The sequence below is a fragment of the Crinia signifera genome, chromosome 2, assembly GCF_055691185.1.
Source record: "Crinia signifera chromosome 2, ASM5569118v1, whole genome shotgun sequence".
Taxonomy (NCBI): domain Eukaryota; kingdom Metazoa; phylum Chordata; class Amphibia; order Anura; family Myobatrachidae; genus Crinia; species Crinia signifera.
This window is the reverse complement of record NC_139218.1, coordinates 15,414,819-15,696,960: the sequence shown is the minus strand read 5'-3', so window position 1 is coordinate 15,696,960 and position 282,142 is coordinate 15,414,819. Positions and strand designations below refer to the sequence as shown.

At 46.3% G+C, this 282,142-nt stretch overlaps 5 protein-coding genes across 7 annotated transcripts; all 5 read right to left on the bottom strand.

Moving 5' to 3' along the window:
- Positions 1 to 13,699: 13,699 nt before the first annotated feature.
- On the bottom strand, positions 13,700 to 66,022 carry LOC146059411 (interferon-induced GTP-binding protein Mx1-like). 3 transcript variants are annotated; one of them, XM_083171614.1, is made up of 15 exons: positions 47,283 to 47,423; positions 45,289 to 46,815; positions 45,017 to 45,161; positions 41,118 to 41,179; positions 40,309 to 40,459; positions 38,050 to 38,204; positions 33,853 to 33,991; positions 29,360 to 29,558; positions 27,696 to 27,774; positions 26,818 to 26,940; positions 24,149 to 24,293; positions 22,594 to 22,752; positions 18,199 to 18,275; positions 16,922 to 17,143; positions 13,700 to 15,745 (listed from the first exon to the last, which is right to left on the bottom strand). In XM_083171614.1, the coding sequence occupies exons 6-15, from the start codon at positions 38,191 to 38,193 to the stop codon at positions 15,515 to 15,517; spliced, it is 1,518 nt and encodes a 505-aa protein (XP_083027740.1). In that variant the 5' UTR covers positions 38,194 to 38,204; positions 40,309 to 40,459; positions 41,118 to 41,179; positions 45,017 to 45,161; positions 45,289 to 46,815; positions 47,283 to 47,423; the 3' UTR covers positions 13,700 to 15,514. The 3 variants fall into 3 exon arrangements, with proteins under 3 accessions (XP_083027740.1, XP_083027741.1, XP_083027739.1); XM_083171615.1 differs by having other exon boundaries at positions 45,017 to 45,158; XM_083171613.1 differs by lacking the exons at positions 40,309 to 40,459; positions 41,118 to 41,179; positions 45,017 to 45,161; positions 45,289 to 46,815; positions 47,283 to 47,423 and adding exons at positions 51,341 to 51,478; positions 62,106 to 62,296; positions 65,946 to 66,022.
- Positions 66,023 to 92,012: 25,990 nt separating this feature from the next.
- LOC146058368 (uncharacterized) lies at positions 92,013 to 108,296 on the bottom strand. Its single transcript, XM_083170652.1, has 5 exons — positions 108,159 to 108,296; positions 101,545 to 101,607; positions 100,027 to 100,084; positions 93,362 to 93,679; positions 92,013 to 92,140 (listed from the first exon to the last, which is right to left on the bottom strand). The coding sequence occupies exons 1-5, from the start codon at positions 108,294 to 108,296 to the stop codon at positions 92,031 to 92,033; spliced, it is 687 nt and encodes a 228-aa protein (XP_083026778.1). The 3' UTR covers positions 92,013 to 92,030.
- Positions 108,297 to 111,379: 3,083 nt separating this feature from the next.
- LOC146058673 (cell surface glycoprotein CD200 receptor 1-A-like) lies at positions 111,380 to 165,034 on the bottom strand. Its single transcript, XM_083170937.1, has 6 exons — positions 164,828 to 165,034; positions 121,858 to 122,121; positions 120,866 to 120,973; positions 115,906 to 115,977; positions 112,557 to 112,619; positions 111,380 to 111,526 (listed from the first exon to the last, which is right to left on the bottom strand). Coding segments are annotated over exons 1-6 (687 nt in total). The 5' UTR covers positions 165,006 to 165,034; the 3' UTR covers positions 111,380 to 111,524.
- Positions 165,035 to 180,456: 15,422 nt separating this feature from the next.
- LOC146058672 (cell surface glycoprotein CD200 receptor 1-B-like) lies at positions 180,457 to 214,832 on the bottom strand. Its single transcript, XM_083170936.1, has 6 exons — positions 214,633 to 214,832; positions 206,847 to 207,149; positions 199,793 to 200,056; positions 187,404 to 187,494; positions 185,487 to 185,544; positions 180,457 to 180,879 (listed from the first exon to the last, which is right to left on the bottom strand). The coding sequence occupies exons 1-6, from the start codon at positions 214,721 to 214,723 to the stop codon at positions 180,751 to 180,753; spliced, it is 936 nt and encodes a 311-aa protein (XP_083027062.1). The 5' UTR covers positions 214,724 to 214,832; the 3' UTR covers positions 180,457 to 180,750.
- Positions 214,833 to 226,725: 11,893 nt separating this feature from the next.
- Positions 226,726 to 264,709, bottom strand: LOC146059409 (cell surface glycoprotein CD200 receptor 1-B-like). The gene is made up of 6 exons (XM_083171612.1): positions 264,538 to 264,709; positions 257,144 to 257,449; positions 246,613 to 246,867; positions 242,539 to 242,632; positions 236,773 to 236,833; positions 226,726 to 227,305 (listed from the first exon to the last, which is right to left on the bottom strand). Exons 1-6 carry the CDS (start codon positions 264,587 to 264,589, stop codon positions 227,150 to 227,152), a joined length of 924 nt encoding a protein of 307 aa, XP_083027738.1. The 5' UTR covers positions 264,590 to 264,709; the 3' UTR covers positions 226,726 to 227,149.
- Positions 264,710 to 282,142: the final 17,433 nt, after the last annotated feature.

The following is a 282,142-nucleotide window of genomic DNA, read 5'->3' as shown; positions in this document are numbered from 1 at the left end:
TGCCGCCAGCATCTCCACCCACACCCCCCCATCTCCCACCAGCATCTCTGCACGCACCCCCCCCTCCCGGCAGCATCTCCGCACGCACCCCCTCTCGGCAGCATCTCCATCCACGACCCCCCACCATCTCCCGGCACCATTTGACACCTACTTCTGAACTGATGCTGATTTTAGTTCTACCAGCTATACCCCCATTTATACTGTATTTTTCAACACACCCTGTACGTTACCTCGTCATTTTTTTTTGTTTGCTATGTACGGCGCTGCGGACACTTTGCGGCGCCATATAAATAAACGTACTACTACTACTACTACCATCTCTACCTGCACTACCCTCTCCCGCCAGCATCTCCGCCCGCAACCCCTATATCTCCCGGCAGCATTCCCGCATGCACCCCCCCTCCCGTCAGCATCATCTCCACCCGCAACCCCCCACCATCTCCCGCCAGCATCTCTGCCTGCACACACACCCCCTCCAGACAGCATCTCCGCCCGCACCCCCTCCCGCCAGCATCTCCACCCGCAAACCCCCCCCCTCCCGGCAGCATCTCCGCCCGCAACCCCTCCCGGCAGCATCTCCACTCGCAACCCCCCCCACCATCTCCAAGCCAGCATCTCTACCCGCACCCCCCCCCTTCCCGGCAGAATCTCCACCCACAACCCCTCCCGCCAGCATCTCCGCCCGCACCCCCATATCTCCCGCCAGCATCCCCGCATGCACCCCCACTCCAGACAGAATCTCCGCCCCCACCCGCCAGCATCTCCACCCCCATCTCCCACCAGCATCTCTGCCCGCACACACCCCCCCCTCCAGACAGCATCTCCGCACGCACCCCCTCCCGCCAGCATCTCCACCCGCACCCCCCCCAACATCTCCCGGCAGCATATCCGGCAGCATATCCGGCCGCATATCCCGACATCATCTCCGCCCCCACCCTGTACCTCCCCCACAAGCTCATGGAGGTATCCATGTCCGCACCCCCTTTAATCTCAAGCTTTTTCTTTTTTTTTTTACCAGGTGCCACTGCCGGTCCACGGAGCATAGCTCTGACACCCGGTAGTCCCACCTCCCAGTTCTAATTGCCTCACAGGCCATTCCGTCAATTTTAATGGATATCCATCAATACATCAAATAGTTTCCCACTATCGATGGCTGGGTGCAGAATGCTGATCAATGGCAAGCATTGCTGGCATCTGCATCAATGCCCATCCCTACTCCTCAATCCACCACCAGTATCCCCAGCCACTCCCCCACCTAAAGCACCTACCCCCACCCATAGCACCCTACCCTCACTCACACAATAAATGCGTTCACAGATTAAGGGGGCGCAGCCCCATACGTCGGTGTGAAGAGCGCCCGTAGGGCACAATGAATCACCTAGTCTCTTCTATATTTGGCTACATCTGTCACTCAAAGTGTGTCTGGAGATATAACCCTGGGTGGAGCCTCTGACTCACATGACTGACTCACATGACAGAGAACCAGCCCAGTGAGCCCACAGACAGTGCCAGACACCCTCTGCCTCCCCATGTTACACAGCAAAGACACAGCTACTCACCAAACACACCAGGTGAGCGCCCCACACCTCCATACCTCCCAACATGACCCTCTCCAGGAGGGACAGAATGCTATGTTTGTGGACTTCCATCTTAATTTATGATTGTCATCACCTGTCATTTTAAACAGGGTAATTGATAAGAAAGGTGTTTAAGCACAGGTGATGGTAATCCATAAATTAAGAAGAAAGTCCAGAAACAGAGCAATGTGTCCCTCCTGGAGAGGGTCATATTGGGTATGCACCTCCCTCCCCCCATTCACGGTATCCCCACGATTAAATGGCACATGCAAAACACTGACATGGCTATAGTCAACAATGAAAAAGGTTGACAAGATTTATTTTTCACTTTTTCAATGTTTTCATATTCATTCTCATGTGTCGACATGGACACCAATGAAGTGCCACACTTATGTCAACATTTACATGTGTTGACCTTTCTGTGTTGATTTTTTTCTTGTGGCGATTCGCGGCACCCCCCGCGACCCCCCCATCCCACGATTCGCGGCACCCACACCCAACCCCCCGTGACCCATCCCCCCGCAATTCACGGCATCCACCCACGACCCCTCCTCCCGTGATTCGCGGACACCCCTCACCTCCTCCCTCCCCCACCCCCGCGCGTGATTCACGGCAACCCCAGGATTAAATGGCACGTGCAAAACACTGGCACGGCTATGGTCGACAATGAAAAAGGTTGACATGAGTTTTTGAACATTTATTTTTCTTTTTTTGAATGTTTTCATATTCATTCTCATGTGTCGACATGGACACCGATGAAGTGCCACACTTATGTCAACATTTACATGTGTTGAACTTTCTGTGTTGATTTTTTCTTGTAGCAATTTTTTTCCAGTGACAACTATGAACTATGTGCACGTCAACCTACACATCATCAACCAATTCTTTGTATAATATATAACACCTGTTTTGTTTTACTGTAGGTGTTTTAAGTCAGACCTTTTACTGCTACTATTACTGTTTATGTAAATGCATTCTGAATGACAGCAACATCCTACCATCCTTCTACAAGAATATATAACCAACTAGGTGATTCATCGCGCCCCGTGCCCCCCCCCCTTCCCGCAATTCACGGACCCCCCGCGCACCCCCCCTCCCGCGATTCACAACCCCCCCCTCGCGCAATTCACGCCCCCTCCCACGCTTTGCGGACCCCCGCCCTCTCCCGCGATTCGCCGACACCTGCGCCCCCTCCCTCCCTTGATTCACGGCACCCCCGCGCCCCTCCTGCAATTCACGGCACCCCTAAGCCCCTCTTTAGTCCCCCGTATACTCACACACCCCTATCACTACCCAGCTTCCTGCTCTCCTGAACCGTAACTTCCACCACTGGGGAGTCGCTGACGCTGTTTTGCCCACATGCCCCTATCATGCCTCATAGCCCAGCCTCCTGCTCTCATGCACCCGAACTCCCACCCAGTAGGAGGAGACACTGACTAAGGGCCACCATCCTGTACTCCTGTGCTGCCACGCTGGACCCTCACCCACTGGCAGAAGCAGCACAGTATCTCCCACCCTCCTCTTTAGTCCCCCTTATTCCCACACACCCCTATCACTACCCAGCCTCCTGTTTTCCTGTGTCGTGACCTCCGCCAGTGGGGAGCCGCTGACTCAGAAACACCCTACTATACTATTGCACACACACACACCTAAACAACATGCACACACAGCCCCCCCCCCCCACACCCACAAATGTCACTGTACCATCCACACTATCAATGTACATCTTACTCTGTAACCGCTTTTTAATTAAACAATACAATACACACCCCCTTCCACATCATATGCTCTCTATTTAACACATTTCACCTATAACTCAAGTTGCAATACAGGCATCTTTCATACAATTCTAACCATCTTTCTCATATACAAATGTTCACAAATTAAGGGGCGCAGCCCCTTACGACGGTGTGAAGAGCGCCCGTAGGGCGCGATGAATCACCTAGTGTTCAAATATTCTCTGTAAAGCGCTGCGGAATATGTGTGCACTATATAAGAAACTGTTAATAAATAAATAATCTGTATCAGTCTATTGACTCCAATGAATCAAAACATGAACGGTTATAATATAAAGTTTCCATCTTACACTAAGGCCCTTATTCAGATCTGATCGCAGTACAAATTTGGTCTCAAAATGGGCAAAACCATTAACTCTCTCTGCACATGTTACATCTGCCCCACCTGCAGTGCACATGGTTTTGCCCATTTTGAGAATAAATTTGTACTGCGATCAGATCTGAATAAGGGCCTTAATGTAGTCATCTGAAAAATATGTCTTCAGGACCTGAAACCCCAGAAAGTAGCATTTAGACATTAATGAGGAGTTGATTCTCTCAGAGCTGCCACTACATATTGTGTGGCCCAGGACAGCCCAGACAGATCAAAAAAAAAACCCACATTGGTGGGCAGTGGGCATCCCCCCCACCCACGGGCCTTTTAACTTACTGTTGGTGCCTTAAGGCCGGGTCTGGCAGATCCTCTCTCCTCTGTCACGTGCGGCTCCTCTGTCACACGACTGTCACTCAACTCTGCTGTCCGGGAGGTAGAGGGGACACCCGCTGCCTTCTCTCCCCTCGTGCTGCTATACGTGGCTGGGCACCGGAACATACTCCCACCGTCCGTTCCTGCACCCCCACTGTTATAGCTGCATCGGGGCTCGTCGTCACAGCCAGCTCTCTCCTGCGGTCCACTCCTCCCCTCCGCTTCCTGGGGACCTCTGACCCCGTCGCTCCTGGCCTCTCTTTGCGTCGTCCTGACCTCCAATTCCTGCCAGGCTTCCTCTCTCCTGCCCGAGTGAGTCCCACCTCCTCCCTTCCGGCGTCCGCAGTGATAGGGGAGTCGGGCGGCGTATGGGCGGGTGGGTGACTGCTGCTGGGGATAGTTGCCCGGGCCCCCAGAGCCGGCGGGGCCTGGGACTCAAGTACCCCCAGACCCCCCCTGTTGGCGGCCCTGGATTTACTGCAGTGCATAAGTGCACACAGCTTTGCAGATCTGCCTCCATCCTGCCCGTTTGAATGTGGGGGAAAATTTTCTGTCACATTCACATTTCCGTATACAGAATGGTGGACAAGCAACAAAAGATCAGGAAACGATTCCTACTACTAGTGCTATAGCGACTGGCACCGGTCATGACACTGACGTGCAAATCCATCAACATCGTCTGCTCAGGCCGATGCACAATGTCATAGAGGGAATGTAAAATCCAACAACCTAAATGTAATAATAATGAATAACCCAGAGAAATGCTACAGTAACTTGGCAACATGCTATTTACAACAGGAAGTGGCAAGGGAAGGCTTGACCTATATTCATGACTGGTGGTTCAGCTTTTTATGGAGATTGGAGCCCTCTTCCCTCTCTAAAAATGTATAAAATAAAGCTATTGTTTTAAATGCTGAGCTGAAGTCAATGAATAGGACCCTCGCGTAGGTGCCTGGATGATCCAAATGTTCCCGGATATAATGCAGCCCTAGGTTAACTGCATCCTCAACGCTGGGCGGCGAACTGCAGGGGGTTGAGATGGGTGCTGGTCACTTCCCTCAAATGGTTCAGTACCAGCCTTTTGAATGCCTTCATTACCACTGATGTTAGTGCGACTGATTATTATTATATGACTCGCTATTTTGATCATTGCTTTTTTTTTAGTATGGGTGGGCCCAGGGACAATTTCATCTTGCACCTCTTTTTTGCCATGTGCTTTTTGGGGCCTAGTTTTTCAAACTGCCACCCTGTCTGCTGCTGCAGTGCCACTCTTAGCTGAGCCACGTGTTTGTGCCGCACACTTATGTGGCTTAGCATAGTTATCCAGCTACCTCGGGGCAACCTTTTGGTCTAAAAACAATATTGTGTGGTGTTCAGAATAGACTGGAAATTAATGAAATATGGGGTTAACAATAGCACAGGAGAAAAAAAAATCTGTGATTTTAGTGATTTTTATAGTTTTTGGCAAAAAAATACAAATCCAAAACACTGCCCGAGATACAGACCCAAAACGTGTTTCACAAAACACGAAAAGTGTCCGGTGCACACCCCTAATTCAGATATCACAAATCCAGGGGCGTAACTATAGCACCAAAGCCCCCGCCACCGCGGGGGGGCGCTGTGCATGTGGGGGCGCCGGGGGCTGCAGTGCTATAGTTACCCCCCCCCAATCCCCCGCAGACTTACGTATCTTGCTGGTCCCGGCGGCTCCGTTCTTCTGATGAGGACCACAACAAAATGGCCGCCCCCATATAGCAAACAGTTCTCTGAAACTGTCTGCTGTGCGGGGGCGGCCATTTTGTGGTGGTCCTCAGCAGATGAACGGACGGAGCCGCCGGGACCAGCGCGATAGGTAAGACTGCGGGGGAGGGGGTTAGCATAGGCGGCGGGGCAACGGGGCGGCCGGGGGGGGGTGCTCGACGGGGCGGCGGCGGGGGGTGGGTATGGGCGCCCCCCCCTAACGGCGGGGGGGCGCCCAAAACGTAGCTACGCCACTGCACAAATCCCCAAGCAGAGTCCAAGTGTGTCCACGGTTTGTGATGTATAGGCCTGACCCTACCAATACTGTACGGTAACTACACTTGGCTGCTGAGAAAATAATTCTGTTTTGGAATAAAATTTAGTTTTACAAGGAACAAGGAAGATGAAGTAGGACATCAGTCACCCAGTTTACACAGGTGATTGACCTTCTGTGTGTCCGCTATGGATTCAACCTCACTACACAAGCAATTCCCAGACTGTACAAGGGACATTTTAAAAAGCATCATTAGTGTCCTCACTGAGGGCCTTATTTTGGTTCATTCTTTCTGACAAAATCCTTCTTAGATGGGCAAAACCATGTGCACTGCAGGTGGGGCAGGTGTTACTTGTGCAGAGAGAATTAGATTTGGGTGGGGTTTTACTTTAAAGTGAGATCTATATTGCAGTGTAAAAATAAAGCAGTCAGTATTTTACCTGCACAGAAACAAAATTACTCACCCAAATCTAATTCTCTCTGCACATGTTACATCTGCCCCCCCTGCAGTGCACATGGTTTTGTCCATCTAAGAAGGATTTTGTCAGAAAGAATGAACCAAAATAAGGCCCTCAGTAATGCCGTTGTCCACCCACATGTGGACAGGACAAAATTCCCATACCACATGTATTATTGTAGGCTAACACATTAATTGTAGGGATAATTTATGTTGTGAGATAAATAACTTAAAATTCAAAAAAGTTCCATGTTTTTCTGACACAATTTATTTGATAGTGGAGGCTAATTTTATTCCTTAAAATGACAGGGGCATGCTGTCGGCGGAGCGAAAAGGGTGGTCAATCTTTTGAACCTAGATCACTGTATTTTGGCCACTGTACTAATCCCAGGTATCCCAGGTATTGTTAACCTGTATCTTTGTTTTTGATGGACACAAATCTGCAGAGGCGCAAAGAGCTGTTGGTCAGAAAATGGTCAGCTGAAGCAGAACGTGACATGGCAACATCTCCTTCTTTAATTTCTCCGGCAACAGCTGTAAAAAATTACATGTTCAAAACACACCCGCTACAATGACGGACATGTCTACCGTCACATCACTTAGGCCCTTATTCTAATCGGATCGGTACGGCCCGCGTGCGGCCGTACCGCCGATGTTTTTACTCTGCACATGCGCAGAGGTGAATCTGCGCATGTGCAGCCCCCTTCGCCGCAGACGTATTTCGTCCGCCGCAAAGGGGGCGGATAGGGGCGTGAGAGGCATCATGCCCTCATTTCCCTATGTGTACGCCCCGCGTTTCATGGGCGTTCCCATGCAAACGCGGGGCGTATGCATGGTAATGAGGCCATGACGCAACTCATGGGGGCGGAAAGCTGACGTCGCCGGATGTCAGCTTTCAGCCCCCATACAAGCTACCACACGGACGATTGTCCGTGTGGTCTCAGCTTGCGGGAGCTGCCGCGGCGTGCGGACCTGCCTTCGATGGTCGACGACCATCGAATGCAGGGGGCAGCTCCCACCATGGTGGAGGCGTAGCCTCCACCATTTTTATGCGGATCGCCAGCCGTCCGTGTACGGACGGCCGTGGCGATCCGTAGGGTGGGCGGGGATTGGTTTGTGCGGCCGGAGCCCCGTGTGCGGCTCTGGCCGCACCAACCAGAATAAGGGCCTTAATATTATGCTGTCTCCATTGAAAGAATGGTGAAGGATTACATATATTTCGTCATTGACAGTATCCAAGCAGGCATGTCAGACAGTCCATTTATTATTAACAGTTTATTATATAGCACAGCATATTCCATTGCGCATTACAATTGAAACAACAGTGATGAAACAAACTGGGTAGTACTAGTTGTCCTTTCGCAACTCAATCACCATGTAATGATTTCCCAGTGTGTGCATAGCCCAGGACTTAACTCTGCATTTGGGATAGAAATCAACAGTGCTGTAAAGCTGGATACACACCTAAAGATTTATCTGTCCAATATATCTGGTGGTAACAAGAATCTGGTAATGTATGGGAGCCTATGACAATCAATTATTTGCTCACAAATGCTAGAAAATGTTCATTTACAAAAATTGGTTAAATCAATTGACATTTGTTCCCAGGAATGTCCAGATTTTCATTCCAACCCCTGGAGTGAGATTATCAGGGGCTTCTCCCACGAATAAACCCCCCCCCCCCCCCCCCCCCCCTTGTGATGTCTATGAAGCCACAACCCCTCTGTGATGTCCACATCTCCTTCTTGGATAAGCATTTGGCACCAAAGGGGGTTTCTTGGTTGTATCAAGTGTCTATCACTCTGGAAGCAGCTGCAATTGAGGCTTGGGTGTAGGAGGTAGTACGCATGTGATCACTGGGAGCTGATGCACCAGTAAGCGAGGCTTAAATACAGGCACCGGCTCCATAGGAAATTCATTGTATGAGGAATAGAGATGGGCATCAGTGGGTGAACCACAACAGTGTGAACCCAACTGCAAGGGAATCAATGATTTCCCCCATAAATGGTCACCTGTGCTTTATTATTCACTAGGCTGCAGACCAATCAAAATCTGGGGGTATTTTGCTGCGTTGCAAGCCAACTAGCGATGCCCACCGCACAAGCGAGTGTCTGCCCCCTGCAGGACGCCGAATGTCCCTGCAGGCCTGTGAATGGATGTTTTGCATAAACATCCATTCACAGGCTTGCGAGCAGGCCCAAAATCACTCTCTGGTGCCTTAGATTAGTGGTGCCCTGCTCTGAGAACAGGGCGGGCAGATGACATCAGGTGAATGTCCTCAGAAGGGGACGCCCAACGCTTTCCTGGGTGCGCTCAGCATTTCGTGTGTATTCCCAGCCCCCAACCCTCCATCAGGGGCGTAACTATAGCACCGCAGCCCCCGCGAACGTGGGGGGGGGGCGCTATGCATGTGCGGGCGCCGGGGGCTGCAGTGCTATAGTTACGTTACACCCCGCCGCACCAACCCCCCCATCCCCAGTCTTTACCTGTGTTCAGTATGCGCTGGTCCGGTCCCGGCTCCCTTCTTCTGCTGAGGACCACCACAAAATGGCCGCCCCCATATAGCACACAGTTCTCTGAAACTGTCTGCTGTATGGGGGGCGGACATTTTGTTGTGGTCCTCATAGCAGAAGAAGGGAGCCGGGACCAGCGCGTACTGACTGAACCTAGGTAAGACTGCGGGGGTTGGTGCGGCGGGCGGCGGGCGGAGGGGTGGGTGAGTGGCTGGGCGCCCTCCCTTTAACGGCGGGGGGGCGCCCAAAATGTAGTTACGCCACTGCCCTCCATAGGTATCCCGTCCAGAGCAGACTCCTGACACATTTCGCTGTTTAGAAAATACAACTTTATCAAAGGTATTGTTGGTGCAAGTCACAGTGGGGTTTATATACCCAATGGTAAGTGGTTGAGGTAAATCACCTGTGTCCAATGATTAGTGGACAGAGTTACAGATACTTAATAATAAGGATCGACAGAAGGCAAAAAAACAGCAATAAATGAACACAATAATATTGGTAATTTATTATAAAACGAGTATTTATTAAGAAATATTTAAAAACATGTGGGGATAAGTGCACATAGATTAGCCAATCAGCTTAGGAAGAGCTGGGCTATAGACAGTTTAGTTCCTGTAAACATTGGTGGTTCCCGTGGTAACGGCACTCCCATCCAACCATGCCGGCAAGCGGTCCAATCACGTGTACCACACAAGGCGGTATTATGTGGGAGGCTTGGGGGGGATTGTCCGGCATGCGTTCCAAGCCTCATTTTCACGTGTGTGTTGTCAGGGCGAGTTTCCGGCTTCTTCTCCCGAACTCGTCCTGACAAACACATCTCTTTGTTTGGACATACTGATGAGTTTATTAGTGAGGTCAACCAAGCCTGCTGATACTTTGTTAAGCAAATATGTCTGCTCACACTGGTCATAATTCAAGTTGGCTCGCTAAGCAGCGAACATCAATGCTTATCGAGTACCTGAGACACCCCCCCCCCCGCCAACAAATACCGACCATCCAATGACGTCTCCTGACTTTTCAAATAGACACAAAACACGAAAAGTGTCCGGTGCACACCCCTAATTCAGATATCACAAATCCAGGGGCGTAACTATAGCACCGCAGCCCCCGCCACCGCGGGGGGGGGGGGCGCTGTGCATGTGGGGGCGCCGGGGGCTGCAGTGCTATAGTTACCCCCCCCAATCCCCCGCAGACTTACGTATCTTGCTGGTCCCGGCGGCTCCGTTCTTCTGATGAGGACCACAACAAAATGGCCGCCCCCATATAGCAAACAGTTCTCTGAAACTGTCTGCTGTGCGGGGGCGGCCATTTTGTGGTGGTCCTCAGCAGATGAACGGACGGAGCCGCCGGGACCAGCTCGATAGGTAAGACTGCGGGGGAGGGGGTTAGCATAGGCGGCGGGGCGACGGGGGGGGGGGGTGCTCGACGGGGCGGCGGCGGGGGGTGGGTATGGGCGCCCCCCCCCCTAACGGCGGGGGGGGGGGGCGCCCAAAACGTAGCTACGCCACTGCACAAATCCCCAAGCAGAGTCCAAGTGTGTCCACGGTTTGTGATGTATAGGCCTGACCCTACCAATACTGTACCGTAACCACACTTGGCTGCTGAGAAAATAATTCTGTTTTGGAATAAAATTTAGTTTTACAAGGAACAAGGAAGATGAAGTAGGACATCAGTCACCCAGTTTACACAGGTGATTGACCTTCTGTGTGTCCGCTATGGATTCAACCTCACTACACAAGCAATTCCCAGACTGTACAAGGGACATTTTAAAAAGCATCATTAGTGTCCTCACTCAGTAATGCCGTTGTCCACCCACATGTGGACAGGACAAAATTCCCATACCACATGTATTATTGTAGGCTAACACATTAATTGTAGGGATAATTTATGTTGTGAGATAAATAACTTCAAATTCAAAAAAGTTCCATGTTTTTCTGACACAATTTATTTGATAGTGGAGGCTAATTTTATTCCTTAAAATGACAAGGGCATGCTGTCGGCGAAGCGAAAAGGGTGGTCAATCTTTTGAACCTAGATCACTGTATTTTGGCCACTGTACTAATCCCAGGTATCCCAGGTATTGTTAACCTGTATCTTTGTTTCTGATGGACACAAATCTGCAGAGGCGCAAAGAGCTGTTGGTCAGAAAATGGTCAGCTCAAACAGAACGTGACATGGCAACATCTCCTTCTTTCATTTCTCCGGCAACAGCTGTAAAAAATTACATGTTCAAAACACACCCGCTACAATGACGGACATGTCTACCGTCACGTCACTTAATATTATGCTGTCTCCATTGAAAGAATGGTGAAGGATTACATATATTTCGTCATTGACAGTATCCAAGCAGGCATGTCAGACAGTCCATTTATTATTAACAGTTTATTATATAGCACAGCATATTCCATTGCGCATTACAATTGAAACAACAGTGATGAAACAAACTGGGTAGTACTAGTTGTCCTTTCGCAACTCAATCACCATGTAATGATTTCCCAGTGTGTGCATAGCCCAGGACTTAACTCGGCATTTGGGATAGAAATCAACAGTGCTGTAAAGCTGGATACACACCTAAAGATTTATCTGTCCAATATATCTGGTGGTAACAAGAATCTGGTAATGTATGGGAGCCTATGACAATCAATTATTTGCTCACAAATGCTAGAAAATGTTCATTTACAAAAATTGGTTAAATCAATTGACATTTGTTCCCAGGAATGTCCAGATTTTCATTCCAACCCCTGGAGTGAGATTATCAGGGGCTTCTCCCACGAATACCCCCCCCCCCCCCCTTGTGATGTCTATGAAGCCACAACCCCTCTGTGATGTCCACATCTCCTTCTTGGATAAGCATTTGGCACCAAAGGGGGTTTCTTGGTTGTATCAAGTGTCTATCACTCTGGAAGCAGCTGCAATTGAGGCTTGGGTGTAGGAGGTAGTACGCATGTGATCACTGGGAGCTGATGCACCAGTAAGCGAGGCTTAAATACAGGCACCGGCTCCATAGGAAATTCATTGTATGAGGAATAGAGATGGGCATCAGTGGGTGAACCACAACAGTGTGAACCCAACTGCAAGGGAATCAATGATTTCCCCCATCAATGGTCACCTGTGCTTTATTATTCACTAGGCTGCAGACCAATCAAAATCCGGGGGTATTTTGCTGCGTTGCAAGCCAACTAGCGATGCCCACCGCACAAGCGAGTGTCTGCCCCCTGCAGGACGCCGAATGTCCCTGCAGGCCTGTGAATGGATGTTTTGCATAAACATCCATTCACAGGCTTGCGAGCAGGCCCAAAATCACTCTCTGGTGCCTTAGATTAGTGGTGCCCTGCTCTGAGAACAGGGCGGGCAGATGACATCAGGTAAATGTCCTCAGAAGGGGAAGCCCAACGCTTTCCTGGGTGCGCTCAGCATTTCGTGTGTATTCTCAGCCCCCAACCCTCCATAGGTATCCCGTCCAGAGCAGACTCCTGACACATTTTGCTGTTTAGAAAATACAACTTTATCAAAGGTATTGTTGGTGCAAGTCACAGTGGGGTTTATATACCCAATGGTAAGTGGTTGAGGTTAATCACCTGTGTCCAATGATTAGTGGACAGAGATACAGATACTATTAATAATAAGGATCTACAGAAGGCAAAAAAACAGCAATAAATAAACATAATAATATTGGTAATTTATTATAAAACGAGTATTTATTAACAAATATTTGAAAACATGTGGGGATAAGTGCACATAGATTAGCCAATCAGCTTAGGAAGAGCTGGGCTATAGACAGTTTAGTCCCTGTAAACATTGGTGGTTCCCGTGGTAACGGCACTCCCATCCAACCATGCCGGCAAGCGGTCCGATCACGTGTACCACACAAGGCGGTATTATATGGGAGGCTTGGGGGGATTGTGCGGCGTGCGTTCCAAGCCTCATTTTCACGTGTGTGTTGTCAGGGCGAGTTTCCGGCTTGTTCTCCCGGACTCGTCCTAAAAAACACATCTCTTTGTTTGGACATACTGATGAGTTTAATAGTGAGGTCAACCAAGCCTGCTGATACTTTGTTAAGCAAATATGTCTGCTCACACTGGTCATAATTCAAGTTGGCTCGCTAAGCAGCGAACATCGCTGCTTATCGAGTACCTGAGACCCCCCCCCCCCCGCCAACAAATACCGACCATCCAATGACGTCTCCTGACTTTTCAAATAGAAGCCCGTCTCAACTGAATTTTATTTAGAGCACTTCTTGGACGAAGACGCGGCGGGTGTTGATATCCTGTGATGGCAGCTGTCCGCCCCCAGCAGGCATCAGGCCGCCTGTGTCCTCAGGGGAACGCCCATAAAACACTGGGCGTTTCCCTGCCCCCCAGCCGCGAACGGCTCGTCGAGTGTGTAGCTCGTCGAAGCTGAACACTGTCGGGGTTTGGGCATGTGCGCAAAACCTTGACCATCGTGGCGAATTCAGATCGCTAGAATTCGGATCCTGAATCTGTTCCATTATGTTATTCCTATGTAATGCTTTTACTGTGTTATGGTCACGTAATTTTTTGTGGAATCATTTATTAAAAGTTTTTATTGTTTTGTTGCAATAAATCATGAGCCTATATTTATATATATATATATATATATATATATATATATATATATATATATATATATATATATGTATTTTTTATTAGTTCCAAAGCACAGAGAATGACAGTACATATACAGCTGGCTTAAGGCGTAAACCTAGGAAATGGCTGCACCACAGCAATGAAACCGTATAGCTGAAATAATAGAACAATACAAAACATAGTAGTAAAGAAAAGGAAAAAAGCTCCATTCCCAGGGGAATGCCCAGTGTTGTTATGGTGACGCCTAAAACGCTGAGTGTTCCCTTGCTTCCGCCCCCTGCCCGCCCCCCTTCTGGAGTAAAAACTCTATTGAGCTATTCGCTCGCGGGGTCCGCACCTGCGCATATTCGCGCATGCACATGTCCAGACCCCGACCGTCGGGAAAGGGGCCAAATTTCGGACCCTGGGTCTGAATCGGCCCCAGAGTGACACAACGCAGATGTGATAAACCTAAGCTCACCCTAAATCATGACACATATAAAAACAGATATACGACAAATCACCAAATACAAAAGTGCAGCAAAAAACCTTAATATAACAAAACGATGATAGACCTACAGTATGGTCTTCACAGTCACAACCAACGTGACAAAAATTACATGCAATATAGATGCAAGTACAGTAACAGAATATAGAGACCAATTCAGACCTGCTCCGAATTCGGCCTTACCCCCCGATGGTGCTCGTATAGTCGCTCATGCACAAACCCCCAGAGCGATGGCCTTCGGTGAGTTATACACTTGCAGGGATGTTCGCATAATGATGGACAGACAGGGGACAGTCGCAGGGGTCCGCCCATCATTTTATTGGCATGCCCACAAAAACGGTTGCAGATCCCTGAAACAAAAATAAGGTCCAGTGATCCAGGAATCCAACCCAGATAGCGACCAGTGTGGAACCCATCAAGAACCAGGGTGAGCTGCAACGTGAGCGGTTTACCCAGGTCATTCGTCCCGGGTCCCGTTGACAACGTATATGGAGAGACGGATTTGTCAGCACTTGGAGATGATGTCATCTTGATGCACCACGAGAAGAGAGATTGCACCTGCAGGTTGGATCTGCAGTCGGAACAGAGTCGGGTGGCATTAACCTGCTCATTAGGCTGCGACCAGGTCTGAATTGGGCGCACAGACCGAGTTAGGGAGTTTGTGAATAGCATCATTGACTAGCCTGTACACAAAGGGGCATGGAAACTAGGGAAGACGATGTCATTTTACCACTCTACCAGGCGTTGGTTAGACCTCAACTAGAATACGGAGTGCAATTCTGAGCCCCACATTTTAAAAAAAAGGAAATTTTGGAACTGGAAAAAGTCCAGAGAAGGACAACCAAGCTAATAAAAGGGATGGAGTGCTTAAGCTACGAGGACAGACTGGCCAAATTAGGAACGTTTATACCAGAAAACAGACACTTAAGGGGAGACATGTTTAACATGTACAAATATATCAGGGGGCAATATAAGGAACTATCAGGAAACCTCTTTATTCTGAGGTGGGAATCTAGGACAAGTTGGCATGCGTTCAGACTAGAGGAGAAACGATTCCTTACCCTTTGAAGGAAAGGTGTTTTTACGGTCAGGGCGATAAAGGTATGGAACCCTCTGCCAGAAAAGAGGGGGATGACAGACACAATGAACACTTTTAAAATAAGGTTGGACGAACATCTACTGGAACATAACATTTAGGGGTACAAATAATCACTATTCATCCATAGCTGGAACAGATGGTAATACTAACATGGGGATTCCACATCTCGTCTATACCACCTAACGGGCCTGTATGAGGTTGAACTTGATGGACGAATGTCTTTATTCAACCTCAACTACCATGTAACTATGACTGGATAGTACATAGTAGGTCTATTCTTCAGCCTGGGAAATGGAGAAGACGCTTACGTGCCTGCGACAAGCGGTTAATCCGCTGCTTCATTGAATTCCTAATGCCCACAAGATCCCTTTTCTCCTTCAGAAGATCATTGTGCTGGTCTTTGTCCTGCACAATCTGCAGCATCTCCCTCTGCAGCCGTTCTCCGTGCTCTTGCAAAATATAAAACTGGATGATCATGGGGATCTGATGGGAGAGGCGGTCGGCTGCTCCCTGCAATGCAAATACAACACTTGTGAGACGGAGGACAGGCATACCTTCAGAGGGAGGACAGACATACCTTCAGTCTCTGCAGAGAGAAAGAGAGAGAGAGAGGTACTAACATAATAGGGTCCGAGTTTGTAAAATGGTTGAGTTTAAAACTCAGAAAATACAATAAGATTTGGGGGATGTGCAAACTTGTCTCCTGCAATCGCGAAACTCGCAAAGACCAAACTCGTATTCAGATGTTTTTTTCATTGGAAAACATACAACTTGGGCAATGTAATAGGGTTATACTGGCCAACCCTCCTGGAATTGTTCTCCCGGCCTCCCCTGGAAAGGTGAGCAATTCCCCCACAATCCCCTACAACCCTCCCTCGGCATGGGGGTCTCTGGGGACCGGATGACATGATTCATGATGAATCGGGTCATTGTTACCCTGTTACCCACTGTACAATGCCTATAATATTGGCACTGTGCAGTGGGGGTGTGACCACGATGATGTAATTGCCAAGCCTCCCACAAAGACTCCTCCAGTAGATCCCATTGCCGCCCACCCTCTATGGCATTACTCTAGTCTAGAGCCCCTAGAGGAACCTGCAGTTACAGCAGGAATAAATATTAGCAAAGGCAGCGGAATGTCCTCAGACACATCAGAAAGCCTAAAGTTTAAATCTTCCTCTCCTCCTTTCTAGTCTACCTCCCATCTTACCACTAGGTGCAGAATTCTGTTCATCAGCCAGTTCCCAAAAACCAGGATGCATACTGTAGGTACAAACTAATCTATGTAGCCACACAAATGAAAAAGTGCTGTGTGCAATGCTAGTGGTCCCGAATATCTGATAACATTATTAATTCTTTGTTGTAGGCCTCTGAGATAAAGCAATTTGCCATTTTAGTTTTAGCTGACCACATACATTAGCTGGTCAACTGGAAAGGACAAACCAGTGGTGATGAGGACGAGCCTCATAGTTGGTGACCACACAAGCACCTGATGATCTGTCACTGGATACCTACATTTTCCGAGGAGGTCAAGATATCCAAATGGATTCCACATATACTGTACAGCAATATCATTGTTCAAACAATCAATATTGTTCCAAACAGGCCAAACAGATGGATTCACCGTAGTACTTTATAATCTGGCACTCTCCTAACTCTTCCCCCAGGAATTGTTTGGAAACTTACTTTAAAATAAGCGTTTAGATGATGCGTCATCTCTATAACAGAGGTCTGATCAGCCACTCTTACAACACCGATGGCTGTACCAAAGTTAGATGGTTTCGCTTTTTCTAAGTCCACCCTGTAAGATTTGTCTTGAGCGTAGACCATCTTTTCCATCAAGAACTGGGTTCTGATCTGTTTATCCGCAATAGATTCCTGTTTTAGTCGCATGTCTTCAATTTTTTTCTGAGAGGGAAAGAAAAAGAGAAGTTTGATTTAAGGCAGAGCGCAAATCATCCGTAAGGCCCATACACACTGAGCGATTTTCCCAGAGGTGGATGGCTTTCCATAGCAGGACCATATGGAACGGTGTCCACTCGGCTGGTTAAACCAGCAGATGAACGAAGGCTCGCGCATGGAAACAGTTGATCTTGATTGCAGTCCTCCCATCATCGGACGGCTGCGAATTTGGTAGAATTGGGGTCTACATCGGCCCTATAGACGCCTGTTTCGATGAATACCACCATATACTAGTAATCCACCCAAATGATCACCTGTAACAGGCACCTTAACTCTAAAGTCTCATATGCTTACAGAGACGTGGGCTACCAAGATGTATTACGGCAGGGCAGCAACTAGGGTTTTTGGGCAAGGCAGTCAGTTGGTTTCCCTTCACTGCCTGCGTTGTCATTCCCTGCTGAGGTGCATCTAGCACAGTGTGGTCTGTACTTCAGCACTGATATGCAGACTAAACCTGTGCTAGGGCCACATTCTGGAGCAGCTCCCCCCCACTTGGATCCAGGTAAGCGGCGCCCTGCACCAAATCCCCCCCCAGACGCAGCGGCGGCCGTATCAACCCCCTCCCCCCCGGACTCGGCTGCTACATCACTCGCTCACCACAGCAGAGAGCAACACCCCAGGCAGGGAAGATGCAGGGAGTAGAATGAACACTTAGGAGGGTATTCAATGTGCCGCCGCAGTTTCCGACGGGGGAAATAGCGGCGACTCCCTATTCAATGCTGTCTTTAGAAGCTCCCGACTTTAGAAGCTGTCTGTCCCGTTCTGCCGATAACGGTGGTGGATTGTCGCGATCCCGGCCGCAGATCGCCAATCCACGCCTGTTTTTGTGGTTTACAATCAATAGTCATCAATTCTGAGAAATATTAATAAAAATAGCAGCAGAAAATTGTAAAACTATATTTGAATCTTGTGTCAAATCCACACATAAAAGCATTAATCACCTCAGCTGTCTTTATGTGTGAGCACTCATAGCAGAGTGGGGGCAGAATAACATTACTCACCTTAGTAACCCGACAAAACTGTTGAAAGTTCTCAAAATGCGACCCAGCGACGCCGCTGAATGTGTCTCGCACAATATCTATAAAAAAGAAAAACACAAAGACAGTAAAACAATCAGGATACAGAATCCCAACCAGCCTGAAGAGAAGAGACGCTGTGCGTATGCACACAGCATCTATTCAGCGATGCAGAGTGACGAAAAATGGGGACCCAGCCTCAGGGCGCGTCATCCTGCAAGGCCACGACCCCTTTTCATGGCGCGTGCGATGCACAAATAACAAAAGTTGGGAGCGCAGAACAGCAACAGTGTGATTGACAGACTTAGATGCTAATGGGGTGGGTGCAGCTGGCATTTCGGGAGGCAGGGGCATGTCTCCCTCTTTTTCAGGGAGTGGCCAGGAAAAGGACTTCACCACGAGGGACAGTTTCATTGGCCTTGCAAGCCAGCCCGCAACAGCAAGCCGGAGTAAGATTAGATGCAGGATCGTTGCGATGTTCCTCTATACACAGATGTAGGCAGAGGGTGGTGTGCAGGCATGTGGTGGAATCACCAACTTTTGGGCTGCCAGTTCTTTGAGGCAGGGCTGCTATCGGGATAGGAAAGGGGCTTGACAGGGCGGAGCTACGGGGGCATGTGACATTTTGCGGATGTGGCCAGTGCCATCTTGACAGCGCCCCCACAGTGCAATGCCAGTGGGCAGGGCTACAATTACGCAGGTGGGGCGTGGGAAATTATCAGAATTCAAAGAGGGTAGGAAACCCTGGGTGGCATGCAGGCAGGTGGTTGCATTTCTTAAAGATTGGATATGATAAGCAGTTGCCTGTATACAAGAGAGCCCTATCCTGGCAGCGATGATAACGCACAGAGCCCTATCCTGGCAGCGATGATAACGCACAGAGCCCTATCCTGGCAGCGATGATAACGCACAGAGCCCTATCCTGGCAGCGATGATAACGCACAGAGCCCTATCCTGGCAGCGATGATAACGCACAGAGCCCTATCCTGGCGTGCAGAGCCCTATCCTGGCAGCAATGATAATGCGCAGAGCCCTATCCTGGCGTGCAGAGCCCTATCCTGGCAGCAATGATAACGTGCAGAGCCCTATCCTGGCAGCAATGATAATGTGCAGAGCCCTATCCTGGCAGCAATGATTACATAAGATTGTAATTGGCACTTAACACTGCAACGACCTCCTCTCCTTCCCATACTCTGTGTACACTAGCACAGACCCCACCACTCAGTCTGCTTAATTATCTGTTTTCTGACTGCACAGCAGAAAAAATCGCTCCATTTATCTGTGAAGCACACAGACTGGGCAATCCAGCAATAAATTTCCTCAAGGTGACACATTAGCCCCAGTCAGAACTACCAATCACTGACATCAATGGCGACTAAGATGCACCATCAATGAGGATACAAAACCAAAATTCCTTTTGGGCAACCAACCCTTGCTACCTTTGGTAATCTCACCACATTGCCGGTAACAACATCTCTGGTTGTGCTGCCCCACACATTTTTTTTTTGTGCAAATTAGCCTCTAGCTAATTTGCACAAAAGCCTCATTCACTTGCCTCATTCATTGCCACAATCCAAGTGACTGCATTAAACGGCATTCTCAGCTAATTCAGCTTTTATTATATGTTTTTTGTTGTCTGTCTTGTCTGTTTGTTGTTACTGTGCACATGAATTGTAATGGAGGGGGGGAATTATTAATTATTTTCTATGTTATTTTAATAAAAATGTGTATATTCTTTACCCAAAAAATTTGGTCATTTAGGGGGAAATTTACTAAAGGAAATTTGTAAAAAATAGGTGTATTTGTATCCAGAAATACACTTATTTTTTACATTTACTATCCCGAAAATATGGCAATTCGTATTCGTATTGATGTTCTATCAATACGAATACGAATTGCCGTATTTTGGACATAGTAAATGTCAAAAATAAGTGTATTTCTGGAAACAAATACACCTATTTTTTACAAATTTCCTTTAGTAAATTTCCCCCTTAATTACTGAGCAGGTTCGCGCTTCTTAAAGTGACAGACACTCCTTTGCGTGTCTGCCACTTATTCTCCACACCTTTCTGGGACAGGATCAGCGATCCTTGACTCTCTCATCCATCATTGGACATCTAAGGTGGATGGTGGACAGCAGAGGTTAGGGTCCGCATCATTGACACCAGCCCACCATTTTTGTTTACTACTTCTCACTTCAGTGCTCTCTCATCAGTCGCGTGGGATCCATCCCCCCTGCAATGCAGGTGAGCACCAGGGTGGATTACTGACGGCGCTTCTGACAGCAGAAGCACCTTATTTCATTTGCGCCACAACGCTGGTATCCCCCTTGCGTGCTAATATTACTACCATACCTCACTGGATCGCCTGAACCCATTCCGATTTCAGCAGCTAAGCAGTGATGGGCCCGGCTAGTACCTTTGGGAAGACTCTTTGGGAATACCGGGTGTTGTAATTAAGAAGCAAGCAGGAGATCACCTTCTGGACCCAGCTCAATCATACTATACTCTCTATAGCTTCCGCACCTTCCACACCCTGTAATCTCTACCACTGCCTCCCATTGGGCCTTATTTTGGTTCACTCTTTCTGACAAAATACTTCTTAGATGGACAAAACCATGTGCACTGCAGGGCCCAGGGGGGCAGATGTAACGTGCAGAGGGAATTAGATTTGGGTGAGTTATTTTGTTTCTGTGCAGGGAAAATACTGACTGCTTTATTTTTACACTTCAATATAGATCTCACTTTGAAGTAAAACCCCACCCAAATCTAACTCTCTCTGCACATTTTGCATATGCTCCCCTGCAGTGCACATGGTTTTGTTCATCTAAGAAGGATTTTGTCAGAAAGAGTGAACTAGAATAAGGCCCATTGTCAGGTAGTGACCTTCTATCACAATTATATGACAGAGACAGTATTGATACATATTTTTTAATTACTCTGTTTATTTGGTGTGTCAAGCATCCCCAATTCTATACCTGTACTCTGTATATTATACATTTATGCTAATTGAACAAATTCTGTCTAACTACAGGCACCTTTGTCACAGGTATACAGTATTTTTATCTTAACATTGCGCCCACTTTGCGAATTATATCAAGGACCCTCTTGTTTGACAGGTGAATAACCTTAGACTATACCTTTTCGTACTTCCACATACGACTTATTGAATTTGAATTGTCTTGTTTTGTGCATTTTTGCATTAGATAAAATACTTTTTTATTGTTATTCCTAAATAAAAGTTAAGTCTTATCTCACTCATGTACTATTTCTTCACATATTCTTTACCATCATTATAATATCTTCAAGTGTGCCCCAAAAACCTTTTGCATGTTCCCTTTTTGGTCACTCTTGTGACCACCCCTTTCTGTTTTGCCTTACAGTTTAAATACTGAACATCCCCTTGGGAGCACCACCAGCCAAACACTGCTAGGATATTTTACTAATAAGCAGTAATTATGCTGGTTCTTTCTGTCTAAATATCCATGTACAATTGCTAACTGATAATAATCTCAAACCAGTGCCAATCCCTCTCTCTAAATCCATTTAGCAATGATAATGTGCAGAGCCCTATCCTGACAGCGATGATAGCGATGATAACGTGCAGAGCCCTATCCTGGCAGCGATGATAACGTGCAGAGCCCTATCCTGGCAGCGATGATAACGTGCAGAGCCCTATCCTGGCAGCGATGATAACGTGCAGAGCCCTATCCTGGCAGCGATGATAACGTGCAGAGCCCTATCCTGGCAGCAATGATAACGTGCAGAGCCCTATTCTGACAGCGATGATAACGTGCAGAGCCCTATCCTGACAGCGATGATAGCGATGATAACATGCAGAGCCCTATCCTGATAGCGATGATAACGTGCAGAGCCCTATCCTGGCAGTGATGATAACGTGCAGAGCCCTATCCTGGCAGTGATGATAACGTGCAGAGCCCTATCCTGGCAGCGATGATAACGTGCAGAGCCCTATCCTGTCAACGATGATAACGTGCAGAGCCCTATCCTAACAGCGATGATAACGTGCAGAGCCCTATCCTGACAGCGATGATAACGTGCAGAGCCCTATCCTGACAGCGATGATAACGTGCAGAGCCCTATCCTGGCAGCGATGATAATGTGCAGAGCCCTATCCTGGCAGCAATGATAACGTGCAGAGCCCTATCCTGGCAGCGTTGATAACGTGCAGAGCCCTATCCTGACAGCAATGATAATGTGCAGAGCCCTATCCCGGCAGTGATGATAAGAGAGGTACAGAGAGGTTGGGGGGGGGGTGTTAGGGAGAGGTACAGAGAGGTTGGGGGGGGGGCGTGTTTGGGAGAGATACGGAGAGGTTGTGGAGGAGAGTCCTCATGTGCACAACGCAGGACATACTCACTCGTCACTTTTTGCAGCATTTCCATTGCAGGGTCTTCCATATCACCGATCCTCTCTCTAACGATTGCTTCAAAAGTCTTAAAATTAATAAACCCGGGGAGCTCCCTCCCGCGATGCAACCTCTCATATTCGTCAATTTCACTTTTTAGCACTTTGTTAACTAAATGAAATAACAAAATGAAAAGGTTTTTGGAAAGGAACTGATGTTACATGTAGCGTTTAGCAGTTTCTCAAGTAACATTTTTATCACTTCACTAAAAAGTAGAGATCTGCGGGTTCCGTGTACCGAAACCACCCAAATGTGGAATTTCTGGGTAGCTCCGATGACAGGCTCAGGTTTTTCCACCAGACTCGGATGCAAAATGAGGCAAAACATCATCCTCCCCGGAGTTGGATCTCGTGTGTTTTTGGTTCTATAAAAGTACCTCCCTCGTGGTTGCTGCCACTACAGCGGGAGGGGGTGCAGGCACTACTCGCCACCGCCTCCGTCGACATCCAGCGGCCGCAGCTGCTCACACAGTGCAGCATTGCCCAAAACAAATATGGCCGCTGCATATGTTATTATTATTATATTAATTTTATTTATAAGGCGCCACAAGTGTTTCGCAGCGCTGTACAAAGGAACAATACAGGGAGACAAAGCTTGGCATAACATTGAATAATTATCAAAAGCAGAGTACAAATAAAGAGTGCCACAGGTCAATACACGTTACAGCTTAAATGTAAGTAGTGAGAACTCAACCAACATACAACTAGAGGCTTGAGGCCAATGATGGAGATGGGTATGCAGACGAAGATGGTCACTGAGTGTTGGAGTATAGGAGCATACCTCCCAACTGTCACGATTACAGCGGGACAGTCCCGATTTTCGGGTCCTGTCCCGCTGTCCCACCCGCAGCAGGCATTGTCCCGCTGCGGGGGGTGGCAGTTGGGAGACCCCCCAATCTAATAGAATAGACGCTGTGCGCATGCGCACAGCGTCTATTCTCGTATGAAAATGAGGTTGCGGCTGATTAGCATAAGCCGTGCCCTCATTTGCATACGCCCCACCCCTTTTCGGGCGTGCGCGAGTGTCACTATTTCGTCAGCACAGAAGTTGGGAGGTATGTAGGAGAGCTGTGAGTGAAATGTGAAGAGAAGTGGGATTTGACAACAGGAGGGAAGAGGGCCCTACTCGGAGGAGCTTACATCTAGTAATCTATGTGCACAATCTATGTGCATTTAATATATGCATACTGTATATGCGGCAGCCATATTTGTTTTGGGCAATGCTGCTGTTTGTGACTAGGCTGGGCTGCGGAGGCCTTATAACGATGGTAAGCGGCCCAGCCAGAGTGAAATCTGGTCCGGCTCACAGGGAAACGGCCCGGTTTCCCGGTGGGCCAATCCGCCTCTGGTTACATAGTAGTTAAGGCTGAATAAAGACGTGCATTCATAAGGACGCACTCACCTGAGGTTTGGGTGCAAAGTGACCACATGATTTAAAACACAGTGCCCGGCACTAACCCATAATCTACTCATTCAATAACTACTGTACATGCATAATCGTATCTTACACTCCATAATGGAAAAGTCCAAATCCTTCTTCCATTGACTAAAGAGCTTTCTAAGTTTGGAATAAAGTTTAGGAGTCTTTCTTAGAGACACAAATTCCTCTCCTTTTGTGACCAGGGCAATGTCATGGTTAAATTGTTGAATTTTCTGTAATGGGACACAATAAAACATGCATGTTAGTGAAGCTGATAAACAATACGAATATGAAAGACTAAGGGACTGGAAATGCACTTCTCTATTTCGGACGTATGCACTAAGGCGTGAGTTACCGGATAATAATCTTGGATATTGTCAACAACTAAATGCACTGTAAGGTTCTGGCCAGCTGTACAATCACCACAGTGGTGTAACTTTAATGAATGTACGTTGTGCAATGCACAAAGGCCTCTCTCCAGGACGGCCAAAACCTCACACCATGGAGAGAAGCTGGGGTGCTTGAGAGATATATGGGAGTTGGCTGGAGCTGGAGACAAAATGGGGGACTGCAGAGACAGAAGGGCGCTAGGTGGAGCTGGAAAAACATTGAGGCTGGGGTGACAGGAGTGGGCTGGAGAGACAGAAGGGGGGTGGTTGGAAAGAGATGGGGACTGGAGAGATACTGGGGTGACTGCAGGGGCGTATTGGGATGGAACTCCATCCTGGGAAATATATGGAGAGACACTGGTGGGCTGGAGAGACAATGGTGGGCTGGAGAGACAATGGTGGGTTGGAGAGACAATGGTGGACTGGAGAGACAATGGTGGGTTGGAGAGACAATGGTGGGCTGGAGAGACACTGGTGGGCTGAAAAAACACTGGTGGGATGGAGAGACAATGGTGGGCTGGAGAGACAGTGGTGGGCTGGAGACACACTCGTGGGCTGGAGGGATATCTGAGCACTTGTTTCTTATTTTTCCTATCGTGTGTATGTTAATAACCTTATCTTTCATTTTCTTAAAATACTCTTAGAGCTTCTTCACAGATTTCCTTCCGACTCACAGGGGTACATTTACTAAGATGGGAGTTGCTGGGGTTGTTGGGATGTCACTATAGGCAACCAACCAGAAACTACTTCTAATTTATGTTGTACCTTCTAGGACAGTGGTAGCCAACTCCAGTCCTCGAGAGCTACCAGCAGCACACGTTTTCCAGCTCACCTTGCAGGTGCACTCGTTACTGACTAACACATTTGAAAAGAGCTACTTACTTCACTTGTGATTCTGTGAAGAGACCTGGAAAACGTTAACTGTTGGTAGCTCTCGAGGACTGGAGTTGGCTACCCCTGGTCTAGGAAATAATAGGTAGAATCTTATTATAGTAAATTTTCCCCTCAGTGTGACCCATATTATTTGAATTAAGGGGTCACTTACAGTGGTGTAGCTAGGTTTCACGGTGCCCGGAGCAAGGGCATGCCCCCCCCCCGGATTTGTAGTAGGTGGGACCCTTGCGCGGCGAAAAGGGGCGCGGCCTGACATTATACCACACACCGTAATGCCCGTTGCACTTTTTAGCAAACTTTGTAATACCCATTACACATAAAGCTACATGCCTTAATGCCAATTACACATAAGGCCACACATGATGACCATTACATACTATATAGCAAACCGTAATGCCCATTACACATTTGTCACATACAGTAAGTGCCACATCCCTAAATGCTCCTTGCTAGGAACTTCATGCTCTATGCCAGGGGCTTCATGCTCGTTGCCAAGGGGGACTGACCTTGCTCGTTGCTAAGAGGACTGACCTTGCTCGTTGCCAAGCCTTTCCAGCTCCCCGCTGTGCCCGCCTGAGCCAGAGCTCAAGTCTCCCGCTGGACTGCTAACCAATAGGCGCTCGCAGTCCAGCAGCCAATGCTGCTTTTGATTGGTTGCTGGACTGCAAACTCTCTTAGTCTCAGGCATGTACAGTAGCATGGTTATGAAAGCAAACTAAGAAAAGAAATACAGTATGCTGAATTAGAAATCCATTCTGATAGCATATATTGGTTAGTAAATTTGATTCAGTCAGCAGTGGGTTAATACATTTATACAGTTTCACAGCAACTTTGTGCTTTTCCAGCAATAGAAGCACTTTTGGTTAAAGTTTTAAAACAATTATGCAGGCGGAGAATGGGTTAATTATTAGGCAGCAGTGTGTTAGTAAATCAGCCTTGAAGATAGTCTCTGAAATTTGATCCTGAAATACGGAGGTCAGCAGACGCAAGCCGGAATTCTCACTGTCTCTCTCTCACCGACTGATGGCGGGGACAGTAGGCGAGCAGTGCGGGGGAGCCGGCGGCAGAGCTCCGGCGCCAGGAGACATGTCGGCGCCCGGAGCTGGTGCTACGCCGGCTCCACCGTAGCTACGCCTCTGGTCACTTATCCATAATAGCTGACATGTTTAGTGATCCTCAGGTACAGGCCTATTGCAAAACAATTGTCAAAACCTTTCATCTATTTAAACTTGTAGCTTCCACAGCACAGATAATAAACAGCATCTTTCAGGGTTTTTTCTGCAGACAAATAATAAAATCGGAAAGTTTGAGCGTCCGGTTTGCAATAAAAAAAATTGTCTGGAACAATCTATGTGTCATATGTGGTACAGGCAAATTCACTGAATACTTGCAAGCCACTATATACTGTATGTAGACATTTAAATTGAAAATAAAGTATTACAACATGTTTTTCAGTCTATATGTTTACATTTACCTCCACCAGAAAGGTGAGTTTTTCGCCTTCATTTTCGGGTACACCTTTTCCGCATTTCTCTAATTCCTCTCTTGTTAACTGAAGTTTAATGTTTATCTGATTTTCAAGATTCGGAAGTGATTTCTAAGAGGAAGAAAAAAGTTCTTTAGAGATTTGATTAGTTGGGAGTTAGAGGGGCGGCTCACTGATTCGGCAGCTGGGAGGTTATGTTGTGCGCTGGCTCTGATTGTGAATGTTCATATCTCTTGGAACTGTGTCCAAAAGGCTGAAACAGTTAGAGACCTATTCAGTGGCGGAACTCTGGGAGGCAATGGAGTCATCTGCCTCCGGGCTCCTGCTCCCAAGGGGGCGCGTCTCCTCCCCTGCAAGTTCCGCCTCTAATTAAAATTAGTTGATAACCATTCTGTGGCTGACTCCTCCTCCTAGCAGGACCGCATACATCACATTCTCTTTATTTTAAACATAATATACATAACATATATCTATACTAGGTGATTCATCTCACGGGGGGGGGGGGCAGACCCGCTGATGGGGGTATGTGCAGACCCACTGATGGGGGGGTTGCGGGCAGACTCACTGCTCACGTGGGTGGTGTGTAGGCAGACCTGCACATGCGGGTGTGGGATTTGGGGGACTGTGGGATGAACGCTGAAGTTCTTACTCGGTGAAATGGTCTTTGATACACAATTGACATGCTGAATACCTGCGGTTTCAGGGTTTGTTCACATGCAAAGCCATTTATTTCAATAGGCCATTCATTTCAGTGGTGTACAGTAGATGCTTCGTGGGGAAAGCCATTGAAAACGAATGGTGCAGTATAGTGAAATGAATGGAAGAAGCTCTGTGCACAAAATAAATAACAATCCGGACAAACTTACATGGATGTGCTCCACCAGTTCCGTTGTGAGTCGCTGCGCTAGAAACGGGACGGTGGCCTTCTCCTCGCTCAGGAACTCACTGCAGGAGTTAGACAAGAGAGTCACATGACAAGAGGTATTACTACAGGTGCAGGCTCTGATTCTGAGAGATGCATAGGGGACTGATTCAGGCCTGCTCCCTGGGCTGCGAGTGTCGAAGCCCAGTGAGTGGGTAACCGCCGCTCTCTGCCCCAAAAAATCCCACCTTACGAAGGGGTTTGCAGGGCTGCTAATTATTTATCCTCTTCTCCCTGCTGCTTGCAGCCGCCGCATAATTTAAGACTCACTTGGCCAGTGCCATCTTTCCCATTGAGCTTAATGGGCAGTTGCCCAGGGGCCCAAGGATTCTAGGCGCCTGCTGCCCCCACCTCAATAGGAAAGATAGCACTACCATGGGAGCTGCTGAGGCTGCGTTGACGGGCAGCAGGAATCGGGCAGCGGTGGCTGGACGCTTGTAGCGCCGTGCTATTTGCCGGTGGGCGGTAAGAAAGCGCTGCTGAATTTGGAAAGACTGGCAAAACAGCCATTTCCGGGCAGGCGCCAATGGAAATGGCCGGGAGGCTCCTAAAAATCGGATCCGCTTCCCGACCTCCCGCTGTGCAATGCCTGTAATACCAGGATCACATGACCGCAATGGACATGCCCCCACACAAGGCTCAGTTGTTGAGCCCTGCCTCCAGTCACGCCCCTTTCACAGTAGGCCCACCGTCCCCGCCCCCTGCTTGCTCTGCTCCCGGAGAGACCTTGGTACAAGCAGCCGCAGCTACTGTTATTTGCAGCACAAAAAGATTAAACAAGAAAAGTGCCTGGCTTGTCAGACCCTAACCAGGTATCCGATGGCCGACAGACAATGACTAGGACAGTCAGTAGGTCGACATCAAAAGGTTGCATGAGATCCACATTGACCAAAGGCCAACACAAGCAGCAGGTCGACATGACAAAAGTTGAAATAGGAAAAGGTCTACATGAGTTTTTCTAAATTTTTTAAAAACTTTTTGGGAATTTTTCATACTTTACCACCCACATGGCCTCGGATAAAGAAACAGTAAAGAACGGTAAAGTCTGCTGAGCACAGGAGTAGTTGAGCGATTCACCTGGTGTATCACCTGGTCCACGTATCCTTAATCCCCGCAGCCTAACCCTAAAATGAATCCCCCCCCACCTAGCACCTAAAACTAACCCCCCAGTGCTTAAACCTATCCCTTCTTCCCCACCCTAACCCGCTCCTGCATACTTACCTTCGGGATGCCAGCTGTCACGATTTTGGCGTTGACATAGTGATCCATGTTGGCCGGAGTTCTATCAGCAGTCGGGATTCTGAAGCGGGGATTCTGCCAGCCGGCACCCCGAATGCCGGGACTGTAACAGTGTCCCTTATATATATAGTACATACAGCTATAGCCACACTCAGCATGGCTGCAATGCGGTAAAATGTACACGAATGGCTCGCCTAGTGGAACCGGTGCCAATGTCGATGGCCGCGTGCGCAAGTGTCGTGGGCTACGTGTTGCGCTGGTGCCACGTTGGAGCCACATCTGTATGCTTTTACTTCATTGCATTACTAGCCCAGTGATGTTTTAAGAACATGACAATCCCCAGAGCAAAAACATCAAAAAGAAACTCACAAGAAAGCTTCGTGCTCTTCAAAGAAAGCCTTCTCCTTCTCGATGGCCTCCTTCAACGAGAGCCGGTCCTGGATCTCCTGCTGTCCCCGGCACTTCACAATCATGTATCCTTTCTTCAGCGGAATCGCTATATTATTTAGTACATTGACAATTGTGTCCTCTGTGCCCTTGTCAATTAAGTCGGGTTTAGTCAGAATCCCTGCAATGGGAAATAAGAGACACAACGTTAATACTCTGTTGACTGGTCATAAGCATGCTGTCATGATGATGGGCCTATTTTTTTTGCAGAGGCCTGGCTCTGTGTCTCCATCTACCAGATTCTTAATCTGGGCCTCGGTACATTTTACATACCCTGTTAAGAAATAAAGTACAGTTTAAAGCAGCTGTATGGGAGTGTGTACAAAGACAAGAAATTATACAGCGCTATGGTTTGACTGAAAAAAAGGCTAACACAATTAACCAATATATTGCATTTATTATACACCAATAAAAATGACAATTACAAATATTATCTATAGAGAATTCTCTAGTACGGGCATGTGTAAAACAAAAAAAAGGGGGGGGGGGGGTTTATTAAAAACAGTCTAAATAGTATTTCTCCAGTGAAATTAATTGCCACTGCCACTCTCACTAAGTAAATCCGGATTAATATGCTGGTAAATTCTCCGGGACTTTCCATACAAATCTTCTCCAAAATATAGGCATTTTTAATAACCCCTCTTTTTTTTCCACATCCCCATACTAGAGAATTCTCTATAGATAATATTTATTTATATTGGTTAATTGTGTTGGCCTTTTTATCAGTCAAACCATAGCACATTTTACATACAACCCCCCCCCCCCCCCCCCCCCCACACACACACACCCTTCTTCTTGCCCCTAGACTCTCCCAACCCATTTCCTCCCCAGTTCTCCTCTCTCAGTTGCAAGATGCGACAAATTTGGCATTACGGGTGTTTATATAGTAATTGGGTACTTACTTTATATGTTAGTTGGGCGCCCACTTTACCTACAGTATGTAAGCTTGCGGAAGAAAATCGAATCGCATCGCGTGTCCCGTTTTAGATCCGTGCGATGCAATACGATCCCAATACTTTATATGCATATATTTGTGATGTATGCATTTCAAGTAGCGTAACTATGTTTTGTGAATAAACTTAAGCTAAGTAAATAGTGTAGTCAGTCAGAATTTGCGTACTTGCTCCTGGTCCCTCACTCTGAGGTAAAACAGTATCAGTCATGGATGCTAACCAGAGTGCTCCCAGTGTTTCTGGTTTTTGTGGTGACAGCAGCATGGCACGAGGTCAGGAGATGTCACTATTTAGTCTCTCTACATCAGAGGAGGCGGCATTGAGATTTTTACAGCGTCATAATTTGCTGCCGGAGATGCAAACATGCGTAAATGCCCACCCCTTGAAGCTGGCAGTAAAAGAAGGAAATTGGAGGTGCCATATCAAGGCCTGTCGCCGAAAGGTGACAGTGCGAGCTGGAATGTGGTACCCTGGTTGCCGCCTGCCATTTGTCAAGCTGGTACGCTTCATTTACTCATGGGCACAGGAACTCAGCAGTGTGGCGTACTGTGAGAGGGAGTTGGGGATGTGCATAGCCAGGACAGTGCAGTATAATGCACTGATGAGGGAGGCTTGCTCGTATGATCTCCTTTCACAGCCTCAAACACAGATAGGAGGCCCGGGACTTGTGGTGGAGGTCGACGAGACCCTCTTCACGAAATGCAAGTATTCCGTGGGGAGGATCTTGCCACAGCAGTGGGTGTTCGGTGGCATGTGCAGGGAGATGGGGGCCTGCATCATGAAAGCCGTCGACCGGAGAGATGCCACAACATTAATGGCTGCCATTCCATCGCCCCAGGATCTGTAGTTTATAGTGACTGCTTGAGGGCCTATAAAACGGATGAATTGGTAGCGGCCGGCTACGAACACGCCAGGGTGAATCCCAAGTATAACTTTGTCTACCCTGAATCTGGGGTACATACCCAGAACATTGAATGGATGTGGGGGGCCGCCAAGTGGAGGAACAAAAAGCACCGTGGCACTGCAAGGCAGCATTTGACCTCCGACCTTCAGGAGTTTATGTGGAGGAAAAGTGTTGCTAAAGACAAGCCTTTCCAGCGCATTTTGTATGCATTGAGCCTCCTGCCAAAGGGCACTGCCCACTTAGCGCTTCTCTTTTTTTCTGCTTCTTTCTAATGATATTGTTCTTGTGATATTTATTATGATATTATTGTTCTTGTGATATTATTATGATATTATTGTTCTTGTGATATTATTATGATATTATTGTTCTTGTGATATTATTATGATATTATTGTTCTTGTGATATTATTGTGATATTGTGATAATTATATTGTTCTTGTGATATTATTGTGATATTGTGATAATTATATTGTTCTTGTGATATTATTGTGATATTGTGATAATTATATTGTTCTTGTGATATTTCTTCTGTATTAATTCTCTTAATCAGTTCTCACTAAATTTACAGTTGAACGTTAACATGTGTCCACATTACTGACTCAGATGTGTTGTATGGATGCTGTGAATGTGTTCCGTAACCACCCCAGCATCCACCCCATCCCGTAGCATGGCGAGCGCAGCAGAATGTGCCCTCCCGACCTTTTCATACCCCCACTATCCACGTCGGCATGGAGGTGATTTTATAGAGTGTGGCGAGCGCAGCGAGTCACCGAGCCCGAAGCGTGGCGAGCCCTGCGAGGGGATGCGGATTACTTTACATGTATTCCGCGTCCACTTGCGGGGCTCGCTGCATTCGCCACGCTTCGGGTTGGCGTGGATAGTGGGGCAACGCTGCGCTTTAAATGCAATGGGGGTGTGTGGATACAGGGGGGTTACTATGGGGTCATATGGATATTAGGGGGGTACCTACAATAGGAGGGAATACATTATTTAGTAATATCGCATCACATTACACGTTTTAGTGTCATAAAATGTGTGCTGAACAATGCGAGGCGATAATAGTGGGAAAAATAACACTTGCAAAGAAAGACATTAATTAGGAATATCGCATCGCATGCATAGTGTGACACTAAAAGTGTGAAGCGATGCAATTTCCTTACGCTGAATAGCACACTAAGCAAATAGCACACTAAGCAAGTACCTGTAATAGTATACTTTATTTTATACACATGCACAATAGAAAAATGGGTACTTGTTTAGTTTCATGGAGGCAGCTCTATGCTACGCCGACAACGTAGCATAAGCTACGTTGTCAACGTAGCCAGCGCCGCCGTGAAACTACACTGGGAGCAGGGAGGTTGGTTGCAGAGGGAGCAGGGTGGTGGGTGCTTCGTTTTATTCTTACCGATCCCTGCGGGCGACAGTCACGGGCGACGGGCGGGAGCTCTCAGTCCCCCTCCTCTGGCAGTCACTCCCCGGCGCCAGCAATGTACGTAATTCAGCGCATTGTTGCTGGGGGAGCATCACATGGTTTCCCTGCTCCCCCAGCAGCACTACGCTAATTGCGGACATTGTCTGCTGAAAGTGCTAAAAGAGGGGACTGAACGATGGCGCCAGGGAGTGACTGCCGGATGAGGGGGACCCATCGGTGGATCGCGGGGACGCAGTGGACGCGGTGGCCGGGGCAGAGGAGGGTAAGTATAACGCACAACACACACACATTTCCCCCACTATCGACGTTATATCCTCACTATCCACGTCATTCCCCCAGTATCCAAGGTGGCGTTGAGTTGACTTTATAAAGTGTGGTGAGCGCAGCGAGCCACCCAGCCCGAATCATGGCGAGCATAGCGAGCGCCACAAGGGGACGCAGATGCACGTCCCCAAGCGGGGCTCGTTGCGCTCACCATGCTTCGGGCGTGGTGGATCGCTGCACTCGCCATACTTTATAGAATCAAGTCCACACCAACATGGATACTGAGGGTATGACGTGGAAAGTGGGGATATTAACCATTGTTTAGTTTCAGGGCTACAGAAGCAGTTACGTAGTTTATGTAGGCAGCATAGTGCTGTATTGGTATTCTCAATACAGCACTACGTAAACTACGTAACTGCCGCCGTGACACTAAACAAGTACGGAAAAATGCTTATCTGAAGCGACAAAGTCCCTATGGGTTGCAGATTTATTAAACCTGGTGAAGTGATAAAGTGGCCGGTGACCAGACAACCAGCTGTTACAGGCTGGGTTTTAAAAATGGCAGTTAGGAGCTGATTGGCTGCTGCATTATCACCGGCCACTTTATCACTTCGACGGACTTAACCCTTTGAGTGCCAATGTCTCTGTGAGAGATGCACAAAAAATCCACCAAAAATGCCAGTGTCCCTCACACTTGTTATGTAAGTTCAAATAAAAAATGGGAAAAAAAAGATTATACTTCCTATAGAAGGTTACATTTAAAAATTTATGCTTGGCAACTTTCACACAAATTTTAACAAATACACTTGGCACTCAAAGGGTTAATAAATGTCCCCCTATGGGAGATGACCCTTTGAACTCACCCACAGTTCTCTCTCCGCTAGGATCCACCTCACGAGCCATCTCCAGAGCTTCAGTGGTTGCAATGTCAACATTACACGGGACCACAACCAGGCAGATGGTTTCCTGTCTCTCAATGTACTTTCTGATGAGCCCTTTAATCTGTTAACATAATGTATCGGAGGTTAAGCAATATATTTCTGTATTTTTTTAATTCTGTTATATTTATTACTGTTCTTTACCATCCTACAGATGTTCATACACTCTGTACACAATGAAAAAGGCTACTACTACTGTATGGCATTATTTCAAAGGGGCACTACTACTACTACTACTACTACTATTGTTTGGTATTATGTGTACGTGTCACTACTACTACTGTGTGGCATTATGTGTAAGGGGTGCTACTATTATTGTGTGGCATTATGTGTAAGGAGTACTACTTCTGTGTGATATGCGTAAGGGGCATTACTACTATTGTTTGGTATTATGGGGGTTATTCTGATTGGTGCGGTGGGACCGTACGCGGTCGGTTCGGGTTTTTTGCATCTGCACATGCGTAGCTTTCGCTATGCGCATGTGCGGCGACCTCACACTGCTCACGGACGGGTCTCTCCGTGCGAAAAAACCTGTCCGCAAGAGTACGGTCATTGTGGGCGGCATGTAGGCATTTTATGGGAGTGGCCAGAATAATGAGGAAAACTGGGCGTAAACATGGGCGTACCCCGTGTATGCCCATGTTTACGCCCAGTTTTCCTTATTTCCTCATTTGTGGCACACAAAATGTACGGTGCCACAACCGCCTAGATCGGCAAACGCACCGTGCGTTTTGGGCCAAAAACTGGCAGACGCCAAAGAGTGCTCCTGACTACTCTTAGAGCTACCGCATGAGAGCGGACGCCTGGGTCTGCTAATTAACGCAGAATACAAGTAAATTACATACTACACCTGAATGCAATAAGCAATGCTGCAATAACCATCTCACTCATTCAGAAAGTGTTTTTGTATACTTTAAAAAGCAGGACACTCAATTCACAGAAGTCGACATGTGTCAACTTTTTCACTGTAACACAAACATACAATTTTTTTATTAGGAAAAAAGACACATAAACCACATCTAAGAGCAACAAGGATGCTTTTGGACTCAATTTCTACTTGCACTGTGGCGTACGCTCCAGGGCTATTTTTCAGCAGGCTCCAGCAGGAACTGAGGCCCTTATTCTAGTTCACTCTTTCTGACAAAATATTTCTTAGATGGACAAAACCATGTGCACTGCAGGTGAGGCAGGTGTTACTTGTGCAGAGATAATTAGATTTGGGTGGGGTTTTACACCTGCCTCACCTGCAGTGCACATGGTACGCTCAGATATACGGAAGGTGTCGGTGTGAAAACGGACGAGATCCGTCCGTGCACTTTGGCGTACGCTCTGATGTACGCCAGGTATCGGTGGCTAAGAGGGAGATCCGTCCGTGTACGGTGGCGTACGCTCAAGTGTACGCCACTCCCCATTTTCAGTGTTTGTGACCGTCCGTGTGCGGCTGTTCTGTGGGCGGACATTCGCTCACCGCGAGCGTACGGGAAAAGTACGGTGAAACGGACCGTACGTACGTTTCACCGACCGAACCAGAATAAGGCCCATTATGTGTTAGGTGCTTTACTGCAACTATGAAGCATTATATGTAAGGGGGTGCTACTACCATGTATAAGGGGCACTTTTATTGCTACTGTATATGGCTTTATGTGTAAGAGGCTCTACCACTGCTGTGTGGCATTATGGGAAAGGGGCAATACTACTGCTGTGTGGCATTAAGTGTTGCTACTGCAGTGTGGAAATAAGTGTAAGGGGCACTACTATTACTGTGTGGCATTATGTGTAAGGGGCACTGCTACTAATGACTTAATATGCAAGGGAAATTAATACAATTGTGGGCATTACACGTAAGCAACAATGCATTACAACTGTGCCACAGCTGGGGGGGATGGGGGGGAAGGGGACACCTGGCCGAGCAACTGGAGCCGGACAGCGCTGAAGTTGAGTTTAGCCATCAGCTCAGCGGCGCTGCCCAGTACTAAGCAGCGGCAATCCCGACAATTTTCCGGGCTTGCTTGTCTGGGCACTGAAACATAGCCCGGAAAATTCTCGGGATTACCACTGAAGGGGTTAATGTGTGAGTGACTATACTACTCTGTGGATAAATTGTGCAAGAAGCACAACTACTGTGCGGCATACCATGCAATGGGTACTACTATTGTATGGCTTACCATGCAAGGGGCACTACTGCTGTGTGGTGTACTATGCAAGGAGCACTACAATTATTTATTTTATTATTTATTTACAGTTTTTTATATAGCGCAGCAGATTCAATTGTAAACAGAGATAAAACAACTGGGTAACAACAGACAGACTTTGAGGTAGGAGGGCCCTGCTGCAAGCTTACAATCTATAGTGACATAGGAAGGAAACACAAGGACAGGCACCAGTAATAGTATAGCAGGCCCACCAAATTACAGGTCCAGAAGGGAAGCTAAATAATACATAAGTGCCTCAGAGGGTTATGCGTGTAGAACTTAAATATGATAGGCTTGCCTGAAGAGGTGAGTTTTCAGGGAACGCTTGAAAGTTTGGAGGCTAGTGGAGAGTCTTATTGTGCGTGGAAGGGCATTCCATAGGATGGGAGCAGCCCGATGAAAGTTCTGTAATAGTGAACGGGAGCTAGTGATCCGTGCAGGAGAGAGACGCAGATCTTGTGCGGAGCGCAGTGGGAGATATTTTGAGATAAGTATAGAGTTATAAGCTGGTGCAGAATGGTTAATAGCTTTATATGCTAGCAGAAGGGTTTTATATTGAATACGGTAAAACACAGGTAACCAATGGAGGGACTGGCAGAGCGGATCAGCAGACGATGAGCATCTTGCAAGGAAGATCAGCCTAGAAGCAGCATTTTTAATGGATTGCAGTGGCGAGAGTCTGTTCTTGGGAAGACCAGTTAGGAGACTATGGCAATAATCAATGCGGAATATAATGAGTGCATGGATAAGAGATTTAGTAGTGTCTTGAGTGAGATAGGGTCGTATTTTAGATATGTTTTTAAATGCATGTAACATGATTTAATGACAGATTGAATGTGGGGAACAAAGGACAGTTCAGAGTCGAGGGTGACCCCTAGGCAACAAGCTTGAGGGATAGGGTGGATTGTCGAGTTGTCAACAGTGATGGAGATGTCAGGATGGTAACTGTTCCCAGTTGGTGGGAATATAAGTAATTCCATTTTGGAAATATTGAGTTTGAGGTGGCGAGAAGACATTCAGAGACTTGGTCCAAAACCACTGGTGACAACTCTGGGGTTGATAGATTTGAGTATCATCCACATATAAATTATACTGAAATCCGAAAGAGCTGATTAGTTTGCCAAGAGAGGATGTATAGATTGAGAAAAGCAGAGGACCTAAGACTGAGCCTTGCGGAACTCCGACTGACAGAGGTAGTGAAGAGGAAGTAGAGTCAGAAAAGTGAACAATGAAAGAGCGATCAGATAGGTAAGATGAGAACCACTAAAGGGCTGTATCATTAAGACCTAGGGAGTGTAGAGTTAGTAAGAGAAGAGAATGATCAACAGTGTCAAACACAGCAGAAAGATCTAGGAGAATAAGTAGTGAGTAATGGCCTTTAGACTTGGCAGTTACCAGATCATTCACCACTTTAGTCAGTACTGTCTCAGTGGAGTGTTGGAACCGGAAGCCTGACTGATGCGGGTCTAATAGGTTGTGAGAGGTAAGAAAGTGTGTGAGGCGAGAGTAGACAAGTCTCTCCAGTAGTTTGGAGAGGCATGGGAGCTGAGAGATAGGACGATAGTTAGAGAGAGAGAGTTAGGGTCAGAATTGTGTTTTTTCAGAATGGGAGTAATCACTGCATGTTTGAGCAAAGAAGGAAAAGTTCCAGCAGCAAGAGAGAGATTTCAGATTTTAGATAAGGTGTGACATACCATGCAGGGCATTACTACTATGTGTGTGGCTCACAAGGATGGTACACCTGGATAGGATATGCCCATTGCAGTGATAACACACCCCTTTTCAGGGAGCATGCGGGCCTTCAGTGTACACAACTGTTCTTATCAATACTAACCCCCCCCCATCATGGTGCGCCCTCATGGTACAGAGTACAGACTGCATCTGCTTCAACGTTTTCCAGAGAGACCTCTTCCAGAGTCGCACATCTCACCTTGACTCCAATGTCCTTTGGTTGGTCTCCAACAGCCACTCTTGCAATTCCGGGGAGATCAATGAGCGTCAGGTCAGGAACCTCTGGAGAGATCACCTCAAGGCTTATAAGATCATGACTGATCCCCAAACCTGGACCGGCCATTGCATCCTGAGCTGCAAATGAGATTGGGGAATGACATTAGTAAAAGGTCTGGTGGAAACACTCCCTTAGGAGGAGTAATGCCCATATAATGGCATGTGTGCTGGTCACCAGTGGCGTAACTACTGTAAGGCAGCCCCAGCAACCGCTTGGGGGAGCAAGCAGCAGTGGGGTCTGTGTGGGCGCCAGCACCCGCTGGACGCACTGACATGCTGCTGCCTGCCGCTGCCCACTGACTGAGTACTGGAGGCGAGTCAACCACAGTGCGGGTGCGGCCATGGCAGAGATGACAAATTCCCCCACTGATTCTATTAACTGTACACAGAGCCGGCTATTGGCTACTGTGTACAGGATGGGCGGGCGGATGGGCGTGCTAGGGCGGCCTGGGATACGTCGGAGTCAAGGGAAGCAGCAGTGTCTGCTGGTCTCTCTGCCTCTCTCCTGCTTCAGCTTCTCCGTTATGCGTGTGACGTCATCACGTCACACGCTGGAGAGGAGCCTGGGGGGTGCACAAACTTTTGGGCAGGGGGGAGCAAAATTTATAGTTACGCCACTGCTGGCCACACCCTGGGTAACAGAGGTACCACCGCCGGGTCATGACAAATGGTGTAACGGGATTGGAGGCCTTGAAGAGGATCCCGCTTTGGTTGACAAGATTGGTTAGCCATTGTGACACAGGTATCACTTTCCGGTCTTCTTTATATATGTCTTTTAGGGGTACATTTGTTGAACACACTTTCAGCACATCCCCATGCAATGTAAGTATACCCTAAGTGGATTCTGAGGGGGGAATTTAATAGAATGAGAGATTCAGAAAGTGAGAGATTTGGTAAGAAATCTCCAGGTTTTTTTTAAGTGGCAATCATTTACACTGCAAAACCAGTTTGATTTTGCAGTGTAAATGATTGTCGCTCTAAAAAAATAATGGAGATTTCTTACCAAATCTCTCACTTTCTGAATCTTTCATCCTATTAAATTTCACCCACTGGGTGACATTTATTAGAGATCGATGTTGGGTTTTTGGCGATTTTTATCGCAAAAACGGCCGTTTTTTCATTTTTTTCCCAAATCGACTACTTAATGGGTGGCGATTTGCGGCATACATCGCACTTTTTGCCGCGAAATCGCACTTTCTGAAAGTGCGATTTTTTTTAACTCCGGAATTCGCATCCAGATGTTTTCCCCATTGAAAAAGATACAATTCGCATTTTTAATGAGATGCGAATTTGGAAATCGCCCAAAAAAAATGGTCTAAAGTTTAAAAAAAAATAGACCTGATCCTGACTGGCGATTTTGTCAGAAACATGGTGATTTTGTCAGAACCATGCCCAGATCATTGTGATCTGTGTATGGTTCTTTGGTAAAATATGTGTAAAAGTAATAAAAAAAATTGGCGTGAGGTCCCCCCTCCTGTACATAACCAGCCCCGGGCTCATTGAGCCGGACCTGGTTCCAAAAATACGGGGGACAAAAAGCGTAGGGGTCCCCGTATTTCTGAAACCAGCCCCGGACTCTTGGACCGGTCCTGGTTCCAAAAATACGGGGGACAAAAAATCTGGGGGTCCCCCATATTTTGAAACCAGCACCGGGCTCCAACAGCCTGCAGTGTCATGCCACAGCCGGGGGACACTTTTTACACAAGGTCCCCCGGCTGTACCATGAGCACCGTGGCTGGTCAGCCTTGGACAGGGTACCTGGAGGAGTGGGGACCCCCCCAATAAAGGGGTCCCCCCCCCCAGGTGTGATAGCCTACCCTAGTTACCAGAATTCATGTATTATAATAGTTTGTGTATAAATAGGAGACTTGGCATGGTGTATAAATAAGAGACTTGGCATGGTGGTTACTGTGCTGGGTACAGGGACTGGGGCACTGTTGGAGGTGCCTCGGCATCATGCTGATAGGCTGCGCGAGCATGATTGTAATTCACCGTGCAGGACAAATAAAGCTGGCTGGAGCGCGCTGTTAGGGAAGGACAACCGCTGCGCACGGGACCAAAGGGTTAAAAAGCAGGACGGTAACGGCTGTGGCGCAGTCGTTCCTGGAGTGAGAAAAGGGAGAGGAGCTGCGGCCGGGATACCCTGAAGTTAGGAGAGAAACCGGCAGACATTATTATTTACCTGGGCGTCGATGTCGTGGTGTAGCCTTCGGTGACCGCAGCGGGATCCGTCATCACGTATATCGCCGCCGGGAGAGCCAGAAGGAGCGAGAGTCCGGGCGTGTGGATTTCGGCTGCGTCATCAAGGAGGTCGGGCCTAGCGGTGTCACGGCCTATGAAGAAGACGGGGGAGTGGTGAGTGAATACCTACACCCGCCCCGCTAACCTTTGCCGGCATACGCAGTGGTCACCTCCCTGTCACTCAAAGAGACGGCATTAGGGGAAGGGCGAAACCCGACCAATAGGGTCAGGGGAGGCCTGAGGAAAGGAAATATCCCTGTATAAGCCGCACCTAGGATATAGACTATAGCTACCCATCCACAGCAGTGAAAAGCATAGGGCTAAACCCGATGGGGAAACATCAGGGGACGCCCTCTACTGGTTAATAGCGAGTCTACAGAATTGCTGTAAATCTGCAAGTACCAGCCAGAGTGATAGTATTAAAGTAGTGAATCAGTCAGCAAAAGGGTTAAACCCGGCGCGGTGCCAGGGGAAGCCCAGAACTGCCTTTCCATCAGCAGCTAGGCTGGATATTGGTACAGTCAGCACCCAAGCAGCGGATATTAGACTCTGTATCAGAAAGGAACTGTTAGCAGCAGCTCAGGTCAGAAAGGTTTCATCTTAAGGAACTTCCTCACTCAGTAGACTTTTCTAGACTTTTGTGGGACATATAGAATAGTAAGACTGCCGGGAAAGGGTGTTATTCATAGGGATCCGGGCCCCTCCCACAGTTATATATCTAAGGTACTTTGTATCCATTGTTAGTATTACCTTGTAGCAGAATAGGGCTGCTGTGTTCAGTAAGCCAGTTCTTCATACCCTTTCGGTAGCACCTGTAATAGAATAAGTTAGTTGAGTAAAGTTAGTTACACATACTTACCTACATTATTGCGCAATAATATTACAGTAGGTCGCAGCATGCTGTAGCAGTAAGGTTATTGTAGTAATGTCATAAAATTGTTAATTGTATTAAGTAATCACTCAGGTAAGGTTAAGAGATAGCGGCCGCTAAGGAGCAAGTGGAGATCTAGAGGAGCAGTACACGTTCCGGCATAATAAAATCCTGAGTGTGTTTGTCATGTTAATCTGAGTATTGTGGGCCTGCGTGCCATTGGAGGACTACTTGAGACCACCTGTGGTCTGGTGAACCCTGTCAATAAATTTTAATATATTGATTGCGTCTGAACGTTCTTGTAACCCGAAGAAGACAAATCCAAGTAAGTTGAACAGAATACCGTATCTCGGATTCCGAAACCCACATTGTGACATTTGGCGTCATCCGAACAGGATTAAGACAAAGCGTCAACTATGTCTTCGGAAGAACAAAATGAAGTGTTGGAGAATCCAGGGGAAGGAGTGTCCTCGAGTGTGCAGACGGAGGGCACAGAAACGGGTTCGAACCCGATAACGCTACCTTATTATTTCGGAGCCCCATGGCTTCCCATGTACTCGGGGGAAGAAAAAGACGGCGATGGAAGTGTGTTTAAGGCGTTTAGAAAGAGAATTCGTTCAATGTTCAAGTTGTACAAACCAGGGAGTGAACAACAGATAGAAATATTGTTGGGGCAATTAAAAGGAGCAGCTGCAAGAGAGGTGGCTTCGTGGCCATCCAGACAAAAGCAGACGGCGGATCAAATCTTTCAAAAATTAGCTACAATATTCGACACCAGTACCCTGCCGGAGCGAAAAAGTAGATTTTATAGTAGGAAACAGAAGGCCGGAGAGACGCTCCGGGATTTCGCACTCGGTCTACAAGAAGCCTTACGGGACATTGAGGGAGAGAGTTACGTAGAGGGGAGACCGGAAGATGACGACACTTTAATTACTCAATTTATGGAGGGAGCGTATCACGAAGGCATCAAGATCCAATTAAAAATGCTCAAACTGCAGAATGGACCCAAGACCTTCGAGGAGTTTAAAGAAGTAGCTATTAAAGTTTTGGGCAAGGTCAAAACCAAGGAGGTAACCTTTGCAGAATGCAGCAGTTATACTGAGGGAAATAGTGGTGAAATGGAGGGAATGATGCCAGGAGAAGAGGGCCAATTAAGACCAGCTATTACGCAAGGGGTACAGACACCCGCTGCAGAGGTCAACTTTACTTTAAAGGGACAAGTAGAAGATTTAGCCCTCAGTGTGAATCAAATTAAAAGGGATTTACAGAGACTGGCGCAAAGAAATTCCTCGCCCCCTGGTGGTCATGGACGAAGAATGCCCGATAGGCAGGGACGAAACGAATGGCGGGATAGCTCGTCGGGAAGAGGACGCCGCTCCACGGACAGATTCGACCCACAGGGACGTCCGATCTGTCGGAGATGTGGGCAGTGTGGGCACGTCGAGAGGTTCTGCAGGAGTGAGCCGGCGTTAAACCAGAGACCCCCGAGGACGGAGACCGACCCTCGGGGGAACTAGGGAATCAAGGTCCGGCACCAGAAGAATGGTCTCCACAATATATTGGGAACTGCCCTGTTATCACCATTACGATTGAGGGGCAAGATGTACCTGCTCTCCTTGACACTGGGTCACCCGTTACCACCATTCAACAGGGACTGTTTAATTGTTACTGGGTTTCCAAAGGACCCCTGTTAGCCCCTCCGGCTTGGTTAAAATTGCTGGCCAGCAACGGGCAAGACATTACGTGTGTAGGCTATTGTGAACTGGACCTACAAGTAGGCCAAGCAAAGATGCCCAACCAAGGTTGCTTGATTACCAACGTTGAGGACCCCCTGGTGCCCGCCGTCATTGTGGGTATGAACATTCTAAAATACTGCCCTGAGGAGCTGATTACCGCCCTAAAAATTGAAGTGACTAATAACTCCCCTATGGTCCAAAGTGCTTTATGCAAAACCATCAAGGTTATCCAAGGCCAACAGCAACTGATGCATACGGAAGGGTCTGTGGGGAGAGTAAAGGTGGCAGATCGACAGTCCATTGAAGTGGCCCCGAATTCAGAGATTATTGTATGGGGAAGAACCAAATGTGGTATGCTGGGAAAGCCATATGACGCCGTGGTAGAACCATACGTACATCGAGTCCGAAAAGACCTTTTAATAGCTCGTGCGTTGGTTACTGTTCAAAATGGCCGAGTCCCCCTCCGGGTGATGAATCCCCATGAGTATCCCATCACGTTATATCGGAACCAGGTCCTAGCTACTTTAGTATGGGTCCCCATTCTGAATGACCGTTGCACCATTGAAGAGGCGGAGGGTGCGGCCCAAACTGAGCGGAGTGAGGAAAAACTGGCTGAGAAGGAAGAGTGGTGGACCGAAATAAAGATCGGTGAGGATAATACTCCCGAGGAGTTAAAAGCCGGAGTACTTCGAGTGGTGCAGGACAATGCCGAGACCTTTAGTCAAGGAACCCTGGATATTGGAAGAGTCTCTCGGATTCAACACCGAATTGTAACTGGGGACGCCCATCCTATCAAACAACGGTACCGGCCGCTGGCACCTAGCCTATACCAACCGGTACGCGATATGCTAGAGGAAATGGAGGCGGCTGGCGTAGTAAGGAAGAGCTATAGCCCGTGGGCCTCCCCCATCGTGCTGGTTAGAAAGAAAGACGGCACACTCAGATTCTGTGTGGATTACAGGCGATTAAACCAAGTGACCCACCGGGATGCTTATCCTCTCCCAAGGATAGAAGAGTCCCTCACTGCTTTACGCCAGGCTACCTACTTCTCCACTCTCGACCTCACCAGTGGATACTGGCAGATACAAGTCGATCCGGCAGACCAGGAGAAGACTGCTTTCACTACCCCGATGGGCTTGTACGAGTGGGAGAGAATGCCCTTCGGATTGACAAACGCCCCAGCTACGTTTCAGCGTGCCATGGAGCATTGCCTGGGCGATAAAAACTTCCATATTGTTCTCCTGTACCTGGATGACATAATTGTTTATTCGCAAACTTATCACGGGCATTTGGAACACTTAAATGAAGTTTTCCAAAGACTAGCAGCATACGGACTCAAAGTCAAACCCTCGAAATGCCACCTCCTGAAGACTCAGGTAAAATACCTCGGACACATTGTGGGGTCAGAAGGAGTATTTCCCGATCCAGAAAAAACATTGGCGGTAAGGGATTGGCCTACCCCGACGAATGTGACCGAGATCCGGAAATTCTTAGGTTTTGTCGGGTACTATAGACGTTTTATTAAGAATTTCGCCCAACTCGCAACCCCGTTGCATGAGACCCTTCGAGGGATTTCTAAATCAAATTTGAAGAAAAATATACCTATCAGCTGGACGGAGAGTCAGCAACACTCCTTTGAAATTCTGAAACAGTCTCTGATTCAGGCCCCTATACTGGCCTACCCAGATTACGATTGTCCTTTCGTATTGTATACAGATGCCAGTTATCAAGGTTTGGGGGCGGTACTTTCCCAGAACCAACAAGGAACTGAACGAGTTATCGCTTATGCCAGCCGAAGCTTGCGGAAATCGGAACGTAATGACTCAAATTACAGCTCATTTAAGTTAGAATTTCTGGCACTGGTGTGGGCTATCACGGAACGATTCAAACATTACCTACTAGGACACCCGTTCGTAGCCTATACGGACAATAATCCGTTAGCTCATTTGGAAACCGCACAATTAGGGGCCCTTGAACAAAGGTGGGCGTCTAGGTTGTCGAACTTTACCTTTCAAATCAAATACCGGAGCGGAAAAACCAACCTTAACGCCGATGCCTTGTCCCGGCGACCAGATATGGCGGAATGTGCGGAAGAAGCGGATGATTGGGAGGAGGTGGAGATGCCGGCCTTCCAGGCCATGTTCGCCAGGCGGTCTGATCAGGCCAAAGATCGACTGGGGTCTGCTACTAAGATCAGTCAAACCACCCAGCAGTTGGTAGACCAGGAACCAGAAAGCAAATGGAGACAGATTCAGTCAGAAGACTCCATTTTGACCAGTTTAAAAAACTTGTTAGTAGCTGATAAGATACTTACCAAGGAAGAACGGGCACAAGCTCCACCGGAATTAGTTAAGCTACTCCGACAGAAATCAAAGCTACGAATACAGAAAGGATTGTTAGTACGCTGCAGTACCAACCCACAGACTCACGGCCCAATCACACAAATTGTAGTACCTCGAAGCCAGCGACAGGAGCTTTTACAAGCGTATCATAACAAGTCGGGACACTTCGGGGTGCAGAGAACGCAGACCTTTTTGAAAAGACATTTTTACTGGATAGGAATGTTGGCTGATATTGAGGAATGGTGCTCTCGATGTAGTAACTGTGCCATGAAAACACCACCCACGTCCCAGCAACGGGCTCCCTTACATTCTATTGTGACCACGCGACCCTTGGAGTTGGTAACGATGGATCATGTTAAACTAGAAACCAGCAGTTCCGGTCATCAATATGCACTCACTATAGTTGACCACTTTTCGAAATTCATGGTCGCTTCGCCAGTTAAAGACGTATCCGCCCGTGTTGCTGCGGAAACCTTATGGAAAATGTTCATACGACCGTACGGGTTCCCTGACCGCATTCTCACGGATCAGGGTTCCGCTTTTGAATCCGGACTTTTTCAAGAACTTTGTAACTTATACCAGTGCAAGAAACTGAGGACCACTACTTACCATCCTCAATGTAACGGACTCTGTGAACGAGCTAATCAGACTCTCATTCGTATGCTCCGAGCACTTCCGTCAACTGACCGAAATGGATGGCCTGCTGTACTGCCAGAACTTATGTACTTGTACAATAACTCCGTTCACAGTTCCACCGGGTATACTCCCTTCTATCTCATGTTCGGAAGGGAAGGGAGATTACCAGCCGACCTGCAAGTAGAGCTCCCTGAGGGCGTGATGACTGAGGAAATGGGTCAAAGCCCTTGGGTACGAGAACATCAGGAGAGATTACAAGTGGCTTATCGGGCCGTACGGGACAATATGAAGCAGGCTCAACAGCGACAAACGGAGCAATATAATGCCGACGCTAAAGCGGAACCCTTACAAGTAGGGGATTTTGTCTGGAGAAAAAAGAATCGCAGACAGCACAAATTGGAACCCTTCTGGGAGAGGGAGCCGTACCGAGTGGTTAGCATTCCCTTTCCAGAAGTGGATACTTACGAAATATCCCGACCCGGACAACCCGGTATCTGGATGGTTCATCGCAGTCAACTAAAGAAGTATTATGGGTGTCTGAATCCGCTGGGAGCCATACCCTCAACTGCGACAAGTACCGAGGAACCGGCAACAACCAGGGCGGATGCCCTACAGCAACCATGGGCCATGTTCGATCATCTGATGATGTTATTTTGGCCTATGCGAAGTGGAGCTTACCCATCTAAGGATTCCAATGTGACCCCGTTAGTTAGCGGAGTGGAAGATGGTGTTTTGGCTCGAACAGCTGAGAAGGGTACAATGGACACGAGAGCATCAAGTCTAGAGGCTGGCCCAAAAGGGGGGCCTGAACTCCGCCGCTCCGAAAGAAGCACTCAGGGAGTTGTACCTGTCAGGTACCGAGACTAAAAGAAAACAAAAATTGTTACCGTCTCCTTAAAGTGTAAAGTGTATCATCTTACATGAGGACATGTTCAGTTTAAGAGGGGAAGAATGTGATAGCCTACCCTAGTTACCAGAATTCATGTATTATAATAGTTTGTGTATAAATAGGAGACTTGGCATGGTGTATAAATAAGAGACTTGGCATGGTGGTTACTGTGCTGGGTACAGGGACTGGGGCACTGTTGGAGGTGCCTCGGCATCATGCTGATAGGCTGCGCGAGCATGATTGTAATTCACCGTGCAGGACAAATAAAGCTGGCTGGAGCGCGCTGTTAGGGAAGGACAACCGCTGCGCACGGGACCAAAGGGTTAAAAAGCAGGACGGTAACGGCTGTGGCGCAGTCGTTCCTGGAGTGAGAAAAGGGAGAGGAGCTGCGGCCGGGATACCCTGAAGTTAGGAGAGAAACCGGCAGACATTATTACTTACCTGGGCGTCGATGTCGTGGTGTAGCCTTCGGTGACCGCAGCGGGATCCGTCATCACGTATATCGCCGCCGGGAGAGCCAGAAGGAGCGAGAGTCCGGGCGTGTGGATTTCGGCTGCGTCATCAAGGAGGTCGGGCCTAGCGGTGTCACGGCCTATGAAGAAGACGGGGGAGTGGTGAGTGAATACCTACACCCGCCCCGCTAACCTTTGCCGGCATACGCAGTGGTCACCTCCCTGTCACTCAAAGAGACGGCATTAGGGGAAGGGCGAAACCCGACCAATAGGGTCAGGGGAGGCCTGAGGAAAGGAAATATCCCTGTATAAGCCGCACCTAGGATATAGACTATAGCTACCCATCCACAGCAGTGAAAAGCATAGGGCTAAACCCGATGGGGAAACATCAGGGGACGCCCTCTACTGGTTAATAGCGAGTCTACAGAATTGCTGTAAATCTGCAAGTACCAGCCAGAGTGATAGTATTAAAGTAGTGAATCAGTCAGCAAAAGGGTTAAACCCGGCGCGGTGCCAGGGGAAGCCCAGAACTGCCTTTCCATCAGCAGCTAGGCTGGATATTGGTACAGTCAGCACCCAAGCAGCGGATATTAGACTCTGTATCAGAAAGGAACTGTTAGCAGCAGCTCAGGTCAGAAAGGTTTCATCTTAAGGAACTTCCTCACTCAGTAGACTTTTCTAGACTTTTGTGGGACATATAGAATAGTAAGACTGCCGGGAAAGGGTGTTATTCATAGGGATCCGGGCCCCTCCCACAGTTATATATCTAAGGTACTTTGTATCCATTGTTAGTATTACCTTGTAGCAGAATAGGGCTGCTGTGTTCAGTAAGCCAGTTCTTCATACCCTTTCGGTAGCACCTGTAATAGAATAAGTTAGTTGAGTAAAGTTAGTTACACATACTTACCTACATTATTGCGCAATAATATTACAGTAGGTCGCAGCATGCTGTAGCAGTAAGGTTATTGTAGTAATGTCATAAAATTGTTAATTGTATTAAGTAATCACTCAGGTAAGGTTAAGAGATAGCGGCCGCTAAGGAGCAAGTGGAGATCTAGAGGAGCAGTACACGTTCCGGCATAATAAAATCCTGAGTGTGTTTGTCATGTTAATCTGAGTATTGTGGGCCTGCGTGCCATTGGAGGACTACTTGAGACCACCTGTGGTCTGGTGAACCCTGTCAATAAATTTTAATATATTGATTGCGTCTGAACGTTCTTGTAACCCGAAGAAGACAAATCCAAGTAAGTTGAACAGAATACCGTATCTCGGATTCCGAAACCCACATTGTGACACAGGCTTCACCCGTCCAGGGCTGAAGCCCGGGGCTGTCACCGGCGTCCCTGGCCATTGGACGCCGGCCTGGTTAAATTCACATTCCTAACATTGCTTAATACAGGAGAACTACAAGTGCCAGCAGACCTCCCCCGCATGCTGGGACTTGGAGAACCACAAGTCCCAGCATGCGGGGCATTAATGGGCCCGCTGGGACTTGCAGTCCACCTGTAAAAAGAATGTTAAAATAAAGCACACACACTGAAAAGTAAAACTTTATTACATACACACACATCCACACACCTCACTTTTACACCGCTATACATACCGATCCAGTGCTGGTCTCTCTGCAGTAGAGCCGGACAGCCCGCACTGACAGCGGGCTGAACCGGCTTTCTCCGATGCAGCTAACAGCTTCTGTCGCGTTGTTCCAGCGCAACAGAGGCTGAGAGCGTCTCCGGCTTATGTGTCTCCATGGAGACGCATAGCTCAGCCAATCAGGGCTGAGCTATGCGTCTCCATGGAGACGCATCGCCCAATCACGCTCTCAGCCTGTGTCGCGCTGGGACAGCGCGACAGAAGCTGTTAGCTGCATCGGAGAAAGCCGGTTCAGCCCGCTGTCAGTGCGGGCTGTCCGGCTCTGCTGCAGAGAGACCAGCGCTGGATCCTGGATCGGTATGTATAGCGGTGTAAAAGTGAGGTGTGTGGATGTGTGTGTATGTAATAAAGTTTTACTTTTCAGTGTGTGTGCTTTATTTTAACATTCTTTTTACAGGTGGACTACAAGGGGGGACCTCACGCCAATTTATTTATTTTTTTTTATCACAAAATCGCAGATTTTAACAAATTCGCACCTTTTCATGACTAAAAAAATCGCACTATTCATCCCGAAAATCGCCCTTCATCGCACTTTCTCGCACTTTTCATGCCGGAATACACACCTCATTAAATATGCGAATTCTGGAAAAAAATGCGATTTTAAAAAACGGCGATACAGGGCGATTTGAGCAAAAATCGCATTTTCGGAAAAACGGTCAACACAATAAATCTCGCCCTATGTGTTCCGCTGCAGATATGGGAGATAGCTTATATCACACAGATAATATCCAGTAGATGCATATATCACCCATATAATATCTGGTAGGTGTTATATCACTCAGATAATATCCGAGAGGTGCATATATCACCCAGATAATATCCGGGAGGTGCTTATATCACCCAGATAATATCCGGGAGGTGCTTATATCACCCAGATAATATCCGGGAGGTGCTTATATCACCCAGATAATATCCGGGAGGTGCTTATATCACTCAGATAATATCCGGGAGGTGCTTATATCACCCAGATAATATCCGGGAGGTGCTTATATCACCCAGATAATATCTGGTAGGTGTTTATATCACCCAGATAATATCCGGGAGGTGCTTATATCACTCAGATAATATCCAGGAGGTGCTTATATCACCCAGATAATATCCAGGAGGTGCTTATATCACCCAGATAATATCCGGGAGGTGCTTATATCACCCAGATAATATCCGGGAGGTGCTTATATCACCCAGATAATATCCGGGAGGTGCTTATATCACCCAGATAATATCCGGGAAGTGCTTATATCACTCAGATAATATCCGGGAGGTGCTTATATCACTCAGATAATATCCGGGAGGTGCTTATATCACCCAGATAATATCCGGGAGGTGCTTATATTACTCAGATAATATCCGGGAGGTGCTTATATCACTCAGATAATATCCGGGAGGTGCTTATATCACCCAGATAATATCCGGGAGGTGCTTATATCACCCAGATAATATCCGGGAGGTGCTTATATCACTCAGATAATATCCGGGAGGTGCTTATATCACTCAGATAATATCCGGGAGGTGCTTATATCACCCAGATAATATCCGGGAGGTGCTTATATCACCCAGATAATATCCGGGAAGTGTTTATATCACCCAGATAATATCCGGGAGGTGCATATATCACCCAGATAATATCTGGTAGGTGTTTATATCACCCAGATAATATCTGGTAGGTGTTTATATCACCCAGATAATATCTGGTAGGTGTTTATATCACCCAGATAATATCCGGGAGGTGCATATATCACCCAGATAATATCTGGTAGGTGCATATATCACCCAGATAATATCTGGTAGGTGTTTATATCACCCAGATAATATCTGGTAGGTGTTTATATCACTCAGATAATATCTGGGAGGTGCTTATATCACCCAGATAATATCCGGGAGGTGCTTATATCACCCAGATAATATCTGGTAGGTGTTTATATCACTCAGATAATATCTGGTAGGTGTTTATATCACTCAGATAATATCTGGGAGGTGCTTATATCACCCAGATAATCTCCGGGAGGTGCTTATATCACCCAGATAATATCCAGGAGGTGCATATATCACCCAGATAATATCCGGGAGGTGCTTATATCACCCAGATAATATCTGGTAGGTGTTTATATCACTCAGATAATATCTGGGAGGTGCTTATATCATGCAGATAATATCCGGGAGGTGCTGATATCACCCAGATAATATCCAGTAGATGCATATATCACTCAGATAATATCTGGGAGGTGCTTATATCACTCAGATAATATCCGGGAGGTGCTTATATCACCCAGATAATATCCAGTAGATGCATATATCACTCAGATAATATCCAGGAGGTGCTTATATCACCCAGATAATATCCGGGAGGTGCTGATATCACCCAGATAATATCCGGGAGGTGCTTGTATTACTCACCCTTCTTGATTTCCTCCTCCACCTCCATGGGGTTCTCCAGCTCCTGGATAACTTCCAAGTAGCTGATTTTTCCCTTCCATCCTGAACCGTTTTTACTTTTCACCAGCTTAAGCTCCAGGGGACACCGGGTGACGATACCTGAGAGAGAAAGAGAGGGTCAAGAACCATAAAGCCTAATACGTGATAACGTGATTGAGAGGTGGGTGGAGGTGCTGCGTAACACCTCCTACATGTGTTGCTGATCCGAGCGGTGTCCTAGGACGCACTATCGTATCATCGATGATGTCATTGGCTGGCTGTTTTGCAGGAGCTACCGAGAGGCCAGGAAATCTCCATCCTCTGTCGTGTATATGTCGTCAGATGTCAGCTCGTATGTACAAAATATAGCGTCAGCAACGATACGGCCTTGTCCGCGCTGCGCGCCCATACAATACGTCTTCCCTAGCAGTCGAGGCTGTGCACGCAATTGCGTATGGGCTTACAATGGCGCTGGTGGGCGTCACATTTTATTTCTGGGTGGCATCCCCACTTGCTAAGATTAGCAGCTCCGTAACCGAGAAAATCTGTCATGAATTAGGCCCTTAGATCCATAATATCATTTCTCACTTTCAGGCCCTCTGCTGATGGTGGGGATCTGCGTTAATGCGCATGTGCAGACCCCCGCTGCGAGCATTTTTACTCACCGGGGTGCTCGCAAAGTGATTGACAGGCAGGAGGGGTTCTGGGGTGGACATCTGGCATTTCATGGGTGTGCCCACAAAGAGGTTGGCGTGCCCATAGAAACACTGGTCGCACCCATACAAGTATGCAGGTGTTCCCCTGCCTGCTCGGGGCTGATGTCACATGACGTCAGCCGCCCGTCACCAATGTGAAGAAAACCATGCAGCCGAAAAGTAAGCCCTGGGCTTCCCTTCTGGCTACCTGTAAGTCCTGGGCTTCCCTTCTGGCTACCTGTAAGTCCTGGCCTTCCCTTCTGGCTACCTGTAAGTCCTGGGCTTCCCTTCTGGCTACCTGTAAGTCCTGGCCTTCCCTTCTGGCTACCTGTAAGTCCTGGGCTTCCCTTCTGGCTACCTGTAAGTCCTGGCCTTCCCTTCTCGCTACCTGTAAGTCCTGGCCTTCCCTTCTGGCTACCTGTAAGTCCTGGGCTTCCCTTCTGGCTACCAGTAAGTCCTGGGCTTCCCTTCTGGCTACCTGTAAGTCCTGGCCTTCCCTTCTCGCTACCTGTAAGTCCTGGCCTTCCCTTCTGGCTACCTGTAAGTCCTGGGCTTCCCTTCTGGCTACCAGTAAGTCCTGGGCTTCCCTTCTGGCTACCTGTACGTCCTGGGCTTCCCTTCTGGCTACCTGTAAGTCCTGGCCTTCCCTTCTGCCTACCTGTAAGTCCTGGGCTTCCCTTCTGGCAACCTGTAAGTCCTGGGCTTCCATTCTGCCTATCTGTAAGTCCTGGGCTTCCCTTCTGGCTACCTGTAAGTCCTGGGCTTCCCTTCTGGCTACCTGTAAGTCCTGGGCTTCCCTTCTGGCTACATGTAAGTCCTGGGCTTCCCTTCTGCCTACCTGTAAGTCCTGGGCTTCCCTTCTGGCTACCTGTAAGTCCTGGGCTTCCCTTCTGGCTACCTGTAAGTCCTGGGCTTCCCTTCTGGCTACCTGTAAGTCCTGGGCTTCCCTTCTAGCTACCTGTAAGTCCTGGGCTTCCCTTCTGGCTACCTGTAAGTCCTGGGCTTCCCTTCTGGCTACCTGTAAGTCCTGGCCTTCCCTTCTGGCTACCTGTAAGTCCTGGGCTTCCCTTCTGGCTACCTGTAAGTCCTGGCCTTCCCTTCTGGCTACCTGTAAGTCCTGGGCTTCCCTTCTGGCTACCTGTAAGTCCTGGCCTTCCCTTCTGGCTACCTGTAAGTCCTGGGCTTCCCTTCTGGCTACCTGTAAGTCCTGGCCTTCCCTTCTCGCTACCTGTAAGTCCTGGCCTTCCCTTCTGGCTACCTGTAAGTCCTGGGCTTCCCTTCTGGCTACCAGTAAGTCCTGGGCTTCCCTTCTGGCTACCTGTACGTCCTGGGCTTCCCTTCTGGCTACCTGTAAGTCCTGGCCTTCCCTTCTGCCTACCTGTAAGTCCTGGGCTTCCCTTCTGGCAACCTGTAAGTCCTGGGCTTCCATTCTGCCTATCTGTAAGTCCTGGGCTTCCCTTCTGGCTACCTGTAAGTCCTGGGCTTCCCTTCTGGCTACCTGTAAGTCCTGGGCTTCCCTTCTGGCTACATGTAAGTCCTGGGCTTCCCTTCTGCCTACCTGTAAGTCCTGGGCTTCCCTTCTGGCTACCTGTAAGTCCTGGGCTTCCCTTCTGGCTACCTGTAAGTCCTGGGCTTCCCTTCTGGCTACCTGTAAGTCCTGGGCTTCCCTTCTAGCTACCTGTAAGTCCTGGGCTTCCCTTCTGGCTACCTGTAAGTCCTGGGCTTCCCTTCTGGCTACCTGTAAGTCATGGGCTTCCCTTCTGGCTACCTGTAAGTACTGGGCTTCCCTTCTGGCTACCTGTAAGTCCTGGGCTTCCCTTCTGGCTACCTGTAAGTCCTGGGCTTCCCTTCTGGCTACCTGTAAGTCCTGGGCTTCCCTTCTGGCTACCTGTAAGTCCTGGGCTTCCCTTCTGGCTACCTGTAAGTACTGGGCTTCCCTTCTGGCTACCTGTAAGTCCTGGGCTTCCCTTCTGGCTACCTGTAAGTCCTGGGCTTCCCTTCTGGCTACCTGTAAGTCCTGGGCTTCCCTTCTGGCTACCTGTAAGTCCTGGATACAGTGCCGTCTTTCCCATTGGGCACGATGGGCAGTTGCCCGGGGGCCCTAGGACCTAGGGGCCCCCGGCCCAGCCCAATGGGAAAGATGGTGGCCGGGGTCCGGGAATCCGCTCACCCTCGCTGGGGGATCCGGGCAGGGGGATCAGGGCGGTGGCGGTAGCTAGAAGCCTGATTCGGCGAAGCTCTATTTGCCGGCGGGGCGGGAAGCGCTGTTGCATTTGAATAGACTGACCGGACGCTGATTGGCTGAATTCAGAAAATCAGCATCCGGCCAGTCTTTGAAAAGGCAACAGCGCTTCCCACCCCGCCGGCAAATAGCGCTTCACCTCCTAGCTAGCAGTGAATTTAATTTCGGGGGTCCGTGTGCCGGGGTTCTGATCACCCTCACTGGGTGATCCGGCAGGGGGATCAGGGCATCGGTGGCGGTAGCTAGGAGCCCGAAGCGGCGAAGCGCTATTTGCCGGCAGGGGGGGCGAGAAGCGCTGCTGCATTTAAAATGACTGGCTGAATGCTGATTGGCTGAATTCAGCCAATCAGCATCCGGCCAGTCTTTTCAAATTCAACAGCGCTTCCCGCCCCTGCCGACAAATAGTGCTTCGCCGCTTCGGGCTCCTAGCTACCGCCACCGCCGCCCTGATCCCCTTCCCCAGCGAGGATGGTCGGATCCCCGCCACCCGGCAACCATCTTTCCCATTAGCGCTATTTGCCGGTGGGGCGGGAAGCGCTGCTGCATTTGAAAAGACTGGCCGAACGCTGATTGGCTGAATTCAGCCAATCAGCGTCTGGCCAGTCTTTTCAAATGCAACAGCGCTTCCCGCCCCGCCAGTTAATAGCGCTTTGCCACTTCAGGGCAGGCTCCTAGCTACCGCCGCTGCCCTGATCCCGCTGCCCGGATCCCCCAGCGAAGATGATCGGATCCCCGGCCGCCGGAAGCTGACTGGCTGCCGCACGGAGCCAGAGAGGTGAGGGTTGGGGAGGTGACTGTGGGCTCCTGGACAAACTAATTTTGGGGGGGGGGGTCCAGTGAACTAGGTTGCCCAGGGGCCCTTCCTAATGTTAAGACGGCCCTGCCTGGATATACCCTCTGTGTGGGTGCTTGCGAGGGGATGTGTAGGCAGCCCATAGGTAAAAAAAACGCCACTAGTCTATATATATATATATATATATATAGAGAGAGAGAGAGAAAATGGGGTATCAGAGTGCGCCAATTCATTTGCATATACAACAATATTGTTGAACAAACAGTATAATAGTCAGAATCATAAAAAATTTATTCAGGAATCTTCCAAGAGATGATACAGGCCCAACGCGTTTCGTCAACAGCTTGACTTCATCAGGGGCATTAGAAGCAGAGCAGTACAAAGCAATTTCACACTGTAAAATTATAACAGATTGATATCAATTGTACATAAAAGCAATAAAACATTAAAAAAAGGATAAATGAATATATGAAGAGCATGATGGGGATAGAGGACATAATGAGGAGAGGAGGATAGCGGGGGTACCACTTGAAACCCTTGGTATCAGAAAAATGTCTCAGTAACCAAATTCAATTTATTTGGCACCCAATATGTGAATCATATATATACGCCAACTTTTAGCGTGAATAGGAGGTAATAAAAGGAAAACCACAGTGAAAATTTCTTTATAAACACCAGAGAGGATTTATCAGAGTTCCAATAGGGTAGTTTAAGATATGACATACCTATAGGATTCTCATTGTTTAATTAAAAAACAGCGGAAGTTTTCATGTGAAGAACAAAACTGGAAATGTTTTACGCTGAAAAAGTGAAATAATACATATTTTTTGAAATATAATGTGGAAGTTTGTCTACAGTAGTATTCCACTGAAATAAATCAAATATAACATACCACTAAGGATCAGCAACAGTGATAAAGCATGATATATTCGTAATCCAATGGTATCCAAAGTTAAATCGCAATTTCAGGGGGAAGGTAAATAACCCCAATAAACAGTCTAAAGGGAGAAATAACACAACTACTGATCTATACATAATCACATAGTATGAGGCAGTGAGCAGACTTGTGCAGTGATAGGGTGTACTTACTATAGCAGAGCAGACCGGAAGTGAACTCCTAAGATCCAAATGCTGAATAAACTACTGCTGGAGATATGTGTCTTATATAGTGAAATGGTGTCTACATCACTTCCTGTTACAAGGATAAGCAGCTACCAAAATAATCATATAAGCGCTTTGATTACTGCGCTGAAAACCTAGTGAATGTGAGAAACGCTAATATTTAATATTATGGGGCTCAAAAAGGTCGGTGGAACTGATGATTAATGCTATTTAAACCTCTAATTAAGCTTTGGAACGCATGGCTGCGATGTCATGCGTTCCAAATGGCGGCCATTTTGTTTTCGTGTGTAAAGGGAACAGCGCCTCCTTCTCTGTTAGAAGGAGGTGGGCGGATCGCAACTTACAACGGAGCTTCATCTTAAAGGGGGTGAAGTGTGCTTGTATCATGCACTATGGCTCTGGAACGCATAGCTATGATGCTATGCGTTTCAAATAGCGGCCATCTTTAATCCCTAACATAGGTATAGCGCTTCCCTTATTAAGGGAACTTAGTAACAAGTGTGGTGATATCATGATTCTAATAAAAAGATAACCTTTTAGATAATCAAACCTGCTGATAACGTTTTTAAATTTAGAAGGTTTATATATTAGACTTAGAATCCATGATATTATAATGGTGCTACGTTAATGAAAGGCAAGTTGCTGGGTGACTAAATGTCTTAAAGCGACAGCAGTATGTAACTATAAGACTGCTATGTATAATAATAACGTGCATAACAACTTCGATAATATTAATAATTAATAATTCATAATACTAAGTGATAATGTGTCTATGGGTGACAGTATTAAGTAACTAAGAGACTGCTGAGTGACAAGTATCATTAAAGTGACAGCCGTACTTGGCTAAGGGACTATATTAGTACCTCTAATGGTGGTATCAATATACAATGTGGTGCCTACAGTTAAAGTAATAGAAATGAGGGGGTCTAACCTTGTGTGTGTGGAGTAATACAATGGTTCACATATTGGCAGCGCTGCAATTAATATTGGTATGATACAATGCGTAAAGCTATCATTGCAATTGAGATAGATAAGAAGTACAATTAACCTTGAGTAATAACTGACTTTAACCAAATGGGTCTGGTGATCAATTAACTTTTAACAAATTAGTGAATAAATCACTTTCCAAGTATGGTCACTGTCACATTTACAAATTATTCAAGACACTGCATCCTGTTGGGGACATGATAAGGTTGGTGCATATGCCTCATAGCTGATTTTGAACATATGTATGAGAGGATGCGAAGCCAATTGCTCACTACCAATGAGATGGTTCAAGCATACATTTGACATAAAGTGACAAACAGGTAGAGCATGATTACTAACAGTAGAAGAAAAAGTGAAAATAGCCTCTATACGAGGAAAGAGAGTAATGTATGAATTGAAGTGAGAGGAAAATCAGACTACCCTGTGAAGGGCGGGTGAATTAAGACAAGAAAAAAAGGAAATGAGGTGGGTAGTAGGGGATGACCTAGAGGAAAGCCACAATGTCTACCCCTTCGTTTAGGCCTTTTGGGGTCAGTGAGTTCATGGAATAGATCCAAAAGCTTTCCTTTTTAATAAGTTCTTTGTCTCTATTACCTCCTCTGGGGTTAGTTGGTACTCGTTCGAGGATAGTGAACTTAAAGTTGTCTTTGGTTACGATAGAGTTGTGTTTCTCGGTATAGTGTCTAGGTACACTATGTATCTTCACCTTATTCCTTATATTCCGGATGTGCTCCTGGATACGTATCTTTGTTTGCCTAATAGTCTTCCCGATGTAGTTTAAGTTGCAGCTGCATGTGATCATGTATACAACATGATCCGAATTACATGTAACGGCTTCTTTGATGTTATATATTCTACCGTTATCAAAGGTGTGACTGAATTGGTTTTTATCAAGATATTGGCAACAAATACATTTGTTACATGGGGTGACTCCAGGTTTTTTAATTAGAAAATTGGCATTTTTAACTGTAGGAGCGGTGATGGGTTTCAATTTACTGGGTGCTAGGATGGTTTTGAGATTTTTGGCTCGACGAAAGACAATCTGTGGTTTCGCCGGCAGGTGTTGTCCCAGTAAAGGATCTCGTAGTAAAGTATTCCAGTGTTTTTCAAGGATGTTTTTGATCACACGATTCTCACAATTATATTGTGTGATGAACGGCCTGCATTTGAATTCTTTTTTGGGTCCGGTAGACTTTGAGAGTAGGCCATTCCGTTCCTTAAGATGAGCTTTTCGCCTCGCTTCTTCGATCAATTCGATTTTGTATCCTCTTTCGATAAATCTATCGACCAGAAGTTGGGATTGAGACCAATATTCATTTTCGTCACTACAGTTTCTTTGTATCCTTAGAAATTGAGCGTACGGTACGCTGTTCTTCCATACTGGGAGGTGACAGCTAGTGGCAGGTATGAAGCTGTTAGCGTCAACTGTTTTGAAGTGCGTATGCTTCATACCTGCCACTAGCTGTCACCTCCCAGTATGGAAGAACAGCGTACCGTACGCTCAATTTCTAAGGATACAAAGAAACTGTAGTGACGAAAATGAATATTGGTCTCAATCCCAACTTCTGGTCGATAGATTTATCGAAAGAGGATACAAAATCGAATTGATCGAAGAAGCGAGGCGAAAAGCTCATCTTAAGGAACGGAATGGCCTACTCTCAAAGTCTACCGGACCCAAAAAAGAATTCAAATGCAGGCCGTTCATCACACAATATAATTGTGAGAATCGTGTGATCAAAAACATCCTTGAAAAACACTGGAATACTTTACTACGAGATCCTTTACTGGGACAACACCTGCCGGCGAAACCACAGATTGTCTTTCGTCGAGCCAAAAATCTCAAAACCATCCTAGCACCCAGTAAATTGAAACCCATCACCGCTCCTACAGTTAAAAATGCCAATTTTCTAATTAAAAAACCTGGAGTCACCCCATGTAACAAATGTATTTGTTGCCAATATCTTGATAAAAACCAATTCAGTCACACCTTTGATAACGGTAGAATATATAACATCAAAGAAGCCGTTACATGTAATTCGGATCATGTTGTATACATGATCACATGCAGCTGCAACTTAAACTACATCGGGAAGACTATTAGGCAAACAAAGATACGTATCCAGGAGCACATCCGGAATATAAGGAATAAGGTGAAGATACATAGTGTACCTAGACACTATACCGAGAAACACAACTCTATCGTAACCAAAGACAACTTTAAGTTCACTATCCTCGAACGAGTACCAACTAACCCCAGAGGAGGTAATAGAGACAAAGAACTTATTAAAAAGGAAAGCTTTTGGATCTATTCCATGAACTCACTGACCCCAAAAGGCCTAAACGAAGGGGTAGACATTGTGGCTTTCCTCTAGGTCATCCCCTACTACCCACCTCATTTCCTTTTTTTCTTGTCTTAATTCACCCGCCCTTCACAGGGTAGTCTGATTTTCCTCTCACTTCAATTCATACATTACTCTCTTTCCTCGTATAGAGGCTATTTTCACTTTTTCTTCTACTGTTAGTAATCATGCTCTACCTGTTTGTCACTTTATGTCAAATGTATGCTTGAACCATCTCATTGGTAGTGAGCAATTGGCTTCGCATCCTCTCATACATATGTTCAAAATCAGCTATGAGGCATATGCACCAACCTTATCATGTCCCCAACAGGATGCAGTGTCTTGAATAATTTGTAAATGTGACAGTGACCATACTTGGAAAGTGATTTATTCACTAATTTGTTAAAAGTTAATTGATCACCAGACCCATTTGGTTAAAGTCAGTTATTACTCAAGGTTAATTGTACTTCTTATCTATCTCAATTGCAATGATAGCTTTACGCATTGTATCATACCAATATTAATTGCAGCGCTGCCAATATGTGAACCATTGTATTACTCCACACACACAAGGTTAGACCCCCTCATTTCTATTACTTTAACTGTAGGCACCACATTGTATATTGATACCACCATTAGAGGTACTAATATAGTCCCTTAGCCAAGTACGGCTGTCACTTTAATGATACTTGTCACTCAGCAGTCTCTTAGTTACTTAATACTGTCACCCATAGACACATTATCACTTAGTATTATGAATTATTAATTATTAATATTATCGAAGTTGTTATGCACGTTATTATTATACATAGCAGTCTTATAGTTACATACTGCTGTCGCTTTAAGACATTTAGTCACCCAGCAACTTGCCTTTCATTAACGTAGCACCATTATAATATCATGGATTCTAAGTCTAATATATAAACCTTCTAAATTTAAAAACGTTATCAGCAGGTTTGATTATCTAAAAGGTTATCTTTTTATTAGAATCATGATATCACCACACTTGTTACTAAGTTCCCTTAATAAGGGAAGCGCTATACCTATGTTAGGGATTAAAGATGGCCGCTATTTGAAACGCATAGCATCATAGCTATGCGTTCCAGAGCCATAGTGCATGATACAAGCACACTTCACCCCCTTTAAGATGAAGCTCCGTTGTAAGTTGCGATCCGCCCACCTCCTTCTAACAGAGAAGGAGGCGCTGTTCCCTTTACACACGAAAACAAAATGGCCGCCATTTGGAACGCATGACATCGCAGCCATGCGTTCCAAAGCTTAATTAGAGGTTTTAATAGCATTAATCATCAGTTCCACCGACCTTTTTGAGCCCCATAATATTAAATATTAGCGTTTCTCACATTCACTAGGTTTTCAGCGCAGTAATCAAAGCGCTTATATGATTATTTTGGTAGCTGCTTATCCTTGTAACAGGAAGTGATGTAGACACCATTTCACTATATAAGACACATATCTCCAGCAGTAGTTTATTCAGCATTTGGATCTTAGGAGTTCACTTCCGGTCTGCTCTGCTATAGTAAGTACACCCTATCACTGCACAAGTCTGCTCACTGCCTCATACTATGTGATTATGTATAGATCAGTAGTTGTGTTATTTCTCCCTTTAGACTGTTTATTGGGGTTATTTACCTTCCCCCTGAAATTGCGATTTAACTTTGGATACCATTGGATTACGAATATATCATGCTTTATCACTGTTGCTGATCCTTAGTGGTATGTTATATTTGATTTATTTCAGTGGAATACTACTGTAGACAAACTTCCACATTATATTTCAAAAAATATGTATTATTTCACTTTTTCAGCGTAAAACATTTCCAGTTTTGTTCTTCACATGAAAACTTCCGCTGTTTTTTAATTAAACAATGAGAATCCTATAGGTATGTCATATCTTAAACTACCCTATTGGAACTCTGATAAATCCTCTCTGGTGTTTATAAAGAAATTTTCACTGTGGTTTTCCTTTTATTACCTCCTATTCACGCTAAAAGTTGGCGTATATATATGATTCACATATTGGGTGCCAAATAAATTGAATTTGGTTACTGAGACATTTTTCTGATACCAAGGGTTTCAAGTGGTACCCCCGCTATCCTCCTCTCCTCATTATGTCCTCTATCCCCATCATGCTCTTCATATATTCATTTATCCTTTTTTTAATGTTTTATTGCTTTTATGTACAATTGATATCAATCTGTTATAATTTTACAGTGTGAAATTGCTTTGTACTGCTCTGCTTCTAATGCCCCTGATGAAGTCAAGCTGTTGACGAAACGCGTTGGGCCTGTATCATCTCTTGGAAGATTCCTGAATAAATTTTTTATGATTCTGACTATTATACTGTTTGTTCAACAATATTGTTGTATATGCAAATGAATTGGCGCACTCTGATACCCCATTTTCTCTATCTCTAAAACCTTTGGGTCCTGTCTAACAGGGGGCCCCTCAGAGGTGCTGCCTTCTCTTTGTGAGGCGCGGTTGGTTTTTTTTGGTCTTATATATATATATATATATATATATGTATTTGTGATCAATAGAGGTTACTCACCGCTGCCTCGGGGGAGGGTGACTCCAGACAGAGCCTCCAGAACAGAACTTTTCCCGGAACTCTGGTCACCGATGACCGCGATGGCCGGTAGTGCCAGATCCTTCTCCACCCCCAGTGACCTCAGCGAGTCAATGAGGTCAATACATGGCCGGATCTTCTCCTCGTAGGAGTCATACAAGCAGTTTGTCATCCTGTAAGATACAAATATCTATTACTTGAGTCAGGGCCAGAGAAAGAGACCTATATATTATGTGGAGATAAGCCTGGGGGCAGGCAGTGACGGCAGTCTGCTCATTGTGGTCTGCGCTGAAGCTCCAGGGGAGCAATCGCCACTGGTGACCTATATACTCGCAGCCAAGGGAACAGGTCCCGCCAACCCCCCCCCCCTCTCCCCGTATCCCCTTGCTAACATGTGAGGGGCTTTGTACGAGAACACATTCCCTCACATGCTGCCGACCATCGAATGATTTCTTCCCCCATCGGTAATAAAGGTCAGTCTAAACTTCAATGTTCTCCTCACCGGCCTCGCTCGCTCCCAACTGGCTCCCCTTCAATCTGTCCACAACTCCGCAGCCAGGCTTATCTTCCTCTCCCGCCGCTCCATTTCTGCCACTCCCCTTCTGCACTGGCTCCTATTCCCCTACAGAATCCTCTTCATACTCCTCATACTCACATACATGGTTGGCCAATGACTGTTGCCTCTCCTCTACCCTGGTCACTGCATCCCACTGCATCGAGTTCAGGACTTTGCCCGTGCTGCACCCCTTCAATGGAATGCGCTCCCCCGCTCCATTAGACTCTCCCCCCGACCTTGCAAAGCTTCAAACGGGCACTGAAAACTCACCTATTCATCAAAGCGTACCCTTCCGCTGCATAAACTAGTCCTGAGGCTGGTTCTCCGACCCCCTGCCTCATACCTTGTCCATATCCATACCTCCCAACTTCAACGGACCAGGAGGCGGGACGCTGCTGATGTGGCCTAATTTCGGGGGCGTGGCCTATACACGCAGCTCTTCCGCGAGGCCACGCCCCCATTTTTGACGCTATGGGGGCATGACCCAGAGGCTCTGTGAGCCTCTAGCCATGCCCCCAGCCCCCTGGCTGCAGGAATAGACACTGTGCGCATGCGCACAGCGTTTATTCCCTGCTGCTTAGCAGCCGACAGGAGGGACTCCCAACAGCCCCCCCTGACCGCGGGACACTGCCGGCCGCGGAAGGGACAGCGGGACAGGCCCTAATAATCGGGACTGTCCCGCTAAAATCAGGACTGTTGAGAGGTATGCGTATCTGCCTTGCTTGCACCTCATGTTGTCTGTCTGTCGCCCCTTCCCACTAGATTGTTAGCTCCTCAGAGCAGGGCCCTCTTCCCTCTTGTTGTCATAGCCCTCCTCTCCTTACAATTCACATACTGCTCTTTCCTACTCAGTGGTCATCTTTGCCCGCATACTCTCCTGCTGGTAAATGCTGATCTCCTGCCTATGGCCGCCAGTCCATAGTAGTACACTGGCTACTACCTCGCTACATACTAACTGTATTGTGGTGCTTTTTGTTACCTGTACTTATTTTTGGTTATTTATGTACTGTAATGTTAAGTTCTGTCTCCCTGTACTGTACCATTTATGCCCTCGTGCTGCGAAACACTGAAATAAAATGTAATAATAATAATAATCCTAACCCATACTTGTCCACCCTCCCGAAGCTGCCCATCTTCCTGTCCGGCCATGTGCCTACCATGCTCCCGCCACTAGAGGGCAGCAAAGTAAGTATCTAACACCAGTTTTTACCAAATGGATCTGGCGGGATTCTGATATGCAGGATTTTGACCCAGTGAACTGGAACGTCAACTCTCCGCACTGCCAGCCAATCAGCCACAGAGAACAATTTCTGATGATGATTAATAGTGAACAGACAGGAGAAAGAGAGGAGAAATACGGCCAGATGTATCAAGCTTCAAAAAAGGGATAACATGGAGAGTGATAAACAGCCAGCCAATCAGCTCCTGCCATGTTACAGGGGGTTCAGCATGTTTTACAGACGGATGTTTGACTGACAGTCATTATATCGACACCCATTGACCAGCAGTCCAAATAACGACACAGTTAATATACCGACATTCATTATACTCATATGTTCAACTAACCAACAGACCCGCTGCTCTGGGAGGGTGGGGTGCCGGCAGACCCACGCTCTGGGAGGGTGGGGTGCTGACAGACCCGCTGCTCTGGGAGGGTGGGGTGCCGGCAGACCCGCGCTCTGGGAGGGTGGGGTGCCGGCAGACCCGCTGCTCCGGCGGGGGGTGCAGGCAGACACGCTGCACCGGTAGAGGGGGGTGCGGGCAGAGCCGCCGCTCATGGGGGGGGCAGACCTGCACGGGGTGTGTGTGTGCTGGTGGTGCGGGCAGACCCGCTGCACGGGGGGGGTTTGCGGGTAGACCCGCTGATCTTGCAGTAGGGGGGGGTTGGTCAGGCGGGCAGACCCTTCGTTAACCTACAACAGTTCCAGTCAGGGGCAGGCAGCCTGCTGGTGAGGATGGCTGGCAGTGTAGTGTATAATGGTGGGCATGTGCTGTAGCCCTGGCTGGGCGGTGTATTCCAAGGGGGTGGTGGTGTGTATAACGCTGATCTTGCAGTAGGGGGGGGGGGTTGGTCAGGCGGGCAGACCCTTCGTTAACCTACAACAGTTCCAGTCAGGGGCAGGCAGCGTGCTGGTGAGGATGGCTGGCAGTGTAGTGTATAATGGTGGGCATGTGCTGTAGCCCTGGCTGGGCGGTGTATTCCAAGGGGGTGGTGGTGTGTATAACGCTGATCTTGCAGTAGGGGGGGGTTGGTCAGGCGGGCAGACCCTTCGTTAACCTACAACAGTTCCAGTCAGGGGCAGGCAGCGTGCTGGTGAGGATGGCTGGCAGTGTAGTGTATAATGGTGGGCATGTGCTGTAGCCCTGGCTGGGCGGTGTATTCCAAGGGGGTGGTGGTGTGTATAACGCTGGTCTTTTCCCTAGGGGGGGGGCGGGTTTGTGTATAACGCTCGGCGGGGGGGGGGGGGGGGGGTCCTATGGCAGAATCTGGCTAGACCTTGTGTGTATAACACTGTCAATCACTCTTGTAACTCTGCCCAGCATTATACACACAGGGGATGAGTGACAGATCTGGCTAAATATATAACAGATTGACCGTGTCAGTATTTTGACTGTCAATGGGTGTCGGTATAATGACTGAAGGGTCAAAGGTCCCTCAGTAAATTGACTACATCTCGATACAGGCTTGGGTTGAAAATGACAGATAGGGGCTGATTGGCTGGTTGTTTATCACTCTCCACTTTATCTCTTCTTGAAGCTTGATACATCTGTTTTATAGATGACCTTACTTTTATACTAGGTAACATCGGGGATGCCTACCCTCCCGGAATGGCAGAGAGTCTCCCTGAAATTGGGCCCCCCCCCCCCCCCCTGGAAAGTTGTGCAAGCCTTCCTCATGCCCCAGATCCCCCTCCCTCACATCACCCCGACATCGGCATTTACCACAATTCTCTCTCTCTGCGACCCCTCTCTCTGCGATCCCTTTCTATCTCTCTCTGCGATCTCTATCTCAATTACACTAGATCTCACACTCACATATATTTCTACTTCTAATGGGGCGTAGCCCCTCACGACGGTGTGAAGAGCGCCCGGAGGGCGCGATGAATCACCTAGTATAAAATATAACTTAAGTAACTGCATGCTGACATGTACGGAGGGGAATAAAGTATATTCTTTCCTTCCATTGTGTTATGTGTGAGTTACAGGATTACTATTATACATTAGATTCTTCCTCATTTCTGCTGTTACGATAGGTACGACCTCACCTGTCAGGTGTGCAGAGTGCTCGGTACCCGGCCGTCTCAGAGTGTGGTACTGTGCTATCGCAGTGCCTCAGCGTCCAACTCCAGGAAGAATAGCTAGTGATACAGAACCCAGCCTCTTATATAGATGGAGGAGGAGGAGGAGGAGGAGGAGGAGGGAGGGCGTCTGGTTCTGGGAAAGCAAAACTGAAACTACAACGTCTCTGAGAAGCGAAACCTGGTTTCCTTTGTCTCTTCAGCCAGTCTGTCCTATTCAGAGGCAGCCAGGGAGGCAATTAGGCTGGCAGGGCATGCTGGGACTTGTAGTACCACAGCAACTTCAGAGCTACAGTACATACCAAAGTTTTTATAATCAACACACACACACACACACACACAGACACACACACACACAGACACACACACACACAGACACACACACACACACACACAGACACACACACACACACACACAGACACAGACACACAGACACACACACACACACACAGACACACACACACAGACATAAGGGGGTGATTCTGGTTGGCTCGCTCAGCAGTGAATAGTTGCTGCTTAGCGCACGCCGGGCATGCATGGTACATTACATTTACAATGTCTAGGTTTCCAGTCATATGGTCGACCGGGTCCAATGGTTGACATGGTCCCGACGTCAACAGGGTCCAAAGGTCAACAGTGAAAAGGACGACATGGTCAAAAGGTCGACATGAGTAACCCTAGAATGTCTGTGTGCGTGTACATGTGGTAGGGAATATAGATTGTAAGCTCCACTGGGGCAGGGACTGATGTGACTGTTCAACTATACTCTGTACAGCGCTGCGGAATATGTGTGCGCTATATAATAACTGGTAATAATATCCTCTGTACAGCGCTGCGGAATATGTGTGCGCTATATAAATAACTGGTAATAATATTCTCTGTACAGCGCTGTGGAATCTGTGTGCGCTATATAAATAACTGGTAATAATATTCTCTGTACAGCGCTGCGGAATATGTGTGCGCTATATAATAACTGGTAATAATAGTCTCTGTACAGCGCTGCAGAATATGTGTGCGCTATATAATAACTGGTAATAATAGTCTCTGTACAGCGCTGCGGAATATGTGTGCGCTATATAATAACTGGTAATAATATTCTCTGTGCAGCGCTGCGGAATATGTGTGCGCTATATAATAACTGGTAATAATAGTCTCTGTACAGCGCTGCGGAATATGTGTGCGCTATATAATAACTGGTAATAGTCTCTGTACAGCGCTGCAGAATATGTGTGCGCTATATAATAACTGGTAATAATAGTCTCTGTACAGCGCTGCGGAATATGTGTGCGCTATATAATAACTGGTAATAATATCCTCTGTACAGCGCTGCGGAATATGTGTGCGCTATATAATAACTGGTAATAGTCTCTGTACAGCGCTGCGGAATATGTGTGCGCTATATAAATAACTGGTAATAATAATCTCTGTACAGCGCTGCAGAATATGTGTGCACTATATAATAACTGGTAATAATATTCTCTGTACAGCACTGTGGAATATGTGTGCGCTATATAATAACTGGTAATAATATTCTCTGTACAGCGCTGCGGAATATGTGTGCGCTATATAAATAACTGGTAATAATATTCTCTGTGCAGCGCTGCGGAATATGTGTGCGCTATATAAATAACTGGTAATAATATTCTCTGTACAGCGCTGTGGAATATGTGTGCGCTATATAAATAACTGGTAATAATAGTCTCTGTACAGCGCTGCGGAATATCTGTGCGCTATATAATAACTGGTAATAATATTCTCTGTACAGCGCTGCGGAATATGTGTGCGCTATATAATAACTGGTAATAATATTCTCTGTGCAGCGCTGCGGAATATGTGTGCGCTATATAATAACTGGTAATAATATTCTCTGTACAGCGCTGCGGAATATGTGTGCGCTATATAAATAACTGGTAATAATAGTCTCTGTACAGCGCTGCGGAATATCTGTGCGCTATATAATAACTGGTAATAATATTCTCTGTACAGCGCTGTGGAATATGTGTGCGCTATATAATAACTGGTAATAATAGTCTCTGTACAGCGCTGCGGAATATGTGTGCGCTATATAAATAACTGGTAATAATATTCTCTGTACAGCGCTGTGGAATATGTGTGCGCTATATAAATAACTGGTAATAATAGTCTCTGTACAGCGCTGCGGAATATGTGTGCGCTATATAATACCTGGTAATAATATTCTCTGTACAGCGCTGCAGAATATGTGTGCGCTATATAATAACTGGTAATAATATTCTCTGTACAGCGCTGCGGAATATGTGTGCGCTATATAATACCTGGTAATAATATTCTCTGTACAGCGCTGCGGAATATGTGTGCGCTATATAAATAACTGGTAATAATATTCTCTGTACAGCACTGCGGAATATGTGTGCGCTATATAATAACTGGTAATAATACTCTCTGTACAGCGCTGCGGAATATGTGTGCGCTATATAATAACTGGTAATAATAGTCTCTGTACAGCGCTGCGGAATATGTGTGCGCTATATAAATAACTGGTAATAATATTCTCTGTACAGCGCTGTGGAATATGTGTGCGCTATATAATAACTGGTAATAATACTCTCTGTACAGCGCTGCGGAATATGTGTGCGCTATATAATAACTGGTAATAATAGTCTCTGTACAGCGCTGCGGAATATGTGTGCGCTATATAAATAACTGGTAATAATATTCTCTGTACAGCGCTGTGGAATATGTGTGCGCTATATAAATAACTGGTAATAATAGTCTCTGTACAGCGCTGCGGAATATGTGTGCGCTATATAATAACTGGTAATAATATTCTCTGTACAGTGCTGCAGAATATGTGTGCGCTATATAATAACTGGTAATAATATTCTCTGTACAGCGCTGCGGAATATGTGTGCGCTATATAATAACTGGTAATAATAGTCTCTGTACAGCGCTGCGGAATATGTGTGCGCTATATAAATAACTGGTAATAATATTCTCTGTACAGCGCTGCGGAATATGTGTGCGCTATATAATAACTGGTAATAATAGTCTCTGTACAGCGCTGCAGAATATGTGTGCGCTATATAATAACTGGTAATAATAGTCTCTGTACAGCGCTGCGGAATATGTGTGCGCTATATAATAACTGGTAATAATATCCTCTGTACAGCGCTGCGGAATATGTGTGCGCTATATAATAACTGGTAATAATATTCTCTGTACAGCGCTGCGGAATATGTGTGCACTATATAAATAACTGATAATAATAGTCTCTGTACAGCGCTGCGGAATATGTGTGCGCTATATAATAACTGGTAATAATATTCTCTGTACAGCGCTGCGGAATATGTGTGCGCTATATAAATAACTGGTAATAATATTCTCTGTACAGCGCTGTGGAATATGTGTGCGCTATATAATAACTGGTAATAATATTCTCTGTACAGCGCTGCGGAATATGTGTGCGCTATATAATAACTGGTAATAATATTCTCTGTGCAGCGCTGCGGAATATGTGTGCGCTATATAATAACTGGTAATAATATTCTCTGTACAGCGCTGCGGAATATGTGTGCGCTATATAAATAACTGGTAATAATATTCTCTGTACAGCGCTGTGGAATATGTGTGCGCTATATAAATAACTGGTAATAATAGTCTCTGTACAGCGCTGCGGAATATCTGTGCGCTATATAATAACTGGTAATAATATTCTCTGTACAGCGCTGCGGAATATGTGTGCGCTATATAATAACTGGTAATAATATTCTCTGTGCAGCGCTGCGGAATATGTGTGCGCTATATAATAACTGGTAATAATATTCTCTGTACAGCGCTGCGGAATATGTGTGCGCTATATAAATAACTGGTAATAATAGTCTCTGTACAGCGCTGCGGAATATCTGTGCGCTATATAATAACTGGTAATAATATTCTCTGTACAGCGCTGTGGAATATGTGTGCGCTATATAATAACTGGTAATAATAGTCTCTGTACAGCGCTGCGGAATATGTGTGCGCTATATAAATAACTGGTAATAATATTCTCTGTACAGCGCTGTGGAATATGTGTGCGCTATATAAATAACTGGTAATAATAGTCTCTGTACAGCGCTGCGGAATATGTGTGCGCTATATAATAACTGGTAATAATATTCTCTGTACAGCGCTGCAGAATATGTGTGCGCTATATAATAACTGGTAATAATATTCTCTGTACAGCGCTGCGGAATATGTGTGCGCTATATAATACCTGGTAATAATATTCTCTGTACAGCGCTGCGGAATATGTGTGCGCTATATAAATAACTGGTAATAATATTCTCTGTACAGCACTGCGGAATATGTGTGCGCTATATAATAACTGGTAATAATACTCTCTGTACAGCGCTGCGGAATATGTGTGCGCTATATAATAACTGGTAATAATAGTCTCTGTACAGCGCTGCGGAATATGTGTGCGCTATATAAATAACTGGTAATAATATTCTCTGTACAGCGCTGTGGAATATGTGTGCGCTATATAAATAACTGGTAATAATAGTCTCTGTACAGCGCTGCGGAATATGTGTGCGCTATATAATAACTGGTAATAATATTCTCTGTACAGTGCTGCAGAATATGTGTGCGCTATATAATAACTGGTAATAATATTCTCTGTACAGCGCTGTGGAATATGTGTGCGCTATATAATAACTGGTAATAATAGTCTCTGTACAGCGCTGTGGAATATGTGTGCGCTATATAATAACTGGTAATAATATTCTCTGTACAGCGCTGCGGAATATGTGTGTGCAATATAATAACTGGTAATAATATTCTCTGTACAGCGCTGCGGAATATGTGTGCGCTATATAATAACTGGTAATAATATTCTCTGTACAGCACTGTGGAATATGTGTGCGCTATATAAATAACTGGTAATAATATTCTCTGTACAGCGCTGCGGAATATGTGTGCGCTATATAATAACTGGTAATAATAGTCTCTGTACAGCGCTGCGGAATATGTGTGCGCTATATAATAACTGGTAATAATATTCTCTGTACAGCGCTGTGGAATATGTGTGCGCTATATAAATAACTGGTAATAATAATCTCTGTACAGCGCTGTGGAATATGTGTGCGCTATATAAATAACTGGTAATAATATTCTCTGTACAGTGCCGTGGAATATGTGTGCGCTATATAAATAACTGGTATTAATATTCTCTGTACAGCGCTGTGGAATATGTGTGCGCTATATAATAACTGGTAATAATATTCTCTGTACAGCGCTGTGGAATATGTGTGCGCTATATAATAACTGGTATTAATATTCTCTGTACAGCGCTGTGGAATATGTGTGCGCTATATAATAACTGGTAATAATAGTCTCTGTACAGCGCTGCGGAATATGTGTGCGCTATATAATAACTGGTAATAATAGTCTCTGTACAGCGCTGCGGAATATGTGTGCGCTATATGAATAACTGGTAATAATATTCTCTGTACAGCGCTGCGGAATATGTGTGCGCTATATAATAACTGGTAATAATAGTCTCTGTACAGCGCTGCGGAATATGTGTGCGCTATATAAATAACTGGTAATAATATTCTCTGTACAGCACTGTGGAATATGTGTGCGCTATATAAATAACTGGTAATAATATTCTCTGTACAGCGCTGCGGAATATGTGTGCGCTATATAATAACTGGTAATAATAGTCTCTGTACAGCGCTGCGGAATATGTGTGCGCTATATAATAACTGGTAATAATATTCTCTGTACAGCGCTGTGGAATATGTGTGCGCTATATAAATAACTGGTAATAATAATCTCTGTACAGCGCTGTGGAATATGTGTGCGCTATATAAATAACTGGTAATAATATTCTCTGTACAGTGCCGTGGAATATGTGTGCGCTATATAAATAACTGGTATTAATATTCTCTGTACAGCGCTGTGGAATATGTGTGCGCTATATAATAACTGGTAATAATATTCTCTGTACAGTGCCGTGGAATATGTGTGCGCTATATAAATAACTGGTATTAATATTCTCTGTACAGCGCTGTGGAATATGTGTGCGCTATATAAATAACTGGTAATAATAATCTCTGTACAGCGCTGTGGAATATGTGTGCGCTATATAATAACTGGTAATAATAGTCTCTGTACAGCGCTGCAGAATATGTGTGCGCTATATAATAACTGGTAATAATATTCTCTGTACAGCGCTGTGGAATATGTGTGCGCTATATAATAACTGGTAATAATAGTCTCTGTACAGTGCTGCGGAATATGTGTGTGCTATATAATAACTGGTAATAATATTCTCTGTACAGCGCTGCGGAATATGTGTGCGCTATATAATAACTGGTAATAATAGTCTCTGTACAGCGCTGTGGAATATGTGTGCGCTATATAAATAACTGGTAATAATAATCTCTGTACAGCGCTGTGGAATATGTGTGCGCTATATAATAACTGGTAATAATAGTCTCTGTACAGCGCTGCGGAATATGTGTGCGCTATATAAATAACTGGTAATAATATTCTCTGTACAGCACTGTGGAATATGTGTGCGCTATATAAATAACTGGTAATAATATTCTCTGTACAGCGCTGCGGAATATGTGTGCGCTATATAATAACTGGTAATAATAGTCTCTGTACAGCGCTGCGGAATATGTGTGCGCTATATAATAACTGGTAATAATATTCTCTGTACAGCGCTGTGGAATATGTGTGCGCTATATAAATAACTGGTAATAATAATCTCTGTACAGCGCTGTGGAATATGTGTGCGCTATATAAATAACTGGTAATAATATTCTCTGTACAGTGCCGTGGAATATGTGTGCGCTATATAAATAACTGGTATTAATATTCTCTGTACAGCGCTGTGGAATATGTGTGCGCTATATAATAACTGGTAATAATATTCTCTGTACAGCGCTGTGGAATATGTGTGCGCTATATAATAACTGGTATTAATATTCTCTGTACAGCGCTGTGGAATATGTGTGCGCTATATAATAACTGGTAATAATAGTCTCTGTACAGCGCTGCGGAATATGTGTGCGCTATATAATAACTGGTAATAATAGTCTCTGTACAGCGCTGCGGAATATGTGTGCGCTATATGAATAACTGGTAATAATATTCTCTGTACAGCGCTGCGGAATATGTGTGCGCTATATAATAACTGGTAATAATAGTCTCTGTACAGCGCTGCGGAATATGTGTGCGCTATATAAATAACTGGTAATAATATTCTCTGTACAGCACTGTGGAATATGTGTGCGCTATATAAATAACTGGTAATAATATTCTCTGTACAGCGCTGCGGAATATGTGTGCGCTATATAATAACTGGTAATAATAGTCTCTGTACAGCGCTGCGAAATATGTGTGCGCTATGTAATAACTGGTAATAATATTCTCTGTACAGCGCTGTGGAATATGTGTGCGCTATATAAATAACTGGTAATAATAATCTCTGTACAGCGCTGTGGAATATGTGTGCGCTATATAAATAACTGGTAATAATATTCTCTGTACAGCGCTGTGGAATATGTGTGCGCTATATAATAACTGGTAATAATATCCTCTGTACAGCGCTGCGGAATATGTGTGCACTATATAATAACTAGTAATAATATTCTCTGTACAGCGCTGTGGAATATGTGTGCGCTATATAAATAACTGGTAATAATATTCTCTGTACAGCACTGTGGAATATGTGTGCGCTATATAATAACTGGTAATAATATCCTCTGTACAGCACTGTGGAATATGTGTGCGCTATATAAATAACTGGTAATAATATTCTCTGTACATCGCTGCGGAATATGTGTGCGCTATATAATAACTGGTAATAATAGTCTCTGTACAGCGCTGTGGAATATGTGTGCGCTATATAATAACTGGTAATAATAGTCCCTGTACAGCGCTGTGGAATATGTGTGCGCTATATAATAACTGGTAATAATATTCTCTGTACAGCGCTGCGGAATATGTGTGCGCTACATAATAACTGATAATAATAATCTCTGTACAGCACTGCGGAATATGTGTGCGCTATATAATAACTGGTAATAATAATCTCTGTACAGCACTGCGGAATATGTGTGCGCTATATAATAACTGATAATAATAATCTCTGTACAGCACTGCGGAATATGTGTGCGCTATATAATAACTGGTAATAATATTCTCTGTACATCGCTGCGGAATATGTGTGCGCTATATAATAACTGGTAATAATAGTCTCTGTACAGCGCTGTGGAATATGTGTGCGCTATATAATAACTGGTAATAATAGTCTCTGTACAGCGCTGCGGAATATGTGTGCGCTATATAATAACTGGTAATAATAGTCTCTGTACAGCGCTGCGGAATATGTGTGCGTTATATAATAACTGGTAATAATAGTCTCTGTACAGCACTGTGGAATATGTGTGCGCTATATAATAACTGGTAATAATAGTCTCTGTACAGCGCTGTGGAATATGTGTGCGCTATATAATAACTGGTAATAATAGTCTCTGTACAGCGCTGTGGAATATGTGTGCGCTATATAATAACTGGTAATAATAGTCTCTGTACAGCGCTGTGGAATATGTGTGCTATATAATAACTGGTAATAATAGTCTCTGTACATCGCTGCGGAATATGTGTGCGCTATATAATAACTGGTAATAATAGTCTCTGTACAGCGCTGCGGAATATGTGTGCGTTATATAATAACTGGTAATAATAGTCTCTGTACAGCACTGTGGAATATGTGTGCGCTATATAATAACTGGTAATAATAGTCTCTGTACAGCGCTGTGGAATATGTGTGCGCTATATAATAACTGGTAATAATAGTCTCTGTACAGCGCTGTGGAATATGTGTGCGCTATATAATAACTGGTAATAATATTCTCTGTACAGCGCTGCGGAATATGTGTGCTATATAATAACTGGTAATAATAGTCTCTGTACAGCGCTGTGGAATATGTGTGCGCTATATAATTACTGGTGATAATAGTCTCTGTACAGCGCTGCGGAATATGTGTGTGCTATATAATAACTGGTAATAATAGTCTCTGTACATCGCTGCGGAATATGTGTGCGCTATATAATAACTGGTAATAATAGTCTCTGTACATCGCTGCGGAATATGTGTGCGCTATATAATAACTGGTAATAATATTCTCTGTACAGTGCTGTGGAATATGTGTGCGCTATATAAATAACTGGTAATAATATCCTCTGTACAGCGCTGTGGAATATGTGTGCGCTATATAATTACTGGTGATAATAGTCTCTGTACAGCGCTGCGGAATATGTGTGTGCTATATAATAACTGGTAATAATAGTCTCTGTACATCGCTGCGGAATATGTGTGCGCTATATAATAACTGGTAATAATAGTCTCTGTACATCGCTGCGGAATATGTGTGCGCTATATAATAACTGGTAATAATATTCTCTGTACAGTGCTGTGGAATATGTGTGCGCTATATAATAACTGGTAATAATATCCTCTGTACAGCGCTGCGGAATATGTGTGCTATATAATAACTGGTAATAATATTCTCTGTACAGCGCTGTGGAATATGTGTGCGCTATATAAATAACTGGTAATAATAGTCTCTGTACAGCACTGTGGAATATGTGTGCGCTATATAAATAACTGGTAATAATATTCTCTGTACAGCGCTGCGGAATATGTGTGCGCTATATAATAACTGGTAATAATATTCTCTGTACAGCGCTGCGGAATATGTGTGCGCTATATAATAACTGGTAATAATATTCTCTGTACAGCGCTGCGGAATATGTGTGCGCTATATAAATAACTGGTTATAATAGTCTCTGTACAGCGCTGCGGAATATGTGTGCGCTATATAATAACTGGTAATAATAGTCTCTGTACAGCGCTGCGGAATATGTGTGCGCTATATAATAACTGGTAATAATATTCTCTGTACAGTGCTGCGGAATATGTGTGCGCTATATAATAACTGGTAATAATATTCTGTGTACAGCGCTGCGGAATATGTGTGCGCTATATAAATAACTGGTAATAATAGTCTCTGTACAGCGCTGCGGAATATGTGTGTGCTATATAATAACTGGTAATAATATTCTCTGTACAGCGCTGTGGAATATGTGTGCGCTATATAATAACTGGTAATAATATTCTCTGTACAGCGCTGTGGAATATGTGTGCGCTATATAATAACTGGTAATAATATTCTCTGTACAGCGCTGTGGAATATGTGTGCGCTATATAATAACTGGTAATAATATTCTCTGTACAGCGCTGTGGAATATGTGTGCGCTATATAAATAACTGGTAATAATAATCTCTGTACAGCGCTGTGGAATATGTGTGCGCTATATAATAACCGGTAATAATATTCTCTGTACAGCGCTGCAGAATATGTGTGCGCTATATAATAACTGGTAATAATATTCTCTGTACAGCGCTGCGGAATATGTGTGCGCTATATAAATAACTGGTTATAATAGTCTCTGTACAGCGCTGCGGAATATGTGTGCGCTATATAATAACTGGTAATAATATTCTCTGTACAGCGCTGTGGAATATGTGTGCGCTATATAAATAACTGGTAATAATATTCTCTGTACAGCGCTGCAGAATATGTGTGCGCTATATAATAACTGGTAATAATATTCTCTGTACAGCGCTGCAGAATATGTGTGCGCTATATAATAACTGGTAATAATATTCTCTGTACAGCGCTGCGGAATATGTGTGCGCTATATAATAACTGGTAATAATATTCTCGGTACAGCGCTGCGGAATATGTGTGCGCTATATAATAACTGGTAATAATAGTCTCTGTACAGCGCTGTGGAATATGTGTGCGCTATATAATAACTGGTAATAATAGTCTCTGTACAGCGCTGTGGAATATGTGTGCGCTATATAATAACTGGTAATAATAGTCTCTGTACAGCGCTGTGGAATATGTGTGCGCTATATAATAACTGGTAATAATATTCTCTGTACAGCGCTGCGGAATATGTGTGCTATATAATAACTGGTAATAATAGTCTCTGTACAGCGCTGTGGAATATGTGTGCGCTATATAATTACTGGTGATAATAGTCTCTGTACAGCGCTGCGGAATATGTGTGTGCTATATAATAACTGGTAATAATAGTCTCTGTACATCGCTGCGGAATATGTGTGCGCTATATAATAACTGGTAATAATAGTCTCTGTACATCGCTGCGGAATATGTGTGCGCTATATAATAACTGGTAATAATATTCTCTGTACAGTGCTGTGGAATATGTGTGCGCTATATAAATAACTGGTAATAATATCCTCTGTACAGCGCTGTGGAATATGTGTGCGCTATATAATTACTGGTGATAATAGTCTCTGTACAGCGCTGCGGAATATGTGTGTGCTATATAATAACTGGTAATAATAGTCTCTGTACATCGCTGCGGAATATGTGTGCGCTATATAATAACTGGTAATAATAGTCTCTGTACATCGCTGCGGAATATGTGTGCGCTATATAATAACTGGTAATAATATTCTCTGTACAGTGCTGTGGAATATGTGTGCGCTATATAATAACTGGTAATAATATCCTCTGTACAGCGCTGCGGAATATGTGTGCTATATAATAACTGGTAATAATATTCTCTGTACAGCGCTGTGGAATATGTGTGCGCTATATAAATAACTGGTAATAATAGTCTCTGTACAGCACTGTGGAATATGTGTGCGCTATATAAATAACTGGTAATAATATTCTCTGTACAGCGCTGCGGAATATGTGTGCGCTATATAATAACTGGTAATAATATTCTCTGTACAGCGCTGCGGAATATGTGTGCGCTATATAATAACTGGTAATAATATTCTCTGTACAGCGCTGCGGAATATGTGTGCGCTATATAAATAACTGGTTATAATAGTCTCTGTACAGCGCTGCGGAATATGTGTGCGCTATATAATAACTGGTAATAATAGTCTCTGTACAGCGCTGCGGAATATGTGTGCGCTATATAATAACTGGTAATAATATTCTCTGTACAGTGCTGCGGAATATGTGTGCGCTATATAATAACTGGTAATAATATTCTGTGTACAGCGCTGCGGAATATGTGTGCGCTATATAAATAACTGGTAATAATAGTCTCTGTACAGCGCTGCGGAATATGTGTGTGCTATATAATAACTGGTAATAATATTCTCTGTACAGCGCTGTGGAATATGTGTGCGCTATATAATAACTGGTAATAATATTCTCTGTACAGCGCTGTGGAATATGTGTGCGCTATATAATAACTGGTAATAATATTCTCTGTACAGCGCTGTGGAATATGTGTGCGCTATATAATAACTGGTAATAATATTCTCTGTACAGCGCTGTGGAATATGTGTGCGCTATATAAATAACTGGTAATAATAATCTCTGTACAGCGCTGTGGAATATGTGTGCGCTATATAATAACCGGTAATAATATTCTCTGTACAGCGCTGCAGAATATGTGTGCGCTATATAATAACTGGTAATAATATTCTCTGTACAGCGCTGCGGAATATGTGTGCGCTATATAAATAACTGGTTATAATAGTCTCTGTACAGCGCTGCGGAATATGTGTGCGCTATATAATAACTGGTAATAATATTCTCTGTACAGCGCTGTGGAATATGTGTGCGCTATATAAATAACTGGTAATAATATTCTCTGTACAGCGCTGCAGAATATGTGTGCGCTATATAATAACTGGTAATAATATTCTCTGTACAGCGCTGCAGAATATGTGTGCGCTATATAATAACTGGTAATAATATTCTCTGTACAGCGCTGCGGAATATGTGTGCGCTATATAATAACTGGTAATAATATTCTCGGTACAGCGCTGCGGAATATGTGTGCGCTATATAATAACTGGTAATAATAGTCTCTACAGCACTGCGGAATATGTGTGCGCTATATAATAACTGGTAATAATATTCTCTGTGCAGCGCTGCGGAATATGTGTGCGCTATATAATAACTGGTAATAATATTCTCTGTACAGCGCTGCGGAATATGTGTGCGCTATATATTAACTGGTAATAATATTCTCTGTACAGCGCTGCGGAATATCTGTGCGCTATATAATAACTGGTAATAATAGTCTCTGTACAGCGCTGTGGAATATGTGTGCACTATATAATAACTGGTAATAATATTCTCTGTACAGCGCTGCGGAATATCTGTGCGCTATATAATATAACTGGTAATAATATTCTCTGTACAGCGCTGCGGAATATGTGTGCGCTATATAAATAACTGGTAATAATATTCTCTGTACAGCGCTGTGGAATATGTGTGCGCTATATAAATAACTGGTAATAATATTCTCTGTACAGCGCTGCGGAATATGTGTGCGCTATATAATAACTGGTAATAATATTCTCTGTACAGCGCTGCGGAATATGTGTGCGCTATATATTAACTGGTAATAATATTCTCTGTACAGCGCTGCGGAATATCTGTGCGCTATATAATAACTGGTAATAATAGTCTCTGTACAGCGCTGTGGAATATGTGTGCGCTATATAAATAACTGGTAATAATATTCTCTGTACAGCGCTGCGGAATATCTGTGCGCTATATAATATAACTGGTAATAATATTCTCTGTACAGCGCTGCGGAATATGTGTGCGCTATATAAATAACTGGTAATAATATTCTCTGTACAGCGCTGTGGAATATGTGTGCGCTATATAAATAACTGGTAATAATATTCTCTGTACAGCGCTGCGGAATATGTGTGCGCTATATAATAACTGGTAATAATATTCTCTGTACAGCGCTGTGGAATATGTGTGCGCTATATAATAACTGGTAATAATATTCTCTGTACAGTGCTGTGGAATATGTGTGCGCTATATAATAACTGGTAATAATAGTCTCTGTGCAGCGCTGCGGAATATGTGTGCGCTATATAATAACTGGTAATAATATTCTCTGTACAGCGCTGCGGAATATGTGTGCGCTATATAATAACTGGTAATAATATTCTCTGTACAGCGCTGCGGAATATGTGTGCGCTATATAATAACTGGTAATAATATTCTCTGTACAGCGCTGCGGAATATGTGTGCGCTATATAATAACTGGTAATAATAGTCTCTGTACAGCGCTGCGGAATATGTGTGCGCTATATAATAACTGGTAATAATAGTCTCTGTACAGCGCTGCGGAATATGTGTGCGCTATATAAATAACTGGTAATAATATTCTCTGTACAGCGCTGTGGAATATGTGTGCGCTATATAAATAACTGGTAATAATATTCTCTGTACAGCGCTGCGGAATATGTGTGCGCTATATAATAACTGGTAATAATATTCTCTGTACAGCGCTGCGGAATATGTGTGCGCTATATAATAACTGGTAATAATAGTCTCTGTACAGCGCTGCGGAATATGTGCGCTATATAATAACTGGTAATAATATTCTGTGTACAGCGCTGTGGAATATGTGTGCGCTATATAAGAAACTGCTAATAAATAAATAATAAATGTCAGCTCAAAATGTTGTAAAAAAAATACCTTTTTATGTCAACCTTTTCCCATGTCGACCTTTTGACCAGGTCGACCTTTTGGCCATGTTGACCTTTTGGCTGTCGACCTATTGACCCTGTCAACCTCATGACTGTCGACTGTCAATCTATCATGAGTCGGGATATCGCGAATGCCCCCCCCCCCCCCGCCGAGTTTGTGAATGCGCCCGAACACCCAAATCCCTGAACTTGCCCAAGCCCGCAAACTTGCATGTACACTCGAGCAAACCAGAACTCATCAGAGCGCGCGAACGTGGCCAAACTGGTCCGAGCGCCCGAACTCCCAAATACCCGACTGCGCAAATGCGCCCAAACTTTACAGAGTATGCGAACACACCTAAACCTGAAGACGTCATTGTGCCGAATACCTGAATCCGTGAGCGCACGATGCTCCTGTGAGTTTGGGCCTGCCCATAAGGAGGTAGATGGATGCTGACATGAGCTGCATCAAGCCCGCACAACGTTCCGCCTGCCACCGCTAGACCAAGAGCCGCAGCAGGCGGACACTGGTGTGCAGAGGAACGTGGGGCCTTATTCGAGTTCACTCTTTCAGACAAAATCCTTCTTAGATGGACAAAACCATGTGCACTGCAGGGGGGCAGATGTAACATGTGCAGATCTACAGTAATTAGATTTGGGTGGGGTTTTACTTCAAAGTGAGATCTATATTGCAGTGTTAAAATAAAGCAGCCAGTATTTACCCTGCAAAAAATCACCAAATCTATTTCTATCTGCACATGTTACATCTGCCCACCTGCAGTGCACATGGTTTTGTCCATCTAAGAAGGATTTTGTCAGAAAGAGTGAACTCGAATAAGGCCCCATGGTCACAACACATACCCCTGTATCCAGGACTTTAGGCAAGCCACACACCCAACTAGCCCAGACTCCAGAACACTGGTAGAACTACCACAAACCCACTCTGACCCCTACTGGTTTATTGTGTACCTGAAGTTTAACACTTAGGACAATTATTTAGTTATTTAATTATTTATTTAGTTTCTTATATAGCGCAGCAGATTCCGTTACAGTGTCTTATATAGCGCAGCAGATTCCGTTACAGCGTCTTATAAAGGAATATGGGTTTGTGTGATTTCGCACTGGAAATTTGCCTAGTAGTACAATGTACTCATAAAAATAACTAAGCAATAGATGCTCCTATACCCTCTATAGTTTGCTGTTAGTAGCTATATTATGTTTTGGGTAGGAGGTGCTCCCCTAAGTCAGAAACAATATGAGAAAACACAGAGAAAAAAGAAGACTTGTGTTGGGGGCACTAGTTTTAAGAGATGGATGCGTTTATTTTATTACATTAAAAATTAACTTTTAATTTGGTCACTTAGAAAAAGGTCCCATAGTACCCCTTCAATAATAAGTATGAACGGGGTATAGGAGCTACAGAGGAAAAATGATTTTCCACAGTTAACAAACAACACATAAACAAACTAACATATATTCAATGCACACAGGAAATATTTATTATATATATGTACCTTTTTAAATGATACTTTCACCCTTTAGGTTTAATTTTAAGGCAATCTCTTATATATTTAGCCAGATCTGTCACTCAACCCCTGTGGAGAACGTTCCTGTGTAGAACAGTTTCACTTTCATGTGTCTGACGTTCCACCCCCTTGACATCACCTCCCCCCGCCCAGCCAGGGCTACAGTAACAGTACACGCCCACCATCCACCATTACTCCACAGCCACCATCCACCATTACTCCTGCACATCCCTACCCTCTGCCAGGACCCCCGCGACCCCCCTCCCGCGATTCGCGGGACCCCCCGCGACCCCCCCCCTCCCGCGATTTGCGGGACCCCCCCTGACCCCCCTCCCGCGAATCGCGGGACCCCCGCGACCCCCCCCCCTCCCGCGATTCGCGGGACCCCCGCGACCCCCCTCCCGCGATTCGCGGGACCCCCGCGACCCCCCCTCCGGCGATTTGTTGAACCCCCGTGACCCCCCCTCCCGCCATTCACAGGACCCGCACCCCCCCTCCCGCGATTCGCGGGACCCCCGCTTTCCACCCTCCCGCAAGTCGCGGGACCCCCGCGACCCCCCCTCCCGTGATTCGCGGGACCCCCGCGATTCGCGGGACCCCCGCGACCACCCCGGTATCCGGACTATTGTTAGACAGCACTTACATCGACAGCCATTACATCGACACCATTAGTTCGACACCTCAATAGGTCGACATGGTTTTAGGTCGACATACCATTAGGTCGACATGTCATTATGTCGACAGATCATTAGGTCGACAGCTCATTAGGTCGACAGCTCATTAGGTCGACATGTTTTTAGGTCGACACTGCCATTAGGTCGACAGTGTCTATGTCGACAGTCAAAAGGTCGACATGGGTTTTTTCACTGTTTATTGAGCCGACATGTGCCGACAGGCGGTATTTCATGCCCTACTATCCACTAGGGCGTGGTGGGAGAATAAAATAGTGTGCCGAGCGCAGCGAGGCACCGTGCCCGAAGCATAGCGAGCGGCTGCGGTACACTTCAAACTGTGTCCATGTCGACTGTGTCGACATTTAGGCCAAAAAACAGTGAAAAAACCCATGTCGACCTTTTGACTGTCGACATAGACTCTGTCGACCTAATGGCAGTGTCGACCTAATAAGCTGTCGACCTAATGAGCTGTCGACCTAATGAGCTGTCGACCTAATGAGCTGTCGACATAATGACATGTCGACCTAATGGTATGACGACCTAAAACCATGTTGACCTATTGAGCTGTCGAACTAATGGTGTCGATGTAATGGCTGTCGATGTAAGTGCTGTCTAATATCCGTCCCAGACCCGACCACCCCCTCCCGCGATTCGCTGGACCTCCACGACCACCCCCTCCCGCGAAACGCGGGACCCCCGCGACCCTCCCGCAAATCGCGGGACCCCAGCGACCCCTCCCTCCCGCGAGCCCCCTCCTGCGATTCGCAGGACCCCTGCATCCTCCCCTCCCGCCATTCGCGGGACCCCTGCGACCCCCCCTCCCGGCATTAAAAGGGCCCCCCGCGACCCCCCCTCTCGCGATTCACGGCACCCCCCTACTGTGATTTGCGACCCCCCTCCCGCAATTCGCGCCGCCCCCTCCCGCGATTCACGGAACCCCTCGTATCGCCCCCCCTCCCGCGATTTGCGGGCCCCCTCGGCACTTCTCGCGATTTGCGACCACCCCCTAATTCACACATTCGGGGACCCCACCTCCCGCGATTCATGCCCCCCTCACGCAATTCACGGCACCCCCCACACCCCCCTTCCTGCGATTCACAACCCCTCACGACCCCCCCTCCCGCGATTCACGAAACCCTCCGTAGCGCCCCCCTCCCGCGATTTGCGGGCCCCCTCGGCACCTCTCGCGATTTGCGACCGCCCCGTAATTCACACATTCGGGGACCCCCCCTCCCGCGATTCATGCCCCCCTCACGCAATTCACGGCACCCCCCATACCCCCCTTCCTGCGATTCGGAACCCCCCACGACCCCCCCTCCCGCGATTCATGCCCCCTCCCGCGATTCACGGACCCCCGCACCACCCCCCTGCGCCCACCCTCCCTTGATTCACGCCCCCCTCATGCAATTCACGGCAACCCCCCACACCCCCCCTCCTGCGATTCGCAGCCCCCCCACGACCCCCGCCTCCTGCGATTCATGACCCGTCCCGTGATTCACGGACCCCCGCACCACCCCCCCTTGACTCACGGCACCCTACGCGCCCCTCCCGCAATTCACGGACCTCCGCAACCCCCCCTCCCGCAATTCACTAACCCCGACAACCCCCCTCCCGCAATTTGCGGACCCCCCTTCCCACAATTCAAGCCCTCCCACGCCCCCGCCCACGATTTGCGGACCCCCGCCCCCTCCCGCTAACTGCGGATCCCCACACACCACCCCCCCTCCCGCAATTTGCAGACCCCCCAGACCCCCTTCCGGCAATTCCACCCCCCAGCGGACCACCGCGGCCCCCGCTCCCGCATTTCACGTACCCCCGTGACAATGGGGGATCCTGTACCACCACAAGCAGGTACCGCCCCTAGGTGGGAAATCCGGCCCTGGCTGCCGCACTGCAGGTTTCCCCACTGCCCTCTGCACCAGCGCCACAACTTTTATCAATGTCTTGCCCACATACCACTATTATACAGCCTCCTGCTCTCATGCACGCTCACTCCCTCCCAGTGGGAGGAGACGCTCACCCACTGCTGGGAGCTGCATACTGTCCCCCACCCTCCTCCAGTTCTAGGGATGCCCATCGACCATCAATGATTTTCAAATAATCGATGGTTTATGGCCGATGTTGAATACTTTTGCCATCAATGTGGGAGGACACTGCCCTGCCTCCTGTTCTCCTGCCCCGTAACTTCCGCCAGTGGAGACCCGCTCACCCTGTGTTGCCCACATTCCCCTATCATGCTTTACCGCCCAGCCTCCTGCTCTCATGCACCCTAACTCCCACCCAGTCGGAGGAGACACTGACTCCTGTATTTCTGTGCTGCCACGCTGGACCCTCACCCACTGGCAGAAGCTGCACAGTGTCCACCACCCTCTTTAGTCCCCCGTATGCCCACACACCCCTATCACTACCCAGCTTCCTGCTCTCCTGAACCGTAACTTCCACCACTGGGTAATCGCTGACGCTGTGTTGCCCACATACCCCTATCATGCCTCATATCCCAGCCTCCTGCTCTCATGCACCCTAACTCCCACCCAGTAGGAGGAGACACTGACTCAGGGCCACCGTCCGGTACTCCTGTGCTGCCACGCTGGACCCTCACCCACTGCCAGAAGCTGCAATACAGGGCATCTTTCATACAATTCTAACCATATTTCTCACAATACAAATGTTCACAAATTAAGGGGCGTAGCCCCTTACGCCGGTGTAAAGAGCGCCCGTAGGGCGCGATGAATCACCTAGTCAATAATAATTTCCTTCTAGTAAGTTGCCTGACTTGGCTCCTGAGGTTAATGCTATGAGATACGGTTGCTAGGGAATACCCTGTATAGTCACTTTTATTGCTATAATAATTACATATACCAAGTTTGGTAGAAAATGAATTTAAACCGTGAGCTCCCGGCAGAGTCCTCTGCTTATTTTCCTGTTCTCACCATCTTGTTACAGAGGATGGTGAGATGTGGAGATTTTAAAGGCAGAGAAGCTGGTTGCTCAGAAATGATAGGTTTATAATTTCCTTCTGCTGCTTGCTTACATTGGTTCAGCAGCACTGATGTTGAATAACATTTGCAGTGCCACTGTCCCGCTGCCAGCTAAGTGAGAGAGGAATGAAAAGTGAAAAATAGTTTCTCTGTGCAAACTATAAAGGGAGTGACTGCAACATGTTAACAGTTTTTTGAAACAATTGATCTTTAATGGCTGTATGGCAGTAATGTTACACAGTATCAATTTGGATTGCACAGAGGAGAAAACAGTTTAATAGAGATTGACAGGGTAAGGTTCCCATGTAGATTCTGCTGTCATCTCATCTTTTATAAGCGGATGAGGGATGAGAGATCTTTTGGGACCCCATCAATCTGAAAGAGGGTAGATAGGATGTAGACTCTCTACTACTTCGCGTTTAACATGTAGAGAAAAGTCCTGGTGCCGATGCGTATTGCAGGACATATACTACCGGTCCCGCGAGTGAGAGGAGTCCACAGAAAAATAGTAGTGGGTAGCCTTCTAGTACCAGTGCAAATTACAGCGTTACAGATTGACAATTAAGGGTCTAGTCATGAAGTACAAGTGTAGATTATTTCTTATATACATATATAATAACCATCGATATAACGCAGGGCTGATATTGCTGTCTAACCAGAGCTATATTGCTCTGAATGATGCGTTTTAAAGTGCCACCAGCGATAAGCGTTTGGGGTGCGACTTCACCCTCTTTCTAGTGCAGATACATTTGCAAATGCCTAGGTGCGTGGTACTAGTTATTAGTATATATTAGGTTTTACTCATCTGGTGCTGGTTTTCAAATCATTGCTGCCAGCGGCAGGACAGACCCGGCCGTTTGCGTAGCTCCACTGCTGTCTGCTGATTCAGCCGATACATATGCGTTTGGCTCCTTCTAAGTCCCCTTTATTGGTAGCAGCAGTGTCTCCTTGTCCCTCCGTCCAGGAGCGGGTTATCCACGGTTAGAGCTATCTGGTACTGATTTCCAGATTGTTGCTGCCAGCGGCAGGGCAGATCTAGCCGTTAGCGTAGTGACACCGCAAACTGCTGGTACGGGCGGTGCATACGCGTCTGGCTCGTTCGGTGTCCTCTTAAGTAGCAGTGGCAGCGTCTAACTTTCTCTCCTTCCCGGAGCAAGTTGCCTAAGGGTATTGCTGAGTGCAAATATGCGGGAACTCTGTCCTTCCATCCAGGAGCGGGTTGTATACAATTAGAGCTGTCTGGTGCTGATTTTCAGATCGTTGCTGCCAGCGGCAGGGCAAACCCGGCCGTTAGCGTAGTGACACCGCAGTCTGCTGGTACGGACGGTGCATAAGCGTCTGGCTCGTTCAGTGTCCTCTTAAATGGCAGTGGCAGCGTCCAACTGTCTCTCCTTCCAGGAGCAAGTTGCCTAAGGGTGATGCTGTGTGCAAGTGTGCGGGAAGACGCGTTTCGCCCGTGCAGGGCTTGATCACTTCCTGTCGCAGCAGATTCCGTTACAGTTTCTTATATAGCGCAGCAGATTCCGTTACAGTGTCTTATATAGTGCAGCAGATTCCGTTACAGCGTCTTATATAGCGCAGCAGATTCCGTTACAGTTTCTTATATAGCGCAGCAGATTCCGTTACAGTGTCTTACATAGCGCAGCAGATTCCGTTACAGTGTCTTATATAGCGCAGCAGATTCCGTTACAGTGTCTTATATAGTGCAGCAGATTCCGTTACAGCGTCTTATATAGCGCAGCAGATTCCGTTACAGTTTCTTATATAGCGCAGCAGATTCCGTTACAGCATCTTATATAGCGCAGCAGATTCTGTTACAGTGTCTTATATAGCGCAGCAGATTCCGCTACAGTGTCTTATATAGTGCAGCAGATTCCGTTACAGCGTCTTATATAGCGCAGCAGATTCCGTTACAGTTTCTTATATAGCGCAGCAGATTCCGTTACAGTGTCTTATATAGTGCAGCAGATTCCGTTACAGCGTCTTATATAGCGCAGCAGATTCCGTTACAGTTTCTTATATAGCGCAGCAGATTCCGTTACAGCATCTTATATAGCGCAGCAGATTCTGTTACAGTGTCTTATATAGCGCAGCAGATTCCGCTACAGTGTCTTATATAGCGCAGCAGATTCCGTTACAGCGTCTTATATAGCGCAGCAGATTCCGCTACAGTGTCTTATATAGCGCAGCAGATTCCGTTACAGCGTCTTATATAGCGCAGCAGATTCCGTTACAGTGTCTTATATAGTGCAGCAGATTCCGTTACAGCGTCTTATATAGCGCAGCAGATTCCGTTACAGTTTCTTATATAGCGCAGCAGATTCCGTTACAGCATCTTATATAGCGCAGCAGATTCCGTTACAGTGTCTTATATAGTGCAGCAGATTCCGTTACAGCGTCTTATATAGCGCAGCAGATTCCGTTACAGTTTCTTATACAGCGCAGCAGATTCCGTTACAGTGTCTTATATAGCGCAGCAGATTCCATTACAGCGTCTTATATAGCGCTTATGAGGTTGGGGTGTGCTATCACTGGACAATAATAGGACAAAAATACAAGAAGGAAAAGAATTCCATTAAAAAGTACCCTTTGTTGGTAATTCTTATAAAATCTGCTAAATATATCTAAAAGGACAGACAAGAAAAGTGAATTGTAGGAAAATTGTGGTACAGTATTCCGGTTGTAATTTGTCTTAATTATTATAGAAGGGTATTTAAACCAATTAGCGTCTATAGATGCTTTCAGATTGCAAAATGCAGGGTTGCAGCGGGACTTTGAAATGGTTCAGTCCCAGTGCTAACTTGAAGTTTGCTCACTCCGTCCCGTTTAGCGACCCGCCAATATTGGTGGTTCCCTTAAGTCAGGCTGGGGTGGAGCGTCATTGGGGGAGGAGGCAGTGCCTGGAGCTGGTACTGCTCCAAGCACTGCTTTCTCCATCATTGTGCATGGGAACCGGGTCGCTCAACATATTCTACAGTATATATCATATGATCCCCCGGGGGTTTCGCATAAGAAATATCCCCACCATTGGTCGTTTCAACCCTGACTTTTGCGCCAAGTGGGTGGGGGTATTGAATAAATGTAGCTTGGACCTCATGTTCCTAGTTATAGAGAAGTCCAAGAGGGAGCTCACACTTGTTAAAGAGAAAATTGCCAAGTTGGAGATATTAATCCAAATACCCAACATACAGACCGCTAATCCGGAATGGCTTCATAATTTGACCAGCAAAGTGGACAATTATCGCAAAGATCTGTTGAAGTTCAAAGCGGGCAAGTTCAGCACGGTGTCTCGTGATTATGAGGACAACAAAGTCTACAGGTGGCTCACGGGGGGTGAACCAGGGCCACAGAATTATAAACAGGGCCCATATGGATACCGCCGTAGACGGGAAAACTGCACAAGGGATACAGCCACCTCTAATTCAGACAGGGATTTCCGTGTACGGGACTCAGATGACGCCTCCCGCAGGACAGATGTCCCTTTAGAACCAGCAGTCTCTACAAGTCAAAAAAGTCACCCACCCGCCGGAGCGGCCAAAACCAGAGGACAGCGAGAGCTCAAAGCCCTACTGAGGAGCTAATATACAATTTGTCTAGCCACGTCTTAAAACCAGCTGAGATCTCGGTCCTCAGAAAGGGCCTATCATTTATCCCCACCAACCCCCACAACGAGCTGCAATGGCAGATAGATCATCATAGGTTTGACCGCAATCTACACCTAAAAGAACATTTCCAGTATATTGAAATGACAGAGGTCAAGGGCCCGATTCAACAGTTCATTCAAGCAGCTCCAAATTTGACCCCGCTTCCTCCAATACCTCCCTCCCCACTTTTTCTCGATTAGTAGATGCTTCTGTAACCAAATACAACTCAGCTGTCACTAATCCTCACTACAACTTGACCCGTGAAGAGAGGGCAGCTTTGAATGATTTATCCAAGTACAGACATATTGTTATCTGGTCGGCAGACAAAGGGGGAGCGATAGTCATTCAGGATCTTAAGGACTATAAGGAGGAAATTGAACACCAACTCAGTGATATTTCGGTGTATGACAGACTGCCTTCAGATCCCACCAGCAGTTACAAACAAGAATTGGATTCATTGTTGCATGTAGCAACGGAGGACAATCTAATTTCCAAGAATCTGGCTACAGCTCTCACCCAACAATTTCCAGTTACACCAGTTATTTACACCGTACCCAAATTGCACAAAAATCCAGTTAAGCCGCCGGGCCGGCCTATCATTTCTGCCAATAATTTATTGTATCAGCTCATTTCTAAATTTCTTGACATCTTGCTCCAACCACATGTACAACAACAGCCGACATATATCAAGGATACCACAGACTTCCTGCTCCGTCTACAACAGGTCACCAACATTCCGCCAGGCACAGTCCCGGTAACATTCAACGTATGCAGTTTGTATACTGCCATCCCCCAAACAGTGGCAGCAGTAGCAGAGTTTTTTTGAGAAAAACCAATATCAATAAAGTGGACCATGATTTATTTGTCAAGTTGCTTAAATTAACTCTTGAAAGAAATTATTTCCTGTTTAATGGAGCATTGTATAAACAGAGATCTGGGTGTGCAATGGGGAGCCCGGTCGACCCGAGCCTCGCAAACATTTTTATGTTCGCGGAGGAAAGCGAAAAGTTCTTACAGATTGAACACATCTCCAAGCATATATTGCTATACTGCCGGTTTATCGACGATCTGTTTTGTCTTTGGACAGGCCCTTCCACAGTACTCGAGGATAATATCCAAGCCATCAACACCAGTAGCAGCCCAATCAAATATACGTATAATATCCAAATGGAAAAACTTGAATATTTGGATGTATTGATCACCTTAAATAATGTCCACTTGCAGACTACAGTATATTCAAAGCCGACCGACCGCAACACCCTGCTGTTGGGGTCTAGCCACCATCCTAAGCCCCTAAAAAGAGGCTTACCGAAATCCCAATTAATAAGGGTCGCCAGAATATCTAGCACTGCGGAAGCTGCCCTGGAGAGCCCTAACAAAGTGGTTGAGAAATTTGTCGTTAGGGGATATGGTCTCCAACTACTACAAAAGCTCCAGAAGGAAGTACTAGCAATCCCTTGTGAAGAACTATTAAAACCTAAAGCATGCAATCAGCAGAGTGTTGTTCCCTGGAAGCAACAATTCTCCAGCTCCAGCCCGGTAGTACAAAGGGCCACCACAGCTCTATGGCCCATAATTAAAACGGACAGCTCCCTACCTGGATTACAAAACAAAAGACCAATGGCTTGTTATACCAGGGGCCGCAATATTAAAGATCGAGTGGTGCATGCGGACATTACCGCCTTTGATGTACCACCACGGCCATCCAACTTTTTGACCAAATTGCCTGGCTGCTACAAATGCCTCAGTTGTACTACGTGCAAAAACCTGGTAGTATGCAAGACATTCAAACATCCAATCAATCAGTAAAAAAGAGAAAAAAGACTTACCTAAGTTAGTGTAGAGCGCTTATCCAGAGTTTATTTTGTCAATAAGCTGCTGCTTGAGGGAGTAGTCAGCTCCCAAATAGGTAAAGGAAAAAAAGACAAAAAGAAGCAGCGCTGATTTTTATCCAATCCACATGTAGTTAATTTAATAACAATTAAACATATTAAAATACACATTAGTAAAACACAAATATATGAAACTGTATAAAATCAATTGAATGGACCCAATTATAAATAGTCACCGTGGCCCTTATTCTGATCGGTGCGTACTTTCCCGAATTCTTTCAGTGCGGTCCGCACTCCTCGCTGTGCGGTGGCGTACGGCCAACGTCCGTAGAAACGCCCACGTGTCCTCCGCATTCGGACGGACTCCATCTTTAAGAACAGGGCGTGTTTACGGACGACATACAAACCATGCGTGTGCGGGGGAAACAGTCAGATTCTGCACGGTGTGACCGCGTATGCACGGCCTTCCCGTGTCAGAACGCACGCGAGCCGGCCACTACGCACAGATGCGGTGTACTTACGCAAAAAACCAGACTACTCTTATCTGAGTTCCCAAATAGATCACATGACACACTTAGGCAATTATCAAACCACTTTGAGAACAGATTGTTGCTCCTGGTCATCTGTTATTTATCTAATTGATCCTTAAACACTTACAAGCACTATACATTAACCCTAACATTCCCTATGGGGATAAAAATGTGATCTACCCTTTTGCTGCGTACATAACTAAACATCAACATGTTTTTGTTTTAAATGCTATTTATACTTTTAATGTGAAATACTAAAATAACACACAGACAACTTCTTAAATAAAGGGTAACTTTTATTAACAACCAAACAATCAAAAAATTACTCCAGGAGCAGGTCACATAGGTCCTCGACATGTGCTGTCATCCTCCTGAGGTCCTCCCGCAACCTCATGAGGGCCCCTCTAACACCCTGGGCTGGCTCCTGGTAATCTGTGTGCATGAGAAAGGGGGTACAACATTAATTATGCTACTCACGTACACCTTGTACAGTCAATCCTAAGTACCTACACCATGAGAAATCATACATACAAACAAATACTTAGGCAATCTTGTATGTAATGGCATCAAATATATGATCATGATGCTGCCACCACACACACACACACACACACACACACACACACACACACACACACACACTTGTGTGACATATACATTTCACAATCTATATATCAAAAACACAACCACACTTGAGGATCACTCACAGTTGTCCTGGCCAAAGACTCCTCACTCAACTCAAAACATACACCCACTACAACATGCCACATTTACCCATACATATATACCTGCATGTTACTGCTTAATAGCTAAACTGCATGATAGATAGATAGATAGATAGATAGATAGAGAGAGAGAGAGAGATAGAATAGATACCACATTAAAATGCTAGCCTAGTCCCTCTACCCATTACTTCATGATTCCTTGTCACATTTGCGAGATAGGAGAAAATGCAGCACTAATCGGCTTCCTTACACCAAACAATTTCTAAGGTCAATCCATCCTACATAATACCTTTTAAAAATACATGACAACAACACGGGCACACTGGCTAGAGGGGGGCCCATGCAAACTGGCCACTTGGGACTCCAGTATAAATCAGGCCTGCCCATATTCCATTGATGTTTTATTGTTGCTTCTATACAAAGAGCCTCCATAAATAAACACTCATCACCTACATGAGCATCCAGATTGCACGTTTGCAGCATGGCCATATAAGGCCAAAGGGTGTCTGTTGTTTTCCCATTTTTTTGGACTACTCTTTACTATGGGCCTTATTTTGGTTCATTCTTTCTGACAAAATCCTTCTTAGATGGACAAAACCATGTGCACTGCAGGGGGGGCAGATGTAACATGTGCAGAGAGAATTAGATTTGGGTGAGTAATTTTGTTTCTGTGCAGGTAAAATACTGACTGCTTTATTTTTACACTGCAATATAGATCTCACTTTGAAGTAAAACCCCACCCAAATCTAATTCTCTCTGCACAAGTAACACCTGCCCCACCTGCAGTGCACATGGTTTTGCCCATCTAAGAAAGATTTTGTCAGAAAGAATGAACCAAAATAAGGCCCTATATTATAGCAAAATTTAATCAGCTGTGCGACATAACAAACTGTACCTAAGTCAGTAATGATGCATTATGTCTACTTACCCCTGCCAGGCAGCTCCACCATCTCTTCATCCTCCACATTGGGAGGTGGTGGCAAATCGGGGAGGGGTAGGGTCACCTCCTCCTCCTCCACTTCGACCTCCTGGCCGACCTCCTGGGACACCTCCTGGGCCTCCTCTGTGTCCTCCTCCGTGACCACCTCCTGGGCCTCCTCTGTGTCCTCCTCACTGGCCACCTCCTGGGCCTCCTGTGTGGCCTCCTCACTGGCCACCTCCTGGGCCTCCTCTATGTCCTCCTCACTGGCCACCTCCTGGGCCTCCTGTTTGGCCTCCTCACGGGCCTGTCTGGCTCTCTCCCGCGCTGTGGGTTAAACAAACAAAATGGGTGAGTGTCATTTGACATTGAAATCACTCTAACAAGTACATATCATAACCACATTATATATGTGTTATAGATCACACATATAGTATATGGCATTTCTATGTCATCAACACCCAATTGACCTCATGTATTATTAATATTAAATAATGTGAAAATGCAAACACTCACTGGCCTAGATGCACTAGCCTTCAAAAGTTATACAATGTAGAGTGATAAACACACAGCCAATCAGCTCCTTCCTGTCATGTCACAGACTGTAGTTGAAAAATGCCAGATAGGAGCTGATTGGCTGCCTGTTTATTACTCTCCATTTTATCACTTTTGAAGCAGACCGAATCCTGGCCACTGTCAATTATATGTATTTTGCGAAAATACTTACGGCGTTGAAGACGCCGCCTCAGAGCCTGCAGCCGCTCCGGCTCCCGCCTCCGCAGGTCGGACCATCGCCTCTCCAGTTGGGCGATGGTCCTCCGCACATGAGTGCGGGCGAATATGCGGCGCCGGGCCGCAACATATGCCCGGCGCTTGTCCCTATTTGTGATGAAGGGGCCTGCCTGCCCCAGTCTCCTCTCCATCACTGCCACCAGCGACATCAGCTCCGCAGTGGAGAAGGGCTGTGCTCGCTGGTAGGCAGCCATTTTAGCAATGGCACAAATCAAACAATCATGTGCTGTCATTGGTTGGTCAGAGTGATATTTGGTATTAACTTTATTGTTCATTTTTACACTAACAGCGTGTATGCGCCCGAACAGACGGCTAACCCATTGCATCGCACACCCATCCTAAACAGACAGTGTAAACTAAGATGGAAACACATTATATATAATCTATAACATTCACCAAACATGGGTATAAGCAACAGGTGAAATAGTCTGCATCACTAGACACTTACACCTAACTCAACAAGGTACTAAACAGCTATTTTATAATGAAAGCTATGCAGCAGAAACAAAGCAAATAGTGGCAGACCTTTTCCCCAAATTAGGCCATGCTGCCATGTGTACACTTACCTTCTACTGGCCCATACTACAGAGGTGGAATGAAAAGTAGCTAGCATCCAGCCTGAATTTGGAGTGCTTTCACATGTGATTTGGATGCTAGCACTGATTACTTGTGGCTAAGTGGTGGACTGGATTTACATATGGAATGGGTAGTGTCAGTTGTACTACATACCAAACAAGTGCACAGTACAGATGTACATTCAAATATACATTTCATGTGTGACCTCAGTTTTATTTTGTCTTTGGTGTTGAAATCTGCATTTAGCTACTAAATCAGACTTACTCAGTTTGCCAGGTTTTTGTGAAATATTTATCCACACCAAGGGGCGTGCCGTATGCGCCGCACGGTTGACGCTGCCGTACGTAACGCAGCCGTACGGAACGCAGGTTGCAGCTGATTAACGCCAATTACAGAAATAGTATTTAAAGTTGTCCTAGAAAGGCAAACAGTTGTTGGAAACATGGCTGGCTCAGAGTCAGAGGAAGAACAGGTGGTGCAGAATCTCTTGTCCCGCATGGAGGCCAACACCACCTATGTCCCCCTCAACCCAGAGCAGCCAGATGGGCCATCAACATCAGGCCAATCAGCAGCTGGCCCATCCTCAGCATCAGCAGAATCATTGGGAACACAGCAGGTGGCTTCCCAACAGAGTAGCCAGGCCAGCACTTCAAGTACAGCAACCGGTGGCTGTGGCCGTGGCAGTGCCAGTGGCAGTGGCCGTGCCCGTGGCCGCAGTCGGGCAACAGGGGAACCAACCACAAGAAACATGGCATATGAACCGCAGGAGCTTGACATCCTGGTGACCCGGGCACGTGATTTGATAGAGTGCCCAGCGGTAAAGTTGACACACACAAGGAGATGGAAGATCTGGGAGGAGATAACAGCGGAGATTAATGCAGTGGCTCCACAAGTTCGTGAGGCGGAGCACGTTAAGAAGAGGCAAGTACATGTGTGTTACATTTGAGTAGGACAAGTCCAGTAATGTTTACATTCAATATTAGATGGAGTTGGTCAATGGGTGGGCACGTTGCTTGGAGGCACAGACATGTTTGCCATGACATTGAATTGATAGTTATTGTAGGGTGACTGTGGTTGTATCTTCTAAGGGTTGTTTTTAAAAATGAATATAATGTAAGTTTGGTGTCAGTAGGCACATGTTGTATTATGTTTCAGATTGCAATGGGTGCTACAGCAAACATGAGGAGTGACATGTATTAATATGTACACTTTGATTGCAGGTGGCACGACTTCAAAGGGAACCTCAAGAAGAAATTGACCCAGCGGTGGGAACACAGCCACACCTCTGGGGCTGGCCCCATGCCTGCAAAGCTGCAGCTCACCCCCCTGGAAGAGATGGCACAGTGCTGCATTGCAGTGGAGGAGGTCCGGGGGGTGAGCACCATAGACAGCGAGTCCCCAGCGGAAGTGATGGCTTCTACGCTTGAAGGTAATTATTTGCCAGGCCATAAGTAGATGTTTTGAATTTTGCATGGAATGTGTGGTAATTGGTATTTTCTCCTTCAACAGCATCCCCACCGCTTGGTCAAGAATCTCTTGAGGAGGTTGTGGAGTCTGTGCCACCTGGTCCCAGTAGCAGGCCCGTGCAGCAGCAGCCGGCAATATCCGCGGCTGAATTGGCCACGTGGGGGCATGTTCTGGAAAGTATTGTGCAGCAGGGAGACTCGGCATCAGAGCGGGTGCGTAGGGCCGAGGAGGTGCTGCAGGGTTTGACCACCAGCCAGCAGAGTATTGCTGCGAGCATGCAGGCTATTGCTGCTAGCCTGCAGGTGCTGGCTGATCAAGCCCTGCGGCAAAATGACCTCCTCCTCCGCCATAATGAACTTATGGTGGAGCTAGTTACCACCAATAGGGTCCTAATGTCACCCGCTTCTGGTGCATTACCACCATCATCACTCCCTGCTGCCAGAGGGGGAAGAAGATCCACCCCCTCCCCAGCATGTGCTCCACGTGACCCACCATCTGACTCTGGCCGTGGGCGAGGCCGAAGAGCTGCTGCACGTGGCAAGGAGCCTGCCAGGGCCAAACGTGCCTGCAAATGAACTTGTGTCCCCATTAATCTCCACCGTTATGTCTTCACAAATCTTCCATTGAGCTGTGTGTGTCAGCATCCTGTGTCAAAATCCGTGCCGAGGGTCACCACATTTGCCCGCGGTTCAAATGTCATGTTTGGTTCCCCTGTTGCCCAGTTTCGGCTACCATTACTGTGTGCTGTACTTGAAGTGTTGGTGCTCTACTTTTGTTGTGAAGCCACCTGATGTGTTCCTAATGATTCTGCTGTGGCTATTTATTATATATTATTTACTTTTAGTCCTGTTATGGTACCATTTATTTTGTGATGGTTTCGAAATTATTTTCTACGTTTCTTTAATAAATGTTATTTTGGCCCCCCAAATGTCTGTATTAATTGATACATGCAGAAGTGACATGTGTATTAGTATTATTAATATTAAGTTGTGTTCATTATTTGCAGTGTAAAAGTGTGTGACAAGTGCAGCATGTAATGTTCCCTTTAAGCTGCAATGGTTCTAATTGAAGCAGTGAGAAGCGTGTAATTAACAAGTAATGAGTAAAGTAGGTGATTGTATTGTGTTCAGCTGACATTGGTTGAGGTGCGTCCGTCCTGATTAGGCGTTCCGATTGCCTAGCGCATGACCGAGTGGTGTCCGCTAAGCAATACTAGCCTTTTGGACACCGCACATTTCTTCCCTTTTTGTTCGCGTGCATTCGGCGTGCTGTCCGAATGCACGCCTACCAAAATATGTGTACTCCCCCGTGTCCGCCCATGTTTCCGCCCAGTTTAGCCCACTTTGAAACTACGCCCCTGTGTCATTCCGCATGACGCCCATAACACACCCATATTGCCCGAGTGATTGCGGTGCACATTTCTGTACGGTATTAGTGAGAACAAGTACGGAGACCATGCGTGGCACATGCGCATGGCGTTCCCCACGCATGCGCAGACGGCTAAAAAACGCGATCCGAAAGAATTCGGGAAAGTACGCACCGATCAGAATAAGGGCCCAAGTTTGGAGAATGGTATGTCCTGACACCTTGACAAAGCAGTGAGTGCACTGCGAAACGCGTTGGTGCTTGCCCTGTGGACCCAATTTTTCCTTAAGGAGACACCTTTCTATGCCGAAGGATTGTCCCACCTGCTGATACATCTGATCGGAATACTTTACCCCTGGAAGTCTCATGCCATTCACAATATGGACACCTGTCACTCGCAGCAGTGAGGACTCCCGATCCGGCTAATTCCAACTGTGCCATCGGTTGAGTCCATTACAAACATATACAGGATACCATCAATTGGCTAATACGGACTCCATCATATTTCTCCATTGAGATCAGAGCAGGACATACCATTCTCCAAACTTGGTGACTATTTATAATTGGGTCCATTCAATTGATTTTATACAGTTTCATATATTTGTGTTTGGTACTTCTTTACTTTCACGGCGCCACTAGATAGGACAGATAGGATACTAGATAGGATACGATTTGGTATGCGATTTGACATAAGATATCGCATAAGATATAGGATAAGATTTACTATCCATTTCATTACCCCACTATCCACTAGGGCGTGGAGTTGAGAATAGAATAGTGTGGCGAGCGCAGCGAGCCACCAAGCCCGAAGCGTGGCGAGCGCACACGGATGTTGTTTCAAAGCAAGTCCCCAATATTGCATGCCATTTGCATGCAATTCCATAAAATACATTCCGTGTCCCCTCGCGGGGCTCGCTGCGCTCGCCACGCTTCGGGCTCGGTGGCTCGCTGCGCTCGCCACACTATTCTATTCTCAACTCCACGCCCTAGTGGATAGTGGGGTAATGAAATGGATAGTAAATCTTATCCTATATCTTATGCGATATCTTATGTCAAATCGCATACCAAATCGTATCCTATCTAGTATCCTATCAGTCCTATCTAGTGGTGCCGTGAAAGTAAAGAAGTACCTTGTGTTTTACTACTGTGTATTTTAATATGTTTAATTGTTATTAAATTAACTACATGTGGCGCTGCTTCTTTTTGTCTTTTTATCCAATCAATCAGTCTATCATTCCCATCAAACACGTCCTCACGTGCTTAACTACCCACGTCATATATTTATTATTCTGCCCGTGTCATTTATACTACGTGGGAAAAACCATCCGCACGATCCGTGATAGAATGGCCATACACCGATCGGCCATTAACAACGCCATCAGGACCAGATCGCCTGACCAACCGGTTGCCCGACATTACTTGGAAGCAGGACATTCGATCACGGACTTAAAGTTCATCTTGATCGACCATGTCCCCCCCTTTCGCCGAGGGGGCGACAGAGATGGGGCTTTGCTTAAGTTGGAGTCCAGTTGGAGTCCAGATGGATTTATAAGCTACAAACCAGCAAACCCCACGGCCACTGGACGGACCAGCCTGGTAAGTGTATTTAAATCTCTGCTGTTCTTTGCATTTTTTGTTCTCCTGCATGTCAAGTCTTAATAAAAATGTTATTGTGACATTGAAACGTCGACAGCTTATTTGACATGTTCAAGCGTTTATTATCTACATAAAAAAGTTTTTTCTTCTGTTATATATATATATATATATATATATATATATATATATATATATACCAAGCTATCAATTAGCAGATATGCATTAGAGTGAGTTTAATCATGTGCATGAAACTGTGTGTGGGGAGCAGCATATGGGGAAACTCTGTTTCTCAGTTTAATAAATTATCAGTTAGAATCCACAGCGACATCCATTGTGAATCAGACGGGTATATTGGGTGGACAGATGTCCTATCCCACATGTTCCGCTGATCACAGTGGTGCCAGTGTCACAGTGACGTAAGTTGCATGTATAGTCACTCCTGGCTATTCATTCATGAACCTGGGTGAATTAATAAGTTCTCTGCGGTTGAGACTTCCGGTTACACCCCTGGAAGATGCGGTAGTGGGAGAGTGGAGCTCCGCTAACCAGGCACCCCACGCCACTGAAATCACGGCTTAACAGCCTCCAAGCTGCCCGCCCGCCACCCCTCTCCTACTCAGAGACCTCCACTGCATGAAGCGCTTCCTCAGTGCAATGCCCAGCTCCACCAGCCACCAAAAAAGAGACAGGGAGCGGCCGACGCCGGGATCCAAGATGGCGCCGGACGCTGTTCCCCAGAGAGCCACCCCTGCCTCACCATCTACCACTTCCACCACCAGAGAGTCGCTGCCTCCCAACAATCCAGCCTCCCCCACAGACGCAGGATCAAACCCCCACAGTGAGTACCTGGCCCCTGAGGCCCACCTGCCACCCCTCACTGCCCCTGTGACCTATGGAGATATGGTAGAAGCCATTAGAACTGCCATAGGACCCCTCCTAAAGGCACAAACGGACGATATTAACAAGCAGATAGCACAGCTGCAGCAGAGGGTACAATCCACTGAGCAAACCGTGGGGGCCAACTTTGCCGACATTAGTGAGTTGAAAGACTCCCTTCAGGCTTCCCAGAAGGAAATCTCATACCTGCACAATAAAGTGCAAGATTTGGAAAACCGCTCACGCAGATGTAACCTGAGAATCATTGGGCTGCCTGAGACCGTCAGAGGTCAAGAATTATTTGACTTCATACGCATAACTCTGCCTGAGATACTGCAGGTCTCTGATAGGTGTGAGGACTTAATCATAGAAAGAGCCCACAGGCTGGGCTCAATTCGCCCACAAGATGGGGCTAGACCCCAGGCGGTGATATTCAAAACCCTAAACCTCCTTCACAAGGAACTATTGTGGTCAGCATCGAGAAAAAGCAGAGATATTACATGGCAGGGAAACAAGATCTTACTATTTCAGGACTTTTCAGCTGAATTATCCAAAGCCAGAAGGGACTTTGCCCCAAAATGTCATCTTCCCTCCATCTTGTGACTCCCCCCCCCCCTGATTCTCATATGCCTCAACACAATGCTGCTTCAAGGAGAGAGATTGATGTTCCTTTGCCAACTCACCCCTTCTCCTCCCCCCCCACCTACTGTGAACTATCGTTGGTCCTGATCCACGAAGATTGAAAAGGGGTTTGAATCTATTGCAAATACTTGCTGAATGACAATACGACCATACGGTACCCCCCTCCCCTCCCCCCGCCCACTCATGTTATAGCACCTCTTACTATCTTGTGACTCTTACCATGAGGGCGGACAGAGGTGACCCTATTCCCCATCTGCTCCACCCCCCTCTAAACCTGGTTCTACCCCCCCCCTCCTCCAGAAGCAAACACAGCCAACGCACCCCAGCGCCGGAACAAAGCAAACAGACTAACTGCCGAGTCAAAGACTTATGGCCCATGGCTATAAGAACTCTTCCGTTTCACCCATACTCTCCCCCCCCCCCCCTAGTTAAAAATTGCCTGTGGCGGGCGATATGCTCAAGTTAACTGTTGTTTTCTCTTGTTAATATAATTATGTGCGTGTGTGGGGGTGACGCCTGGGTGGAGGTGTTGCTCCTAATTCCTTCAACCCCTGCCTGAGCGCCTTGGCTGATGGTCGAGACCCTCAGAATGCTTTTCTGGAAGTCAATGTTTACATGTTTTCCGTCCCCTTCTCCCCCCCCTAATGTTTGTCCCAAATGCAGCATTATTGTCGAATCAAAATGCCGTCCGACAGGACGTAAAGCCTTAGAGTATGTAACCTTCCATCTACCCATCCCCGGACTGGACCCATGTCCGATCTGACGGTTGGTAGCTGGAACGTGGGTGGGATAAACTCACCCCAAAAGAGAAAACGCATATTGTTGTATCTTAGCAAATTACATCTTGATGTTGTGTGCCTGCAGGAGACCCATCTTACCCAGCTTGAATCGGCCAAACTCTGGATGCTCGGCTGGCAGGTCCTCTCTTCAGCATCCTTCAACTCAAAAGCACGGGGAGTGGCAATCATAGCACGAAGACAGCTACCTATCACTGCAGAAATACTTCACTCCGATCCAGAGAGTGAATATATCATATGCCGCATCACACTTGCACAGTCCCAGTATATTATACTTAACATCTATGCCCCCAACACATATTCCAGACAATTCTTCCTAAATTTAATCAAAATACTCACCCCCCTTCTCCACTTACCAATCATCCTCTGCAGAGGGCGGCGGTAAGCGTCCTCCGACCTTTTCATACCCCCACTATCCACATCGGCGTGGAGTTGATTTTATATAGTGTGGCGAGCGCAGAGAGCCACCGAGCACGAAACGCGGCGAGCCCCGCGAGGGGATGCGCATGACATCACATGTATTCCGCGTCCACTCGCCACGCTTCGGGCTCGGTGGCTCGCCACACTATATAAAATCAACTCCACGCCATCGTGGCGTGGCGTTAACAATGGGGGGCCATTTCACATACAAATTATCCATCAGGGTGGGTATACAATCAAAAATTGGGTATGGTGGGCCATTTAACATTGGTTCCTATGTAAAAATCGGGTCCATCGCAACGGTCGCATCGCATGCCATTATAATGGCATGCGATGCGACCGATTTTTTAATTGTAAGGAAAGGTCTTTAAAAGCCCTAAATCGGGTCGGTCAGGTCCCATCGCATACCTTAAGTTAGGGTATGCAATAGGACCCGACAGGCGCCGTGCTAGGAAACAAGTACCAAAAAAACAATAGGATACCACAGGCTGCTCCCCTGTATAATGGGACACAACAGGCTGCTCCCCCTGTCTTATAATAATAACAGGACCCCACAGGCTTCTCCCCCTGTATAATAACAGGACCTCACAGGCTGCTCCCCCTGTATAATAAAAATACATCACAGGCTGTTCCCCCTTTATAATAACAGGACACAACAGGCTGCTCCCCCTGTATTATAATAATAATAATGGAACCCCCACCCCAACTGCTCCCCCTGTATATAACAGGCGCCGTGCTAGGAAACAAGTACCAAAAAAACAATAGGATACCACAGGCTGGTCCCCTGTATAATGGGACACAAAAGGCTGCTCCCCCTGTCTTATAATAATAACAGGACCACACAAGCTTCTCCCCCTGTATAATAACAGGACCCCCACAGGCTTCTCCCCCTGTATAATAACAGGACCCCAACAGGCTGCTCCCCCTGTATATAACGGGACCCCCACAGGCTGCTCCCCCTGTATAATAAATAACAGGACTCCCACAGGCTGCTCCCCCTGTATAATAATAACAGGACCCCCACAGGCTGCTCCCCCTGTATAATAATGACAGGACCCCCACAGGCTGCTCCCCCTGTATAATTAAAATACATCACAGGCTGCTCCCCTTTTATAATAACAGGACACAACAGGCTGCTCCCACTGTATAACATGACCCCACAGGCTGCTCCCCCTGTATAATATTAATAATAACGGGACCCCCACAGGCTGCTCCCCTTGTATAATAATAATGGGACCCCCACAGGCTGCTCCCCCTGTATAATAATAACGGGACCCCCACATGCTGCTACCCCTGTATAATAATAATGGGACCCCCACAGGCTGCTCCCTCTTATAATATTAACTGGACCCCCCACAGGCTGCTCCCCCTTAGAATAATAACTGGATCCCCCAAAGGCTGCTCCTCCCTGTATAATAACTGGACCCCCACAGGGTGCTCCCCCTGTATAATAACTGAAGCTTACAGGCTGCTCAGCCTGTACACAGTCCCACTCCCTCTTACCTTGATGCCAGATAGTGAGTGAGGCAGGCTGCAGCATGGAACGCACAGGCAGGAAGTAGGTGGAACACACAGAGTCTCTGTAGTGGCCTCGTGCACTAGACATGTCCTCAGTGCAGGAGGCCGGCGGCCATGTTTATGGAGACCAGCCAGAAACTGGTCAGCCTGGCTGCAGCAGCAGCCTCAGAACAATGGCGGCCCGCACACAAAAGGAGTCAGCGGCCCGGGGGCCACATGGCACCCTGCCCCCCGGCCCAGCCCGCCCCTGCCCGACGGCCTGACTTCAGACTACTACAAACTTCTTGCCCCGAAAATAGCCCCTACCCTAGCGGCAGTTTACAACCAGATTCAACAATCCGAAACTGCCCCCCCCCCCCCCCCCCACACACACACTTTTTAATTTAGCCACCATCAAGGTCCTCCCAAAGACAGGACGGGATCTCACGGACCCAGGGTCCTATAGGCCTATATCCCTGTTAGATATAGATTACAAAATTCTTACCAAAATACTCGCAGAGAGGCTGTGACCGGACGCCTGCCCTTAGCTCTGGCTACGCCCTTCGGGTCCACAGATTGCGGTACCAGGTCTCACGGGACCGTGCCAATTGGGGATTCCCTGTTACCGTCAGCAACCGCCTGTTACTGACTCCGCCCACTACGCAGTGGGCGGGGTATCGCTGCCACCACCAGACTCCTTATACGTGGCGCCTGGAACCACGGTTACCTCCTCAGGACCAACCACTGGCACCTGAGTACTACCTGCGGGAGTGTATGCGTCGACGCGCTGCTGACACACTCCTGGCTGGCGTCAGTGGCTTCCCCTCTGGTTCACGGACCAGACCTCTGCTTCGGTAGCTGGCAGAGCGGAGCTTGGAGGACGCTGGATACCTTTACCCAGAACAGCCGGAGAACGGAATTATTGCGGTAATTCTGTTAGTCGCAAGATGGCAGAGACGTCTTGAGGCAAGAAGATGTTTATTTGCTCAAAGTTCTTAAAAGAACTCTCTCCTAGAATAGGAGAGTGCAGCATACAGCAGAATGTTTACAGCAGGACAGGTAGAACAGAGTACAACTTTGGGCTCACAGAGCCCTGCTTATATAGGCAGAAAACTCTTTGACATTGTCAGATCCTCCCCCATACATTTACAATTTGCATCTCAATCTGATACGTTACTTCCCGTGCATAACGAACCAAGATTACATACTACAAAGGATAAATCCAATTTCCTTAGAATATATAACTTTCAGGAACAGGGGAGATATTTATCTCCTGGTAGCATGTTTACATAACGAAACACAAATGTCTGTGCCTCATCAACACCTCACACACAGGATGTCCTGGGCTCAGGGACCCATCACATATGGTACACAAATTTCCTTTTTAGCACCTCTTACACAGGGCCTACTCCCTGCTGTGTTTTGGACACTTTCAGACATTCTGACCAGAGAGGCAGATTAGCATTTTATTTCCTCATCACCAAGATTTGCTAAATCCCTTCTCCCAGAAAAGTACAAAGTGCATTGTAAATCCAGAATGCATTCCTCAATATTCAATATTCAATACACAATATATGATGCAGTCCTAGCTCAGTGCCAAACATATATTACATAAATACATATGATATGTGTGCGGGGTGCCCAGCTCAGTGCTATAACTTACATCAGCACTGCAGCAGGGGTCCTGTCCCAGCTCAGTGCTACTCATACAGTTTAAAACAGGGCAAGTGCCCTTGTTCTGAATAACGGCCAAGCACGGATAGTTAACCCCTTCAGTGCTGTAGCCGCCATTAACCCCGTGTGCAGGGCTCTCCAGCCACACTTCTCCCCCCCCCTTCAAGCGGGAAACCAGAGGGCCATGTCCCAACGACTTGGCTCCTGGTCCCGCAGCCCATTTGGGGGTTACTGGGAGTGCCTGGGGGTGTTGGCCCCCAGCCTAGACAGTTCCTCCAGACTGCAGTGGGCCATATCCGGTTGGTGCTGAAAGTCCACACAGTCACCACAGTGTCCAAGTCCAAGGCCCCACAACAACAGTCTGTTTCCCCCAATGCAGGGGGCAAACCTTCATCAGGTGGGTGTTCCTTCACCCCAGTGGGGTGCCAGTGGCACCATCTGTGCCAAAGCTGGTCTGCTGCATACACAATTGCCACGCAGTGTGTCCAAATTGTGGCATACCCCACCTCCCACCATAGCAGTATTCTGCTCACACAAACCACAGGGTGCTCCTGCCCACATGGCTCCTCCTGGCTCAGTACTGCTCCCAGTCCATGCAGTGACGCAATAGTCCGTACCACAATGTCCTGGTAATAAATGTGCGTCATCAGCACTGGAGCTGGTACCAGAGCCTCCTTCAGCGACTGGAATGCCAACTCACAAGCAGGTGTACAGTCCACTGTCTTGGGAAGACCCTTTCTAGTCACTACTGTAAGGGACGTCACTACCAAACGAGAGTCAGGGACAACTGGTCTGTAGGGCCTTACAGTTTCTAAGGTCAGTACCTGTCTGGGGGTTGTGGGCCGGGGATAGCCTCTGGTCGCCTCTACCTTCCCTGGTCTGGGCCTACCCCTGTCTCCTCCCACACTATCCTCCAGGCACTGCACCCCTGTCACTTCTCCCGGGCACCCGTCTGCAACAACCGTCAGACCTGCCCCCCTGTCCTCCTCAAAGGACCTACGTCTTGGGGAACCCACCCTCTCTGGTGTATCCCCTTCTACCTTCCTGACTACCCTGGGCCTGAACCCTTCCTGCCCGGGCACACTCCCTACCCCCACCCCATCAAGACCGCTGCGAGCTTGGCACCGTATGCCTGTCAGGGATGGGTCAGAGAGCGGAACCTCCTGAACCCCCTGCCAGTGCCCCTCACTTTCTCCTAAAGGGGGACACTCTACAGGGGTATCCAGGTTGGGATGTCTAGGGTCATTCTGGTTTGGGTCAGTCATGTAAAGGTCAGTGTGGTCACTCATACTCACCGCTGGAGTTGGCAGACCACTAGGAACAGGAGCATCGCTGGGTACCCCCACAGGATACAACAAGCTGGCACACACATCCTCGGCGTTGCTAGGGGACGTAGGCACATCAGAGGCAAAAGGCATGCTGGGGAGATGCGCTGATCTAGCCGCTGTAGTCTTTTCCTCTGGGCTGGTTGATGCTGTGGTTGGCTGCGCTGGCAGTTGTCTGGCCGCTGTGGTCTTTTCCTCTGGGCTGGGCTGTGCTGGTGTCGATGGTAAGGACTGTAGTCTGGCAGCTTGACTCCAGGCGATGGCGTTAGCAAATGTAGTAACGATTCCACCCCCAAGATCATTCCCCAGGACTACATCTGTTGGGAGGCCATCCATGACGGCAACATCTCGCAACTCTGGTCCAGCCCCCCAATCCAGGTAGACTCTGGCCATGGGTACCTCTCGCTCCGCTCCATCTGCCATTGTAACTTTGGCAGTGCGACCCTGCAATACTGCAGCAGGATCAATCAGTCTGGGGCTCACCACAGTGATTGAGGCCCCAGAGTCTCTCAGGCCTTCCCCCTGCAGGGGCCCCACTTGGACCGCCTGCAGGTGCCGCCACATATTCTGTAGAGGCCGTGTGGCCATGCAGGTGACCCTCTCCTCTGAGTTCACCTGTTTCCCGCCACACTCCATCGGACTGACTGGAGGGGGTACAGTCTCTGTGGACTCATCTCCACGGGTTAAGCAAGCAAGCTGGGTGCCAGCACTCGGAATTGTAGCGCGAATCTGGGGTGCCAGCAGTGTGGGACAGTTCATCCTAAGATGTCCGATTTTCCCACAGCTGTAGCACTTCTTGACCAGTCGGGGCTCCGATGATCCCTGATTACTCGCAGGGACGCTGCGGGGCGATTGCTGGCCAAGAGCACCCGGGTTGGAAGATGCTTGCTTTGGGGGGCGATGAGCTGAAGAGGGGTGTCCCCCTGGTGGTACAGTCCTTTGTAGTGGGCTGCTACTTGGGCGTTTCAGCCCCTGTGACCGAATTGCCACATACTTGTCCGCTAGCTGGGCAGCCATCCTTACGCTCGGTGGCTCCCGATCTAGCACCCACTCCTTCACTTCCTGGGCACACCTGCGGTAGAACTGCTCCCTGCAGATCACATCAATCAGGGTGTCCCAGGTTGTGGCCTTTGATTCCTGCACCCACTTCACCAAGTACTGCCGCAGCTGGGTGGCAAACTGCTCGTGGGTGCTGCCCGGATTCTTTGGCAAGTCCCGAAACTTTTTCCTGTAGGACTCAGGAGTTACAAAAAAACGTTGGAGGAGGGCCTTGGCGACAACATCATAGTCCCCACAGTCCTCATTGGCCACTCCTCGATAGGCCTCCAAGGCCTCTCCATGCAGGGTGGGCACAAGGTGTCTTACCCACTCCTGTTTGGGCAAATCATGTAGTTTACAAGTCCTCTCAAAAACTTGCAAATGTCCATCAATGTCCCCATCGCTGTCAGCAAACTTAGCAAACTGAATCCGTCCCACTCGGGGGGTAGCAGCTGACAACGGCGCCCGGGGTACCACAGCCTGTGGTGCCCGCTCCGCATGCCACATCCGAATGATGAGCATGCGTTCTTGTTCCGTTGCCCTCTCCCCTAATTCCGCTAGCCGATCCGCTAGGCTATCCGTGCCGCCCACCCTGGGACACACGGATCCTGGCCCTGCTAGGGAGTGTTGGGAAACATGGCTACTGCTAGAGGGGGCGGGGCTTGTGAGTCTCACCGGGTCCAGATGAAGGTCCTCTGTGTGGCTGTCCTCCTGGACACGGTCACCATCAGCATGCTGCACCTCCTCCCGACTCGACTCCTCCAAGCGATTGAGCGCCGCCCTCATTTCGTTTACAGTTGCTTTGGAAGGGATCTCCACACCCTTCCCCCGACACACGATCTCGAGGTCATCCTTCGACATTCCATTGAAGTCCGCCATCTTGCGCGTTCTCCTGGCTGCAGTTACTCCTCCCTGAGTAACTCGGCTTCTCCAATCGGGTAACCGGAAAGCCGCCTGGGATATCCCACCGCTGTGCCACCAATTTCTGTGACCGGACGCCTGACCTTAGCTCTGGCTACGCCCTTCGGGTCCACAGATTGCGGTACCAGGTCTCACGGGACCGTGCCAATTGGGGATTCCCTGTTACCGTCAGCAACCGCCTGTTACTGACTCCGCCCACTACGCAGTGGGCGGGGTATCGCTGCCACCACCAGACTCCTTATACGTGGCGCCTGGAACCACGGTTACCTCCTCAGGACCAACCGCTGGCACCTGAGTACTACCTGCGGGAGTGTATGCGTCGACGCGCTGCTGACACACTCCTGGCTGGCGTCAGTGGCTTCCCCTCTGGTTCACGGACCAGACCTCTGCTTCGGTAGCTGGCAGAGCGGAGCTTGGAGGACGCTGGATACCTTTACCCAGAACAGCCGGAGAACGGAATTATTGCGGTAATTCTGTTAGTCGCAAGATGGCAGAGACGTCTTGAGGCAAGAAGATGTTTATTTGCTCAAAGTTCTTAAAATAACTCTTTCCTAGAATAGGAGAGTGCAGCATACAGCAGAATGTTTACAGCAGGACAGGTAGAACAGAGTACAACTTTGGGCTCACAGAGCCCTGCTTATATAGGCAGAAAACTCTTTGACATTGTCAGATCCTCCCCCATACATTTACAATTTGCATCTCAATCTGATACGTTACTTCCCGTGCATAACGAACCAAGATTACATACTACAAAGGATAAATCCAATTTCCTTAGAATATATAACTTTCAGGAACAGGGGAGATATTTATCTCCTGGTAGCATGTTTACATAACGAAACACAAATGTCTGTGCCTCATCAACACCTCACACACAGGATGTCCTGGGCTCAGGGACCCATCACATATGGTACACAAATTTCCTTTTTAGCACCTCTTACACAGGGCCTACTCCCTGCTGTGTTTTGGACACTTTCAGACATTCTGACCAGAGAGGCAGATTAGCATTTCATTTCCTCATCACCAAGATTTGCTAAATCCCTTCTCCCAGAAAAGTACAAAGTGCATTGTAAATCCAGAATGCATTCCTCAATATTCAATATTCAATACACAATATATGATGCAGTCCTAGCTCAGTGCCAAACATATATTACATAAATACATATGATATGTGTGCCGGGTGCCCAGCTCAGTGCTATAACTTACATCAGCACTGCAGCAGGGGTCCTGTCCCAGCTCAGTGCTACTCATACAGTTTAAAACAGGGCAAGTGCCCTTGTTCTGAATAACGGCCAAGCACAGATAGTTAACCCCTTCTGTGCTGTAGCCGCCATTAACCCCGTGTGCTGGGCTCTCCGGCCACAGAGGCTTATACCCCTACTCCCATCCCTGATCCATACAGACCAGACAGGGTTTATTGCAGGCAGAAACCCTGTGACCAAAATTAGGAAAGTCTTAAAGGCCCTGCATGTATCCCAGGGGACGGTGTCGGACGCCCAGCTGGCAATCCTGTCCCTTGACGTGGAAAAGGCGTTCGACATGGTCCACTGGGATCACCAATATGACACCATGAGACGATTCTCCCTTCCTGAAGCGTTCATTAACGTCTTCCAAACCCTCTACAAAGACTCTGCCTCCAGACTAATGTGCAATGGCTTACTATCAGACCCCTTCCCAATAGCCCGAGGCACAAGACAGGGCTGCCCCCTATCACCACTGCTCTTTGCATTGGCCCTCGAGCCCCTAGCAATCACGTTGCGACAATCCCCCTCATTTACAGGCATTAGGGTGGAGAGCGTGGACCTACGGGTCTCGCTCTTCGCCGACGACATGCTATTATTCTTGACAGCTCCAGAACACTCCTTGCCCAAAGCCCTTAAAATCATACAAACGTTTAGCTAATTTTCAGGCTACAAGATCAACATGTCCAAGTCAGAACTCATGATGCTAAGGGGCCCCCCTCCGCTCTTCCGAGCGGGGACGGAGCTACAGTCTATAAGTATGCAGACCTCCCGTATAAAATACTTGGGAGTGCAGATCCCTTCCAAATTGGAAGGCCTATACTCATGTAATTTTGAACCCTTAGTCGCCTCCATGAACAAAACCATGGCTTCCTGGACAGACTTGCCGCTGTCCCTGCTGGGGAGAGCGGAGGTAGTTAAATCAATCATAATGCCCAGATTATTTTATGTCATGCAAATGATCCCCATAAAAATCAATAACTCAGACGTGAAGAAATTCAATTCTAGAGTAAAAAAATTCCTCTGGATTGGGAAAAAGGCCAAAATCGCTCTACATAAACTGCATCTCCCCAAAACCATGGGTGGCCTCAACATCCCTGACCTTAAACAATACTCCAAATCCCTCCTGTGTCGCTTCGCTCTGGGTTGGCTAACTGAATCTAACAACTACTCAGATCACACCCTAGACTGCGCCCTCTTTTCACCCCACTCGCCCGGAGCCCTGCTACATACACCAAAACACAAACTACCAAGATACTTGTTACAGAACAGACTCTTTATAGACATCTACACGGCATGGTGGTCTGTCTCCCAAACGATGGAACTTAACCCCCTGATTACCCTGTGGATACCCCTATGGGGCAATCCAATGTTTCCCCCTGGTCCAATGTTTCCCCCAGGCACCCAAAGAATCTTCCACAAAGGGCTGAAAAAGATTTCCCAGGTATTCGACCCAGGAGGCAACCCGTATTCCATCTCGACCCTACAGAATCTCTTTGGGTTACCCCCCGCATCCCTTTTCCCCCTACTTCAGATTTCTCACTATGTGCGCTCTCTCCCCCTGCCTACACTCAAGGAACCTGCCATGCTGAAGCTATCCGGAGTGATCTCTAAATTCACCCAGGGTAAGTTCAAATCCAAAATGTTTTATGAAATTCTAGCATCCACACCAGCACAGAAATGCAGGACTCTGACAACTTGTTCCTGGACGAAGGATATTCCTTTATTGAACGACCCAAATTTAATCTTTAGACATCACAGTAAGATCATAAAAATATTCAAATCTTCTGTATTACAGGAGGTACACATAAAATTAGTGCACAGAGCGTATATCTCCCAACACCAGAGAAGCTTTTTTGTGCTGGAAGAAGATGGATCCTGTCCAAAATGCAGATCACAGGGAGCTTCCTTTTTTCATAACTTTTGGTCCTGCAGGCACATAACGAGGTTCTGGAATAAAGTGATATGCTACATTAGATATGCTTATGAATTTCCCGCACACCTCACCCCCCTTCCACTCCTATTCGCCAATTTCGACCCGTGGAATATTCCCCCACCCTCCAACAACCTCATACCCATTCTCACGCTCACAGTTACTGTAGTGAAAAAGGTTATCCTTAATTCTTGAGTAGGGAAAATAAGATAAGAAAAGACAGATATATTTATGTATGCGTATGTAATTTTTTTTTCTTTTTTTCTTTTTCTCTTGTTGTCTCTCCTCGTTGTTAATAAGTACGGTAGGGGTAGGGTTTACCACTATAGTGGAACAAGTAGGGTTATAATTGATCCATGTAAATATTGAATATCAAAGGTGGAAAAGAGATGTGCTTAAGTAATATACCGGTAGTAAGTGAATCGAGGTGGAAAATAGAATTAAAAGATATAAAGTAACGAAAAGGTAGTAATGAAGTTACCAAGAGAATAGAAATGAAGGATAAGAATGAGATGGTTTGACTTGTTTTTGGCCAAAATGTATGTTATGTGTGTGTGTGGGGGGGGCGGGGTGGGTATGGGTATTATCTGTATGTAATGTAATGAAAAGTAAGTCGATTTGTATTGATGTAAAAATGTCTATTTGGAATAAATAAAGACTCAATTAAAAAAAAATTAATCAAGGACATTAATTTAATTTTTCATGGTATATTATTGTCAAACTCCATTTTTGTTTGCATGGTTTGAAAAGCCACCACAAAAAGATTTAGTCATACGTTCAAGTGGAGCAGCTATCCGGTAACATACCCTGGACTCAGTGCCCAATTGCACGTGTGTTCTTTGCCTGGGAGAGACCTTGCTGATGCAGTATAAATACCTTATGAATATAGGAGTTCTATTGGAGATGGGATGTTGCCCATTGCATCCAGACTCTATTATCTTGTATACATAAAAAATAAACACACCACAAGTAATCTATACTATTATAGTCCAATTCACACAGGTGCTATGTATTATACAGTGCAGATTAGACATCAATTATACCTACAGCGTCTTGATGATCTAACACACCCCAATATTATCCAATGCAAGGTGTATATAGATGACCCATCTAGAAATAAAATAAAATATATTAGCCATTATTCCAGATACGGACAATGGAAAATTGATCATTTGGATGCATATAGTACATAGTACCATAGGCAAACCTTGTAGCCATTTTGTAGCTGACGGATGGGGCTTTCCAACGAGCCCAGCCTTGTGTCTCTAGCCCCCTGGGAACCGGAGATACTGCCAGGCAAAGCTGGAACGTTTTCCCTATAGGATAACATGGGACCCGCTAATTCCGACCCCCACCCAGTTCAACGGCTACCAGTTCCCCCTTCGGCATCACTGAAGCTCGAGATTGATCTCAGTCGAACCCAAACTGCTGGGCCTTCAATCTGATACCAGGCTGGATCCATAAGGGTTAATTGGTTCCAGGGATATTGAGGTTAAATCGTTTTTTTTTTTTTTTTTTTTCATTTCTTAAATATAATTTCATGACTGTTTATGTTCTTTGAGGGCAGATTTCTCTGGAACCAAACAGCCCAGTTTCATGGGACATGTAAATGGGTCAGTTGGTTCCGAAGATATACTGTAGCTGGTTGGTTAAAGGGGGGTAGGGAGCGGGGAGTGGTTTTCTCTCCCCCTCACACCAGAAAATGCAGGGACTAGGCTGGTGTATAAGGGGTCAGCCTGGGAATGTCCCAGCATGATCCTGGGACCATATTCCCGGGTAAATCCCTGCATTTACTGTTGTGAAAGGGGTATTATTTCAAACAGCCGTGACCTGCAGTGCTCTGAATACAGCCGGGCAGCCCACTGCTCTCTGCCCAGCTGTCAATGACTGTCACCCCTGCAGCTTCCGCACCAATTCTTCTCCCCGCTTTCACCTCAGCCCGCCCCCCCTTTAATCATGTGGTGCCGGCGCCCGGCGTGCTCCTCCGACATCACGCACAACAACAGCGCGCACAATATTTAAAATGTTCACTTGGCTAGAGGGGGCACCAGGAGGGGAGTGGGAGTGTGCTCTGTGCTGCGCTCTGCTCCTCTCCCCATAGAAGCAGCTGCACCACTCTCCATCTCTCCCTGCAGCAGCAGCGAAGGCTCATATAAAAATTTACAGTAAGTGGCACTTTTGGGGGCATTGCTTAAGGGACACTACAAGTGGCGGTATGTGGGGGCATTACGCATAATGTGTGGCTTAATGTGTAAGGGGCATTACGGTGTGCAGCATCATGTGTAAGGGGCATTATGTGTGCAGCATCATGTGTAAGGGGCATTATGTGTGCAGCATCATGTGTAAGGGGCATTATGTGTGCAGCATCATGTGTAAGGGGCATTATGTGTGCAGCATCATGTGTAATGGGTACTATGGTGCACGACATCATGTGTAATGGGTACTATGGTGTGCGGCATCATGGGTAATGGGTACTATGGTGCGCGACATCATGTGTAATGGGTACTATGGTGCACGGCATCATGTGTAATGGGTACTATGGTGCGCGGCATCATGTGTAATGGGTACTATGGTGCGCAGCATCATGTGTAATGGGTCCTATGGTGCGCGGCATCATGTGTAATGGGTACTATGGTGTGTGGCATCATGTGTAATGGGTACTTAGGTGTGCGGCATCATGTGTATTGGGTACTATGGTGTGCGGCATCATGTGCAATGGGTATTATGGTGCCATCAAGCAAGAACCCCCTAGCAATGAGCACGTAGGTAAGCATCACTTATGTGGCATATATGTAATGGGCATTACGGTTTGTTATATAGTATGTAATGGGCATCATGATGTGTGGCACAATGTGTAATGGGCATTATGGTGTGTGGCCTTATGTGTAATTGGCATTACGGCGTGTGGCTTTATGTGTAATGGGTATTACGGAGTTTGCAAAAATGTGTAATGGGCATTACTGTGTGTGGTCTAAAGTGTAATACCACACCCCTTTTTGTGATGCCACGCCTCCTTCCCATGAGGACATGCCCCCTTTTTGCCGCACGTCTACGCCGCGCAAAGGTCCCCCTGCTATTATGTCTAGATCTGGGACCACCCATTACCATAATTCAAGATTCGCGTATGCATAGTACTTACCATACAACAGGGTTGGACTACTCATGATCCCTCAGGAAACGTGACATTAAACACTATATTAACATTTTAAAACACAGACACAACATCAGAACTGGGCCAAAATAGTATTCACTTGTTTTTCTTTTCTATACACATCTACAAATTTCAAACCTATATTTTGCTGCAAGTACTGCCATATATACTCGAGTATAAGCCTACTTTTTCAGAACATTTTTTATGCTGAAAAAGCCCCCCCTCGGCTTATACTCGAGTGAGGGTCCCACTTGCGTCAATAAGTTTTCCAAGTTTTTTGTTGTAAAATTAGGTGCCTCTGCTTATATTCGGGTCGACTTATATTCGAGTATATACGGTATATATTTTCCAATTTATAATAAATGGTCAATTTCAATATATGCTATTCCAATCAAATTCTATTATCATCTCTTGCCTATTATGAACGCAATAGACTGTGCTGATAACGCAATAGACTGGGCTGTTTCACCAATAGGCTGGTGGGCAATATATTTTTTGGAATAAACTTCGACTGAAACTTTTTTTTATATAGTTTAATAGTACCGCCAAGTGGTCATGCAGAGGTGGGGGAACTCAATTCTCTATGCCACCTAATTACCCCCCCCCATTAGGCAGAGACAGGGCCAGTGGTAGGGTTTTTAGCACCCCAAAACCCAAGCCCCATCCTTGCAAACTAGAATGCTTTTCTATAAGAATTACTGTTCAGGGCCAATGTAAAGGTTAAAATGTTCCACCTCACCATTAGACCCCCGTTCCCCCTCACTTTAAACCCTGAGTACCGCCCGCCTCTAACCATAGGAGGTATAGTCACTGGGGTCACTAAGGGGGGTGCGGACCAGCTCCTCCATAATGACAGGGAGTTTTACTGTGACATTATTCTGCAGCATCTGGCTCCCGTCACTGGGGAGGAGCTGGCAGTGCAGCCAGTAGTCTCCAAAGGGAAGCCCAGCATCTCCGGGAATATGTGTCACACCCCCACAGTGATGAAAACCAGACGTCCCGTTAGACCACGCCTCTCCCCATGAGGCGACACCCCTTGCTAGATGACACAGACCCTTTCAGACACAAACGTGACAAAGTGACCTCGGTGACAAATGACAGTGTGTTGAAATGTTGGATTAGCAACCCGCTCTGTGCAGTGTTATTTATAATCCAAGTAATGCTAGTTACAAATATAACTTTATTTACGTATTTTTTTATTTTATCTTTCTTTCACATTTGCGTAATAAGATTTGTTTTCTCTACTTTCAGTGTTGTCATGCGGCATCCGCATTTCCTGTGGATCAGTATCTTGAACTGAATGAGGATCTCTGGTACCTAAAAAAAAGTATTATTATTACTATGAATATTATTATATTCGTCATTTCTTTAGATACAGTAGTTCCAATGTACTATGAAGCGCTGCACCACCAGTTAGTAGAGCCAGTAAAATGTAGATATATATTGTATTTTATACCTAGGAAAGGTTTAGTGGTGATCAGAACATACAGTACGGGAACGATGTATGTAACTGTAGAAGAACTTAGAACTGCTCACTACGCTGCATGACTTCGGAGCCTAGCAAACAGATTAACACCGCCCCGGCAAACACGCCCCTCCTCCCCCCCAAATCCATAGCTACGCTACGAGGTAGCCCAGGAACTACTGCACTTGTTTCCTGCAATTCAGCCATCCACCCGAGCACGCAGGGGAACACCTGCGTTCCTTGGGGCCCGCCCAGAGTTTCTATGGGCACACCCACCTTTTCTTGTGGGCACGGCCATTAAACGCCAGCTGTCCACCTTGGAGAGCCCCCTGTCTGTCAGGCAGCGAGTGCCCCAGCAACAGATGATGTAGGTAGTACAGTAACAGACATAGCACATAACACAGAGGATGTAGGTTGTACAGTAACAGAGAATGCACATAATACAGAGGATGTAGGTAGTACAGTAACAGACAATGCACATAATACATAGGATGTAGGTGGTACAGTAACAGACAATGCACATAATACAGAGGATGTAGGTAGTACAGTAACAGACAATGCACATAATACAGAGGATGTAGGTGGTACAGTAACAGACAATGCACATAATACAGAGGATGCTAGTAGTACAGTAACAGACAATGCACATAATACAGAGGATGTTGGTAGTACAGTAACAGACAATGTACATAATACAGAGGATGTAGGTAGTACAGTAACAGACAATACACATAATACAGAGAATGTTGGTAGTACAGTAACAGACAATGCACATAATACAGAGAATGTTGGTAGTACAGTAACAGACAATGTACATAATACAGAGGATGTAGGTAGTACAGTAACAGACAATACACATAATACAGAGAATGTTGGTAGTACAGTAACAGACAATGTACATAATAAAGAGGATGTAGGTAGTACAGTAACAGACAATACACATAATACAGAGAATGTTGGTAGTACAATAACAGACAATGTACATAATACAGAGGATGTAGGTAGTACAGTAACAGACAATGCACATAATACAGAGGATGTAGGTGGTACAGTAACAGACAATGCACATAATACAGAGGATGCTGGTAGTACAGTAACAGACAATGCACATAATACAGAGGATGCTGGTAGTACAGTAACAGACAATGCACATAATACAGAGGATGTAGGTAGTACAGTAACAGACAATGCACATAATACAGAGGATGTAGGTAGTACAGTAACAGACAATGCACATAATACAGAGGATGTTGGTGGTACAGTAACAGAGAATGCACATAATACAGAGGATGTAGGTAGTACAGTAACAGACAATACACATAATACAGAGAATGTTGGTAGTACAGTAACAGACAATGCACATAATACAGAGAATGTTGGTAGTACAGTAACAGACAATGTACATAATACAGAGGATGTAGGTAGTACAGTAACAGACAATACACATAATACAGAGAATGTTGGTAGTACAGTAACAGACAATGTACATAATAAAGAGGATGTAGGTAGTACAGTAACAGACAATACACATAATACAGAGAATGTTGGTAGTACAATAACAATGTACATAATACAGAGAATGTTGGTAGTACAGTAACAGACAATGCACATAATACAGAGGATGTAGGTGGTACAGTAACAGACAATGCACATAATACAGAGGATGCTGGTAGTACAGTAACAGACAATGCACATAATACAGAGGATGCTGGTAGTACAGTAACAGACAATACACATAATACAGAGAATATTGGTAGTACAATAACAGACAATGTACATAATACAGAGGATGTAGGTAGTACAGTAACAGACAATGCACATAATACAGAGGATGTAGGTGGTACAGTAACAGACAATGCACATAATACAGAGGATGCTGGTAGTACAGTAACAGACAATGCACATAATACAGAGGATGCTGGTAGTACAGTAACAGACAATGCACATAATACAGAGGATGTAGGTAGTACAGTAACAGACAATGCACATAATACAGAGGATGTAGGTAGTACAGTAACAGACAATGCACATAATACAGAGGATGTTGGTGGTACAGTAACAGAGAATGCACATAATACAGAGGATGTAGGTAGTACAGTAACAGACAATGCACATAATACAGAGAATGTTGGTAGTACAGTAACAGACAATGCACATAATACAGAGAATGTTGGTAGTACAGTAACAGACAATGTACATAATACAGAGGATGTAGGTAGTACAGTAACAGACAATACACATAATACAGAGAATGTTGGTAGTACAGTAACAGACAATGTACATAATACAGAGGATGTTGGTAGTACAGTAACAGACAATGTACATAATACAGAGGATGTAGGTAGTACAGTAACAGACAATGCACATAATACAGAGGATGTAGGCGGTACAGTTACAGACAATGCACATAATACAGAGGGTGCTGGTAGTACAGTAACAGACAATGCACATAATACAGAGGATGCTGGTAGTACAGTAACAGACAATGCACATAATACAGAGGATGTTGGAAGTACAGTAACAGACAATGCACATAATACAGAGGATGTAGGTAGTACAGTAACAGACAATGCACATAATACAGAGGATGCTGGTAGTACAGTAACAGACAATGCACATAATACAGAGGATGTAGGTGGTACAGTAACAGACATAGCACATAATACAGAGGATGTAGGTAGTACAGTAAAAGCTAATGCACATAATACAGAGGATGCTGGTAGTACAGTAACAGACAATGCACATAATACAGAGGATGCTGGTAGTACAGTAACAGACAATGCACATAATACAGAGGATGTAGGTGGTACAGTAACAGACAATGCACATAACACAGAGGATGTAGGAGGTACAGTAACAGACAATGCACATAATACAGAGGATGCTGGTAGTACAGTAACAGACAATGCACATAATACAGAGGATGTAGGTGGTACAGTAACAGACAATGCACATAATACAGAGGATGTAGGTGGTACAGTAACAGACAATGCACATAATACAGAGGATGTAGGTAGTACAGTAACGGACAATGCACATAATACAGAGGATGCTGGTAGTACAGTAACAGACAATGTACATAATACAGAGGATGTAGGTAGTACAGTAACGGACAATGTACATAATACAGAGGATGTTGGTGGTACAGTAACAGACAATGAACATAATACAGAGGATGTTGGTAGTGCAATAACAGACAATGCACATAATACAGAGGATGTAGGTAGTACTGTAACAGACAATGCACATAATACAGAGGATGTTGGTAGTACAGTAACAGACAATGCACAGACAATAGAAACCCTTGAGCACACAGTAAGCATAATGCAGGAGTGGTGCAGAATTTTGGATAATAACTTTCATGGGTTGTGTGCTCCACCCTGACAATGTACCAGGTGCGGCAGCCATTTTAGGCGCTCTGCGTAGGATTACCCTGGGTGGAATAGATTACCCCTAAGGGAGCTGATTGGGAGGAGCCCTGGAGATGGGCATGAGAGGAGGTAACCAGGGAGGGGTACAGGTCTCAGATAAATGAGGATGAAGATAGATGAGGAGATTTCTAAGTAAGGGTCAGGAGTGGGAAGAGGATTTGGAGGGGAATTGGAAGTTAATTTAGTGAGGTATAGAGTGGGGAGTATGGGTCATTAGTTCAACCCAATCAAGGTCAACATAAATTATGTAGACAGGGCTTAGGACGACACCTGAAATAGGTGTACATGGCTGTCGACACAAGCATTAGGTCGACAGTCTAAAGGGCGACATGTTTTTTTTTGTCCCGAATGTCGACATAGTCAACATGGACACAGTCTACATGTACTGCGTCCCCTCGCTTGGCTCACTGCGCTTGCCGTGCCGAGCACAATATTCTCCCACCATGCCATAGTGGATGGTAGGGTATAGAGTACCGCCTATCAGCACATGTTGGCTAGAAATAAATGTAAAAAAACTCACGGGGAGCGTGCTTGAGTTCTGATGGACACCTTGGATTGGTCAGGATACAAATCCAGGAGGTGCAGGAAAAGACCATAGGGTGAAGTTTGTTACTCCTCCTTTTTATCTTATTAGACCATAGTGGAATCTCCTGTATTAGATGCCTTTGGTCAGGGCTGTAACTAGGGGGGGGGCTGGGGGGTCACACGCACCGGGCGCTGCATGGGGGGGCACTGTCGGGGCCGGGTAGCGGGGGTCCGGGGACAGGCAGCGGGGGTCCGGGGACGGGCAGCGGGGGTCCGGGGACAGGCAGCGGGGGTCCGAGGACGGGCGTAGCGGCATCTAGAAGCAAGCTACGCTATTTGCCTGGTGGGAAGCAGATTTTGAAAAGACTTGCCAGACGCTGATTGGCTGAATTCTCTCAGCCAATCAGCATCCGGCAAGTCTTTTCAAAATCAGCAGCGCTTTCCGCTGCCAGGCAAATAGCGTAGCTTGCTACAAGTGAAAGCCGCCGCGGCGCTGCCCGTCCCCGGACTCTGCTGCCCGTCCCCGGACCCCGCTGCCCATCCCTGGACCCCGCTGCACAACAGGTATGTGGGCGCAGGGTTTGCTCAGCCACCGGCGCCAGGGGCAAGGAAGTCATTTGCCCCCCCCTCCCAAGTCAGGGGGGAGGGGGCGCGACCAAATGACTGCCTTGCCCCGGGCGCCGGAAACCCTAGTTTCAGCCCTGCTCTGGTCATCTCTCAAGAACACCAGGATTAAAATTTGTCAGCTGGAGTAGTATATCCTGGTTACTAAACCTCTACTTACTTTGTTTATAGCAACGGCATTTCCAGCAGAGAAAGATTCCCATAGTAAGCAGCAACTTTGCGATGACCACAGTTTTCAGCCAACAAATCCAATATACGTAGTTATGACCTAAAAATAGGATAATTGAACAGTAAAGACTAGAAAGGACCTGTTGTGTAGGTAGGAAACATCTAACACTATGCAGCATGAGCTTATGTCATGTGATCACTCAGGACCAATGTGCTGCAGGCTGGCAACTTGATGCTGTTACAGAAAGTCTTGCCAATACTGTTCACACTCCATTAATGCTCATAAACTAATAATTTACCAAAATGAGGTGCTGAGGTATTATCCAACAGCAAAGGTCTTCTGTGGGTGTGGAAAAAGGCATCACCAGGCCCCAAAAGGAAATTTTGGAGCAGGGTATAGCAATACTGGTCTACTCTACAGAGGTCCTGGATCAGGAATGAGGTGTCAACACATGCGCAGTATTTTGGCGGGGTGCATGATAGCTCTTTTTGTGATCAAACATACAAAAAATGTGATTTGTTGTGGGGTTTGGCCACTTTTTGGGTATGCATCAAGCTTGGCCCCAATGGCTTCTGTTTGCATTGCCCTCTGAAAGGGATCCAATCAGATCTGACCCAGATCCCCCAGCAGCATGTGTCATACAACGCATGTGCACACAGACTGCCAGGTCACAAACCTGGATGCCTTCCCCCAACAATGGACAGCTCTTAACAGGAGGGCTGAAATCTTCAAGCATACAGCACTAATAAAAGCTTATATGCATGCAGTGAGTGGTGGTGTGAATGACATTCTGAATGCAATGCGTCATGTATCCCGTCCTATAAATCATATAAGATTGCAAACTGGAACCAGCACAAGTGGTAATAGTGTGGTATAAATGACAATATGTCCTCATATACACCATCCAATCCTCTTTGCACGTCCCTATGACCTGCACTGATGTAAGTGTTGTAGACCACACTACTGGTTATGGGAACACTTACCGTAGCTGCAACACACTGAGACGGATCTCTCCTGGGGGCCCATAAACGTAGGATGAGATATAACACAGGTCACAGAGGTCACATTGCCGCGTACAGCGCCGTATACACTGGTCACTGTCCACGTCCCATCCGGGTTGTCTGCATACGTTGTGTTTATATCCTGTGACTGTGGGACCCAGGAGATCTCTGCCGCTGGGTACCCCTCAATGGCTCTGCACTCAGGGGACCCCTCTCTGCTCACTCCCAGGGTCACAGAGGGCTCAGCTGGAAAATATAAACAACGTTATAGTCAAAGGCAGAATGATGATAAATGTGAGACAAGCAGAACCAATAAGGAGACATTTGTATTACTGCAGCTGTTTCCAGCAGAGGGAGCCGGCATTGGCATGTGCATACACACACACTTGGTATGCTCTGGTGGCGGCCATGTTCCTTGCTGGCGATGTCTTCTGTCGGCTCTGCATGCAGGACCGACGGAGGATGACGCTGAAGTGAAGATGCGTGGGAGCGTCATCCATTGTGACTTCCAGAAGTGCCTGTAACATCTCAGTGGCGTTGGGATCATATGGTCAACATTCACTAGTGACAGGCCTTAGGTCAACACCCTCAAAAGGTCGACATGGCTATAGGTCGACAAGGTGATTAGCAAGCATAAGGTTGACATGGGGAAGGTCGACAAAAAGGTGACATCAGTTTTTCATGTTTTTCTGTCCCAAATGTCAACACAGTCGACATGGACACAATATCGGTGCATCGCATCCGCTCACCATGCTTCAGGCTGCGCTCGGCACACTATTTTATTCTCCCTCCACACCCTAGTAGGGCACGAAATACCACCTGTCAGCACATGTTGACTCAATAAAAGAAACCATGTCGACCAAATGCTTGTGTCAACCTAATGACCCTGTTGACCTTAAGCCATGGTGACTTTTTGAGGGTGTCAACCTTCAGTGGTCAACCTGGTGATCATAAACCAGCACCCACACACCTCCACCCATCTCATATATGATGCACACAGGGGCGAGCTGGGCCGGGGGGAAGGGTGCCATGTGCCCCCCGGGCCGCTCTATCAAGTACTCCTGCGGGCCGCCCGGTGGACCGCAGGAGTTCACCTCCTCCTGTAGGTGGCACCGGCCGCGGCTTTCAGTTTATGGCCGGGACTACAAAAACATGGCCGCCGTCCTCCTGCATGAGGACATGTCCAGAGACCGGGCAAATATGGGAGGGCCTCCTGGCAGTGACTGATGCCGCATGAAGTGGCGTGGGGGAAGAGCCGGCGAGTGGAGGAGGGAGCATGCCGCCGTTATGTGTCCTCCGGCCCCTCAGGCAGTTCTGCTGCTGCACGCAAGCCGCTATCAGCAGCACAAGCTCAGAGCAGGGGAGAGGGGAACGCACCGCCGGGTGTGCTGTGCGCTGGAGCCTCCACCCACCTGACTGCGTGCTGCTAAAAGAGTAGCCGCGAGACCAGCACCACAGGCACCGACCTGTCACCAATCCAGCAGCTGTAAGTAGTTGATCAGAGTAGTGGGTGGGTGGAGGCTCTGGCACACAGCAAGCCCTGCGTTGCTCTCCCCTCTCTACACTAAACTTGTGCTGGCAGCAGCTTGCGTGCAGCAGCAGCACTGCCTGAGGGGCCGGAAGTCACAAAACAGCGGCACTGAGAACCTGAAGGAACCTCTTTCCCTGGAGTTACCCCCAAGCACAGCCAGCCAGTAAGTGTATAACATGTTGGGGGGGTGGGCAGAAATTATAATGGGGGGGGGGGTTGATGTAATAAAAGTGTATAAGTGGTCAAGTGTGATGCATGGAAGTTTTGCATGGTCTCAAAAAAAAGGCTTCCTATTCGTCTATTCGTTTCTATGGGCTTTTTATTTGGTACTTGTGTATTATAGCGGCGCCCCCGATGTACATCGCGCGATGTTTTTATCGAATCGAATCGCATGCCATGCACCGATGGCATGCGATGCAACACGATTTTTGCCCCCTATGCGATGAAACATTGTATAAGCATCCTAAAGGGTGCTTTTAAGCACCCAAATGGGTGCTTACAATGTTGAATGCACCCCCACGCCACCCCCCCACTATAAACGTGAACCTGAAGAGTGGCGAGCGCAGCGAGCCCGCAAGGGGCGGCGGTACGTGTCCTCCAACCTTTTCATATCCCCACTACCCACGGCGTGGAGTTGAGAATAGAAAGTGTGGTGAGCGCAGCGAGCCACCGAGCCCGAAGCATGGCGAGCAGTGCTCTGGACTTGCCCCCCAGGTTAAAAGTTGCCAGCCAGCCCCTGGATGCACATGATGTGGAATATCCTCAAAAGACTGCCTGCGTAGACAGCCCCTCCACAGTTCCATCCCTGGGCCTGTGAAGATCAGGAAGCCTGGATGGAGGTCTCTGGTGAAGAGGTCCAGTGGGTCATGCTGAGGGCAATACACCACAGCAGAGACGAGTGTTGGGGAAGGAGAGAAGTCCAAAGTGACTCCATATTGGAACTGCTAACAGATGGGACAATTCATGAAGGATGATAAAGATGATTGGTTCAGTTTGCATGATCTGATGATGTCACCCGTGACCTCATCCAATAACAACATCACAGTATTAATGTACCACAGTATAGAAGAGAGGGCGAAATGTAGAGGAGGAAAGGTGAGGATGTCACAGAACATAACTATGGTAAAGATGAAGAGGAAATAGATAATACTAAGGACAATGTTACTGTATAATAAAATCCAGGGCTGATAAAAGAAATGAACACATGAATGGAAGACAGAGAAGAATACAAGATTATGGTGGATCTCTCCCATCGCTGAAAAGAGAGAGATAGGAAACCACACAGGCAGCATCGAGGCAGTGGCGTAGGTAGAAATTTTTCTCCCCCCCTGCCCAAAAAAATTTCGGGGCCCCCCCAAGAAGGACTATGGTCACCGCTGGCTGAGCTGACAGGCGACCCAGGCAGCAGTGAGCGCTGAACTGATCCAGCTCCGTGCATATCTAATGAGCGGAGACCCATCGCAGTGCATATTTAATGAGCGTGTCCCTGACCTTCTGTATGCACTGCACTGGGTCCCCACTCAGTAGATATGTACAGGGCGTGACCAGCTCAGCGCTCACTGCTGCCTGGGTCACCTGTGAGTTTAGCCAGTGGCGCCCACCACAGACCCTGCTGGTGCTGCTCCCCCAAGCCGCCGCAGGGTCTGCCACATATGTAGCTGTGGCCTAGTGCTACAAGTTGGGGAAGACAGAGGAGACGGAGCGGTGACTGACAGTATTGCTCTGCCAAAGCCCGGAGGGAGTGTCAGGTCGCCGACCCTCTGCTGAGCCACTAAAGCAGGAGGTACTCACATCATCACAGCAGCGGCGCCAGCAAAGGAGGAGCCACTGAACCACAAATATAAAATTTCATCATATCCCACTCAAGTGCAGCAGAGAAAGAGTTAAGGAGCAAGCAGACAGAAGGGTGAGATACTAGTTCACACTTCACTTAAGAGATTTGACTGCAGGAAACTACAGAGCTAGGAGAGTATAATTAGCACAGAGCTAAAAAGTGTCACTCAAAGTCTGACAGACAGCCAGATTTAAGTAACTGGAAACATTGTATATAAAGAACTCTCAGAGACAGAGAAAAGGTTTGATTAGATTGGATACATCCATAAGTATCCAATACTAATACTTTTCAACTACTACATTCAGATAAATACACTTTTATTAGTTCAAAGGAAGACTGAACTGTATGCTTACATTTGGGCCCCAACATGCGCAAATATTATTCCTTTAATGCTGGCCAGCTAAGGTGTTTTTGTAATGCATGCAAGTATTTCTGTATAGGATTTGGGAGGATTAGAGGGTACTGTATTGTATTGTATAAAGAGCATGAAAATGTACTGTATGTTATTATTGATATGTTCCTGTATGCTTATGTATTGATAAATAGAAATTGTATTAAACTTACTTATTCTATTGACGGGTTAGCCAAGTTCATTAGGGAGTAACATTATAGGATAGGCATATACTCAATTAGATGAGTTAGATGAGTGTTTCCCAGACAACACTAATTAAATAAAGCTTGGGTGGAGGCACTTAGTTACTTAGTTGTAACCTTTACATGGTAAAAGAGTAAAGGGGTTACAAAGTGGAGGCACTGCTGAGATGATGTGAGTACCTCCTACTTTAGTGGCTCAGCAGAGAGTCGGTGACCTGACACTCCCTCCGGGCTTTGGCACAGCAATACTGTCAGTCACCGCTCCGCCTCCTCTGTCTTCCCCAACTCGTAGAACTAGGCCGCAGTCCTCCTGCCTGCACCGGATGAGAGATGATGCAGTTTGCGTTTTAGTTAGATAGGCAGCGGGGTGCTCTGCTAAGTAGTAACTCCTTCCTGGCTCACTTCCCCAGCCACATAGTATAGCGCCTAAATATCTACAGCTCTCAATGTTCACAACTATGTGGAGAAGGTAAGCGCTGTATAAGGGAGACTGTCAGTCTAAAGCCAGCAGCGTTTATGGCAGCCCCTCACAGAGTCAGCTGACTGGTCAACTGCCTGGTCAACTGACTGACTCAAGGACAGTCCTTGTTCTCACTGATTGACAGCTTAAGGAGTCTCATGGGGCTCTGGAAATTTCCAGTGCCCTGCTCGTTGCTCTACAAGTCTTTAAGCCAGCATGCCAGTATACAATACATATAATATATGTACACCATTAAATATATTCTATATACGTACATACATATACATCACTTCAATAAATATATTAACACTACAATTTCATATTTTTACATATATATATCAAAATACATGTATAACCTAAAGTAGGGTTACATTCTCTTCCCCTGGCGATCTAACTAATTCATCAGCTTAGATCGCCATCATCTCATATCTACATATATATAGCTGAGCATTGAAAATATGGCCAAGTACACATGGTGGGATAGACTATTTGGGGTACTATACTAGGCTCTCCCATTCTATCATAAGTGAGAATAGAAGGGAGCCTACAGTACATATTCTTTTTGGCCTTTCAACATCTTGTACATCACCCTCCTCATTACACATTTCACTACCGTCTTGAGAGCTATTAGTGCTATTTGTGTTGGAATCGTCAGACATCTCAATTCCTGCCCTATTTAGAGGTTCATAACTCCCTTGATCTTCCCTCTGTTTATCCTGGTTACTTCTACCACACTCAAGTTTAGGAGTATTCATATCGGCATCTTTATAATAACACCCTGGACTTTCAATGTCTCCTTCTAATTCATTTAAATCGGGCAGCTTATTAACTTCAGTGACCCTGTCTTTATTTCCTTCCACACTTACACTAGTGCTAGGACTTTCAGTAAGGTTTTCCAACCGTATTTCTTGACCTATCGGTAACAAATGTTGTCTATGATATGTTAAGACAACTCCCTCCCCTGACTCTGGCTTGATCTTAGTAGTAGTAGTAGTACGTTTATTTATAAGGCGCCGCAAAGTGTCCGCAGCGCCGTACATAGCAAACAAAAAAACAAATTACAAGGTAACGTACAGGGTGTGTTGAAAGATACAGTATAAATAGGGGTGTAGCTGGTAGAACTAAAATCAGCATCAGTTCAGAAGTAGGTGTCAAAATTGTCAAGGAGACTGAAGATGAAGTAGAGGAAGGGAAGAACAGGACAGGAGCACAGGTGAGGTAATGAGGTAGGGTGAGTACGTGAGGAAGGAGGGCCCTGCTCATAACAGTTAACATAAGTTAACATACTAAAAATAGGTGGGTGGACGAACGAAATACAATAGGATAAGTAGGAACGGAGGGGAACGGAGGCAGGATAGGAGGATCAAAAGAGGTTAGGAGGAGGAGGGATAGGCTAGTCGAAAAAAGTGGGTTTTGAGGGAGCGCTTGAAGGAGGTAAGGGAATCAGATAGCCTGATGGGTGGCGGGAGATTGTTCCAGTGCAGGGGGGCAGCGCGAGAGAAGTCTTGGACACGGGAGTGGGAGGAGGTGATTAGGTGAGAGGTCAGTCGGCGGTCAGCGATGGAGCGAAGAGGACGGGAGGGAGTGTGGATAGAGATCAGTGAAGAGAGGTAGGGAGCTGTGGAGGAGGAGAGAGCCTTGTAGGTGGTGGTGAGGAGTTTAAAGAGAACTCGGAAAGGAATGGGGAGCCAGTGAAGAGATAGACAGAGGGGGGAGGCGGAGGTAGAGCGGCGGGAGAGGAAGATGAGCCTAGCAGCAGGTCATGAAACTTTTCAATTATTACAAAAGGATCTTCCCTCCATTTATTAGAGATTTTGAACCTTTTTGGTATCCCAAATTTCCTTAACAGTACTCGATCACCCGGGGCAAGATCTTGTTCCCGGACTTTCCTATCATATATTCTCTTGTTTTTCAGCCCTATCTTTTCTGCAGCCTTAGTAGCAATTGCGTATGCCTCCTGCAGATCTTCTCTTAGTTTTTCAACATATTTGCTATGTGATACTGGAGAGATATGTCTAGTTGGGGCTCCCATACTAATATCTATTGGGAGTCTTGCCTCTCTTCCAAACATTAAAAAGTAAGGAGAAAATCCTGTGGACTCATTTAAAGTACAATTATAAGCGTGAATTAAGCGATCAATATGTCTTTTCCAGTTCTGCTTATCCAGAGGACTTAAAGTTCCCAACATATTAAGTAAGGTCCGATTGAATCGTTCGGGCTGAGGGTCCCCTTGAGGGTGGTAGGGAGTGGTTTTAGATTTTACAATCCCACATAAGGAACAGAGCTCTTTAATTAACCTACTCTCAAATTCCCTTCCCTGATCAGCCCATAATGAATGAAAAATTTACTCCAAAGGGTATTTGCTACTGTTAACGCTTTCTGATTCGGGGTCACGTATGCCTGCGCATACCTTGTAAAATGATCAGTAACTACCAGTATATGACATTTTTTACCATCTTTTACTTCATGCGTTAAGAAGTCCATACAAATCACATCCATAGGACCGTTACTTTTAAAGGACACCAACGGTGCGCACTGTTTGGTTACTGTTTTTCTCACCACACAACTCCCACAATTCTGACAGTAACTTTCTATCTCTCGCCTCATCCCAGGCCAGTAAAACCTATGGGCTATCAAACCTAATGTTTTCTCAAACCCTAGATGTCCATGATCATCATGTAGTGCCTGCAATGCTGTAATCCTGTGTTTTTCAGGCAAAACAATTTGATGTACGTAGGACTCTACCATCTATATGTTGTGTTACTCTGTATAGTATTCCATTCCGAACTTGTAACAGTTTCCTTTGTTTTTTCAAGATTCTTGCCTTTTCAGTAACCAATGACATCTTTTGATCATCCCACTTTCCTCGTCCTACCAAATAATAAATGTCTTTAATGTCCTTATCAGATAATTGATCCTTCTTTATCTGCATAGGTTTCAGTTTAGACAGTCCTTCTAATTCTAATCTGCCCAACCAGCAATAAGATAGGGGTAAAGCATTCGATGTTGCCCCCAAAGCACTTATACATTCTCCACATAAAGATTCTCTTATCTGCACTTGGTGGCACATTCCTTTTACATCCCCCATAGGAATTTCAATCCATTCTTCTTCTCTTTCAGAAGTCTTTTGACCAGGTATCCTAGATAATGAGTCTGCATCAATATTGCTTACCCCTGGGCGGTATTTTAGAGAAAAATCATATAAGGCTAATGCCGCTAACCAACGATGTCCTGTTGCATCTAGTTTAGCTGTAGTGAGAATATAAGTTAAGGGGTTGTTATCCGTGTGAACCTTGAAATTCACCCCATATACAGTACAGTAGGTATTCATGGAATTTCTCTACTACACACCACTTTAACGCCAGAAATTCCAATTTGTGAGTGGGATAGTTTTTTTCACTGTCAAGCCTCTACTTGAGAAAGACACTGGCTTCAATTCTTTAGTAGCTTGGTGACGCTGATATAGCACACCCCCTATCCCCTCTTGAGAAGCGTCTATATGAAGTATATATGGAATAGTGGGGTCAGCATATGCTAACACTGGAGCATCAGTCAATTTCTCTTTTAGCATTTGGAAAGCTTTCTCACATTTATGATCCCACCTTTCACCAAATAACTCCCCTGTTTTGTACAAACTTTTATGAGTGGCATCACTGGTTGTAACTCTCTTCTTGTTTGCGGGAGGATACCCCTTTGTCAAATAAGTTATTGGTTTTGCAATCTGAGAATAGTTGGAGACGAATCTTCTGTAATACCCACAAAATCTCCAAAAAGATCTTAGCTCTTTGAGTTTTGTGGGCCTAGGCCAAGTCTTAACGGCCTCTACCTTGGCAGGATCTGTAGCTATCCCCTCTCTGCTTACTATATGTCCAAGATATTTAACTGAAGATCTGCAAAGGATACATTTGTCTAGAGACAGCTTCAACCCTCCGTCAATGAGCCGGTCCAAGACTTTCAGTAGGCACCTGTTATGCTCCTCCAGTGTTGTGCCAAAGACAATTATGTCATCAAGGTACACTAATGTCGCCCTATAATTCATATCCCCAATGGTTTTCTCCATGGTCCATTGGAATGTGGCTGGGGCTCCTTTGATTCCCTGTGGCATCTTCAAGAACTCAAAGAACCCCAGGGGACAAATGAAAGCAGTCTTTTCTTGATCTGCACGCCTCATGGGGATTTGATAGAATCCATTATGCAGATCAAGGACTGAGAACCAATTGCTCCCCAGTAAACAATCCAACGCTTCATCTGGTCGGGGCACTGTGTATTGGTCAGATATTGTTCGGGCATTTAAGGTTCTATAGTCCACACACATTCTAATTTTCCCGGTCTTTTTCCTAGCAATAACTATAGGTGACACATATTGACTTCGGGATTCTATGATTATCTGATTTTCCAGTAACCCCTTTAAATGTAGTCTCACATCTTCGAAATCTGCAGGAGCAATTCTGCGAGAACGTTCTCGGAAAGGTCTATTATCCGTAAGATTTATTTGGTGTTCCACCCCCTTTGCAACTCCTAAGTCCCATTCCCCAATGGAAAATGCTGGCCCCTTAGACTCTAAAGCCTCTATTAATTTCCTCTTCTCTTTGTTGGAAATATCGCTTCCTTGAAAACACAATTCAAACTTGTTCTCTGACTCAACAACCACCCCTTTTCCTGCATCTACATTAAAGGAGTAACTAAGGTTTGGAATCTTCCCTTTTTCTTTCAGGCACCAATTTGATAAACTCTGATACAATTGGGTGTTAGTCCCTACAATTATGGGTAATTCCTCCTTTTCCCCTTTTATCTCAGGGCAGACCAAAGCAACAAAGGGAACTTTTAATGAGTTCATATCACCCTTATCGAACTCTAAAACTACCTCCACATAGCCCAGATAGGGATATTTATCCACACTTAATCCCCATATAACCAATCCACTAATAGGCTGTATAGGTACATCAGGTATGTTTTCATGGTACCATGGTTCAAATATAATAGACACCTGTGAGCCGCTGTCTAACAACACATTACATTCTCGCCCATTTATAGTGGCTGATACCAGGGGAACGGGTCCCATAAGTCCATCGGGAATCATCCTACCATTCCACCAAAATCTCCCCATTGCTGAATTTTCCACTTTTAGGGGGACTGAGAGGGGCCCACAGTCCTCCCTTACTCGTTTCCCTGCCCCCTGTTCAGGGTTATTGTCTCTATTGGGGTTGGCATTCGCATTGTTAGCCCTGTTCATAGGCAGACTGTTGCTGCACTTAAAGGCCCGGTGTCCTAATCTGCCACATTTAAAACACCTTCTATTGGTATTACCAACCCCTCTTCCCATGCCTCTAACTGCTACACTGGAATTAAACCTTGCATTGGTAATCGGTGGTCGCCCAGTACTATTTTGAGTAGCTACAACTTGGACTATTTTTTTATTTTGCTCCTCTATCATTTTTTATATTTTTTCTTCAAAAACATTGGTCTCAACTGTTGGTTGGATCACCTTTACCACCCTTTTCACTATCTTTTCCCTCATTTCTATCAGTACCTCCTCTTGCTTGATTTCCTTTAACAACTCATTAAAAGTAGGGGAAGGTTCTCTTAACCCGGTACACCTTAACTTCTGTGCTACATAATCCGTAGTCAAAGCTCCCCGTAACAACTGCTTTACCCTGCTCTTATCCACTTCCTCTTTTGGGATACCTCCCTTTTCAACTATTTTGTACAGTAGATTGTCTAGCCTTATTATGTAAGTGCTCAACTTTTCACCCGTCTCTTGAAAAGTATTATGGAGGCAGGATAACAGCTCCCCTAAGTCTTCTAATGTGCCGTAAGCATAATCTAAAGCTTCCAAATAGGTCTCTAATGTAGCTTGGGGATTACTCCTCCTAGCAGCCTGAATAACTCCCAACGCGGGCCCCCGTAAACTTTCTACTACCCTCTGTCTTTTTATTTTATCTGGGCACTGCCATTCCTCTGCTTGCCGCACTGCCGCCTCCTTCCAAGCCTCATATGTTTCTTCTCCTACTGGCACAGGAGTTATCCCTGAAAAAATTCTCAACCTTCTGTAGCTACCCTCATAGTGCCATCTTTCTAATTGCGACACCACTCTTTCTATTATGGTTTCAAATTGTCCTCCACCTACATTTGTTCCCTTTCCAGAGTCTCCTCTCTCACCATCACCTGTATCAGGAACTGGTGGCATAGGAGCGCTGGTGGCTTCCTCAACAGGAGCTATTGGCCACACGATGTGCCATTACCTCAAAGTCTCCATATTGGCAATTATCATTGCAGGAATTAAACTGGTATCTAAATCCACATCAGTATCTAGTAAATATGCTATAATATTAGACAAATCACCTCTCCATCTATCTATTATCTTTGGTCTAAATACTCCACACAACTTGCTTATCTGCTCTACAATATCTCTGTCTATGAATTCAGCGAAATTTCCTCCTACAGCTAGACATCGCTTAGTATCCCTTCCTTTCCTTAAACACCACTCAAAGATATCTTTCCCAGATAAGGCCTCTTCTATGTGTCCAATAGGTTACACTCTGATCAGGGAAGGGAATTTGAGAGCAGATTAATTAAAGAGCTCTGTTCCTTATGTGGGATTGTAAAATCTAAAACCACTCCCTACCACCCTCAAGGGGACCCTCAGCCCGAACGATTCAATCGGACCTTACTTAATATGTTGGGAACTTTAAGTCCTCTGGATAAGCAGGACTGGAAAAGACATATTGATCGCTTAATTCACGCTTATAATTGTACTCTAAATGAGTCCACAGGATTTTCTCCTTACTTTTTAATGTTTGGGAGAGAGGCAAGACTCCCGATAGATGTTAGTATGGGAGCCCCAACTAGTCATATCTCTCCAGTATCACATAGCAAATACGTTGAAAAACTAAGAGAAGATCTGCAGGAGGCATACGCAATTGCTACTAAGGCTGCAGAAAAGTTAGGGCTGAAAAACAAGAGAATATACGATAGGAAAGTCCGGGAACAAGATCTTGCCCCAGGTGATCGAGTACTGTTAAGGAGATTTGGAATATCAAAAAGATTCAAAATCTCTAATAAATGGAGGGAAGATCCTTTTGTAATCATTGAAAAGTTTCATGACCTGCCTGTGTATAAGATCAAGCCAGAGTCAGGGGAGGGAGTTGTCTTAACATATCATAGACAGCATTTGTTACCGATAGGTCAAGAAATACGGTTGGAAAACCTTACTGAAAGTCCTAGCACTAGTGTAAGTGTGGAAGGAAATAAAGACAGGGTCACTGAAGTTAATAAGCTGCCCGATTTAAATGAATTAGAAGGAGACATTGAGAGTCCAGGGTGTTATTATAAAGATGCCGATATGAATACTCCTAAACTTGAGTGTGGTAGAAGTAACCAGGATAAACAGAGGGAAGGTGAAGGGAGTTATGAACCTCTAAATAGAGCAGGAATTGAGATGTCTGACGATTCCAACACAAATAGCACTAATAGCTCTCAAGACGGTAGTGAAATGTGTAATGAGGAGGGTGATGTACAGTATGCTGGAAGGCCAAAAAGAATATGTAGGCCCCCTTCTATTCTCACTTATGATAGAATGGGAGAGCCTAGTATAGTACCCCACCATGTGTACTTGGCCATACTTTCAATGCTCAGCTATATATATGTAGATATGAGATGATGGCGATCTAAGCTGATGAATTAGTTAGATCGCCAGGGGAAGAGAATGTAACCCTACTTTAGGTTATACATGTATAGTGATGTATATGTATGTATGTATATAGAATATATTTAATGGTGTACATATATTATATGTATGGTATACTGGCATGCTGGCTTAAAGACTTGTAGAGCAACGAGCAGGGCACTGGAAATTTCCAGAGCCCCATGAGACTCCTTAAGCTGTCAATCAGTGAGAACAAGGACTGTCCTTGAGCCAGTCAGTTGACCAGTGAGCTGACTCTGTGAGGGGCTGCCAGAAACGCTGGTGGCTTTAGACTGACAGTCTCCCTTATACAGCGCTTACCTTCTCCGCATAGTTGTGAACATTGAGAGCTGTAGATATTTAGGCGCTATACTATGTGGCTGGGGAAGTGAGCCAGGAAGGAGTTACTACTTAGCAGAGCACCCCGCTCCCTATCCAACTAAAACACAAGCTGCATCATCTCTCATCCGGTGCAGGCAGGAGGACCGCGGCCTAGTGCTACGAGTTGGGGAAGACAGAGGAGGCGGAGCGGTGACTGACAGTATTGCTCTGCCAAAGCCCGGAGGGAGTGTCAGGTCGCCGACCCTCTGCTGAGCCACTAAAGCAGGAGGTACTCACATCATCACAGCAGCAGCACCGCCCAGCCAGCAAAGGAGGAGCCGCTGAGCCACTAAAGCAGGGGGTACTCACATCATCACAGCAGCGGCGCCAGCAAAGGAGGAGCCGCTGAGCTGCAGATATAAAACATCATCATATCCAGAGCCGAATTTCCCATTAGGCACGTGAGGCACCGGCCTAGGGGCGGCACATGTTTGGGGGCGGCACTTGGATGCCTGTGATAGTACTGTCAGCCCAAAATGTACCAATAACTGCAAAATATCCACTGTACTGTACTATATTCCATCTTAAATAGAGTGTAAATGGATAGGACATGCAGATACTGCCCCTATAAACTGTCCTACTTAGTAAACATTATTGTTGTGCCTAGGGGCGCCCTCATCCCTAAATCCGCCCCTGATCATATCCCACTTAAGTGCAGCAGAGAAAGAGTTAAGGAGCCAGCAGACAGAAGGGTGAGATACTAGTTCACACTTCACTTAAGAGATTTGACTGCAGGAAACTACAGAGCTAGGAGAGTATAATTAGCACAGAGCTAAAAAGTGTCACTCAAAGTCTGGACAGACAGCCAGATTTAAGTAACTGGAAACATTGTATATGAAAGAACTCTCATAGACAGAGAAAAGGTTTGATTAGATTGGATACATCCATTAGTATCCAATACTAATACTTTTCAACTACTACATTCAGATAGATACACTTTTATTAGTTCAAAGGAAGACTGAACTGTATGCTTACATTGGGCCCCAACATGCGCATATATTATTCCTTTAATGCTGGCCAGCAAAGGTTTTTTTGTAATGCATGCAAGTATTTCTGTATAGGATTTGGGAGGATTAGAGGGTACTGTATTGTATTGTATAAAGAGCATGAAAATGTATTGTATGTTATTATTGATATGATCCTGTATGGGGATGCAGTTACAATCCCAGCGGTCGGGATCCCGGCGTTCAGAATCCCGACGCCGGAATCCCGACCGCCGAAATGCCGACACATTCTCCCTCCGTGGGTGTCCACGACACCCCTGGAGGGAGAATAAATTAGTGTGCTGAGCGTAGCGAGACACCGGGACCGCTGCGTGGCGAGCGCAGCGAGCCCGCAGGGGGGGGCGATCCACGTCCCCCCCTTGTCGGCATTTCGGCTGTCGGGATTCCGGCGTCGGGATTCTGAACGCCGGGATCCCGACCGCCGAGATTCAATACTGAATCCCCTGTATGCTTATGTATTGATAAATAGAAATTGTATTAAACTTACTTATTCTATTGACGGGTTAGCCAAGTTCATTAGGGAGTAACATTATAGGATAGGCATATACTCAATTAGATGAGTTAGATGAGTGTTTCCCAGACGACACTAATTAAATAAAGTTTGGGTGGAGGCACTTAGTTACTTAGTTGTAACCTTTACAGGGGTTACATCTAGTAGGCTACAAAGCTGATGCAGTGTTAGTGTCTGTTTCATCTGCTCTGTGGTGTGCTGGTAAGTAACGCAGATCATAAACCCTCGGGGTTATTCAGTGCAGAGCACTTAGCTCTAGCAGAGAAAGGCGCAGAGCCAAATGTAGAGTGACTGAAATGTGAGTACTGTAGAACAATGTATATTTGGCCTACACACGGGACGACACTGCTGAGCGATCTGAGCAATGTAGATCACTCAGGATCGCTCAGCAACATCGCCCAGCGCACAGCGCTGCACAGCGCTGTGTGCTGAGCGATATGTTTGGGCCAGTGTTCTGCGGTGAGAACACTGCTGGTCCTGATCGATTAATACTCAGCATACTGGATCTTAATTGCTGAGCCATAGCGACGCGCGGGGCCGTGTGTAGTAGTTTTTGGACTTGACACAGACAAATACTGACCTACTGAATAACCTGTCACAGCAATTCACAATAACAGCGGAAATGAAGAAGCCAGTTGGCAGGCGTAATGTGTTTTTACCAGCGGCAGTCTTCAGCGGACATCCATATCCATATGTATTGTAAGCTTGCAGCAGGGCCCTCCTACCTTCAAGTCTGTCTGTTGTTACCCAGTTTGTCTTATCACTGTCTACTATTGTAAAGCGCAACGGAATCTGCTGCGCTATATAAGAAACTGTAAATAAATAAATAAATAAATATGTCCCAACAGAGGATACAGGACTCACCGCACACATAAGCGGTACACCTCTCAAAAAAACTTTGCCCTCACAGTATCCCCGGCACCTGCACCAACTTGTGCGCACACAGGCAAACCCCAACCAACTGATGCTGGAACTGTATATATTAAACACATCTCTGCACAAGTAAGACCTTGTATCCTCTCTTACTATAACATTGCGGAAGAGTCACCCTGCACTAGGGGGCCCATGCCACTCTAAATATAGCAGAATCTATGGTACTTGTTTCCTAGAAGGGCACCCATGATTTTGATCTTAGGCATTGCAAGGAAAAAAATTGCGTCGGTCGCATCGCATGCGCCCAAAAAAAATCGCATGCGATGCGACCGACGCGATTACCGCGATTTTCCATAGGGAACAATGTTAAATAGCCCAATTGACCCGATTTTACATAGGGAACAATGTTAAATGGCCCAATTGACCCGATTTCACCTAGGGAACAATATTAAATGGCCCACAGACCCCAAATACCCACCCTGAAGTGTGAAATGGCCCCCTCAATTGTTAACGCCACCCCACGATCAACGTCAACCTGAAGCTTGGCGAGCGCAGCGAGCCCGCGAGGGGCGGCAGTACGCGTCCTCCGACCTTTTCATACCCCCACTATCCACGTTGTGAAATCGGGTCAATTGGGCCATTTAGCATTGTTCCCTATGGAAAATCGGTAATTGCGTCGGTCGCATCGCATGCTATTTTGTGGCCGCATGCAATGCGACCGACGCGATTTACATTTTATCATGCATTTCTATGTAAAATCGAGGGCATCGGTAGCATCGCATGCCATTATAATGGCATGTGATGTACATGCGATGCCCGCGATGGGCGCCCTTCTAGGAAACAAGTACAGAATCTATCTATGCATGGGTGCTGCTAGGCATAGGGGTGCATGGGTGCTGGACATAGGGGTGAATGGGTGCTGGCTGTCACTGTGGGGTCATCATTACTGTTCATTGAAGCGTGTACTGCTTCCATGATGACACACGTTAGGATGTGTGCCACCCAGATCACTTACCCTAGATCACTTAACACCAGGGGCGTAAGTTCCTCTCAGTTGCCAGGAGGTAAGTTGGAGTTTGGTTCCAAATATGGTGTGAGTTAACATTCACCTGTGCGTATCATCTCAGAGTCCGTCAGCATAGCTTGCTGCAGTGCAGGCTGAGTGGTACAAGGCAGGAGCCATACTGTCCCCTATTGCAGATGTTGGTAGGGCTTCTGGTATAGAGCCGATTAACCGCACAGGTGCTGCTTTACATACAGGTGCCCCCTTCAGGGCTGGGAGCCCACAGACTGGACCCTCCATTGCCTTGTGTGTGTATGCCCCTTTAGAGTGCGATGGGAGTGTTGAGTGCCTTTGTTTTTCTACTCTTCATATACTGCATATTGGATCACTTAAAAGAGATGCTTTTTGTATGTCTCATATCAGTTGAAAACAGGTATAATGTTTAATTTTTTAATTGACTAAATAATACTCTGTTAAAAATTGCTTCAGCAGCGGGTTACGGAAGAGACATGTTCACATTAAGGGGGTGAGTCAAGCGGGCTCACAGAAGCAAACTCATTCTTTAATGGACAAACCCATGTGCACTGCAGGTGGGGCAGATGTAACATGCGCAGAGAGAGAGTAACATTTTTGGGCGGGGCGTGTACTTTAAACTGATATCTATATTGCAGTGTAAAAATAAAGCAGTCAGTATTTACCCTGCACAGAAACATAAATAACTCACCCAAATCTAACTCTATCTGCGCATGTTCCATCTGCCCCACCTGCAGTGCAGCATGGGTTTGTCCATTAAATAGGGTGCGATTTATCCTATTACATTTTGCTCATTTATTTCATAATATTTGATCAATTCATTTCTTTAATTGCCTAGCAGACAGATGTACAGTTATGGCCAGGTACATCGTGGTTTACAACGCGCTTTTGAGGGCTCTGACTCGCGAGTTGCAGATCGCGTTATGTCCTGCGTTATGTACCACGCCATGCAATACATAGTTTAACCACTGGGTGACTAATGCTCCACGTTAAGACTTTACGCTACGGATTTTTGCTAACCAGCCACTTTTCACTAGGGATTTTGTCCTTACTTTACGGACAGAGTATTTTGTATTTATTCGCAGACGCAGCTACGTACGGTCATTTATGTAATTGGTACAGAAGCCATGCTAACCTTTGCTATTGCTGGATGACTACTTAAAACATTATTTGAGGACCTACAGTATCATACTTTACACTACGGATTTTGTCCTTACTTTACGGACAGAGTTATTTTCTTTTATTCGCAGCCGCAGTGACGTACTGTATGGTCATGAACTGTATGTGATTGGTGCAGAAGCCATGCTAACCATCTGCCAGCAGTAAAATCACAGGCAATAGTGGCCTAGCGGGTAGAGGCACAGCTTCACTATCTCAGTATCAGTAGTTCGATCCTCAGTTGGTTACATTATATTTTTATTTTTGAAACGTTCTTTTTTTTTTTTAAAAACCAATACAGGTACTGTACTGTAGTTACAGTAGTTGGTGCTTATCAAATTCTTTCGGACTTTTCCACAAACAAAAATTCACAATGGCAGGCCTCCATGTACACGATAGTTAATACCCATACTGTACATACTGCGCTACAGAGAATGGTTTTTTTCGCAAAATAGATTTAGCTTTTCAGGTAAAACTCCTTGCCTTGAGGACCGAGTTTCGGGATAAAATTCGCTAACCTTTACTAACCAGCCACTTTTCACTACGGATCTTGTCCTTACTTTACGGACAGAGTACAGTATTTGTACATTACAGTATTTATTCGCAGAAGCAGCTACGTACGGTCATTTATGTAATTGGTACAGAAGCCATGCTAACCTTTGCTATTGCTGGATGACTACTTAAAACATTTTTTGAGGACCTACAGTATCATACTTTACACTACGGATTTTGTCCTTACTTTACGGACAGAGTTACAGTATTTTCTTTTATTCGCAGCCGCAGTGACGTACTGTATGGTCATGAACTGTATGTGATTGGTGCAGAAGCCATACTAACCATCTGCTATCACTATATTCAGAGGCAACAGTGGCCTAACGGGTAGAGGCACGGCTTCACTATCTCAGTATCAGTAGTTCGATCCTCAGTTGGTTACATTATATTTTTATTTTTTAAACGTTCTTTTTTTTTTTTTTTAAACCAATACAGGTACTGTACTGTAGTTACAGTAGTTGGTGCTTACAGGTATCAAATTATTTCGGACTTTTCCACAAACAAAAATTCACAATGGCAGGCATCCATGTACACGATAGTTAATACCCATACTGTACTGCGCTACAGAGAACGTTTTTTTTTCGCAACAATAGATTTCTCCAAACTCAGACACAGACCGACACCTCAGACAATAAGATGTTGATTGCAGTCATATGTTTATTGCAGTCTGCCTTTTTGTTTCGCTGGTAATTGTACATAATTCAAATGCACCTATCAGCTTCATGAAGGATTTCCTTTGTCTCTGCCAGCATAAATTCAGCTACAGATATTAAAATTGTCAAACAATCCAGTTTGTTTTTCTGCATCTAAACCGTGTAGAATTGCTACGGATCGTCTCTTCATCTCTTGCCTGTATACAAGCACGAGATTGTACCTGTACACCTGGACTATTCATTCTGCTGAATCCAAAGTCAAGTTGTTGCTGCGTTCCTGTTCTACCAAGCGTTACCATCATACTGCCTTCCTTCCGCAAGAAGAGTACAGTACTGTATCTTCTCGCTGGAGCAGTAAGTACACTATACAGTAGTACAGTCATTTGTACATTTCACTGATACTGCATTACAGTATACAGTAAGCAGCACTACAAAACGGTCCCTGCGCGGAAGCGCTCGGTTCCCACCCTTCCCTGAATGAAGCTGTTTCCCTTCTTTTCCTACTGTTCAAATGCACCCGGTGCAGAATACTGTATACAATCGCCTGCTGTGTACAGTATACTGTATTCAGATACTGCAGGCTGCCGCTATGAGTATTGGGGCAGATGTATTAAGCCTTAACAAGAGATTCAATCCAAGGGTGATAAGGAGAGATAAACGTCCAGCCAATCATCTCCTTTCTGACTTTTTTCAAACACAGCCTGTAACATGGCAGTTAGGAGGTGATTGGCTGGATGTTTATCTCTCCTTATCACCCTTGGATTTACCTCTTGTTAAAGCTTAATACTGTACATCTGCCCCACTGTCCGTAAATACTAGAGTCTGTTTCGCAGACTTACTGTATACAGTATCGAGTAGTGATATCGTGATTTTTGATGCCTTACACGTTCAGTGCAGTGCAGTAGAGATAGCGCCATGTGGAATATTGTACAATGTGTTAAAATTGCCTGGTGTGTATGGGCCGCAGATCCCCGACTAGCGATGACAGTACTCTATTAGGGTGGGCTACTTTAGGCTGCTAAATACTAGTTCTCTCCGTAATACCATTGGTGTAATACCGTAAATAACGTATTTTTCCCTCAAACGAGGGGACCGGTGTTTTTCTCATGTTTACGGACTGTTTCGCAGGCTCAGTCAGTAATAGGAGCACATGTGATACTGTATCGTGATTTTCAGCCATGTTGGGAATCGACATTGCTGCACAGTGCAGTAGAGATACTGTAGCGCCATGTGGAATATTGTACAATGTGTTAAAATTGCCTGGTGTGTATGGGCCGCAGATCCCCGACTAGCGATGACAGTACTCTATTAGGGTGGGCTACTTTAGGCTGCTAAATAATAGTTCTCTCCGTAATACCATTGGTGTAATACCGTAAATAACGTATTTTTTCCTCAAACGAGGGGACCGGTGTTTTTCTCATGTTTACGGACTGTTTCGCAGGCTCAGTCAGTAATAGGAGCACATGTGATATCGTGATTTTCAGCCATGTTGGGAATCGACATGGCTGCACAGTGCAGTAGAGATACTGTACTGTAGCGCCATTGAGAATATGCTATTTAGAATAGAATAGAATAGAATTGTATGCTATTGTATTGCAGACGATGCGATTTGATGCGATTTTAATACTGTACAGTATGTACAGATGTACCCAGATGCCTGTTTCATACTGTATGTGAAATGGCCCCCAAGACCCCATTTTTAATTGTATTCCCACCCTGATGGCTAAATGCCCCCATTGTTAACGCCACCCCACTATCAACGCCAACCCGAAGCGTGGCGAGCGGCGGCGTTACGCGTCCTCCGACCTTTTCATACCCCCACAATCCACGTCGGCGTGGAGTTGATTTTACAGTATATACTGTAGTGTGGCGAGCACAACGAGCTATACGCGTCCCCTCGCGGGCTTCACAGGTATCCGGGTCCCCTCGCGGGGCTCGCCACGCTTCGGCCTCGGTGGCTCGCTGCGCTCGATATAGGGATAGGAGCACATGTGATATCGTGATTTTCAGCCATGTTGGGAATCGACATGCACAGTGCAGTAGAGATACAGGTACTGTAGCGCCATTGAGAATATTGTACAATGTGTTAAAATTGCCTGGTGTGTATGGGCCGCAGATCCCCGACTAGCGATGACAATACTCTATTAGGGTGGGCTACTGTAGGCTGCTAAATACTAGTTCTCTCCGTAATACAATTGGTGTAATACTGTAAATAACGTATTTTTATACGTACTGTATGTGGCATCCATGTTGATCCCTAAAATGGCGGAAAATCACGATACCACGTGATCCTATTGCTGTGACTACTTCAATTACAAGTACAGTATGCGGGAAAAAATGCGAAATGATCCGTTATTTAAGGTATTACAACAATATTACTGACAATACCCCAATCCAGGATTTATTACACATTATACGGACAATACCCATAGCGGCAGCCTGCAGTAGCCTAATAAAGTATTCTCATCGCTAGTCGGGGAACTCTGGACCATACACACCAGGCAATTTTTAGATGAAAAAATCACGATACTGTATCACATGTGCTCCTACTACTGACTGAGCCTGCGAAACAGTCTGTAAACATGAGAAAAACACCGGTCCCCTCGTTTGAGGAAAAAATACGTGTTTTACGGTATTACACCAATGGTATTACGGAGAGAACTAGTATTTAGCAGCCTACAGTAGCCCACCCTAATAGAGTACTGTCATCGCTAGTCGGGGATTTGCGGCCCATACACACCAGGCAATTTTAACACATTGTACAATATTCTCAATGGCGCTATCTCTACTGCACTGCACTGAACATCAAAAATCACGATATCACTACTCGCTACTGTATACAGTAAGTCTGCGAAACAGACTCTAGTATTTACGGACAATACCCATAGCGGCAGCCTGCAGTATCTGAATACAGTATACACAGCAGGCGATTGTATACAGTATTCTGCACCGGGTGCATTTGAACAGTAGGGAAAAAAGGGAAACATCTTCATTCAGGGAAGGGTGGGAACCGAGCGCTTCCGCGCAGGGACCGTTTTGTAGTGCTGCTTACTGTATACTGTAATGCAGCAATCAGTGAAATGTACAAATGACTGTACTACTGTATAGTGTACTTACTGCTCCAGCGAGATGATACTGTACAGTACTGTTCTTGCGAAAGGAAGGCAGTATGATGGTAAAACTTGGTAGAAACACGAACGCAGCAACAACTTGACTTTGGATTCAGCAGAATGAATAGTCCAGGTGTACAGGTACAATCTCGTGCTTGTATACAGGCAAGAGATGAAGAGACGATCCGTAGCAATTCTACACGGTTTAGATGCAGAAAAACAAACTGGATTGTTTGACAATTTTAATATCTGTAGCTGAATTTATGCTGGCAGAGACAAAGGAAATCCTTCATGAAGCTGATAGGTGCATTTGAATTATGTACAATTACCAGCGAAACAAAAAGGCAGACTGTAATTAACATATGACTGCAATCAACATCTTATTGTCTGAGGTGTCGGTCTGTGTCTGAGTTTGGAGAAATCTATTGTTGCGGAAAAAAAACGTTCTCTGTAGCGCAGTACAGTATGGGTATTAACTATCGTGTACATGGATGCCTGCCATTGTGAATTTTTGTTTGTGGAAAAGTCCGAAAGAATTTGATAAGCACCAACTACTGTAACTACAGTACCTGTATTGGTTTAAAAAAAAGAACGTTTCAAAAATAAAAATATAATGTAACCAACTGAGGATCGAACTACTGATACTGAGATAGTGAAGCCGTGCCTCTACCCGCTAGGCCACTATTGCCTGTGATTTTACTGCTGGCAGATGGTTAGCATGGCTTCTGCACCAATCACATACAGTTCATGACCATCCAGTACGTCACTGCGGCTGCGAATAAAAGAAAATAACTCTGTCCGTAAAGTAAGGACAAAATCCGTAATGTAAAGTATGATACTGTAGGTCCTCAAATAATGTTTTAAGTAGTCATCCAGCAATAGCAAAGGTTAGCATGGCTTCTGTACCAATTACATAAATGACCGTACGTAGCTGCTTCTGCGAATAAATACTGTACAAACTGTCCGTAAACTAAGGACAAGATCCGTAGTGAAAAGTGACTGGTTAGCAAAGGTTAGCGAATTTTATTCAGAAACACGGTCCTCAAGGCAAGGAGTTTTACCTGAAAAGCTAAATTTATTTTGCGAAAAAAAACGTTCTCTGTAGCGCAGTATGTACAGTATGGGTATTAACTATCGTGTACATGGAGGCCTGCCATTGTGAATTTTTGTTTGTGGAAAAGTCCGAAAGAATTTGATAAGCACCAACTACTGTAACTACAGTACCTGTATTAGTTTAAAAAAAAAAAGAACGTTTAAAAAATAAAAATATAATGTAACAAACTGAGGATCGATCTACTAATACTGAGATAGTGAAGCCATGCCTCTACCCGCTAGGCCACTATTGCCTATGATTTTACTGCAGGCAGATGGTTAGCATGGCTTCTGCACCAATCAAATACAGTTTATGACCATCCAGTACTGTACGTCACTGCGCCTGCGAATAAAAGAAAATAACTCTGTCCGTAAAGTAAGGACAAAATCCGTAGTGTAAAGTATGATACTGTAGGTCCTCAAATAATGTTTTAAGTAGTCATCCAGCAATAGCAAAGGTTAGCATGGCTTCTGTACCAATTACATAAATGACCGTACGTAGCTGCTTCTGCGAATAAATACTGTACAAACTGTCCGTAAACTAAGGACAAGATCCGTAGTGAAAAGTGACTGGTTAGCAAAGGTTAGCGAATTTTATTCAGAAACACGGTCCTCAAGGCAAGGAGTTTTACCTGAAAAGCTAAATTTATTTTGCGAAAAAAACCGTTCTCTGTAGCGCAGTATGTACAGTATGGGTATTAACTATCGTGTACATGGAGGCCTGCCATTGTGAATTTTTGTTTGTGGAAAAGTCCGAAAGAATTTGATAAGCACCAACTACTGTAACTACAGTACCTGTATTAGTTTAAAAAAAAAAAAGAACGTTTAAAAAATAAAAATATAATGTAACAAACTGAGGATCGATCTACTAATACTGAGATAGTGAAGCCATGCCTCTACCCGCTAGGCCACTATTGCCTATGATTTTACTGCAGGCAGATGGTTAGCATGGCTTCTGCACCAATCAAATACAGTTTATGACCATCCAGTACTGTACGTCACTGCGCCTGCGAATAAAAGAAAATAACTCTGTCCGTAAAGTAAGGACAAAATCCGTAGTGTAAAGTATGATACTGTAGGTCCTCAAATAATGTTTTAAGTAGTCATCCAGCAATAGCAAAGGTTAGCATGGCTTCTGTACCAATTACATAAATGACCGTACGTAGCTGCTTCTGCGAATAAATACTGTACAAACTGTCCGTAAACTAAGGACAAGATCCGTAGTGAAAAGTGACTGGTTAGCAAAGGTTAGCGAATTTTATCCCGAAACACGGTCCTCAAGGCAAGGAGTTTTACCTGAAAAGCTAAATCTATTTTGCGAAAAAAACCGTTCTCTGTAGCGCCGTATGTACAGTATGGGTATTAACTATCGTGTACATGGATGCCTGCCATTGTGAATTTTTGTTTGTGGAAAAGTCCGAAAGAATTTGATAAGCACCAACTACTGTAACTACAGTACCTGTATTGGTTTAAAAAAAAAGAACGTTTAAAAAATAAAAATATAATGTAACCAACTGAGGATCGAACTACTGATACTGAGATAGTGAAGCCGTGCCTCTACCAGCTAGGCCACTATTGCCTGTGATTTTACTTTTGGCAGATGGTTAGCATGGCTTCTGCACCAATCACATACAGTTCATGACCATACAGTAGTCACTGCGGCTGCGAATAAAAGAAAATAACTCTGTCCGTAAAGTAAGGACAAAATCCGTAGTGTAAAGTATGATACTGTAGGTCCTCAAATAATGTTTTAAGTAGTCATCCAGCAATAGCAAAGGTTAGCATGGCTTCTGTACCAATTACATAAATGACCGTACATAGCTGCTTCTGCGAATAAATACTGTACAAACTGTCCGTAAAGTAAGGACAAAATCCGTAGTGAAAAGTCGTGGCGGCCACTGTTTTGTAGAAGAGATTTTTACGCATGCGCTGTACTGTTTGGGAAAAGTGACATCTGGTGGTCAATGAGTGTAAGTGCAGGTTACATTTACAAGATTACGTTACGTTATAACGCGATCTATAACGGGACTATAGCGCAAGGAGCAGGCGCGATCCAGGCGCGATTTGCATGGCGCACTTTATGCGCAACGCAGCCACGATGTACTTGGGCATAACTGTATGTTGTATGTGGATGTATTCCCTAACCTAGTGATAGCCTATTATTTCCGGGGGACCACATGCTCCTTTGTGAACCACTGATATTCAGAGGCCACACTTCACTGTCTGGGTACAGACTAGTGGTGTAACTATAGCTCCACAGCCCCCGCGATGGCGGGGAGGTGCAGAGAAAGCGTGGGCGTCGGGGGGGGGGGGGCTGTGGGGCTATAGTTACCCGCTGCTGTCTGCCGGTACCTGGCCTGCCGTCACGGTCCCATCTCTCTTGGCACCGGCTCCTGCTGCTATAATGAAAACTGACACTTAGAAAATGGCTGCCCCCATACTGCAGACAGTATGGCCTCCTCTATCATTCTTAAAAACTGTCTGCGGTATGGGGGCAGCCATTTTCTAAGAGTCACTTTTCTTTATAGCAGCAGGAGCTGGCGCCGATAGAGACTGGACCGTGACCTCAGAGTGCCCCAAACAAGAGTCTTTTCTACTTTCTTTTTTTTTTAGGAAAGATCTGAGCTGTTACTTACCTAATACGTGTAATGTAATTACTCTGATGAATGTCCCACCGCCAGTGAGTATTTCACAGGTGTAGTCTCCTCCATCAGCTATCTGAGCACTATCGATAGTCAGTGATATATTGTCACCTTTTATTTTCGCACTACAGGTGTTTATTGGTTCTAATTCATTTGCAGCCATTCTTGCCAATAGACACGTATAATTATTCTGGAGGTGGATCTTCCATATTATAAATAAGACGTCATTATATGTATTATTGTCACATTGCAGAACAGCAGAATGACCGATTCTGACAGTTACCGACATCTCGAAAACATCTGAAAGACAGAAAGTAATGATACATATTGGTGGTATCACTGCATGTTGGGCTCAGGCATTGTGTGAACCAGGATTTGCAAATGCAGAAATGCTGGGAGGGGGGTGAGGCCTGGGTCTGCTCGAGGGTCCCGAATCCCGCTCTTCCCTCCCCCATTGAAGGGTGCGAGAACTAACTGCCTCTCTCTGAGACCCAGCATGCATTGCTCTGTGCTGTGTGCTGAGCGGAGGAGAGAGGAAGCAGCTGCAGCGACAACCTGTCCTCAACTTCTCCCTGCATGCTACACCCGCACCCCAATGCCCACTATAAACTGGCGTCCCCGGCGCGGCACGTGCAGCCAAGCTGCCAAACAACAAACTATGGGCCAGATTCTCTAAGCTTTTAAAGTGACAAAATTGAGAGTGATAAACAGTCAGCCAATCAGCTCCTGCCTGCCATGTCACAGACTGTGTTTGAAAAATGTCAGACAGGAGCTGATAGGCTGTCTGTTTATCACTTTCCATTATATCACTTTTGAAGCTTAGAGAATCTGGCCATATATTTTTGTTGTTATTGTAAGGAGGAGGTCTGGTCATGCCTCCTGCTGAACTATTGGTGCCCGTGATGAAATGGCTGTATTTAGTGCAGCCCCCACACCAATATTTACATACCTACCTCAGTATATTTACTAGCCTACTCTCCTGGACCCAGATGCCACCTGCTGCCAGCCTCGAGTTTACCAATGGAAGTGGGCAATGCAGGTGAAGACGGTGCATTTCGTGGCTTGGATGTAGAATTTAATAACAAGTGGTAATTAATGTATATCTAGTGGCGGAAAAATGTGAGTGGTGTACACATTTACAAAACATTAAACATGAAACAATAATACATGAATAAGTGGAAATAATTGTTTACGTCTTTCCAAATAAACAGTTCTTTTGTGAGTGAATTTTTCAATCCTAGTGATCACAGAGGGTCCTGTCATGTTCCAGAATATATAGTGAATGGTCCTTGTGGTGATACCAGTTTGTGACAGGTGATCAATGCTCAACAAATATGTGGGAAAATACAAAAAAAACAATCGTGTAAATAATACAGTGTCTTTGTTCTTGATTGGAGCTATATTTTCTGAAATGTTGAAAAACATTCCTGTACGTATCTCATCCTCCTCTATAGGAGGGGCTGGAACATGTGCGGTTATATAATACAGATAAAGGACTGAAAACACATACCCCACTCACATTGAATGAGGGTTCAACCATACATATAAAGGTTTCTTTATATCAATGAGATGATTGGCCCCTGCTGGCGTACCTTGCTCACCTCAATGTGAGGAATTTTAAACATATAAAGGTGTCTTTGTGTCACGGCCGGCGGGGATTGAGGAGCCACCTCAGGTGACTGTCCAGGTGTGGGAAACTTAGCGGGTTGAATGTAAGACCTTCGTATAAATCTCTGGCTGTGAGTATTAGCTGGAACTCCATAGCGAGGGCGTGAAGTCTAACTGCCCAGCGGTCTTCGCCAGGGACCCCCGCAAGGAGGTTTGGGTTTTGCTGCATCTGGACAGCAAGTCGCGGCCCCTCGCTGGGAGAACTCACGTGCACTCAGAGACTGACAGTCTGCAATCAGACCGGCTAAGCGTGAGAGCTGTAGGACCTTTTAACTGTAACTAAAATGGCCGACGTGGTTTAGGAAACTCCCAGTGATGATAACTGTAACTTAAATGGCCGACTTGGCTTGGGGAACTTCTGGTGATGGATAACTGTAAGGTAAATGGCTGACTTTGCTTAGGAACTCGTGGTGATATATAATTGGAACGTTAAATGGCCGACTTGGCTTGGGTAACGGAGACGGGAACAAGCAGGTTCAGGGATCAGACAGAATCAGGATTCAAAGGCAGAGCTGGGAATGGGACTGTGGTACCACACAAGGACACTGGAGGCTTCTGTCAGCTGAAGCATTGTACCAGCACTGAGGCTACAGCCTGCTGGGATTTATAGCCCTGCCCAGCCAGATCAGACCAGCCCCTCTCCACAAAAAGGATAAATCATCCCTGCCTGCCGGTCACATGACATGGCCAAGATGGCGTGCCCGACTCGCCGCCGGACCCACTGCAGAAGACCTGGGAACCCCACATGAGGCTCCCCCCCCCCGGACCCTTTCGGCCAAGCACTGATGCGGCGCAGGGACTGGTGCACCCGGCGGGGTGAGTAGCCGCGGCCGTGCCCAGCGGGGAATGACACTTTGTTTTAAATGCAAAAGGATGGCGTTGGGCAGTGTAGCCCACTTCCGGGAAACAGTATACAATCAACACCTATAACGGTTTATTTTTCCTTTTCAATCCCCTTATCAGGTAAAACCATGTGAAAATAAGGCTAGAATGGCGTACCCCACTTACTGAGGCTAATGAGAGGTTAACACATGTAGCAGTTTGTTTTTAACTTCACTCCCCTTATTCACAGATGTTTTTGTACAATATCCAATGAGCGTACCGTTTCCTCACTCAGAATCAAGTTGTATGCAAGCATATGAAGGTTTCTTTGTGACTGCAACAACAATTCTCCTTCAAGGAATTCCTGAGGCACCATTAATCAAAAATAGGTATTTTAATAATAAAAAAGAGGGGTTCCCTTCTTCCATACAAGGAATGGGGGGCCCAAAGTGTACAAGAACGGGCTTTATACAGAATCCATAAGGTAAAATATAAGATCCAATTACATACAGGAACAAACAAAAAATTAAAAAAAAAAATCCCCAAAAAGTTAAAAAATAGAATTTAGTCCAATAAAAGCATGTAAAAAGATAAAATACATATGACCAGTGTCCAGGGCCGGCGCCGCCACTAGGCAGCTCTAGGTATTTGCCTAGGGCGCTGGCACCTGGAGGGCGGCAGTTCGCCCCTCACCCCCAGCGAACTGTGTAAAAAACTTGCGGCCCCGGCGTCCCTGCAGTGCTGGGGCGGTCAGGGGTGTCCGTGCCGTAGGGGTACCTGCGGCGCCGTCATGTGTATAAAGCTGGCTGCGGCCGGCGGGGTCCCTGTAGTGAATAGAAAATAACTAGCGCTATGCGCGCGGCGGCGCGGGAAGCGCTAGTTATTTGCTATTCACTGCAGGGACCCCGCCGGTCGCAGCCAGCTTTATACACATGACGGCGCTGCAGGTACCCCTACGGCACGGACACCCCTGACCGCCCCAGCACTGCAGGGACGCCGGGGCAGCAAGTTTTTTCCACAAGTACCACCCCCCCGGCACCGGGGCGCCCCCACCCCGACTCGCCTGGGGCGCTCCGGTGCCCTGCACCGGCCCTGCCAGTGTCTGGATAAAAATATGGCTGCACACACGCTGTCAGGAACCCCGGTTCTCATGCCGCTCGCGTGCGCCCCTTACCGGCACGCTGGTGTAATCTGCGCCGCAGATCTGCTGCCGGTACAGTCTGTAATCCCTGGTTTGATGTCTCCTGCTCACAAGTCATCCCCTGTGTAAACTAGGGCTCCAGGTGTATTCCCTGTCCTACGAACAAAAAAAATACCAATACTGTCCTCTAGGCGCTGCTCAACAAGGGTTATTCCACAATTCCTCAGGATAAATACCCAAAAATAAATAAAGAAAAAACAGCAATAGTGTAATACTGTTATGGTGAATTAAATGCAATTTTAAACAAGCTGAGATAACATCCAATCCTTAATGGACATGGGAGGACTCGTACCCTTTCAGTTGGTCTACTTTTTTAAGGTAGACTAAAACAGCATGTAGGGGGCGGTCAAATCACCGAATGATTCCCACGTGGTCCACTTTTCACTTGTAGAATATGAAATAAGAAAAGCTGGTATAGTGTAATACCGCTTTATTCACAAACAATTAAAAATACAAATAACAGGCATATGGTACATAGGACTCTCACCAAACGATATTGTCCACACAAACAAATGCAGACAACAAAGGCAGATAGATGTAACACAGGCGTCCCTGCAGCCTCCTCTGGTGTCAAGTCTCAAGTCCTTAGCCCTCTGCTCCACGGCCAACGCGTTTCCTGACCACAATGGTCTCTTTGTCAAGGCATATGGAGCTATAGCATCTGGTGCTATATTTATACCCCTATTCGGGGAAACCTATTTCCAGACATAGACTCATCCTATCCACTATTCCCCACCTTTCCCCAGTATTCCGTTTTAGCATTCTGTCCAGTTCTTGTATTTCTCTCAGCGTTTTCAGCTGCTGGCGCTTTGTAATTATCCATCTGATGTTATCCAGCGTGTTCCTTCCGGGTTCCGCCGGAAGTGACATTTTGCGTTCCAGCTTGCGTCATACCCGGAAGTGCTCCGCTCTATTATGCGTTCCACAGCGCGCTCTTACATCCTGCTTTCATTCATGCTTTCAATCAGCAAGTGGGCGCTTAGATCTTTATTCAAAGTCATTGCTGCTTTATTAGATCTGTATCATAGGGAATCCCAGAGGTGTATTCATATGAAAATGCATAAAGAAACATGAATTAGATAACAATGTAAAGTGACATGTGCATCTCTTTCATTTAAAGTGACAGGTGCCTTATTTTATAAAGTGACACAGTGACTGGATAGATAAAGTGACTGGTTGGAAAAAGTGGCTAAGTGCAATAGGAACGGTCTAGATAACAATAAAAAACATTTAAAAACATTAAAAAGAGAGTTTAAAAAGATAAATAATTTCAAGTAATTAAAAATCACATGAACCACTTTAATTCAAAATCCTTATTTAAACCCCCTGGAATGAGGGTTTGGTGGTTGAAAATAAGGGTCATTTCACTTTTTGCCAGGGCTGTGGCAATGTCGCCTCCCCTGATATTTCCCTCTATTTTCTTTAAAACATAAAAATTCTTTAAAAAATCCGGATTACACTGGTGATGAGTTTTAAAATGCATTGGCAGTGCGTGTGTTTCCAGCCCTTTTCGGATGTTGCGTATGTGTTCGCTTATCCTTACTTTAAAAGGCCTGCTGGTCCTGCCAATATAAAACTTGCCACAAGTGCACTCAATAGCATAAACCACATTATATGAGTGACACGTTACGAACTCTTTGATGGTGAATTTTTTCCCATTGAGGGGTAGTTCAATTATTTTTGCGCCAAAATTATTTTTCACCGTCTTGCACCCAGTGCATGCACCACATCTGTAGAATCCCACCGATGTTATTGTGGTCTTCTTTGGAGATGTGGGGCATAGACTTTTTACAAGCTTTGATTTTAGATTGGGAGCTCTTCTGAATATACAGACAGGTTTTGATGGAATCTCTTTACCTATAATGGGGTCCTTTTTAAGTAGGTCCCAATGTTTCTGTATAATCTTTCTTATCTCATGGTGCTGTGAGGTATACCTCGTGGTGAATGACCACTTAAACCGATCAGACTGATTAGGTTGCTTCTCTTTTGGAATTAATAAAGTATTTCTCTCTAACACTTGTACTTCTGTGAGGGAGTTCTCAACCTTTTCAGCTTCATACCCGCTCTCCAAGAAACGTCTTTTCATTTCTTGTGCCTGGTTTTGAAGGACCCCATTATAGGTAAAGAGATTCCATCAAAACCTGTCTGTATATTCAGAAGAGCTCCCAATCTAAAATCAAAGCTTGTAAAAAGTCTATGCCCCACATCTCCAAAGAAGACCACAATAACATCGGTGGGATTCTACAGATGTGGTGCATGCACTGGGTGCAAGACGGTGAAAAATAATTTTGGCGCAAAAATAATTGAACTACCCCTCAATGGGAAAAAATTCACCATCAAAGAGTTCGTAACGTGTCACTCATATAATGTGGTTTATGCTATTGAGTGCACTTGTGGCAAGTTTTATATTGGCAGGACCAGCAGGCCTTTTAAAGTAAGGATAAGCGAACACATACGCAACATCCGAAAAGGGCTGGAAACACACGCACTGCCAATGCATTTTAAAACTCATCACCAGTGTAATCCGGATTTTTTAAAGAATTTTTATGTTTTAAAGAAAATAGAGGGAAATATCAGGGGAGGCGACATTGCCACAGCCCTGGCAAAAAGTGAAATGACCCTTATTTTCAACCACCAAACCCTCATTCCAGGGGGTTTAAATAAGGATTTTGAATTAAAGTGGTTCATGTGATTTTTAATTACTTGAAATTATTTATCTTTTTAAACTCTCTTTTTAATGTTTTTAAATGTTTTTTATTGTTATCTAGACCGTTCCTATTGCACTTAGCCACTTTTTCCAACCAGTCACTTTATCTATCCAGTCACTGTGTCACTTTATAAAATAAGGCACCTGTCACTTTAAATGAAAGAGATGCACATGTCACTTTACATTGTTATCTAATTCATGTTTCTTTATGCATTTTCATATGAATACACCTCTGGGATTCCCTATGAGGGTATTGATACAGATCTAATAAAGCAGCAATGACTTTGAATAAAGATCTAAGCGCCCACTTGCTGATTGAAAGCATGAATGAAAGCAGGATGTAAGAGCGCGCTGTGGAACGCATAATAGAGCGGAGCACTTCCGGGTATGACGCAAGCTGGAACGCAAAATGTCACTTCCGGCGGAACCCGGAAGGAACACGCTGGATAACATCAGATCGATAATTACAAAGCGCCAGCAGCTGAAAACGCTGAGAGAAATACAAGAACTGGACAGAATGCTAAAACGGAATACTGGGGAAAGGTGGGGAATAGTGGATAGGATGAGTCTATGTCTGGAAATAGGTTTCCCCGAATAGGGGTATAAATATAGCACCAGATGCTATAGCTCCATATGCCTTGACAAAGAGACCATTGTGGTCAGGAAACGCGCTGGCCGTGGAGCAGAGGGCTAAGGACTTGGGACTTGACACCAGAGGAGGCTGCAGGGACGCCTGTGTTACATCTATCTGCCTTTGTTGTCTGCATTTGTTTGTGTGGACAATATCGTTTGGTGAGAGTCCTATGTACCATATGCCTGTTATTTGTATTTTTAATTGTTTGTGAATAAAGCGGTATTACACTATACCAGCTTTTCTTATTTCATATTCTACAAGTGAAAAGTGGACCACGTGGGAATCATTCGGTGATTTGACCGCCCCCTACATGCTGTTTTAGTCTACCTTAAAAAAGTAGACCAACTGAAAGGGTACGAGTCCTCCCATGTCCATTAAGGATTGGATGTTATCTCAGCTTGTTTAAAATTGCATTTAATTCACCATAACAGTATTACACTATTGCTGTTTTTTCTTTATTTATTTTTGGGTATTTATCCTGAGGAATTGTGGAATAACCCTTGTTGAGCAGCGCCTAGAGGACAGTATTGGTATTTTTTTTGTTCGAATGTGTGTTTGGTATGTAAGGTGATTCATACCCTTCAATACTACCTAAGGCAGCGACCCAGCGCACTGGTAATCCAGAAAAATCTTTGTATGTATTCCCTGTCCTGATTGCGGGTCACATGATCCAGGTAAACTCCAGCTTACTTCCTGGTCTGTGCACTGCTGCTGCGGCTAATTCCCCAAGCCTGCGGCTGATTCCCTAATCACCTGGAGGGATAAAGCCTGCTTCCCAGTCTCCTCCCCGTCTTCAACAACTTGTCAGTTCCCCTGCAAGTTCTCCAGCCTCAAGCTCCTTTCAAGACTCCCCACTTGCTCCAGAGGTCCGGTTACCTGAGTCCGCTGTTACCCGCTTTCATCCTCAGCGTTCCTGGTTATTCCACTCCTGCCAGAAGCTTCCACGAGTTCCATCTGCCGTGTGATCCAGCTCTCTGTGTTCAGCCCAGGTTACCTGCTCAGCGTCCGGATACCAGTGGGTTCCCATGCCCGTCACCTCTCGGCTCCCAGGCCGCCCCAGCAATCCCCAGTGATCACCATCGATCCCCTCCAAGTCTCTTCCGGCACCCAGGCCGCATCACCGAGTATTCATCTCCGGCTCCCAGACGGCATCACAAGTACTCTCCTCCGGCTCCCTGGCCGCACCATCTAATACCATCAACCGGCTCCCAGGCCGCATCCCACGGTACTCAGTCCCCTATACTGTGTACACCTTGCTACCTACATTCCTCTGTGCCCTCTGTGTTGCTACCAAGCATTCAGTGCCATCGATCACCATCATACCGATTATTCAGTACCCCACAACATTATTGCTCTAGTGTCTCCAGAGTATCAAACCCTGCCAAAGTCACAGAGGAACCTAGGTAGAGGGCCGTGACCTGGTCGGCAGTTGCAGCTAAGTCCATATACCCTTGCAGGGGCTTAGACCCCGCACCTCTGCCTTAGGTCCAGCCAATCCTCTGTGTCCCCGGCAGGTCATCATTCTCCATCCCTCCGTGCATGAGCTCCAGATATCTCAAGCCTCCCAGCTTACGGTTCCCTGCGCCTTCCACTGGCTCACCCAGGTCAGTGCCGGGAACACAGCAAGTCCATGCCGTGACACACGCTGGATATGACAATGCGTTTCGGTCCATTGGATCTTTATCAAGATCAATAAAGGTCCAGTGGACCGAAACGCCATGTGGATGTACCATAATCAGGTAAATTCTATGTAAGAAAGTATAACGGAGGATGCACATCAATGCTAATAATCTTTATATTCTATAAACAATTTATATTCAATGTTTTCATCTGCTGGTTTTTAATAATATTATTTAATTAGCGCCTGATTGCTGGCTGCTGGTGACAGCATATCTGCTGTTTCAGAATCATTGTTATGAACTTAATGAAGTGGGGGTTCCGTAAGGTTATTGAAAGTGGATGTTCTGTGAGAGGGAAACATTTTGGGGGAACTATTGAATATAGGCTGTTGCCAATAGCAACCAATCAGATTCAATCTATTATCTTCTAGAAGTAGAATCTGATTGTTTGCTATAAGTAACATCCCATATTCAATAGAACTCCTATGTACCCCTCTGGAACTTGTTGGATGTTTCCCTATTGTTGCTGTATGCAAATGAGCCCCCATAAAAGTTGAAGCATCAGTTGAAACATGTATGTCCATCCCTGGCTATAAATACATTATGTTGGGTTCTCTCAGGCAGAAATATAGTTATTATTATTATTAGAAGGAGTTTAGTGTGAATTGCAAAAACTATCCAAATAAAGGCCCTTATTCTGATTCACTCGCAGAGGCAGATTCCTTCTCAAATGGACAAAACCATGTGCACTGCAGGGGGGCAGATGTAACCTGTGCAGAGAGAATTAGATTTGGGTGGGGTTGCACTTCAAAGTGAGATCTATATTGCAGTGTAGAAATAAACCAGCCAGTATTTACCCTGCACAGAAACAAAATAACTCACCCAAATCTAATTCTCTCTGCACATTACATCTGCCCCACCTGCAGTGCACATGGTTTTGTCCACTTGAGAAGGAATTTGCCTCTGAGAGTGAATTAGAATAACCCCCAAAGTCTAGATAAAAATGGCAATAAAACAGGATTGCTAGGAGAGAACGTACCTGATAATGATGGAAGTATACCACTGGCAGCCAGCATGATAAACACAACGGGCGCACAGCCCACCACACAGCGAGACATCCTCACTACTAACATATCTGTGGCTGTACAGTGTCATCCTACTGACCGGGTCTGCAACATCACATTTCCTCCGTGCGTGGGAGTGGAACTCACATGGCCAAACCACATATACAAACCAGTAACTAATTACAGTTGTGTACAAAACTGCACAAATGATGCACCCCATAGTGCACCAGAGCTACTGTATAATGTAATGAGTCTATTGTAGTGTGAATGTGCGCTTTGCTTCTTAGTGGGGCAAGTGATTGTGTCAGGGATCAGGATTGTGTAGGTCCGGGGAAGCTGTTATGGTTTGAGTAGACTTTGTACATGTAGGTTGCAGAGTAGCTGGCTTGATGTAAATTCTGTGCATGAACAGTAGAAACTAGCAATAGAGGTTAACGCAGGGTTGCCGACCCTCCCGGAATTTCCGGGAGCATCCCGAAAATCGGGTCCCCCTCCCGGCCCCCCGGAAGGGTGGGCAACCCTCTCGGATTCAGGGGGGACCCCCGCTGTCCCCTGGATTGCGGCATTAAAATGCTGCAATCCTCGGGTCTCAGAGGAGGGGGCGGAGCTAAAACGGCACAATCGCGTCATTTTAGCCCCACCCCCTCCACGGAGATCCGTGAATTCGCTGTTTTACCATCATGGGGCGGGGCTTGGTTATGTCACTCTTAAGCCCCGCCCCCTGAGCGGCTGCTGACACTCTCCTCTCCGGGCTTCTCCCGGAGAGGATAATAATGAAGTCGCAACCCTGGGTTAACGTGATCAAGAACAGGGGTGCAGAGTCTACCACTCCATGGGTGTTCACCAGGTACCGCTGCAAGGAGATATGAACTTTAAGTGTCAAGGGTAGCTGCCGCGGATTCGCTACTCATCTGTCCGTGCAGGGCGGCAGCTCTCCATGGGGTTGGGGGGGGGCGGGGGTTTGCAGGTGGTAGGGCAGCAGTGCGGGTCTTGGCAGCAGGCTCTTTTCTGACATCACAGTCTGCGCAAAAGGGTGGACAGCAGAGTGGCGCACAAAATTTGCAGATGATATGTTTGAAAAAATCAGGACCAATAATAACATGCACAATGACATGTATTAAAAAACGGTTCTAACATTTATCTCACCATTTATAGGAGGTGCGGTGGGCTGGATGCTTGTAGATGGAAAGTCCTGGGTAGTAGTAAAAGTGCACCACCGCACAGGCTTAAATAAACGTAGAACCAGATGGAATAATAGTCCCCCCGTCAGTGTGATGGCATCCTCATTAGAAAACACCCGTTTTTTAATACAGGTCATGTTGCATGTTATTCTTGAATTGTTTACTGTCTGCATGTGCGCTTTATATCGTGCACTCCTTTGCACCTCTTGAATTGTTTTTGCTGCTCTGCATTGGCACTTTACAGTATGTGCAGTGTTTTTTAAAAATTGTTTTTAAAGTGAATAAAAGTCTTTTTATCTGGTAAACTATTTTCCCTCATATGGGTCCAGATTTTTTTCAAACATATGCTGACCACCCTTTTGCCTTCAGAAATCCAAAGGAGTGGGTGTTGCTCTTCCTTCTGGCCAGCAGAGGGCTGCTTGTGAGCTCACAGTTTATAGTGCACACCTATACCACCTAACCCTATTATAAGGATCACAGTCTGAGCAGCCAATGGCAGCCAACTCTGGTTCTTATGAAGGATCTGCCTAGGCAACTCAAGGTTAGTACAAAAAGTAAATTGGGCTGTCTACATCCGCTAATCCCTGGCTTCCTGCTGGCTTCTGTTTCTATTCTATTCTGTCTGCCTAAACTTTTGCTGGACGTCCGGACCTTGCTCAGTAAACTGCACTCCAGTCGTCCAAGTCATTTCCCAATCGCCAATGGTTTCTGCTTATTTAGATACAAATTCTTCTAGCTTCTGCTAACCGTGTCCAGCTCCGTCACCTGAGAACCAGTTATCCTTTTCCTTTGGCACCTATCCTGGACTATTAACTTCAACGTCTTCCTGTTCCTCTTCCCGGAATCCATGGTCAATCATCAGCCTCTTCAAGTTCCCAGGTCTCTTCCTGTTCTTCACAAGGGACTCCATTGTTCCACCAAGACCAATCTCTTTCAGTTACAACACCAGACCCCTGCACATCTCTGCTAGTTTAATTATTGTGAGACGCACGCAAGAAGCATTCCCCTTCGGAACTTTTATTTAATTTTCAAAGACGTTATTTGGGACATCTTCTTTGTTTTATCCTTTATGCAGCTGTCATTCATTAAACCAGCTCATTTTAAACCAACTCCATCTGCTTCTGTGGTATTACCTGATCCACTCACGAGATCATCCAATCCTAATACCTTGACACTAAGGCACGTCAAGGCCATCTGCTTTGGTCCTCTATGCTTGTCCTGATTCTAGGAGACTTAAAACAAGGAATGTTGGAAGAACCCGGTGTAGGGTGTGGACAGGAGAACACTCAAACATGGCGGGTTACCAGACGAAGTGGATTGGATATCAGAAGAACGGAAGAATTGAAGAATGTTTGGAACCGGAGAATTACCAGGCGGACTGAACTGGATGAATGAAGAACTGCCATGTACAAGACAGACTGGACCTGATGCAGGAAGAATGGAAGAATGTTCAAAACCAGAGAATAGTCAGATGGATTGGACCCGACGACTGAAGAATTGAAGAACATTTTGAACCGGAGGATTACCGACTGGGCTGGATGACCGAAGATCTGCTGAGCACCATTCGGACATCAAAAACATAAGTCCTCTCTCCCTCCAATGGGTATGGATCACAGGTCAACAGTGTCTAGGCTGACAGTCAATAGGACCAAAAATATCGATATGCACAAGGTCAACATTGCCAAAACCGCGACACAAGCACAGGGTTCACATGGAAAAGGTCAACACAAGCAAAAGGTCGACATTAGTTTTTCATGCCTTTATGGTGTCAATGTCAACATCTAAACACATGGAACCCAAACTAGTGTAGTGTGTACCCTCATATAAAGAAAAAGAGGTCAAATGTGATGTGCAATTATCAGAAGCTGGCAAGGGGTAGTCACTGCCCTAAAAGGTACAAAAAGAGAAAAAATGGTTTGCATTTTGAAATTATATGTATAAGTACTAACCAACACGGGCTTGTGAAAAATCGTTCATGCCAAACTAATTTACTAGGATTCTATGAGGAGGTTAGCAAAAACCTTGATAACGGAAACGATGTAGACGTGATTTTCCTTGATTTTCCTAAAGCTTTTGATACAGTACCACACAAGAGGTTGATAAAGAAAATGGAGGACCTGGGATTAGGGGAAAATATCTGTAGATGGGCAGGGAACTGGCTGTGCAATAGAGAACAAAGAATGGTCGTGAACAGTGCAGTATCAACTATGACACCAGTGCTAAGTGGAGTGCCCCAGGGCTCGGTACTAGGGACGATTTTATTTAATATTTTTATAAACGATATAGGGATGGGGTTACTCAGCAATGTATCCATCTTTGCAGACGACACAAAACTGAGTTATTAAATCGTCAGAAGATGTCACCACACTTCAAAATGATCTTGACAATCTAGATGAGGGGGCAAAATATATTTTCTCAGATAGAATAGAGTCCAACAGGGTTACAACAGAATATATTTACTAAGGTAGAAAAAGGTCCACCCAACCCCCAGCCCCAAGCACTACACTACATGATTTGGGCACGATTTCACCCAATTCGGATGAATCGAGTCAGGAAATCGGCCCAAATCGCCCATGTAGACATCCCCTTTGACCCAATGCACAGTCCCATTCACATAGGACGAGAGTCGGGAGGTCGGACGGGCTGCCCATAAGATTTTCTAAATCTTATGTGCGGCCCGGAGCCAGGCAGGGGGCGGCAGTGGGTGGGGGATGCCGGCGACAAGAGAGCCAGGCAGGGGGATCAGTGGCTGCCCATTCATTTGTATGTTATTTGTTTGTTTTTTTAAGTGCGCCCACTGGTGCAAAATAAATTGACCCCAACAGAAAAATATTGTTCCTCTTCAGGTAAAATAAAAAAACACATTAGCCCCACAATCCTTTGCTACAAGTGGTGGCTCAAGGGGTGGGGCTGCAACACAGTTCAAAATTCAAATAGGGGAACCACACCAACTGTCGTTCCAAACTGACTCACTGGCAGTTGCGTGTCTCCCCTAATTTTTAATTCCCCTAATTTTGAACTGTGCCACAGCCCCACCTCTAGGGGCTGCAGCCATTGCAGATTAGAAGCTGTCTGGCTTGTTTTTTTATGTGCATAAACCGTAATCCTGAACATACGTACAATTACATATCTCCTGGCCACAATTACAGATCTCCTGGCCACAATTACAGATCTCCTGGCCACAATTACAGATCTCCTGGCCACAATTACAGATCTGCTGGCCACAATTATAGATCAACACTTTTATTGGCAAGCTGCTCAATCAGAGGTAATATCATTCAGGTGCCAACAGGGAGGGGTAAATCTGGTTAGGAAAAAAAACAGTTTGTATCCCAATTGCACACTGAATGAGAAATATACATATAATAATCAGATAATACAGAGATCTTGGTTGCATATATCTGAAGATATAGGGCTAAGCCCCCAGGCCGTACATCAAGGCATCTCTGTCACTGGGGGTCTTTTTTTTTTTTTTCTGTCCCCCCTGCTCCCTCCTGGTAGGTCCCCCCGCCAGCTGCAGTCCCCCGCATGGCTCCGGGCAGCACATAAGATTTAGCAGATCTTATGTGCAGACCGTCCATCCTCCCGACTCCGATCCGATGTGCACGGGACCGCGCATCGGGTTGGAGGGGATGTCAACATGTGCGATTTGGGGCGATTTCATGGCCCGATTCATACAAATCGGGTGAAATGGTGCCCAAACAGACCGTGAAACTTGCTTGAGTGAGTGACAGCTGAGCTCAATCAAGTATCTAAGGTATAATTAACTCCAGGCCTAATCTTTTTTTAATAATACATATTTATTAAACAAAAAAACCTTAATTTAACGATGCGCTGTTACTTATGGGCCAGTGCTCTGGACTTGCCCCCCAGGCTAAAAGTTGCCAGCCAGCCCCTGGATGCACATGATGTGGAATATCCTCAAAAGACTGCCTGCATAGACAGCCCCTCCACAGTTCCATCCCTGGGCTTGTGAAGATCAGGGAGCCTGGATGGAGGTCTCTGGTGAAGAGGTCCAGTGGGTCATGCTGAGGGCAATACACCACAGCAGACACGAGTGTTGGGGAAGGAGAGAAGTCCAAAGTGACTCCATATTGGAACTGCTAACAGATGGGACAATTCATGAAGGATGATAAAGATGATTGGTTCAGTTTGCATGATCTGATGATGTCACCCGTGACCTCATCCAATAACAACATCACAGTATTAATGTACCACAGTATAGAAGAGAGGGCGAAATGTAGAGGAGGAAAGGTGAAGATGTCACAGAACATAACTATGGTAAAGATGAAGAGGAAATAGATAATACTAAGGACAATGTTACTGTATAATAAAATCCAGGGCTTATAAAAGAAATGAACACATGAATGGAAGACAGGGAAGAATACAAGATTATGGTGGATCTCTCCCATCGCTGAAAAGAGAGAGATAGGAAACCACACAGGCAGCATCGAGGCAGTGGCGTAGCTAGAAATTTTTCTCCCCCCTGCCAAAAAAAATTTCGGGGCCCCCCCAAGAAGGACTATGGTCACCGCTGGCTGAGCTGACAGGCGACCCAGGCAGCAGTGAGCGCTGAACTGATCCAGCTCCGTGCATATCTAATGAGCGGAGACCCATCGCAGTGCATATTTAATGAGCGGGTCCCTGACCTTCTCATTACATATGCACGGGGTGGGGACCTGCTCATTCAGTATGCACTGCACTGGGTCCCCATTCAGTAGATATGTACAGGGCGTGACCAGCTCAGCGCTCACTGCTGCCTGGGTCACCTGTCAGTTTAGCCAGCGGCGCCCACCACAGACCCTGCTGGTGCTGCTCCCCCAAGCCGCCGCAGGGTCTGCCACATATGTAGCTACGCCGCTGCACCGAGGACCATATCTAGTAGGCTACAAAGCTGATGCCGTGTTAGTGTCTGTTTCATCTGCTCTGTGGTGTGCTGGTAAGTAACGCAGATCATAAACCCTCGGGGTTATTCAGTGCAGAGCACTTAGCTCTTCTAGAGAAAGGCGCAGAGCCAAATGTAGAGTGACTGAAATGTGGGTACTGTAGAACAATGTATATTTGGCCTACACACGGGACGACACTGCTGAGCGATCTGAGCAATGTAGATCACTCAGGATCGCTCAGCAAGATCGCCCAGCGCACAGCGCTGCACAGCGCTGTTTGCTGAGCGATATGTCTGGCCCAGTGTTCTGCGGTGAGAACACTGCTGGTCCTGATCGATTAATACCCAGCATTCTGGATCTTAATTGCTGAGCCATAGCGACGTGCGGGGCCGTGGTAGTAGTTTTTGGACGTGACACAGACAAATACTGAACTACCGAATAACCTGTCACAGCAATTCACAATAACAGCGGAAATGAACAAGCCAGTTGGCAGGTGGAACGTGCTTTTACCAGCGGCAGTCTTCAGCGGACATCCATATCCATATGTCCCAACAGAGGATGCGGGACTCACCGCACACATAAGCGGTACACCTCTGAATAAACGGCACCCTCACAGTATCCCCGATACCTGCACCAACTTGTGCGCACACAGGCAAACCCCAACCAACTGATGCTGGAACTCTAGCGTATATTAAACACATCTCTGCACAAGTAAGACCTGAGTCACCCTGCAATGTCCTTTGACAACAGGGTGCCCATGCCGCTCTGAATATAACAGAATCGGGGTGCATGGGTGGTGCTAGGCATAGGGGTGCATGGGTGCTGGACACAGGGGTGAATGGGTGCTGGCTGTCACTGTGGGGTCATCATTACTGTCAGGGAGTCTCATGCTTCATTGAAGTGTGTACTGCTTCTCTGATTACTGTAGGACCATGTGTTGCAGCCCGAAGTCATATCACTGTGATGTTTAGGACACATGTTAGGATGTGTGCCACCCAGATCACTTACCCTAGATCACTTAACACCAGGGGCGTAAGTTCCTCTCCGTTGCCTGGAGGCAAGTTTGGTGTCTCCTCCCCAAATATGGTGCGTGTCATCTCAGAGTCCGGCAGCATAGCTTGCTGCAGTGCAGGCTGAGTGGTACCAGGCAGGAGCCATACTGTCCCCTATTGCACATGTTGGCAGGGCTTCTAGTATAGAGCCGATTAACTACAGGTGCACCGCACAGGTGCTGCTTTACATGCAGGTGCCCCCTTCAGGGCTGGGAGCCCAGAGGCTGGAGCCTCCATTGTCTCTGGGCGTTACGCCCCTGCTTAACACAAAAGGCAGCGCACATCTCAATGTGTGTGTATGCCCCTTTAGAGTGCGATGGGAGTGTTGTGTGTCTTTTTTTTTTCTACTCTCCATATACTGTATATTGGAACACTTAAAAGAGATGCCTTTTGTATGTCTCATATCAGTTGAAAACAGGTATAATGTTTCATTGACTAAAGAATACTTGCTTCAGCAGCAGGTTACAGAAAATTAATTTCAGGCTGGCTTGCAAAAGCAAACTCATTCTTTAATGGACAAACCCATGTGCACTGCAGGTGGGGCAGATGTAACATGTGCAGAGAGAGTTACATTTGGGTGGGGTGTGTACTTTAAACTGATTTCTATATTGCAGTGTAAAAATAAAGCAGCCAGCATTTACCTTGCACAGAAACAAACCTAGTGATTAACCTATTATTTCCGGGGGACCGCATGCTCCTTTGTGAACCACTGTTATTCAGAGGCCACACTTCACTGTCTGTGTACAGACCAGTGGTGTAACTATAGCACCGCAGCCCCCGCGGTGGCGGGGAGGTGCAGAGAAAGCGTGGACGCCGGGGGGGCTGCGGTGGCCTCCTCTAGCATTCTTAAAAACTGTCTGCAGTATGGGGGCAGCCATTTTTTAGAGTCACTTTTCATTATAGCAGCCGGCGCCGGTAGAGAAGGGACCGTGACCTCAGAGTGCCCCAAACAAGAGTCTTTTCTAATTTTTTTTTTAAAGTACAGATCCAAGCTGTTACTTACCTAATACATGTAATGTAATTACTCTGATGAATGTCCGATCGCCAGTGACTATTTCACAGGTGTAGTTTCCTCCATCAGATATCTGAGCACTATCGATAGTCAGTGATAAATTGTCACCTTTCATTCTCGCACTACAGTTGGTGTCTGGTTCTAATTCATTTGCAGCCAATCTTGCCATTAGACATGTATAATTATTCTGGAGATGGATCTTCCACATTACAGACATGACGTCATTATATGTATTATTGTCACATTGCAGAACAGCGGAATGACCGATTCTGACAGTTACCGACATCTGCAAAACATCTGAAAGACAGAAAGTAATGATACATATTGGTGGTATCACTGAGTGTTGGGCTCAGGCATTGTGTGATTCAGGATTTGCAAATGCAGAAATGCCGGGAGGGGGGGTGAGGCCTGGGTCTGCTCGAGGGTCCCGAATCCCGCTCTTCCCTCCCCCATTGAAGGGTGCGAGAACTAACTGCCTCTCTCTCAGACCCAGCATGCATTGCTCAGTGCTCAGGAGAGAGGAGGCAGCTGCAGCGACAACCTGTCCTCAATTTCTCCCTGCATGCTAGACCCGCACCCCAATGCCCACTATACACTGGCGTCCCCGGCGCGGCGTGTGCAGCCAAGCTGCCAATCATCAAACTATGGGCCATATTCTCTAAGCTTCAAAAGTGATAAAATGGAGAGTGATAAACAGCCAGCCAATCAGCTCCTGCCTGCCATGTCCCAGACTGTGTTTGAAAAATGTCAGACAGGAGCTGATTGGCTGGCTGCTTATCAATATCAATTATATCACTTTTGAAGCTTAGAGAATCTGGCTGTATATTTTTTGTTGTTGTTGTAAGGAGGAGGTCTGGTCACGCCTCCTGCCATTGGCCACACCCCCTAATTCTACCGGAGCCCGGCTGAATTATTGGTGATGAAATGGCTGTATTTAGTGCAGTCCCTACACCAATATTTACATACCTACCTCAGTATATTTACTAGCCTACTCTCCTGGACCCAGATGCCACCTGTTGCCAGCCTCCAATTTACCAATGGAAGTGGGCAATGCAGGTGAAGACGGTGCATTTCGTGGCTTGGATGTAGAATTTAATAACAAGTGGTAATTAATGTATATCTATTGGCGGAAAAATTTGAGTGGTGTACACATTTACAAAACATTAAACATGAATAAGTGAAAATAATTTTTTACGTCTTTCCAAATAAACAGTTCTTTTGTGAGTGAATTTTTCAATCGTAGTGATCACAGAAGGTCCTGTCATGTTCCAGAATATATAGTGAATGGTCCTTGTGGTGATACCAGTTTGTGACAGGTGATCAATGCTCAACAAATATGTGGAAAAATACAAAAAAAAACAATCGTGCAAATAATACAGTGTCTTTGTTCTTGATTGGAGCTATATTTTCTGAAATGTTGAAAAACATTCCTGTACGTATCTCATCCTCCTCTATAGGAGGGGCTGGAACATGTGCGGTGATATACTACAGATAAAGGACTGAAAACACATACCCCACTCACATTGAATGAGGGTTCAACCATACATATAAAGGTTTCTTTATATCAATGAGATGATTGGCCCCTGCTGGCGTACCTTGCTCACCTCAATGTGAGGAATTTTAAACATATAAAGGTGTCTTTGTGTCACGGCCGGCGGGGATTGAGGAGCCACCTTAGGTGACTGTCCAGGTGTGGGAAACTTAGCGGGTTGAATGTAAGACCTTCGCATAAATCTCTGGCTGTGAGTATTAGCTGGAACTCCATAACGAGGGCGTGAAGTCTAACTGCCCAGCGGTCTTCGCCAGGGACCCCCGCAAGGAGGTTTGGGTTTTGCTGCGTCTGGACAGCAAGTCGCCGCCCCTCGCTGGGAGAACTCACGTGCACTCAGAGACTGACAGTCTGCAATCAGACCGGCTAAGCGTGAGAGCTGTAGGACCTTTTAACTGTAACTAAAATGGCCGACTTGGTTTAGGAAACTCCCGGTGATGATAACTGTAACTTAAATGGCCGACTTGGCTTGGGGAACTTCTGGTGATGGATAACTGTAAGGTAAATGGCCGACTTTGCTTAGGAACTCGTGGTGATATATAACTGGAACGTTAAATGGCCGACTTGGCTTGGGTTACGGAGACGGGAACAAGCAGGTTTAGGGATCAGACAGAATCAGGATTCAGAGGCAGAGCTGGGAATGGGACCGTGGTACCACACAATGACACTGGAGGCTGCTGCAGAGATATGCTTCTGTCAGCTGAAGCATTGTACCAGCACTGAGGCTACAGCCTGCTGGGATTTATAGCCCTGCCCAGCCGGATCAGACCAGCCCCTCTCCACAAAAAAGATAAATCATCCCTGCCTGCCGGTCACATGACATGGCCAAGATGGCGTGCCCGACTCGCCGCCGGACCCACTGCAGAAGACCTGGGAACCCCCACATGAGGCTCCCCCCCCCCCCCCCCCCCGGACCCTTTCGGCCAAGCACTGATGCGGCGCAGGGACTGGTGCGCCCGGCGGGGTGAGTAGCCGCGGCCGTGCCCAGCGGGGAATGACACTTTGTTTTAAATGCCAAAGGATGGCGTTGGGTAGTGTAGCCCACTTCCGGGAAACAGTATACAATCAACACCTATAACGGTTTATTTTTCCTTTTCAATTCCCTTATCAGGTAAAACCATGTGAAAATAAGGCTAGAATGGCGTACCCCACTTACTGAGGCTAATGAGAGGTTAACACATGTAGCAGTTTCTTTCTAACTTCTCTCCCCTTATTCACAGATGTTTTTCAAAAGGGTGTACAATATCCAATGAGCATACCGTTTCCTCACTCAGAATCAAGTTGTATGCAAGCATATGGAGGTTTCTTTGTGACTGCAACAACAATTCTCCTTCAAGGAATTCCTGAGGCACCATTAATCAAAAATAGGTATTTTAATAATAAAAAAGAGGGGTTCCCTTCTTCCATACAAGGAATGGGGGGCCCAAAGTGTACAAGAACGGGCTTTATACAGAATCCATAAGGTAAAATATAAGATCCAATTACATACAGGAACAAACAAAAATTAAAAAAGACAAAAAAAAATTTTTTCAATCCCCAAAAAGTTAAAAAATAGAATTTAGTCCAATAAAAGCATGTAAAAAGATAAAATACATATGACCAGTGTCCAGGGCCGGCGCCACCACTAGGCAGCTCTAGGCATTTGCCTAGGGCGCCGGCACCTGGAGGGCGGCAGTTCGCCCCTCACCCCCAGCGAACTGTATAAAAAACTTGCGGCCCCGGCGTCCCTGCAGTGCTGGGGCGGTCAGGGGTGTCCGTGCCGTAGGGGTACCTGCGGCGTCGTCATGTGTATAAAGCTGGCTGCGGCCGGCGGGGTCCCTGTAGTGAATAGAAAATAACTAGCGCTATGCACGCGGCGGCGCGGGAAGCGCTAGTTATTTGCTATTCACTGCAGGGACCCCGCCGGCCGCAGCCAGCTTTATACACATGACGGCGCCGCAGGTACCACTACGGCGCGGACACCCCTAAACGCCCCAGTACTGCAGGGACGCCGGGGCAGCAAGTTTTTTCCACAGGTACCACCCCCCTCCCCCCGGCACCGGGACGCCCCCACCCCGACTCGCCTGGGGCGCTCCGGTGCCTTGCACTGGCCCTGCCAGTGTCTGGATAAAAACATGGCTGCTCACACGCTGTCAGGAACCCCGGTTCTCATGCCGCTCGCGTGCGCCCCTTACCGGCACGCTGGTGTAATCTGCGCCGCAGATCTGCTGCCGGTACAGTCTGTAATCCCTGGTGTGATGTCTCCTGCTCACAAGTCATCCCCTGTGTCACCTAGGGCTCCAGGTGTATTCCCTGTCCTGATTGCGGGTCACATGATCCAGGTAAACTCCAGCTTACTTCCTGGTCTGTGCACTGCTGCTGCGGCTAATTCCCCAAGCCTGCGGCTGATTCCCTAATCACCTGGAGGGATAAAAGCCTGCTTCACAGTCTCCTCCTCGTCTTCAACAACTTGTCAGTTCCCCTGCAAGTTCTCCAGCCTCAAGCTCCTTTCAAGACTCCCCACTTGCTCCAGAGGTCCGGTTACCTGAGTCCGCTGTTACCCGCTTTCATCCTCAGCGTTCCTGGTTATTCCACTCCTGCCAGAAGCTTCCACGAGTTCCATCTGCCGTGTGATCCAGCTCTCTGTGTGCAGCCCAGGTTACCTGCTCAGCGTTTGGATACCAGTGGGTTCCCATGCCCATCACCTCTCGGCTCCCAGGCCACCCCAGCGATCCCCAGTGATCACCATCGATCCCCTCCGAGTCTCCTCCGGCACCCAGGCCGCATCACCGAGTATTCATCTCCGGCTCCCAGGCCGCATCACAAGTACTTTCCTCCGGCTCCCTGGCTGCACCATCGAATACCATCAACCGGCTCCCAGGCCGCATCCCACGGTACTCAGTCCCCTATACTGTGTACACCTTGCTACCTACATTCCTCTGTGCCCTCTGTGTTGCTACCAAGCATTCAGTGCCATCGATCACCAACAACATCATTGCTCTAGTGTCTCCAGAGTATCAAACCCTGCCAAAGTCACAGAGGAACCTAGGTAGAGGGCCGCGACCTGGTCGGCAGTTGCAGCTAAGTCCATACACCCTTGCGGGGGCTTAGACCCCGCACCTCTGCCTTAGGTCCAGCCAATCCTCTGTGTCCCCGGCAGGTCATCATTCTCCATCCCTCCGTGCATGAGCTCCAGATATCTCAAGCCTCCCAGCTTCCGGTTCTCTGCGCCTTCCACTGGCTCACCCAGGTCAGTGCCGGGAACACAGCAAGTCCATGCCGTGACACACGCTGGATATGACAACGCGTTTCGGTCCACTGGATCTTTATCAAGATCAATAAAGGTCCAGTGGACCGAAACGTCATGTGGATGTACCATAATCAGGTAAATTCTATGTAAGAAAGTATAACGGAGGATGCACATCAATGCTAATAATCTTTATATTCTATAAACAATTTCTATTCAATGTTTTTATCTGCTAGTTTTTAATAATATTATTTAATTAGCGCCTGATTGCTGGCTGCTGGTGACAGCATATCTGCTGTTTCAGAATCATTGTTATGAACTTAATGAAGTGGGGGTTCCGTAAGGTTATTGAAAGTGGATGTTCTGTGAGAGGGAACTATTTTCGGGGAACTATTGAATATAGGATGTTGCCAATAGCAACCAATCAGATTCAATCTATTATCTTCTAGAAGTAGAATCTGATTGTTTGCTATAAGTAACATCCCATATTCAATAGAACTCCTATCTCAGTAAATTTACCCCTCTGGAACTTGTTGGATGTTTCCCTATTGTTGCTGTATGCAAATGAGCCCCCATAAAAGTTGAAGCATCAGTTGAAACATGTATGTCCATCCCTGGCTATAAATACATTAAGTTGGGTTCTCTCAGGCAGAAATATAGTTATTATTATTAGAAGGAGTTTAGTGTGAATTGCAAAAACTATCCAAATAAAGGCCCTTATTCTGGTTCACTCGCAGAGGCAAATTCCTTCTCAAATGGACAAAACCATGTGCACTGCAGGTGGGGCAGATGTAACATGTGCAGATAGAATTAGATTTGGGTGGGGTTTCACTTCAAAGTGAGATCTATACTGCAGTGTAGAAATAAAGCAGCCAGTATTTACCCTGCACAGAAACATAAATAACTCACCCAAATCTAATTCTCTCTGCACGTTACATCTGCCCCCCTGCAGTGCACATGGTTTTGTCCACTTGAGAAGGAATTTGCCTCTGAGAGTGAATTAGAATAACCCCCAAAGTCTAGATAAAAATGGCAATAAACCAGGATTGCTAGGAGAGAACGTACCTGATAATGAGGGACGTAGACCACTGGCAGCCAGCATGATAAACACAACGGGCGCACAGCCCACCACACAGCGAGACATCCTCACTACTAACATATCTGTGGCTGTACAGTGTCATCCTACTGACCGGGTCTGCAACATCACATTTCCTCCATGCGTGGGAGTGGAACTCACATGGCCAAACCACATATACAAACCAGTAACTAATTACAGTTGTGTACAAAACTGCACAAGTGATGCACCCCATAGTGCACCAGAGCTACTGTATCATGTAATGAGTCTATTGTAGTGTGAATGTGCTCTTTGCTTCTTAGTGGGGCAAGTGATTGTGTCAGGGATCAGGATTGTGTAGGTCCGGCGCAGCTGTTATGGTTTGAGTAGACTTTGTACATGTAGGTTGCAGAGTAGCTGGCTTGATGTAAATTCTGTGCATGAACAGCAGAAACTAGCAATAGAGGTTAACGCAGGGTTGCCGACCCTCCCGGAATTTCCGGGAGTATCCCGAAAAACGGGTCCCCCTCCCGGCCCCCCGGAAGGGTGGGCAAACCTCCCGGATTCAGGGGGGACCCCCGCTGTCCCCTGGATCGCGGCATTAAAATGCCGCAATCCTCGGGTCTCAGAGGAGGGGGCGGGGCTAAAACGGCACAATCGCGTCATTTTAGCCCCACCCCCTCCACGGAGATCTGTGAATTCGCTGTTTTACCATCATGGGGGCGGGGCTTGGTGATGTCACTCTTAAGCCCCGCCCCCTGAGCGGCTGCTGACACTCTCCTCTCCGGGCTTCTCCCGGAGAGGAGAATAATGAAGTCGGCAACCCTGGGTTAACGTGATCAAGAACAGTGGTGCAGAGTCTACCACTCCATGGGTGTTCACCAGGTACCGCTGCAAGGAGGTATGAACTTTAAGTGTCAAGGGTAGCTGCCGCGAATTCGCTACTCATCTGTCTGTGCAGGGCGGCAGCTCTCCATGGGGTTGGGGGGGGGGGATTGCAGGTGGTAGGGCAGCAGTGCGGGTCTTGGCAGCGGGCTCTTTTCTGACATCACAGTCTGCGCAAAAGGGTGGTCAGCAGAGTGGCGCACAAAATTTGCAGATGATATGTTTGAAAAAATCTGGACCCATAATAACATGCACAATGACATGTATTAAAAAACGGTTCTAACATTTATCTCACCATTTATTGGAGGTGCGGTGGGCTGGATGCTTGTAGATGGAAAGTCCCGGGTAGTAGTAAAAGTGCACCACCGCACAGGCTTAAATAAACGTAGAACCAGATGGTGTAATAGTCCCCCCTTCAGTGTGATGGCATCCTCATTAGAACACCCCCGTTTTTTAATACAGGTCATGTTGCATGTTATTCTTGAATTGTTTACTGTCTGCATGTGCACTTTATATCGTGCACTCCTTTGCACCTCTTGAATTGTTTTTGCTGCTCTGCATTGGCACTTTATGTGCAGTGTTTTTTAAAAATTGTTTTTAAAGTGAATAAAAGTATTTTTATCTGGTAAACTATATTCCCGCATATGGGTCCAGATTTTTTTCAAACATATCTTCTGTGAGTTCTGTGCGCCACTCTGCTGACCACCCTTTTGCCTTCAGAAATCCAAAGGAGTGGGTGTTGCTCTTCCTTCTGGCCAGCAGAGGGCTGCTTGTGAGCTCACAGTTTATAGTGCACACCTATACCACCTAACCCTATTATAAGGATCACAGTCTGAGCAGCCAATGGCAGCCAACTCCGGTTCTTAAGAAGGATCTGCCTAGGCAACTCGAGGTTAGTACAAACAGTAAATTGGGCTGTCTACATCCGCTAATCCCTGGCTTCCTGCTGGCTTCTGTTTCTATTCTACTGTATTCTGTCTGCCTAAACTTTTGCTGGATGTCCGGACCTTGCTCAGTAAACTGCACTCCAGTCGTCCAAGTCATTTCCCAATCGCCAATGGTTTCTGCTTATTTAGATCCAAATTCTTCTAGCTTCTGCTAACCGTGTCCATCTCCATCACCTGAGAACCAGTTATCCTTTTCCTTTGGCACCTATCCTGGACTATTAACTTCAACGTCTTCCTGTTCCTCCTACCGGAATCCATGGTCAATCATCAGCCTCTTCAACTTCCCAGGTCTCTTCCTGTTCTTCACATTGTTCCACCAAGACCAATCTCAGTTACATCACCAGACCCCTGCACATCTCTGCTAGTTTAATTATTGTGAGACGCACGCAAGAAGCATTTATTTAATTTTCAAAGACGTTATTTGGGACATCTTCCTTGTTTTATCCTTTATGCAGCAGTCATTCATTAAACCAGCTCATTTTAAACCAACTCCATCTGCTTCTATGGTATTACCTGATCCACTCACGAGATCATCCAATCCTAATACCTTGACACTAAGGCACGTCATGGCCACCTGCTTTGGTCCTCTACGCTTGTCCTGATTCTAGGAGACTTAAAACAAGGAACGTTGGAAGAACCCAGTGTAGGGTGTAGACAGGAGAACACTCAAACATGGCGGGTTACCAAACGAAGTGGATTGGATATCAGAAGAACAGAAGAATTGAAGAATGTTTGGAACCGGAGAATTACCAGGCGGACTGAACTGGATGAATGAAGAACTGCCATGTACAAGACAGACTGGACCTGATGCAGGAAGAATGGAAGAATGTTCAAAACCAGAGAATAGTCAGATGGATTGGACCCGACGACTGAAGAATTGAAGAACATTTTGAACCGGAGGATTACCGACTGGGCTGGATGACCGAAGATCTGCTGAGCACCATCCGGACATCAAAAACATAAGTCCTCTCTCCCTCCGAATGGGTATGGATCACAGGTCAACAGTGTCTAGGCTGACAGTCAATAGGACCAAAAATATCGATATGCACAAGGTCAACATTGACAAAACCCCGACACAAGCACAGGGTTCACATGGAAAAGGTCAACACAAGCAAAAGGTCGACATTAGTTTTTCATGCCTTTATGGTGTCAATGTCAACATCTAAACACATGGAACCCAAACTAGTGTAGTGTGTACCCTCATATAAAGAAAAAGAGGTCAAATGTGATGTGCAATTATCAGAAGCTGGCAAGGGGTAGTCACTGCCCTAAAAGGTACAAAAAAAGAAAAAATGGTTTTCATTTTGAAATTATATGTATAAGTACTAACCAACACGGGCTTGTGAAAATTTGTTCATGCCAAACTAATTTACTAGGATTCTATGAGGAGGTTAGCAAAAACCTTGATAACGGAAACGATGTAGACGTGATTTTCCTTGATTTTCCTAAAGCTTTTGATACAGTACCACACAAGAAGTTGATAAAGAAAATGGAGGACCTGGGATTAGGGGAAAATATCTGTAGATGGGTAGGGAATTGGCTGTGTAATAGAGAACAAAGAATGGTCGTGAACAGTGCAGTATCAACTATGATACCAGTACTAAGTGGGGTGCCTCAAGGTTCGGTACTAGGGACGATTTTATTTAATATTTTTATTAACGATATTGGGATGGGGTTACTCAGCAATGTATCCATCTTTGCAGACGACACAAAACTGAGCAGAGCTATTAAATCATCAGAAGATGCCACCATGCTTCAAAATGATCTTGACAATCTAGATGTGTGGGCAAAAAAATGGAAGATGAGGTTCAATGTTGTTAAATGTAAGGTTATGCACCTTGGGAGACATAACCAGTGTGCTAGTTATAACCTAAATGGGGAGGCATTGGGTAATTCAGCACTTGAAAAGGATCTAGGAGTCGATAACAAACTGGGGTGTAGTGCTCAATGTAATATAGCAACAAAAAAGGCCAACAAAATTCTAGCATGTATTAAAAAGGGGCATGGAAACCAGGGACTCAAAAGTAATTATGCCACTGTACAAAGCACTGGTTAGACCTCATCTCGAATATGGAGTACAATTCTGGGCCCCACACTATAAGAAGGACATCATAGAATTCTAAAAAATCCAAAAAAGAGCAACAAAGTTTTTTAGGGGAATGGAGAATTTAAGCTACAAGGAGAGATTAAGCAATCTGGGACTATTTACATTAGAGAAGAGACGTTTAAGGGGCGACATGCTCAATATGTACAAATATATCAGGGGCAAATATAAGGAACTGTCAAACACCCTTTTTTCTACTAGTAAGGAATCTAGGACGCGAGGGCATGAGTTTAGATTAGAAGAAAAAAGATTTTGTTCAGTTATAAGGAAACATTTCTTTACCGTCAGAGCAGTCAAACTTTGGAACTCTCTTCATAGTGAAGTGGTGTCGGCAGACACTATAAATACATTTAAAATAAGGCTGGACAAACATTTATTGGTTAAAAACATCCATGGGTACAGTTAAGAAACATAATCCTTCTCTAATATACCTGAGCATACTATACTAGAAGGCACAAGCTATTATAAAACCAGGCTGAACTAGATGGACGCAAGTCTTCATTCAGCCCTACCTACTATGTAACTTAGGCCCTTATTCAGATCTGTGCGGCCGGAGCCGCATACGGTGCTCCGGCCGCACAAACCAATCCCCGCCCACAATACGGATCGCCACGGCCGTCCGTACACGGACGGCTGGCGATCCGCATGAAAATGGTGGGGCGTACGCCTCCACCATGGTGGGAGCTGCCCCCTGCCTTCGATGGTCTGCGACCATCGAAGGCAGGGCCGCACGCCCCACCAGCTCCCGCAAGCTGAGACCACACGGACAATCGTCCGTGTGAAAGCTTGTATGGGGGCGGAGAACTGACATCCGGCGATGTCAGCTTTCCGCCCCCATCACTGGCGTCATAGCCTCATTACCATGCATACGCCCCGCGTTTGCATGGGAACGCCCATGAAACGCGGGGCGTATGCATAGGGAAATGAGGGTATGAAGCCCCTCACGCCCCTATACGCCCCCTTTGCGGCGTAGAAACTTTATGTGCGGCGATTTCGCCTGCACATGCGCAGATTGACCTCTGCGCATGTGCAGAGTGAAAACATCGGCGGTACGGCCGCACGCGGGCCGTACCGCTCAGTTCAGAATAAGGGCCTATGTAAGATGGTTCACAATGATATTAATTTATTTAACTAAATACATATATAATTAAATTAAAATCGAATACAGGTCGAGTCTTCCATATCCGTAGATCTGTTATCCGAAATATTCCAAAAACTGTGGTTTTTTTTAGAATATTTCGGATCCCCCCCGCCCCTTTTTTCATACTTACCATGTCCCCCGATGTCCACAACGGCCTTCAGGAACTTCTTTAGCGGTCCCAGGATTGCATTGCGCGCTCTTCCATGTGTACTCGCACAATGCACTCCTGGGACCGCTGAAGAGGATCCTGAAGGCCTCCCTGGATGCCGGGGGACACTTTGGATATTGTTGACCATCAGGGGACCAGGTAAGTATTAAAAAACAAAATTATTCTAAAAGCCGTAAATATCCCTTATCCAAAATTCTCGTGGTCCCGAGTATTTTGGATAAGGAATACTCGACCTGTATAACAATTATCACATCATAATAATAATAATATTTGGTATATGAGCTGCTAAGTTCATGAACTTTTCTTACATTGAACAGGAAAATGTTCCCCTGAGTTGGAATACAAAGTTTTTATACTGTATATTACCAATCCCAAATTGGTCCACAGGTGGGGTCCGGAGTATTAGGGATAAAGCTGATATCCCATAGACTGCAGGTAGATCTTCAGAATTCCTGGGATTCACTATATTTTCAAGAATTCAAGGTCTCTGATGGCAGTCCACTTTTATCCTCTGGTTTCAGTGGGGGTATGCGGAGTGTCCCCTGTATTGAACTCTGCAGTTCTTTGTGCTGCTCGATAACTTTAGGATATATTACGTGGATAAGTTTGGGTCGTAGTTGATCTCATTGGATGACTAAAGCTCAACGCGTTTCCCCGGATCATATGTTTTCCGGCTTCCTCAGGAGCAAGTGTGTGGTTTGGGTAAAAGGCAGCTCTATACCTACCAATCCACTAATTACAGATGTAATTCACATGTGAATTACTCTATACTAAATTAATCAAAGGAACCATTATAAGAATCAATAAGTGTCACTTCGTATGTAACGAGGATGTCCCAAACAGTATTTACTAATATAGTAATCAATAATATATGCATTATAATTTAAAAAGTATCCATACACACCTGTATAGACTTCAAATGAATTGATGTTCTCCCGCTATGGGGTCACATGACCTGGCAGTCAGGTACTTGGGATCGTTCGCTATCTTTTTCCTATGATCTAACGGCACTTGTTTCCTAGCACGGCGCCCATCGGGTCCCATGCGATGGGACCCGACCGACCCGGGCTTTTTTTGGAGGTTTCCCGATAAATGTAAAATCGGGTCCATCGCATGCCATTATAATGGCATGCGATGCGACCGACCCGATTTTACATTGTAAGCATTGAATGGAATGTTAAATTCCTATGTAAAATCGGGTCCATTATATGCCATTATAATGGCATACAATGCGACCAATGCGATGGACCCGATTTTACATAGGAACCAATGTTAAATGGCCCCCCATACCCAATTTTTTATTGTATACCCACCCTGATGGGTAATTTCTATGTCAAATGCCCCCCATTGTTAACGCCACCCCACGATGAACGCCAACCCGACGCGAGGCGAGTGCAGCGAGCCCACGAGGGGCGGCGGTACGCCGACGTGGATAGTGGGGGTATTAAAAGGTCGGAGGATGCGTACCGCCGCCCCTCGCAGGCTCCAATGTAAAAAATCGGGTCAGTCTGGTCAATTGCATCGCATGCAATTTGGTTGCATGCGATGCGATTGACCCAATTTTTGCAACCCGATTGCAACCCGATCGCATACAATTAAAATTGGTGGCGCCGTGCTAGGAAACAAGTACCAATCTAACATATTCAAAATAGATGTACATTGTATAGTTGGACTCTGTTTCCCAGGAGGATCACGTCGCCGCACCCTGTAGATCAGCTGGATCCCCACAGATCGTGGTGCTTGAATGAATCCTATAATAAAAGTGGACAATGCGTCTCTGGTTGCGAGGCAGTGTTCATGCATCACGCTCCACGTGTCTAGTAATAGTTGGTGAGTATCGGTGAGGCACGTGATCGGTGGAACAATGTACTTCTAGAACAAGTTCATTTGTGTTACAACTTCCGATCACATGTTACAAAAACTTGATCGGGAGAAAGAGGGGAGAGATGTAATTCTCCACTGGTATTTTTATGGTTACTAGGTGGCGCCATCACCAGTTACATGACACTAATGCCCCTTTCAGACCGCACTTACTACCCGTTATATTGCCTTTTATTTACCATTTCAAAATGGTCATATGTGCAGTCTGAAAGGTCCAGAGTGAATTTACCGTTTAAAAAAAAATGGTATATCAAAACGGTAAAAAAGCAGGGTCCTACCCATTTCAGACCCATTTTTTTGCAGTCTGAACGGATCTGAAACGGTATTTAGGACCCTGGCAGTAGTGAGCACTGAGCTGGTCCCTCTCTGTGCATATCTAATGAGTGGAACCCAGTGCAGTGAATATTTAATGAGCGGGACCTCAGTGGCGATGTGAAAGGGGTATAAGTGTGCCGGAGCCCGCCGGCCGCTCCACACCCCTTTCTGCCTGCTGGATCCCCCAGACTCCCGTAGTGTCACCGCCACTAGCCAGCTCCACACAGGGTCTGCATTGCACTCCCCATACTACCTGTCATTGAATGGCCTCCCGCGTCCCCGGGGTTTCCGCAGCTGCTCGGCGTGAGCGAGACTTATTATCCTCCGCTGGACTCCGCCATGTTCCAGGGACAACCTCAGGTAATACTACTGCCTCATTGCCGATCAGTGGCCCCGCCGAAAGTAGTGTGCTTTCACACCGCAAAACCTGCTTAGACCCGGTATAATACCAGGTAATATGTGCGGTCTGAAAGGGGCATAACCTGCTTTGACCCGTTGTAAGAAACCGGGTCTAAGCAGGTTTTGTGGTGTGAAAGCACCATAATAGTAGATCAAATTATAATCACATTTCTATTAATTTATTACACTTATACATCATATTTGGCCTTTGACCCCTAAATATGAATTTTTAATCATAAACAAATATAGGAACAGTAAATATGTCCATTTATCCAAAATTAAACATTTTAATTTTAAACTTCATCAATTGTTCTTACAATATTAAATATGTATAGCAAAATATATTTTCTCAGATAGAATAGAGTCCAACAGGGTTACAACAGAATATATTTACTTAGGTAGAATAAGGTCCACCCAACCCCCAGCCCCAAGCACTACACTACACGATTTGGGCACGATTTCACCCAATTCGGATGAATCGAGTCAGGAAATGGGCCCAAATCGCCCATGTAGACATCCCCTTTGACCCAATGCACAGTCCCATTCACATCGGACGAGAGTCGGGAGGTCGGACGGGCTGCCCATAAGATTTTCTAAATCTTATGTGCGGCCCGGAGCCAGGCAGGTGGCGGCAGTGGGTGGGGGATGCCGGCGACAAGAGAGCCAGGCAGGGGGATCAGTGGCTGCCCATTCATTTGTATGTTATTTGTTTGTTTTTTTAAGTGCGCCCACTGGTGCAAAATAAATTGACCCCAACAGAAAAATATTGTTCCTCTTCAGGTCAAATAAAAAAACACATTAGCCCCACAATCCTTTGCTACAAGTGGTGGCTCAAGGGGTGGGGCTGCAACACAGTTCAAAATTCAAATAGGGGAACCACACCAACTGTCATTCCAAACTGACTCACTGGCAGTAGCGTGTCTCCAATAATTTTTAATTCCCCTAATTTTGAACTGTGCCACAGCCCCACCTCTAGGGGCTGCAGCCATTGCAGATTGCAGACTAGAAGCTGTCTGGCTTGTTTATTTATGTGCATAAACCGTAATCCTGAACATACGTACAATTACATATCTCCTGGCCACAATTACAGATCTCCTGGCCACAATTACATATCTCCTGGCCACAATTACAGATCTCCTGGCCACAATTACAGATCTCCTGGCCACAATTACAGATCTCCTGGCCACAATTATAGATCTCCTGGCCACAATTACAGATCTGCTGGCCACAATTACAGATCTCCTGATCACAATTACAGATCTCCTGGTCACAATTACAGATCTCCTGGCAACAATTACAGATCTGCTGGCCACAATTACAGATCTGCTGGCCACAATTACAGATCTCCTGGCCACAATTATAGATCTGCTGGCCACAATTACAGATCTGCTGGCCACAATTACAGATCTCCTGGCCACAATTATAGATCTGCTGGCCACAATTACAGATCTGCTGGCCACAATTACAGATCTCCTGGCCACAATTACAGATCTGCTGGCCACAATTACAGATCTGCTGGCCACAATTGCAGATCTCCTGGCCACATAAATAAGGAAGCCACTGGTAACACTGCAACGTATTTCTTTCCATAAAGTTCTTGTACTGTAAGTATTTTATTATTTTTATCAATATTTATCAATCAGAGGTTTTGTGATATACCACAAACTGTAAAATGTTAGAAAATTCATAAAACATATTTTAATGATTGGGCACATAAAAATACTAATCATCTATATACTGTATATGTGTAGTGTCCGTGTGTCTCCGAAATACTGCCATCTGTTGACAGCGAGTGAAACGTCGGGTGAAATTTCATAGGATGAGAGATTCAGAAAGTGAGAAATTTGGTAAGAAATCTCCATTTTTTTTTTTTTTAAAGTGGTAATCGTTTACACTTGATTCCTAGAGATTTCTTACCAAATCTCTCACTTTCTGAATCTCTCATCCTATTACATTTCCCCCTAAATCTCTTTCTTTCTCTTTCACATGAACAAACAAAGAGGCAAAAACAAGGTAGCATACTAGCTTTCGAAGCATTTGCTTCAAGCGTGCTTACTAGTTTATATATATATATATACATATATATATATATATATATATGTAGATATATTCTTTATTTGGTAATAACTCATTTCTTATAACACTTTGACGAGATTCTGTCTCTCATATTGTACAGACACACACACACACACAACATAAAACAATACAAAAAAACAAATAGTTTATATAAATATAAGAATGTCTTCAGCAATAATCCTTCGGAATCCTGTTGTCTGTTGTCCAGTTTTTCTCATCTGAGAGTTCATTTGTAGAATTATAAATTGAATTGACTTTCTGAGTGAAGCTGGCATACGGCTCCACCTCTTCTATAATCTGACAATAAAATATATCCTCAAATTAGCCAGTAACAAATTAACAACAGATTCACGTAAATCACCAACCAGCGTTCCAGATTTATACATTGTAACAAATTAGGGCAAAAGCATTCAGTATTGTCCTGTAGTCTCACGTCACCTGTGGGTACTGATAAAGGGGGTTATTCTGATTTGTTTGGACAGGGGTGAATTTGGCTCCTTTCCGACGGTTTGGGGATTGCACATCGTATATTATGTGCATGTGCCGCTCCCCTTTCTGATTGGCTTCGCCGACTTGCATAGTTGCCGAGCCATTTGCAGGGATTGGGGCGCATTTCACAGGCGTCTCCATGAAAACGCTGGGTGTTGCCATGGGAATGTGGGCTTGACAATGTAGGCTGGGGGCGGGTAACTGGCTCCACAGAATGATTTCTCCTGAAGGAGAGGTTTGCCCATGGACCAGTCAGTCAAAGACCATCAGTTTCTGAAACTCTGAGAAATAGCAACAACAAGAAATTCTATTTAACGAGTCTAAACATGATTAAAGGTAAATGGCCCATTTACCTATAATCAGGTCTAGACTCGATAAACTTTAATGTTGTGTTTTTCTTTAATATGCTATTATCTGTATTACCCATAGAGTCCTTTATGCTAGATAGATAGATAGATAGATAGATAGATAGATAGATAGAGCGGGTCTCATCCTTTGTACCTATGGTGATTGTACCTCCAGCTGGCCATGGCGGGCCACGGCGCCCGGCATCGCAATACATTTTAAAAGCTTGGCGATTCGCAGTGGCGTCTCCGGATGAGTGCAGTACTAGTGATCATCCACCAGATGTCACTTTTGAAAACCTCATTGCGCATGCGTAAAATTTGTGCTGCAGCGCGTGCATGAAGCGCAGGAACTACAGTAAATAATTTATTGTCCCTGGCAAGCCTAGTCAGCGCCTCTCTCACACCGCCGGCACGAGCATGATCCCGTCTCTTTGGCGGAGAGTGGATCATGCCGACGCGGGCGGAGAGGCGCTGCATTTGTTTGACACGCAGGAGCGTCTCTGACGCTGTAGGAATGAGACGCTCCTGCGACTGAGTTGCGGAGACGCTCCAGGAATGAGACGCTTTTGCGTCTGAGTTGTTATTATGGCAGGGTACTACAGTAAAGTACTTTGCTACTATTGTGCTGTGTCCAGCAAGCTGTACTGGAAGGGGAGGAGGCGGTTGACTTCAGCTGCATACACATTATGCACAGTACCAACAGTACAAAATATTCAGCATCGGCTACGTGAACGTGAAGGTAAATGTTTGTATAGGATCATGACACTACACAACCCTTTTGCTCACTCCGATGTTCACGGGCGTCTCATTAGCACGAACGTCTCATTTCCTACGAGCGTCTCATTGCGCACGAGCGTCTCATACTGTAAGCGCGCTCCGTACGGCGAATGGTGGGATTCCATTGGCACATTACAGTATATCACTCCGACTATAGCTTGATGGAGCATTAGCCACCCAGTGGTGGCGGATTGTATTGCATGGCGTGCACCCACGCCCCTTGGCAGACGTCAGCGCAAGAAGAATATCGGAGCGCCAGAACCTCCGCCATGGCGGCCTGGCGGCAAGAACGAGAGGCGCTCCATCTGTAGATAGATAGATAGATAGATAGATAGATTAAAGTTTAAAAGATAGATATCAAATAAATGGCAATTGTTTAGTTTCACGGCGGCAGATAAATGGCATGCGATTTGCATATGATTTGCATGCGATATCGCCTACGATATGATGTACGATGCAATTTAGTACCTGTTCATAACCCCACTATGCACTATGGCATAGAGTTAATTTTATATAGTGTGGAGATCGTAACGAGCCCCGCGAGGGGACATGGATTACTTTACATGTATTCCGTTGCGAGTGCAGCGACGCCCCGTGAGGGGACGCGGAATACATGTAAAGTATTCAGCATCCGCTCGCCACGCTTCGGGCCCGGTGGCTCGCTGCGCTCGCCACGCTATATAAAATCAGCTCTATGCCGTAGTGGATATTGGGGTTTTGAACAGGTACTAAATCACATCGCACATCAAATCATATACAAATCGCATGCGATATCTGCCGCCGAGAAACTAAACAAGTACCAAGTAAATAAACAGATACTATAGATCAGTGGTTCCCAAACTTTTTTGATTCACGGCACCCTAGAGCAGTGGTTCCCAACCTGGGGTACTAGTACCCCTAGGGGTACTCTTCAGACCAGTTGGGGGTACTTGAAAATAATATTGGTAATGGCGGAAGATGAAAAAGTATTTTGATGGCAGAAGAAGAAGATCCATTGCTATGGAGAAGAACCATGTTGTGTCACTTATGGTTCTGTCTTCAGCGTCATCAGCGTCTCATTGTGCTTTTGCCTGACCAGCAATCCACTGGGAGCTACCCGTGCTGCCCTCAGACATCAGCGATCATCTGCCCTGCACTGACACGGGTGGAAGAAGCAGCGGCATTAATCCTACAGGTGTAAGTGGGAACCCTGGAGACAATACACAGCCAGCGGGCACACACGGAAGGGCACGATTCCTGTCCGCTACTCCTTAATATAAGGACATGCATAAGGATACACATACCGCTCACTTCCACTCCATTCATAAGTACTGTCTATATTTTAAATTGAAAGTAGGGGGTACTCATAAATTAAAAGCCTAATCAAGGGGTACGGGAGATAAAAAAGGTTGGGAACCACTGCCCTAGAGTATCAAAATTAAATTCACGGCACCTCTATGCCAAAAGTTTATTTTTGAGAATGGAAAAAATATATATATATTTAGTTGTAAATTGTTTATAAATGTCATCCTTGAGTAATTATGTGGTGAGGGATAGGATTGGCTTCTGTTTGTCCATATATTTAAAATTCTGAAGCCACAAACAATACTTTTACTTATTATTTTGACCAATTTGAATTTGAATTACTCCTGGACCACCAGCCCGAGGCACCCCCTGCAAGTGTCCTAAGGCACCCCATGGTGCCATGGCACACTGTTTTGGAACCACTGCTGTAGATTGATTGATATCAGATAGAATATGGTTTATTTGTTTGGTTTCCGCACTGGGTACTCCACTGACTTGGATATCTTCAATTTATTATTAAAAATGGAGTAAATAATTCAAAAAGAAATCCAGATCCTGTTTTATTAAAGTATTCAGGAGAAAAAAGAGAAACTCCTTTATTTAACTTATTTATAGGCTGGAAGTGCTCCCCGACTTTCGTATCTATCATCCTCTAAATTTATGATGGTGGGAGAGTGAGAATTGGGTGAGATATAGACACTTGCAAGCTATTAGCTACTTTATCACTTTGGCCCTTATTCTGATCGGTGCGGCCGGATCCGAATATGCGGCCAGCACCGTGCGTCCTAAACCCCGCCTTCCATACGGATCGCCAACTCCGTCCGTACGCGGTAAGAAGCTGGCCGAACGGACCGCACGTGTATTTTTCATGGAATACGCCTCCTCCATCTCAGGGAACCTCCCCCATCATTCGATGGTCGCAGAACATCGAATGCAGGGCCGAGTGGTCCGCCAGCTCCCGCAACCTCAGACCACACGGGCATTTCTCCGTGCAAAAGCAGGGATCTGGGCGGGCAGCTGACATCCGGCAATGTCATATGTCCGCCCCCTACACGTGCGTCACGACCGCATTACCATACGTACGCCCAGCGTTTTCATTGAAATGCCCATGAAACGCGGGGTGTAAACATATGGTAATGAGCCCAAATAGCCCTTCACACCCCTCTCCACCCCCTGTTCGTAGTGTACACATTTCATGCGGAATGTTGCCGTGCGTCCGGCTCGCACATGCGCAGAGATGCCTCTGAAAATGCGCAGACACAAAACATCGGCGGCACGAACGCACGCGGATATTACCGCACCAACCAGAATAAGGGCCATTATCTCTCTCTTATAAAGAAATACTTGTCTTTGACCTGATAATTGTTTATATTGTCACACTAATGTTGAACTAAGACACTGACAATTTGGCAAAGAGACTCAGACAATATCAATAACTGGGATAGGTATACTCACTTGTCAATATTTGTTACAGACGAATGTATGTTTGTTACTTTGTCCAATTACATCAGCTACTAGATTTACAATGTTGTGAGCTAGCAAGCTCTCTTTGTTACACTCTGAATACAATTTATTGCTGTGTGATCTTTGAGAGTATTAAACACAGCGGTGGATCTTTGTGAGCTCTTGGCCTGAAATTTGATATAGGTACTGAATTACGAGCTCTTGAAATTGCTCATTGAAGAATCTTTATCTCACAGACAGGGACATAATCTTGAGCTGCAGTGCATATTTCAAAACTTTAATTGTGTAATTTAAATGTATTTTTTGTGCTAATTTATATTAATCTAAGACTATTAAAGGTTAAGTTTTAAGCCATATCACAATTCCTACAGCCCCTTTTTCCACGAATCTCTGGTAACTATAGATAGTTATATTTACATATACGCATGTAAATATCCTAAGAGTGCCCCCACAACGAGTCTTCTTTTTCTCCATGTGACTCAACTTGATATCAGATAGATAAATATCAGATCAAAATTTCAGTGACATCCTATTGATTCTTACCACTGTGGGATTTTCTTGCACATCTTCAGTGCCGTTCTTTTCCGTACCGAAACAAGGCCTGCGGAATAGAAAATATCAGCATGGGATTTTAATGACATTATCTGTACTAATATGACTTACAACTGTACATATGTTACACAGAAAGGGGGTTTGGATCCGCACAGACTTTTATCGTCAATTAGAACATTCTAGAAAAACATCTATTAGGACCAATATGTTGGACTACTTTTGTAGATTTTTGTAGTCTCGGATTGGTGGTGCGCCCAACACATTCAGTATTTGTAACTGAAAAAAGGGGGGTTGTTTGCAAGGGGCAAACGGTAAGACAAATGTGCCTTTTTGGGCGCACTCTTTATTTTATAAGTTATATGGTATGATTATTAAGTTAAAATATAACTTTTAATAGACTTCTTAGTGTAAAATATATGGAGCATTCCTTAATTTTTGATCAGCCACCCGCTAGCCGCAGAACAGAAGCAGGGACACGGAGGCAGCCACCTGGGAAGAAAGCACCGGCAGGAGCAGAGATAGCAGCACAAGCGCGTGTGAGCATGTGCACAGCGTCTATTCACAGGGGACAGGGGGGGGGGACTCCCAACTGCCTCCCCCCACCATGGGACACTGACGGCCATGTGAGGTATGCGGGAATGTCCCAAAAAAAGGGACATTCATGCGATTAGCGGGACAGTTGGGAGGTATGTTATTAGTAATAGATTTCTCATTATTCTAATGACTGTATTAAGAATGTATACTTATATTAAGTCTATACTTCTGCAAATTATTTTACTTATTATTATGAATTTTTGCTTATTAGTAGGACTAGATTTCTGCTTTTTATTCTGCTTATGAGGAATTTCTGCTTATTGTTCTACTTATAATTACAAATTTTTGATTATTATTAGAAAAATATATTAGAAAAATATTTTTGTATATTATTCTACTTTATTATGAGTTTCTCCTCATTAATATGACTGGATTTCTGCTAATTATTCTAGTTATTATTAAGAATTCCTGTTTATAATTCAAATTATTATAAGGGATTTATTAGGACAAGATTTATGCTTATTTTTCTACTTATTATTAGGAATTTCTGTTTAATTATTTATTATTAGGAATTTCTGCTTATTAATCTACTTATTATTAGGGATTATTAGGGATTATTGCTTATTATTCAAGTTATTATTAGAATATCTGCTTTTTACTCTACTTATTAAGGATTTCTGCTTATTTTTCCTACCTATTATTGGAATTTTTGCTTATTATACTTATTATTAAGAACTTCTTATTATTATGACTAGATTTCTACTTTTTATTCTATATTTTACTAGGAGTTTCTCCTTATTCTACTTATTAGGAATTACTTTACTTAGTTATTCTTATTTTGATTATTATTAGGAATTTCTGCTTATTATTAGGACTATAATTCTTATTATTTTACTTATTAGGAATTTCTGTTTACTGTTTAGTTTACATTTCTGCACATTATTATACTTATGAAGAATTTATGTTAACTATTAGAACTAGATTTAAAATGACTAATCTACTTATTAGGAATTTCTACTTCTTAGTCATTTCTGTTTACTTATTATTAGGGATTGTTTTACTTATAACTAATTGCTTACTATTAGGAATAGATTTCTGCTTATTATCCTACTTATTAAGGATTTGTACTTACTATTAGGAATAGGTTTCTTCATACTATTAATAATTAGTCATTTCTGCTAATTATTATTAGTTTTCATTTTAGGATAATGCTTATTATGGTGACAAGATTTATGATTATGAGGAATGTCACTTTCGAACTTTGCTTTCTTTTACATAATCATAGGAAGCCAACAAATAATAATAAAAAAAGAAATATTTAATGCATAAGTAAATTAATGTGATGAAAATTTCAACAGAATTTGTGCTCATTACCTGAGTCTTGTATGTTGCCAGAACATAATCATCCCAATAGCGAATACAAGGAAGAGGATTGGCACAGAAACCCACCAAATATTATAGTCTTCTGGAATATAGAATGGATTTGGGAAATGATAAACATTTAATAGACTAGAGCAGACAGGATACACTATATAATATAAGGTATATAATAAGTTACATATTGCCTCCTACTGGACTGCTATAAAAAAACAGTAACTTTATATGCAAGTTATTTACTGAATCAATTAGTAGATAGATATCAAATTTTAAAACACATTTATATTATACTACTGAAAGAAGCACATTTGAAAACGGAATTTAAAAGGTAATCTCATAGTATACATAAAACATTTAGGGGGAGATTCTCTAAGAATCTCCGCCCCCCTTCGCCGCCCATCGCATTTATAATTATCGCATATGTTGTAACATATGTGATAATTATAGCAAAGGACAGCTCTTGCGTTAAGAGCTGTCCTTTGCGGTGAGAGTCGCCGGGTCCCAGCAGGTCCCGGCGGCTCCCCCCTCCCTCACACATCCGGCGCTGCTGCTGCTGCTGCGCCGGGCTCTCCTCCTCCCTGCACCCGGAAGAGGATCAGTGCAGGGAGGAGGTCACAGGTCCGGGCAGCACTGCGCTGTGCTGCCCGGACACAGGTGAGGGGGGCGCGATGCGGGGCGGCGGGGGTCCGTGTGGGGCGGCGGGGGGTCGGCACCGGGCAGCGGAGGGTTGCGGTAGAAGCCCATTGGCTTCTATGGGGCATCGCCATATTTTTTTGGCCGATGCCCCCCGCCGCGGTAACCCGGCGAGGGATGCTTACAGCATCCCAAAATGCGGTAAAAACCCCGATAACGGGGTTTTTACCCCATTTTTCGCTTAGAGAATCTCCCCCTTAGAAAGTATTACTTCACTGAAATTTAGAGCACTTGTAAAATGACTTTTATGTCCGAAATCTATTCATTGGTTGTTTGTGTATTTTTATTTGTCTGGGAAAATATTAAAACGTACAAAAAATTTAAATTTGCTACCTTTATGAAATCCATTCATTGAACAATTATCTTGAATTTCCCAATCTGAAATATACTGCACTGTTACACATGTTGATTAAATCATAAGTGTATCGCTAGCGCTATGACCCTACACACAGAGCGATGTAGGAGAATTTTCTAAGCAATATAGTGAGATTGCTTAGAAAATTCCTGGGAATCGCTAGATGTGTAGGCACCCAGTACACATGCTCAGGTAAAATATCAACCAACATACAATACATGTGTCACAATCCTGCCAGAACTCTGTGTATTTGTCCTGTCTTACCTGCCTGTCAGTCTTGTATCTCAGCCTGGGAAGCGGTCATCTATTAGAATGAACTTAGGTCTACAGTCATTAGGTCGACCCCACTAGGTCGACTGGCAGGAAGGTCGACCTGACTTTAGGTCGACATGGGCCAAGGTCGACATGACTTAAGGTCGAATTTGCATAAAGGTCGACATGAGGAAGGTCGACTGGTCATAAGGTCGACATGAGATTTTTCACTGTTTTTTGAGCCGACATGTGCCGACAGGCGGTATTTCATGCCCTACCATCCACTAGGGCGTGGAGGAGGTTATTAAAGCTGTGGCGAGCGAAGCGAGTCACCATGCCCGATGCATTGCGAGCGAAGCGAGCGATGCGAGGGTCCGATTCTCATTGCCAACTGTGTCCATGTCGACTGTGTCGACATTCGGATAAAAAAACAGTGAAAAACCCATGTCGACCTTATGACCAGTCGACCTTCCTCATGTCGACCTTTATGCAAATTCGACCTTACGTCATGTCGACCTTGGCCCATGTCGACCTTAAATCAGGTCGACCTTCCAGCCAGTCGACCTAATGGGGTTGACCTAATGATTGTAGACCTAAGTTCATTCTGACAGATGTACCGATTACCTCAGCCTGCTGTAGCAAGATCTGAGTCTTTGCTAGTAATGAGCACCTGGAGAAGAGTCATGCTAGTTCCCTGTTTGCCTCATCCAGAGACTGTGAACAGGTGTGGCCGTTTCTAATCACCCAGCTGCCCAATCAGTGCTGCTCTGAGGGGTTATCCTCCCAGCCCTGCATGAACACTGGGCTTTTGCATTGTTGTCAATCCCTTGGGAGGAAGCTTCAGCCTGTGCTCCTGCTTAAGCTCTGTGGTGTTCCAGTTACCCAGCATTTGCATCCAGCCAAGGGCGGATTTCGGGATGACGGCGCCCCTAGGCACAACAATAATGCCGCCTCCCACCCCCTGTCTATTATTTTTATTGATTACTTATAAGCCCTCATTTAATAATAGCCAATTTAATGGATTTATTTTAAAAAAGCCACTAACTGTGACATGTTCTGTTATTATGTATACATAGTTACTAAGTAGGACAGGTTACAGGGGCAGTATCTGTTTGTCCTAGCCATTTACACTCTATACAAGATGGAATATAGTACAGTACAGTGGATTTTTTGCAGTTATTGGTACATTTTGGGCTGACAGTACTACCACAGGCATCCAAGTGCCGCCCCCAAACATGTGCCGCCCCTAGGCACATGCCTTACGTGCCTAATGGGAAATTCGGGTCTGCATCCAGCTATCCTGTACTGCTGGTATCCCCAGCTTCCAGCTATCCTGCACTGCTGGTATCCCCAGCTTCCAGCTATCCTGCACTGCTGGTATCCCCAGCTTCCAGCTATCCTGCACTGCTGGTATCCCCAGCTTCCACCTGCATCCTGCACCTGTGCTCCGTCTGCATCCTGCACCTGTGCTCCGTTTGCATCCTGCACCTGTGCTCCGTATGCATCCTGCACCTGTGCTCCATCTGCATCCTGCACCTGTGCTCCGTCTGCATCCTGCACCTGTGCTCCGTCTGCATCCTGCACCTGTGCTCCGTCTGCATCCTGCACCTGCGTGCTACAGTTCCTGTGCTTCCGAGTTGCCTGCACCTGTGCTTCCGAGTTGCCTGCACTTGTGACCACCTGCCTCTGCGTGCCTCAGTACCTGCACCCCCCCCCCCTCAAGTATGTACGGAGGCAGCCGCAGCACTGCACACCGCACACCGCACTCCCGGGTCTTGCCTCCGCATTCAGGCTATAGAACTGGGGAGCCCAGACACGGCCACAAACCCCGGTGGAGCGGGATAACAGCTGGCTGAGCGGGCGCTCCCCCCTCCCGAAGCACTCACCGCACCGCTGCTGAGTGCAGAAGCCAGCTATCTGCAGCGGTCTCTGGCCATACATAATGCTGGAGGTAGGAACATGGGGAGGGGAAGAGCAGCAGTCAGCCCAACAGCCCAGATCCTACCTGGGCAGCGCAGCGCAGGGAATAATCGCGCTGGGGGCAGGGGGTCCCTGCAGTGTATGTTAGATCAGTGGCGGGGTCCCTGCAGCAGATGGGAACTAGTAGCTGCAGGGACCCCGCCACTGATGTAACATACCCTGCAGGGACCCCCTGCCCACAGCACGATCATTCCCTTCCCTACGCTGCCCAGGGGGAGGGGGGGAGGGAGGGAGAGAGAGAGGAATCCCGTTTCAGACCTGTTGTCACGTTGTGACACCAAAAAAAACGGGTCTGAAACGGGTAGGACCCTGCTTTTTTACCGTTTCCAAAAACCGGATTTTTGGAAACGGTAAAATCACTCTGCACCTTTCAGACCGCACAGAATACCGTTTTAAAACGGTTAAAAATCGGCAAAATACCGGTTTTTTAGTGCGGTCTGAAAGGGGCATAAGCAAGCAGCTTCACTGGTTTTGGCAATTCCTCTTACAGAGTTTGATCCACCTTTGTGAATAAATGCATGCAGTCCTCCTGATGGTATGGAATAAATGTCTGGCTTGTCCCCAAGGGTATTCTCCTCAAACCCCAATAAACACTTGACGCGTTTCTCTGCTATAAATAGCAGCTTTATCAAAGGTGATCAAAACGCAGTAATTTAAATGCTGCTGTCAGGGAGATGAGGGGGTCTGGCGGCATCTAGGAGGGCTGCCTACCTTTCTGGGGGGTCGGGGGGACCCAATTTTAAGGAGCCTCAAGGCCATTCCGGGACGGTAGGCAACCCTGACTTTAAATTAGTTCACTTGATCCTCAACATACAACTCTCACCTGCTTAATATGGATATTCAGCCACAATAACATCTTGTTTGACAACAGCAAAAACTTTGCCTATCACCGTTATTTCTTGTATTTGCGCTGTCAGTTTTTAAAATACACAGCTGTACCCCTAAAAACTTCACCTCTCCTGCTCACCCATTGATAGTAGGTGTCCTCCAAGATTCTATTCTTGGCCCTCTTCTTCTCCTCTGTCTCCACACGTCCTCTCTGGGTGAGCTTATTTGCTCACTCGACTTTCACTATCACCTCTATGCTGATAATACTTAAATCTACCTCTCCTCTCCTGATCTCTCTCCTATCCTCACTCATATCTCCTACTGTCTCTCTGCTGTTAATTAAGTCCTCTCCATCAGCAACCGATTGCATCCTTCCAGTTTCCCTACAAGTTGGTCAGCATTTCAAGACTGTCTCCGCACTTCTTGATTCCGGTGCCGCTGGCAACTTTGTTACTGCAGAACTGGTCCGCAAGTGGGGGTTGCCCACTGAAAGTCTTCCCAAGACTGTCTTCCTTACTGCTGTGGATGGCAGTAGGATTCCTGATGCGACAGTCTCCCGCAGAACTCTGCCACTTACAGTGAAAGTGGGAGTCCTGCACACTGAACTTTTGTCCTTCCTGGTTTTACCCCGAGCCACTCATGCTCTGGTTCTGGGTTTACCCTGGCTCCGTCTTCACAATCCTCGCCTTGATTGGAAGACATCTGAAATCCTTTCCTGGTATCCTTCCTGCTCCGGTACCTGTCTCCAAAAGGTACTCCCAGCTCGTCATTCTTCAGCCGATGCAGCAGACCTTCCGCCTCTTCCCTACCAAGAGTACTCAGATGTATTCAGCAAGTCTGGCGCTGATGTCCTACCTCCTCACAGACCGTGGGATTGCCCTATCGACCTTATCCCAGGCAAAGAACCACCCAGAGGTAGAACCTATCCTCTCTCTCTTCCAGAGACTCAAGCCATGACCGATTACATCAAGGAAAATCTGGCAAAGGGATTCATCCGTCCTTCAACTTCTCCTGCTGGCGCAGGATTCTTCTTCGTAAAGAAGAAGGATGGAGGCCTACGTCCCTGCATTGATTATCGCGGCCTCAATGACATCACAGTAAAGAACCGATATCCGTTGCCCCTCATCACCGAGCTGTTTGACCGTGTCAGCGGTGCAACCATCTTCACGAAACTCGACCTGAGGGGTGCATATAATCTCATCCGCATACGAGAGGGTGACGAGTGGAAGACGGCGTTTAATACCAGAGACGGCCACTATGAGTACCTCGTCATGCCCTTCGGGCTCAGCAATGCCCCAGCCGTGTTCCAGCACTATGTCAATGAGATTTTTCGGGACATTCTGTATCGACATGTAGTTGTATATCTCGATGACATTTTAATCTACGCCAATAACCTCACAGAACATCGTTATTGGGTCAAAGAGGTTCTGTCCCGGCTGCGAGCAAATCATCTCTACTGTAAACTGGAGAAGTGTGTCTTCGAGGTGAAGTCTATACCCTTCCTAGGGTACATTGTCTCCGGTTCTGGTCTTCAAATGGACCCAGGAAAACTGCAGGCCATCCAAGATTGGCCAATTCCCTCTTCGCTGAAAAGTATTCAACGTTTCCTGGGTTTTGCCAATTATTACAGAAAATTCATTCGTAACTTCTCTTCTATTGTGGCTCCCATCACTGCCTTAACGAAAAAGGGGTCTAATCCAGCGAAGTGGCCGGCGGAAGCCATCGAAGCCTTCCATCTGTTGAAGCAGAGGTTCACTTCAGCTCCTGTTTTACGACAACCTGATACCACCTTGCCCTTTATCCTCGAGGTTGATGCCTCCTCCGTGGGTGTTGGGGCAGTCCTCTCGCAGAAAGCGCCCGATGGACGTCTTCAGCCCTGTGGGTTCTACTCTTGTAAGTTCCTGCCTGCAGAGCGTAACTATGCCATCGGTGACCAAGAGCTTCTCGCCATCAAGTTGGCATTAGAAGAATGGAGATATCTTCTAGAGGGCGCTGTTCATGAGATCACAATTATCACAGACCACAAGAATCTTCTGTATCTCAAGTCTGCTCAATGTTTAAACCCCCGTCAAGCCAGATGGACACTTTTCTTTTCCAGGTTTCGTTTCAAGCTGTCATTCTGTCCAGGGACACAAAACCGAAAAGCTGATGCCCTTTCCCGCTCATGGGAGCAAGATAGTGAGTCTAAGTCCACACATCAACACTTCATTATTGATCCAGTGGCCTTCTCCGCAACGGGAGTTTCTAATCTCACGCCCCCTCCAGGGAAAAGATTTGTAAAGCCAGCCCTAAGAAAGAAGTTGCTTTGTTGGGCACATTCTTCAAAATTCGCTGGCCATGCAGGCATTCAGAAAACTTACGAGTTTATCACCAGGTCCTACTGGTGGCCGTCCCTCAAACAGGATGTACAGGACTTTGTATCCTCTTGTGCTAAGTGTGCCCAGCACAAGACCAGTCGTCAGTCTCCTCCTGGGCAATTGATGCCACTGTCAGTGCCACATCGTCCTTGGACGCATATTTCTATGGACTTTGTAACTGATCTTCCAGAGTCTGACAAGTTCACCACCATCTGGGTGATTGTTGACCGGTTCACCAAGATGGCTCACTTCGTTCCCCTCACCGGCCTTCCGCCAGCTTCCAAGCTGTCCCAGCTCTTCATCAAAAAGATATTCAAGCTTCATGGACTGCCTCTTGAAATCATCTCCGATAGAGGAGTCCAATTCGTAGCCAAATTCTGGCGAAGCCTGTGCTCCCTGCTTCAAATCAAATTAGTTTTCCACAGCCTATCACCCTCAAACAAATGGCCAAACGGAGAGGGTGAATCAGGACCTTGAAGCATTTCTCCGCACATATGTCTCTTCTTCCCAAGATGACTGGGCTCAACTCCTTCCATGGGCAGAGTTCTGCCATAATAACCAATATCATTCTTCATCAAATGTCACTCCATTTCTTGCCAACTATGGGTTTCATCCTCGAGTTCCTGACTTCACTCTGCAACCTGTGTCCTCTGTTCCAGCGGTCGACACGACCATCCGGCAATTCGTCAAATCCTGGAAGCTCATTCGTTCTTCGCTTCTGAAGGCTTCAAGCAGGTACAAAAAATTTGCCGACAGGAAACGCAGAGCTGTGCCAGCCCTCCGTCCAGGAGATCGTGTCTGGTTGTCAACCAAGAATCTTCGATTGAGAGTGCCATCGATGAAGTTCGCTCCCCGATATATTGGTCCTTTCCCAGTTGAGCGAGTCGTCAACCCAGTAGCTTACAAGCTCAAGTTGCCGCCCTATTTGAAAGTGCCAGCTACATTCCACATTTCGCTGCTCAAGCCGCTGGTCCTGAATCGCTTTCATTCCAAGCTCCCCAAGGCTCCTAAGGTTTGCACCCAGCGTGGAACAGAATATGAGGTCAGTAAGATCTTGGACTCTCGCATCCGATATGGTCGTCTGCAATATCTGATCGATTGGAAGGGCTACGGCCCCGAAGAGCGATCATGGACCAATGCCATCGATGTCCATGCTCCCAGACTCATCCGGGCGTTCCACTCCAAGTTTCCCCGCAAGCCTAAAAGGTGTCCTGGGGCCACCCTTAAAGGGGGGGTGCTGTCACGATCCGAGCTGTCAGACAGACTTTCCTACCGGCTAAGTGCCTCCGCAGGTTCAGCTTGTGGTCCAGACGTCATCCCTGCCAGCGTCCTGTCTCCCAGTGACAGTCCCCAGTGCACGGCAATCCACCTGTCCGCCGCCATTGCTCCCAGTATCCAGCATGGTGTGCACAAACACACTTTCCCGCCATAGCAGACATGGGGGCTGCCATGTTCTTCCCAGTCACATGTCTGTGCTGTCCAATCCTGTTGGTTCTGATCTCCCTGTCATACTTCCTCGGCCAATCCTGGCCATCCAGTGGGGATAAGTATGCTGGGAGCTCTCAGAACCATTGCTAGTGCTTCAGTTGTCTCCAGTGTATGGTCAGCTGTCCTTGTCTCCGTGCAAGTGTATTTCTCTGCTGGTGTTGTCTTCCATGCTGCAGTGTGTTCCAGGTTGTTCCATCTCCTGTGAAGTCCAGGTTATTCCACCGGCTGTGATCCTGCCTCTCAGCCCAGCGACCAAGCCTAGCTCCGGGACTCTGGTCCTTCCGATGCTCCAGCATCATCCACCATCGATGTTTCATCGCTAGTCCGATATTCCGGATCTTCTGCTTCCGTCCGTCATTCCGGACCCACAGTCATCTCCCGTCCGTCATTTCGGACCCACAGTCATCTCTTCCATATCCGATATCCATCCAATGTTCCACCATCGATACCACATCCATCACATCTGTAAAGTATTGCAATCTGCATGAACTGTCATTACTCCTGCATACTTTACTGCCTGTACCGTTACAACCTTCTGCATAATAAATCTGGTTGTACTTTTACCTCTGACTGCTTATTGGCTCTGGGTGCACTGTCGCGCAGTTCATGCGCAAGGGTCCTCTCCAACCTCCCCGGTTCAGGTACCGGTCCAGGTCCCCACCACAGATCTCAGTCTTGCCGACTAAGCCCCCTGGTGTGACAACATCCAATCAATTGGTGATCCCTTAATTAGGTAGATTGTCCCCAAAAAGAGGGGGGGGGGGGGGGGGGGGGGGCAACAAGTTTATTTATTTATTCATATGCAGGGCAGTCAATTACCTCAATGTTAAATCACTGCTGACATTTGCTGTGTAGCTTTTATCTAAAATGGATACAGTATAGACTATATGCATGTATTCAGACAATAAGCTGCTATCAAATAAACACATCAAGGAGCTACTGTTGGTAAAGCATGAGAGTGAATCATAAGCCGTATTTGCTCAGTAAATGAGGAGTTATGCTACCAACAATCACCCCGGAGCTGCAATGGGGATGACTGTGTGAACAAGCATAGATTTGACCAATATAGAATGATAACTTAGGTCTATAGAGATTTGCTATCCAGGTTTTGCCATTAAAGTCTGCTTATTTAAAGGTGCAGGTCACTGCCTGTGTTGGCTATGTGAGCTCCGTGAATGGCTAAGACACATGTGAATTTGATCACTCAAACAATAAGAATACACCTAGCTCCTTGATGTGTTTATTCGATAGCAGCTTATACTATTTTTCATGCTCAAATTTGTGTGGTTACAGTTAGATTTACAATGTCAGATATGTGTATGTGCTATTTTTAGCTGATATAATAATGTGCACCAATTGACCTCCCACCAAACAGTCAGGTTGACTAAATACAGAGAGTGTCAATAAATGCACAACTGTAACAATATCCAGTATAACTGTGACTATTGTCTGAATACATGCATATAGTCTATACTGTATCCATTTTAGATAAAAGCTACACAGCAAATGTCAGCAGTGATTTAACATTGAGGTAATTGACTGCCCTGCATATGAATAAATAAATAAACTTGTTGCACCCCCCCCCCCCTCTTTTTGGGGACAATCTACCTAATTAAGGGTGATACACACTGGTACATCCAGAGTGATGCTGGATTTAAGTCCTCTATTGTAAATTGATATACAGTACCCGGAGGCGAGTATGATTGTCTAATATAATCTTCATCTTTTTCCTCTCCTATTTCAAATCCCACTTTTATCCTATCCAAATCTCCCTTATATGTCGGTTAGGCATCCATGTATCTGGGACTCTCTCATCAGTGATTCGATGCTTGCAGATCTCTGAAAGCAGAAGTCCCATCAAATGGTAAACTGACAATCTGTCACTGGTATTCACTTTTTTCAAAAACACTCTCTCATCCATTCAGCCCGGAGTGTCTCCCTGCAATACTGAAAAGCACCAGGGTGACTCACGAAGCTGAATTGGAAAGCAGAAGTGCACTATACCATAACTCCCATATAACAACCAACCTGGTACTCTCATTCGACACTCAGTCCAACAGGTTACCTACAAACCCCCCCTTATAGGCCAGAATCCAGCAGTGTCTGGATGGGGCCAGCTCACTAGCCAGAGAGGAGACTCTTGGCGAACTGACTGGCTGGTAACTCAGACGGGTGAATGAACAGTAGATACTCAGGAGCCACCGGTTGTAGGAGTACTGCTCACGGGGGTCATTCTTCTTCATTTCTAATCACTATTTAGGGTTTCTCTCCTCTCCACCTGATCATAAGGGGCAGCAACTGGCTCTGTATTACAATTAAAGAGCATGAGAGATGGTCAGAGCTGAAGCGGCTGAGCCATCAGTTGATTTTTTGCTGAGGCAATTAATATTCAAAGTGATTTGATAACACTATAGATAAATTGATATTTTGCTGAGGCTATTAAATCTCAGAGTGCGACTAGAGACTATGTTGCACATCAAGACAAGCGAATAGTACAGCTTGTCTCTTTATGTATGTTTGTCCATGTCTTGTCTCAATGTTATATGTGATTTTTGATTTTTGATGGACAGTCAATTGAATATGCATCAAACGACTGATTGTAAATTAATGAATGCTCCCAATATTTTAGTGTAAGAAGCCTATTAAAAGTTATGTTTTAATGCAGTAACCATATCGAATCTATATAATAAAGAGTGCGCCCAAAAAGGCACATTTGTCTTTTGGTCTGCTTCTTGCAGACATCCCCCTCTACTCATCTCTCATCCTAACCTACTGTTTATGCCCACATCTACCCCTTCTGTGTCACCCCTGTCTGTCTAACCCTCCCCTTTAGAATGTAAGCTCTCACAGGCAGGGCCCTCTCTCCTCATGTGCCTTTCTTAGAATATATAAACCACTGCCACCCTGATAATTGTTTCAGTGTCCTGTTCCCTGATGCAACTATCCGTATTAACCATGTACTTGTCCTAAACTGTCTTGTAATGTAATTTGTTATGTGTTTGCTCATAACTATGCTCTGTAAAGCGCTGCGGAATTTGTATGCGCGATATAAGAAACTGTTAATAAATAAATAAATAAATAAATGAGTTGCTCAGCTCTTGTTGAGGAATTAATGTGCTTTATAATTGTGCTACAGGGCCATCTTGTGGCAGTTTTCTATGCAGCAGGTTAGAGATGAAATTGAAACTGTGTCACTTTAAATACTCCAATTTTATTTAGATTCAAACTTTAATAGCCCCCCTAAAAGTTTTATTATAATAATTAATTAACACAGCATCAGAGCTGTACCTCACAATATACACTCTTTCATCTGCTATCCCATATTCCAAGACTTTTCAGCTCAAGAGGGCTGCAAAGGGGGTTCATGAGTCAGCAGCGACTATAGCAAATCTCTATGAAATTAGTGTAGTGAAATCAGTCCTACTTGAGCAGCCACCTTTCTTGGGGCCCCTTTGACAGCTGGAGCCCCGCATGTACTGCATCCAATGTCTCTGGGAGTTACACTAGTGTGGTTTTCATAGAACAATTTTGAGAGTTCTGCGAGTTGCTCAGCTCTTGCTTGATGATTTTGTTAATGTGCTTTATAACTGTCTTATGGAGCCATATTGTGGCAGTTTTAGCTTTGCACAGCTCTAACATTACAAAATATAAAGGGCATACCCAAACTATTCTCCATTCAATGTGTGATCTCATCTCTCCATTGACCAAAGGTATCTGTAACACAGCTCTACTGAATGTTTAGTTCCTACACAGCAGATGCACCTGAACTTCCACTAAACAACAGTCAGAGGTGCCCTCAACTCTCCCCATTCCCAGCAGCCCAGGCACAGCTGGGATTTTATGTGCAGCAGGTTAGAGTTGAAAGAGCTAACTGGCTAACTGGCCAAGCAGCATTAATACAGTGTGTTATATAATGGGGGAAATGTTATTTATATTGAGGCTGCACAACTATGATTGCCAATCCTGGGACATTTTTACAATCCCGGGAATCAGGATTGAAAAATGCTCAATCCCAGGATCCTGGAATTGGCATCCCTAAAAGAAAAATGCCCCCACATAAACATACTTTGGGGGAGCAGGGCAGGTGGCAATGGTGCAGTAGAGCCCCCAGGTGGAGGCAGTCAGCGGTTGTAATGATAAGCCACAGAGGAGATTGTGTGCCGCCGGTAGTGGTCATTTAGTGGAGGGTTCCAGCAGCAGAGGTACAGCGGTGTGGCCTGCGTAGCGGGACCTATGACCAAGTCACGCTGCGCAGGCCAAGATTGGACACCCTAGTGGGTACCATAAAATGTACTTATTATTTTACAGCACTATAAATGCAGCCTGCTTTATGTTATTATAATACATATCCCACTATAAAATGTAAGTTTGAGTAACTGCAGGAAATTATGAGCATCAATGACATACAAGGAATGAAATATACAGATACATACCCACGGCAGGAATCCTTATGGATCTTCTTACAGGATGTGGAAACATTGGGTGGTTGACAATGCAGGTGGCTTCTGTCACATTGCTGTCTCTTGGGCTATAGGTGCTGATCACTGTAGTGGTTCTGTTTCTTTCTGTGTAATTTCTACTTGTTATTTCATTGTAAGAGTCTGGGGTCCATGAGATATTTGCAGCTGGATTCCCACCAATAGCTCGGCACTCAGGAGACCCCGACTGGGATAACTTCATCAATACCAAAGGTTCAACTGAAAGTAAAACAAAATTACTCTATTTATCAGAAGTGAGGGAAAAAAATAATAGTTTTTGCACCAAATATAGCTTGAATAAACATCAGGTTGTATGCTGACAATTCTGATGTCAGTTGATGTTTTAACCTGGCAATAATTTGGCAATTATATATTTGCTTTTGTATAAAAAAATTAGTTTTTGAAGTAAGGTTGGTGTTTGTTATATGAATATAATATAATGTTTTTAATAGGACAAGATGGGGGGAATGTATGTATGAGTTATATACAGACAAATGTTTTTGAGTTGGAACTATGTCAGCATTAGGGTCCCTGTTTCTTAATCCTGGGACAATATTGTTTACCTTGTGGCTTAAATCTATATAATCCATGCTATATATTATTATTATTTATTATTATTATTTATATTGCTATTTTCAACATTCAAAATTGAGGCAACCGTGCCCCCTACTGTTTTTAACCATGTACAGTATATATTTCCCCCATCTTGTCCTATTAAAAACATATTATATCCATATAACAAACACCAACCTTACTTCAAAAACTTATTTTATATTATTTTCAAAATTTGGACTCTGGAACTATGATATAGCTTAATCATGAGTTCTGCAGCCCATATAAACTGTCAGTGTTAGGTAATCTCATTTCTTAAAAGAAACACTGACTACAGAAGTGCTAGGAAGATTTGGAAATAACATGAGCTTGCTAATGTCATCGATGCAGGGGCGGATTGGGATGAAAAACCAGCCCAGGAAATTTTTGGGAGCAGCCCTCAGGGAGGCGGGGTCTATTTAGGGGTGGGGTTTGTCAAGATGGGCGGGACCCCTACTCATGTGGCCTAACTAGAGATGGGGAACCTTCCGCCCTCAAGCTGTTGCAGAACTACACATCCCAGCATGCCTTGTTACAGCTTTGCTATGTGGTCATGCTACAACTGTTGCAGGGCATGCTGGGATGTGTAGTTCCAAAACAGCTGGAGGGCCGAAGGTTCCCTATCTCTGCCTTAGTTGCACACAGCCGCAGCCGTCCTTGCGTCTTTTACTGCAGTTGCGTATGTGACTACGATAATGCCGCTACTAAACCCTTCCCTGGTATGCCCCATGTCACACACATTCTCCTCCCCCCCCCCCCCCCCCCCCCCGGGAAAAGACAAAACAATTTGTGGTACAGGAACAATAAACAGATATACCTATTGTCCACAATAGGAATAAATAAAACACAGTGGCACCCGAAATGTAATTACAAACAAAAACATTGGCCCCTACAGATACGCTCCCTCCCTGAGGCGTACGCTCTATCACATTGACACGCTCCCTCTCCCCGAGGCATACGCTCTATCACACTGACACTCTACCTCTGCCTGAGGCGTAAGCTCTATCACACTGACACGCTACCTCTGCCTGAGGCGTAAGCTCTATCACAATGACACGCTCCCTATCCCTAAAGCGTACGCTTTATCACACTAACTCCCTCCCAGTGCCCCCTGAGCTTTATCACACTGACACGCTCCCTCACCCTGTGCTCTATCACACTGACACGCTCCCTCACCCTGCAGCCTGCGCTCTATCACACTGACATGTTCCCTCACCCTGAGCTCCATCACACTGACGTGCTCCCTCACCCTGCGGCCTGCGCTCTATCACACTGACACGCTCCCTCACCCTGTGCTCCATCACACTGACACACTCCCTCACTCTGCGGCCTGCGCTCTATCACACTGTCACGCTCCCTCACCCTGCGCTCTATCACACTGTCATGCTTCCTCACCCTGCAGCCTGCGCTCTATCACACTGACACGCTCCCTCACCCTGTTCCTTTATCACACTGACACGCTCCCTCACCCTGCAGCCTGCGCTCTATCACACTGACACGCTCCCTCACCCTGTGCTCTATCACACTGACACGCTCCCTCACCCTGCAGCCTGCGCTCTATCACACTGACACGCTCCCTCACCCTGTGCTCTATCACACTGACACGCTCCCTCACCCTGCAGCCTGCGCTCTATCACACTGACATGTTCCCTCACCCTGAGCTCCATCACACTGACGTGCTCCCTCACCCTGCAGCCTGCGCTCTATCACACTGACACGCTCCCTCACCCTGCAGCCTGCGCTCTATCACACTGACACGCTCCCTCACCCTGTGCTCTATCACACTGACACGCTCCCTCACCCTGCAGCCTGCGCTCTATCACACTGACACGCTCCCTCACCCTGTGCTCCATCACACTGACACACTCCCTCACCCTGCGGCCTGCGCTCTATCACACTGTCACGCTCCCTCACCCTGCGCTCTATCACACTGACACGCTCCCTCACCCTGCAGCCTGCGCTCTATCACACTGACACGCTCCCTCACCCTGTGCTCTATCACACTGACACGCTCCCTCACCCTGCAGCCTGCGCTCTATCACACTGACACGCTCCCTCACCCTGTGCTCCATCACACTGACACACTCCCTCACCCTGCGGCCTGCGCTCTATCACACTGTCACGCTCCCTCACCCTGCGCTCTATCACACTGTCACGCTCCCTCACCCTGCGGCCTGCGCTCTATCACACTGACACGCTCCCTCACCCTGCGCTCTATCACACTGACACACTCCCTCACCTTGCAGCCTGCGCTCTATCACACTGACACGCTCCCTCACCCTGTGCTCTATCACACTGACACGCTCCCTCACCCTGCAGCCTGCGCTCTATCACACTGACACGCTCCCTCACCCTGTGCTCCATCACACTGACACACTCCCTCACCCTGCGGCCTGCGCTCTATCACACTGTCACGCTCCCTCACCCTGCGCTCTATCACACTGTCACGCTCCCTCACCCTGCGGCCTGCGCTCTATCACACTGACACGCTCCCTCACCCTGCGCTCTATCACACTGACACACTCCCTCACCTGCGGCCTGCGCTCTATCACGCTGACATGCTCCCTCACCCTGCGCTCTATCACACTGTCATGCTCCCTCACCCTGCAGCCTGCGCTCTTTCACACTGACACGCTCCCTCACCCTGTGCTCTATCACACTGACACGCTCCCTCACCCTGCAGCCTGCGCTCTATCACACTGTCACGCTCCCTCACCCTGTGCTCTATCACACTGTCACGCTCCCTCACCCTGCGGCCTGCGCTCTATCACACTGACACGCTCCCTCACCCTGCGCTCTATCACACTGACACACTCCCTCACCTGCGGCCTGCGCTCTATCACGCTGACATGCTCCCTCACCCTGCGGCCTGCGCTCTATCACGCACTCCCTAACCTTAACTTTCTCTGCAGCACTTACCCACCCTCCCTGCAGCCTAAGTCTGAATGCATCCTAATTGAACACCCTTGGCTGATTTACATGTGCTGCACACTAGTTTAGTAATGCAGACACAAAACCCAATATGACAGCAGTGCTATGCAAGCTGTTCCCCTCCCTGTAGATACTGGCACACACACATACTCTTTCTCTCACCTCTTCTGTGTACACATGGGGGTGATTTCAGCACATATCGCTGGCAATATGGTCGCTGAGCGACCATATTGCCAATGATTTGTAGTGCTGTTGCCGATAAATCGTCAGCTGCGTGCTCCCGTGTGTAGCCCTTAATGGTCGCTGGTCACAGGAGCATGCTCCTGCGACCAGCGGCTTCCCTCGGCGCTGCATTTCAACCCAGCAGGAGGTCAGCGGCGCAGGTCAGCAGCGGACGGACACCCATCTCCAGCCGGAGGTCAGTGTGTGAAGCTGCTTCTGCTGATACCTCTGCTCCCTCCTCCCTCCAGTCTGTGTGTGTGCTGAGCTGCTGGCCAACTCCCCCCCCCCCCCCTAACAGGAACAGTGCCAGAGCAGGAGAGGATGAGCAGCCCACCACACTGGCACACCTTTCTGCTGTAACTTCAGTGACGTGCGGTGAGGTCAGTGGCTGGTGAGGCACTGGTCTGTAAGCAGTGGTGCAAGTACAATTTTTTTCTTAGGTGGTACCAAAAATAGTTGTGGTCAAGTTTCATAACAATAGCGGCATGGTCACATTATGCCAAACACAGTAATGCCCCTTAAACATTATGACACACACTGTAATGCCCATGACACAATATGCCACATACCGTAATACCCATGACACATTATGCCACACAAGGTAATACCCAGTACATATAATACCACACTACATAATGCCCATTACATATCACACCACACACTGTAATGACTATTGCATATTATACAACACAACATATTGCCCATTACATATTATGCCACACTGCAATGCCCATTAAATATTGTGCCACACACCATAATGGCAATGACAGAATATGCCACACAGCGTAATGCCAATAAAACATTATGCCACACACCGTAATGCCCATTTGGACATTATGCCACACATAGGTATGCCGCTGACACCTTTTTATGTCCCACACACAAAAATGCCCCAAGCAAATTATGCCCCAATAGTAAGGTTTCTAATTACTCATTGCCCTGAGTTTCTTGGCAAAAGATGCATCTTTCTGCATCTTCTCCCAGCAGCGGCAGCACTTCCGGGTATTACTACACATGCAATGGTGTAATAATACATTTTGGGCCCTTTCATGGAATATTAGTGTCATTTAAATGCAGAATACCCCTGCAGTGTGGGTTAGATGCATAATGCCCCACTTTTGTTGCTTAAAATAATGCCTCTAGTAGGACTTAACATCCTACATGCTTGCTGCCATGGAGGTTACATGCTCATTTCCATGGGGGTTACATGCTTGTTGCCATGGAGTTTACATGCTTGTTGCCATGGGGGTTACATGCTTGTTGCCATGGGGGTTACATGCTTGTTGCCATGGGGGTTACATGCTCATTGCCATGGGGTTTACATGCTTGATGCTATGGGGGTTATGGCTGGCTGACACTGAGTAGAATTTGACAACAAGAGGCATTAGTGCATACTCACCCTCCTCCTCCAAGGCCTGCAGCTCCAGCATGGTGATGACACACAAGTTGATTGATTGACAGGTGAAGACCTTCGTCGGCAGCCTGGACTGTGGCCTCTCCACCATGTCCGGCAGGGCAGCCAATGTCCATCCATGCAGCGGGCCAGGCGGGTGGAGGGCTTCAGGACACCGCTGCACACTATAATGCCCATTACACATTATACCAAACACTGTACTGCCCATTACACATTGCACCTCACAACGTGATGCCCATTACACATTGTGCCTCACACTGTGATGTCCATTACACATTACGCCTAGCACTCTGATGCCCCTTACATGTTACACCACAGATGATGATGCCCATTACGCCTCGCCATGATGCCCATAACACATTATTTCACACACTGTGATTGATGCCCATTACACATTATTTGACACACATGATGCCCATTACATATTATGCCAAATAAATGCTGCTTACCTAGATGCTCGTTGCTAGGAGTTACATGCATGATGCCAGGGTATTCATGCTTGTTGCCATGGGGATTTCATGCTTGTTGCCCAAGGGGGATTACATGCTCGTTGCCCTTGGGGGATTACATGCTCATTGGCCAGCGGAGGATTACATGCTCATTGTCCAGCGGGGATTACATGCTCATTGCCCAGGTGAGGGTTACATGCTCATTGCCCAGGTGGGGGTTACATGCTCATTGCCCAGGGGACCTACAGTGCCCCGGGAGACGCAATCATAGACACCGAACTATGTACCAGAGCGGGATGATTTGAGCTGGACCTGCAGGGATTATCTGAGAAAGATCTTTGTTGGTGGCACAATCCAACCATGATCTGATCCGGCTCTGGGCATGGAATGCTATCACATCGGTTAAACACTCCAGCTCCCTGGTGGCCAACTGCCCCCCAACACCAACAATGCTGTATGGAACTGCTACCAAATTATATATGAAACAAACAAGAAGCATTTCACTGTAGATTTAAAATACAGCCGCATATATAACATGCCTCTGTCATCCATATAATACACAAACACACAGCACATGCATATATATGCAGCCAAACATATCAAATACATGTCAAATACATACATATATACGCATACACACAGACACATACAGTACAGCTCCATGTTGCTTATGTCGGCTCCTCAGCACCGCTGGCATGTTTCATGCTGGTGCACAGAAGGACAGGAGCACAGTGTGGACAGGTGGACGGACGGCTGCTGGTGCCTGATGTATGCGGGCTACTTCTCCCCTTTCCCCCTTCTTACCTTCAGATAACCGGGGACATTTTTTCAGGAGAAGGAGGCTGCTGTACATAGGCGTGCGCAGCACATTTTATTAGGGGGTGCACTGTCAAAGTGGTGTGCCTAGCACCACCTATTGGGCATGTCTAACACCGCCATTGGGTCTGTCTAACACCGCCAATCAGGCGTGCACTCACTACAATATAAAACGTCTCTCAGCCACACCATTATATCCTGCCTGTTTCAGTTTTAATCTTCTAATTACTCTGTGTAACAGTACATGCAAATAATGTCAAAATCATATCTGAATGACACAGATATGTAGTCATATGACAATGGTGTAATACAATTAATAATGCAAAACACACATAATTGATTGATGGACGCTTATTTTAATGCAATACAGGTCTAAAAAGCAAAAGTCTTTGGAAAAAGGTATTGCTGGTATTACTAGCAGCAATAAGTGTGCGGGTGGGGGCTCAGCATTAGGGGGTGCCTGTGCACCCTTAACACTCAATGTGCGCACGCCTATGGGTTGTACATAGAACTGAATTGTACTGAGTACAGGAGTTTATATAAACTCAGTATAAGAACAATAAAAAAGTACTATAAGATATCTCACCTAATACTTGTAGCGTAACTGTGCTGATATAAGTCCCTGTCCGGTTTACAATCTCACAGGTGTAATTTCCCTCATCGGAGACTGTGCTGTTTTCAATCCTGAGTGACACCTGGTTTACGCTCAAGTGCACACGCATCCGATTGCTGCAGTCATTGTATGTTTGGTTATCATCCCTAATGAATGACATAAAACAGGGCGACTGGTCCAGGCGGTGGAACTTCCAAGTGACCATAAGTAACGTGACTCCCGGTTGGTGCTTACAATCTAGAACCGTGTTGTTTCCAGCAAAAACAGAGAAGACCTCTATAAGAGAATGAAAAAATATATTTTTTTTTAGATCACGCCTTTTTTTATTCAAATAAATGATAAACATAGTAACAATAAATAAAATAAATCAAACAACTTTTTGAAAGAATACTAAGGGCCTTATTCAACACCGCATGCTAAGCAGTGGTCACTGCTTAGCGAGCGGTTTAACGCTGCCACCACCCAGCCGAACGTCCGCCCCTCCCGTTGCCGAATCCCCTCAGTAACATGCGAGGGAATGTGTACGAGAGCACATCTCCTCACATGCAGCTGGTAGCAGGAGAAATTATTCGATGGTGGCCGGTTGGTGAACCCCTTACATTGAGTGCCCCTTTAATTCTATTTTCCCCCTAGAGTTCTACCCCAACTTCAACACCCCCTACAGTGGGGACTATTACTATGCCACAATTTGGACCAGCTGATTCTTTGCGGCTCCATTGTGCCTGCCCACATTGAAATGACCCTTCCAAAATGGCTGCCTCAGAGGAGTGAGTTAGTAAGGATACTAGAATAGGTGGTGACCATTTTGGTAGAGACATTCCTAATGGGGGCCAATAGAGCGGAAATTCCATGACAACGAGTAGAACCCCTGAGGGCGGGATGGCAGACCCATGGCTGCCAAGGGAGGGGGGAATTACCTGACAATGAGCAGAGACCATTAGTGGGGTGAGGGGGAGGATGGAATATTTGGGGCATTGGGCGCCTAATTTAAAGTAACGCAACTAGCCCTATCATGATAACATGTTAGCTGCTTCATTAACAGATGTGGAAATACATTTCCCTAATTTCAACAATGTTTCCTTTAATTTAGTAGCTCTCTGGAGACAGATCTGAAATACTCCCTCCCTCAATTGAACATGTTCAGATGAGGGAGTCCTCGTTAACGACGTTCTGCTCCCCCTGCTGTCTAAATTGTCTAATAGACTAAATTGAGATTCTCCTACATAGTGTATTAGAGTATTATATGTTTTTTTATATTGTATGTGTACCCATCCTAATTTATTTTATTCTTGAGTCAATCAAAGTTAAATTTTAACTATTTTCATCGGGGGTATTACCCCAAAAACACAGCAAAACCAATATTTTTGATTAGGAGTTTATTTTCAATATTAACGTAATCCCACATCATACTTATTACATTACAATAAATCAGTCAATTAAAGAGTTCCACAACAAAAAGAGAGTCTTTTTTCTCCTTCTTTTGCTAATCTTTATTCCCTACCACATGTACACACAGACATTCTAGGGTTAATTTTGTTAGGAGCCAAATAACATACATGTATATTTTGGGAATGTTAGAGGAAACCCACGCAAGCACGGGGAGAATATACAAACTCCGCACAGGAATCGAACCCATGACCTCAGCGTTGTGAGGCAGTAATGCTAACCATTACACCATGGGTCTTCAAACTGTGGCCCTCCAGATGTTTTGGAACTGTCCCAGCATGCCCTGACAGTTTTGGCATGCTCTTATAGGAAAAAATGTGGCAATGCATGCTGGGACATGTAGTTTCACAACATCTGGAGGGCCAGATGTAATGCATGGGTTTGAAGACCCATGCATTACACCATCTGAGAGACTATCCCATGCACTGAGATGTGTTGCAGAGAAGCTCTGGGCACCTGATTTCAGGGAACCTCCTGCCAGTCACGGTGATGTCACAGAGATTCATCCGCCCACAATGTGCCACCCACAGATCAGTTGGTTTATGAGACAGCACAATTGCGGTGCGGTGTCTCACTGTCTGCCTGTAACTAGTGGTTAGAATACATGATAAAATATTGTCACATCATCAGGTATGACAGATGTGGCTTAGGAGAAGAGGCAGACACAGAACAGTGAAACAGCAGCAGTGTTCTCATGGGTATGGGTCATTAGGTCACCAGCAACTACGTCGACAAGCATTTTGTTGACACCATTAGGTCGACATGCAGTAAGGTCGACATGCAGTAAGGTCGACATGGGTAAGGTTGATATTGAAAGTTTTTTTCACCTTTTTTTAACCCGAATGTTGACACAGTCAACATAAGCACTCAAATGTACCACTGCGTCCCCTCGCATGGCTCGCTGAGCTCACTATGCTTCAGCCATTGTGCCTCGCTGCGCTCACTATTTTATTCTTCCACCACGCCCTAGAGGATGGTAGGGCATGAAATACCGCCTGTCGGCACATGTAGTGTTGACATGGACACCGAAACATACCACCGCTTCCACTTGCATGGTTTGCTGATCTCGCCATGCTTCGGGCACGCTCGGCACACTATTTTATTCTCCCACCACGCCCTAGTGGATGGTAGGGCATGAAATACCGCCTGTCAGCACATGTCGGCTCAAAACAGTAAAAAAAAAAACATGTCGACATTTTGACTGTCGACCTTCCCCATGTCGACCTAATGACCCTGTCGACCTAACCCATATTGGTGTTGACCTAATGCTTATCGAGCTACTTGCTGGTGACCCAATGACCGTATCCCATTGTCACTGGGAGTACCACCACCCACCCTGCGTCATTGCACCTGCATGTGGCTTGAACAGAGCTATAAAGCTTTCACTTTTCTTGCTGGTTCCAGGGTCCCACCCCCTCGACATGATGTCGCATTTTTGGGGGTGTAAATGTTACTTGTGTTTTTTATTTATCTTGTCATTAGAATTTAGCATAAGGATGGGTCTTCATTTCTTTCTTTGTTTAAAGAAACTATCAACATTGATCCAGTAGTTGTATCTCTTGATAATGCAACTGACTGGTTCATTGCTAAATAGCAGAAAATAAAATTCTATAAAATGTTTAGGGTTCTGTCACGGACCCACCTGGTCGCCTCCTCAGATACGTCAATCTGAGCAGCTCCGGCCGTGACTGGGGTTCACTTTGGACACACGAGTCACCTCTATGAGGTACGCCGCCACCAGCAGGCTTGAATTAGTGCTTTCGAATTGTGCAAGGACGCCTTGCTGCTCCTGACCACACAATACAGTATAAAAACAAAGGTAATGCTGACCACTCTTCTTTGGCTTAAAAAGGTCCTAAGAACACAAAACCAGAACTGGGAATATGTATTATTTATTCCTAAAAATACTACAGAGCTTTAAGTGATAAAAATGGTTACAAGATATTACAATGATTTTAAAAGTACACACATTGATACAACTCAAATAAAATAAAAGGGAAAAAGGACAGGACTGTATCTAACTCCCAAGTACGGGTCCTGTAGTGGGGAGGGGGGGTTTCCACAAGAAATCTCCGGTCGCTTCCAGCCAGTTTGCTGTTCCCCCAAGTAGTAACACTCAAATATTGACAAGAGAAACAGTTATACCTGCAGGCTCCCTCATCCCTCCCACCCTTGGGATTTTGACCCTTTCCCTGCTGGAACTTATCCCTAGATAATGTATCTTCTACATGCAGAATTCGTCTGCTGTTTTAAAAGTGATTGATACCCAATCCTCAAGTGATATGCATAACAGACAGGCTTCACTGATAAGAGATCTGCACTGGAGGAAGGAGACAATCTCTAACCTCTCTTCTGGACCATGGTGTATGAGGGGTCTCAGATCTTATCTGACAATTTAACTTCAGAGGATTTATACAGATGGTCACTCTGAGGGAATACAGACCCAACCTCCCTGGGGGCGGGATGTATCAACATACACCTCCGCCCTTCGCACGGCAGCCGCCGCGATGCTACCGCATATGTACTAACATATGCGGCCAGCATCGGGCTGCGGTAACGGAGACCCCCGCGATACCTGTGATGTTGGCTGCGGGGGTCTCCGTCACCTCCTGGCGGCTGCCAGCGTCCCCCTGTGTCTCCTCCTCCCCCCTGAAGCCGGATGTCCTGCCGGCTGTGACACCAGGGGGAGGAGATGATCACAGGAGGACGGGAGGGGGTGGGCGCGCGGACGTCGGACGGCGGGCGGCGAAAGAAGCCCATAGGCTTCTATAGGGTATCGCCACCCAGAGGGTGGCGATACCCTGCCTAGCGAAAACGCTGCGGACGGGTATTGATACATAGGAAAATGCGGTAAAACGGGTGTTTTACCGCATTTTCCCGTTAGTACATCCCGCCCTGGGTCACCAATAGTTCACCAGTACAGAAGAAATACATTGATTTCACACAAAATAATAACAGGAGGCATGCTTCCACGAACAGACTACATGAAATGCCTTCTTCTGACACATAATAATTGGAGGCATGATTTATTTGATCCACCACCTGATCGGATCCTGACAGGTTCAATTAAATGCACCTATGATTAGGTTTACCGTAATATCTCTTCAACCAAGGACCATCATGAATTACACAGGTTCAGTGGCTGGCTGACTTCAAGCCTACGTTTCACCTGGTTTTAATCAGCCATGGAACCTGTATAATTCATGAGTGTCCTGGTTTAAAGGAATAACATGGAAAGCCTTTATTTAGAAATGATTTGTCAGCTTCACATGACTTAAATTGGAAGATCACCCGACCAGTTGTATGCTACATAAATAAGGTTCAGTCCGGGTATTCGTGGGGGTTTGGCTGCTAGAATCTCAAACTTGGCAGAAACATGCAGCTCATTTATAAATGCACCTTAAATAAGGACTGTACTGCCCATGTGTGCACCCAGGTTCTGATGGTGGCAGTCTTGCACATGTGCATGCGTGGATTTGTGCAATTGCACACCCCTGTTCAGATGCCTTTGGCGGGTATCACACTCACATGTTACTGAGGGGATTCCTCCGGCCTGTGGGAGGGCACGCATTTGGTGGGTGCTGTTTGAGGGCTCACTAAGCAGGGAACGACCTCTGCTAAGCGACCCTCGCTGAATCAGGGCCCATGGTCCAGTAACTGAATGTAAGGCATGATATTATATAACAGCACAAGTTACGTCACAAACAAGTACACAAAGGAAAACTTATCGCACAGGAGAGTGATGAATAAGATACTAGAAAAGGTGGACCCCTGATTTTTAGTTACAGGTTTAAATGAAACCTAGGTTGACGGGGGTGTGCTACCACTGGACATCTATATATATCAAGCAACAGGGTTTGTACAGAGACAAAAAAAGAAATGTCACTGTGTGGTGCACCTAAGAATTGACACAATAATACGTAACTTTTAATTGGATAACTTTAAAATTGGTAGCGAAATAATGGACACACAATACACAAAAACATATATGACACAGACAGGTGTTTTAAAAAGGGTACTGATACCCTCACGACGCTGGGCCCCCAATCCCAATGAAATTTATGAGAATGCTTTTATTTGTGTACACATAAAATGCTTCGATGTTTTAGCAGTAACTTAGAGGCAGATGTATTAACCAGCGTTAAGTGCAAAAATGCACTTAACGCTGGTTAACTGGGGGGGATTACGTCTATCCTAATGTATTACTAGCGCACCTAACGTGCGCTAGTGACAGCCCGCCGAGTTACGCTCGGCGGGGCTGTCCCTGCAATCCCCCCCAGGGATTAACGGCCGGGGCGATGTATTAACAGCCTTGAAGGCGTTAATTCGCCCCGGCCGCTTTGCCAGCTCAGGGCTAGCGTTGTCCTATCCCCCACTATGGGGACAACGCTAGCCCTGCGTCTGGCTTGGGCTGCGCTGGAGATCTCGCGGTTTTAGCGAGATCTCGCGCATGCCCAGTAAGCCGGGCAGGGGGGGCGACGGCGAGTGCGCATGTGCGGGGCGGCGAGGGAGCCGATAAGGAGAGCCGTTAACGCTGGGCATAACGGCTCTCCTTATCGGCTTGGGGGATGTTAGTACATCTCCCCATAACGTGTGCCCGCTTCTCCTCGTTATGCAGGAGAAGCGGGACGTTATGTCAGAAGCGCAAAGTGGGGGGGTTAGTACATCTGCTCCTTAGTACCTAGGACGTTCTCCTTAATTAGTGGAGAATTGACGGGTATGATACCCGGTCTGATAGGTACTCACGGCTGTTGTGCGAGTGATAGTATATGGATCAACTCACACAATTTTTACAGTTTGAGTGCTGGTTAATCTCGAATGCACTCTGAATTACCACAGTTATAACACCAGTCCTGCCCCCTGTAATAAGTGTGGGTCTAGGAAAGGTAGTGGTGCTCTGCAGCAACGCTAGTCTGACCCGCTGTGTGGGATGCGGGTATGAGCCGGGCGATGGCGTCGGGTAGCGGTGTAGGTAACTGCGCCCGGTGGGAAGTACCGAATGCGGCTATGTTTGATGCCGCAGACGTTCCCACTTGCCAGTTCTGATACAACACGGTGTTAGTGCGCAACACACCGTGTCTTGCCCTGGTGAGATATGCCAGGTATCAGATCGCCAGAGCGTGCTGCAGAGGAAAAATACTTTAAGCTAAAACAGATCAAAATGCATTTATATCAGGGAAGGGAAGGGGGACACAGATGAAGTGTAACGGTCGGCGTACGCTTCGCCAAGGAGCTTTTTCAAGACAAGTACACAAATAAAAGCATTCTCATAAATTTCATTGGGATTGGGGGCCCAGCGTCGTGAGGGTATCAGTACCCTTTTTAAAACACCTGTCTGTGTCATATATGTTTTTGTGTATTGTGTGTCCATTATTTCGCTACCAATTTTAAAGTTATCCAATTAAAAGTTACGTATTATTGTGTCAATTCTTAGGTGCACCACACAGTGACATTTCTTTTTTTGTCTCTGTACAAACCCTGTTACGTCACAAACAAGCTTCAGCATCAGTCATCTCAAGAACAATTCAAATATCCACTATATACTATACGCACATATGTGAGGGGTTGGGATCGTTGGGTCTACAGCAAGTTGGTCAACAGTCATTAGGTCGACACCGTTAGGTCGACATGGGGAAAGGTCGTCATGGTTCTAGGTCAACATGGGACAAGGTCGATATGGGTTTAGGTCTACAGGTCAATAGTTCTACACAAGCATTAGGTTGACAGTCAAAAGGTCGACATGGGCTTTTTCACTGTTTTTTTTACCCGAATGTCGACACAGTCAACATTGACACTGTTTGCAGTGCACCGCATCGCTTGCTTCAGGCACGGTGCCTCGGTGTGCTCGGCACACTATTTTATTCTCCCTCCATGCCCTAGTGGATGGTAGGGCATGAAATACCGCCTGTCGGCACATGTCGGCTCACATAACAGTGAAAGACCCCATGTTGACCTTTTGACTGTCAACCTAATGCTTGTATCCACCTAATGACCTATCGACCTAAACCCATGTCGACCTAGAACCATGTCGACCTTGACCCACGTCGACCTAGAACCATGTCGACCAAATTGCTGTAGACCCAATGACCGTATCCCTATGTGAGTATGGTAGTCTTCTCTCTTTTTGTCATCCCCCCCATTGATTGAGCTAGACATTACTACACATGTGAATCTTTCCTTTTATTCTCTTTTTCATATGAAACCTCATTGCGAAAAATCCAAGAATAAAAGGAAAGAACCCACCTCACGGACAGCGCTTTGATACACCACAAAACCCTTAGTTATTCTATAACACAAGGATTCCGAGACTTACCTGCCATAACCATTTGTATGTGTAGCAGTATTAGTAGCCTCAGGATACAGCGAGTCTGGCAGAGTTGCATACTGGATTTCTCAGTCTTCATGTACAATGGGTATCACAGCGGAGACAGCAGAAGTTATGCTGCATTTCTGCTTATTTTCCATCAACTTAAAAATAGTTTCTTATTACCCTGCTCCGTGCAGATAAGGCTGGTGGGCTGGAGAGGGTCCTATCGTACCGTCCTGTTCTAGCTGGAAGCTTCCTGCGTCTTTATTTGTAGTGACACAGAGGAAACTCACTGACGCAGACTTTCAGTGACTTGTGATGTGTTGTAGATGTTGCAGTAGTACCACAGTGGTGTGAGGCTCACAGCGTGACTCTGAGGAACACCTGTAGAATATCTCACTTACCTTCATAATATCAGCCACTGTGATGTGACTTGCAGAAAGTCTTCATTTTTTTTCCCTTTACATTTAACTTTTTTGTTCAATAATTTAGAAATGTAAAATTCTGTAAATATAAAAAAACATTTTGTTGACTTTTAATTAAAATACCATATAGTGTACATTCACTTATATCTTTTGATTAAGTTTGGCAAAGTTGATTAGCTTTAAAAAACTTTTAATGGACATTTCTATTGATTTATATATGTGTATAAAACAACATTGAAATGATGAGTATATGATTAGTTAAAGAAAGAGAAATGGTACAATGGGCCTGATTCAGATTCAATTGGCGACTTCGCCGCGGGGACCGATGGTGCGGCCCCGAACATGCGTATTGTCGAATGTACGCGTGTGCAGGGCCACTGTGTGAATACCTTCGGAGACTATCACAGTCACTGAGGTGTTGGCACAGAGGGGGCAGTTAGTACCTATAGGTACCACACCTGCTATAGGTACTAATTGCCCAATCCTGGCTTGTATAGATATTATTATTATCAAATGATCCATCTCTTATACCGCTTTCACACTGCCAAAACATTGACAGACCCGGAATTTTTAAACGGTATTTAAAACGGGTCTGAGCCTTCACATTGCAGTAGATTACGGTTTTAAATACCGTTTAAGTATCATTCACATCAGTCACCCGTTTAATCCCCTGAACACGTTTCAGGGCAGAATGCAGGGGACAGCCTATCACAGGTCTGTAATCTGTTGTTTTTACTAAATACCGTTTCAGAGCCATTCTCACTGCATAAAAACGGCTCTGAAACGTGTTGAAATACCGGTTATCTTTAACCGGTAAATCAACTCTGGCGCTTTCCCACTGCAGCCTTAACCGTTTAGAAATGGGAAAAAACAACAATATACCGTTTAACAAGTGCGGTGTGAAAGGGGTATTAGTAATATGAGTACATTGCTCTAATAATAATAATATATATTTTTATATTTATTATTTTTTATATATTATTTTATATATTATTTGATAAATAGTATATTTAATATTGTTATATCTACAACCAGTTATTTATATTGTGAAATTTATTAAAAAATGTTTTATTTGTTATCATTGTGTAATAGTGTAACTCTCCGTACCAATGGCCATGTTCCCAAGTAACAGAAATGACTTATTTCTATATTCCAACAGTTCTTTCCTATATCTGGACCCAGGCAATGTAGTGTTGATGTTGTCTGCAGGCTGTGGCACTCATTCTGATCTGCTCGGTAAACTGCGAAGCACGCAGCTTACTGAGCAGTTGTTTTGCCACCCTGCCGAATCGCCCCCTCCCCCTGCCGCCGGATCCCCTCACAACCATTCCAGGGGATGTGTTATGAAAACCCATCCCTCTCATGTGCCCACGGCTGGAGATATCATTTCTCCAGGGCTCGCAAATATAAGTCAGTGTAGACTGACTGGCCAAACACAGGGCGGGCTGCTGGGGTCATGTGATGTCAACAGACCGCCCCTAACACAACACATCATGCTGCCATTTACATGGGAACGCCTGTGACACAGCTGCTTGATCAACACTTCCTAACTGATGTTTTAATGTGTACATTACATACGTAAATATGGGGGGGGGTCTGAGTACATAGAAAACCCTCCCCCCCCCCCCCCCCCCCGCCTGCCAATCTATTGGACTACCTGTCTGCCAGCATAGCTAAAACTATAAATGGTTGTTCATCACATAGTTTATAACTATCGATGGTTGGATGCAGAATCACCATCGATGGCCCTCCCTACACATTGCCTCCTAGTACAGGAAGACAGGCTGCTGCTGGGCTGACTGACACTAGAGGGAGCTAGTTGCAGAGACAGCGTGCAGCTCCTCCAAGGCAATGCTCCATGTGACTGTACTGTAGTGCACTGTAGCGGAGAGACAGCAATTGTTGTTTTACAAACCAATAAGGGCCAAATGGATCAAGCTTCAAAAAGTGATAAAATGGAGAGTGATAAACAGCCAGCCAATCAGCTCCTACTTTCCATGTCACAGGCTGGGTTTGAAAAATGACAGGTAGGAGCTGATTGATTAACACTCTCCAATTTATCACTTTTTGAAGCTTGATACATCTGGCCCTAAGTCTTTTAAGTTTTGTTTTTAGATCTGAGTGTCTCCAAAAATGTATAAAATCATGTAACTTTGACCTGTTTCTTTCCCAAGTGTATATTATTATTATTATTATTATTATTATTATTATTATTATTATTATCGGTAACATTAGTTTCCAGTCATTTCCCACCTCACCATATAGACTCCTGAGTAAAATGGTGCCTGAAATCAAGGGTGAGGTGTCAGCTGGCTCCCTATCACTTACCTGGAAGGTGGGTGACTTACTGTAACTCCAGCAGACATCATGGCATTCCTGCAGGTCTATGGCAGCTGCACGTTGTTCCAGAGTTCAGGCCTGCTCTGTCTCCAGCACTTTTCCCTCCAGTTCTGTGCACTGGATACAGCCATCTTCGATTGTCTGTTGACCATCATGCCAATCGTGCAACAAAACCCAGTCATGTGATCCTGGCTGCCAATCCCAGTGCAGCAAGTGGTATAAAAGGACTTCCTGGTGCACTCACAATTTGCCAATGCAATATTGGACATATCCTAAGTCCTATTGCTCCAGCGCTCTAGATTCTCTCTTGGAGTGCTGTTCCTTATATACTCTGTCCCACTGCAGCTGGGGAGCTGGTGGAGGGCTCAGACACAACAGTGCGCGTGAGCGTCTTGGTCACGCGTGCCTAGGGTTGCCACCTCACTCTTCATCAATTCCTGGAGATGCCTCCCATAATACTCCGGAAAAGGGTGTGTGGCTTATTCAAAAAGTGGGAGTGGCCTATTCGAAAGAGGGCGTGTTGTTTAATACAGATAAAAGCAAACATTCACATTGTGACACAGAGAATAAGCCGAAATTCACATTGTGACACAGAGAATGAGTAAAAATTTCACATTTTGACACAGAAAATAAGCTGAAATCCACATTTTGACACAGGGAATGAGTAAAAAAATTCACATTCTGACACAGGGTGCCAGATAACACATATGCCCCCACAGTGCCAGATAACACACATGCCCCCACAGTGCCAGATAACATACATGCCCCCACAGTGCCAGATAACACACATACCCCCACAGTGCCAGATAACACACATGCCCCCACAGTGCCAGATAACACACATGCCCCCACAGTGCCAGATAACACATATGCCCCCACAGTGCCAGATAACATACATGCCCCCACAGTGCCAGATAACATACATGCCCCCACAGTGCCAGATAACACACATGCCCCCACAGTGCCAGATAACACACATGCCCCCACAGTGCCAGATAACACACATGCCCCCACAATGCCAGATAACACATATGCCCCCATAAGATAACACACATGCACCCACAGTGCCAGAAAACACATATGCGCCCACAGTGCCAGATAACACAGGCGGCAGACCAGGGGGTGGGCACCGCTGGCAGACCAGGGGGGGCTGCGCTGGCAGACCAGGGGGGCAGCGCTGGCAGACCAGGGGGGGGGGCAGGTGGCAGGCAGGGGGGGGTAGGGCAGGTGGCAGGCAGAGGGGAGGGCAGGTGGCAGGCCGGGGAGTTGGGCAGCGCTGGCAGGCCGAGGGAATGGGCAGCGCTGGCAGGCCAGGGGTGGGCAGCGCTGGCAGGCCAGGGGTGGGCAGCGCTGGCAGGCCGGGGGTTTGGCAGCGCTGGCAGGCCAGAGGGGTGGGCAGCGCTGGCAGGCCGGAGGGGTGGGCAGCGCTGGCAGGCCTGGGGGTTGGGCAGTGGTCATCTTACATGACAGCAGGCAGGCGACTGGTCCACCATCCAGCAGCAGCGTGGTGTCCCTCCAGTCCGTCCACTTCCAGTAGCAGCAGAGAGCGGAGGTGGCGCCGGCAGACTTGCAGGGTAATACTCGTGAGATGAGGACATCATCATCTCGCGAGAGCGTCTGTCAGGCTGCGGAGGCAGTCCTGGCAGGCGCTACCTGTAAACGTGATGGGGGACGCGGAGAGGGGCAAATAGGGCAGGGAGGCTTTTTCAGACAACCGGATTCCGGGAGAATCCCGGAATCCGGGAGACTGAAAAAGTCTCCTGGAGGGTTGCCACCAAAATCGGGAGATTCCCGGAAAAACGGGAGAGGTGGCAACCCTACGCGTGCCCCCTTCTGTTGGATAGTGCGCAGTGTAGATTGGCGATTCTATCACCAGAAGCAGCTCCGTTGAGAGCATCTATAGTTTCCTCTGCTCCACCCTTTGTGCTTTCCTCAGTTTGGCACTCGTCAGACAGACTTTGACAGTGCCAATTACACCGGGTGTGAGCTGCCTTTAATTCGCAGACAGAAGTGTATCAGAAACAATGTACAGCGGTTGGTTAGTCAGAGGCAGCATGTGACTGTGATCATGAGTGCTGATTGGTGGCAGGACTCCTCTATCAGTCTGGCGCACACAAGGTCAGCCCCGCCTCTCTAAAATAAAGGGAGGTCCCTCAGACCATGAGGCCCACCCTGCTCTCTGCACTGGGCCATTAATCTGGCATTGCTCAAATGGTCTGCGAGAGGGCCAGGGCATAACTCATTGCTTGTCTGGGCAGCAATGGGCCCCTTAATCCTCAGGGGCCCTGGTGCAATGCACTTGCTGCACCAATGGTGGTACTGTAGTGCAACATTGTCAATGTCACCAATACAGGACGATTGCATTATGACCATGTCGACATGAATGCCAATAAAATATATTACCCGTTAGATTTATATTAAACATCCCGAAAGCTGGTTGTCTGGTCTGATTTGTTATCATAGTGAACAGTGATCCCAGTACTAACCTCTCTGAGTATGCTAATGGTTCTTCCTACACACGGGGAGATTTCTCTAAGCAGTCTGTCGGGATTTCTTAGAAAATGCCCCTACATCGCTCCGTGTGTAGGTGCCATAGCGATGTGCGGCGCTATCACCCGGCAATTAATATACAGCATGCTGGATAAATCTAGTCAGATCGCGGGTCAGGGCCAGCAGTGTTCTCACCTGAGAATACTGGCAGATCGCTGAGCACACAGCGCTGACACATCTCTCTGCAGCGCTGTCTGCTGAGCGATCTTGCTGAGCGTTTTGAGCGATCTACATTGCTCAGATCGCTCAGCAAAATCTCCCTGTGTGTATGCCCCATAAGGGTCCTGCTTACCATGAAACATAGCTCCATTGCATTTAGAATAGAAACATAGAAACATAGAATTTGACGGCAGATAAGAACCATTTGGCCCATCTAGTCTGCCCCTTTTTTACCCTTCAGGTAAACTCAACCCTTTTTAATCCTTATTTCTTTGTAAGGATATTCATATGCCTATCCCAAGCATGTTTAAATTGTTCTACTGTCTTAGCCTCTACCACCTCTGATGGGAGGCTATTCCACTTATCCACTACCCTTTCTGTGAAGTAATTCTTTCTAACATTTCCCCTGAACCTACCTCCCTCCAGTTTCAGTGCATGTCCTCGTGTTTTATTACTTGTTTTCCTTTGAAGAAAATTTCCCACCTGTACTATGTTAAAACCCTTGATATATTTGAAGATTTCTATCATGTCCCCCCTTTCCCTTCTCTGCTCCAAACTATACATGTTAAGATCTTTTAGTCTATCCAGGTAAGTTTTGTGATGTAGGCCATGAACCATTTTAGTTGCCCTTCTTTGTACACTCTCCAATGTATTTATATCCTTCTGAAGATATGGCCTCCAGAACTGGACACAGTATTCCAGATGAGGTCGTACCAATGACCTATAAAGTGGCATTATTACGTCTTTTTTTCTGCTACTTATTCCTCTCCCTATGCAACCAAGCATCTGACTAGCCTTCCTCATTGCTTTGTTACATTGCCTCCCTGCCTTTAAGTCACTTGAAATAGTGACTCCTAGATCTCTTTCCTCCTCAGTAGTTTCCATCATAGTACCCTTGATACTATATTGAGCCTTTGGGTTTTTGAGTCCCAAGTGCATAATTTTGCATTTTTTAGCATTAAACTGTAGTTGCCATTCTCTTGACCAATTCTCAAGTTTACTTAGATCATCAGTCATTTGATTTACCCCTCCTGGTGTGTCTACTCTGTTGCATATCTTTGTATCATCTGCAAAAAGGCATACTTTCCCTTCAATACCATTTGCAATGTCACTAACAAAGATATTAAAGAGCACTGGTCCAAGTACAGATCCCTGGGGTACTCCACTGGTAACATGTCCCTCCATAGAATGCACTCCATTTACGACAACTGTCTGTTTCCTATCCTGCAACCAAGTTCTTATCCATTTAATTGTTTTATAATCCAATCCCACACTTTCAAGTTTATTTAGCAGCCTGCGATGTGGGACAGTGTCAAATGCCTTACTAAAGTCTAGATATGCCACATCTACAGCCCCCCCTTCATCTAGTATTTTGGTCACAGAGTCAAAAAAGTCAATGAGACTTGTTTGGCATGATCTCCCTGCAGTAAAACCATGCTGTTTTGGATCCTGTAAGTTGTTTAATTTAAGATATTCCACTATTCTTTCTTTTAATAGTGTTTCCATTATTTTCCCTACTACTGATGTAAGGCTCACTGGTCTGTAGTTACTTGCTTCTTCTTTGCTTCCGCTTTTGTGCAGTGGAACTACATTTGCTTTTCTCCAGTCCTCTGGAACTGCACCTGTATCTAGTGACTGGTTGAATAAATCTGTTAATGGCGCTACCAACACATCTTTTAGTTCTTTTAGTATCCTTGGATGCACTCCGTCTGGCCCCATTGATTTATCTACTTTCAGTCTTGAAAGTTCTGTTAGGACTTTCTCCCTAGTAAATGTACCTCCATCTACCTTATTTTTATGAATGTCCTTGCAACTTAACTGTGGTCCCTTCCCTTCTCCTTCTATAGTGAATACAGAGCAAAAGTAATTATTTAGATGATCTGCAATTGCCTTGTCTCCCTCCACCAAATTCTCAGTGTCTGTCCGCAGTCTTATTATTCCTCCATTTGATTTTCTCCTTTCATTTATATACTTAAAAAAAGTTTTGTTTCCTTTATCTACCGAATGAGCCATTTTCTCCTCAGCTTGTGCCTTGGCACGCCTGATCACTTTCTTAGCCTCTTTGCGTCTGGCAAGATACACTTCTTTGTCATTATTATTTTGAGTCTGCTTGTATGTCCTAAAGGCCATCTTTTTTGCTTTTACACTAGTTGATACCTCTTTTGTAAACCACACTGGCTTCCTTTTCCTGGTACTTTTCTTAACCCTTTTGATACAAAGGTCCGTTGCCTTTAGTATTGCACTTTTTAATTTTCTCCACCTCTCCTGCACTCCTTTCAAGTTCGTCCAATCCGCTAATGAGTCGTTTAAACATCTCCCCATTTTTGCAAAGTCAGCCTTCCTAAAATCCAACACCTTAGTTTTTGTGTGACTGGAGTTGGACCCTGCCTTGATACTAAACCATACTGCTTGATGATCACTGGATCCCAGGTTCTCACCCACATATATGTCTGATATCCTGTCACCATTTGTGAGTATTAGATCTAATATTGAGTCTTTGCGAGTAGGCTCCCTCACCAATTGCTTGAGAGAGGCTCCCTGTAGGGAATTTAGAAATTTGCCACTTGTAGATGATCTTGCAAAAGACTCCTCCCAATTCACATCAGGTAGATTAAAGTCTCCCATGATTATGACTTCTCCCTTTAAAGCCATTTTAGTGACATCAAGCAATAGCTGGGTCTCCTAATTACAGTTAATATTACATTGCTGGTGTTAAAGTACTTACCTGTCTGTTGATGGTAAGTGGTGTCCCCCTCATCGGAGGGGACCTGTACTGTCTTGCTGACAGCCTAGCAATGCTAGAGATAAGGTAATGTCATATACTGTAGGTATGTGTGCCACCTGTCTTTGCGCCAGCATAACGTTTCAGTTGGTTGGAGATTCATCAAAGCTGGACTCACGTCATCGGCCACCCAGTCTGCCCACTTTAACCGATGAGTGCCAAGATTTGGACAGCTCTGGGAGACTTGCCCACTGTTCTGGGAGAGAATACTTGGGTGACATTTAATAGAATGAGAGTTTTTCACACTTTCAAAACCGCCCATTATCGCACTTTTTTTGCCGCAGATTCGCATATTTAATGAGGTGCGTGTTCTGGAAAGAAAAGTGCGATTAAGTGCGATAATGTGTGAATTTTAGGCATGAAAATGTGCAAATTTGAGGTAATGTGCGATTTTGTGTTTGTAAAAAAAAATAAAAAAATAAATGGTGTGGGCTCCCCCCTTCTGAGCATAACCAGCCCCGGGCTCATTGAGCCGGACCTGGTTCCAAAAATACGGGGGACAAAAAGTATAGGGGTCCCCACGTATTTCTGAAATCAGCCCTGGACTCTTGGACCGGTCCTGGTTCCAAAAATCTTGGGGACAAAAAATCTTGGGGTCCCCCGTATTTTTGGAACCAGGACCGGTCCAAGAGTCCGGGGCTGGTTTCAGAAATACGGGGAACCCCTATGCTTTTTGTCCCCCGTATTTTTGGAACCAGGTCCGGCTCAATGAGCCCGGGGCTGGTTATGCTCAGGAGGGGGACCCCACGCCGTTATTTTTTCCAAAAAACACATTTTTTACCACAGGACCATGCACAGATCTCAATGATCTATGCAGGGTTCTGGGCAATTCGCATATCAGAACCTGGTCTGATTTTTTTGGTGATTTTAAGACACATTTCACAAATACGCATCTCATTAATTATGCGAATTGTATACTTTTCAATAGGAAAACATCTGGTTGCGAGTTCCGGTGCGAGTAAAAATTGCAATATTAGAAAGTGCGATTTCGTGTCAAAATCTGCAATTTTTGCAGTTTTTCTCATCTCATTAAATATGCGAATACGTGATTTAGGTCGTTTTGGGCGAAAATATCGCAAAAAAACACTAATCGACCTCTATTAAATGTCACCGCTTGTGTCTGTGCTCAACACTTACCATAATAAGATCCAGCATAATAAACAATAGGGGTTTAGTTTATGAATGAAGCACTGCAGCCCAATGTCAGGGGACCCCATTGCTCTGCAGATCCTACTCTATCACCCAGACTCCTGAGAACCCTGGTTACTGTTATCACATCAGCTCTAGACCTCCCCTGCCAACTGACTTATGGCTTAGAGGTGACACAGTCACCAAGCATACAGTACCTGCAGTAAAACAGCTAGGAAAGCCATGTGACACAAGGTAAAAGAAACGAGTGCTGTATTGCACTCTAGGCCCATTTATCAAGCAATATTAGCTGCAAATATTAAGTATCACCTAAATGTATTAAAGGGGACCGCAGCAGGAATCTCCAATCCCTGCTGCGATCCCCCCTGCAGCGCCGCCGGCCGCATCCCCCATAGATTTCTATGGGGGATGCGAAGCTGCCCGATGTATCAACATCGGGCAGCCCGGCATCGCAGCCCTGGGCTATCGCCATTCTAATGTGGCGATAGCCCGTTGTAGCCTATGGCTACATATCGCACTGCCCGAGCGGCAGTGCGGTCACAGGGGTCGGCGGGGGTCAGCGCATAACCGCGCATGCGCAGACCCCCCCGGCTTCCGGCTCTGGGTATCGCAGGGACGGGCTCCTTTCTGAGCCCTGTCCCTGCGTCCCCATAATGATACATTCAGGCGGTATTAAAAGCAACCGCAATGCGATGTCCGGCGATGTCACCACGCCGGCATCTCACATTGATGATAAATGCGCCCCTAGGCCTGGGATTGGGGAGTGCAGCTCATTCATTTTTTTAAATATTTTGATTAATTATTTTTTTATTAACCTTTTTGTGATAATCTCTTCTCATACACCCATTACTGAGCACATTTATTCTAACCTGTCAGCTGCTTTCCCTGCTGCCCTGATTTTCGCAGGACATTCCTGGGCTTTTGTAACTCTCCTGCTGTTCCACCCACAGGCAGCAGTGCCCGGTGCTGGTGGGGATCAGTTGGCTGGGAGACCGCCTGTTGCTTGCTACCTACCAGAGACTATTGACGGGAGACAGCGGGACTGGGGGAATGCCGTCAGCTCTCAGAGCACTGTGTATGCCCCCCGTAGTGATGAGAACTGGAGGCGTGTCTAGTGATCGCGGCATTCCTGTAGGGCCATGCCCCCTTTTATGTAGGCCATGTGCCATTTTGGGTGCGTGGCTTTACCGCACGTTGGAGTCCAGGGTTACCGATCGTGAATGTTGGGAGGTGTGGTTGTGCAGTAGCTGTGCTCAATTGCACCTTTATAATCAGTTGGCAGTCACACAGCACTGCGACCGCTGCCTGAGCTACAAGTAAGGGTGTGGTATGTGGTTCCGACAGTCGGGATCCGGACAGTCATTAGTCCGACGTCAGGATTCCGACTGGCCGGACTCAGACAGCGTGGCCAGCGCAACAAAGCCCCTTGCGGGCTCGATGCGCTCGTAACCTATTCTATTCTCCCTCTATGGGGGTCGTGGACCCCCACGAGGGAGAATAGCCGACGGCCGTTGGGAACCTGGCCGTCGGTGTTTTAACAGTCGGGATCCTGAAGTCGGGTTAATGCCTGTTGGGATCTCGACTTTCGGGACCCCGTCCGGCACCCACAAGTACAGAGCATGTACACTTTATGATAAATAACACAGGAAACACAAGCTTTCTACACAAGGATCAAATATATTATTTAATATAAGAACAGACTTTTCTGACACCTGCAGTAGGTTACTGCCTCGAATAACACACGTACATGTCAGTACTTACTTATGTGTAGCCACACAACTCAGTCACATTAGACATTGGGGCAGATGTATTAAGCCTTAACAAGAGATAAATGCGAGGGTGATAAGGAGAGATAAACGTCCAGCCAATCGGCTCCTTAAGGCCCCCATACACTAGCCGATTTTGGTCAGATTTCGGCCAGATCAGTCGGATCTGGCCGAAATCGGACCAAAATTGGCTAGTTTTGATGTCCCCTCAGATCCGATGCGCGGTCCCGTGCGCATCGGATCTGCGTCGGGTGGTCGGACCTGCTGCACGTCCGACCACCCGACTTGGGACCTAGTGGGGCGGCGCGGCGGTGGAGGGAGCAGGGGGGGCTGGGGACGCTGCGGGGGACACAGGCGGCATAGAGCCGGGCAGGGGGAGCCGGCGGGAGCTGTCAGTACTGAATTTTAAAAAAAAGCCCATACAATGAATGGGCGGCCTGTGATTGGCTGAGCGCTCTCTCAGCCAGTCAGCAATTGGCTGAGAGAGCGCTCAGCCAATTACAGGCTGCCCATTCATTGTATAGGCTTTTTTTTCTAGCACTGACAGCTCCCGGCTCCCTCTGCCCGGCTCTATGCCGCCTGTGTCCCCCGCAGCGTCCCCAGCCCCCCCTGCTCCTACCAGCAGCCCTGCTCTGTAGCCCCCCCCACCCCCCGCGCTCCCCGGGTTTTTTACATGTGATAAATCGAGACGATTTATCACATGTAAAAAATGGCACATCAAGTGCCAATCTAATCAAGCTCCCCCGGGGAGCAGCCGGGGAAGCTCAGGGGGAAGTCGGGGGCGACTTGTCCTAAGGACAAGTCGCCCTAGTGTATGGGGGCCTTTACTGACTTTTTTCAAACACAGCCTGTAACATGGCAGTTGGCCGGTGATTGGCTGGACGTTTATCTCTCCTTATCACCCTTGCATTTATCTCTTGTTAAGACTTAATACATCTGCCCCAATGGTAGGATTTAAAACTCCGGTTACATACAGTATATGGATCCATGCTGTTTACTCCCCAGTATACGGTCCCTGGGTCGACAATGTCTGGGCCAATAGTCGCAAGGTCAACACCTAAAATTGATGGACATACTACAGCTCGCATTGACGAAGGTCGACACAAGCTTAAGTATGACACGGTAGACACTCAAAGGTCAACATTAATTTTTCACTTTTTTGGGGGAATGTAGACCAACTTGGTTCATATTTTACTATCCAAGTGGGCACAGAGTGGGGGGGATATGATAGTGCCGAGCGCAGCGAGCTGTGCGTGGGGACACAATACACTTATACGGCATCCATGTTGACATATGTCAACATAGTCACCAAAAAAAAACACGAAAAACTTGTGCCAGACGATTGTCAGGTGCTACAGGTAGCATACAGTGTCTTCATATAGGTGTACTGGGTCCGCGTCCAGGGCTGATGTTTTCTTATATGACGGTTTGTAGACTGAATGATTCCCTTGACTTTGACAGTAAATAGTATTTTCTTTTTGGGTGTACATCGCGTACGGCTCGAATTCCTGTAAAAGCAGAGCGACAATATCAGTTACACAGAATGCCCAGATCCGATGCACAATAGCCACGCGCTCTCCTCGCACTTTATCGGAAATAAAACTCAAATCAAAATATTTTATGTTTTATTACTTTACCTAATAAAAAAATGACTACTCATTAATAAATTGCAATGGCATCATAAAGAGGGACTCTACATTGCGGGCAGCCTTGCCCCGTGCTGAGCAGACACCAGCATGCGGAAGACTGCATAAACAGTTTGCAAGTGAACGTGAATTAGGCCCAATGTACGTAGGGACACCAGCAGGGACAGTGTGTAACCACTGTCCCTACAAGTTACTGCCTTGGATTTTGGAGAAGTTGTTCATGTTTGTGAAAGACACCTCTGCATCCAGTTTCAGTTTCTAAACCGATGCAGGAGTGGGATCGAAAGATCCCTCTCCTGGTGCTATGCCTCCATTGGCTAAAAGAAGTTTACACCGTCTGAAAAGCTTCACTTTTCAGGGTTCAGTACATTGGGGCATACTTGCCTACTTTTGAAAACTAGTTTCAGGGAGATTATAGTAAAACAGCATGGAGAGGGCGTGTCATGCTCCACCCAGAGGGCATGTCTAGCTCCATATATGGGCGTGCCTATGCTTAAATGCTTGTTGCTGTGAGATATTTCTATATAACATTATTAACTATTTTTTGGGAGATCTGGACTCTCCCACAGGATTCAGGGTAGGCAGCAATGCATAATTTCCCTCCAATTGTACCTTTTTGGCTAGTACAGTACCTTTTTTTGGCCTGTACTGGCCAAAAAGTGCTTTTTTTTTTACAGGGTTTCTGGTTATCCAGCTCTCCTTTGAACGTATAGGAAAGGGGGTGTAGCCACATCCCATTTACCCGTGGTCACGCCCCCTTCCTGAATTTGGACCAGTTTCTGTCCTTTGGATGTTGGAGGAATACAGTATGTACAGATCGTAGTCCCTATTCATGTATTGCTAATCAGAAGTCTAATGCCCGTGAGCGGGTCGTCACAGGACCCACTACAGTGGTCGTTTCTGAGATCCTACCTACAGCAGGTAGGATCTCCGAAAAGACCGACCGACGCGTGGGGCCGCGCATCGGATCGAAATGGCCCAAAACACATCCTATTTACATACAACCGGTTGAGATTGTATCTAAATTGGCTCGTTTTGGGCCATATCGTCCTGGTGTGTACCCCATATAAGATTTCCATTACATTTCTTGCATTAGTCTATTAGTACATAGCCACAAAGCATAAAATTATGCAGAACCTCAGTTTTCTACATCATTTTATTTGATATAGGCCTCTAGTACTTCAGCCCCATACCCTAACCACCCGCGGCTCATTAGCGCAGTTCTTCTGTTTGGTGTAGATACAGTTATTGCTTTAGGCTGGCTAACATGTATATTACTGTATACCAATATCCATAACAAACGTCGCCTGCACACTGGCATTTCTGTACATCGCCTGCGCACTGGCATTTCTGTACATCGCCTGCGCACTGGCATTTCTGTACATCGCCTGCGCACTGGCATTTCTGTACATCGCCTGCGCACTGGCATTTCTGCACATCGCCTGCGCACTGGCATTTCTGTACATCGCCTGCACACAGACATTTCTGTACATCGCCTGTACACTGACATTCCTGTACATCACCTGCGCACTGGCATTTCTGTGCATCGCCTGCGCACTGGCATTTCTGCACATCGCCTGCGCACTGGCATTTCTGCACATCGCCTGCGCACTGGCATTTCTGTACATCGCCTGCGCACTGGCATTTCTGCACATCGCCTGCGCACTGGCATTTCTGCACATCGCCTGCACACTGGCATTTCTGCACATCGCCTGCGCACTGGCATTTCTGCACATCGCCTGCGCACTGGCATTTCTGCACATCGCCTGCGCACTGACATTTCTGTACATTGCCTGTGCACTGGCATTTCTGTACATCGCCTTCGCACTGACATTTCTGTACATCGTCTGCGCACTGGCATTTCTGCACATCGCCTGTGCACTGACATTTCTGCACACCGCCTGCGCACTGGCATTTCTGTACATCGCCTGCGCACTGGCATTTCTGTACATGGCCTGCGCACTGACATTTCTGCACATCGCCTGCGCACTGACACTTCTGCACACTGGCATTTCTGTACATGGCCTGCGCACTGGCATTTCTGTACATCGCCTGCACACTGGCATTTCTGTACATCGACTGCACACTGGCATTTCTGTACATCGCCTGTACACTCACATTTCTGTGCATCACCTGCGCGCTGACATTTCTGTACATCGCCTGCGCACTGACATTTCTGTGCATCGCCTGCTCCGCACTGGCATTTCTGCACATCGCCTGCGCACTGGCATTTCTGTACATCGCCTGTACACTGGCATTTCTGCACATCGCCTGTACACTGGCATTTCTGCACATCGCCTGTACACTGGCATTTCTGCACATCGCCTGTACACTGGCATTTCTGCACATCGCCTGTACACTGGCATTTCTGTACATCGCCTGCGCACTGGCATTTCTGTACATCGCCTGCGCACTGGCATTTCTGCACATGGCCTGCGCACTGGCATTTCTGCACATCACCTGCGCACTGGCATTTCTGCACATCGCCTGCGCACTGGCATTTCTGTACATCGCCTGCACACTGGCATTTCTGTACATGGCCTGTACACTGGCATTTCTGCACATCGCCTGCGCACTGGCATTTCTTTACATCGCCTGCGCACTGGCATTTCTTTACATCGCCTGCGCACTGGCATTTCTGCACATCGCCTGCGCACTGGCATTTCTGCACATCGACTGCGCACTGGCATTTCTGCACATCGCCTGCGCACTGGCATTTCTGCACATCGCCTGCGCACTGGCATTTCTGCACATCGCCTGCGCACTGGCATTTCTGCACATCGCCTGCGCACTGACATTTCTGTACATTGCCTGCGCACTGGCATTTCTGTACATCGCCTGCACACTGGCATTTCTGCACACCGCCTGCGCACTGGCATTTCTGTACATCGCCTGCGCACTGGCATTTCTGTACATCGCCTTCGCACTGACATTTCTGTACATCGTCTGCGCACTGGCATTTCTGCACATCGCCTGCGCACTGACATTTCTGCACACCGCCTGCGCACTGGCATTTCTGTACATCGCCTGCGCACTGGCATTTCTGTACATGGCCTGCGCACTGACATTTCTGCACACTGGCATTTCTGTACATGGCCTGCGCACTGGCATTTCTGTACATCGCCTGCACACTGGCATTTCTGTACATCGACTGCACACTCACATTTCTGTGCATCACCTGCGCGCTGACATTTCTGTACATCGCCTGCTCCGCACTGGCATTTCTGCACATCGCCTGCGCACTGGCATTTCTGTACATCGCCTGCACACTGACATTTCTGTGCATCGCCTGCTCCGCACTGGCATTTCTGCACATCGCCTGCGCACTGGCATTTCTGTACATCGCCTGTACACTGGCATTTCTGCACATCGCCTGTACACTGGCATTTCTGCACATCACCTGCGCACTGGCATTTCTGCACATCGCCTGCCACTGGCATTTCTGCACATCGCCTGTACACTGGCATTTCTGCACATCGCCTGTACACTGGCATTTCTGCACATCGCCTGCCACTGGCATTTCTGCACATCGCCTGCACACTGGCATTTCTGTACATCACCTGCACACTGGCATTTCTGCACATCGCCTGCACACTGATGTGTTTTTCCCTGTGGGGATCTCATGGTGTGCATGGGCAAAGTGTGCCACAAGGGAAAAAGGTTGAAAATCACTGGTCTAGACTGACATCCGCCCTCTTCCCACCCACTGCCCTCCTATCGTGGAGCAAATGCCCCGGCGAGTGTGAAACTCTCCAAAGGTGTTCACTCCGGGGGTTTGCACATGCGCATATTCATGCATCCCTAATATCGGATGGGGGAGTGAATTCATCCCGCAAGCAGGTCTGAATCATCCCATCATGTTCTGCTCTATGATTTGCTGGGGCAATACGGATGGTGTAATGGTTACATTACTGCCTCACAGCACTGAGGTCATGGGTTCTATCCCCACCATGTGTTATATATACGGGGCAGTACGGATGGTGTAATGGTTACATTACTGCCTCACAGCACTGAGGTCATGGGTTCTATCCCCACCATGTGTTATATATACGGGGCAGTACGGATGGTGTAATGGTTAGCATTACTGCCTCACAGCGCTGAGGTCATGGGTTCTATCCCCACCATGTGTTATATATACGGGGCAGTACGGACGGTGTAATGGTTACATTACTGCCTCACAGCGCTGAGGTCATGGGTTCTATCCCCACCATGTGTTATATATACGGGGCAGTACGGACGGTGTAATGGTTAGCATTACCGCCTCACAGCACTGAGGTCATGGGTTCTATCCCCACCATGTGTTATATATACGGGGCAGTACGGATGGTGTAATGGTTAGCATTACTGCCTCACAGCACTGAGGTCATGGGTTCTATTCCCATCATGTGTTATATATACAGGGCAGTACGGATAGTGTAATGGTTAGCATTACTGCCTCACAGCGCTGAGGTCATGGGTTTGATTCCCACCATGGTCCTACTTGCATGGGTGTCCTCCAGTTGCTCCGGTTTCCTCTCACATTCCAAAAATATACTGGTAGGTCCTAACAAAATTAAACCTAGAATGTCTGTGTGTGTGCGTGTACATGTGGTAGGGAATATAGATTGTAAGCTCCACTGGGGCAGGGACTGATGTGACTGGCTAAATATTCTCTGTAAAGCGCTGCAGAATATATGTGCGCTATATAGGAAACTGTTAATTAATAAATAATAATAAATTATAAAGAAAGCTTTACAGAAAGGGCTAATTCCAGTACGCCAATTTGAGGAGCCAGCCAGGAGATGGCGCTAGTCAGCTGGGTAAGACATTTCTTTGTGTGGTCAGAAAGTAAGCCGGACAAAAAAAAAAACACATCTGCATACACTGAATAGAATAGAATCAACTTTATTGGCCATGTATGCTTGCGCACACTAGGAATTTTTTGTGGATTACAGTGCAGCATAAAGCAGGGATGAAAAGGGTGTGTGTGTGGGGGGGGGGGACATTACATATATTACATAAAGACATTACAAGCATAGCACTTCTAGCTACAACTATGGTAGTCAGGTCGCCAAGTAGGGTCATGTTGTTTGGCTGTTGATATTGGGATTGCATTCGCTTTGATTGGATTGTTCAGGTGATGGACGGCTAACGGAAAGAAGATTCTTGCGGATCTGGACGTTTTGACGGGGGTGGACCTGAACCGTCTTCCGGATGGTAGGATGTTGAACAGGTTTTGACCAGGATGCAGCTTGTCCTTTGCGGTTCCTTACCCCGGATGAGAACAGATCCCTTATCGGGGGGAGGTCGGTCCCTATGATCCTTTCCGCAGTCTTCACTACCCTCTGCAGTTTTTGTTTGTCGTTCTCGCTTGCGCCACCGTACCAGATTGTGATCGAGGAACATAAGACAGACTCTACGATGGCGGTGTAGAATACGCACAGCAGCTCCTGTGGGATGTTGAATTTCCTGAGTTGCCTCAGGAAGAACAGGCGCTGTTGGGCCTTTTTGATGTTTGTGGCAGGGGCAATGGAGACAATGGAGTCATCTGCTGCCGGGCTCCTGCTCCCTTGGGGGCACCTCTCCTTTAAAACAATTAATTCAAATCCATTGATATTGCTTCTGTGGCTGAATCTCCCTCCTAGCAGGACCATAGAGGTTACACTCTCTTTATTTTAAACATAATATACATAACATACATAGACACATGCAAAAATACATTTATATGAGGTGGTGTGTGTGTGTTTGTGGGAAAGGGGGCAACAATATTTATCTTGCCTCCGGGCAACTGGGATGAACTTATGCCACTGGTTTGTGGTATGTTTAATCCCCATCTTAGGTCGCTGGACATGGTTGACCCTAGGAATTTGAAGGAATCAACCCGCGACACCACTGCGTTGGCTATTGTTAGCGGGGCTAGTGCATTTGTTTTTTTCCTGTAGTCGACCACCATCTCAACTGTTTTGGTGGGGTTTAGATCGAGGTTGTTGCTGCTGCCCCAACCTTGTGCCAGCTTCTCCATTGCATGCCTGTACGCGGTCTCCTCACCATCCTTGATTAGGCCGATGATAGTGGTGTCATCTGCAAATTTGATGATTTTCACTGACTGCTCAGCTGAGGTGCAGTCATTCGTGTAGAGAGAGAAGAGCAGAGGGGAGAGGACGCATCCTTGGGGGGCTCCTGTACTGATTGTTAGTGTGCTGGACGAGAAGGCGCCGGCTTTGACCACCTGTTCCCTTGCCGTTAGAAAGTCCACTATCCATGATCATGTTGATCCTGGGACTCCTAAGGAGAGGAGTTTTGGCTGCAGGATGCGAGGAACGATAGTATTAAATGCTGAGCTGAAGTCTACGAATAGGACTCTTGCATAGGTGCCTTGGTGGTCGAGGTGTTGTACAATATGGTGCAGCCCGAGGTTGACCGCATCCTCTACACTTCTGTTCGCCCGGTAGGCGAACTGCATGGGGTCAAGGCATACCTCCCAACTTTGCCAGTTTAGCAGGCGGGACGCAAATTTTCGGGGGTGTGGCCTAATTTGGGGGCATGGCCTATGCGTGCGGCTCTCTCGCGAGGCCACGCCCCCATTTTGCCGCTATGGGGGCATGACCCAGAGGCTCTGTGAGCCTCTAGCCATGCCCCCAGCCCCCTGGCTGCGGGAATAGACGCTGTGCGCGTGTGCACAGCGTTTATTCCCCGCTGCTTAGCAGCTGACAGGGGGGACTCCCAACAGCCCCCCCACACCGCGGGACACTGCCGCCCGCAGGTGGGACAGCGGGACAGGCCCTGATAATCGGGACTGTCCCGCTGAAATCGGGACTGTTGGGAGGTATGGTCAAGATGAGAGTTCGTCACTTCTCTCAGGTGCTTCAGTGCTAGTCTTTCAAATGCTTTCATGGCCACTGAGGTTAGTGCAATTGGCCTGAACAGTAGAAGACGACACTTAGGGGGAGCAGGGCAGTAGCACACGCAGGAGGACACAGAAACCCCCCCAGGAGTCTAACGGCCCTAGGCTAAAAGCTGAGGGTCCCCTCTTTCCATGGGTACAAGAATTTTAAAAATCGGCCTTTGGGAACCGGAGATATCTGACTTCAAAATAGTGGACCCCATCCAAGCCTGTTAATTGCTCTTCCCAGTCAGATATTTCAGGTTCTGTCTAACTTAGTTTTTCTGGGGGTATATTCCAAAAGCTAGGACTCCCCCCCCCCCCCCTTTTTGATGGACACTAGTAGCTTGTCTCTACTGTTCCCAGAACCAGAGATCAGCCTTCCAGTAGCTGGTTACTGCTCCAGCTCCACACACCTAGTATGTAGTTTTATATACTCCTTGGCAGATTGCTCTGCTTCCTGAACTCTGATCCCATAGTCCCCAATACCATTTGGTAGGTGGGATTCTCTAGTTTCCATTAAAACCTAAGAAATCTATTTCCAGGAACTGGAGATATCTGCAGTCAAGCAAGCTGTCCTCCCACCAGAAAATTATTATTATTAATATACATTTGGTCTATCTATAATACTTTAACTGACCCGGCATATACTGGGTCACCTAAGTGTCCATCTCTGTGCTTTGCTCCGCCCCTCTGGAAACCCCTTCTGAAAATCCCGCGTTTGCCCCTGCAGGGGTGTAGAAAGTTTTGGGGGACCAGGGTAATTTATCAGGGGAGTGGCCTAATCCCTTATTTTTCATCCGTTCTCGAATCCTTTTTGCAAAAACACTTTGTTTAAGATCCCACATTAGAGACACCGCACATTTCCTTAACCTTGTCAAGAATATTCAATGGAGTCATAATGACATTCCTATGACATGTGACATCAAGACACTTTACAAGAATATTCAATGCATTAAAATATTATTTAGATCAGGATGAACCTCTCTGGGAACTTCAACGTAAATTTATTTTATTTTGGGGTCGCGCATCGCATCGAACCTGCTGTCAATCACATGCGATTTAGACGCTATTCGTGTAATTGATCGCCGCAATAGCATGAAAAGAGCCCAAATTGCACGTGAATCGCCCTGATGTTCTAACCACAGCCAGGGCCGGTGCCACCACTAGGCAAATCTAGGCATTTGCCTAGGGCGCCGGCCACTGGAGGGCGGCATTTCGCGCCCCACCACCCCCCCCCCCCCCCGTGCCGCGGGTGTACCTGTCCTGCGGATGTGTATATAAAGCTTGCGGCAGCGGGGGGTCCCTGCAGTCAATAAGAATTTAATAACGAGCGCTATCCGCCTGGCTACACGGAAGCGCTTCTGTTGTGGAAACACTGGGAGCAAGCTGATTGGCTGAGATTCAGCCAATCAGCGTGCGCCGTGCGGCCAGTGTTTTCACAACAGAAGCGCTTCCGCGTAGCCAGGTCATATGAAAATAATTCACAATGGAAACTGTTAATCTATAACATTCTCTGTGGATTCAAAAGTAAAAAGTACTGGACTGCTGTACCGATGGAAACCCCCCCTGCTTGCGCGTATGTGGTAATCAATGATTATGTAACAGGTTGTCAAGCTGTCTCTGTGCGGTTGTGGTGCCTCCGCTGCCTTTACAGTGATTCGTCTCACAAAAGCGGTAGCAGCACACAGAGGATGCCAGGAATACAAACATACTAAAGGAAATAAATGAAAGGTGCATTACTGTATTCTGCAGCACTTTCCAGAAATGACTGTGCAGTCTTTGCTTATAAAGAAATGTATTACAGCATGCCTGCCAACATTAAGGATATTTATCTACTATCAGTTATTTATATGGCGCACACATATGCCGCAGCGCTTTACAGAGAATATTTGAACACTCACATCAGTCCCTGCCCCAGTGGAGCTTACAATCTATATTCCCTAACACATGTACACGCACACAGACATTCTAGGGTTAATTTTTTTGGGGGGGAGCCATTTGACCTGCCAGTATATTTTTGGATCAACGGAGAAAATCGGAGCACCAGGAGTAAACCCACACAAGCACGGGGAGAATATACAAACTCCACACAGTTAGGGCCATGGTGGGAATCAAACGGTAAAGCTAACCATTACACCGGTATCCAAAGTGGGTGTGGCCTTGTGACAAGGGGGTGTGGCTTTGCGGGAATGCAGTGCTGTGGTAGCTGGCGGCCAGTACAGTTCTCATTCATCAACATTTTCTATACTGTACAGTTTTGCATTCAGTACAGTATAGAAAAAAAATCTGAAATATTAAATTAGAATGGGCAAATATAGGGGTTATAAATACAGAATAATGCCTATGCTGCAAATACGTTATTAGTTCCATGATGTACAATGAATAAAATAGCGCCAAGTGAGGACGTTCTACCGTCTGCAGCGAAATAACTTTCAGGAGTTCCACAATTACCCCCATCCTTTACCTCTTCAGTTGCGTCCTGTAGCTTCGGCGGGGTTGCGGTTAATGACATTTTGAAGCATTTCCTGGAAATTAAACACAAATAAATGTTATAATTCCATGTACAGAGGGTGAAAACCTGTCAGCCCGTGTCACATGCTGATTCTTCTACCTGTGTGCAAACCTCCTAACTGTGACTTTATTTGGGACTGTTCCGCTGTCCACCCATGGGCAGCAATGTCCTGTGGTGTGGGTGAAGTTGGGAGTTCCCCTGTCACTGTACACATGCACACAGCATCAATTCACAGGGGACAGAGGGACTGAGAGCATGGCCAGCAGCTCACAGAGCTCTAAGCATGCCCCCACATTGATGGCAAATGTGTGGCTTGGCTTGTGGGTGTGTCAATCCACTTAACCAGGCCTGTTCTCCAAAGGCCACACCCCTTTCTGGGGCCCCAAGGAAAGAGTCCCTATTGGGACATATATGATGTTGGGAGGTATGCTATGTGACACTATGCACCTATTGTAAGTTGTGCTCATTTGCGGATATAGGCGGGTGCGCCATCAGGTCGGCCGGGCCCTGTAAAAATGGAGGGGGCTTGGCCACTGGCAGGGCATGGCCTTCAGGAAGGGGTGTGGCCACACCCCCATGAAAACAATTACTGAGGGGCAGAGAGATGACAGGCTGCTGCAGCTTTCTCTCTCCCCAGGAGACTCCCTAACATAGCAGCAATCTCCCTAAATTAGTCTAGCAATCTCCCCCATGTCACCTAGCCCACATTACACTGTTAGATCATAGTTACCTCCCTTCCTGTATTCTGCAGGAGACTCCCTGACATAGCAGCAATCTCCCTCATGTCACCTAGCCCACATTACACTGTTACATCATAGTTACCTACCCTCCTGCATTCTGCAGGAGACTCCCTGACATAGCAGTAATCTCCCTCTCTCCCTCATTAGTCTAGCAATCTCCCTCATTTCACCTAGCGCACATTACACTGTTACATCATAGTTAACTCCCCTCCTACATTTTGCATGAGACTCCCTGACATAGCAGCAATCTCCCTCTTTCCCTCATTAGTCTAGCAATCTCTCTCATTTCACCTAGCCCACATTACACTGTTACATCATAGTTACCTCCCCTCCTGTATTCTGCAGGAGACTCCCTGATATAGCAGCAATCTCCCTCTCTCCCTCATTAGTCTAGCAAGCTCCCTCATTTCACCTAGCCCACATTACACCGTTACATCATAGTTATCTCCCTTCCTGTATTCTGCAGGAGACCCCATGACATAGCAGCAATCTCCCTCTCTCCCTCATTAGTCTAGCAATATCCCTCATGTCACCTAGGCAACATTACACTGTTACATCATAGTTACTTACCTCCCCTCCTGCATTCTGCAGGAGACTCCCTGAAATAGCAGCAATCTCCCTCTCTCCCTCATTAGTCTAGCAATCTCCCTCATGTCACCTAGCCAACATTACACTGTTACATCATAGTTACTTACCTCACCTGCTGCATTCTGCAGGAGACTCCCTGACATAGCAGTAATCTCCCTCTCTCCCAATCTCCCTGATTTTACTTAACCCATATTATGCAGCTGTTATATTTTCCTTGTACGCATGACTTGCACAGAACCGGGGTGCTTACGTACAATCATATTGTCACTGCCCAGTTCACAGCCCATAACGCCCTATTTTGCGGAAAGACCTATCCAGCCATCCAACTCTGAACAGAACAGAGATACGCCAATGTGCATAAGTTAATTCACATGAGCTTTATGCCAAAATGGTCTGCTAGAACCTGGGTACAGAGATCCGTGGCAGTCAGAATGGGGCCCTATGATTAGAAGGTTCTATGCTGAATAGTCTAGGCAACGCCTAACCCCATAGCTCCCAACTGTCCCTATGTTTTGCCAGACTGTCACTTTTTTTTTTTAGGACTGTCCCTCTGTCCCAAGTGTAGCAGTGTCCCGCGGTGGGAAGTCAGTTGGGAGAATCCTTGTCACATGCAGCTCTGTTCAGCCCCTTTTCAGTTCTGATTGGCTGCACAGCACACCCATCAAATCTGCAGCATCTTCAGCAGCACTGTTACTGGCTGTCTCACTTGTCCCTCTCACTAAGTAGCCAATGGCTCCTGTAGGACGGGAAATGCTTTAAATATTTAGGGGCTCATTTATCACCATCTGCATCTGAAGATAACATTGGCACAACTCGCAATGTGATAATTGACCCGGATGTATCAATTATCGCATGCAGTTATAGCTCTGTCCCTGCGATGGGTCTCCGCAGCACCATTGGGGTATCATTCAGGAAAAATACCCAGATGCTGTACTGCGCATGCACCCCCATCGCCACTACCAGCACTGCTGGCACCCCCTCCCCATCATAACGACCCCCCGTGCCACTAAACCCCACCACCACTATTATTCTCACCAACCCCTGGGGATTGGCTCCTGCAGTGCTGCTGGTCTTCAGGGCTTCTTTTTCCTGTACCCCTCATGCTGTAAAGTGAGCTGCCTCTTTGCAGCATCACTTTACTGCACCGGGGTTCACAGCGTAGTAGGAGGCCCCAGAGACCGACAGTCATCACCGGACCACCGATCCCTGATCAGCCTGTTTGTCCTACAGCTCTGCAGAACCCCATAATTCTGTGAGCCCTGTGATATATATGGCATACTTTATTACAGGGCCAAATGCAATTTTTTTTTTTTTTCATATTTTTTAGTAAATTTGCTCAGATCACATTTCCCATTATCAATATGGGAAATGTGATCTGATTACTTAAAAAATGTAAATTGAAGGGTTTGGTGCAGTTTTTCAAGAAAACTGTTCCAAAAGCCTATTAGTACATTCAGGTGAAAAATAATGTTAAAAGGGTGGGAAAACACCCTTTTTCGCATTATATTAGTAAAAATAATGTTAGTAAATGGGCCCCTAAACCACAGAGAAAACATTTCATTTAAAATAAGCATTTTGTCATCTAAACACTGTTACAGGCATGTGCCAGAGTCATTTCCTGAGCGCCGCTGAGTTCAGAGTTTGGATAGAGAAATCGCTGCACAGTGTCGGTCATTCTCTGCGTGGAAGAGGAAATGATGAAGGGCTGTGGTTCACTCAGGTTACTGAGAGTTATTCATAGACCTGGTGTCACATACAGTATATGCAAATCAGCCTCTATAGTTCTTACACTATTCAGTGGTGGCAGATGCGATAGAACACTTATTGTTGGGGAGACAAATAGGTTACAGTCGAAGATGTTACCGAACGTATGACAACTCAGAACCATCCCTCTTCACATGCAATACGCCTCTTCCAACCAATTCCCTTTGGGTTGCTGTCACTTACCGCTACCCTGACCATCCCTACCAATTTCTTTAAAGCCTTCCTTCCTGGCTCACACACTTTCTATTTGTACATCTTCCTTCCATTATCTTAACTGACTCAACGGACTTATTTTCCCTATTCTCTTTCTTGCCTGCCATGAACTAGCCACTTCACTATACAATGCATATATTGGAATGGCCGAGAGACTCCCAAAAATAGGGTCCCCCGTAAAGGTGGGCAAGCCTCCTGATCCCCCCCTTGCGCATGGATTTGCAGTTGGCCGCTGATCAGCAAGATATTCGCAAGCCATTCGCTGTCTTTGCCAGGGGCGGGTTTTCGCTCTGTTTGGGCAGCAACTATCTGATCGCAGGGCTGTGCAAAATCACACAGCAGTGATCAAATCTAAATTAGACCCTATGTTGCTCTAGCAATTATTATTGACCCTCGCAGATCAACACCTCAACCCTGGCACACCAAATGCACAAATATAACTGCAAAAGTCATCCAAAAACCTCAGACATTTCTATTTTATAGTCTCATCCTTCAACGTTGTCTTTTTCCCGCACTAGTCATATTTCAAAAGCCTCATGTCCCCCCAACACTCAAACACCTGGCATCTCATCCCAACTTTCATCTCTCTCCTCTCTCTACATCCTCCTTGCCATCTCTCCCCACTCTCTGCCTTTGGCTCCTAATTGACATCTATAATTGATTCCATTTGTCAGGACATCACTTTCCACCAGACCTCCAGCACCCCGCTCCAGCCTCCACCTCCCCATCCATCTTACAAACTCTGACTTCTTTTTCCCCTGTATTTGGAGAGCAAGTCATGCCCCTCACCCATTCCTCCCCCACACCTTTCACCTGCCCCTTCACCCCGTCACCATCTCCTCTGCTAAGTCTCTTCTGACTGGTTCTATCTTATCCACTTCCTCAATGTCTTCACTTCATCAGGCTTTGTGCCCTGGGCCTTCAAGCATGCATTCGTTTCAGCTATTCTCAACAAACTACCTTTGATCCTAATGCTCTCTCCAACTACCCCTACAAACTTCATGAGCACATTGTCTTCAACCTCTTTACCACCTTTCTTTCCACACACTTTCTGCTTGACCTATTTCAGTCTGGCTTTTGGTCTCCCCACTCATCTGCAACTGCTCTCACAAAGACCAGCAAGGATCTCATTGCTGCCAGATTCCAGGGCCACTAATCTCTGCTCATAATTGACCACTCTGCTGCTTTGACACTGTAGACCCGCCTCTCCTATGTATCTGTGTGATACTGTCCTCTCCTGGCTGTCCTCCTACCTCTCTGAATATTCCTTCTCTGTCTCCTTTCATGACTTTACCCCCCCCCCATTTCCATTAAAAGTCGGTGTCCTCCAAGTTTCTTGTACCTCTCATATTCCCTCTCTATATGATCTCCATAGGTGATCTCATCAGCTGGTTTGACCTCCAATATCATCTCTATGGTGATGATTCTCTGATCTACCTTTTCTCCCATGACCTCTCCACCTCTATCCTCACTTGTAACTCCCACTGTCTCTTTTTGGATATCCCAACACTTTCTTAAACTCAGCATGTTTAAGACTGTGATGACATCCTCCAAGATAATCTCACTTTGCCCAATTTGATTATTTCCTCTAGCTCCCAAGTACGATGCAAAACATAAATTCAGCACCTCTTGCAGTCCTGCCATTTCCATCTCAAAATATTTGAAGGATCAGAACCTCTCTCACCCTGGAACCAACTAAGACCATTATACACTTACTGGTGATCTTCAGATTGGTTTGCTGTGACTTCCTCCTATCTGGTCTCCCTGACTACCACCTCTCTCCACTCTATGTTTGACCTAACTCTTCCAAGCCCTGCACTGGCTCCCCTTCCAAATCCTATCCAAGTGTCTCTCTTTTACTTACAAAGCCCCCACCCATTCCTCTCCCACTTAAAACTCTGTCATCATCTCCCTTCCAACTCCAACCCAACCCTTTTTGCTCCACAAATGCACACTCTCCTACCAACTGATTACTTCCTCCCACTTCTGCCCCCCCAAGAATATTCCCATGTTGTTCCTTAACTCTGGAATTCTCTACCTCTCCTTCTTTCTCTCTATAAAACGTCAAATGGGCTCTTAAGATCCACTTCTTCATCAAACCCAGCCATCTCTCATCCTAACTTATCTGTGTCACCCCTGTCTGTCTGCCCCTCTCCTATAATGTAATCTCTCATATGATTTGCCAAACCTAACTTTCAATATCATCTACTCCATACAAACCTTGGTTGCTGTCGTCCTCCTACTTATTTGAGTGATCCCTGCTGTAGAAGTTGCTGTTTTCTGCTTTTGCTCATTTGTTTACGTACTTTGGTAAGGACTGCGAAACCCTTGTGGTGCCATATAAATAAAGAATAATAATAATAATAATAAAAATAATATTGATGACAAGGACACATTTTTGTTGCTGAAATACCTGAGTTGTGATAGTTTCCAGCAGAGAATGTATCCTGTGATGAAGAGGAGGATGGGAAGGACTGCCAGTGCCCACAGGCTAGAAGACGTGACTCCTGTATAGAGAAATGTACATAACTGGGCACACCAGGAATGCTGACTGACATTAAGGTTTCATTCCACAAAATAAACAGAATAAAACAAAGGACAGAGTAACACTAAATATTCCCATACATGAGTTCATTTATTGTCAGAGTCCAAGTGATGTCAGCCCTGCCCCCGCCCCCCTGACGTGCTGCCTCTCCGGGCTTCTCCCGGAGAGGTCACATTCCAAGTAGGCAAGTATGACATGTGCTCAAGTATGGATAGCCTTAAAACCAGTTAGATGGGGAATGTACAGACTGGGCTAGTGCAGGAGGGACTGCGGAGTGCTGTGACCCAGGCAGCGATGGGAGATCCGGGGCCTGCGACGGACCAAGCAGCTGATCCGGCAGATCAGCACTATCCCTATCCCCAAGGTGAGAGGACATGATGCCCAATCACATCTGCCTCAGTGACATGGTCATGTTTCATATGGGTAGAAAGCACATCCCTGTCACTGAGGCGCTTCTAGAGGTGCCTCTTATACAGCTTTTCTTAATGCCCCCTGTTTCTGGACTTTTTTTTTAATTGTGTACATTTTTATTGTTTTAGTTTTTTTTGCATACACAAAAACAAAGAAAAGTAAACAACAATTACCAAAAAAGAACATTAAACAATAATGTCAAACGTCTTTGCAATGTAGTTTGGGTGTGTACAATAAAAGTAATGGTACTGGAGCCCTGAAACTACACAATGATTAATATCCCCACTATCCACGTCATACCACCGAACCCAAAGCATAGGGTTTGCTGTGCTCGCCACGCTTCAGGCTCGGTGGCTCGCTGTGCTCGCCACACTTTATAAAATCAGCTCCACGCCGACGTGGATACTGGGGGTATGACGTGGATAGTGGGTGAAATATGTGTGTGTGTTGTGCTTTATACTTACCCTCCTCTGGCCTGGCTACCGCATCCATCAAGTCCACCGATGGGCAGCGTTCAGTCCCCTGGCTCTGGCAGCGGACAATGTATGCAATTAGCATAATGCCGCTGGGGGAGCAGGGAAACCATGTGATGCTCCCCCAGCAGCAATACGCTGAATTGCGTACATTGCTGGCGCCAGGGAGTGACCGTCGCCCACAGGTATCGCCGGCCGGAGGACGGTAAGTATAAAACAAAGCACCCACCACCCTGCTCCCAGTGTAGTTTCATGGCAGCCGCTACGCTGACAACAGAGGCGTAACTAGATAGCAGTAGGTCCCATAGCAAAGGTTTTTAAGAGCCCCCCATTTACCAACTGATGGTGATAAATGTATGGAAAACATTAATTAGACAGTAAAGATGGGCTCCCCTCAGCTCTGGGCCCCATAGCAGCTGCACCCCTTGCACCTATGGTAGTTACACCCTTGGCTGACAACATAGCTTAGGCTACGTTGAAAACGTAGCGCAGAGCTGCCGCCGTGAAACTAAACAAATATCAAAGTAATATGGTAAAGAAAACACATTTTGTGTGTGTTTTTTTTTGTTCATACAGGATTAGTAGTAGCAAATACCGAAAACAAATAGGTGTAAATAGGTTGTCGAGCCCGCGACCCCCTGTCCCGGGTTGGCCCTATGGAAAGTTGGTCACCCTAAGGACAGTCCGCAGTGGATCTAAGGCCTGCTTTGCGCACGGTGCAAAATATAAAAGAATACTTGATGCAGGAAGTAGTGGACTTTATTGATCCCAAAATCTGTACCCACTGTTCCCCCTCAATTAGACTAAGATCACCTTTCCATTTGATCTTCAGGCCATCTAGAACATTAGGGGATATGTGGAGATTGAGAGTAGCATATATGCTAGAAACTTGCCTAGTCTGGCCCAACTTTCGGACAATCTCCTGGATTTTAATGTTTAAATCACAAGGTCCACTGCAGTGTCTAAAAGACAGGCCAACCACTCCTTTGTCGCCAAGTCCCAACTCATTTCTGGACCTTTTACATTGACAGCTGCACTACACTGCCTCTCTGAGGATTTCACAGTCAGCAGCGTGGCCACTGGGATTCCTGGAGCTGAGATTGAGGCACCGACATCTCACTCAGGGCCTTATTTTGGTTCATTCTTTCTGTCAAAATCCTTCTTAGATGGACAAGACCATGTGCACTGCAGGGGGGGCAGATGTAACATGTGCAGAGAGAATTAGATTTGGGTGAGTAATTTTGTTTCTGTGCAGGGAAAATACTGACTGCTTTATTTTACACTGCAATATAGATCTCACTTTGAAGTAAAACCCCACCCAAATCTAATTCTCTCTGCACATGTTACATCTGCCCCACCTGCAGTGCACATGGTTTTGCCCATCTAAGAAGGATTTTGTCAGAAAGAATGAACCAAAATAAGGCCCTCAGTCTCAGCTACTTCGTCAGTGGCACCGGCAGTGTGTGACTGGCTGACAGCAGGCTGTGAGCTATGTGGTGCCGGCAGTGTGCATACCTCCCAACTGTCACGATTTTAGAGGGACAGTCCCGATTTTCGGGTCCTGTCCCTCTGTCCCACCCGCGGCAGGCATTGTCCCGCTGCGGGGGGTGGCAGTTGGGAGACCCCCCAATCTAGTAGAATAGACGCTGTGCGCATGCGCACAGCGTCTATTCTCGTATGAAAATGAGGTCGCGGCTAATTAGCATAAGCCGCGCCCTCATTTGCATACGCCCCACCCCCTTTTCGGGCGCTTTCGTGTCCCTATTTCTTCAAGCCAAATGTTGGGAGGTATGAGTGTGTGACTGGCTGACAGCAGGCTGTGAGCTTTGTGGTGCCGGCAGTGTGTGACTGGCTGACAGCAGGCTGTGAGCTATGTGGTGCCGGCAGTGTGTGACTGGCTGACAGCAGGCTGTGAGCTATGTGGTGTCGGCAGTGTGTGACTGGCTGACAGCAGGCTGTGAGCTATGTGGTGCCGGCAGTGTGTGACTGGCTGACAGCAGGCTGTGAGCTATGTGGTGCCGGCAGTGTGTGACTGGCTGGCAGAGGGCTGTGAGCTATGTGGTGTGGGCAGTGTGTGACTGGCTGGCAGCAGGCTGTGAGCTGTGCGGTGTTGGCAGTGTGTGACTGGCTGGCAGCGGGCTGTGAGCTATGTGGTGTCGGCAGCATACCTCCCAACTTCCGTCCGGAGGAAATAGGGACCGCGCGAGCGTCCGAAAAGGGGGCGGGCGTATGCAAATGAGGGTGCGGCTTATGCTAATTAGCCGCAACCTCATTTTCATACGAGAATAGACGCTGTGCGCATGCGCACAGCGTCTATTCTACTAGATTGGGGGGTCTCCCAACTGCCACCCCCCGCAGCGGGACAATGCCTGCCGCGGGTGGGACGTCGGGACAGGACCCGAAAATCGGGACTGTCCCGACGGAATCGTGACGGTTGGGAGGTATGCGGCAGTATGTGACTGGCTGGCAGCGGGTTGTGAGCTGTGCGGTGTCGGCAGTGTGTGACTGACTGGCAGCAGGCTGTGAGCTATGTGGTGCCGGCAGTTTGTGACTGGCTGGCAGCGGGCTGTGCGGTGTCGGCAGTGTGTGACAGACTGGCAGCGGGCTGTGAGCTGTGCGGTGTTGGCAGTGTTTGACTGGCTGGCAGCAGTATTAGAAAAAAAACTTACTGTCCCCTGCTTTTGGGGATAACTAGCCCAAAATTCAGGACAGGTGCTGTGTGTTTAGTAAGGGGAAGACAGATTGTCCCATTTATTGGTTTTCCTGGCAAATGGATTTTAGAATTAAACATTGTTGCCGTTATCAATAAGCGTTCCCCATGCAGCCAGTTCCCACACTACCTGCCAGTTCCCACACTACCTGCCAGTTCCCACACTACCTGCCAGTTCCCACACTACCTGCCAGTTCCCACACTACCTGCCAGTTCCCACACTACCTGCCAGTTCCCACACTACCTGCCAGTTCCCACACTACCTGTCAGTTCCCACACTACAGTAACTCTGTCTCAGATGGAACAGCAATAACCGAGCAATGGTGAGAACACTGATACTGTACCTACCACACACTGAGACGGATCTCTCCTGGGGGCCCGTAAATGTAGGATGAGATGCAACACAGGTCACAGAGGTCACATTGCCGCGTACAGCGCTGTATACACTGGTCACTGTCCATGTCCCATCCGGGTTCTCTGCAAGTGTTGTGTTTATATCCTGTGACTGTGGGACCCAGGAGATCTCTGCCGCTGGGTACCCCCCAATGGCTCTGCACTCAGGGGACCCCTCTCTGCTCACTCCCAGGGTCACAGAGGGCTCAGCTGGAAAAAAAGGGTGAAATATTTACTACACAATGGGCAATATTCAAATACAAAATATGCTGTCACATACTGTACATGATATTCCCCAATGTCACAAAATTAGATTTATGTCTTACCTGTTAAATCTCTTTTTCCGGGACATGTCAGGGGCCACAGGGCTAACGCTGGGTAGTGGAGTGGGAGAGAGAGATTCCAGCACTCCCCTGTATGCGTCATTACGTGTGATATACTGTAGGGGGAAATTTACTAATATGAAAAACCTAGTTTTTCGTATTAGTATTTCCCCTACGACTGCATACGACTGTTTCAGTCGTATGCAAAGTCGTGTTCCGGAGGGGAAATTACAAAGCACTCATATACGACTACTTTGTAACCATCCGATGGTGTAACCATTGGTATTAGCGGCACATATATACGAATTCGTACAGGCAGTCTGCACGGATCAGTCAGATCCGTGCAGGCTGCAGAGTGTAAAAAAAAAAATAGAATAAATAAATAAAAAAACAGCGTGGGGTCCCCCCCACAGCTGTAACCAGCACCAGGCTGAAAGAGCCGGGGCCGGTAATCCGGTAATTAAAAATCAGGGAACCCGACAAATAGGGGTTCCCCGATTTTTAACAACCAGCCCCAGGCTCCAGGTCCGGGGCTGGTTCCCAAAATACGGGGGACAAAATGAGTAGGGGTCCCCCGTATTTTAAGAACCAGCCCCAGGCCAAACCAGCCAGCAGGGTAATGCCACAGCCGGGGGACACTTATTATATAAGGTCCCGCGGCCAAAACATTAACCCTACCGACCAGTCAGCCTGGCCAGGGGCCCTGGGGGAGTGGGACCCCCCAATAAAGGGGTCCCCCCCTCCAGGACTTACCTGACCAGGCTGAAAAAAGAGGGTCTGGTGATCAGTGCGCTACTAACTGCAGCTGGTACTGAGACTTGTCAGGTCTCGAAATAGGTGCAAAGGAAAAAGAAGTGTACCAGCGCTGGCTGTAGATATTAAAAATGATAAACAGAACGGTATCCTTTACAATATTTATTATTAATAAAAGTGCTAAAATAGCTGTACCAATTTTTAGGTAATATGATGTATAAAACAGGGGGTTACAATAAAATCATGGTTTAGGACATTCAATATGCATCATAATAGATTGTGGGCATAGGGTTTGTATATTACCACACGGACGTCACAGATGGTAGTCCCATAAAGCAGCAGATAGCCAGGTGGCCAATGGCAGTCCCAAAACACAGAGTCCAGTTGGAAAATTAGGTTCCTCTGGTGGGAAAGATGGTGAACCTGGAGGATGAATGGAGTATCCAGTCGCTGCCTCGGATGGTGAGTCCGGATGGGGTGGTGCAAATGCACGGTGCGTGGTCGGCTGTGGTATAGAATAAGCCCGGTGGTGATGCAATGGGGAGGAATGTCCAGTAGTGGGAGTCTCAACGCGTTTCCCTGGGTCAAACACCCAGCTTCTTCAGGAGCAGGTATGTATATGTCACCCTGCTGGGCTGTATAAATACCCTGGTGGTAATTACCATGTTAGGTGCAGCTGTACAATTTACATAGAAATTAGGATACCGTTCATAAAAACAAATGAATTGACCTTTAACCAGAATGCAGATTGAACTAACTCATTTTTAGAGAGTTTGCACATATAATAATCATTCCAGAAAGAGTGGTTTAAAACATTTGTAACGAAATTTCTTCTAGTGTCACGTGACCTGTGATGATCACGTGATCCGAAAGTGACACGGATTAAAGAATATACATGTTATGCCGATTGTATAATTTATCAATCATACTCATATATAGTTCGTGGTTTACTTATTATTCATATGTAGAATGGGAGAGTAGCATTCAAAGCTTAAATAATAGCAGAGAGAGAGTGTTATCGTGATGTATCCGATCACGTGCGTATTAGGACCAATAGGAGTTGGTCACGTGATCGGTGATGTAGCCGGTCACGTGGGTAGACTCCCAGTGCGTGCGTCATCCTCAAACATTGGAAGGTGTGTCTCTGTTGAGATCCAATAGTTTTCCTCAGTGTGTCAGGCCACGTGGGTATTAAGGAGGTGCAGTGAATATGTTTTGTTACGTTCCGATCACGTGTATGAGCCTCCAATCAGAGGGCGATCACATGAAACATATAGCCAATCAAGTTCTTGTTTGGAAGAGTTTACTTGTTACTATGGAAATGGTTTGTTACGCTGTATATTCTGAGTTTTAATAACAGAATCCGACATTATACAGATACTTATACTTTGTTTAGGAGAGTGGACTAGATATTTAAACATACTATAATAGGTTACAATAGGTAGATAAATTTCGATGGTTTTAACAAAAGGTGTGGACGCCGCGGTGATGGACCACCACGTACCCCGTCCGAACAGATGATGTAAATGGACCATGGGCAGTGTGCGGGCCACCATCGTGGGGCCACATTGGCCTATATATATCACGAGAAGACCCCAATAAAGGTGTTATAATAGTAATTCTGTCATAATAGTTATAATAGTAATTCTGTCATTGGTAATTTCAACAAGGGATGTGGTGGGAGAGAAAGAGAAAAGGAAGGGGGCTGGAGGCAGGTCAAATAGAGAAGTATGTATAGATGGACTGAGGGGTGGTAATGACGATGTTAATTAGAACTGAAATATTTTAATATTTTAATATTATTGTATTATTGAATTCAATTCCACACTCTCATTTAATCCATCTGGATGTATTGAATTAAATTTCAGCATCCAATAAACTTCACGTTTGCATAGCTTTTTGAACCTGTCTCCTCCTCTTTGGGTTCGTTCTATATGTTCAAGGCCTACTATTGTCAAAGATGATGGGTCATGATTATGATTTTTTGAGAAGTGTCTGGACACACTGTGTAAATTATTTTGGTTTATTATGTTCCTTCTATGCTCCATGAAACGAACATGAAGGGGTCTGATTGTTCGTCCGATATATGGAAGATGACAGCCACATTTTAATAAGTAAATTATATAGTTAGAATTGCAGTTGATAAATGACTTTATGTTATATATTTCATCTGTGGCAGGTAGTGTGATCATATTGGTCCTTCTAGGTATATGTTGACACATTGTGCAGCGGTTCTTACCGCATTTAAAAAAACCTTTCGGTTTTTGTGTCAACCAACTGGTACCATTTGTTTCAGTGGCTGCTTTGTTAGAAATATTTAGATGGCTCGGAGCAAGTAAAGTTTTGAGAGACCTGTTTTTTCTGTACACAACCCTGGGGCATTCGGGGAGGATTTTGCTAAGGATTTTGTCCTGTTTGAGTATCCGATAATTCTGAAATATGATTTTCTTTATTGTGGGGGCCTGGTTATTGTATTTACAGACAAAATTGATATCTTCAATTTGATTCAAATGTTTATTTTTAGGATATTTTTTGATGAGTAAATCCTGTCTATTCATTTTTAGTACTTCATCATATGATGAATCTATTAGTGTATTGGGGTGGCCTCTGTTTGTAAACGATTGTTTTAGGTCGGTAGCTTGGTCCTTAAAGGTACTGTCACTGGTGCAATTGCGTTTGAGGCGCATGAATTGACTTTTTGGGATGTTTCTTTTCCACGGTGGGTGGTGAGAACTAGTATAATGAAGATATGAATTGGTGTTAACCGGTTTGATATAATTTTGAGAGATGATGTGGTCAATGTTAGATTGAAGAGTCAGATCCAGAAAATTAATAGAGTGAGTGTCAAAAGTGTGAGTGAAAGTTAAATTATATAAATTAGTTGGTGGCCCGCACACTGCCCATAGTCCATTTACATCATCTGTTCGGACGGGGTACGTGGTGGTCCATCACCGCGGCGTCCACACCTTTTGTTAAAGCCATCGAAATTTATCTACCTATTGTAACCTATTATAGTATGTTTAAATATCTAGTCCACTCTCCTAAACAAAGTATAAGTATCTGTATAATGTCGGATTCTGTTATTAAAACTCAGAATATACAGCGTAACAAACCATTTCCATAGTAACAAGTAAACTCTTCCAAACAAGAACTTGATTGGCTATATGTTTCATGTGATCGCCCTCTGATTGGAGGCTCATACACGTGATCGGAACGTAACAAAACATATTCACTGCACCTCCTTAATACCCACGTGGCCTGACACACTGAGGAAAACTATTGGATCTCAACAGAGACACACCTTCCAATGTTTGAGGATGACGCACGCACTGGGAGTCTACCCACGTGACCGGCTACATCACCGATCACGTGACCAACTCCTATTGGTCCTAATACGCACGTGATCGGATACATCACGATAACACTCTCTCTCTGCTATTATTTAAGCTTTGAATGCTACTCTCCCATTCTACATATGAATAATAAGTAAACCACGAACTATATATGAGTATGATTGATAAATTATACAATCGGCATAACATGTATATTTTTTAATCCGTGTCACTTTCGGATCACGTGATCATCACAGGTCACGTGACACTAAAAGAAATTTCGTTACAAATGTTTTAAACCACTCTTTCTGGAATGATTATTATATGTGCAAACTCTCTAAAAATGAGTTAGTTCAATCTGCATTCTGGTTAAAGGTCAATTCATTTGTTTTTATGAACGGTATCCTAATTTCTATGTAAATTGTACAGCTGCACCTAACATGGTAATTACCACCAGGGTATTTATACAGCCCAGCAGGGTGACATATACATACCTGCTCCTGAAGAAGCTGGGTGTTTGACCCAGGGAAACGCGTTGAGCCTCCCACTACTGGACATTCCTCCCCATTGCATCACCACCGGGCTTATTCTATACCACAGCCGACCACGCACCGTGCATTTGCACCACCCCATCCGGACTCACCATCCGAGGCAGCGACTGGATACTCCATTCATCCTCCAGGTTCACCATCTTTCCCACCAGAGGAACCTAATTTTCCAACTGGACTCTGTGTTTTGGGACTGCCATTGGCCACCTGACTATCTGCTGCTTTATGGGACTACCAGGGCTATTTTTGTGCAGGCTCTAGCAGGAACTGTGGCTCTTATTCTAGCTCACTCTTTCTGACAAAATATTTCTTAGATGGACAAAACCATGTGCACTGCAGGTGAGGCAGGTGTAAAACCCCACCCAAATCTAATTATCTCTGCACAAGTAACACCTGCCTCACCTGCAGTGCTCATGGTTTTGTCCATCTAAGAAATATTTTGTCAGAAAGAGTGAGCTAGAATAAGGGCCACAGTTCCTGCTGGAGCCTGCACAAAAATAGCCCTGGGGACTACCATCTGTGACGCCCGTGTGGTAATATCAAACCCTATGCCCACAATCTATTATAAAGCATATTGAATGTCCTAAACCATGATTTTATTGTAACCCCCTGTTTTATACATCATATTACCTAAAAATTGGTACAGCTATTTTAGCACTTTTATTAATAATAAATATTGTAAAGGATACCGTTCTGTTTATCATTTTTAATATCTACAGCCAGCGCTGGTACACTTCTTTTTTCTTCTGACCAGGCTGAAGCCTGGTGCTGTCCCCGGTGACCCTGGGCTGTGGTCACCGGGCTGATAGTAGTGTAAAAAAAATAGATGAAAAAACTATTGTTTAAAACTGTGGAACTATGAGTCCCAGCAAGCCTCCCCTGCAAGCTGGGACTTGGAGAACCACAAGTCCCAGCCTGTGGGGCATTAAAGGGCCCGCTGGGTCTTGTAGTTCCACAGTTAAAAAAATAGTACAATAAACACACACTGACACAATGAAAATAAAAGTTTAATACATACATTACACACATACTGATACTTACCTTTCTTGATCCCGTAGGTAGCCCTCTGTCCTGGTGTCCGGTGTCCTGTGTCGTCCTCCAGGTCCATGTCGGCGGTCCGTGTCATCCTCCAGGTCCATGGCGGTGTCCGGGTCCGAAGAAATCCATGTTGGAGCTGTGGAAGGAAATTCTTCTCACCTGGTCCTGTGCTGAAGATGTCTTGTCTTGGTCCGCCGTAATCCAGGTAATCTTCAAGCTGTCGCCGGTCCCCGCACTGTCCGCATCGCACTGAGGAGAGATGCTGAGATGTTTCATACTCGGCGCCTCTCCTCAGAATGATTTCTATTGGCCGCCTAGCGGCCAATCAGGAGCCGACTTTCTTGGCTCCTGATTGGCCACTAGGCCTATCTTGGAAGCTGCAGTCCCCAAAAACTTTTCTGTCATTCACAACCCTAGACTGGAACGCAGGGGAGGCGGGGTGGCTATCTGCTTCAAAAAATCACTCAAACTTAGAGTCCACCCTATGGAAAGCACTCGCTCGTTTGAGTGCATTGCTGCCCGGAGTTCGACAGGATTAGGTTTCAGAGTACTCCTCATTTACCGCCCCCCTGGAGATGGAAAGTTATTTCTACAAGAACTTGCAGACACTGTTGCTGGTCTAGTTCTGGAGCACCAAAGATGGCTCATCCTCGGGGACTTCAATGCATGGGTTGATGACGAGCTCTCACACCTTGGCCAAGACCTTCTGTGCACAATGAAGGGCATGGGCTTCACACAAATCATTCCTTCTGCCACACATAAAAGTGGTCACACGCTAGATCTCGTCTTTCAGATTGGATTACAAGTCACTGACCTAAAAATAAACCCAGTCACGTGGTCAGACCACCACTCCCTCTGGTTCTCAATTGCAATCCCTCAAAATAGATCAGTGCCAATGGAGCTGACCAGGTATCGTCCGAGAAGGGGTATGACTCCACAGGCTCTTGCAGCAAATCTGGATCTCTCTGCATTACTGGGAGCTTGTGAAGATCCCTGTTCCCTAGTCCATAACTATAATAGGGATATAACCGCTGCAATTGATATTATAGCCCCAGTGCGTGTACAACGTCTCAAACCACATCGTCAAGCTCCCTGGTTTGACAGCAGTCTCAATGAGCTCAAGAAAAGGGGGCGTCGAATTGAAAGACAATGGAGGAAGACTAACCTTTTGGAGGACAAGATAAAACTAACAAAGCATATTGAGGAATATCAATCAACAATAACCCGTAAGAAGTCAGAGTTCCTGTCAACTGAGATCATGGCAGCAAACAATAGGCCTGCTCAACTTTTCCGCACAGTGGAAATGCTTTGCAAGCCAGCATGCCTGCAACCCGATGAAACACTCTCCCAGGCAAGATGTAATGAGTTTGCAAAATTCTTCTCAGATAAAATATCCGCCATCAGAGCTGGAATCCCCACAGTTCCATCAGAGGAGTGCCAAACTATCAAGCCTGACAATGTAAGCCACCTATCCTCATGGACCAGCTTTGACCCAATGGATGTAAAGGACATTGCTGAAATTGTCCAGATTTTGCGTCCCACTACCTGTGATCTGGACCCTGCCCCAACCAAGCTCCTAATAGGGTGCATGGATATAATTGGCCCTGTCTTTGCAAAAATTGTTCAGTGCTCTTTGCAGAAAGGAATTTTTCCTCAACCTCTAAAGGAAGCAATTGTTAGACCTCTTCTTAAAAAACCTAATTTAGATCCAGAGTGCATGACCAACTACAGACCGGTATCAAACCTTCCTTTTCTAGGAAAAGTCATTGAAAAAGTGGTTGCAAATCAACTTGAAACCCGCCTGATATCTCATGATATGTATGATCCATTCCAATCAGGATTCAGGAGAAGACATAGCACTGAAACAGCCCTGGTATATGTGCTAAACGATCTTCTGATGGCAAGAGACAGAGGTGACTGTTCAATCTTAATCCTTCTTGATCTCTCTGCAGCATTTGATACTGTGGACCATGGGCTTCTGGTTGAGCGCCTAAAAAATTTCTGTGGCCTGGATGGCACAGTACTAAGCTGGTTTAAATCATTTCTCGCTGGCAGGTCACAGAGAGTTTCATCTGGAGTATACTCATCTGCATCTGTGCCATTGCCATGCGGTGTCCCACAAGGTTCTATATTATCCCCCATGCTTTTTGCAGTGTACATGCTGCCACTGGGTGAAATAATTAGGCGCCATAGCCTTGTCTACCACTGCTATGCAGATGACACACAGCTGTACTTGTCCTTTGCTCCGGGCACTGAAAACCCAATAGCAACCCTAAATGGCTGTCTAGCTGAGCTCCAGGAATGGATGAGCGCCAGTTGGCTGAGACTGAATCCTGATAAAACAGAGGTCCTTATGATTGGACCTCAACATCAAAGGACAAGACTGCAGCACAGCCACCCAACTGGACTGACAATTGGGGTACAAAATTACAAAACTCTGATCATGTGCGGAATCTTGGCGTGGTACTAGATGATGGATTGACACTTAAACATCAGATATCAGCCACAATCAAATCCTCATTCTTTCATCTGAGGAACATAGCCAGAATCAAACACTTAATCCCATCTGAAGATCTGCCAAAAGTCATACATGCATTTGTATCATCTCGTTTGGATTACTGCAATGCCCTTTACCTTGGTCTACCAGCAAAAGAACTGCACCGATTACAGCTGGTACAAAACACAGCTGCCAGGCTGTTAACTAACCAGCCCCGTTCTGGCCACATAACTCCCATTCTCTACTCCCTTCACTGGCTGCCAATAAAATGGCGAATAATTTTCAAGATCAATCTACTGAGTTTCAAAGCCCTACATGACCAAGGCCCAAGGTACCTGAAGCAGCTTCTGATTCCATACTGTCCCACCCGATTACTGCGTTCTGTAGATGAAGGACTTTTAGCAGTACCTAGGATCTCCCGTAATTCATCTGGGGGTCGAGCTTTTAGCCATTCAGCTCCGACTTTATGGAACTCACTTCCCCGCACAGTTCGAGAGACCCCAACTCTAGAATGCTTTAAAAACAGACTCAAGACTTTCCTATTTACTCAAGCGTTTCCTTCAGTCCCTTAAGTATTGTTTATGAAAAGATTTTCTGTACTTTATTGTTCCTGTACTGTATTACATTCATTCTATCTGTTAAGCGCCTTGAGTCCTATTGGAGAAAGAGCGCTATATAAATAAAATTATTATTATTATTATTATTATTACCTACGGGATCAAGAAAGGTAAGTATCAGTATGTGTGTGATGTATGTATTAAACTTTTATTTTCATTGTGTCAGTGTGTGTTTATTGTACTATTTGTTTAACTGTGGAACTACAAGACCCAGCGGGCCCTTTAATGCCCCACAGGCTGGGACTTGTGGTTCTCCACTATCAGCCCGGTGACCACAGCCCAGGGTCACCGGGGACAGCACCAGGCTTCAGCCTGGTCAGGTAAGTCCTGGAGGGGGGGGACCCCTTTATTGGGGGGTCCCCACTCCCCCAGGGCCCCTGGCCAGGCTGACTGGTCGGTAGGGTTAATGTTTTGGCCGCGGGACCTTATATAATAAGTGTCCCCCGGCTGTGACATTACCCTGCTGGCTGGTTGTGCCTGGGGCTGGTTGTTAAAAATCGAGGTACCCCTATTTGTCGGGTTCCCTGATTTTTAATTACCGGCCCCGGCTCTTTCAGCCTGGTGCTGGTTACGGCTGTGGGGGGGACCCCACGCTGTTTTTTTTTATTATTTATTTATTTTTTTCTATTTTTTTTACACTGAAGCCTGCACAGATCTGACTGATCCGTACAGGCTTAAAGCAAATACGACAGGAAAAGCAAGGTGTATTTTCCTGTCGTATTTGCGTGCCTGTTTCACGCCAATTAGCAGCCGTATTATCAATATGGCTGCTTAGTACATCAGGAACCACCATTCTTTTGAATGGTGATTTCTGTCGTATTCTATCGATGGTGTAGACATTCGTATTTGTGAATACAAATACGAATGTCCCATCATTAGGAATACGAATTGTTGTATTTTCAGGATTGTAAATCCCGAAAATACAAATGTGTAAAAAATAGGTGTATTTCTGCCTACGAATACACCTATTTTTTAAGAATCCATTTTGGTAAATTTCCCCCATAATGTGAATTTTGTCTCATGCCGTGTGTCCTAATGCGAATTTTGTCTCATACCGTGTGTCCTAATGCGAATTTTGTCTCATGCCGTGTGTCCTAATGCGAATTTTGGCCTATTCTGTGTGGCATAATGTGTAAGGGGCGTATTGCACCGGGATAGGAATATTTTTTCCACACAGAGAAAATGTTAGATCATCTATACCAGGGGTGGCCGGAGTTTTGTAACCCGGGATCTAGTTTTTGTACACTTACTTATTTATTCATTAGCAGGGAGATGGGATGTTTCACAGTTATCCATATCTTTATTATATATATAGCAAGCAGGTCTATATGTACAATGTATTGTACTTGAGTAGAAACAGATCCAAGCTGTTACTCACCTAATACGTGTAATGTAATTACTCTGATGAATGTCCCACCGCCAGAGACTATTTCACAGGTGTAGTTTCCTCCATCAGATATCTGAGCACTATCGATAGTCAGTGATAAATTGTCACCTTTTATTCTCGCACTACAGGTGTTGTTTGGTTCTAATTCATTTGCAGCCAATCTTGCCATTAGACATGTATAGTTATTCCGGAGGTGGATCTTCCATATTACAGACATGACCTCATTATATGTATTGTTGTCACATTGCAGAACAGCGGAATGACCGATTCTGCCAGTTACCGACATCTCCAAAACATCTGAAAAACAGAAAGTAATGATACATAACAATGGTATCTGCATGTGAGGTGTACGGGCGATATATCTGTGAACGGCGTAATTCACAGGTATATACAGTGCAACACAGCCGAAGCCCAATATATCTAAAGATATATCGGTGCATCATTCTGTGTGTATGCCTGCGCACACAACCATTCCGGGAGCCGCCTGTGATTGACAGCAGAGTGGGCATATTCGCCCGTCCAGTTTTGATGTCAGTCCCGACGGATTCGGGCAGTGTGCATGGAGAACACACTGCCCGATCCATCTGTAGATATATCTATTAGTGTGTACCCAGTTTTGGGCTCAGGCATCATGTGATCCTGGTTTAGTAAATGGCGATTGATGCAATACAGGTGAGACTGCAATGTCTGACTGATGGGTCTATTTAAAAAGGGAAAAGCAACAAAAAAAGAACAATTATTTGTTTTGTATTTTTGCCTTATTTAAATTTCTAAAGTGTCAGAGACCGTAAGGAGATTTGTAGCCTCTTTGGCTAAAGACGCATGAATGCTTTGTGCTGATCAGCCATGCCGGTCAACAGGTTGCCAAACCTGGTTTTTGGAACCCCAAACAGGCCATGTTTCCAGGTCACTTGTGGATCTTTAAAAATGTGACTGTTGGTGATACACAGAGCTCCTGCCGGGTGACCTGTATAGGGTTGTGAGAACCGAGTTTGAGAACAACTGACCTGGTGTCTCTCAAAACTAGCACCACCACCACGAACCGAGAGAATAGTAACGAGAAAATTAAAAACATCAAAAGAACCAGAAGAGATGCAGGGGGGTGACACAAGGAAGATAAGCAAAAAACAAGACACACAAAAAGGCAAAGTGATATTAATCTAAGCAACCTCAACATGACAACTAACAACCTACAACTATCGGAGATTCTCTAAACTAAAAATGCGGTAAAAACCCCGTTATCGTGGTTTTTACTGCATTTTGGGATGCTCTAAGCATCCCCCCATTGTGTTACCGTGGCGATGCCTCATAAAAGCCTATGAGCTTCTACTGCATTTTCTCTTGTTAGCAGCTTAAAATAGCATATGTTTTTTGCCTTGCATACATACCAGGTGGCACATTGATCTTTAAACTTTTTGAATACAGTTTTTTAGTGCACATGCTGTGTTCTCTTAGTGCAGTCAGTATGCTACACTGACACTATCCCCATCCCATTCTTTTATAAATACACATTGCTAGTTTTAACATTTTTATCCCCCCCTTTTTTTTCTCGTGCAATTCTGATATATTTTATACCCAATTTTTTATACATTGTGTGACTATTTTTATATTTTTCTCTTCTGTGTTCAATAAATTACTTTTCTTTATATATTGTCCCATGTGAAATACGTGCACAGTAGTCGCTATTCAAAGTCCAAACCAAAAACTCTTTCTACAAATCACCCCCTGAGTGGCACACCACCGCTCCTGGACTTAGCTGACGCCCCAACCATATTACTAGGGGAGTGCATTATATGGGATCACGCACCTGTACAATTACCTGTTTATAACCTCCTGGCGCACATCTCACAAAATCTAACCCTTCCACATACAAAAATATCAGTCGACCTAAACAGTTTTATACTCTCAACATGTTGGCACCACCCAAATTGGTTAAAATCAGTACCCAAAAGCCAATTTATGCGACTAAAAGATGAAATTGTTCAAAACTAAAAGACTACATAGAACAAGGCAGTTAAATGGCGACACAATTTCTGGAGAAACAGTACAAAGACAACAGCATTAATTTAGCGTTTGAACAACTAATAAACACCAACAAAGATGGTCTCCTCAAATATAAAGAAAAGAAGAAAAAAAAGAAATTGAATACCATTCATTACGCAATACTCAAAATAATCTTAAATTGATCCAACATTCATCTAATGTGATGTCCCCAGCCATACCCCTGTCAACTGATGCAAAAAAGATTGGTACTTGTGTATTTTGGCGGCGCCCATCGCATCGCATACCATAACGCATACGATGGTATGCGATGCGACGCGATATCGTACGATAGTGCACGATGGCATACAATTTTGAAATTGTATGCCATTGTACATGGCATACAATGCCATACGATGCGATGCGATTAAACATTGTATAAGCACCCTAATGGGTGCTTATACAATGTTAAGCACCCAAATGGGTGCTTACAATGTTAAATGCACCCCCACGCCACCCCCCCACTATAAACGTGAACTGAAGCGTGGCAAGCGCAGCGAGCCCGCGAGGGGCGGCGGTACGCGTCCTACGACCTTTTCATACCCCCACTATCCACGTCGGCGTGGAGTTGAGAATAGAATAATGTGGCGAGCGCAGCGAACCACCGAGCCCGAAGCGTGGCGAGGGGACGCGGATACCTGTGAAGCCCGCGAAGGGACACGTTTACCTGTGAAGGTATCCGCGTCCCCTCGCGGGGCTCGCTGCGCTCGCCACGCTTCGGGCTCGGTGGCTCGCTGCACTCGCCACACTATTCTATTCTCAACTCCACGCCGACGTGGATAGTGGGGGTATGAAAAGGTCGTAGGACGCGTACCGCCGACCCTCGCGCGCTCGCTGCGCTCGCCACGCTTCGGGTTCACGTTTATAGTGGGGGGGTGGCGTGGGGGTGCATTTAACATTGTAAGCACCCATTTGGGTGCTCAAAAGCACCCTTTAGGGTGCTTATACGATTTTTGGTCGTATAGGGGGTCAAAATCGCGTCGCATCGCATCGTATGCCATCGGGTGCATGGCATGCGATGCGATCTGTTCGTCGTACGACGGACATCGGGGGCGCCGCCAAAATACACAAGTACCAAAAGATTTTGACAGGGTTACTTTTTTATGAAGTCTGTGCTGCTGGAGTACTTAGGACTGGGCCCTACAGCTTTATATAGGATTCTCTCCCTTTACTCTCTACCATCTGCCAGAGTGAAAATTAATGGAACCCTGTATGATGCCTTTGCTATAAGTAACGGCACCAGACAGGGATGCCCTCTGTCCCCCATTGTCTTTGTCTTGTGCATAGAAACTTTGGCCATTAGATACAACTCCCATATTTCCGGCATACAAGCCGGAGGTTCTGAATATAAGCTTGCCCTATTTGCAGATGACCTTTTAGCTACTATCTCTCATCCTATTACTTCACTACCACATATTATGGTCGAGTTTCAAAGTATTGGTGCCCTTTCCAACTTTAAGATAAATTATTCAAAGTCCTCGGCATTAAATATTTTGTTCCCTCCTGATATGATAGCGGGATTGAAACTGACCTTCCCCATTATCTGGCACTCCACACATATCAATTACTTAGGAATGAAGATAACAAAAAGTCTCTGTCATCTCTTCCCCTCGAACTTTACCCCATTGCTCGCTTGTATTAGAACCGAACTTACTAGCTGGAATATGAAACAATTATCTTGGTTTGGCAGGATGAATGTGCTTAAAATGGTAACTTTACCTAAACTTTTTAATTTCTTTCAAACCCTTCCCATACAGATACCCGACCCTTGGTTTAAATCCCTTAACTCATTAGTTGGACAATTTATATTGGTAAGAAAAGAGCCCAGGGTTAAATTATCCCTCTTAACCTGCTCCAGACTGATGGGTGGCCTCCAAATTCCTGATTTAAAATTATGGGTGAGATTTAATAGGATGAGATATTCAAAAAGAGAGAGATTTGGGAAGAAATCTCCAGTTTTTTTAAAGCGGCAATCATTTACACTGCAGAACCAGTTTGATTTTGAAGTGTAAATGATTGCCGCTTTAAAAAAACTGGAGATTTCTTCCCAAATCTCTCACTTTCTGAATCTCTCATCCTATTAAATCTGACCCTTAACTACCAAGCGACACACTTAATTAGAATTTTAGAATGGACTAGAGGATCACCTTGCACCCACACCGATTGAAATATAGCCCTGGCTTCCTAAATTGCATAAACTTTCCTCTTTTCATCCAACCATTTCAGCTACCCTTGTGGTCTGGGATAATGTTAGGAAACTCATGAACACCTCCTCCAGATTTCCCCCCTTGACCTCTTTTCTAGGGAATCAATCCTTTAAGCCAGGTTTAAATATGTCCTTTTTTTCGGCCTGGGTTCAGGAGGGTCTTTTTAGGGTCGGCCAGTTGGTGACTGTTAATGGAATTAAGTCATTCCGGGACTTCAATGAAAGTTGGGACATTCCTGAATTGGATTTTTGAAAATCCTTGTAGGCAAGACAAATTATAATGTCTGAAGATAGAATATCTCTGGCCAAGAGAGAGCTCGCTGGCTTTGAGAAAATGTGTTGCAACCAATTCCTACTCTCATAAGATATCAATACTATATAAAATTCTATTACAGAAATATGAATCTAACCCCCTTATGGAGTGCGTCTTGGGAGAGGGACTTGGGAATATCTTGGCGAAACATTTTCTTGAAGACACATTTGAGCTCCCCATGTATTACGATTAGGAGACACAATATAAAATTCTTACACGGTGCTATAAATATCCCTCTCTTCTGCATGCTATATACCCTTCAACTCCCAACATTTGCTGGAGATGTCTATCTGATGTGGACACTCTACACCACATTTGGTGGAGTTCTTCTAAACTGTTTTTACAGTTACACATCATATTCTACAATTACCTATACCAAATGACCCTACTTTCTGGCTTTTTAACCACTCAAGTATCCCAATATCCAAATTTAAGCGTTCTTTACTTAAACATATTGAGAACACCCCACGCGCTGTTATTCCAGCTCTCTGGAAGTCAACAGTCCCTCCTTCTCTTAGAGATTGGTTTATGAGACTAGACCTCTTCGTGTCCATGGAGGACTTACTGCATCACTCCCCGGATAAGCGATCCAATAGATCTAGGTAGAGCCTACTACATGGATCCTGTGGTTAGAATATAAATCCTCAGAGGAATATCGGACTTATATGACTTCCAACCAGAGGTAGAGATGTTTTATATATGAATAAACAGAGGCTCCTTTCACCCCACCCCTTACTCCTGATCTTTTTCTTTCCCTTTTTTTGTTTCTTCTTTTTTTATATATATACTTTTCGTTTAAGTAATTGACTTATTGTATTTTCTTTATTTTCCTAATATACTATATAGTTATCTGATTTGTTAGATTGCAAGTAATCCACTTGGTTTTTGTATATAGTGATTGTATTTGTTATGTCACTGCTGATACTGGATGTATGCTTAATATTTAAAACTCAATAAAATTGAATTGAAAAAAAAAAATCACCTCCAGGACTCCTGGTTCTGCTTTACACTGAAGACCGTTCTTATTGACATTGGCTGTATGTTTGGGGTAATTGTCCTGCTGCAGAATACATTTGGAGCCAATCAGACACCTCCCTGAAAGTACCTGCCTGTATATATCAGCATAGAGGACACCATTAATCCTGACCAAATCCCAAGCTCCATCTTCTGAAATGCAGCAAGGAACCTCCACCCTGCTTCACTGTTGCCTTCAGACACACAGGGGGTCATTCTGCTTCATTTGGTCCATTGGGGGGAACCAATGTTTTCCTATTGTGCATGCTCATAATGTTTTTAGGTGAATGGACTTGGTGACTATGCATGTTGCGATGTGGCCCGGGGGCGAGGGGAGGTGCAGTTGAGTCGCGCCCAAGGGAAAGCCCAGCATTTTCATGGGAGTTCCCATGAAAACGCTGGGCGTTCCCATGGGAGTTTGGGCGGGACAAGAGTGTCGAGGGTGGATGAGTGATGTCATAAGACGCCAGCCAACTGTCCTGTCTTCGGCTGGATGCCCTCAAATATAAGACAATCTCCACTGACTTATATTTGTGAGCCCTGGAGAAATCATTCGGCGGGGCAATCTCCAAAATTGTGCTAATTCAATATATAGTGGTCTCTGATGACACTTTGTTCCCTACTAGTAGGAACATTAACTCTTTAACACACTCACAATAGTGTCTTCAGCGCCCTAGGCATGCAATGTCTTTAGATAGTTTTCACAACATTTCAAACACTTCTTGGTTCTTATGTATTATCTGGGCTCCCATGTTAAATGCACCCCATTTTTTCATACCACTAATATCCAACTACGCATGGAGTTGATTTTATATAGTGTGGCAAGCGCAGCGAGCCACCGTGCCCGAAGCGTGGCGAGGGGACGTGGTCTCATAACAAAAACGGGAGCCCAGATATTACATAAGTACCCACTTCTTAAAATCATTAATTAAAACATTCCATTTAAAATACACTTAGACTTGTTGTTGGATTATTTCTCCATTTTATATCAAAGTTGTAACAGATATACACGCGTTTCATCTCAGAAAGAGACTTCATCAGGGTTTTTATCTGTATAGGGTTAGCGCCATACAGGCCTAAATAACTGAAGCCCCATATGATATATTGCCAATACTGAGTCGATGAGACTTTAATAAGGAAAAGATCTTAAACCTCTACTTCAAATGGTCTCAACAATGGTAACTGAAAACCTCAGAATAGTTTATAAGATAATTAGCCGAAATGAGCCTCAATTGATAATTAAGCCCAATTATTAGATGGATCATCAAGCGGATCTCAATGGATGAATAAAATGAATCGCTAGGCGGATCAATCACCCAGCTTGTAGTGTTTGTTCCCTCCTGTGTGTTTCCACCACTTTCTTGCCACAGAAGTCTGTCCTGATGAAGAGGCCAGTCGGCCTTGAAATGTCGATGTAAAAAGACTATGTTTTAATTGTTTACTCAAAATATATTGTATGCTACTTTTCAACTAAGCCCGGTGAGTGCCGCTGTCCTCCTCTGTGTGCAAATTGGATGCAAGTGAATGTGTTTTTTTACGCATCCCCTAGCAAGCTAGCGTTCGCCAGGGTGGCGCTGACCTGTTCGCTAGCCTAACGACCAGGTGTGAATCATGCCCACAGTTTTTTAGTATTTAAAATAGAGGACGCATTGCGACAAAGCGACAGAGCAACATCATTTTATGGTTTATCTCAATGTAACATCAGGATAAAAGAAAATCCAGGTGCTGATGAAGCTCTGTCCCCGCAGTTATCACTCTGTACTGAACCTGCTACACTCTGGATATATATATATTACTGTATATGGTAATTACCTGCTGAGACTATATTCCCGCATATAACCACCATCAGGAGCGGCACAAGCATGTTGATAGTAGCAGCTGCATATCAGGATTGGGATCTTCCAATGCAGAGAACGTAGAACGTCTGTACAGAGTTTACCGGTCCCGCTGTGTGTCAGAGAGGAGAACACACTTCATGCTCTAACACAGCTAGATGGGTTCTGCTTTCTGTCTTAGTTGCTACAGTATGTTATGTGTGCAGAATAAAACTTCCTGTTACCTAGAGGCTACAGAATATATTCTAACACTTGTCCACCGGCAGAAAACAAACCACGGTTGGTCCTCTTGTCGCTGTCTACCGACACCACCACTCATTTAATTATTAATTATATCATGTTTTACAGTAAGGAGTACAAGGATCACACGACTTTCCAGTTTTTGGATACTCTGGGCCTAATTCAGACCTGATCACAAAGCACATCTTTTTAGCGAATGGACAAAGCCATGTTGCTCTGCAGGCGGGGCTGATGTAACGTACATTGGCCCTTATTCTGGTTGATTTGCAAATGATGTGGAAGGTGCACACTTATCCAAGTGACTCTCAGGTCACTTAGATTTGTGTGAACATTTGACAGGAACTTGACGGGCAGCTGACATCCGGTGATGTTAGTGGCCCACCCCCTGCACCCGGACAATTTGCATGGGAACGCCCAGCGTGAGAGGGTTATGTCATACCTCCCAACTTTGGAGGAGAGTGAGGAGGGACGCAGCTGCTGCGCGCCGCAGACGCGCCGAAAAATTCGGGGGCGTGGCCTATACTTGTGGCTCTTCCACGAGGCCACGCCCCCATTTTGCCGCTATGGGGGCATGATCCAGAGGCTCTGTGAGCCTCTAGCCATGCCCCCATGCCCCCAGCCTCTAGCTATGCGCACAGCGTTTATTCCCCGCTGCTTAGCAGCCGACAGGGGGGACTCCCAACAGCCCCCCCACACCGCGGGACACTGCCGCCCACGGGTGGGACAGCGGGACAGGCCCTGACAATCGGGACTGTCCCGCTAAAATCAGGACTGTTGGGAGGTATGTTATGTGCACTTCTGTGGGTGTTCTGTCTCGTGGTGGCTGGATGGGAGACTTGCCAATTTTTCCATCCACTTTTTGCTAACCGCCTGGTTTGTTTGATTCCGATGGTTTTTTTTGAAGAAAAAAAAAATCAAATGTTGTTTGAAATGTGAGTGGGGGAGGAGATGTTACATGTAATATAGATTTGGGGATATGAAAATATGAGAGGAAGTCAGATTGCAGTTATTGTAGTGACTAAACTATGGGCCGCAGCAGCAGTTAGATGTGAAATCGGGACTGACACAGAGGTGGGGACTGTAACGTTCTGCTTTACCCAGTAATATTTTATATGTAAGTAATGTACATGATAACAGGGGCCTTATAAGTGATCAGATGGCCCCACCCGGATCCTAGAGAGAGACACACCTTACCCCTTATACTGTAGTTCATGACAGTTGTGTGCCAGGTGCTTTACCATTGGGTATGGGTCATTGGGTGGACATATATTAGGTCAACATGGCTGTAAGCTTGACACAATCAGTAGGTTGACAATGGATAGTTCGACAGTCAAAAGGTCGATATGAGTTTTTCACGTTTTTTTGTCCCAAATGTCGACATTCAATCATCCCCAGTGGATGGTCAATACTTTTGACTGTCGACCAAGCCATCGTTTGTTGACCTAATGCTTGTGTCGACTTTCCAACCCTGTGGACCTTAGCCATGTCAACCTACTGTTTTTTATGTGTCGACCTAAACCAGGTCGACCTTCAGTGGTCAACCCAATGCATGCCGACCTATGTGTTGACATAACGATCGAATACCGATATATCACGACAATGAGCTAGATTTTTGCAGATTTTGAGGACAATAGGCCAGTAACGGTAAACGGAGACTAAGTATATCTAAATCAGAAATGAGTGTTACTGCGCCGCAGGGGTGTAACTAGAATTTTGTGGGCCCCCATAGTCAGTGATTTTAAGAGCGGGAGGGGTTACCTTTTAGCCTGGCCCGGCTCAGATGGAGGGTCCCGGGTCCCGCTACCCCTGCTGCAGCTCTCTCCCTAGCCCAGCACATGCTGCTCAGTGCCGTGTGCGGGGCGGGGCGGAGTCGGGGGGGTTGAGCGTGAGACAGCTGCAGAGGCAGCCTGTCCTCTCTCTGGGCGGGTGTCCCACCTGCCCGTACCCCTGCTAAGGTTTCTTTTATTTATTTAACAGGGGCGTGGCCATGACTCCTCCCATAAACCACACCCCTTTTTACCAGGACCCAGCGGCGCTATCGGCGCCCCTGCCCATGGCCAAACTCATGAAATCCCCCTCACCACCACCGCTGCCGCTGTCACTACAGTGCCCCTTAGTGGGGGAGATGAAAAGAGAGAAAAAATGGAGAGAGGAAGAGAGAGAGGTGTGTAAGGGAGAAAGAGAAGGCTTCATGGAAAAAGAGGGAATGAGAGAAAGAGAGGAGTGAGAGAGAGGGTGTGTCAGAGAGGGGGAGCAAGAGAAAGTGAGAGAGTGTCAAAGAGCTAAAGAGGATGAAAGAGAGGATGTGTGTATAAGAGAGATGGGTTGTCAAAGAGAGAGGGGGAGAGCAAGAGACCGTGTTATTGGGAGGGCAAGAGAGACCATGTCAGGGGAACAGAGATGATGTCAGAGAAAGGGAGAAAGAAAGGGAGACAGTGTCTGGGACAGAGAGGGGGGGAGAGAGTATGTCAGAAAGAGAGAGACAGTGTCATGAAGAGAGTGAGGGAGAGATAGTGTCAGAGAAAGGAAGAAAGAAAGGGAGACAGTGTCTGGGATAAAGAGGGGGAGAGAGTATGTCAGAAAGAGAGAGACAGTGTCATGAAGAGAGTGAGGGAGAGATAAAGAGGGGAAGAGGGAGAGAGAGCAACCAGGGGAGACACTAAGGGCGGGATGCACTATGAAGAAAATGCGGTAAACCCCCCATTTTACCGCATTTTCAAATGTACTAAAACCCGGCCACACCGTCTTCGGCAGGCAGGGTATCGCCCCTACAGTGCCAACAAACTATAGCGCAGCACTGGGTGTCCAAACAGGTATTGATGCTGTTGCTTATACACTTTAGGCGGTAAGCAAATGAGCCGTATAATCACTAATGTTAATAATTAAATTAATATTTCCATGGTTTAGAATTACATTTCTTTTCTGTCATTTAAAAATGATGGCTCATCTTGGGTGGGCTTGGAACCTGCCCTATTTCAGGATTTTCCTCAGCAACTCCGCCCAAAATCGCCATTATCCCCCTCAACTATTCTTGATACCCTAAAAGTTTGGGAACTTAAACACTTAACTGATTTTGACTTCAGCCCCCTTACTAGGAATCTTTCTATTCAGGCCCCTCGGCTTGGTTTTATTTTCAACTCAAGCACTGGGTGGATATAGTAGGTACTAGTCCTGGTGTGTTCCAGGCTCTTCTAGACTCTTCATGTGTGTGCGGTAGATTAGCTAGAACCACCACTTTGGTGCCATATCTTTATGGTACATCATGTTCAGGTCTTCTGCTCACCTGGCTTGGGAAACTGACCTGCATGGCACCTTTACCCTCAAGCCGTGGGAATCTGCTCACCTCTCTTCGTTAGCTAAATGCACCAATCACACGGAAATACATAGTAACCAAGATTGTATTCCTTCTAAATTGCACAGGATATGGCAAGCAACTTCCACATTTTGTTGGTGGCTGTTACCATCTTTCCTGTCTTTTGGGACTGCCCCATTTTTTTAATCCAATGGCTAAACAGAGTGTACAGCCATATAGTAAATTGCAAACCGAGCATTAAAATGACAACTGAAATCAGCAGCTGTAGCACATGTGGCTGCATAACAATCAAAGTTGAACAGTTATAACAAATAAGTTTGTTTTAAGAGCAACGAATGGTAATGAAAGAGGGAGTAGATAGAGAGATGTGTTGGAGTGTCAGTCATTTCTAAAGGAGGGGAAAGGAGAGTTGATGTTGTGTCAGTAAGGACGAGCCTGGGATGTCGGGTGGGGTTGTAGAGGGAAGGAAAGCACATAAGTATACCACAGTTATTCTGAAGACTAGTGATATATTCTATATTTGCCACAAACCAGATTTTTGGTGGCTCGGAGCCGCAGGTGCTTTCCAATAATAGGCAATCTATTGTAGCAGAACACGAAATATGTAAGAAAAGTTTGTTGGTTTCAGTAGGGATGGGATCGAGCGGAGCACACAGAAGAAAATTGGTAGGTGTCGGAGGTAAAGGGATGGTTCAGATTTGTGATAGGAGGCAGCGTACCATGCACCAATATGGATGAATTACTGGCCAGGTCCACCAAATATGGTAGAATGTTCTCAGCTGGCCACAGTTCCTCCAGCTCAGGTTAAAAGAGTTTGGGTACATATGGTGCAAGTGTTCGAGAACTAGGTAACATCTAGTAAAAAAAATTGTAAGAGTTTTCCCATATGGCAACGCTTATGGAACATTTGAATATTGTGTATCGAATTGTAACCCATTCTTCATCACCGAGTTGGCGTCCTAAGTCTATCTCCCAGGCTTGTTCATGGGGCTCTAGAGATGGGGGCGGGCTTTGTGACAATATGGAATTATATAATTGAGAGATGGCGCCAGTGTCAGTGGGTCGTGGACACAGAATCTTTCAATCGGGGAAGGGAATTGGGGTGTGTTAGAAGTTTGAAGAGAGGTAGCGAAGCGGTGTAATTGGAGGTAGTTATAGTGGAGTATGTCAGGTACAGTATGTTATGTTTCCTTTGCACATCAGCAAATGGTGCGGATAGACCCGGTACATGATGGAGTCTCGTAACGCCAGCTGATATCCATGGAGATGCCATCATACAGTAGTTGAGAGGCCGGGGGAAAAGGAAGGATTGTTCCAAAGAGGGGTGAGTGGGGATGGATGTGTGATGAGTTGGAGTTTTCTATCGAAAGTGTCCCCGATTCGGAGGGTTATATCAACAATAGGAGATGGATGGTTAAATTGAGGACAGGATTTGCAAGGGAGCAAGGGTAAGTATGAGATTGAGAGAAAACCAACTAGATCGCTTTCCAGATCTACCCATTGTCTGAAATTTCTCAGAAAGTGCCAGGCAATCATTTAGCTAAGTCTAGCGGCATGTAGGTAGCGCTGAAGGATTGGTAGACCGAGGCGGCCATTTTGAGAGTGTTTAGCTAGGATAGTCTGGTGAATTCTTGACTTTTTATGGTTCCATATAAATTTACCTATTGTAGATTGTAAGGTGGTGATGGAATTGGGGGGAATTGGGATCGGAAGGGTTTGGAATAGGTATAATAATAACTGTGAAGGGTGTTTATTTTAATAGCGTTCTGGTTTAATATACATGTGGTCCATGAGAGGTAGTAAGATTGCCACTGCTGGAGGTCCTTATTAATAGATCTAAAGAGTGGGGGGGGGGGGGTAATTCGCTCGATGTAGTGTATGATATGATTTAGTGGTCAGAATACTACCTCGGTATTTAAAGGTACCATGATATTGCATACTGCAAATGTCCAAACATCCGGGTTTTTACGTATATGTTGGGCCAATGGTTCGATAACCAGGGTGAAGATGAGTAGGGACAAGGGACTGCCCTGTTTGGTGCCATTCGTAATTGAGAAGGGTTCGGAGGTAAGGCCACTTGCCTGTACTGATGCTGAGGGGTTGTGATAAAGTGCTTGTATAGCTTAAATAATTTATCCCTGGAAACCAAATTGTTTGGAGCATGAAGGGCCAGGAAACCCTTACAAAGGCTTTCTCCGCATCTAAGGCAAGCAATAGTGAGGGTATTTTGTTGGAATTTATAAAGTGGTCAATGTAACAATAACAATTTATTTCTACATATAACACTCTAAAAAAATGGTGCAATTGCATCGGGGGGATTAAAATGGAAATAACGGGAAATTGAAAAGGCGGAGTCCAGTAATGGATAATGTCACCTTATTCTCTGGAAAGGAAAGGAAAGGTTGGAAGAAAGTGATTGAATACCGGAAAATAATGGGTCGGCCGGGGGGTGAAGTGAGGGATTTGTGTATTTTAGGGAGGTGGTAGTAAATGGGAATGAGGGGGTGTTCACAATAAAGGAAACGGAGTTCCTCCTTGGAAATTACCCCGTCGCTAAATGCAGTTTTAAGCAGTTCAAAGAGGGAGGCACTAAAAGCTTTAGTTGGATCTTTTTCAAGTACAGTGTAGAAGTTAGGGTCTTTTAACTGTCTGTTGGCCTCCAGGATATAATCCTGGCAGTCCTGAATAACGATGCCCCCGCCTTTGTCGGCCTCTCTTATTATGGTTGTTGAATCCTTTATAAGTTTTTTAAGGGCCTTTTGTTCATTTCTTTTAAGGTTGGACTTTTTGAGTTCTAGTTTGGGGTTGATATTTTGACACATGTTTTTAAAGTCACTCAAGGTAGTTTTGTAAAATGACTCTACGCTTGATCCTTTGGATTTTAGCGGATAAAAATCTGATTTTAGTTTAAATTTTTCTTTAGAAATATCATAGATTTTTTGGGGGGTTGGTGAGGTTGTTCCTATTTCTTCCAATAATTCCGTCAGGGCTGCAAGGGCTGGCGCATCACCTTGGTCGAGTATTATGGCTGCCGCTTCGTCACGATTTTTATTTAGGATTTGGCGCGCAAAATATCTTTTGCGACAGAGGCCTCTGATGAATCGATTCAATTCAACAAAGAGGTCGAACATATTAGGTGGGGCTGTGGGAGAGTATTTCAAGCCTTTCTCAAGTAAAGCTATTTCTGTAGATGAAAGGGTTTTAGATGAAATATTAAAAACAGATTGTTTTTTAATAGCTTTAGGTTTTAGCTTCTTCTGTCTCTCCTTTTTTCCTCCCCTTCGCCCTCTGAGTCGTAACTTCTTCCCCTTTTGGGTGTACCTGGGTTTTGTTCTCTGTATAGGTTTGGATCCCCCTGTGCTGTATATCTCTGATCTAAAAAAACTTTTTCTTGTTCTGCTCGATTACTTTTTGTTGTTGCTATTATTAGGTCTTTCGGACGTGCCCCTAAGGTTTTTGAGTCTTGGATGAGGGGGGGATTCTTCCTTTCTATTTGAACTTGGGAGGTTTCTGTTCCATATATGGTTTGACGATGCTTGTCGAGTATCCGGGAACCAGAGTGGACCCTCTGTCTTCCCAAATACCTCTGAAGGAATGCCACCTATCTAAGGTACCTACACATGGTTACAAGTGGAATTTCAACACTACAGAGAATCCAAATCAAAGGATAAATACCACCTCAATTCCGATTTGGAGGAAACTCTGCAAAGGGATCCCTGTCCCAGTGTCTGGAGGACAATTCCACCGTCCCCATCTCCCATCTTCAACTTGCCAGAGAATAAGGTGACATTATCCATTACTGGACTCAGCCTTTTCAATTTCCCGTTATTTCCATTTTAGGGGCCCATTTATCAAACCATATTTGCGGCTAAATCCCCGAAAACACACGTTTTCGGTGTTTAGCCGCAAATATTAAGTATCACCCAGATGTAGTAAAGAAGGACCGCAGCAGGAATCTCCGATCCCTGCTGCGATCCCCCCCGGAACCGCCGCCGGCCGCATCCCCCATAGGTTTCTATGGGGGATGCGAAGCTGCCCGATGTATCAACATCGGGCAGCCCGGCATCGCATCCCTGGGCTATCGCCATTCTGATATGGCGATAGCCCATTGTAGCCTATGGCTACGGATCGCACTGCCGAACAGGGCAGTGCGGTCACAGAGGTCGGCGGGGGTCAGCGCATAACCGCGCATGCGCAGACCCCCCGGCTTCCGGGTTAGGGCTTCGCAGGGACGGGCTCCTTTCGGAGCCCTGTCCCTGCGCCCTTATCATAATACATTCAGGCGGTATTATAAAATACCGCAATGCGATGTCCGGCGATACCAAAACGCCGGCATCGCAGTATTATGATAAATGCGCCCCTTAATCCCCCCAATGCAATTGCACCATTTTTTAGAGTGTTATATGTAGAAATAAATTGTTATTGTTACATTTTTACCAAACCTTGGTTCTGTCATCAATTTTGCGCAATCTCCCCTTACCTTTCCTTTGTTTTATAGGGATTGACAATCCCTGTTTTTGATTGCTGCAGGCCTAACCACTCATACAGGCGCCCTAAACAGATACCCAGGTATTTATGCTTTTTCTCATGGGACAAAGCTGACCTGATATGGGCGTATAAGAAGGGGAGTATTGGGTTTAATTGGTTGGCAAGGAATCTGGCGAAATTTAAAATCAGTGTTTAGTAGTTATATGGGGGGGGGGTAATTTGTCACAAGTTGAGGGTCTTTATTGGGTTTGGGTATGACAGTAATGGTGGCTTTGGTGGTTTCAGAGTGGAAGGGGGTGATGTCCAAGATGAGGTTAAACATTTCAGTGAGATGAGGAATGAGGGCGGATTGAAAAAGGTTTTATAATAGGACATTGGATAGCTGTCCGGGCCAGTAGCTGCCCAGGCTTTCAGCCGGTTGGTGAGCAATGAGTCTGCTTTATTGCTTTTTTCGTAGAAATGCTCTTCGAGCCAACGTAGAGATCTTTCAGTCTTTTCAGCCAGGAGAGCTTTGAGGGATGTCCTAGCCACAGTTAGAGAGTCGTATAAAGAATGGGAGGGATTTTATTTGTGTTGAGATTCGAGCCGATGAACCTCTTCCGTGAGCGTATGTACGGTAGATTCCATTTATGTTCCTTGTTCCTTTGTGAGGCATAGCTAATGATGTGGCCTCTAATGGGACTGCCCCATTTTTTTGCTCCCTTTTGAGTGAAAGTGTTTGCCCTTATACAGGATATTGCTTTAACCCCTGGATCCATCTGTAACCCCTATACATTTTTACCATAGTATTGCTCCCATATCTGCCTGATATGTTCTTGGTCACATTCTAATATCTCCCATCTCCCTCACCTCCCCCTTTTGAGAAAGTTACTTCCAAAACTCAATTCTATTATAAAATGCTGCCTCTCCCTGTCACCTTCCCCCCCCCCCATCACCCACTGCCCTTGGGCCTGCTGCTGGTTGTAAAAAATAAGGGGAACTGACTGATCCGTGCAGGCTGCCTTTACGAATTCATATTAGCGACCATATATACGACCGCTAATATGAATTAATACACCATCGGAAAATACAAAGCAGTCATATATGACTGCTTTGTACATTCCCCTATGGAATAAGAATTTGCATACGGCTATAACAGCCATATGCATTCATATTAATTCATATTAAGAATACGAATATGTCAAATCATATTCGTATTCTTAGTTAATTTCCCCCATATTGTTTAACACCTTCCTGCATTTCTGCACTCATAAGTTTAGCTGGGAAGTATCATTTGTATGTATAACATCTTCTTGCATTGTTGCATTGACGTTAATTCGGTGGAAGATTGTATCCCTATTTTCCTCCTCACTACCTTTGTGTAATTTATCTACGCAGGGGTAACTTGAGGTTTAATTGTACGTTGGTCTGCAAGCTGGCAATAATGTAATTTGGCGCAGATTTCCTCCCTGGCTTAGGCAGCTTAGTTGCGGTAGACATCAGGATTCCTCAAATTCCCGATGGTCCATGTGATGTTCCCGATGTTAACAGCCACCACTGTTTCGCACTGATCCCTCTTGCATCCAACCTCCAAAACAGGCTCTACATTATTTAATACAGAAGCTACCCGATTCAAATTTTTGTTTCCTGTTGGTAAATTATTTTAAATGCATTCTGTAATAGCAATGACCTACTTATTGACATGGTTGAAATTTCCATTACAGTAAAGTGTGTACTGAAAATGTACTACCCACACAAGTACGGTCTAACAGGTGTGATATTTTTTTTTTACATTTTGCACCTTGAAATTCAAAAAAGCTATCTATTTACAGGTGTTATATGTATATTGGCAGTAAGTGTTACCACAACCGTTATATGCGTGCGAGTTCCGGCTTACGGCTACTAAATATCCAGTCTGTCTTTATAAAGTGATAACTAGCCCTAAACTACGTAACATATTGAGGTTATTGGATACAGTAGCAAAGTGATTAATAATAGACTTGTATAACAGCTAGATTTCGTAGCTGCGGTTTAAATGATTGCCGCTTTTAAAAAAAATTGGGAAAACTCCCAAAATCTCTCACTTTCTGATTCTCACACCCTATTACATTTTATCTCAGACCTGTGAACACAGCGGTCACACCGAAACGTACAGTATGCACTAAAAATTCATACATGCACAAATATCTATTTATACTTTTCATTTCACCTTTTATGCTTTTCACTTTGAGTCGTTACGCAATGCAGAAGATTTAACTGTTATGCTTCCACGACTAATAATTGTATACCTGTACATTATTGTCTATGCCGCCAGTGGTTCCCAAACTTTTTGAAATCACAGCGCTCTAGAGTATTAGCCCATTTTCCATGGCACCTGAATGTCAAAAGTTTCTCTATGGGAAACTCAGTAAAAATGATTTAATAATGTAAATTGTGGTTACATGTCATCCTTAGGTTTGGGTACGTTGTACAGTTGTAATACTCTAGACCAGACTTTTTTGTGCACAGATTTGTCCTCTAGAACATTAACAAAAATTATTTTAATTGGCATCATCATGCGGCACCACTGAAAGCAGCCTGAGGCACCCCAGTGTGCAACAACACACAGTTTGGGAATCACTGGTCAATGCATATATTATTACTAGGGGATTCATCGCGCCCTACGGGCGCTCTTCACACTGTCGTAAGGGGCTGCGCCCCCTTAATTTGTGAACGTTTGTATTGTGAGAAATATGGTTAGAATTGTATGAAATATGCCTGTATTGCAACTTGAGTTATAGGTGAAATGTGTTAAATAGAGAGCTTATGATTTGGAAGGGGCTGTGTATTGTTTTGTTTAATTAAAAAGCGGTTACAGAGTAAGATGTACATTGATAGTGTGGAGGGTACAGTGACATTTGTGGGTGTGGGGGGGGGGCTGTGTGTGCATGTTGTTTAGGTGTGTGTGTGTGCAATAGTATAGTAGGGTGTTTTTGAGTCAGCGGCTCCCCATTGGCGGAGGTCACGACACAGGAAAACAGGAGACTGGGTAGTGATAGGGGTGTGTGGGAATAAGGGGGACTAAAGAGGAGGGTGGGGGACACTGTGCAGCTTCTGCCAGTGGGTGAGAGTCCAGCGTGGCAGCACAAGAGTACAGGATGGTGGCCCTTAGTCAGTGTCTCCTCCTACTGGGTGGGAGTTAGGGTGCATGAGAGCAGGAGGCTGGGCTATGAGGCATGATAGGGGCATGTGGGCAAAACAGCATCAGCGACTCCCCAGTGGTGGAAGTTACAGTTCAGGAGAGCAGGAAGCTGGATAGTGATAGGGGTGTGTGGGCATACGGGGGGACTAAAGAGGAGGGTGGGAGATACTGTGCAGCTTCTGCCAGTGGGTGAGGGTCCAGCGTGGCAGTACAGGATGGTGGCCCTTAGTCAGTGTCTCCTCCTACTGGGTGGGAGTTCGGGTGCATGAGAGCAGGAGGCTGGGCTATGAGGCATGATATGGGCATGTGGGCAACACAGCGTCAGCGACTCCCCAGTAGTGGAAGTTACAGTTCAGGAGAGCAGGAAGCTGGATAGTGATAGGGGTGTGTGGGCATACGGGGGACTGAGTCACCATCTCCTCCTACTGGGTGGGAGTAAGGGTGCTTGAGAGCAGGAGGCTGGGCTATGAGGCATGATAGGGGTATGTGGGCAACTCAACGTCAGTGGTGGAAGTTACGGTTCAGGAGAGCAGGAGGCTGGATGGTAAAGCATGATAGGGGAATGTGGGCAAGACAGGGTGAGCGGGTCCCCACTGGCGGAAGTTACGGGGCAGGAGAACAGAAGGCAGGGCAGTGATAGAGGTGTGTGGGCATGAGGGGTAGTAAAGGTTTTTGGCTGTTGCAGAGTAGAGATGAGCATTGGTGCAGACGCCATCGATGGTTGGCATTGATGGCGATTTTGCATCCTGCTATCGATAATAGTAAAATATTACTTGGATAACCATTGATTGTTGTAGCTATCGATGGTCATCCATTATATCTGACTGAATAGGCCGTGGGACAATCAGAACTCGCTGGCGGGACTGTCGGGTGTGGGGGGGCGGAGCTATGCTCCGTGTCCCGGCACCATTAAAAAATTTGAAACTTGATCGGTTCTCGATCATTGAAATCATTGATGGTCGATGGGCATCCCTAGAACTGGATGAGGGTGGGGGACAGTATGCAGCTCTAGGCAGTGGGTGAGCGTCTCCTCCCATTGGGAGGGAGTAAGGGGGTGTATGAGAGCAGGAGGCTGTATAATCGTGGTATGTGGGCAAGACATTGTTAAAAGTTGTCGTGCTGGTGCATAGGACCGTGGGGACACTTCTGGCAGTGGGGGAACCTGCAGCGCGGCAGCTAGGGACAGATTTCCCACCTAGGGGCGGCACCTGCTTGTGGCGGTACAGGATCCCCCATTCTCACGGGGGTACGTGAAATGCGGGAGCGGGAACACGGGGGTCCGCTACGGGTGGAATAGCCGGAAGGGGGTCAGGGGGGTCTGCAAATTGTGGGAGGGGGGGGCGGGGGTCCGCGAATTGCAGTAGGGTGCGGGGGTCCGCAAATCGCGGGAGGGGGTGGTGTGTAGGCAGGTGGTGTGCAGGCAGGTGATGATATACAGGCAGGAGGTGGTGTGCAGGCAGGAGATGATATACAGGAAGGAGGTGGTGTGCAGGCAGGTGATGATATACAGGCAGGAGGTGGTGTGCAGGCAGGAGATGGTGTGCAGGCAGGTGATGAGAAGGCAGGGCAGTGATAGAGGTGTGTGGGCATGAGGGGTAGTAAAGGTTTTTGCCTGTTGCAGAGTAGAGATGAGCATTGGTGCAGACGCCATCGATGGTTGGCATTGATGGCGATTTTGCATCCTGCTATCGATAATAGTAAAATATTACTTGGATAACCATTGATTGTTGTAGCTATCGATGGTCATCCATTATATCTGACTGAATAGGCCGTGGGACCATCAGAACTCTCTGGCGGGACTGTCGGGTGTGGGGGGGGCGGAGCTATGCTCCGTGTCCCGGCACCATTAAAAAATTTGAAACTTGATCGGTTCTTGATCATTGAAATCATTGATGGTCGATGGGCATCCCTAGAACTGGATGAGGGTGGGGGACAGTATGCAGCTCTAGGCAGTGGGTGAGCGTCTCCTACCATTGGGAGGGAGTAAGGGGGTGTATGAGAGCAGGAGGCTGTATAATCGTGGTATGTGGGCAAGACATTGTTAAAAGTTGTCGTGCTGGTGCATAGGACCGTGGGGACACTTCTGGCAGTGGGGGAACCTGCAGCGCGGCAGCTAGGGACAGATTTCCCACCTAGCGGCGGCACCTGCTTGTGGCGGTGCAGCATCCCCCATTCTCACAGGGGTACGTGAAATGCGGGAGCGGGAACACGGGGGTCCGCTACGGGTGCAAAAGCCGGAAGGGGGTCAGGGGGGTCTGCAAATTGTGGGAGGGGGGGCGGGGGTCCGCGAATTGCAGTAGGGTGCGGGGGTCCGCAAATCGCGGGAGGGGGTGGTGTGTAGGCAGGTGGTGTGCAGGCAGGTGATGATATACAGGCAGGAGGTGGTGTGCAGGCAGGAGATGATATACAGGAAGGAGGTGGTGTGCAGGCAGGAGATGGTGTGCAGGCAGGGGGTGGTATGCAGGCAGGACGTGGTGTGCAGGCAGCAGGTGGTGTGCAGGCAGGTGATGATATACAGGCAGGAGGTGGTGTGCAGGCAGGAGGTGGTGTGCAGGCAGGTGATGATATACAGGCAGGAGGTGGTGTGCAGGCAGGAGGTGGTGTGCAGGCAGCTGATGATATACAGGCAGGAGGTGGTGTGCAGGCAGGGGATGATATACAGGCAGGAGGTGGTGTGCAGGCAGCAGGTGGTTTGCAGGCAAGGGATGATATACAGGCAGGAGGTGGTGTGCAGGCAGGGGATGATATACAGGCAGGAGGTGGTGTGCAGGCAGGAGGTGGTATGCAGGCAGGGGATGATATACAAGCAGGAGGTGGTTTGCAGGCAGGAGATGGTGTGCAGGCAGGGGATGATATACAGGCAGGAGGTGGTGTGCAGGCAGGGGGTGGTGTGCAGGCAGGGGGTGGTGTGCAGGCAGGAGATGGTGTGCAGGCAGAGGATGATATACAGGAAGGAGGTGGTGTGCATGCAGGAGGTGGTGTGCAGGCAGGTGATGATATACAGGCAGGAGGTGGTGTGCAGGCAGGAGGTGGTGTGCATGCAGGTGATGATATACAGGCAGGAGGTGGTGTGCAAGCAGGAGGTGGTGTGCAGGCAGGTGATGATATACAGGCAGGAGGTGGTGTGCAGGCAGGAGATGGTGTGCAGGCAGAGGATGATATACAGGAAGGAGGTGGTGTGCATGCAGGAGATGGTGTGCAGGCATGGGATGATATACAGGAAGGAGGTGGTGTGCATGCAGGAGATGGTGTGCAGGCAGGGGATGATATACAGGCAGGAGGTGGTGTGCAGGCAGCAGGTGGTGTGCAGGCAGAGGATGATATACAGGAAGGAGGTGGTGTGCATGCAGGAGATGGTGTGCAGGCAGGGGATGATATACAGGCAGGAGGTGGTGTGCAGGCAGGTGATGATATACAGGCAGGATGTAGTGTGCAGGCAGGAGATGGTGTGCAGGCAGGGGATGATATACAGGCAGGAGGTGGTGTGCAGGCAGAAGGTGGTGTGCAGGCAGGAGATGGTGTGCAGGCAGGGGATGATATACAGGCAGGAGGTGGTGTGCAGGCAGGGGGTGGTGTGCAGGCAGGGGGTGGTGTGCAGGCAGGAGATGGTGTGCAGGCAGAGGATGATATACAGGAAGGAGGTGTTGTGCATGCAGCAGGTGGTGTGCAGGCAGGTGATGATATACAGGCAGGAGGTGGTGTGCAGGCAGGAGGTGGTGTGCAGGCAGGAGGTGGTGTGCAGGCAGGTGATGATATACAGGCAGGAGGTGGTGTGCAAGCAGGAGGTGGTGTGCAGGCAGGAGGTGGTGTGCAGGCAGGTGATGATATACAGGCAGGAGGTGGTGTGCAAGCAGGAGGTGGTGTGCAGGCAGGAGGTGGTGTGCAGGCAGGTGATGATTTACAGGCAGGAGGTGGTGTGCAGGCAGGAGGTGGTGTGCAGGCAGGTGATGATATACAGGCAGGAGGTGGTGTGCAGGCAGCAGGTGGTTTGCAGGCAGGGGATGATATACATGCAGGAGGTGGTGTGCAGGCAGGAGGTGGTGTGCAGGCAGGTGATGATATACAGGCAGGAGGTGGTGTGCAGGCAGGAGGTGGTGTGCAGGCAGGTGATGATATACAGACAGGAGGTGGTGTGCAGGCAGCAGGTGGTTTGCAGGCAGGGGATGATATACATGCAGGAGGTGGTGTGCAGGCAGGAGATGGTGTGCAGGCAGGGGATGATATACAGGCAGGAGATGGTGTGCAGGCAGGTGTTGATATACAGGCAGGAGGTGGTGTGCAGGCAGGAGGTGGTGTGCAGGCAGGAGATGGTGTGCAGGCAGGTGATGATATACAGGCAGGAGGTGGTGTGCAGGCAGGTGATGATATACAGGCAGGAGGTGGTGTGCAGGCAGGAGGTGGTGTGCAGGCAGGTGATGATATACAGGCAGGAGGTGGTGTGCAGGCAGGGGATGATATACAGACAGGAGGTGGTGTGCAGGCAGTAGATGGTGTGCAGGCAGGGGGTGGTGTGCAGGCAGGGGGTGGTGTGCAGGAAGGAGGTGGTGTGCAGGCAGGAGGTGGTGTGCAGGCAGGTGATGATATACAGGCAGGAGGTGGTGTGCAAGCAGGAGGTGGTGTGCAGGCAGGAGGTGGTGTGCAGGCAGGTGATGATATACAGGCAGGAGGTGGTGTGCAGGCAGGAGGTGGTGTGCAGGCAGCAGGTGGTTTGCAGGCAGGGGATGATATACATGCAGGAGGTGGTGTGCAGGCAGGAGATGGTGTGCAGGCAGGGGATGATATACAGGCAGGAGATGGTGTGCAGGCAGGTGTTGATATACAGGCAGGAGGTGGTGTGCAGGCAGGAGGTGGTGTGCAGGCAGGTGATGATATACAGGCAGGAGGTGGTGTGCAGGCAGCAGATGGTGTGCAGGCAGGGGGTCGTGTGCAGGCAGCAGGTGGTGTGCAGGCAGGGGATGATATACAGGCAGGAGTTGGTGTGCAGGCAGCAGGTGGTGTGCAGGCAGGGGATGATATACAGGCAGGGGGCGGTGTGCAGGCAGGGGGTGGTGTGTAGGCAGGGGGTCGTGTGCAGGCAGCAGGTGGTGTGCAGGCAGGGGATGATATACAGGCAGGAGGTGGTGTGCAGGCAGCAGGTGGTGTGCAGGCAGGGGATGATATACAGGCAGGAGGTGGTGTGCAGGCAGGAGGTGGTGTGCAGGCAGGTGATGATATACAGGCAGGAGGTGGTGTGCAGGCAGGGGATGATATACAGGCAGGAGGTGGTGTGCAAGCAGGAGGTGGTGTGCAGGCAGGAGGTGGTGTGCAGGCAGGTGATGATATACAGGCAGGAGGTGGTGTGCAGGCAGGAGGTGGTGTGCAGGCAGCAGGTGGTTTGCAGGCAGGGGATGATATACATGCAGGAGGTGGTGTGCAGGCAGGAGATGGTGTGCAGGCAGGGGATGATATACAGGCAGGAGATGGTGTGCAGGCAAGTGTTGATATACAGGCAGGAGGTGGTGTGCAGGCAGGAGGTGGTGTGCAGGCAGGAGATGGTGTGCAGGCAGGTGATGATATACAGGCAGGAGGTGGTGTGCAGGCAGGTGATGATATACAGGCAGGAGGTGGTGTGCAGGCAGCAGGTGGTGTGCAGGCAGGGGATGATATACAGGCAGGAGGTGGTGTGCAGGCAGCAGATGGTGTGCAGGCAGGGGGTCGTGTGCAGGCAGCAGGTGGTGTGCAGGCAGGGGGTCGTGTGCAGGCAGCAGGTGGTGTGCAGGCTGGGGATGATATACAGGCAGGAGGTGGTGTGCAGGCAGCAGGTGGTGTGCAGGCAGGGGGTGGTGTGCAGGCAGGAGATGGTGTGCAGGCAGGTGATGATATACAGGCAGGAGGTGGTGTGCAGGCAGGTGATGATATACAGGCAGGAGGTGGTGTGCAGGCAGCAGGTGGTGTGCAGGCAGGGGATGATATACAGGCAGGAGGTGGTGTGCAGGCAGCAGATGGTGTGCAGGCAGGGGGTCGTGTGCAGGCAGCAGGTGGTGTGCAGGCAGGGGGTCGTGTGCAGGCAGCAGGTGGTGTGCAGTCAGGGGATGATATACAGGCAGGAGGTGGTGTGCAGGCAGGTGATGATATACAGGCAGGAGGTGGTGTGCAGGCAGGGGATGATATACAGGCAGGAGGTGGTGTGCAAGCAGGGGATGATATACAGGCAGGAGGTGGTGTGCAGGCAGGAGATGGTGTGCAGGCAGGAGATGGTGTGCAGGCAGCAGGGGTGCCGAGAGAGGGGGGGAGCAGGTACAATTTACCCGGGCCCAGGCCTGTCATGGGGGCCCTGGTCTGGACACACAGGTTTTTTTTTTTATTTGGCGGCAAGTACCCCTAACATGACCCATTCCATTA

Coding starts and splice junctions, on each gene's coding strand:
- LOC146058368 (XM_083170652.1), bottom strand. CDS start 108,296: ATGGCGGACTTCAATGGAATGTCGAAGGATGACCTCGAGATCGTGTGT. Junction 101,608..108,158: donor AGGAGTCGAGTCGGGAGGAG/GTGCAGCATGCT, acceptor CGTGCTTTTGAG/TTGAAGGATGCTGAAGAGAG. Junction 100,085..101,544: donor GTTTGGCCGATTCAAGCTGG/GTAAGATGGGTC, acceptor TTGTGCCTTTAG/GAGGGGTCCTATGGCAGTTC.
- LOC146058672 (XM_083170936.1), bottom strand. CDS start 214,723: ATGAAGACTGAGAAATCCAGTATGCAACTCTGCCAGACTCGCTGTATC. Junction 207,150..214,632: donor CATACAAATGGTTATGGCAG/GTAAGTCTCGGA, acceptor ATTCTCTTATAG/AGGTCTTCTCTGTTTTTGCT. Junction 180,880..185,486: donor TGCAAGAAAATCCCACAGTG/GTAAGAATCAAT, acceptor TTTTATTGTCAG/ATTATAGAAGAGGTGGAGCC.
- LOC146059409 (XM_083171612.1), bottom strand. CDS start 264,589: ATGCTTGTGCCGCTCCTGATGGTGGTTATATGCGGGAATATAGTCTCA. Junction 257,450..264,537: donor CGGGAATATAGTCTCAGCAG/GTAATTACCATA, acceptor TCTGTTTTTCAG/ATGTTTTGGAGATGTCGGTA. Junction 236,834..242,538: donor TGGAAACTATCACAACTCAG/GTATTTCAGCAA, acceptor TTTAATTTCCAG/GAAATGCTTCAAAATGTCAT.
- LOC146059411 (XM_083171613.1), bottom strand. CDS start 62,295: ATGACAAACTGCTTGTATGACTCCTACGAGGAGAAGATCCGGCCATGT. Junction 17,144..18,198: donor AGTTTTGTCGGGTTACTAAG/GTGAGTAATGTT, acceptor TTTCCCTCTCAG/AAAAAAATTGAAGACATGCG. Junction 15,746..16,921: donor ATCTAAACGCTTATTTTAAA/GTAAGTTTCCAA, acceptor TTTGCATTGCAG/GGAGCAGCCGACCGCCTCTC.
- LOC146058673 (XM_083170937.1), bottom strand. CDS start 165,005: ATGGCAAGATTGGCTGCAAATGAATTAGAACCAGACACCAACTGTAGT. Junction 115,978..120,865: donor ATGCCGTTGCTATAAACAAA/GTAAGTAGAGGT, acceptor ACTTTTTTTTAG/GTACCAGAGATCCTCATTCA. Junction 112,620..115,905: donor GCCGCATGACAACACTGAAA/GTAGAGAAAACA, acceptor TTTTATTTCTAG/ATGGGTCATCTATATACACC.